Consider the following 288,358-nt stretch of genomic DNA (forward strand, 5'->3'; position numbering starts at 1 on the left):
GAGAGAGCACGCTACACCCGACAAAGCACCCATTTTTGCTCGGCGTGCGGCTGCGGCGCGGGGCTCATGGGATGCGCGAGGGTACCAACTGGAAACCGCGCACCGGCCGGACTGTGCGTTGTCCGCCGCTGCGCGCGCTTGCTGCCTTTGCAGGCTGCCCGAGCTTCGCATTGCGGCCAGAGTAGTCTCCGAGAGGAGCTTTGCTTTGTCGGGCTGGGCAGCTAGCGAGCGGAGGGCCCAGGAGGCGCGCGCCGGCTCCCTGGCCTCCCCCGACGGGCCCATTGTCTTAGCTCCACACTTGTTGAGTATTTTGGAAAAACTCAAGGAATATATTACCAGCTCGGTGCGCGGAACAAAGGGGAGAGTTTTCGCAGGTCACACTGAAGTGGCCCCAAAGCAGGCCACTAGAGCCCCGGCCCCTGAAAAACTGTTCTCCCGGGCCCGAGGCACTTCGCGGGGATTTTCCTTTTTAAGAGTAAGGGACGGTGACTCCGCTCGCCGGCCTCTGATCCTGGACACTCGGACTGCGCTCCAGCACTTGCTTGTTCGATCCCTTTAGGAATGAAATAATAACTATATTCGTGTTTCTGGTCGTGCGCGATCTTATATAAAAGAAGGAGAATCAAACTGCTACACGGAGCGCTGGTCTGTGCAAGCCAGTGAGAAAGGACCTTTACATAACAAGGGAAACCCAGAAGAAAAGCTAATTGGATTAAATTCTCTGGAAGGGAGGTGAGCTTGGAAGGGTCCTGGACCGGACCACGTCCAGCCGCACTGTGCTTATCCGTTTGCACGGCCCAGTGAAACGTCACCTGGTGCGTCTTGAATAATTTCTCAACGTTGTCATTTCTCCAAACTTTTGATTTTGAGTTCAGAAGAGTGACCTAGGGATATTTCATATGTATGAAAGGCGGGTGGGTGGGAAGAGGATTTGGGTTTCAAAATCTTTTGGGGTGTTTGCAACTTAAGGTGGAGGGATCCATCGGCCCCACGACCACCAGATACACCTAGGACATAAAACAGAACATATCCACAGACACACAGCCATCAGTAGAAAGCACCAAAGTGTTCCAGTCCTGTAGAGAGATCAGATAAAAACCCCAGCTGGGACACAGTAGGTTTGGGGTGTGAGGATACCCCAAGACCTTGCATGGGCCCCCTGCAAATATTTAGCCACAGATTTGCAGAAATGGTTTTAATTTGGTCAAATATTTTCTTTTAATGTTGGGGTGCTCTGGAGGGACAGTTTCCCAAGAACTTGAGATAAAAAATATGGAAGGGCTCTTTCCCTCTCTGAGTGCCAGCTTGGCAGCCTGTGGTCCCAATTGCCAAGCCTTGGTGGCAGATGACATGTCTTCTTGCCTTCATTTGTCATCCCATTTAGGACAGAGGACATGGGGTCCCAGCCTTTCCCCCACTCCCTGGTGGCTCACACCCAGCCAGGGCAGAGTAATCAGGGAGGGACTTGGGATCAGAGATAGATAACTAGCCTGGAAACTAAAAGATGCTCTCCCACTATTAGTGGATTTGGTGTCCCAAGCAACAGGGCCACCAGGGCCTGCAGCAAAGGCCAGGAGAGACCTGAAATCTTCCTGCAGGGACTGGGGAAAGACCATCTGTAGCCATAACCAGATGACCCCAGCCCCACCACACATCCTTTTCCAACCCGCCTAGGGTATAGGCAAGCAAAGATTCCATTTGATTGTTGATTTGCTCAAGGAAGGGACATGTGAGTTTGGGGACAGTTTAGGCCAGAGGGCACTTGTTGCTCGTAGTTGCAATGCCCAGTATTCTGTGTTCCCAGGCATCCTCCCAAGCTTCTAACCAAGTTGTTGCCTTCACTCAGGCTGCCCCTACTGCTCCAACTCCTTCACCCCAAGAAACCCCAAAGCTGCAGCCCAGCCAGCATAGGAGTGACCTGGTTGGAGACTGCCGCTGGGGAGGGGTGAACTTTAAGACACCTTCCACTTAGAAGGGAAGCAGGGAGAGTAAAACTCAGATCTAGAAGTTTGGCGGCTCCCCAAAGGTTCTAGGAGTCCAGGAATAGTCCACTGGAGAAGGAACCGAGATGTTGGGCATTTTCGTTGGAGGAGATTCCTGGTCTTCCTTCCTCTGTTATTAAGTGCACAGCGCCCCTAAAACGCGATGTCCACCAGCAGCAGCCCCCAAACTACAGAGCAATTTGCAGACCTCAACGCCAGGCCTCTCCTGTTGCTCTGCGCCCTGCTCTGCTTCCCGCGAGGTTACCGCCTCGGAGAGGAGTGGGTCGGTGGGTGCCCCTTCCCTGCTGGAAGACTGCACAGCTCGCCTGGGACAGCTGGACTCCCATCTCCCAATGCTTTGGTTTCCTCAGGACCACCGGGTTCGCGGCCGCCACTCCCTCCAGCTGCGCGTCTCCACCAGCCTCGGTCCCCACCTCCCAGGCACTGTGCGAGCCGTCACCCTCCCCCGCCTCTGGGGCGTTCCGCTCGGCTTCCCGGCCCTCGCCAAAGGAATCGGAGCGCTCCGCTATTCCGGGCCCCCAAACCCTGGGGAGGAACGGGGCCCAGGAGGGGACCATCGGCTCGCAAAGTTATAGCAAGTGGCATCTCGAGCTCCCAGCGAGTTAGCGCATCTTTACGTAACTTTGTGTCCGGGGCAAGCGAAAGCGCGCTCCTTTGAGCGCGCGCGCGCGCGCGCGCGCACACACACACACACGTTATACACACACACACACACACGCACACACACTTCCACATATCCACTTCCACATTTTTGCCAGATTCAAAAGTTCTGCACGCTCTTTGTATTTCCTGGGGTTCCACTGTCAAGATGACCCATCTGAACTTTTTGCAACTCTTTCTAAAGTTCCCCTTCTCCCTTCTCCTTCCCTCCCAATGTCTTCCCCCAACCCCCCACCAGAAGGACTAACCTGTGGAATCCATGTCGGGTTCCTCCAGTAACCCACAATGCATGCTCTTCCCATGGACAGCACAGGCGCCCCCCCAAAGTCCTGATGTTTGGGGATCCCCTGTGCTAGAGATGCCCAGGGAGTGAGGGAGGGGAGAAGGAGGAGGAGGCAGACGCAAAGAGTGCGAGGGCAAAAGGATAAAGGAGGAAGGAAAGAGAAAGAAGAGGAAAGAAAAGAGAGAGAGGTGGAAAAAAAACAGAAAGAGGAGAGCTAGGAGAAGGGGGAGAGAGAGAAAGAGCGAGCAAGCGAAGGGACACTCAGTAATCCAGCCGGGCAAAGCCAAACCCGTCAAAATGTTTGCGGATGTTTCATGGGAAAAAGCATCATTTTATAGGAGCCCCGATGGGAGCAATGTCATTGATAGGCCAGCCGGCCTGATGAATGGCCGCTCGTCAGATGGGGCCGTGGCGAGGCGCACTGTGAAGCCCATTGTGGGCCTGTTTTGAATAAGAAAAGCCGCCTCCGAAAAGGGGGGCTCAGAGCGACGCAATCCCAGCCCTCCGACTTCCCCCTTCTATTATAGCATTAGCAACGTTTTTCTTATTTAAAGTTCCAGAGGCCTTCTCCAGCCTTCGCTAGGCACTCATTATAGGCGAAATCAAAATTGGCTTAGATGTGGCCCCCTCCCCCTTCCGACCCCTCCCCCGATCAGGCCCCCGCAAGGTGGGGCGGGGGACTCTAAGGAGCCTGGGGAGACTCCTGCGCGGCCACGAGTGGGCCCCACTCCTTTCTCTGTCCTTTTGTGCCGCCTCCTCTTTTCTTCCTGGGTTGGATGGTGGGTAGGGACCCTGTGGGTGCAGAGGGGACCTATTTTTGACTCCTTTCCACGCAGTTCCGCGAACACGCGTGGAGGAGTAGAAGGCGCTGAGGGGAAAGGGTGGGTTGGGGGAGCAGTAGTAGCCTTAAGACCCTATCCCCAAACTGAGTGTGGAGAAGGACGCTTGGCAGGGAGGGGCTGGTTCTCCTTCAGAACTTTTTGTCTTTCTCTGGGTCTCCGTCCTTAACCCTGCCTCCCTCCTTTTCTTGTCTCTCTCCCTCTCTCTGGGGTCTCCGGTCTCTCCTCCTCTGTCTCCCTCTTTTTCTCCTTCTTGGGCTGCTCGTCTCTCTGTCCAGCCCCTGCCCCCCACGTCTCTTTGTCTCTCCCTGGGACGCTGCCTCTGTCTCTATCCCCTTGGTCTCTCTGACTCCCACCCCACCCCCGCGCCTCTTCCCGTAACTCTGTCTGTCAGTCTGTCCGCATCTCGGTCCTTCCCTCCTCTGCTCTCATCCCCCACCCCCGTTCTTCCCCCTCGCTACCCCCCTCATCCCCACAGCCAACCTCGAAGTTTGTGAGAAGCCCGGCGTCCAAGTGGGGACGCAGTTTTCCCAGGGACCCCCTCCTTGGCGGAGTGTAAAGTGCAGAAGGAGGGGGGCAAAGGGCTGGGGGGGCTGGAAGTGGAAGTGGGGGGGCAGACTGCATCTCCCGCGGGCCCCGATAAAGTGGCAGTTCGCGGGTCGGCCGCGCTGTGATTAGAATATGAATGGGGCTCGGCGGGCGGAAGAGAAAGGCGGATTACCCCGGGTGCTTTGACCATGGACAGAGGCAGCGCCGGCCAGGCCCGGAGGGGGCGGGGCCGGTGGGCCGGGTCCCTAACGCTAGGCTGCCGCGGGAGTCTAACTCTGGACCCCAAACTGGGCACCGCTTCCCGCGATCCTAAGGAGAGTCCCCGGCACCCCCTCCCCCACGACACAAGCAGGGCTAAGTGGAACAATGTGGAGAGGGGGGCGAGGGACCAGCACGTGCCGAGTTAAGGTCACGGTGCTGGAAGAAGGAGGCTGCACGAAATGCCGCCTGGGCAGAGTCGGGACGTGATCGCAGCGCGGGGTTCAAATCCCAGCTGTGTAAATTCCGTAATCTTCCTGGGCCTCAGCTTCCTCTTCTGTGGAATGGGGCAAAGATCCGCCCCCATCAAGGTTTGGACGCTGATTAAATGAGGTCATGGGTGTAAAAGGAGCTGAGCACTTGCTGTTCCCTCTTCTTGGAACTCTTTTCTATCTACCCCTCCCAACCTCCCTGCGTGGCCCGCTTCTTCCCATCACCCTGATCTCAACTAAGTGTCGCCTTCTCGGAGAGGCTCTGCCTGGCCACTCTGTGTGAGGGCTCCTTCTTGCTCTAACGGCTGCCAAGTTCATTAGCCCGTTTGTTTCTGCAGGAACTTTGCTCATGCCCAGTGCCCAGAACAGCCCCAGGCACATTCTTCCCGACTGCCACGGTGGGTGAAGAGAAAGGGTCAAGACTGAGGGTCATCGCATGCCCTTGAGGTGTGGCCAGGACTGCGGGATTTGAAAGTCAGAGACCTAAGAGGCTGGGGCCACCTCTGGCAGCCTCACCTTCTCTGTGGGTGAAGTGGCAGGGGGACTGGTAAAAGTCTCCTTTAGCAGGAGGGAGAGGAGGTTGGCCAGATGCGTGGCTGCAAGATGGAAAGCGGCCATCTCCCGGAGGGCTTCGGTCCTCGGGATAGCCCTTGACAGATGCCATTGGGCAGTGATGATCTCGGAGGGTGGAAAAGACTATTACTACAATATTGTTTTGTTATTTCAATTATTGAATGCAAAGTGGAGAGGGAGGGGTGGGAAGGACCCAGATTGCAGGGGAGAAGTGGGGGAAAAAGAAGTCTGAGGCCCAGAAGGTGCAGTTCGCGCTGCAGGGCAGGACCAAGTGCTAACCCTGCACTGCTCAGTCCCCCAGGTGCCGCTGGCCCTGCCCAGCGCTGCTCACCGGTATACTTAAGCTGGAAAGGCAGGAATTCTCCCACATGGCAGAGGGGCAGCACCTGGGGGTGGTGGTAAATAAATGAAAATGGGAATACTTCATTCGTTTTTTGAGCATACATTAGGGTGAGGGGAGACAGACATTACATGTGATATGATTAGATCATATAGAATGTCTGCGAAGTACTACAGTGATAGGGGCTGTGGGGAGGGCCTCTCTGAGGTGACAGTTGAGTTTAAGATTAATGCCATCTAGGGACTGGTCGTAAGGGTGTGTTCCTTTATGAAGATATGCGAAGTTGTGTTCTCTTATAGGCTTGTGTGTTTTTTTCTGAGTATACTTCATGCTTCAATAAAATCTTTAATACTAATGGTATTATAATAATAGCTATTTACTATTTATGTATTAACCAAACTAGTATTCTCACTGGGATAGGCAGGCACATCTTCCATGTGTTATTTCATTTAATCCTCACCACACAACTAATAGCAAAATATTATTATTGTTGTCCTCCTCACCTTCTGAGAGGGGGACAACTGGGTTCAGTGTGGCTCTTGTCTTGGACAGGCACTATGGACACACTAATGAACCACCCAGTTCTGGTCCTCTAGAAGTGTGCAATCTGAAGTGAATGTAGCACAGGGGGGACATTGGGAGAAGTGTGGGTACTGAGGGAACCATGGGGGGCATGTGACTGAACCTGGGAGGCTAGTATTCGCAGGCCTCCTTGGAGGAGCCGGATTAACCAGAAAGGGGGGCTGAAGGGGTGGTACAAAAAAACAGAGGCAAGAGCAAAGAGGAGAGCATTATAGTATATCTGGGGGCTGGAACCTGGCCTGGTTGCTCAGAGAAACTGAGGAAGGAGTGGCAGGTGATTCTATTCTATCTGTGAGCAAGATATGAACAGTCTTTGCTCAGAATTTATCTCACCTGAGTTTTGAGCATACAGGACTAAATTTGCATTTGGGGGAGATCACTGTGGCCATATTGTGATGGTAGGAGGTGGGTTGGCTGCTGGAAGGCGTAATCTTTGGGAGAGAGGAATCCTAATGGCTTGGAATAGGTACCCAGCTGTGAGAAAGGCTCAAGAGATACTGAGGAATTACTGAGATACTCAGTTCCCCAGCCTTGGTATTCACTGGCTGTGGCCAGTCAGTGGGCAGTGGGGGCAGGGATGTTTAGGTTTCTCACTTGAGCAATGAGTAGCTACTGATATCATCATGAAGCCAAGCCAATGTGGAGTGGTAGGAGAAGGAAAGATATGAAAGCAAGGCAGAAATGGCTCAATGTGGCCGTACAACTTCCCAGTAGTGATGACAGGCAGGCAGACCCACCACGACAGGAAGTTGGCACAACTTGTGGAGACCCGGGTGCCAGCTGTGGTCCCTGGAACGGATGAATGAGCAGCATAGAAGAGAAGGTGCAGGATGAATCCCTTTAGATCATCAGGAGTGGTCTGCCTCCATTGCATTAGTCTCCGGGGTCTCTGTACTTCCCAATCCTAACTCGTGGTTGCAATTATTTACTGGTATGAGCAATGGATTGTGTTAGTCAGCTTTTCTTTGCTGTAACCAAAATCCCTGACAAGAACAACTGGAGGAGGAAAAGTTTATGTTGGGCTCACAGTTTCAGAGGTTCAGTCCATGGTCGGCCAACTCCATAGCTCTGGGCCTGAGGTGAGGCAGAACATCCCATTGCAGAAGGTGTGGTGAGAGAGAGAGAGAGAGAGAGAGAGAGAGAGAGAGAGAGAGAGAGAGAGAGATATGGAGGAGGCCTCAGGGACAAAACATAAACCCCCAAGACGCACCCAGTGACCTACTTCCTCCAGCTGCACCTCACCTGCCTACAGTTACCGCCTAGTTAGTCCACTCAAATTATTAATCCATTGGGTGGGTTAATCTACTGATTAGGTTACAGTTCTCATAATCTAATCTTTTCACTTCTAAACATTCCTTCATTAATAGGAATTTTTTGGGGACACTTTGTATCCAAAACACAACATGAATGGTTCTGCTTATTCAGAATGCTCCCTTCCTCTTCCACACTGCTCTGCCTTCCCTTCCCACTGATTTGGGGTTTGGCCATTGGACTGTCTTGGCTGATGGAACGTGAATGGATGACATATGCCACATCCTCCCAGAATCCTTCATTGTGCTCAGGTGGCTTGGCCCGACTGTACTCTAGGACTCCTGACTTACCTAGAACAAGCCCCAAGTAGTCACTTGTCCCAGAATGATGCCTACTGGAGCCTCTTGGGTAGCCTGAGGAGCTCTCTACTTCCCCCAGAGAATTTGCAAGTCTGTGAGCAAGATATGAATGTTTGTTGCTATAAACTACTGAAAGTTATTAATGATAGTCTTAGCATCCTACAGGGGAAGAGAGGTGTATCAGTTGTGTTTTGATATGTTAATACTGTCTCCTCCTTTAAAGTAAGAATATTACTGATGTTTACTGAGCATTTACTATGAACCAGACACATTTCTAAGTGCTTAGGTGTATTATCACTTAGCCATCACAATAATTTTGTGAGACAGATACGATTATTATCCCCACTTTATACATAAGAAACAGAGAAGTGAAGTAACTTCCGGCTTATAGCATATAGTTGGGGGATGGCATCTCCACCTCCACATGTCACATTCACATTCCAGACAGGAAAGAGGAGGAGATAGGCAGGAAGGGGTGGCCCCTGATCAGCAGTCTCAGCTTATCATTCCAGAACTCTGTATTTCTTGGGAATCCTTATCTGTAAGATCATGTGAAGGAGGGGTGTTTTAGCTGGTCACATGGCCACTTCCAACAAAACTAGTGCAACATGAGATATGAGAGGGTAAAGGCTGTGCTTTTAAGGGGGCTGTGGAAGGGGTGACATCCTCAGGATACTGAGGTTTCAGTTGAGGAAGCTTCTCCTGCCCCATGGAAACTTTCCATGGAGAGTCTAACATTCCTAATTTAAAAAAATATTGTGCATGCTCTCATAACACTTTCTAGTTACAGCCCTGGTTTTCCATCAAAGAGACACTTCTGAAAAGGGTTGGTTATAGTCACAAAACCTACCAGCTCATACCCACTCTTTCTCCTACCACTTCCCTCAGCCTTCCATCTCCACTACCTCCAATGGTCAGGATCCCCAGTCCATGTTGCCAAACCAAATCATCATTTTTCTCTATTGTATTCAAGATCTTACTCAACCCAGTTTTCCATTCGCTCCTTCTCTTGGCTTCTGGGACATACCCTTTCCCAGTTTTCCTCCTTCATTACTAGTTTCTCAGTCTCCTTCCTGACTTCTGCTTTTCTGTCTGGTCTCAAGGCCTTTGGTGTGTCCTGGGTCATGGCCCTGGTCCTTCTTCTCCTCCTAGACTTCTTCCTCTCAGAAATCTCATTGTGTCCCAACAGTCAGTGTTCCTGGCCCCTGAGGCGTATTTTCCAGTAAACATCTACTCTTGATCCTCTTCTGACTGGAGCAGAGTACAACTCCTTGTTCACTGACTTGGATCTGGCTGTGTGAGTTGCTCTGACCATGCGAGAGGCTGTGATTTAGGATGTGTGTGTGCAGCCTGTCTCACTTGGACTCCTTCCATCACCATGGGAACAATGTATCTGGTTGGAGGAGATCGAAGAGATCTTTAAGGCAGAACTGAAAGTAGTGTAAATGAGCTACAGCTGCCTCAGTCACCACACACCTGTGACCCAGGGAAAGAAAAGCTTCTTATCCTCAGCCACTGTGTCTGGGGTGGTATTAGGCCAATTATTGCAGCAGTGATAGGATTTGAGTTAGGGTTAGGGGTGTGGGTGGGGGTAAGTGTTAGGATCCGGGAAAGCTGTAAAATGGTGGTGGCTTGGGGATGGAGAAGAAGGAAAAGAGTCAAGATGTGTGTTGAAAGGAAAGCAAACCGGACCTGCAGATGGATTGGAAGTAGGGAATGGAAGTCAGAAAAGAATGAAAAACCCCTTGGGTTCTTAGCTTCAGCAACGCGCTAAGTCATGACCCTATTTAATAAGATGGGGAAGTCTAGGAGTGAACAGATTTTGAGCTGAGCAGTACCTCTTCTTGGCCATGTGCAATTTGAGATGCCTATGGGCGTCTGTGCAGATGTCAAGTGGGCATTTTGAAAAACAGGTTTGGATGTAGAGGAAAGGCTGGAAGTAGAGTTGTAAATGGGAGGGGCTGATGGGCAGAGACCACTGTTTCTTAGACGTGGTGTGCTGTGGAGTCCGCTGGGGAACTTGTGGGCAAAACACATAAATGAGTCCTGAGCTCAGAGATTCTAATTCAGAAGGTCTGCAGCAGGCCCAGAAATATGTTCTCTAGAAAGTTTTATTATAAAATTATTTCAAGTAAATATAAAATAAAAGGGAATAGTGTATCGAATCCCTAGCGGAAACACAGGTAGTTATAACTTATATGTAGTCAATATTATTTCATCTATAAATCCATCTTTTTACCCTCCTCTCCCTCCTACTCTCAAACAGTTCATTTCAAAACAAATTCCAGACATCACATACTTTTATCCATAAATACTCTAAGTATGCATCTCAAAATAAAAGGATTTTTAGAAAACACAACCATGATTTCATTATCACACCTAAAATACTGACAATAAGTCCATAACCATCAAACATTGACTACCAAATTTGCCTAATTTTCTAATATTTTTAAGTCTCTTTGTTTGAATTAATATCTGAATAGATGCACACAAACCATTTGGTTGCTCTATGTCTTAAGTCTCTTTAAATCTGCAATATGTCAGCTGCTGTATCATCTAACATTCTTCTCTGTCCCTGAACTTTCTGTGAATTGGTAATTGGGTCTAGAGGCTTGGTCAGATTTAGGTTCAAGTTTTTGGAAAGAGTAGCACACAGGTGGTGGTATGTACTTTGTAGAATATTGGGTTGGGAGTCCCATGTCTCTGTGTGTTGTCAAGAGGATGAGTGGATTCAAGTTCACCAACCTGATCCGCCCTTATAAAGTTCCCCGTCTGCGGTTCACCTAGTGGTTTTAGCCATCGTGATCATTGCTTATACTCATTGTCTTTTCTTATGGGTTGCAAAAAAAAATGGTAACATTTAATTCTATCATTCCTTCTACATGTGTTAGCTGGAATTCTCCATTTTTAAAAAGATTTTTCCATCAACTATTTTGTAACTTTGAGATAGAATTCATTTGGAAAAGGAAGGATAAGTGTCTAACTTTCTTTCCCTCTTACCACTTTCCAAGACAATAATTTTTTCCCTAGATTCTCTCATTGAGTAGTTTATCGATTGTGGTATTATGACTTCATAGAATTTAATCAATCTGATGTACTTCAATCCACCAATTTAGTGGCTTTTGGCAAGACCCTCCTGGGTTTTGATGGCTTACCTGCTCTCTGCCATGACAAGACTATCCAAGTTCATCTTTTCCATTTCTTGCCTTACACATGGCTATTTCTATAAGGAGCTTGATTCCTTTTGGTGGGAAATAGTATATAGAGCAGTTGGTAAGCTTTTTTTTTTCTTTCTTTTTTTGGGTGGCAGGGGTTGAACCCAGGGGCACTCAACCACTGAACCACATCCCTAGCAATATTTTGTATTTGATTTAGAACAGGGCCTCACTGAATTGCTTAGTGACTCACTTTTGCTGAGGCTGGCTTTGAATTCACGATCCTCCTGTATCAGCCTCCCCAGGTGCTGGGATTACAGGCATGCACCACTGTGCCCAGCTAGTTGTTAAGCTTTTTAATAGTGGCCTCCCTCTCTTTAGAATCCTCCTCCATCCTCCACACCACTGTAGCACTCATGATCTTTGAAATTCTGATCATGTCCTTTATTTGATGTAAAGCATCCATAGTGTATCATCATCCACAGGTTCAAGTCTAAGCTCCTTAGGTTTCACTTTGTACAGGAAATTCATATACAGGTCAGTTGTTATTCTTCTGGGAAACTTTTCCCTCGCCTTATCATGAAAAGTTAAAGATGTCCTCCTTGTTCTTACTCCAGCATCTTGTTCATGTCCCTATTATCTTACTTATGCTGCCATAATTATCACCTTTCATGCCTGTCTCTTGAGCATAGCTGTGAGTACCTGATGGTAGGACATTGTTCTTTATAGTTGTGTATATGTGTGTAATAGTCTTAGAACGATACCAATGTTATTACTAACAATATGATTATTACAAAGAGTTTACAGGGTTTTGTTGTTGTTCCTTTTGTCAGTAGGGTTTATTTTGCTCAAATTGTACCATACAGTAATTATTTTAAAATCCCTTGGGGAAAAAACTGGGTAGACAGATGATAAACTTTAGTTATTGATTATGTCTTTCTGGAGGCTTGATCCTTTCCTTATTACATAGTGCCTTGTGTTATTCTTGATCATTTCCTTCATTCTGAAATCTGCTTTGTCTGAAGTCCATGTTATTTCAACTCCTTTTGATGAGCGTTGCACACCATCTCTCCCTCTCCTTTAGCCTATTAGAGCCTTCACATTTAAGGTAGATTTCTGGAGACAACATATATCAAGTTTAATTTTTAAAATATACTTGGACAACCTCAGACTTTTTAATTGGTATCTTTAGACATTCATATGGTGATTATTGATCAATTTGTGTAAATGTCAGTCGTGTTTGTAACTGTTTCCTGTCTGTTGTCAGAGCCCTCTTTTTCTGCCTTGTTTTGATTCTGCATTACTGGGGATTGAACCCAGCGCCTTGCACATGATAGGCGAGCACTCAGCCACTGAGCTATATCTCCAGTCCTACCTCATTATTATTTTTTTCTGGTGCTAGGGATCAAACCCAGGCCCCTGAACATGTAAGGCAAGCACCCTACTGCTGAGCCGCATCCCCTACTCCTCTATCTTATGTGGTATTAATTATGCATTTTATCTCCTCTCTTAGTGCATTATACATTTTTTTAATGTTAGCGGTTGCTCTAGAGTTTTCAACACATATTTCTAGCTAACCTAAATCTACCTTCAGACAATACTATTCCATTTCCCCTGCAGTGCAGGCTGAATAGTCCTGATTCCTCTATCTGTCCCTTGTGACATTGCTGTCATTCTTTCATTTAACATTATGTTGTTACTATTATTTCTTTAAATAATAATAACCTTTTAGATTAATGAAGAATGAGAGAAATATGTTTTTATTTTCCTTTACTTAATCCTTCTTCAATGCCCCTATTTTATTATAGAGATTTGAGTTTCTGATACTATTTTCCTTCTCTTTGAAGAACTTCTTGAACATTTATTGCAGGGAAAGTCTGATGACAATGGATTCCCTCAGATTTCATTTGTTAAAAATTGTTACATTTCTACTTCACCTTTGAGAGACAATAGTGCTGGATTGAGAGTTCTAGGTTGCTGTGGTTTTTTTCTTCCTAATAACACCCTAAATATATCATTCCCCTCTCTTTTATTTGCCTGCTTTATAAGTCCATTCTAATTTTTATCCTTGTTCCTCTCTAAGTGTTTTCTTTCCCTTTGTTTTTTTAATGATTTTCTCTTTTGTCTTCAATTTCTGCATTTTTAAATATTTGGTTTTAGTTGTAGATGGACACAATATCTTTATTTTTATTTGTTTATTTTATGTGGTGCTGGGGACCAAATCCAGGGCCTCATGCATGCAAGGCAAGTGCTCTACTGCTGAACTACAACCCCAGCCCCAATTTCTACATTTTTAATAAAACAAGACTAAGTGGGGATTTTATTTCATTTTGTTTCTGTATTTATTCTATTTCGTATTCTCTGAGCTTTCTAAATCTGTGGTTTGGTATCTATCATTAATTTTGGAAAGTCTTGGACATTATTACTGCAAATATTTCTTTTTCTTCTCTTTCCAATTATATGTTACATATTTTGAAACTGTCCTATAGTTCTTAAATATATAAATTATATATATATTTGTCTTTGTGTTTCTGGGATGTTTATGTTGGTTTGTCTTCCAGTTCAATGATTCTTTCCTCAGCAGTGTTGAGTCCATTAATGAGCTCACCAAAAATTTCTATTACAGTGTTTGTTATTTGTAGTATTTCCTTTTAAAGAAAAATTTCGTTGTAGATGAACACAATACCTTTATTTTATTTATTTATGGGGTGCTGAGGATCGAACCCAGTGCCCCATGCACATGAGGCAAGCGCTCTACCACTGAGCCACAACCCCCAGCCCTTTCGATCTTTCCTTAGAACTTACCCTCTCTGTTTAATTAACCATCTCTTCTTGGATGCCATTTACTTTTCCCACTACAGCCCTTAACACATTTATCATAATGATTTTAAATTCCCTGTCTGATCAACATCTGTGTCGTACCTGAGTTCATCTAGTTCTGATACTTGCCTTTTCTGCTCAGACTGTTTTCTTCTTGCCCTTTGGCAAGTCTTGGAATTTTTTGTCAACAGATGTGTGCTGCACTGGATAAATAGGAACTAAGCCTTTACTGTGTGGATCTATGTTAATTGAGATAGGAGTTAGACTTTGATTAATGTTTTCTGTAGCTGTAGGTCCCAGAGGCTTCAAATTCGTTTAGAGTCCTCATTTTTATCTTCCATCTTGAATTCAGGCTTCCCTAAAGTATCTCCCCTCTCATACAGTTTGTGTCTTATAGCTATTCTACTGTAATCCATTATTATTGTACTGGAACACTGTTGGTGTAGTGGGAAGGTGTTGGGAAAGGAGCCTTCTATATTATTACAATTAAGTCTTTTAGTGTGCCTGGATCTCTGGTCTCTAATTTTCACAAGTGTTTGTTTTTTACAGTTTCTTTTCTTGCCCCCTTTACCCCAATTTGGGCGAGATAAGGAAACTAGAGGGGGCTGGGATGACAGTAATGACCCCCACTATGTCCTAGGGCTCTGGGACAAGGCTCTGGTGAAATCTTTTCCCCTGGGGGTAGGCTTTTGTTATGGAAAAAGGTCTAAACATATTTCGTAATTATGAATCTTTTCCTTTCCCTGCTAGAACCACAAAAGGAACTTTCTCAGATCTTTACCTTGAGAACTTAACCTCACTGGGTTGGGAGAGATGAAAGCCACAAAAGCATGCCCCCCCTTAAAATTAGGGGCCCCGGGAGATCTTCACCCTTGTGTTAGCTCACTCAGCCTCCCACAATTCATGACAATGACCATTTAGGTGTTCTGATCAGCTCACAGATGCAGTGGCTCCTGCTCCAGGTAACCTGAGAGGTAAATCCAGGTAAGTCCAGAGATTTTACTCAGACTTCATCCTCTTAGATCTACATATTTTGGAATGATACTCTATCCTGTAACTTCAGTTCTCTAATGGGTCCAAAAGAGCCATTGCTGTTCAATTTGTACAGATTTGTTATAAGGATGAAAGTGACTACTCTGAGCTTCAGAGTGTGAAATTGGAAGTTGATCCATTTAGCCTTTTCATTTTGATTTAATATATATTTTTTAAAACCATGTAACCTATTTAGCATTTACATGTTTCCAAAGTTAAATCTGCAGACCAAATCTGTAAGACAGGGTATATTAAGAAAGATTTCACATTCTATCCCTGTTGCACCTACCCTGTATTCTCCTTCCCTATAGTAACTATTTATTTTTCTTCCTTCCTTCTGTGTGTGTGTGTGTGTGTGTGTGTGTGTGTGTGTGTGTTCCTGGGGACTGAACCCAGGGTCACTTTACCACTGAGCTACATCCCCAGATCTTTATTTTTATTTTGAGACAGGGTCTTGCTAAGTTGCCCATGCTGGCCAGGAACTTGTGATCCACCTGCCACAACCTGCCTCAGCCTCACAAATTGCTGGGATTACAGGTGTACCCAGCCATGCCTAGCCCATTTCTAAAAAACAAAACAAAACCTGCCGCCAACAAAAACAACCTATCCCCATCACCACCAATGAAAACCTGTCTTATTCGTTCTTTGTGGCTGAGGTCTTTAAATAAACGTTCTAAATGATTGTGAAGCTGAAGGTTTGGACCCACTTTGAGAGACCTAGGGATACATCTCACGAGGGAGTCTGTATATGTGCATTTGCAACAAGGAAAGAGAAAGAGAGACAAATGGATTCCCAGTTAAGAGAATCACTAGATAAGTCGCCGCCCCACCATTTCTACCCCACTCTAGAAACTTAAAACGCCTAAAAAATCTGGTCCTAGGGGGATTCCGGGTCTGGTAATTCAGAGGCTCAAAGATGACACTATGCTCCAGCTTCTTTCCACACTTGTCTGCTGCTTGCTCTATCCCCTGCTAATCGGGCCTCATGAGCACAAGCTGGCTGTAGACACGAAAGCATCATAGTCTCCCTCACAATTCCCAAAGACTAAAAGGGAAAAAACAACAACAACAACAACAAAACATGTCCCTTCCCTCTGGCCTTTCTTAAGAGTAGAAAAATGGGGAGGGGGAGCACAGTGGCACACGTCTGTTATCCTAGAAACTTGGGAGGCTGAGTCAGAAGCAAATTTGAGGTCAGCCTCAGCAACATAGCAAGGCCCTAAGCAACTTAGCAAGACCATGTCTTAAAATTAAAAAGGGGGCGCCCGCGGTGTCCATGGAGAGAGGTTGAGGTGGCCGAGCTCCGGCCCGAGGCACCCGGGCGCCGGGACGGCGAAGATGTCGGCCTCGTTAGTCCGGACCACTGTCCGGGCTGTGAGCAAGAGGAAGCTGCAGCCCACCCGAGCCGCCCTCACCCTGACACCTTCAGCAGTAAACAAGGTAAAACAGCTTCTTAAAGATAAGCCTGAGCACGTAGGTGTGAAAGTCGGTGTCCGAACTAGGGGTTGTAATGGCCTTTCTTACACTCTGGAATATACAAAGACAAAGGGAGATTCTGATGAAGAAGTTGTTCAAGATGGAGTCAGAGTGTTCATCGAAAAGAAAGCACAGCTGACACTTTTAGGAACAGAAATGGACTATGTTGAAGACAAATTATCCAATGAGTTTGTCTTCAATAACCCAAAACATCAAAGGAACTTGTGGCTGTGGAGAAAGCTTTAATATTTGAAACCTCAGGACTCCTCTGGCTGTAAACTCCAGGAGAGCTTGCTGAAGAAATCATGTCACTGTCACTTGCCTAAGGTTTATAATATGTGGCCACCTTGTGAGGAAAATAAAGTGATGCATTTTGAAAATGGAAGCCAGTATGTTAGATTCCAGAAGACATGATATTTGTATTCTCCATATGGGGCAGAAAATGAGAAGCCATTGCTCTTTTTGGATCATTGTTATGTAAAGAAAAAAATCCTACCCTACACTTAATTCTCATATTCCTTTCTGTTAGAACCAGTTTCAATAATACTGCCTCCCTGACAGTAATTCACAAAACAGGTTAATAGGTATGTGCTTGTTAAATTTGTATCAAATGGCTTAAATGTGCATCTCAGGGGCATTTTCCCAACCAGATTAGTGGTTCCCAAAACTCAGAGGTGAGAAGTCCTTGACTACTGATGGCAGTGCATTGTTTTTCTACCCAAATTGGCATGACCTCTTTTTTTACATTTTTATCAAAATTGTCAAATGCCTCATTTGTGTACCCTTCAACAGTACTAGGAAAAAGACTTCCTTAAAGTGTAGTGCAGAATAATTCCAAGTGATGAGAGAAAAAAGTGAGGAATATTTTATCCACCTGTTTTACGACTTTTTTTTTTCCATCCTAAGAGTCTGCTCAAAGCCTACTTAGATCCTTTTAGTTGGAAGGTCTCTTAAAAACCATCTAACCCATTCCCCTCAATTCTATATAGGAAGAAACAAACTCCAGGGAAGCTGAAGGCCATTTGTCCACATTGCTCTGCAACTAGGAGACAGCTTGGGCCCTACCCCATCACCTCATCCTCATAGGGAACACTTGTGCTCAGCTTTCCAAGGCAGTGAAGGGAAATGATAGTGTGGCTTAATCTGGTCAACATTTGTATAGAGTTTCCTTTATAAGTTGATGAGATCCTATTGCATTTTATTTTGAGAGAGGGGACAAATATTATTTTCAGTCTTTTTTATGTGAATCACCATCTTGTTTCTTTAAAACTTAGAAACAGTGGTCTACACTGGTAGAGAATATATTACAGCAGCCCAGCCCACTCCATTCTTTTAAGGTATAATAGTGATTATAAAGCAGAACATGGGGGTCTTTACTTAAAATTCTCATTATGTGTACACTTTCTGGTTCCTAGGTCCAATTGCTAAAATTTTTAAATAATATTACAACATTTTGATCACCAACTTTTCTTTTAAAGTAGCCCTTTTTTCACTTAGTCTACTGATTTCCCTGGGTTTGACATATTAAATATTCTCTAAGATGATATACTTTTTTTGAAAGCTGATTCTCATGAATTAAAGTAGCTGAGCTCCTTTGTGTTTGTCCCATTTACTAAAGTATCTGACACAAAATGCACCAAAACTTAGAGCAGCAGTTCCATGTATATGTTCATGAATTTGTATTGATAATATAATTGTTGATCTACTCATAATTTGTGCAATACTGTATGTAGAGATTGAGTTATCAATTTAAAAAAATGTGGCCTCTAAAAAAAAAAAAATTAAAAAGGGCTAGGGATGTAGCTCAGTGGTAAAGCACCTCCCAGGTTCAATTCCCAGCACCGGGGGAAAAAAAGAGTAAGGAAACTTTCTCACATTCTTCTTGGAAGATTCTCTCCTGTGCCATTCATTGAACACCTGATTTTTACCTGCCTGCTCCAGGAAAAGGGCAAATTAATATTATGATAGGCTAAGATGAACCAAAATGGGCTGGGGAGGGCTCTCTCTATCTTCCTTTGAAACACAGACACCAGGTACATTAACCAAATCTGTTTGGTTACCAAGGAAGAGGGGGAGGAATGGGTAGGCAGGCAGCAAGACAGCAGTGTGTGCCACACTATTTCAAAGAAGATCCGCCTTGCATAATATCATGCTGTGCAGTGGGAAAGGCCCTTCTGCTCAACTAACAAAACATACATCTTGTCCATGAATACCTTCACCCCAGGTCCTTGCCCCACCAGGGCACATGACCTCCAACTCTCTTGCATTTGATTCCCATCAACAGTTCACATGTGAGAAATAATATTCACTGCAGATGGCATGAATCTTTGTGCTCCAACTTTCTCAAGATGAGATCTTCAAATCAGGGTTTTATGATTTGGTTTGACAGGTGCAAATAAGATACATGTCTCCAGCTTTGCAAAGATATCTCTCTCTTCTTGTTCATGAGAATGGACTTACTAGGCCGAAAGGGTTTATTCCTAGTAGCAGGTGGTTCTGCGTCTAATAGACAGACCATACTCAGAGAGCATGCAGTGAATGAATAAATGAAAGTGTACTTTTTAAATGCAAAAATGACTGGGAGAAAATTTATGTATTAATGCTATTCTAAGAGAAATTTCAATGTGATTTTTAGGTCCTCTGGAAATGTATGTAAACTGATGGAACTAAGTCAAGAAATGTTCTATTTATCTTTTTAAAATTTTATTTTTTTCTTTGTTAAACAAAAAAGTGATAATGTTTGCTACAAAACTCAAAGTATATGAGATTATATTAAAATTAATAATCTCTCTTCCCCTCTATAAATCTATGGAGATAACACATATCTACACTTAATGTGTGACTCCAATCTCTCTCTGAGCTCAAACATTAATAAATTACCAACTGATAGGAACATTTCATAGTTTGTTTATGCCTTAAATTCTCTAATCTCTCCCTTACTCAAGGTCATTCAGGCTGTTTCCAGGTTTTTGTTTTTGTTTTGGCATCAGAGATAATGTTATAGTGACCGTCCTTGTCCATATGCCCTCAGGACTGGTGCTTTTATTTCTATGAAGTCAATTGCCATGAATGGGATTATTAAGCCATTAATTTGGGGGTGCAGTACCAGGGATTGAATTCAGGGGCACTAGACCACTGAGCCACATCCCCAGCCCTATTTTGTATTTTATTTAGAGACAGGGTCTCACTGAGTTGCTTAGTGCCTTGCCATTGCTGAGGCTGTTTTGAACTTGCAATCCTCCTACCTCAGCCTCCTGAGCCACTGGGATTATAGGTCTGCACCACCTCGCCCAGCCCCATTTAATACTTTATTGACCCTGGTGCATTGCTTTTCTCAAAAGTTTAGCAATTCATGCTTCCACCACCAATATGTGAAAGTGATAGTTTCTGTATGACCTTCCTTGTCCCATTATGACTTAAAAGATTTTTTTTTAACCTAATGGTGAGTAAAATGGATGAATAATTGTTTTAATTTGTATTTTCTTGAGGATTAGTGAGGTCCAGCATGTTTTCTTGTGCCCAACTTTTGCACTTTGTCCTTTAAAACCTGCCTGTGTTAGCAACCTTGAAATTGCTCGCAATGACACCTGCCCGTGGCATTCACACATTCATACACTTGGCTAACCCTGTCTCCTGGGTGTGGCTGGGCCAATTGCTCCTTCTAATGAACAGAATGTGGCAAAGGTGAGGGCGTGCCACTTCTGATTTTTTTTTTTCCTTTTCTATGGTTTATTCTTTGAGGGTTTTATTTAAGAAGTCTTCCTGTTTCCAATATTATAAATACTGTTCATGTTTCTCTTTCAATCATTTTTCTCATTCCATCCAAGCATTTAATCCACAGCTATAGTTCACTTTGGTGTTCAGATTTTCCCCCAATATAACTGACCACTTTTTCCCACCAAAACTATTGTCTTAGTCATTTTAGGTTGCCACCACCAGTCCTACCTGCCCTCTTCTTCCTCCTCCTCCTGATCCTCCTCCTGCTCCTTCCTCCTTGAATATTGATTTATGTTTGCATGTTTTTCAGGGGGGAATTGTTGGTTTCTGACATCATTAGTCACGATGAGAAGAAACCCAGTTCTGAAACAAGTTATAGCAGCCTTTTCTCTTGTGTTCTAGTCATCATACTTTGTTTCTTTAATTTAACCCGTTATAACTCAAAAGGGTAAAACTTAGCCCAGATTGTGTTATAGTAAGTTATAAGCACTTACTATCATAAAGAAGAATTAAAATTGAATATAGAATTTCAAGCAAAGCCATTTCAAACTCTGATTTTAGTTACTGTTTGTCCCATGTGTTTTGTCTGTTCCCTTTTTTGTATTGCTGAGTTTACCATGGTGAAATTTGCCAAGATATTTTTGTATCTTCCATTTCTGGTCACATCTCCCTGTTGTGTTTTGTTTTACTTTGTTTTTTTCTTCCCTCTTCTTGCTGGAGTCCTTCCTCTAAGAAGATTTTCAAAGCGAATCTTTGTACTACAAACATTAATTATTTTGTTATCACATTGAAATGATAGTTTAGCTGGGTTTGAAATTTTAGGTCCCTAGTTCTACTTCAGTACTGGAACTGTTTACTATGTGGTCTCCTGGTAGGTGTAGCTATTGAGAAATATGATTCCGATATTCATCTGATTCTTGTTCCTTTGTAAGCAATTTGCCTTTGGTCTAGAGGTATTTAGATTTTTCTTTTTGACTTTGATGCACTTAAATGACACCAAAAAATGTACCTAGTATGTTTTCCCCTTACCTCTCTTATTTAAGAGTATATTTATTTGTACTTTCAGATTTTAATATCTGGATCTGAGAAATTCTATTACTATTTTATTAAATATTCCACTCTTGACATTTTCCCTCTTTTTCTGGGACTTCTGTAAATTGAATGTTGATGCTTCTACTTCTCTTTTCCATATCTCTTAACTTTTATTTTTGATATTCCAACTATGTGACCCATCCGGTGCTTTCTGGAACGAATCTTCTACTATCTATTCTGCTATCCAACCTACTATTCAATAGTCAATCAAGTTTTTGTTTCAGTTTTTTTTTTTTATTTACAGAAATTCCTCTTGGGCTTCTTAATACTATTTGCTTTACTGTATCTCTTCATGTTTATTTAATATGATTACTTTTCTTTCTTGTTCTTTCAGCTAAATTTGCTTCACTTAGATCAGATTTTTCCTTTTAATGTTCTTTTCTTATACCAGTGGCCCCCCAAGAAGCCCAGTTTTTTTTTTTTTCTTAACAGTTCATATTCAGGGAAACCCCACTGTAATGCAGCCTGGTGCCTATTCTCCTAGGGGTTCTCAACCATGAATTTGCCCCAATAGGAGAGATGTTTGGTTGTGGCAACATGGAGTAGGGTGGCGGGGGGGGGTGGAATATTGCTATTGGCTTCTGTCATCTTGCAGCCAAGGATATGCCTGAAAATCCTATTTACAGGACATTCCCCCAAACCCCTGCCAACAAAAGCTTGCCTGGCCAACATTTCAGTAGTGCCAAGGTTGAGAAATCCTTGATACTAGGTGCCTCTGCCAGAGAGGAGGGTGCCAGCATATCCCTGGCCTCCGTCTTTCTTGATGAGTTTGGCTGTGGGGGGTACAGAGTGCCAGAGAGAGTGAGAGAGAGAGGACTCACCTCAGGATGGTGCAGTCTGGACTTGCATCTGGGACCTGTTCTTTCACAAGGGTTGGGGTGAAGGAGGAGTCACTGCAAAGCAGGTGGGGCGAGGAGGAAGTGCAAGGGACTGACCTGTCTGCTTGTTCCCATCCTTAACTGGTTCTTACTCACCCATTGGGGCCAGAGTGCCCACTTGGATGCCACAGGGACAGCCCAGGAAGTACAGGGCTGGCTGCTGATTCTTCTGCCTCCCTGTGGCACTGGGTGGGAAAAGGATCTAAAACCTCTTTGCCCCCTCATCTCTCGTCTCCATGCATGAGACTTGGCTCTGTCGGGCTCTGGGTTTTGATTCTCCCTCACATCCCAACCTCAGCACCTATGTGGCAGCAGAGGATTTCGTGTGTTTACCTTAGTTTCACACAATTTCTTTCTGGCATTTTTGTGGCATTTATGGGGTGGGATTTGGAGGAAGGAATTAATGAGATCAAGCTACTCTATCATCTTGTCAGTTACCAGAATTCCCAAATACTTTTTGAGTTTTGAAATTGTACATCTCTTTGATAAGACAAAAATTAATTTAAAACTAAAGGAATGTGCAAAAGTGTCCATTTGTGTGGTACCTGGGAGTGAGCCTCTTGGTTACCATGAGGTTCAGTGTAACGAAGAGACCCAAAATATCAGAGCCTTACTTAAGATAAAAGTGTCTTTCATGCAAATGTGTGGAATGGAGGTGCTTCAGGTCATTTTTTCTTGGATGCTAGACTAAGAGGTTATCTTAGCATGGTTATTTCCATTAACTTACTGATCATGACTCTGTGAGCGGCCTGCAGGTTCTGTTCACATGTTGCTGGCCAGCACACTGGGACAGTCCACAGGTCTAAGATGATCTCAAGCACATGGCTGGCAAGCTGGCAAGGGCTGAGCTAGGTTCTCAGTGAGGATCATGGCTGGGTCTTCAGTTTTCCTTCTTGAGCATCTTTCCTTATAGCTGCTGGAGCTTCCTCATAGGAGGTAAGTGTTCAAAATGGACTGTTCCAAGTATGGGAGTCCAAGAGAAAGGAAGGGGGAGTTTTCAGTCGTCTCACACCTGAGCTTGCCAGTACCCGAAAGTCCCTCCTATTGCATTTGATTGGTCGCAGGAGTCATAGGGTCAGCCCAAGGAAGGGGTGGACATGTTCCACCTCTTGGTGGGAGAGTGGCATGCATATGTAGGGTGAGGAGGAGTTGTTGGGGGACATCTTTGGAGGCTAGCAACCATAGAAGTGTCTGGAAGTTGTCATAGGACAGCTCTGCTTGCCTTCTGTCAGCCAGAACTAAGTCTTAGGACCATACTTAGCTGCAAGGGACAGTGGGACATACAGTTTTTAAACAGAACCTTCCTGTATCTACATAAAAACTAAGGGTTCAACCTTTATGGAAGAATGAGGAATCTTTAACACAGGGTTGAAATGAGTCATGAAAACACAAATGGCCTGATGTGGTTGTCAGGAACCAGGACACAAAACCAAGGGGTGGACTACCAAGAAGACCAGGAAAAACAACAGCCATGGAGCAGATGAAACATCTCACTGCAAGAATGTCATTTAGCACATCAGATGACAGAAGATGCTCTTAGAAATTATAATTCACTTGTCAGTGTACCAATGACTGTCCAGTACTCACTGATTTCCCACTACCCATAAGGCATGGTACAGGGAGCAGCAACGACAGGCAGCTTAGCTCCTCCAAGAACCTTCGTTCAGAAGAGGTAAATACTTTCATATTTGATAGTTTTCCAAATCCTCTTCTTAAACCCTACATTCCTAGTAGACATTTCTGGGTTTCCAAACCAGGTTAAACCCCCACTGTAGACATCTGTGAGTTTTGCCTGCTTTAGCATAGATCTGTTCACACATGTTCTATTAAAAATAGCTCTGGGGCTGGGGCTGTAGCTCAGTAGTAGAGCTTTTGCTGAGCACTTGCGAGGCCCTGGGTTCATGGCCCACTACTGCAAAAAGCAAACAACAACAAGAACTAAAAACAAAACAAAACAAAAAACCCTACGGCTCTGTTTTTTTATTTGATACCATCCATTTCAGTCTATGGGATTGACTTATGTGGAATTGACTCCATCCACATTTTCAGGAGATGGGGATGTGGCTCAAACCTAGCCTGGGATTTGGTAGAAGTCTTTCATAGGAGAACTGAAACTGGATGGGCGAAATGCTGCATCTACCAGAGGCCACCTAGGGGGAAAGCCTGTCTGAATCCTGCATAGATGAAAGCAGAGCTGAAAATGAGAGGAGAATCCCAATGACGCTCTGTAAGAGGCTGGATCTAACCATACTTGGATTTTAGCTCTGAGAATTTGCAGATATGTCCACCAATAAATACACTATTTTTTTTAACATAAGCACTCTTATTGATTTTCTGCCACTTGCAACCAAGACCCTAGTAAATAATTTCTTACAGTCTTTCAACATACCTTGTTCTCCTTTGAGACACTTGGTCAATATCTATTAATTACTGTTTCATTGTTGATCTCCCTTGGGGTCTCTCCTCCAACCAGGAGATCAGCAGGTGGAATGGTGACTAAGCCTGCTCACACCGTTTGCATGAAGTGTCCCTGGGTGCCTCTCTCTTCTGGAATGCAAGACTGAACCCCCCTTAAGCATGCATGTGTGTGGTTCCACGGCACTGTCCTTTGCTCTGGAAATGGCAGGTGACTGAGAACACTGCCTCTCCTGCATACCATCAGGACAAACCCATCTCAGCCATGCTGTCACTTAGGAAGATGCCTGGCCCATAATAAGTGTTCAATAAATATTAGCAATACTGATTGCAACAATTAAAATCAATAATATGAGCATTATTTAAATTATTTTTCATTTCCTTTCATCATCTTCACTTAACAATCCAGGCTGGAGCGCAAGACACATTTATATGGTGCTGCCTTGGTCTTTACCTTTTTAAAATATTTTTCTTCATATGTTTGTTCCTCATTTAATTAGTTCCATCTTTGTTGACTTTAGGTTGTGTCTAATCTTTCTCTTCAGTATAAACATTGCCCTTGTATAATCACTTTGTGTACACATGCAAGTATGTGTAGGATATATTGCTAGGATGGGCAAGGCCCTGGGTCCAATCCCCAGCACTGGGGACGGGGCATTGAAAAGAAAGTGCAAATAGCAGTTATAACCTTCTTGCTTTAATATTGCTATACCAACATTTTTTTTTAACTAGCATTTACTTGGTGTATATTTTTCCTTTCTTTTCTTTTCTTTTTTTTTTTTTTTTATGGGAGTGTTACTGGGGATTGAACTCAGGAGCACTTGGCCACTGAGCCACATCCCCATCCCCATTTTGTATTTTATTTGGAGACAGGGTCTCACTGAATTACTTAGTACCTCACTTTTGCTGAGGCTGGCTTTGAACTCATGATCTTCCTGACTCAGCCTCCTGAGCTGCTGGGATTACAGGCATGCACCACTGCACCCGGCTTGGTATATATTTTTCTTACCATTGATTTTTAATCTTTATGTGATTTACTTTGAGGTATGTCTTATGTGATTTACTTTTAAGTGTGTAACTGGATTAGCAGTCACTTCTTTATACTAGGCAAGTTAACCCATGTAGTGGTTTGAAAGGAGGTCCCTAATAAGATATGCCTACTTTCTAACACAACCTGTGAATGTGACCTTATCTGGACATACGTTAGATATAATCAAAAGACTCTTGAGATCATTTTGGCTATTCAGATGATCCCTAAATCCAATAACAAGTATCCCTATAAAAGACACAGAGGAGAGACATGGAGAGTCAAGGAGAAAGCTGTATGAAAGAGGCAGAGACTGGAGTTATGTAGTTACACGAAAAGGGATGCCTGAAACTGCCGGAAGCCAGAAGGAAGGAAGGACCTCCCCTTGAGCCTTCAAAGGGAGCACTGCCCTGTTGACACCTTGACTTTGGACTTCTGACCTCTAGAATATGACAGAATAAATTTCAGTTATTTAAGTTACTACATTTGTGGTAATTTGTTTCAGTAGTCCTAGGACACTAATACAACCTGTTTACATTTATTGTGATAAATAACACTCACACTCTTTTGTTTGTTTTGGTACTGGGGATTGAACTCAGGAGCACGTGATCACTGAGCTATAATAAAATCTTTTTATTTTGAGATTGGGTCTTGCTAAATTGCTGAGGTTAGCCTTTAACTTGTGATCCTCTTGTCTTAGCTTCCAGAGTGGATGATGGGATCATGGGTGTGCACTATCACACTGGGCTCATACTTATTTTTAACATTTATGTTTGTGTTTTTCTTTTATCACTGTTTTTGTTCACTATTTAATTTTTTAAAAATTTTGATTGGATTGATAGTTTTCCATACTGCTCCATTTCCTTCTTGCTGATTGTATTTCTAGTCTTCTCATGGTTACCCTTGAAAATTCTAGCTATATACATAATTAATCTTTTTATAAAAAAGGAATTAAGTCACAAATAAAACAAAAACCTTAATGTGTTTCAACTGCCAACTGAATACAATGCCCACTTGGTTTCTAGAATGTTTCACTTTTCTATATATAAAAAGTTAATGATTTTTATAGTGTATTATCGATTTATCTACACATTTATTAATGCCTGTCCGTGTTCAGCATTGTTTCTTGATTTCCATAACTTTCTTCTTTCTAAAGAATGCACTGATAGGTAATAAACTCTTTTAATCTCTGAATGTTGCTACATGTCTAAAATATGATGACTATTACTATTATATATAAGTTGGCATCACTCTAACATAAAATTTAGCTGGGTATAAAAGTAGATTGATTTTACATAGAATATTAAAGAATTCATCTCATTTTTTATGGCTGCAAATTGTTATTGATGAGTAGTCTGCTTTCAATCTAATTACTATGCCCTTATAGATAATGTTATTCTTTCTTTTTGATTATTTTTTACTTTGACCATCTAAAGGCTTTCTCTTCCTCTGTTATTCTACTGTTTTACTGTAGAGTGCATAGGCATAGATTCACTTGTATCTTTTCAGTACTTGAAGAGGACTGAGGATATCTGCCTTATATGTTTTTTCTGGTACATACTCAACCTTATATATTCAAAAAGTGCTTTCCCAAAATTCTGTTTCCTTCTTATGCCACTTTTAGATATGTGATGGAGGTTTTCAAATCTGTTCTTTGTATCTCTTAACAACTGTTCTGTATTTTTAAAACATCTTTCTGTGTTGCATTTTGGATCCATTCAGCACTATTTTCCAATGTACTGTTTCTTTCTTTTGCTAAGATCAGTCTGGAGTTTATCTCATCTATTGGATTTATTTCTGTGATTATTGGAATTTTACATATGCATATAAATGTTTAAATTTATTTTCTATTTCTATTATATGTTCTCTAGTTCTCTACAGATGTTATTTTTCATTTATTTATTTAAGGGTACATTTTGTTTTTAGGTTTTGTTTTACTTTCATTTAGAATGAATCCATGTTTCAATTTTAAAATCTTATTTGTTTTTCTTAACTGTATTTTTTTTTTTTTTTTTTTGCTGTGTTAGGGATCTTACCCAAGGCCTTACATTGCTAGGCACACCCTCTACCACTTGGCGTACCCCCAACCTAAATGTAAGACTTCTTAATGTGCCTTGAAATTTTGCCTTCAAGCTAGTTGTGAGAAGCACTGTCCTCTCTCTCTCTCACCTCCCTATCCCCCGCCCACCTTTTCTCTGTTCACTCTCCTCCCAGCCAGCACAGTGGTTCCATCCAGCACCCTTTGTCCTGATCCAGGTCTTCTTTGGCAATATAGGGTTTCTGCCCCATGGTGATATTGAAGAAATGGCAAATATGCTGCCAAGCTGTCAGTGGACAGTTTCATTTAGTTCCTGGTCATAAACTGTGCTGAGTTCTTTGCTCCCCCGACCACATCTTCATGCAAGTCTCAGTTCAGGCAGCAGCTGGCACTGATTTTTTTTTTTCCCCAGCCTCCTTTCACAGGTGGGGCAGCCCTGGGGCAGTCTCTGATTTCTGGCAACAACGTTGGCTGCAGAGAATCTTTCAGACCCAGTTACTGTGAAGAAGACATACTCCTGGCTGCCATGGCCAGTTCCAAGTTGCTTACTCCTGTAGCTGAGATTCTCACTTTGCGTTACAGTCCTGTTTTGCCAGTTAATGGAGATGTTTAATTTGTTTTTGAGCCTGGCTATTTTTGTTTAATTATATATATATATATATATATATATATATATATATATATATATATATATATATATAAAATGTTCATCGTTACTATATGTTTAGAAAAAAGGGTATCTCAATGCATGACCTACAAAGGTAAATTTTCTAATATTCTAGAAAAAATATTTTAGAATCTTTCTAAAAATTTGGTTCAATTCCAGCTGGAACATCATGTGAGAATTTTTGATGGAAGATACATGGATGAATCTTTAAATTTTTATTATTTTCTAAACAACTGGTTTGTTCTGATTTCTCTTTCTTTTCTGAGGTGAATATTAGACATTCATATTTTCCTGGAAAATCATATTATTCTATTTTAAAACTGAACAAATAAGATCCATATAATTGTTTTAGAGTATTTTCACTATTATTGTTTATTATTTTGTGTGTTTTCTCCCTTTTTTTCACTACATACATTCTTGCTTTAATTCTAAAAATCCCTTTGTTAGGTATTTCTGTATATCAATGACAAATCCTCTGAGAGAGAAATAAGGAAAACTGCCCCATTTACAGTAGTCTAAAAAAGAAATAAAATATTTGGGAATCAACGAAAGAGGTGAAAGATCTATGCAATAAAAACTACAGAACCCTAAAGAAAGAAATCAAAGAAGACCTTAGAAGATGGAAAGATCTACCTTGCTCTTGGATAGGAAGAATTATATTATCAAAATGACCATACTACCAAGAGCACTATACAGATTTAATTCAATTCCAATCAAAATCCCAAAGGCATTCCTCATAGAAATAGAAAAGCAGTCACGAAATTCATCTGGAAAAATAAGAGACCCAGAATAGCTAAAGCAATCCTTAGCAGGAAGAGTAAAGCAGGTGGCATCACTATTCCAGACTTTAAACTATACTACAGAGCAACAGTAACAAAAACAGCATGCTGTTGGCACCAAAACAGACTGGTAGACCAATGGTACAGAATAGAGGACACAGAGACTAACCTACAAAATTACAACTATCTTATATTAGACAAAGGCACCAAAAACATGCATTAGAGAAAAGATAGCATCTTCAACAAATGGTGCTAGGAAAACTGGAAATCTATATGCAGCAAAATGAAATTAAACCCCTATCTCTCACCATGCACAAAAATCAACTCAAAATGGATCAAGGACTTAGGAATATAACCAGAGACCCTGTGTCTAATAGTAGAAAAAGGAAGTTGGGATTAGGCCCTAACTTCCTTAATAAGATTCCTATAGCACAAGAATTAAAGCCAAGAATTAATAAATGGGATGGACTCAAACTAAAAATTTTTTTCTCAGCAAAAGAAACAATCTGTGAGGTGACTAGAGAGCCTACATCTTGGGAGCAAATTTTTACCCCTCACACATCAGATAGAGCATTAATCTCTAGGGTATATAAAGAACTCAAAAAGGCTAAACACACACATACACATACACACACACAAAAAAAATAACCAAATCAATAAATGGGCCAAGGACATGAACAGACACTTCTCAGAAGAAGATATACAATCAATCAACAATATTATATGAAAAAATGTTCAACATCTCTAGCAATAATAGAAATGCAAATCAAAACTATTCTAAGATACCATCTCACTCCAGTCAGAATGGCAGCTATTAAGAAGACATATAACAGTAAGTGTTGGCGAGGATGTGGGGGAAAAGGCACACTCATACATTGCTGGTGGGACTGCAAATTGATGCAGCCGATATGGAAAACTGGAGATTCCTTGGAAACTTGGAACGGAACCACCATTTGACCCAGCTATCCCTCTCCTCGGTCTATACCCAAAGGACTTAAAAACAGCATACTACAGGGACACAGCCATATCAATGTTTATAGCAGCACAATTTACAATAGCTAAACTGTGGAACCAACCTAAATGCCCTTAAGTAGATTTTAAAAAAAAAAATGTGGCATATATACACAATGGAATATTACTCAGCAATAAAAGAGAATAAAATCATGGCATTTGTAGTTAAATGGATGGCACTGGAGAAGATAATGCTAAGTGAAATTAGCCAATCCCAAAAGAACAAATGCCAAATGTTTTCTCTGATATAAGGTGACCGACTCATAGCTGGGTAGGGAGAGGGAGCATGGGAGGAATAGGTAAACTCTAGATAGGGCAGAGGGATGGGAGGGGAAGGGAGCGGGCAGGGGATTAGCAATGATGGTGGAATGTAATGGACATCATTATCCAAAGTACATGTATGAAGACATGAATTGGTTTAAACATACTTTATATGCAAACAGAGATATGAAAAAATTGTTCTATATGTGTAATATGAATTGTGATGCATTCCACTGTCATGTATTTAAAAAATAAAACCAATAAAAATAAAAAATAAAGTACCCAGAAATAACCACACACACACACAAAAAAATCCCTTTATTAGACCTCTTTAACTCTCTAATATATTAAATTGTTTTTAGTTTTTCCTTCTATTCTCAATGTTTATTCCGTTTTTTTCTAACTCCTTGAGTAAGATTAAGAATTATTTTGTTTTCATCCTATATTATTTCTAAAAACTAATAATGTCTCAGGCTATGTATAACTCAGTCATAGCTCATAAGTTTAAATATGAAATGGTTTCACTATTGTCACCTCCCAAATGTTCTGTAATTTTGATTTCCTCTTTGACTAAACAGCGGTGCTGATTTTTGTTTTCTCGGTTTTCTAGTTTCATCATTGATTTTCATTTCCTTGCACTGTGATTGGAGAAGGATATGTGATGTGTGTGTGTGTGTGTGTATGTGTATATATATATATATATATTCATGAGAATATAATAACTTTCACCTTGGTTGTGGGCAGCTCAATGCATTAAATTTTATTTAGGCCTTTTATCAGCTTCCTTATTTTGTAAATATTTATCTGTACGTATAGAGAGATGAATTCTCTTACATCTGTTTCTATCTCCCCTTTTTTTTGCTGGTTTTTGTTGTCTTTCCCCCGAGCCTGCTGTGGACTCTCTGCTCATTTAGTTGGAATTTCCCATGGTTTATTTAGGAAGAGCTTGTGGACACTGTATGTTCAGTATGTTCTTGTTTTTTGCTTTTCTATTTGAAAGAGAAAAGAAGGCTGGGTCTGAATCTTACATTTCTGAAGAATTCATGGTGTTGCTCAACTTTCTTCCTGTGTTGATGTTGCAGTGAAGTGTGGGTCAGTCTTCAGTTTATTCCATCATAGATGATTTAATTCTTTTTACACAGAAGCCACAAGTATTATTTATTTCTCTTTGATACCCAGTAAAGCTTTTACTTTCAGTGGTGGCTTTTTTGTACCAAATATTCAAGGATATGACGGACCCATCTAGCTGTGGTATAAAGTTTTATTTTTTCCAAAAAAGTATCCTTTTTGAAAAACTTTTTTTTTTTAGTTGTACATGGGCACAATATCTTTATTTTGTTTATTTATTTTCATTTGGTGCCGAAGATCAAACTCAGTGCCTCACATGTGCGAGGCAAGTGCTTTGCTGCTCAGCCACAACCCCCAAATAAAGTATTCTTTTTAAAAAATACCTTTTTAGATGCTGATAGACCTTGATTTATTTATATGTGGTGCTGAGAATCGAACCCAGTGATTCACATGTGCCAGGCAAGTGTGCTACCGCTGAGCCCCAGCCCCAGCCCAAAGTATTCTTTAATGTAGTTTTGACAATTTTTGGGGGGTCCAAATTGCTTGGCATTCTTCTTTAGGAATCTCAATTTTGTATGAGTTAAATCTCCTTTATCTTCCAATCTGTCATTTTCCCTCTCTAGTCCTCTTTAAAAATCCACTGTTATGGAAAAATTAGTACACAGAAAATTGTACACATTTTACATATATGGTTGGATGCTGGGAGCCATTAGCCAAGTAGGTATGACAATTTCCTTGCCAGCGTACCCCATGTTGCTGACATGTTGCAGCGACATTGAATGTAGGTGACCTTGCTCAAGGACCAAGGCAGATTAGGGTGTTCCCGGTTTAAGATAGTCGAGTTTAGGGCGTTCCCAGTTTAGGTTCCAGGTTTAAGGTTTAAGATTATTCCTGCTGGGAATAGGGCGTATCCTGCTGCCTGAGTTCCCCTTGAGTTCTCACGGGATTCAGACAGTATATTTTTTGGAGATAGAAGCCCAGTGGAGGTGGATTTGGGCAGAGATCGTGAATTTGGGCAGAGAACGTGGATTTGGGCAGAGAACGTGGACTTCCCCAGAACGTGATTGTAGACGGCTGGTGTGAGTTCGGGAATAAAGAGTTGCTGTTTGAATCTACAAGCTGTGTGGTGGCTCGTGATTGTGTGCCCAGCCAGACTGCGGCATTTGTGCCCAGCCAGACTGCGGCATTTGGTGGCCCCTACGGGGAACTTCTGAAGTTTAGAGGTAAGTGAAATTGCTCGCCCCTGAGGAAGAGCGAAAGAATGGGTGACCAATTCAAAAAACAATGTGTTATTGTTTTGATTTATCTTGTTTTTGTTTCAAGCTGCCTATCCCTAGAAATTTCTCAGGCAAACTGGAAAAAATGGTTGATTAAAGGTTTGAAGTTTGTCGGCCCTGAGGAAGAGAAAATTGATACAATGATTTTTTATTCCGTTTTTGTTTCATTCAGTTTCGGCTTTGTTTTGTGCTATCTTATTGGGTTGCGTTATCTTTATAGTAGATTAGAAATTAGTAAAAAACAAACCGAAAAGATGTTAAGTAAATTGTTAGAGGTTCAGACCATGGAGAAAGACATTTTAGATCAAGCAAAAGAGAAGGTCTCTCGAGCTAGTCAGACAGAGGAAGAAAATTTAAAGGAAAAGGGGTTGTTAGGAAAAAGGCCACAACAGGAAGCTGTTACTAACTCCGTTTTATCACAAGAGGGCGTAATTCAACCAACAGCCCCACCGATGGAGACAGCTGAGTGGCCCTCAAACCCCGTAGTTGATAAATGGGATCCTGAGACAGGACCTCAAAGATTAGCATGCCCTGTACTTGAACAGGCTGGAGGGCAGCGAATTCACCGTGCATTAGATTTTAAAACAGTGAAGCAGTTAAAGGAGGCTGTAACAACCTATGGTCCCCAAGCTCCCTTCACGGTAAGCATGGTCGAGTCCATTACTAACTTGGACATGACGCCAGCAGATTGGGCTAGCATGTGTAAATCTGTACTAAATGGAGGACAATATTTGTTATGGAAGGTTGCCAATGAGGAATTTTGCGCGGAGACAGCTAGGCGAAATGCAGCAGCCGGTTACCCTCAAAGAAATCTAGATATGTTGTTAGGAAAAGGACCTTATGAGGGTCAACGGCAACAAATTGAATATGATCCTGCTATATATGCACAAATTGCTGCAGACGCAGTTAGGGCATGGAAGACTTTACAAGGACATGGAGATTTACAAGGTCAGCTATCTAAGGTAATACAGAGAGCTAATGAACCTTACGCTGACTTTGTAGATAGGCTAATTCAAACGGCTGCCAAAATTTTTGGGGATACAGAACAAGCAATGCCATTAATAAAACAACTGGCTTATGACCAAGCAAATCGTTGCTGCAGAGAGGTTATTAGACCATGGAGACATGAAGATTTAAACACATATATTAAATTATGTAGAGATATTAATGAACAAGGGCAAGTCTTGGCAGCTGCAGTACAACAGGCTTTAGATGCCAGGCCAAAAACATGCTATGATTGTGAACAAACAGGACATTTTAAAAGGAATTGCCCCATAGGAGGAGGGTTTAACAAAAGTAGGTATCAAAGGAATAGAATACCGGGTATTTGCCCACGATGCCGTAGAGGGAGACATTGGGCTAATGAATGCCGTTCTCAAACCACCATAGAAGGTACTCCCTTATCAAAAAACGGACAAAGACCAGGTATTTATCCAAGATATCGTGGAGAAAGGCATCAGGCTCCATTGCCAAAAAACGGACAGGGGGGCCCAATGCTCCGGGGCCCACAACCACAAATATACGGGGCAGTGGAGGATCCCAGCAACACCATCAGGGTAGTGCCCAGGACACATTGTCCATTAAATCCCTCATCAGACAAACCCGAGGGAGCGCAGGGTTGGACATCTGTGCCTCTGCCAGAGCAGTATTAACTCCAGAGATGGGAGTTCAAATCATTCCCACAGGAGTAAAAGGACCTCTTCCCCAAGGAACAGTAGGCTTATTACTGGGACGTAGTTCATCTACATTAAAAGGACTTATGATAAGTCCTGGGGTAATTGATCCCGATTATGTAGGTGAAATAAAAATTATAGCTAGTTCTCCAAGAGGTATATCAGTAATTTCACCAGGAGATAGAATAGCACAGTTGTTAATAATACCCAGCCTACATAATAAATTTCCTAGTCATAGTGTAGAAAGAGGTTCCAGGGGATTAGGCTCCACAGGTGTAGATTGGGCTATGTTGTCTTTAAATTTAGATTCTCGCCCAATGCTAAAACTAAATATTCAAGGTCATGAGTTTAATGGGCTACTGGACACAGGAGCTGACCTTAGCATCATATCTAGTCAAGAATGGCCAAAACATTGGCCATTACAACAAGCCACTCAAACGCTTCGAGGCCTAGGAGTGGCGACTAATCCCCATAGAAGTTCTATGATATTAGATTGGAAGGATCCTGAAGGATGTGAAGGAACTATACAGCCATATGTATTGGATCATCTTCCTATAAATTTATGGGGACGAGATGTCCTAGATCAATTAGGTTTGACGTTAACAAATAACATCAATCCTAATGCGCCCACTACTAGGGCTAGACAAGGCTTTAGGAAAGAAAAAAGATTAGGAAAACAAGGGCAAGGTATAGCAGCACCAGTACAAATAGATCAAGGAACAGACAGACATGGGTTGGATTTTCAGAAAGGGCCACTGAGACAATCAAAATTACTTGGAAATCAGAAAGACCAGTGTGGGTTCCTCAGTGGCCCCTGACTAAAGAAAAGACACAAGTAGCCCATGATCTGGTCAAAAAACAATTAGCGGAAGGACATATACAACCTTCCATATCTCCCCATAATACTCCCATTTTTGTCATCAAAAAGAAATCTGGTAAATGGAGATTATTGCAAGATTTAAGAGCCATTAATAATGAGATGGTTATTATGGGACCTGCTCAATCAGGGATTCCTCAATTGTCTGCTTTGCCAAAAACCTGGCATGTTTTAGCTATAGATATTAAAGATTGTTTTTTTTCAATTCCAATTCATCCCGAGGATAGTCCACGTTTTGCATTTACTATCCCTGCATTAAATCATGAAGGTCCTGATCAGAGATATGAATGGAAAGTACTCCCTCAAGGGATGGCTAACAGTCCAACTATGTGCCAAATATATGTTAACAAAGCAATCCAGCCACTTAGAAATCAAAATCCTGAACTACAAATATTTCACTATATGGATGATGTATTATTGGCACATAAAGATAAAAACATATTGCTGGAATGTTATGCCACACTTACAAACTTATTAAAAAATTATAATCTAGAGATAGCAATAGATAAAGTACAATTAAATTTTCCAATTAATTATTTAGGAGTTCTATTATCCTCAACCATGGTCCGTCCACCAAAAATTCAAATACGAGTAGATCAACTCAAATCACTTAACGACTTTCAAAAGTTATTGGGAGACATAAATTGGATAAGGCCTTATCTAGGTATACCAACAGGAGAGTTGGGACCTTTATTTGATATTCTAAAAGGTCCATCAGATCCAAATTCACCCCGCATGTTAACTCCTAAAGCAAGAAAGGCATTAAAAATTATTGAAACATATATGGAAAATATGCATTTGGATAGAATTGATATAAGTTTGCCTTTATTATTTATTGTACTACCAACAAAAAATATCCCTACAGGAGTATTTTGGCAAGAAGGTCCATTATTATGGATACATTTATCTTATTCTCCTAACACTATTCTTACTAGGTATCCTGAGGCTGTAGGACAATTAATACTCAAAGGAATAAAAGCAGCGAAGGGAGTGTTTGGAATTTCTCCCAATAAAATTATTACTCCATATACTATGGATCAAATTGATGAGTTAGCTAATGAGTTAAATACTTGGGCAATAATCATGTGTAAATCTAATGTTTCATTTGATAATCATTTACCATCTAATCCTTTGTTGTCTTTTTGGTCTAAGCATCCTGTAGTTTTTCCTAAAATGACAAGAAAAACACCTATCATGAATGCTCCAAATATTTTCACTGATGGGTCAAATAATGGTACAGCAGCAGTAGTTACCCCTGATCAAACTTTTACATTTTTAGTACCCAAACAATCAGCTCAAAAGGTAGAGCTTAATGCAGTTTTACAAGCTTTTTTGATGTTTAAAGATTCTGTATTTAATTTATTTTCTGATAGTCAGTATGTAGTTAATGCTATAGTATCTCTTGAAGATGCTGGTAGGATTTCCCCTTCTTCTACTGTTTTCTCTTTGTTTTCCACTATACAAAGTCTAATCTGGGACAGAAAAGATCCATTCTTCATAGGACATATTAGGGCACATACAGGATTGCCTGGAGCCCTTAGTTTAGGCAATGATTTAGCAGATAAAACTACACATGACATACATATTTTCTCTACATTTGAAGAAGCTACAAATTTTCATAAAAGGTTTCATGTTAATGCTAATACTTTACAAAAGCGTTTTAAAATAACTAAGGAACAAGCCAGACATATAATAAAACAATGTCAAAATTGTGTGACATTTTTACCACAAGTTAATCTTGGAGTCAATCCTAGAGGACTGATACCTAACCATATTTGGCAGATGGACGTCACACACTTGCCAGAATTTGGAAAATTAAAATATTTACACGTTACAGTCGATACTTCTTCTGGATTTTTGATGGGCTCCCTTCATGCCGGAGAAAAAACTAAAGATGTTATAGCTCATTGCTTACAAAATTTTGCCACTGTGGGCGTTCCTAAACAGTTAAAAACCGATAATGGTCCTGGCTATACCTCTACCTCTTTTAAACAATTTTGCTCATCATTTGGTATTACTCATATAACAGGAATCCCATACAATCCACAGGGACAAGGCATAGTTGAAAGAGCTCATCAAACTATTAAAACATACTTATTAAAGCAAAAAGAGGGAATTGGAAAGGGGTATATATCCCCCAAAGATAAACTTAAAATAACGCTTTTTACTCTAAACTTTTTAAATTTGGATTCATCAGGACTTAGTGCTGCAGAAAGACATATGTATCCAAAAAATGTACATAAGCCTAAAGTACTTTGGAAAGATATTCTAACAGGACAATGGAAAGGTCCTGACCCAGTGATTGTCTGGAGTCGGGGGTCTGTTTGTGTTTTTCCACAGGGAGAACAGCAGCCCATTTGGATTCCAGAAAGATTAACTAAAACAGTCTCTACAGATTGAAAAGAAGATGATTTGACTCAAATCCATAACAGCTGATATCCAGAACTCCAGCTTGGCCATTCTTACATCTGCGACAGTGATTAACCAGGATGCTTTTTTCAATAGCTATTTTATTATTGCATTTTTCCACATCATAAGGTTCTATTTTTATTTTTTGAGCTCATACAAACCTAGGTTAATGTTTTTCTGATCAGTTTTATTTTTTGACTGTGGAGTTTTTAAACATTGCAATGGAGATTTCACCCAGGTAAAGCTACAAGGCCTTTACTATTTTCTTATGTGTTGTACGTTTGTGTACACTCTTGTGTTTTGTGTTGTATGTCTGTATGTGCGTATGTCCATATTTCTTATATGAGGAGCGCTCATGAAAAAATGGATCCGAATTATTATTATTTTTATTCACGTGATTTAAATGGTTTAATTTAAATTAGGTAAACAGCTGTTAAGGATTGTTTTTAAAGGTGGTTAACAGATCTGTTTGTTTACTAGTTTAAATTAGGTAAAAGGCTGTTAAGGATTGTTTTTAAAGTAGGTTAACAGATCTGTTTGTTTACTTTCACCTTTCCTTTTCATTATATTTAATAATTCTTTTCAGGATAATGTCTCTTTAGCATCATTGCCAGAATTCCTATCTCCATCCCAGTGCCGGTGAAGAACTCAACAAGTAATGCTCAATCAAAGAGTCAACTTACTTTGGGAGGAAACTTACTTTGGGAGGAAATGGACATATTGATAGATTCCTCCGCTTTGAACTGCTTGCAGAACTTGCCTGGACTATGTAACTATCGTTTGGTGCAGCGAATTGTGGTAATGCTGGCATATCTTTGCTGATGGTGTCACTAGTGATGCAATTTTTATTTCCTTGCCAGCGCACCCCATGTTAATTGTGGTAGTGCTGACATATCTTTGCTGATGGTGTCACCAGTGATGCAATTTTTTCCCAAGGAGCCGTCAATTGGCTTGGTGTCGTGGCATTTCTGTATCCTCCTCCCTTCTGCTAGTGATGGTCTAAAATTTGGGGGCCAATGGCTTATGCTGGACCGGTAGTCAGTGACGGGTATGATCCAATTGCAGTGGTATCAACCTAAGACAGGAGGCTGACGCCTAAAGGTCAGTTTTCCGATGACGGGTAAGAACCACATGTTGAATTGGACAACCTACCAGGCACGGTCCATAAGCCACATTAACCTCACTCCCCCACTGGCACCAAGGCCAAATTTGGGGGCCAACAGAGGTGAGGCAAAGAACCTCACCCCCCCACTGGTGCATAGACCTATCCACAAGTATGGCTGTATGCTGGACCGGTAGTCAGTGACGGGTATGATTCAATTGCAGTGGTATCAACCTAAGACAGGAGGCTGACGCCTAAAGGTCAGTTTTCCGATGACGGGTAAGAACCATATGTTGAATTGGACAACCTACCAGGCACGGTCCTTAAGCCACATTGCTTGTTGTTTAATTAATCAGAAGGGGGGAGATGCTGGGAGCCATTAGCCAAGTAGGTATGACAATTTCCTTGCCAGCGTACCCCATGTTGCTGACATGTTGCAGCGACATTGAATGTAGGTGACCTTGCTCAAGGACCAAGGCAGATTAGGGTGTTCCCGGTTTAAGATAGTCGAGTTTAGGGCGTTCCCAGTTTAGGTTCCAGGTTTAAGGTTTAAGATTATTCCTGCTGGGAATAGGGCGTATCCTGCTGCCTGAGTTCCCCTTGAGTTCTCACGGGATTCAGACAGTATATTTTTTGGAGATAGAAGCCCAGTGGAGGTGGATTTGGGCAGAGATCGTGAATTTGGGCAGAGAACATGGATTTGGGCAGAGAACGTGGACTTCCCCAGAACGTGATTGTAGACGGCTGGTGTGAGTTCGGGAATAAAGAGTTGCTGTTTGAATCTACAAGCTGTGTGGTGGCTCGTGATTGTGTGCCCACCCAGACTGCGGCATTTGTGCCCAGCCAGACTGCGGCAGTTGGATGGGTATTGACAGACATACACATCTGTATAACCACTGACACAATCAATATGTAATATTTTCATTATCCTAAAACATCTCCTTTTGCCCCTCAATTCCTATGCCACTCCTATCCCCACCCAGCCATTGATGTTCTTTCTATCACTATAGATTAAGACATCTTCCCCAGAGTTTCTCAAAGATGGAATCTTGTAGTATATACATCTCATGCCTGATTTCTTTCACTCAGTATTACGTCTTGGGCATTGACCCACTTTGTTCCATCCATCTGCAGACTTGTTCCTTTTAATTCAGAGGAGTATTACATTATGTAAATATGCCAGTTATCTAGCCATTCACCTATTTGGATGATTATTGCTTTGGGCTGTTATGTGTAAAATTGCTATGAACATTCATGTACAACTCTTTATCTGTAGCAGCTCGGTGGGTCCTTTAGCTCATGCAGGATAGAAGTTAAACAAGGCTGACAAAGAATGAGTTAATAAGAATTATTAATGCATTTTTCACATGGCTAGGTGGCTGCCCCATAGGCAAAGTAGCAGCAGAGGTGGCTACTCACAGGCAGGGTAGCAAGGAAATCAAGGAGTGAACAGCACATACATGTTTTGAGGCTATAAATTAACATATTCATAATCTATGTTGGGATCTAAAATGTGTCTAAAATTGTGTTTGGCCTCCCTCCTGAGCATATCTTTTTTAAAAATATTTTTTAGTTGTTGATGGACCTTTATTTTTTTTATTTATATGTGGTGCTGAGAATCAAACCCAGTGCCTCACACATGCTAGGCAAGCACTCTTCCACTGAGTTACAACTCCAGTCTCTGAGCATATCTTTTAGCATCTTGTTTACATGCATTTAAATGAGGGTCTTGGTTACTTTGGCCAAGAGGATGTGGTCATATCTGCTTGTGCCGGTTTTATGCTTTCTTGTTTGTCTTCAACAATGGATGTAGTTGGGAAGGTCCTTCTGCCATTTATCGCAGGCAGAGAGTATACAGTCATTTTTTCAATAGTCACCAACATAAACTTTATTCACATACTCCTGTGTCACATGTACAACTTTTATATTACCATCAGCAATGTATGAGAGTTTCAATGTGTCTACTTTATTTTCAATATCACTTGATATTGTCCAATTAAACAATGTTAGTCACCCCAATGAGTATACTGTGTATCTCACTGTAGTTTTTCTATAATTCTTTAAAAATTTAGCATTCAATATAGTTTCATTTGTTATTTTATTGCCATACATAATTAAATTTGAATTTAGATAATTTTAATAGCAGTTCTGAGAACTCTTTCTTTTCAGTACTGGGGATTGAGCTCAGGTGCCCTTTACAACTGAGCTTTACTCCAGTGCTTTTTATCTTTTTAATTTGAGACAGGGACTCACTAAATTGCTAAGAGTCTTACTGAGTTGCTAAGACTGGTCTTGAACTTGTGATCCTTCTGCATCAGCCTCCTGAGTCTCTGGGATTACAGGCATGTGCCACATACCCAGCAGGAACTCTTACTTTCTATAATTTTTAAAGATAAATTTTTAATTTAAGAACAGTTTAGCCAGGTGTGGTGGCACAAAGCTGTGATCCCAGCTACTCGGGAGGCTGAGGTAAGAGGATTCCAAGTTGGAGGTTAGTCTGGACAACTTAGAAAGATCCTGTAACAAAATAAAAATTTAAAAAAGTGTTGTGGATATAGCTCAGTGATAGAGCACTACCTAGCCCCCCCACAAACAAAACACCAGTTAAAATTTACAGAAAAACTGCAGAGATCAACTGCAAATTTCACTTACACCTCACTCTCAAGTTTCCCTTAACATCTAACAATATTAAGGCATACTTAATAATTAATGAACCAATACTGTTACATTATTATTGACTTAAACTCAGTATTTTATCTGGATTTCCATGGTATTGTCCTGATGACTTCTGTTCTGTTCTAGAATCCTATCCAAGAGATCACATTACATTTAGTTGTGGTGTCTCTTGTAAGGACCTCTGGGCTTTCTGTTGTCCTTCTCATTTCAACAGTGAGAACTTGGTTCCCACTATACATCATCATCTACTTAATTGTTCAATTCTATTACATGTGAATATTGATACAAGAATTATTAACTTCGAGGAACAACTTTATCAACTAGAGCACACTCTTGTATGCAATTTTTTGAGCCTATACAGATGCAATTTGTTTCCAAAGCAACTTAGGTCAACTGCTCTTCCTCCCACCTCTTTCAGTGTGGCTATTTCATAAATTTGTAATAAGTTAGATTGTCTACATTCCATTTTGGGATTCCCCAACTTCTTAAGTTTTTTTTTTAACTTTACATAAAGTTCACTCTTTGCACTATAAAGTTTTATGGGCTTTTGACAGAGTCATAATATCATATATTCACTCTTATAGTACCATATGGAATAATTTCTGCATCTTAAAAAATCTCCTATACTTCACCTATTCAACTTCCTTCATAACCCACAAACTCCTTGCAAATACTGCATCTCTGTTTTCACTATGTCTTTTTTTTTAACCAAAATAGTTTTTGCCTTTTCCAGATTCTTTCAAGTAGAAATACACAATCAAAATTTATCCATGTCTTTTAGTGGCTTGATAGCTCATTGCCTTTTATTGCTTTTAATACAATATAGTTTCACTATCCATGTATGTATTGAAAGACATTTTGGTTACTTCCAATTTTTTAACAATTATGAATAAAACTGCTGCAAACATTCTGATGCAGATTTTTGTGCTAATGTTTTCAAACAAGGTGGGCACATACATATCACCCTGATTTCTGGATTGTATGATAAAAGTATGTTTAGCTTGGTAAGAAAACATCTCACTGTCTTCTAAAGTGACTGTACACTTTGCATTCTACTAGCAATGAATGAGAGTTCCTATTGCTTTCTGCTGAGAGCCATTGCCAAGTAGGAATGACACATGGCAATTTCTTTGTTAGCCTACCCAATGTTGCTTAGAGGAAGGACTCTCCATATTGACCCAGGTCATTTGCAGTGACATTGCATGTAAGGTGACCTTGCTCAAGGACCAGGGTGGTTCCAGGTTTAAGGTGTACCCTGCTGGGAATAGGGTGTATCCTGCTGCCTCAGGCGTGCCCACTCCTTGAGTTCTTGCGGGATTCAGAGAGTATTTGGGATTTTGCCCAGAACGTGATTTTGGCCCAGAACGTGGATTTCCCCAGAACGTGTTTGTAGAGTGCCGGTGTGAGTTCGGAAATAAAGAATTGCTGTTTGAATCTACAAGGCTGTGAGTGGCTCGTGATTTTGTGCCCAGCCAGACTGCGGCAGCTTTCCACCCTCAGCAGCAATTTGTATTGCCAGATTTAATTTATCTTTTATTTAACCATTCATAGGTATATAGTAATATCTCATTGTTTCAATTTGAAAGTTCCTGATGACAAATGCTTTTAAGCATCTTTTTATATGCTTATTTGACATTTGTATACTCTTCTTTGCCGAGGTATGTGTTCAGATCTTTGGTACATTTTATGTTGGGTTGTTTTCTTATGATGGAACTTGTGAGTTCTTTGTACATTTTGAACATAAGTCCTTTACAGATATGTGTTTTCCTTATAGTCTGGCTTATCTTTCTCTGAGCAGAGTTTTTAATTTAAACAGTCTAACTTGTTAATTTTTCTTTTTTGGATCATGATTTCGGTGTTGTTTCTAAAAACTCATTTCCAAATTTAAGGTCACTAAGGTGTTCTGTTTTTCTTCTAAATACTTTTTAGTTTTGAACTTTATATTAGATCTATGATTCATTTTGAATTAATTTTTGTGAAAGGTATAAGGTCTATGTTTAGGTTCATTTTTTAAAAAATATGGATATCCAATTGTTTTAGTACCTTTTGAACAGAATATTATTTTCCCAGTGAAATGTCTTTTCTATCAAAGATAAATTGACATTTGTGTAAAGCTATTCTGATTTCTCTATTCTGTTTGTATTAGGGTTTTCTAGAGACACAGAATCAACAGGAAGTATAATTATAAAAGGGGGTACTAATTAGATTGGCTTATTATACCAGAAGCTGGATAGTCTACAATGGCTGTCTGCAGGCTGAAGAGCTGGAAGAACCAGTAGCTGCACAGTCCAAGAGGCTGAAGTCCCAGATCAAGACAGATCAACGGTACTACCCTAGTCCAAAACCAAAGGCTTCTGGAGAATCTGCTTTGGAAGAGTGAAGAAGTTAGAGTCTAATATCCTCAGACTATCCTTAGATTATCGCAGCATCCATCAAGGACCCATTCAAAATAGAATCTAGCTTGCATCTGCTGCTGCCTCTTTGTTCTTCCAACTTTTATTCCATCCAAGCCATCATCCTATTGGTCAGTGCTGCCAATGCTAGGGAGGGTCTCCATTTCCCCATGCTAATCATTCCTAGACACACCCTCATCAACACACCCATAATCCTCCTAATCCTCGGGATCTCTTAATTCAATGAAGTTGACAATTCAAATTAACCATTACATGTTCCATTAATCAATGTGTCAATTCTTGCCCATATTGTTTTCATGCTGTCTTCATTATTATAGCTTTATAGTAAGTCTTAGAATTGGATGCTGAGTCCTCCAACTTAGTTCTTTTTCAGAAAGAAAAAAAGTTTTAGTATAAACTTCAGAAACATTTTGGCAATATTCAGAAAACAACTTGCTGGGATTTTGATTTTGATTGTCTTGAAACTATATGTCAAGTTGGGAAACTTTATATCTTACCAATATTGAGTTTTTCAATTCATGGACATTGAATAGTGCTCCATTTATTTAGGTCTCTTATGATTTATTTTATCAGAGTATTGCAGTTTCCTCATATGTATCCTGTATTTTGTTAAGGTACTTTATACAGCTTAGAATGTGCCTATTGGAATGACTGTTCCACGTGAGCTTGAGAAGAATTGTCTCCTGCTGTTGTTGGATGGCATATTCTATAAATGTCAATTCGATGAAGATGGTTGAGAGAGCTGTTCAGTTCAACTATATCATTACTGACTTACTGTCTGCCAGATCAATAAGTTACAGAAATAGAGATGTCGAATTTTCTAGCTGAAACCCTAGATTTTCTATTTTTCTTTCATTTATATTAGTGTTTGGTACATGTATTCTCTTCTTAGGTACATACACATGAAGATATTTTGTATTTTTTTTCCCTTGTTCTGAAGAATTATCTGAAATTCATAGTTATTATAGCTTTCTTTTGGTTAGTGCTAGAATAGCATCTTTTTCTCTATCTCTTTACTATTTTTTTTCCTAGTAGCTCTACCTATAACAATAAGCAACCTCTTATCCTTGCTTCTGTCCTACTTTCACTGTTTTCCACAAAAATCAGAGGAAGGCTCCCTCAATATGCATTTGTTTCCTTTTTTTTGTTTGTTTGTTTTGTTTTTTTGTTCTGGGGACTGAACTCGGGGCACTTGACCTCTGAGCCACATCCCCAGTCCTTTTTTGTATTTTATTTAGAGACAGGGTCTCACTGAGTTGCTTAGTGCCTTGCTTTTTTGTTGAGGCTGGCTTTGAACTCATGATCCTCTTGCCTTAGCCTCCCAAGCTGCTGGGATTACAGGTGTGTGCCACCGTGCCCAGTGAATTTGTTCTTTTTGTTCTTATAGTATATTTGCACCTGTTATCTTGTCTGTGCTGACTGCAGTTTCCTGGATAGTACTAGTTTGGACTTGCTGAATTGCAGGGAATACTGGATGTATCTTAAGGGAGAAATACGAAGTTTATTTTAAGGATATCAGGGCAATCTAACAAATATAAGACCACAAAGCTAGACAATGACAGTTCCAAGACTAGATCCTTTACTTTTAACCTTTTTGGGTCTTTATATTAAACTAGGCTTCTTGTATCCAGCTGATATTGGGTCTTTTTTTTATTTTTTAAAAAAAATCCATTCTGACTCTCCCTGTCTTTTAATAGTTTATTTAAACATTTCACATTAAAAATGGTTATCAGTATTGCTGGATTAATATCTACCATGTTTATAACTTTGTTCTTTTCTTTGCACCTGTTATTAGTCTGTTCCCCTTATTTTTCTGTCTCCTATGCTGTTAATTGAGCATTTTATATTATTCTATTTAATTGCCTCTTAGATATCAACTATACTTCTTTAAAAGATTGTTTCACTAGTTGTTCTAGAGTTTCTGAAATACATTTTTAAACTAATCTAAGTTTACTTTCACTATAACTTAATGGGTAGTGGAGGCATCTTACAACAGCAGTCCCAATCTCTCTCTCATCACTTATGTCATTGCTGCCATTATTTCACTGTCCATATAATCACTTAACAAATTATTATTACTTTAACAAAATTTTAGATCAGTTAAGAAAAATAAAAGATTTTATTTTACCTTCCTTTTTTTTTTTCTCCTGATCTAATTCTCTTCCTTCCTTTATGTAGTGCAAGTTCCTGACCTGTGTCATTTCCTCCCTCCTGAAGGAGGTCCTTTAACCCTGCAGGTTGGCTGGCAATGAATTCCCTTAGATTTTGTTTGTCTGAGGAAGCCTTATTTTTTCTCCACTCCTGAAGAGCACTTTTGTTGGATACAGAAGTCGAGATTGGTAGCTTCTTTCTTTCAACACCTGAAATATCCCATTCCATTTTCTTCTTGTTGGCGTCATTTCTGAGAAGGGCTACTGTAAATTTTTTCTTTGTTTCCTTACGGATTCTCCTCCCCTTCTGGAGTCTTGCAAGATTCTTTCTCTGTCTTTGGTTTTCTGCAGTTTGAGTATTATAGGCCTGGGTACAGGTTTTGATATTTATACTTGATATTCTTCGAGCTTCCTGGGTCTGAGGTTTGGTGTCTGTATTCAGCTTTAAAAAGTTTTGGCTATTGTCACTTCAAATAATTGTTTTTCTCTGCTCTTTCTTCCTTTGATTTCCAATTATATTATATATTTTGAAAATGTGAAAATTGTTCCAGAATTCTTAGAAGTTCTCCCTTTCTTTTTCTTTCTTTTCTCTTCATTTCTGTTTGGGAAGTTTCTATTGATATAGATCAATAAGATGGCTTCAAGCTCACTGATTCTTTCCTCAGCTGTATTAATTTAACTATGAAACTGTGGAAGGCATTTTTCATTTATATTAATTTGTTTTTGATCTTAAGCATTTGATTATTTCTTAAGAAATTTCACCTCTATCCTCTTATGTTACTCATTTGTTCTCATGCTTTTGTCTACTTTTCCATTAGAATTTTTTAAAAAATATTTTATTAGTTGTTGATGGACCTTTATTTATTTATATGTGGGCTGAGAATTGAACCCAGTGCGTCATACATGCTAGGCAAGCGCTCTACCACTGAGCCCCAGCACCCACCATTAGAATTCTTAACATATTAATCATATTTATTTTGAATTTCCTGTCTGATACTCTGACGTCTGTGTCATACCTGAGTCTGATTCTGATGCTTGCTTTATCTTTTCAGACTGTGTTTTTTTCTTGTTCCTAAAGAATCTGGTAGTTGTTTTTTTTTTTTTTTGTTTATAGCTGGACATGTTGTACTGGGTAATAGGAAATGGATCTTTAGTGTGAGGATTTTATTAATCTGGTTAGGCCTTGGGCTGTGTCTAAGGAGGTGTCAGAGAAGTCAAATTCCTCCAGTGTTCTGTCTTTTCCTACTCTCTCGACTTTGGGCTTCCCTAGGTACCCCTTATCAGAGAGTGTGGCTTGCAGCTCTGTCAGCCACAATCCAGTTACCCTGGGCCCTGTGAGTGGTGATCTGGGTGGGGAAGGAAAGCATTCTACAACCTCATGGTTAAACCTCAGTGTACTAGTGGGCTGTGTCCCTAGCCTGTGGGACACAGCCCACTATCTGGCTTGTTCCTACTCTTTGGTTGTTCCTATGTTGGTATAGCAAATGAGAAACTATGTTGGTGTTGAGAACTGGGAACTAGGAGTTTTAATTCAGAGAATGGGGAAATTTTGATTGATTGCTTTCAAGATTGATGCTGTTAAGAAAACCTTTTGGCCTAAACTGGAGTGGAAAATATTGGTAGGAACTCATGATTTAGTCTTTCCATCTGTGGCTATCACCTATCTATAATCTACATATTATCTATCTATCTATCTATCTATCTATCTATCATCTATCTATCTATCTATCCACCCATCCATTCTAGTCTGTGCTGCTACAACAGAATACCTGAAACTGAGTTATTTATAAAGAACAGAAATTTATTTCTCAGTTTTGGAACTTGAAATGTCCAGGGTCCGGGCACTAGCATATTTGTCGTGTTGCACCCTCGCACAGCAAAAAGTAGAATGGCAAGCTCATGAAAAGCTCCGTTCATGAGGGAGCAGACCTCACAGCTTCTTTACCCCCTAAAGGACCCATCTCTTAATTATCACATTAGCAACATCCAAAATCTGGAGGGAACACATTCAAATCATAACTTGTTCTTTCTCTTTCTTTCATCCTACCTAGCTGCCTACCTATCTATATATCTATCCTCTACTATGTTTCTTAGCTTTAAGTATCAAAAAAGGGTTACAAGCAATCACCTATGCAGCAGTAATGAGCATCCCTAACATATGGATTTTGATCTTGAAATATCATTTCTCATAAAAAGGAAATTTGTTTGGCTTCTTGCTGAAATGGTTGTGTCAGAACTCTGACAAAAGGTAAGTAGAGGAAAAAAATCAAACATGCACCTGGCCTTTACTAGATGAAAGATATCTCTGCATAACCAAAAGTTGATGAAGGGAGGCTTCTTTAAACAAGTATATCCTGGATAACAAAAGAAATATAAGTGATAGAACCAGAATATCATCATTTTCCAGCCTCTACTAAATTGGGAGTACAGTGCATTGCACGTCAATGGTTGCTGACATCACAAAAAGAGAGACAAACCCCAAACCGTGGAACTGTTAGAAGACAACATAGAGGAAATGCTTCAGGACATTTGGTCTGTGTGAATACTCTTTTTGGTATGATCCCCAAAGCTCAGGCAACAAAAGAAAAAAATGGGATTACACCAAACTAAAAATCTTCTGCACAGCAAAGGAAACAATCAACAGGGTAAAGAGATAACCTACAAATGCAGGAAATATCTGCAAGCTATTTATTTGATGAAAGTCTAATTTCCAAAATTTATAAGGAACTCAACAGTGAAAGAACAATAATCCTATTGAAAAATGGGCTAATGGCCTGAACAGACATTTCTCGAAAGAGGATATTCAAATGGAAAATGAATACACGAAAATGCTCCACATCACTAATCATCAGGGAAAAGAAAATAAAAAATCACAATAAAATATCATTTTGTCCCAGTTAGAATTATTATTATGAAAAACACAAAAATAACAAAAGCTGGCATGGCTGTGGAGAAAGGGTAACTCTCATGCACTGTTGGTGGGGATGTAAAATAGTATAGCCATATCAAAAACAGTATGGAGGTTCTTCAAAAAACTAGAATAGTATTATTACTCAATTCAGCAATCCCACATTGGGCATGTATCCAAAGAAATTCAAATCAGTATGTTGGAGAGACATTTGCTCTTGAATGTTTTCTGAAGTGCTACTCAGAGTAGCCAAGAAATGGGATCAATGCAGGTACCTATGGATAAATGGATAAATAAATATAAATGTGGTATACATACACGATGGAATATTATTCAGTCATAAAAATGAATTTTTGTCATTAGCAGCAACATGGGTGGAATGGAGAATATTATGGTAAGTGAAATAAGTCAGGCATAGAAAGACAAGTACTGCCTGTTTTCACTTATGGGCGGAAGCTAAAAAGTTGGTATCATAAAAGTAGAGAGCAGAATAGTGGTTACCAGAGCCTGAAAAGGGTGAGGAGGAAGGAAGGATAGAGAGATGATAGTTAAAGGGTACAGGCAGGCAGCTGGAATAACTATAGCACCATAGGATAACCATGGTTGACAATGATTAATTCTATATTCAAAATAGCTATATAGAGAATTCTGAATTAGGAAGTATAGTGCATTGCACGTCAATGGCTGCTGACATCACAAAAAGAGAGACAAACCCCAAACCATGGAACTGTTAGAAGACAACATAGAGGAAATGCTTCAGGACACTGGTCTGTGAGAATACTCTTTAGATATGATTCCCAAAGCTCAGGCAACAAAAGAAAAAATTTAAAAATTTCCTTTCCTGCACAGCAAAGGAAATGATCTACATGCTATCAACACAAAAAAATGATGTCTAAGTTGACAGATGTGCCAATTACTCTAATCTGATGATTACACATTATATACATGTATTAAAATGTCACACTGCTCCACATAAAATGTACAATTACTGTGTCAATTAAAATAAAAATATATATTTAAAAGAGGACAAGATGTATGTGTCTCCTGATAGAATAGCACAACCATCTGTCTTACCCACAAAAGCAAACTTAAATCTAATTGAATCTTTAGATCTAACTACTGACTTACGGAAAATACAGAGCACAGAAAAGTGTGTCAGACCATATTAAAGAAATGCAATCAGCAGAGCATGGATTAAAGAGAACTGTATGACAAATGATCTAATTTCCTCAACAAATAAATTGCAAATAAAATAAGGAGCTGGGAACCCTGGAGATAAGAGAGACCAGGATGGATCACAGGATTTAAAAAAAACATCTTCACTGATGTGAATTATTTGGATTGCAGTGCAAACATCTGGAAAATATATTTATGAGACAACTGGAAAATCTGAACACATACTGGATCTTTGATGATAGTGAGAGACTTTGTTAATTGTTACAGTCTGAGCAGCCTTCAGTGAAGATCTGAAATCCAAATCTTTTTGAGTGCTGACATGACACTCAAAAAGGCTTGGGGTTTGTAACATTTCAGATTTCAGACTTTCAGATTAGGGATGTTCAACTAATAAAATCTATGTAAATATTCCAAAATATGAAAAACTCCAAAATCTGAAGTACTTTTAGTGTGAAGCATTTTGGATAAGGGAGACTCAACCTGCACTAAATGTGACAATGACTCTATGGTTTTTTTTAAAAGGGCCTTTTTTAGTGCTACATACTAAAATATTTATGGGTGAGCTGGGCATGGTGGCGCACACCTGCAATTCTAGTGGCTTGGGAGGCTGAGGCAGGAGAATCATGAGCTCAAAGCCAGCCTCAGCAATGGCGAGGCACTAAGCAACTCAGTGAGACCCTGTCTCTAAATAAAATACAAAATTGGGCTGGGATGTGGCTCAGAGGTTGAGCACCCCTGAGTTCAATCCCATAAAGATATATATATCTCTTTAAGGATGAAATGATATGTCTGTATCTAGGAATCAATTTCAAAATGATCTAGGAGGGGAAAGTGGGTGGTGTAAGAGGTACAAGTTTAGCAATGAGTTGATAATTGTTGAAACCAGGTGATGGGTGCATGGGTGTCCATTTTACTGCTCTCTAGTCTTGTAAATATTTTAAATTTTCCATAATCAAAGTTCAAAAAGAGATCACGTATGTGTGTGTGAGTATCAAAGACAGAGTACGCACACATTTGTATAACCATGTACAGAAAGAACTCTGGGACACCAATTTGTTTCATTTTTATATTTGTGAAATATTTTACATTATAAAGTTATGCATGCTCGATGGTAAAGATTATTGCAAAAGTAGATAAACGAAGTAAAGGAACATAAAGTGAACAAAAAAGAAATAAAGGAATGTTCTCTTCCTAAGTTCCTCCCTATTCTCCTTCCCTTATTCCATTCTTAACTGTTTCTCTCCATCCAGGGGCTTTTCTGTACCTGACTAAGTTCCTTCTCCCTCAAAGACATGAGTGTCCACTCCTTGGTGGACACTGATCCTCTGCCACACACACATCCCTGCAACCTCCTCCAGAAGATGGGAAACTCATCCCATTTCTGTTCCCACCATTCCTGGATACTCAGCCTATACTTTCTATTGATGTGTTCTTTAAAACCAAGGCACTGTTCACATATTTCCATTTAAAAACATAAAAACCAAACCTCCCTTGGCCCAGCAGCTCCTCCTGTGCTTTCTTCCCTTCAGCTACTCTAAGTCTATGCTGAGCTGCTGCTCCCCTCCCGCCCTCCTGCTGCAGCCCAGGGCTGCCAGATTCGGACTCAGCTGCCTGGGACCGGGCTGACAAAGGTGCCAACTCCAAGGCCTTCCCCTCAGACCCTCCACAGTATCAGCCCCGCTGACCACCTTCTTTGATGCCTCCTTCTCTGACCTCTTACCCTGTGACTGGTTGCTCTGCTTTCCTCTGCCCACCTTGCATGTGTGTGGGCATTTGTCAAAGTCCTACCCCTGGAGAGTCCTTCTTCCTTCTAGAGTAGGAAGGTGCGTGCAGGACCTCACACGCTTGCTGAGCTCCCCCACTCCACCTCACACTCCTACCCCCAATTCAAATGCAAGCTCCTCCAAGGACAGTGGCCCTATCTACCTACCTCAGTAATCATGGTGCCTGGCATAAAGACCCCCAATTAATACTGAATAAATGAACAAAGAGAGTGAACATTAGTGCTACCGTGAGCTACTGGGTATGGACCTGTCCCCTCCAACTCCTGATTGGACAGCAACTCCTTAAGAACTCAGAGGTCACTCAAATTCAGTACAGTTTTCTCTTAGGATCCATGGAGGATCCCTTCCAGGACCTCCCGGGGACACCATTACATACACGGCTCAAGGGCCTTATATATAATGGCATAATATTTTCATATAACCTTCATATATCTTTCTGTGTACTTTAAATCATCTCTAGATTACTAATACCCTATTATAATATAAATGCCATCTAAATAGTTGCTATACAATATTGTTTAGGAAAATAACAAAAAGTGTGTAAATGTTCAGTATGGATAAAATTATTTTTTTCAAATATTTTAGTCCTCGGTTACTTGTATCTGAATGTGGGACACAGAATACAGAGGATTGGCTGTATACGTGAATTTGTGTGTGTGTGTGTGTGTGTATATATATGACTATATATATGAATGTAAGTCTATTTTCCTTCCCATCTACCATCCAACCACTATTTTATTTTTTAATTGAGAAAGTAAGTTTTTCCTCCCTAAAAGTGCAACTTAGCTTTCAGTATTGTGAGGTAGGAATCCAACTGTCTTTCTTTAGAGTAAAGCTGTTAATGATTGGGATTTGTGGGTGCTGGGATTATGAATCATTGGAATTTCTTTATTTGTGCTTATGTGTAATCAGTCCACAGTGACACAAGCTTTGTGTAGAGTTCTCTAGTTAAAGGATCCCCTGCTGTGGGATAGCCCAATCTCACAAAGCTGAGAAGAGAGCCAGGCGTGGTGGCATACATCTGTAATGCCAGCCATTTGGAAGGCTGAGGCAGGAGGATGTCAAGTTGGAGGCCAGCCTCAGCAAGTTAGCAAGACCTGTTTGAAAATAAAAAATAAAAAAGGCTGGGGATGTATCTCAGGGGTTAAGTGCCCCTATAAGGTCCAACAGGTGTCTTACAGGCCTCCACAGCATCTGACTCAATCTCCCTTCTACTTTGAAACTCTTCTTCCTTTGCTGTTCCTGGATTCTGCTATTTTCTGCTTTCTTTTGCTGCTCCTTCTTGGACAGCTGGGCATTAGGGTTCAATCCCTAATACCAAAACTGAACAAATAAATAAACAAAAACAAAAACAAAAAAGCTGAGATGATTACACACACCTCTCAAGGTTGCAGTGTGAGTAAACAAGATGCCCATCCCAGGCCCTCCATAAGTCAAGCAAGGGATTCATAACTGTTATAAAACATTCCCTCATAGTGAACATATGAGAGGCTCTTAGCTCAAAGTTGATTTTACATTTCTTGAAAATATGGAGAAATTAAAAAATTAAGACCCTCTCCCTAGGCTAGGAGGGAGCAGAATGGGGTTGCATGCACCTCCCTAGAAGGGTCTGGTAGGGGCTGACTTATAAGGGACTAAGTGTCTCTAAGTAGCTGCTCAGTGGGCTGAAGTTTCCCCTCCAGCAGGGTTGGTCAACTTGGCCAAACACAAAGCTGAAAGTTGTGGAGAGGAATCATGTCCTCACACCCCTCCCCCAGGGTCTGCTTACCTTCCCTCTCTGCTGCCCTCACCCTTCCTGCCTGTTCTCAGGCACCTGAGACCACAGGCCAGGTAGTCTCTGTGTTGCTACTAATCAGGTGTTAAGTAATGTGTCCTCTTGGTCACTTGCCCTTGAGAGTCTAATGTGGGGTCTCAGGGAGGCTGATGGGGAGAGAATTCTGGGAAGGGAATTCTGCTAAAATTATCCCCCAGAAGGTCTCCAAGGGCCAGCTGTGTTTTGTAGGTGACTCATCCCGCTGTTAAGGCCACCGTGTAGGAGGGAGACTGGGAGCTCCCTTCTACTCACCCTGCAGCCCCTGAGGCCCCAGTCCCTTCCTGCTCTTGAATCTGCTCTTGCAGCCCTTGGGGCTCCACCAGGTGCCTTGCTTTTCCTGCACTCTGCTATTTTCTGCTTTCTTTCACTGCTCCTTCTTGGATGGCTTGGAAGGTTCTCTCCATGCACACCCCATATCTGGCCTTCTTCCCTCTGGTGTGTGTGTGTGTGTGTGTGTGGTTCCTATGTCCTCAATCACCAGTAACTTCCAAGTCTGCTTTGCAGCCCCTGCCTTTCCTCTCTGTTTGGGTTGCTGACGTGGGCACTGGCAGGCACCAGACCGCCCAGTGGCTCTGCCAGTGGCTCCTCATCTGAATGGTTCACCAGACGCTTGGCTGACCAAGTTGTAACTTCAGAGGTCCCCCTTGATCCCCCACATCTTCCTATCAAGTCTACTTCCCCACTGTCTCTATCCTTTCTTCTCCTCCCCTCCGTCCCCTCTGGGAAATGTGCCCTGACTGCTCAGGAACTCCCACTCTATGATGGCACCTGCTGCTGTCCCTCCTGTTGCAGGATCAAAGAATCTGGTCTCACTGTTAGTGTCTGTAGTCATCTCTGAAAACATTTAAAGTGAAAACCCACAAAGTCAAAACATCCTTGAAAACAACTTAAAACTGCGGCTCAGCATTGGAATAGCTGGCCATTTGGCTGAGCACCCAATGGGATAGTTCCTTAAATTCCAGGTCTCTAAGGTATAAATTAAAAAAAAAAAAAAAAACCAAAAAACTCACCTACAATTGCTTTAACTCTAGAGAATTATACCACAGCAGAGATGCTTGTGCGGCATGAGGCACAGGGAGCCCAGAGGGCAGACTTGACCGAGAGGGACAAAGTAAAAGTGGGTTGTTTCAACACTACCCTTTCTTTTCTTTTCTAATGCTGAGCATATGGTTGCATTTGCCAAAATTTTATAAGTGAATGGCTGTCTCCTTTCTCTTGTAGCTTGTTTCCTCTCCCAGTGCTGAGCATCCTGAGGGAGGGACATCATCTAACTTAGTATAGCAGACCTAGGACCTAGTAGAGCGCCCCCCTATCTGGAAGAAACAACATGGGCTGAGCTGATCAATGGTGTGGTTTCTCCTGGGCCTCTCCAGAGATGGAGAACTCCTTAGATAATGGAACAAGGCTCTCTACCAGCTGAACAAATGTACTAGAATCACTGGTTCCAGGTCTCTACTGGCTTAGCACAGTTCTAACTGGAATGAATCACATGAAGCCAGAATTTCCCAAAGAAGAGCAGGGCTGGAAGGCTGAGGGCTCAGATCAGCTGATCGGCAGATAATACTGTTTCTTTGAAGTCCCTTTTGTGGCTGAACCCACCTCATCCATGGGCTCTGGCTGGGTTCCAACTGCTGCTCTGGTTGCTCCTTTCCTTCCTAATCCAGGTTTAAAGAGATGAGCGCCATTAAGAGAGGCTGGGCAGTTATCCTTTAAGTGAGCAAAGTGACTCTTCACAGAAGGACTGATTTTAATAACCCAGTGCAAGACCCCCTTTAAGGTACAGAATGATCTGGCACATCAGTTAAGTGTTACACAAAACAGACGTGAGTATTCAAAAATCAAAGGCGTTTTTCATTCATGTGAAAAAAGGATCAGTAAGATGCATGAAAACTGGGGTGTGTAAAAGTCCCCGGGGCCTCTGTCCACAGCAGGAAAAGCTCAAAGCAGATTGGACACAGGGGGAGGCAAGCTCAGCCGCCATAACTCAGAGATAGAAGGCGGTGATCTTCCCGCGCCGCCTCTGTTTCATGTGCGGGTCTTGCCTCTGATCTCTCAGCAGTTGCCTAATTGCCAATGACCGTTTCTGTGGACACGAGGGTCTGCTAAATGTGTAAGGCCTGCGTTTTTCCAGGGGAGACTTTTTCCTTTGCACATAAGCCAGATTCCTCCATACACAAATTCTTTCTTACACAGGTCATCAGATTCTTGCGCAGGGAACACTGATGCTGAATTCAATGCATACATTACATAACATATGTGGACGACACATCTGAATATCTGGTAACATGCAGTGGTAGAGGGGATGCTGGGTGGGAAGACTGACAGGTCTTCTGAGGCCCATCTTGAATTTCTCTCCCACAGGAAGACTGCACTTCTAATCCAGCATTACAGTAATACTTCAAGCTGTTTGTCTCTGAGTGTGGAAAAGGCTTTCCTTTCATTCAGCCACACCCTTTGACCTGTGTCCACTGTAACCAAAGGCACACATTTGGGAGTTTTTGGGGGAAAAAAGTTAAACTGACCACTCCAAGGATAAAACCCAGCTGTATGATAGGTCACCCCATTTAGGTTTAAAAAAATAGAGCTGAATCAAAATTAAGAGAAGAAATGCAATTGCCAGCTGGAGGGCTGTCAAATGGGTTTCCTGAGGAAGCCACTTCCAATCCATCGTAGTGATATTTGGTATTTATTGAGCACTTATTATACAGCTCACACAATTAACTCAGCCCTATGAGTAAGTACTACTATTACTATTGTCTCAGTTTTACAAAGGTGGAAACTGAGGTAAAATAATTTGCACAAGACCATTTAAGCTAGGAGGGAGTGGAGCCAGGACAGGAAAACAGGCAGTCTGCTGGCTGAGTCCCTGCTCTTGACCACAGCATGCTCCTGCCTCCCATCTGATTGGGCTATGGCTGTCCTGGCCTGATGTTCAAGATCTGAGAGCAAACTCTGGCTTAGCATGGAGGACTGTGATGAAGGTTCAGGAGCCATCAAGGGGACTCAAGATAACGAATGGAAGACCATGTATGTGTATTCTCCCTCTGTGACTTTATTTTAAAAGAAAAGATCCTACTACATCTGTACTGTCAGAACTATGCCCATCTCATAATCTCTACAGTCACTCCTCAATGCGTGTAACATCTCAAAGTTGATTAAAATAACTTTCTCTGCTGGAAAAGCAGATAGTAAGTTGCTAACAGGTTCCTGTTTCATTTTCTGGACTGACATTGATGTTTTAGGTCTTGACAGACTGAAGACGACATGAGACATGCAAGACCCAGAGACATGAGGAGGGCACAGCTGCTGACACTGAGAATTCTGATCTGAGGACCCAGTCCTAGTCTATCGTCTTACAGTGCAAGCAGTAAGTCAGCAGCTTAGGAGAGGGCTCTCTCAGGATTAGGGCATCATTCACTCCCCCAAGGCCACTCCAGGGGGAGGCAGGGCTTTGGGTGTTGGGACAGACTGGCAGTTGAACAGTCCCTGTCATGTGGCAGGAAGGCAGAGGCAAAGCTGAGGGCTGATGTGGTGAATGATGAAAATTCCCCCTACATCTTTGATAAAAACAGAAGGTAGATGAGATCTAGAACAGAATCAGGTTGAGGAAAAATGTGCATAAAAATGGAGATAACTAATCTTACTTTTGTCTGCAAATTTCTCATCAAATATATAAAATTTCATTGTACCTAGGAATGAAAACATTATGACCAACAAGGATTGATCTGTTTTATCTGACATCATTACAACAGGTCCACCGAAGGACAAGCAAGGGCTCCGAGTTCCTGTGAACATTTGTCAGTATGGTTACTCCATTATCCAGAAGAGGATCAGCCATCAGTTTCTCATGGACAAATCTGCATAACACACTTTTGAAACTGTTTGCAACTGCTTTGTAAGATAAACCATGTTCATACACATCACCTTGTTCACTGGGAGTGGGGATTTTGTCCCCAAGGGAATATCTGGTAATGTCTGGACACGTTTTTGATTGTCAAAATGAAGGCAGGGCTACTGGCAGCTAGTGGGTTGAGACCAGTGGTGTTGCTAACATCCTTCGATGCACAGGACAGACAGCCCCACAGCAAAGAATCATCCAGTGCCAACTGCCAAACTCTGTTCTAGTTTGACATTTATACAGAGAGGTTAGCCAGTCTTCACCGTTTAACACAGGGCAGGGACTGTTCTGAATGTTGCATCTAAATTAACTCATTTACTGGTCTTAGCAAGCCTATGGGTAGGTACTAGTCTTACACCTCAACAGTTTCCTTAGTGCAGGACTCAACCTCTCTGTTCTTCCATTCACACAGAGCATAAGTTGGCCCTGTGGCCAGGCTCTCTCCTTGATGCTAATACCACTGCCATTCATTCTTGGGGCAGGGTTTAAGGTCAGCCATGCTGAGGCTCCCCTACCCTTGCAGTGTCAGCCACCTGGAAGGGTCTGAGAGGCCCCGGGGGAGTGCTTCCCATTAGGAGAAGTGGTGCTGTGGCAGCCTTTAGAGGATGTGGGCAGTGGACTGAAGGTATCAGGGAAAAGGGGACAGAAACTGGACTTCTGAGCATTCATTCAGAAAGGCCACCTTTGACGTGGGATGGCTTTGTGGGATGGTGAGCAGGTCTGGCAGGGAGTGGAAAGGAGGCTGCAGAAGAAGAAGGTGGAAACCTCGAGTCCGGAGAGTCAGAAACCAGACAGCACAAGGGAGGAGCCCACGCCGGGCTGCCGCAGAGGAATGAACCTATGTGGATCTGGCTCCATGCCAATGCCCTGCGCACAGGCCTCCACCAGCAGAGGAGGGACTGGGCAGACTGACAAAGGCCTTTTAGGCCCTTGCTCGAGGGTGAAATGAGGCATGCGAGGGTGGGAGAGTCCAATACAGCTTAAGGGGAAGTTGTGCCCAGCAAAAAAGGGAAAAAGAGCAGGGAGCCAGTTTCCAGGGGGTCACTTTGGTACCCTAAGGCCCCAAAGGCTGGCTGTGAGGGTGGGACTCAAAGCTCTTCTAGCTCATAACCCTGCATCTCAAAGTTTAGGCTGCACTGGAGTCCCCTGAAGGGCTTTTTAAAACAAGATTGCTGGGGTCCACCTGCAGTTTCTTGGTAAGTTTGGGGAGGAGACCCAAAACATTGCAGGTGATGCTGCTGCTTCTGGCCCAGGGACCACACTTTGAGAACCACTGGTCTACAAGCATCCCAGCTATCAGCCTGTCCCACCTTTCCAGAGATCTGTCACCATCACTTAACCATAAAGGTCATTTTTATCCCAGTCTCTTCAAACGAAGTGTTCACAGGAGTCACTATTTGAAGGATGGCAAATCCACCAACCTGCCACATAAGTTCCATTAAAAGTGTGAGTGCAAACTCCATCCCAACATCCAGTACAAAGGATTTGGGGCCCATCATCTGCTTTAATTTACTCACACCTTTCTGTGCTTCCATGAATGTGGACAGTTGGGAGTAAAGTAGACTTAAACTTTATTATGCATGGAACCACGGTTATTACCTGGACTGGAAAAATACTTTAACTTTCGACCTGGTGTGAGACGTGAGACTTGTGAAAGCAAATGTGATTTCCAGGTCATACTGAAATTTTCTGCCAAGATAGCCTGAACACAAATTTCATTTAATTACTTCTGGGGCCCATGTCTAAAATCAAACTGGTAGCTCCACTTAGGTAACAAACTTTTAGGAGCTCCCCCACCCCATTTGAAACCTCCTCAAAAGGTGACTTCAACATCCCACCAACCTTGGCACTGTGGGCTGGGGCAGTAAAAACTCAACTTTCAGTCAACAAATGAAATGCACTATTCCTACGACACATATGGAGTAAATATGGACAGTAAAGAGGTGCTACTTTTACAGTCACTTTTTTGACCATCCGTTTTACAAAGGAATTATTTACAGGTCTCTCAGAAACTGGCTTCTCTCTTACTCAGAGGGCGAGAATGGATGGGCCCAGCCACCAGCCCTGATGTGTTCCCTCTCATATGACTCATTACTGCAAATAAAGGTGTTACCCCAAACACTCTGAAGCAGCTGAAAACTATCCCATTATGTAGCACCCAATCAAGGACTTTGTATTTTAAAACCCTTTCCTCAACTCTCCCCACATGGAAGCGTTTTGAGAACTGATTCTGTGGGCCCACAGCAGGCCTCCTTTGATGTCAGTGGTAAATGGTTGTTCCAGGGAAGTGTGCTCTCTAATTCCACCACCCTCTTCCTCCCCGCACTGCTAAGCAGGGAGGTTTCCCCAGAGAGCATCTGCAAAGCCCTGTGGCTTCTGCCTCTGCTCCTAGTTTCCAAACTCCCTCCTCCAAAGGAACTTGGGTTTGCCTGCTGGAACTCTGGCCTGATGAAGAGGGCTCACGAGCAGTCCTGTTAGTAAGCCGTAGGAGATGATTACTGCTATCAACAAAAAACCACGGGCATCCTCTAATGCCCGCTGTGCTGGGCACTGAGCTGAGCCCTTGAACTTAAAAAGGCCTGAGGTATTGGTACTATTATCCTGCTATTCTGAAGATGGAAAACCAAGGGAACAATATCAGCATGTTATATTTGGGACAACACATTTGTGAAATGAAAAGACTAAAGCACAGGTTTAGAATGAGTATTCTTAACCATTTAGTTGCCTAAATTGAGAAAAGTGAAAAATCCTGAGTGTACTCAACTTAATGCATTTTCATAAGATGAGGAACACATGTGATCAATACTCTGATTAAAAAAACAAAACAAAAAGATATTATCAGTACTCTAGAAGTCCCTCTTGTATCCTCTCAGTCATCAGTCCATTCTGCACAGAAAGCTATTTATTCATGGCTTCTTATATGTTAATTTTGTCCATTTTTGAACTTAAAAGGAATCAATATAGTATGTATTCTCTTGACTTTTTTCTCAATACTATATTTGCTAGATTATCTACAATATTGTATGTAGCATAATTCATTTTCATCACAGTGTAATATTCCATTGTATTGATATACCACAATTTATTCTATTGTTAATGGAAAGGGGTTCTTTCCAAAAGCAGAGTAACACAAATAATGCTGCTAGAAACATTCTTTTGTGCACACTGACTGATGAAAACACATATTTCTGCTGGGCTCATACCTACAAATGGAACGATGAATATGTTCATCTTTAAAAGGTATTGTTCATTTGCAGAGGGGAGTGAAGGTGAGGTGGGGCTGAAGGATGGTACAATGAGACAGACAGATATATAACCATACATGTATATATCTACCCTATATACATGTATGGTTACCCTACTGGTGTGACTCTGAATCAGGTACAGCCAGAGAAATGAGAAGTTATGCTCCATGTGTGTACAATGTGACAAAATGCATTCTACTATCATGTAAAACTAATTAGAACAAATAAAACAAATTTTTAAAAAGGTCCTGTCAACAGTTTAGTCTGTGTTTTTATGAATTGGGAAATGTCTTGAGGGGTATAATGGATTCATCTATGTTTCCTCAAAATTCATATTGAAGCCCTAATCCCCAGTGACTGTACTTGGAGAAACAGGACCTTTAAGGAACTAATTAAGGATAAATGGAGTTAAAAGAGTGAGACCCTAAGTCAATAGGACCGGTAGGAGAATCCTCTGGGCACAGTGGCACACACCTGTAACTCAGTGACTCAGGAGCCTGAGGCAGGAGGATTACATGTTCTAGGTTAGCCTTGGCAATTTATCAAGACTCTGTCTCAAAATAAAAGATAATAAGGGCTGGGCATGTAGCTCTACCTCTCTACCAAGTGGCCTGGGTTCAATCCAGTACTGGGGTGGGTCGGGGCAGGGAGGGCCCTCCGCGTGCTTGAGTGTGCACCAGGAAAAGGCTCTGTGAAGATGCAGTGGAGAGGTGGCTGGCAGCGGCCAGGAAGAGCCTCACTAGACAGCCAGACTGCTGATGTCAGCATCTTGGTCTTTGAGCCTGAACAATAGTAAGCAGACACATTCTGTTGTTTAAGCTTCTCCATTTGTGATATTCTGGTATGACAGCCCATGCTGACAAACTAAGGGGAAAAATGGTGAAGCTGGGCTCCCCTCAGTGAGCTTTCTTTCTGTCTGGGATCCTGGCCTTGCAATCTTGCGTGTCCTGGCCACTTATAGCCCACAGTTTCGTCTTTCCAGTGCCATGATCCTGCCAAAGCTCATGTCAGGGTCACAGACTCTTGGTGATGGCAATATAACTGGTAGTATTGAAAACAAGGACCTTACAAAAACATTTAAAAAAAAAAAAACTGTAGTAGAATGAACTCACTGGTTTTGACTTCTTTTTCTCTTTACTAAAGTACTTCTTAGAGACAAATAGTTATTCAAATATAGTATCTGCTGGTTTTTGAAATATCAACCCGATAGTTTTTCTCCTAAGGATATCTCCATTTGGATCCCTTCCTCTCTTTAGGTCCTGGAAACTTAAGAGAACTTAGAATTTCCAAGGTTAGATAGATGATTCTCCCCCAAATTGTCAGAATGGCCTGAAATGATTTTCAAAAGAAATGTTCATCTGAAAGAAATATGACCACTTAGTAGTATTTGAATTAAAAACAAAGAGTCACCTTTGTTGACTCAAAAATACCTCCACAGACAAAACCAAAACAAAGCTCCCTAAGTGAGGAAGCCTGTGCCCCTCCTTCTTAGTGGTGAGGTGCTGGAGAGTGAGTTGGTAAGGTTTTTTTGTATAAAGGGGGTAATGACCCTTGTGAGGAGTTTCTACATCTCCTGGAGCACTGACCACAGGCAGTGGTGCGTTATGCTCTGTGACTGTCCGCTATGTCTTGACTTCCTGTGCGTGCTCCTTTAGGCAGAGGTCATGTCCTGCTCCAGTGCACATCACTGGATGATTAAATGACAGAAGTCTTTGTACCATATCCAGGACACTGCTCTTTCCAAATGACCCTCTAGTATTCATGGATCTTATGTGCCACACGTGGCAGGACCACTGCGTCTTCAGTGGAGTTGGGAAGTGCTGCTGCCTCGGTATAGGAGATGGTCAAGATCGACCCAGAAGACTCCTTAAATAGCCCACAGAGTACAGCATGACTGCACATACAATCAATTATTAGTCATTTTTTGCACCATCAATTTTGAGAACGATAAAGCCAATCTAAGAGAAGGAGCAGCCAGTGCAGTAAGGATGTGGGCTATGAACTCCTTCTCCTACCCAGTCCCTCAAGCCAAGGCTGAGGAAGGCCTGCTCACTCGCACGGCAGCCTCCATTTTGCTTGGGCTGTGGAGCCTTCCTGACTTCTACACTTTGATCACAAAGAAAACAAGATGAGGCTGAGTTCTCAAGATATCTTGGGGAATTTAACCCCAAACCTTCAGAAGGTCCCAATACTCATTAGCTTGAGATGGCTACAGGTTTTGAGAAGGTTTTGTGGTAGGTTTGACTTGGTTAAACATAGTTCTTCAACCTCATTTTGACACTGGAGCTTGATCCTTATTGGTATATAACACTTATTAACATTGTGTGGGCCATTTTCAATATGACACATTGGGAATGTCACCCCAGTCCATTTCTCAAAGCTTCTCAGACTCCTATTTTATAAATAATTCTTGGCATAAAAAATATTTATCCAGCTTCAGGGCAGAGCAGTTAAGAGCAAAACAGACCAGGGCGAGGAAGGCTAACTGCAGAAGAGATTGGACAACTAACATCCTGATGGGAAATAACAAGACATTCCTGGAGTTCTGTTCAGACATTTAATAAACATTATTTTATGGTATGACTGAGGTTCAAAATAGTACAACTGGGTCCATAAGAAAAGTGATATTCCTGCTTACAAGAATATATTTATTGTATTTCCCCAAGATTTTTTTGTAATTTTTTTTCACAAAGTTTGGGCATGTGATGGCAAGATTTAATTGCTGGGAAAATTTATCCCCTCACAGAAATCCAGCACTTTACGGATTCATCTCAGCTTCCCATAGCCCTGCTGTGTCCACACCCTGCTCACAATCACACACCTCAACTTGAGTCCAGGAATGAACTCAGGCGATTCTTCTCATCCTCAAAGGTTCCTGAGAACCTTAAGTTTTGTTAACCAGAAGATATCGTGGGGAATTTAAACCCAAACTTTCTTTTTAAGGAGTAAGGTCTTTTCTACTGAGTAGATTTCAAGCTACAGATCATAAATAAAAGCTTGTTTATCTTTTAGGTCATGTCCACTGTGGATCCAACGCACTGCAGTCCATGTCATCAGCATTTCTCCCGTGGCTCGGGGCTCACTGATGAAGGCTGTCTAGTCAGTCTTCTAGAACAACAAAGCTTCTCCATCAGTTCTGTTTGTTTTTGAGAGAAAATAATCCCAGAAGTCATTCTCAGAAGAAGAAACAGTTCTCAGTCCCTTCTGCTTTCCACAGCATCAAACTTACCAACCACTGCTTTCACTCACCCACCTTCTCCATCTCATTCATTGTACTTGGACAGTTTTAACCTGGGGATAATGTTCATAGACTGCAGCTCCTGGAAGAGCAACTTGCAGGCATACGGAATGCGGAGGGAAGACACATGGCACGATGACTTGCAGTAATGGCACCTGAAACCCAAGTCAGCATGTGTCAGAAGGACAACCACTCAGAAATAAAGGCCTGCACATGGGAAGTGAGAATACGCTCTACCAAATTCTACTGTTGTATTAGTCAATTTTCTGTTCCTCAGTGTTCAGTCACATCATCAAATGTGCACATATGTGCCCAGAAAATAAAAGGAAACATCCAAGGAAGCAAACTAAAAAATAAAATAAACACCACTCCTTCCAGTTTTAAAAGCATACAACTTGAATCAGTTATTACCACATTTCTGGATCTCTCTTTGAAATGTGAAATATCTGTCCACATACTGTTTTGAAAGCACCCCAGAAATGTAAACTACTTGAAATTCATTCAGAATTAGATTTTTTTTCATTGGTGAGTTTTTAACTGATCCATTCAACCATCATGAATGTGATAACAATCTACTTCTACACTAGTATGTTAGTCTAAGTAAGGTGCTCAATAAATAATTATAATTTGGTTCCTGTCATTGGAATACTCTAAGTCTGGTGGAAAGACCAGACTTTTGAAAAGACATCCAGTCAAATGCTAATTTTTCCAGTGACCTTCAGGTTTGGTCACTTCTATTAGTAATAGAAGCCACTGTATTATATAGTGTGCTGTCCCCTGTGCAAAGCTAAGAAGTGTGCATGTGCACACATGTGTGTATTCCACTCACTCCTACAACAGCCCATGTTGCTAACCAGAATGCTGGTCGGTTTTCCAAGTAGGATTTTCTTTTCTCTTCCTTTAGGAAGGAGTTAAATTTAGGTCTTAATGATACAACTAAAGAAGGCACCCTGGAGAGAAAGTGAACTATTCTTTCAGGTTTCAGACCAAACAGGACCTCACAAGAATGTTCATGACCACAGTATTTACAAAGCAGGACACTACACAAATGCCCACTAGCAATAGTTCTGTGATTATAGCATATTTATACAGAACACTGGGCAGCCATTAAATGTGCAGTGTAGACTCCTTAATTAAAGGGAAGCTGTCCAGGACACATTGTGGTGTGAAAAAAAGAAGTCTGCTAAATAGCACAGTCCCAAGCAGGGGCTCAGGTTGTTTCTGAGCCTCAAAAATCATATATAAAATTTTAAACCTTTTAAAAGGGGGTTTAAAATAGCATTTTCTGTTATTATTAGAATCCTGAAAGGGTTTATGATTTTAAAAAATTAAGTAAAAATTAAAGAACAAAAGGCAATCAGAGATGTTCCAAAGAATGGTCACTAAAATGTTAAGTAGTCATCTGTGAGTGGTGGGAATTAATGTGATTGGCATTTTTTGTAACATGAATATTTTACAATAAGCAAAGGTAAATTTTGTAAGCACCAAGATAAAATTTTTATTATTTTGGAGAAGAAAAACAAGTATTGAGGCTGAGAATTTGAACATGGTGGTGAGTAACTATGTACAGACAGAACTTGGAGACAATGGGAGAAGGATGAACCATCGTGGACACTGACATCAAGATGAGGGGACGGTTGAGTGCCTGCACACTGTGGTACCTGATCTACTGACAGTGATAATATTAACTTTTCTTAAAAGATCACCTAAGAAATTACGGTGGGGTGCGGAGGATTCAGTTGGCAGGCTAGAGGAAGACTGCATTCCTAGGTGCTATATGGCTGGGGATTAATGCAGCAGGGGTACTGCTTCTCTGTGAGGTGGGTGAAAGAGGAATTTCACTAAAACTTAATATTACTGGACAGAGTGTCCTAGAGACTCAGAAAATTGGATACATTAAACAAAGAAACAGACTACATTGAAGCCAAGTTGGTTGGGGCAGCAGCTGATTTAGCACAGAGAGTACAATGGACAGATTTAATATGGAAAAACCTGAGATCAGAAAAGCAGGCTGCCCTTAGCTGATCCAGAGGCTACACTGTGCACTGGTGCTTGAAAAGTACCCTTTGTTTTCCAACTGGACTCAGAGAGCTGAGGTGGGAGCCACCTTGAGGTGGTCTCGCTGCAGCTGTCATTATAGGAGTCAGAAGATCTGAGCTAACACAGCTATATTGCCCGGCCAGTGCCTTCTAGGGTATACCTAGCAGAATGAGAATTCAAGTCAGAAAAGCAAAAGGAAATCCAACTAGGAGTCTGGTGGCTCACACGACAAGCTGAAGTGGGCTGGAATCTGAACCATGCGGGTGCGAGTGTACTTGGACTAAGCCTGGGAAGCCTGGAAAGGCTGTATTCATGGACAGCCAATCCTTCAGTAGAATCCTCTGGAGGCTCCTGAGATCTAGACTCCCAACAGAGATTGGCAGCTGCCTGGCCAAGGGGTGTGTGGATTTAATCTCTCCAGAGCAGACGTGTGTCAGCAAAGCCCCTGAGGCCTGATTAGACCTAAGACCCAGGCACTGGAACTCCACTCATAAAATTCTGCAGTGGCCCCACCCTGGAAGTGCATCAGTCTGTGCAAACAAAACTCCAACTGACATTACTTCCTACCCCATCCTGCCTCATACTGGAAAGAAGAGAAACTGAGAACTGTTTGAACCAGATTCAGCCTTAGGCCACTACAACTGGCAGCTTGGAAAGCAACACAAAAAAGAAGAGGTAACAACCCCAGCCCTTGCTCTCACTCTTAGTACATAGCCCAAGAAGAAATGGAAAGACAGTTGGGCACAGATAATGTCCAACTATTTCCACTGACTATTCTGTCCATCTCAGCGGAGATGATTCCATAATTTTTCATTAAGGATCTTTTCGTTGTTGTTGTTTTGTTTTTGCTGTGCTGACTGGATCTTGGACATATATACATATACATGTGTCTCTTTTCCTCATTTTCAGCATTTTTAAGATGTAGTTATTTTTCTTTGCCTTGTCCTCCGAGGGTTAGGTTTTTAGATTGGTATTGTTTTTCACTGATTTGATCTGTTTTTCTCTTTTTTTTTTTTTCTGCTAATGGCTAAATTCTATTATTCTCTCACTCTACCTTTACTTTATTATTTCTATTTTCTCCTCCTTCCTTATAATAAATTATCTAATATAAATAATGTAACCATGTTACATCTCTTCTGCATCTATCTGATCATTTTCTGAAATTATGAACTCTTTTCTACTTTCCTATTATATCTTCCTTTCTCTTAATTAACTGCATTCTTACCATCTTGTAGCACTAATTGGTTTATTAACAGGAGTTATTCTGTCCCACCATTAATGCTGTTGCAATTATTACTGCTGTGGATATATAGTAGACACCTGCTGTTTGCTTTAAGACAGATAATAGTTCATGGTTACTTATTTTTGCTGTTGGCAATTGCTGATGCTACCCTTTCTGGTTTTGTGGCAATTAACATTACAGATGTCATAGCAGGAACCAAGTATCTGGTTTAATGCTGTATATTATTTTCATTGGTTGTTGCTATTGTTTGTTTCACCCTATGTGAGGTACTGGGAACCTATAGGGACACTACAAGATCACAGGGTAGAAACTCTGAATTAAACACAACCACAAGACAGTGTACCACGTTCCACACACAAATTAATGACACCCAATCTTCAACTATACTTTAATACAAAACACTGAAGACACAAAAACCCAAACTAACAATCAGGTCTCAAGTAGGGGTGGGCCCTCATGTCCCAGTTATGGACATCCACTGCTGTAGCACATACAGAGAGAAAGAACCCAAAGGCTGTGGACAACACACCTACAAGGTGGTCTCAATTCAGATCATTCTAGGACACTTTGGCAAGTGAAGACTATGCCCTAAAAAAATCCATACATAAGAGTGGAAGAGAAATCTCCCAACAGCTGCATAAAAATCCAACACAGGAATATAAGAAATATGAAAAGGCAAGCTGACATGACACCTCTTAAAGCAAATGACCCACAAAACACAGTAGTGGATGAAATTCCAATAAAGAATTCAAAAGAATCATTATAAATGATCAATGAATTCCAAGAGAACACAGAAAAACAACTGAGTGAATTAAGAAAATCAGTACAGAATATGGATGAGAAATTCAATAAGAAGATAGAAATACTGAAGAAGAACCAAACGGAAATCTTGGAAATGAAAGACAAAATAAATCAAAATGTTCAGCTGAAAATCTCTCTAATAGAGTAAACCACGCTGAAGGCAGAATCTCAGAGGTGGTAGACAAAGTGGCTCTCTTTGAACATTCAGACAGTATTAAAGAAATAAAATAAGTAACCATGATCAGAATATACAAGGACTCTGAGACAACATGAAGAGACCAAATTTAAGAATCACTTGAATTGAGGAGGGCTGTAGCTATGAAGTAATGGAATGGATAACCTCTTCAGGAAAATAATAACAGAACACTTTACAAACCTTCAGAATGAGATGGACACCCAGATAAAGGAGGCATTTAGAATCCCAAATAGACAAGATCAAAAAAGAACCTCTCCATGACACATTATAATTAAAATGCCTAAACATACAGAACAAGGATAGAATTTTAAAAGCTGCAAGAGAAAAACATCAAGTCACATTCAGAGGCAAGCCAATCAGAATCACTTCTGATTTCTTAGCACCGACTCTATAGGCCAGGATGGTTTGGAATGATGTGTTCCAAGTCCTGAGAGACCATAACTGTCATGATTATTAAACTGGCACTATAGAACTTACTTAAAGAAATATTGCACACAGAAGAAATTATAGAAACAAACCTCAGAGCTCACAGAAGAAGAAATCTCATTTGAAGGGTAACTAAGCAATTGAAAACAGGATCAAATTAAACACACAAAAAATCAAAATGGAAGGAATTAATCAACATCTCTATAATAACATTGAATGTAAATGGTCTCAACTTTCCAATTAAAAGAGAAAAGCTGGCAGAATGGATTAAAAACAAGACCTAAGTTGATTTGCAAGAGATGCACCATATAGGCAAAAAGCCACAGGCTGAAAGTGAAGGATGAAAACTGATATACCATGTGAATGGAGACTGAAAACAATCAGGCGTAGCTATGACACATCTGACAAAGCAAATTTCACACCAAAACTAATCAGAAGATAAAAAGAAGTACACTTCATATTGGTAAAGGGAACAAAATCCAACAAGAAGATAAAATAATAATAAATATTTATGCCCCAAATGTAGGTGCAACTAATTACATAAGAGACCCTACTCAAATTGAAGGACCAGACAGATCCCAGTAGAGTAATACTGGGTGATTTCAACACACTTCTCTCACTATTAGACAGGTCATCCAGAAATAAACTCAGTAAACATTCTTTGGACCTGAAAAGTATTATAAATCAAACAGACTTAACAGACATCTACAGAATATTTCATCCAACAACAGCTAAATACAGTTTTTCTTAGTGGCTCATGGAACCTTGTCCAAAATAGATCATATTTTAGGCCACAAAGCAATGCTTAGCAAATACAAAAAAACTGATATCATTCCTTGCATCTGATCAGAGCATAATGGAATGAAATTAAAAATCAACACAACCAAACCCTACAGAAATTATATAAATACACAGAGATTGAACAATACTCTTCTAAATGATGAATGAGTGATAAAAGAAATAGAAGGAGAAGTTAAAAAATTCTTAGACACAAGTGATTTAATATATCAGAATCTCTGGGACGCTATGAAGACAACTCTAGGAGGAAAGTTTATAGCTATGAGTACCAACATAAGAAAATCAGAAAGAACCCAATGATGCATCTCAAGGCCTATATAGAACAAAGCAATTTCAAAACTAACAGAAGGAAGAAATGTTGTAAGATGTAAGAAATATTGTAAGATGAGAGCCAAAATTAATGAACTTGAGAAAAAAAATACAAAAGATCAATGAAACAAAGAGTTTCTTCTTTGAAAAGACATACAAGATTGATAAGCCATTAACCAAACTAACCAAAAGGGAGAAAAAACAAATTAATAAAATTAGGGATGAAAAAGGAGAAATCACCACAGACACCTCAGAAATCTCATCAGGGACTATTTTGAAAACTTATACTCCAGTAAATTGGAAAATATAGAAGAAATGGATACATTTCTAGACAAGCACAATCTGCCAAAACTGAATCAAGAGGACAAAGAAAACCTAAATAGACCAATAATTTGTAATGAGATATAGCAGTAATACAAAGCCTTCCAACAAAGAAAAGCCCAGGACCAGATGGATTCTCAGCTGAATTCTACCTTTAAAGAACTAATGCCAATACTCCTTAAATTATTCCATGAAATAGAAAGGGATGAAATATGTCCAAATTCATTCTATGAAACCGTATCACACTCATACCAAAACCAGAAAAGGACACATCAAGGAAAGAAAACTACAGACCACATAAACTTAGATGCAAAATTATTTAATAAAATTATAGCAAATCATATTCAACAACTTATTAAGAAGATTATACACCACAATCAAGTTGTATTTATTCCAGAGATGCAAGGATGGTTTAATAGATGCAAAGCAATAAATGTAATTCATCACATTAACAGAAGTAAGAACAAAAATTTCAATAGATGCAGAGAAGGCCTTTGCCAAAATTCAACACATACTCATGATAAAAACATGGAAAAAACTAGGAACAGAAGGAACCTATCTCAACATCATAAAGGCTATCTATGAAAAACCTGAGGTCAACCTCAGGGTAAATGGGAAAAAACTGCAAGCATTTCCTTTAAAATCTGGAACAAGGATGTCCACTCTCACCACTCCTATTTAATATAGTACCAGAAACTCCAGCCTCTTTTGCAATGAGGCAAAAGAAGGAAATAAAAGGGATAAAAATAAGAAAGGAAGAAGTCAAATTATAACAATTTGCAGATAACATGATCCTGTATCTAGAAGATCCATAAAATTCCACTAAAGACTGCTAGAGCTAATAAACAAATTTGGCAAAGTGTACAAAATCAACATAAAAAGATCAATAGCTTTCCTATATACCAATAATGAATCTCCTGAGGAAGAAATCAGGAAAACAATTCCATTCACAATAGCCTAAAAAAACAAAATTAAACAAAACAAGATGTATACAATAAAAACTATAGAAAATTTAAGAAAGAAATTGAAGAAGACCTCAGAAGATGAAAAGACTTCCATGTTCATGGATAGGCAGAATTAATATTGTAAAAATAGCCATATTACCAAAAGCAATATACAGATTCAATGCAATACACTTCAAAACACCAGTGACATTATTCAAAGATCTAGGAAAAATAGTCCTATAATTCATTTGGAAGAATCAAAGACCCAGAATAGCCAAAGTAATTCTAAGTCAAAAAAGCAATGCTGGAGGCATCACAATATCTGACTTCAATACTACAGAGCTATAGTAACAAAAACTGCATGGTAAAAACAGACACAGTCCAATGGTACAGAATAGAAGACACAGGGACAAACCCACATATCTATAGTCAACTGATCCTTGACAAAGGTGACAAAAACATACACTGGAGAAAAGTCAGCTTTTTTAACAAATGGTGCTGGGAAAACTAGTCATCCATATGTAGATTCTGCACAAAAAGCAACTTGAAATGGATCAAAGATTTCAGAGTTAGGCCAGTAACTGTGCAATTCCTAAAAGAAAACATAGGGTCAACACTCCAGCTTTTAGGCAGAGGCAATGACTTTCTCAATAGGATCCCTAAAGCTCAGGAAATAATGCCAAGAGTTAATAAATGCAACAGTATCAAATTAAAAAGCTTCTGCATAACAAAGAAAACAATTAGGCATGGGAAAGAGAACCCACAGAATAGGAGAAAATCTTTGCTAGTTACTCTTCTGACAGAGGATTAATATCTAGAATATATAAAAGCTCAAAAAACTTTACACCAAAAAAATCAATAACTCAATTAATAAATGAGCAAGTGAATGAAACAGTCACTTCTCAAAAGTAGAAATACAAATGGCCAACAAATACATGAAAAAAATGTTCAAAATCATTAGCAATTAGGGAAATGCAAATCAAATTACAGTGAGATTATATCTCACACCAGTCAGAATGGAAGTCATCAAGAATACAAATAACAAATTCTGGAGAGAATATGAAGAAAAAGGAACACTTTTACACTGTTTCTGGGACTGCAAATTAGTACAATCACTTTGGAAATCAGTATAGAGGCTTCTCAAAAGACTAGGCATGGAACTACCATGTGACCCAGTTATACTACTTCTCAGTATTTACCCTGAAGAATTAAAGTCATCTTACTACAGTGGTACATGCATACTCAATTTCACAGCAGTACAATTCATAACAGCCAAACTATGGAACCAGCTTAGATGTCCATTAATGGATGAATGGATAAAGAAAATATGATACACACACACACACACTCACACAAAATGGAGTTCTATTCATCCATAAAGAAAATGAAATCATGGCATTTGCAGGAAAATGGATGGAACTAAAGACCACACCATCATGTTAAGCAAAATAAGTCAAACTCCGAAGATTAAGGGTCATAAGTTTCCTGTCATATGTGGAAGCTAGAGAGGAAAAAGGAAAACAAATGTGGGGGTGGGTCTCCAAAAATATCAAAGGGAGATCAGTAGGGGAGAGGGACTGGGTGAGAGGTGGGGAGGGAGTGCTGGGGAGGGATATCAAATTATACTGTAATACTGTATACTTGTATAGATATGCAACAATAAATCCCATCAAGATGTACAACTATAATGTACCAATAAAAAATGTGGGGAAAAAAATTACCTCTTTAATGCATCAGAATTTAGGAGCTCCAGTGGCGCAATCGGTTAGCGCGCAGTATTTATACAGAATTTAAGTATTATATCTTCAATGTGCCTGGGTGCATCTAATTTATTCAGGAATCATATTCATGATTTAATTTAACTGGGAAAGTGGATTGGACTGGGGTAACTGCTTGCTGATTTTCCTATCTGGTATATTACACTATAACCCCTATCTAAGTTTTTAAAAATAACTATATGTGCTGAATGTACACACAATAGCCCATTACTAGCCCATGTACTCTGGATAGCACATTACTCTTCTCTATCTTTAAAAATTTCTCCATCATTTCAAATGTCCCAATGCTGTGTGTATATACATATATGCATGTGTGTGTGTGTGTGTGTGTGTGTGTAATTGCCTTTCCCTGATGGTAGACTAGAACAACATTAAAATAAACTGATTTTTTTAGGACAAAGACAGCAAAAGAAGGTGGCTGTGGCTTCACTGAGAAATGACTGTCCAGTGAAATATCCTCTACGAGCTAATTATCTTAATAGGGACCCTCTTTTGTGACTTCTGCCCTTTGCATCTTCTGAGGACAACAGCCTTGCTGTAAACCTCCCCATAGCAATGCCTTACTAATGTGCAAATCATCCACAAAGGCCTGTCCTAAGGTTCTGAACTGCTCTAATTACCCAGACTCCATTGTGCTACTCATTAAAAGGGCGACTTTCTCCAACTAACGCTGCACTCCCTCCTACACAACTCGGCAAACGCGGTCAGGTAATGATGGGAAAAATGACAGCATCATTATGCTGCTCCGCCAGAAAGCAGCGCACAAGGAGGCAGCTAGACTACCAAATACATCAGGAGTCTTTCTGTGGCATCAAGGGCATAGGCTGCTCAAAATCAAACACATGGTACAGCAAGGTCTGCTTAATTGTAGCAAAGACCCTCGAACTGCATAACCTCATCTAGTCCTCTGTTAAAGACTTCACAGACATACACACTAACATACAAACTTCAAACTCAGGCACTGCCATGCCATGTGTGTGATCTATATGTGAAACAGATAGGAAAGAAAAGAATAGTGCAGAAACCACCGCTGAACACAGGTTTTCCCATTTGCTTTGGTTTAACTGAGTGCCCAGGGAGGAGAGGGGAAGCTTTCAAAGTATGTAAGTGAACCTGGTTTACTGCTTTTTCCCCATTCAGTGGAGATGGAGAATGCAAAAAAGAAAAGAAAATGAAACTATTCTTGAAGTTTCATGACTACTGTTTTTAATGGAATGACTCTTCTGCCCTTTCAAAGTAAATTACTTAAAAATCCTTGTGCCAAATTTGAACATAGTGGAACTCGGTTCCCGGCATCTTCCTATTATGCTATTTCTTTTCTTTCTTTTTTTTAGTTACACAGCCCAGACTATGAAAAGCAAGCTCAATATGCATTTCAAAAGACGAATAGACATCTCAGGACTGAAACAAACCCCCATCTCATTGATATAAGAAAGAGCCAGGCTTATTCTGGGAAGAATGTCGCCCCATCTCTGCAACCTTATGAAAAGAATGAACTGCAAGTGGCCACTTCTTCTTCTGTTAGTTCCTAAAATGCAATTTCTTCATGGACAGGACTCATAAACTCCTCTACACCTGTCATAAAATAATTTGCTAAAAGGTTTTACATTTAACTAGCAAGGTACACTCTGTGTCCTCAGAAGCCCCCTTGTTCTGATTCTTCATCAGCTTTATTCAATCAAGACATTGGCAGCTGAGGATGGTAAGAGGTTGGGAAGGAGGCTCTGGGAAGGACTCAGTGGGGGAAAAGATGGCCTGTGTACTCCTAAAGCCCGGCAATGAATGCTCACTGTTGTGGGGGTGGTCCCTTCCTAGGAAGAGCAGCTTTGGAGAGGGCAGCTGAGGGCTGCTGAGGGTGTGGTGGCTACCTCCCATCCCTGCCTGCACTCTGCTAGATCTTGTCTCAGCAGAAGAGGGAGGGGAGACTGGGCACCACAGGTTCCCTTGCCTATGGGGACGAGTGGGGTCATGAATAACCTTAAATAAAGCTTCATGTTCTTTGGTGGCAGAGCAGAACCACTTACCATAGAAAGGTGCTGCTATTGCACAAACAAACTGGGGAGTGTCATTCTCTAAGCTGGCCTTTGTGTACCAAAAATAATTTCTTTATAAACTGCATTACTCATTGGCAATCTGACAAATGCAGGGTTATCATTTATCAATTATTTTTTTATGAAGCACCCACCAAATCCCAGGCTGAAGAAGTGAAGATCAACAAGACCACATGATCAGAATGAATGGAAGATAAGCTCTTTTTAAGCAGCCCTCATCTACCTTGCTAACTCTGTACTGCTGGAGCCCAGAGCACTGTCTGTCAAATAGCAGATACTCCGCAAGTTTGCTGAATGACTGATTGAGACAGACATGCCTTCTGCCCTCATGAAGTGAACAGTTCAAATGTGAAGCAGCTTGCCATGCTGGAGTACACTACAGGTAAGGATCAGGCCACCAGGTCTTGGTCCTGGCTCTGTCACCATCTGCTCTAAGACCTGAGGCAACATATTTGGTTCACTGTGTCTGAAGATAAAAACAAGGACTTTTGACACAATTTTCCTACAAAATTTCTTAAACAGATTGTAAATTCTAACATCTAACAATGTATCTTCTTGGAGTTTTTCAGGAGAATAGGGCTGTAAAATATACTTGAGATAATATTAAAAAGAAGATGAAGTCTCTATTCCTTGGGAATGGTATAGAAAACAGATCATTATGCAGACAGATGACACACACAGAATGCCCAATCACAGGAAGGCAAGGATAGGGAGGACACCCTAGATTACAGGCCAAGACTGGAGAACATGTGGGTATGATCCAGGGACAATTCTTGAGCTATGATTTTAGAGAAAAGGGGTATGACATAAGAGACTATATCCACTTACCAGCCGGAATACCCCAGAAGTCCACACTGCCCACAGACATCAACCTCAAAGGCATCACTTGAAATCATTAGTCTCTCTAGCAGAAGCATACTGGCTCCATAGCCAATTAAACAGTCACGTTCCATTTCTCCAAGACGCAAGCCACCATCACGAGATCGCCCTTCAGTGGGCTGCCTTTGAAACAAGTTATTGGACAAATATATTATTACCATATTAAACAAACAAGGAGGCAGCACTCCATAGAGACTAAGAACATGATGCTTTGGAGCAGGGCTCACCTGGATCTGGTCATGTATTGTACAGGAAACTTGAGCATGCTGTTCAGCCTTACCTTTTTAAAAAAGCACTTAAGAGTAATGTTATGGCTTAGATCTGGACTGTGCCCTGAAAAACTCACATGATGATGCAGCAGTGTTTAAAGGTGAAAAGACTGGATTACTAGGGCTATAACCTCATCAGTGGGTTTACCATTTGACGGATTCATAATTGGAATGGACTACTGGATGGTAACTGTGGGCAGGTGGGGTGTGGCTGGAAGAAGTAGGTCACTGAGAGCATGTCCCTGGGGATCACATCTTGTTCCTGAGTCCTTGGGTATGTGCATCCTTTCTCTCTCTCTCCTTTCTGGCTGCCATTAGCTGAGCAGTTTTCCTCCGCCATGCCCTCTCTATGATGTTCTGTCTCACCTCAGGCCCAGAGCAATGGAGTTGGCTGCCCATGGAGTGAACCTCATAACCATAAGCCAAAATAAATCTTTCCTCCTCTAAGTTGTTCTTGTCAGGTATTTGGCCACCGTGACGAAAGCTGACTAACACAAATACCTAACCAAAGAGTCTCAAATAAGAAAAGAAGTAACTTGGTGGTTGTTATTAAATAAAAATAACATAATTATATATAATATTTATTATATGACACAATACTCCACTAATGTACAATCACATGAAACACCAGTCCTAGCATTACTACCACCATCATTATCATTGTTATTAGGACAGTGCAATGTTCAAATCAGGGAACAATGCCTTTGAGTGTTTTCCAGAGATATCTTGGTACTCTGTTATTTAAAATCAAGAAAAATTACGCAGAATAGACTCTGGAAGAAGAATGGTTTCCAATAGTTACTGCCATAGCTTGAGGGCTTGTTAGTCTCTTGAATGAACTGTGTGGTTTATATATATGCTGAGTTGAAGAATAAAAGGTTAAGAATCCAAGATCCAGAGATGTAGATAAAATTAGAGATTCTGAACAATTTAGGCAACTCTGCCTTGGAAATGATCACACAAATCACTTGGGGGAGGGTGGAGAAGTGAGCTCTGTGGCTAGCTTATTTTACGACACTTCTGAGGGGTGTTCTGTGAGGGAACCATGAACTCAGGGTCATGCCTGCTTTATTCCACAGCATTTTTTCTTCTTTGTTGTTGCCACAGGTCTCCTAAAGTATTATGAAGGTGAATACAGTACCTGCCAACACATGCTGAAATTTTAAAATTGTCTATGTTCTTATGGTTGAAAGTGACAATGGGAAATCTGGTATGTTGAAGATCATTTGCTGAAAAAAGTCTACACATGAAAATCTTACAAATAGGTCCAAATGAAAACAGTATGTTAACACTATGTCAGAACTGACATGCCTACACATTTTTATTTGCTAGGAGAACCACCCCTAGGAGGTGCTCCTTCTACTTGTAGTTTAACCTCTGAGATAACTGACCATAGACCCTGCCCTCTGGAGTCTTCATGTGTAATCCAAAGCAGTAACTTCTTTCATACAACAGAGCAAAACAGAGAAATAACTGCTTTAACAGTTATGTTACTTTGAAATAGTTTTTAGATGTAACTAATATGGAAGTCTACGAGGGATCAGAATTTAAGGGAGAAACACACTGACATCTACAGAGTCCCATCACCATGGCGATTACTACCTTGATAATGTCAACCTCTCTTCTATTTTCCGCAATTTTAAGCACATGTATGCCTATCATTTCAACAGACATGTGCATTTGTTCAGTTTGAAGCTCAAGGGATTAAATCACCTATGTTTCTTTCTTGGTTGGGAAAAAAACAAAACCAAAAACACTAATAGCACCATTTTTCCTCTTTCTACACATACCATCCAAATAATGCTCAATGCCAGTAGGAAGGGGACCAGGTTTTTACTGAGCATCTTCTACAGTTTGTGCTATATACTTGCTGTATATACCAGTACTCTGTGACATAGGTATAATCACCTCCACTTTGTATATGAGAAAAATAAAAGCTGAGACACTGTCCAAGCTGATGTGAAGATGAGACCACATCACATCTACCATCTGGTTCCTCCCACCCACACTACTAATATTCTGAGCTGGGAGCTCTTTGTTGTGGGGTGTCTCATGCACTGTAGGACATTTAATAGCATCCCTGGTCTCTACACACTAGATACCAGTACCTCCCTCCCTATTCCCAACTTGTGACAACCAAAAACATCTCTAGACATCATCAAATATTCCCAGGGGTTGGAGGTGGGGGGCAAAATAGCTCAGCTGAGAACCACTCTCTAGACAAAGTTTCTCCAGGTGGAAAAAATGGTCCTAAGAAGATGTGATACTTAGCTTACCAAAGTTATTCCTTGAATTTGCAGGGGACTGGTTCTAGGACCCCTGTGGATAACAAAATCCACAGACAGGCAAATCCTTTCTATAAAATGGCATGTCTGCATAATACCTATACACACCTTTCACATACAGTCATGCAAGGCTCAACAATGGGGTACAGGGTACAGGTCTGGGAAATGCAATGTCAGGGGATCCCATTGTTGTACGAACATCATAGAGTACACTTATCCAAACCTATGATACAGTCTACTTATTACACATCTAGGCTTATGGGGTGTGTATGCATGTGTATACATAGTATAGCTCCCTCCTCCTCCTCCTCCTCCTCAGGGAAGTGAAGAACAAACACAGGACTAAATATGGCACAAGAGAAATGATGCAGTCCACAGACCCAGTAAACACAAGAAGTCCACAGCTGCTGCTAGTGGCATACATGGCATACATATATACATGCTTTATGGTACATTTATTTTATGAGAAGAAGGAGTACACTCTAAAGTAATGGTAAAAAGCATAGAGCATATGTAAAGCAGTTACATAGTTGTCTCTTATCACTATCAGGAATTGTGCATTCTATGTAAGTGTTCAGTGCAATGCTTTTACAGGACCAGCAGCACAGGCTGGTTTACATCAGCATCACCACAAACATGTGAGTACGTGCTGAGCTACAATGTTACCATGGCTACAATGTCACTGGGCAATAGGAATTTTCCATGTCCATTATAATCTTAAGGGACCACCACTGTACACGTGGTCCATCATTGACCGAAATGTCGTCACGCAGCACATTTTACAGTCTCTGTATGTTACTTATAATACTAGTAGAATGCAAGATATGTAAACAGGTGCTATACTATATTGATTAGAGAATAAGGACAAGAAAAAGTCTGTTCATGTTCAGCACAGACACAATTTTTTCCCTCAAAAAATTTTTTTTCTTTTCTTTTTTTTGCAGTCCAGGGATTGAACCCAGGGCTTCACACATGCTAGATGTCATGGTCTAGATCTGGAGTATCCCCTGAAAATCATATTTTGAAAGCATGATCCCCAATGCAGCAAGATTCAGAGGTAGGGGTTTTAAGCAATAATGAGAGCTGGAACCTCATCAGTGGATTAATCCATTTGAAGATTAATAACCTGAATGGACTACTGGGTGGTAAGTATAAACAGATGGGGTGTAGCTGGAGGAAGCAGGTCACAGGGATATGACCTTAGGAACTATATTTTGTCCCTGGCTTATGCTGCAAGTCTCTATATCCCTGCTACCTGGCTGCCAAGAGTTGAGCAGCTTTTCTCTGACACACCCTCTGCCATGATGTTTTGCCTCATCGCAGGCCCAGAGCAAAGGAACTAGCTGACCATGAACTTGATTCTCTGCAACTATGCACCCAAAGTAAACTTTTCCTCCTCTGAGTAGTTCCTGTCAGGTATTTCTGGCTCAGTGATGAGAAGCTGCCTAACGCAGCACGCTAGGCAAGTAAGTGTTCTATCACAGAGCTACACCCCCCACCCCTTCCTCGAAATTTTTGATCTGTGGTTGGTTGAATCTGTGAATTTACACCTGTGGATACAGAAAGCCAACTGTGGTCACAATTCTCTTTCCCAATAAATTTACCCAATCACCCAAACACAGACATTTTGCTTGATACTGAGGGTGCCTTGGGGCAAGCATGGACCTCAAACTAATTCAAATAAGTATGCAAATATAAGTACTTAAGCTCTAACGACATAATTTTTTTTTTTTAAAAGTACGTTGTGATTTGGGCTACCAACTAATGTATGTATGTGTTTTCTGTGTTCATATGGGTGCACACAGGTATACTGATATGTGTGGGTATATATGTTCTTACCTTCTAATATATATAATTTCTGAAAAGGACCACATTTAAAGTGGTACACAGTAAATGGTTGTATTAGGAGACGGTGGCAAGACTTCAGTGGCTTTGCTCTTGAGCCTGTGAAATGTTTTTTGATCAGCTGCTTTTTCATGTTGGTAGTATGTATGATTTTTATTAAGCCCATACCCTACATTTTGACATTTCAAGAAAACAGAAATTTCCATGAGTCTACTTTTTGCCTTATCGAGAAAATGCAAGACTGTTTTGACTTGCATAATAAACTCTTTTTGTAAGTGCTTCTCTCTTACCTGGTAAGGACGGCTCGTGGTCCCCGGGCCCGGGCATGCATTTTATCCAGCACCATGTGTTTCAGTTTCTGATAGTACACAGGACCGAAATAGATGTAAGCTTCCAAAGGCTCTCTGAAAGAAAAGTCAGAGTTTGGGGTTAAGGAACTAGGTTTGGACTGGGCATGGTGGTGTGTACCTGTAATCCCTGCAGCCCAAGTGGCTAAGGTGGTTAAGGCAGAAGGATCACAAATTCAAAGACAGTACTTAGCAAGATCCTGTCTCAAAAAATAAAATATAAAAAGAGCTGGGGATGTGGCTCAGTGGTTAACTGCCCCTGGGTTCAATCCTTCATACCAAAAAGCAGCTAAAGAGGTTGTGAAGCTGTGTGCAGATTTTCTCCTCTCACTGCCCTTTCCTGCCTGGACTACCACAACCCATCTCATGATTCTCCCTATTTTCACTTTTATACCCTGACAATCTATTCTTCACATAATAAACAGGGGTGAGTCCCTCTAAAATGTAAATCACAAAAAGATATTTTGCTCTAAACTTCCCATATCATTTCTCATCACACTAAGAATCAATATTGCCAAGATTCTATATAATAGCCAGAAGAGCAAACATAATCCAGCACCTGCCTGCCTCAAATTCATTTTCTATTCTCTCATGGCTCATTCTCCAACAATGCTGACCTCTTTATTCCTCAAATGCAAAATGCTGTCCATGTCTCAGGGCCTTTGCATGTATTGTTTTCTTGGCCCGAAACATTCTCCCATCAGGTCGTTGACTCTGTCAACAGCACACCACCTCAGAGAGCCTTTCCCTGATCACCCTTCCCAAAGGAGAGTTTTACTTCCCCTGCAGCACTGCCACCCACCCAGCTGTCTCTACATGTAGTGCACTTTCACCTTTTGCTACTATAGTATTTTTAATAACTTCTTTGGTTATTGCCTGTCTTCCCTACAAGAAGTAAACTGCAAGGATGAGCTCTCTGTCTCCTTTGCCACTGTGGCTCCAGCACCTCTGATAGTCTAGTACAGGTGCTCAATAAATGTCATATAACTTATTTAATGAATCTTTAGAAAAACTGCAGTAAGAGTTGAAAAAAAAGAATGAACATACACATACTTTGACAAAAAAAAACAAAACAACTTTTGTTTTTAATCTAGAACAAGAAAAACTAAGGCATTGATGCCTTTGAAGCATTTGCGACATCCTTCCTCAAAGGAAAGAAAGCACCTATTACCTGCCACACAATCCACACAACTATCTAAGGAGTATTGTCACACCTATTCTGAAGATGAAGCAATAAAGCCAGGGTGCAGAGAATCTCCAGATGTCTGAGAGGAGGATCTGAGAGGAGAAGACGCAGCTAGTGAGTGGTGTAGTATGGATTCACATTCAGAGCTCGCCTGCCTCACCAGCCTACCTCGAAACACACACAAATACATTTTGAGCCACAGTGGGATCTTAACTGAGAAGAGCAAAGTAAGCCCCAGACTCAGCAGTGAGGCAACTTCACATACTCAGCGATGCCCAAGTGGAGTACTACCAATACCTTGGCGCCAATAGCAAAGGCTTGAGGAGCCATCAAGTCACTCTGCTGGCTTAAGCCCCACCAGACTCTGGGGGTCACACAATGCAGTGGAAGGTGCAATGGTGAGGGAATCCAGAGACCCTGTTCCTGTCCCAGGTCTGTTGCACAGAAACAGGAGGACTTCTCTGTTTTCTTGGTTATAAAACAAGGTCAGCCAAAGGTTACTTCTAGTTCTAATGACTGATTCTAATCCTCAGTAACGTGGCTGCTCAGCATAGAATTTATGGAGCTCCATGCAACTGCATTATCAACAGAATAAACAAATAATTTTTCCACCTCACTATGTTCAACAATAAACACAGGATATATATTTTGAACTAAAAGGCTAAACAGTACTTCTCAAACTTTGCTATGGAGGGCTGGGGTGCAGCTTAGTAGCAGAGTGCCTGTGTAACATGCACAAAGCATTGGATTCCATCCCCAGCACCACACAAGAAAAGCAAAAACAAACAAAAATACTCTGCCATGGAGATAAATAGCAAAGAAATGAAAACTCTGGCTGGGGGTGACTGGGAGGGAGTGTGGCTAGGGACATAGACTGAAGCTGCCCGAGCACACAGGATATGACCACCCAGATCTGTCAGTATAGTTACTGATATACAATCAAGAAGCTCCACCAAATTGGTCCTGCAGTTTTGTATACTTTCTGGTCAACACCTGCATTATTTCTGGGTGGAGCCTAAGATGACTGGTTTATCAAAGACAACTGTGTTTTGATAAGGACCTTTAGCTATTTTACTGAACCATTTTTGAAATGGACTATTGGTCTTTTCCTGAAATGTGATTTTCTCTAATGTTTGAGGAGGAGGCACCTAAAGAAATCCCTACTGTTACTGGACAGACCATTTTAAAAAGCACTCCATATTTTTAACAGCCAAGGATGTGGGCATGTTAATGATATCTGGAGAGTCTCTGCACCCTGCAATTAGGCTCTGTCCTCCTGTGCTTCCAGCCAAGCTACACCTGCCCCCAAGGAGCTCACAACCTTGGAACAACAGTATAAGCACTGTGTCCCTGGATTTGAGCTGGCACAAGATACCTAACTGTATCTTAATTTAAGCAACTGATTTGATCCTTTAAAACCCACTGTGAGTCAAAACAATTGTAAGGACCTGTTTCTCACCAGTTGACAGGGAGAGCCCTTGCTGGGTGAGCTGGCCTTTGCCCTCTCCAACCTACTTAGCCCCCTCACATGGAAGCTAGCTGCTCTCTTCCAGTTCTCAGAACTTACTAATTTCTTTCTCTGGAAAGATGCTGAACATATTTTTTCCTCTGTATCAAACTTTCCAAGTGGCCTATCCTCCTCATCTCAGCTTAAAATATCTGTCTTATCTCAAATATTCGCCTGCTCATAGGCATCTTCTAATCTCTCCTTTGTCTTCATTTTGGAGAGACCTATTTTTGGGTGGATCTACTTCTTTGCATTTCTTCATTTAACAAGCACCTCTAAGATAAATGGATAAAAAAAAATGTGGCATATATACACAATGGAATTTTACTCAGCAATAAAAGAGAATATACTCATGGCATTTGCAGGTAAATGAATGGCGTTGGAGAAGATAATGCTAAGTGAAGTTAGTCAATCCCCCAAAACCAAATGCCGAATGTTTTCTCTGATATAAGGAGGCTGATTCATAGTGGGGTAGGGAGGGGGAACATGGGAGGAATAGACGAACTCTAGATCGATCGGGTAGAGGGGTAGGAGGGAAACGGAGAGGGCAGGGGATTAGCAATGAGGGTGGAATGTGATGGACATCCTTATCCAAAGTACATGTATGAAGACATCAATTGGTGTCAACATACTTTATATACAACCAGAGATATGAAAAATTGTGCTCTATATGTGTAATAAGAATTGTACTGCATTCTGCTGTCATTTATTTTTTTAAAAATCAATTAAAAAACAAAACAAAAAGAAAAAAAAACAAGCACCTCTAGAGCACCTGCTGTGTGTCAGACCCTGTGCTAGCATGGGAACTAGAATACTAAAGAGACCAAGAGCCCAGTCTTGCTCTCAAGGTGGGTGCCTTTCAAATGGGGAGTCAGACAACAGCACCAAGGAGCATCATTACATGGTACACATCATAATGATGAGTGCTACAGAGGGCAATGAAGGACGATATGACAGCAAGGGGCGGCAGTCATATTTGGCCCTGCTGAGAAGTTGCCGTTTGTGTATTTTTAAATGTCTAATAACAAATTTAAATGGTCAGTTCTCAAGCAAAGGGACCATGTCTATTTTGTTTACTTTTATACATTTGATGCCAATGGATAAAGAAATGTGGCATATATACACAATGGAATTTTGTTTACTTTTATGCATTTGATGCCAAACGCATATTAAATGTTTAACACAACTTTAGACCTCAGGCCACATATCAAAGTACTAACTGTCTGATAGTTAAATAAATGTAGAGTAAGTCCAACAGTTAAGGGAAACCCTCTGTATTATATACGATTGAAGTGTTTCATGTTTTGTTAAATTAAATCTTTTCTACTTTTAAAATTATAACCATTCCAATAGCCCTCTTCAATTTATCAGTTTTCTAAATTTTCATTTTCTTTAAGCAGCAAAGAGGTGTTTATTGCGAGCTAGCTCAGTCCTCCTCCGCACGCACACAGCAACTGGTGACACTGAGAGGCCTAAATTTTCATTTTCTTATATCAGAGTTCTTGAAACAGTAAAGTTTTATTCTTTAAACCTTAAATCATACTTCTTTCTTTGAGATGGGGTCTTGCTCTGTTGCCTAGGTTGGACTCAAATTCTGCGGCTTCAGTGATCCTCCCATCCCAGTCTCCTGAGTAGGTGGGACTGTAGGCATGCACCATCATGCCCAGTTTCAAAGCACACTCTTTAAGGTATACTGACAGAATACACCTTAAGGGCCCTTAACCTTCTATTCTAATACAACCATTCCTTTTTTTTGAAAATGGCTCAACAGCATACTCACCCTGTGATGCCAGATGTGACATAGTCCTTCCCTAAGTAGTTATAACCATGGCGAACGAGGTCCTCACATACATCCTTCACTTTACTTCCTCCGAATGCAGTACCGTAGTGGAACCTGCCATCTAACACACCTGCCTTGCCGGCCAGCAGCTCAATTAACTTTCCCACCTGTGGGATGTGAACAAATTAAGTAAGTACCTCCCTGTGGTACAGGAATTCTCTTTGCTTATTTATCTCTGGCTTATTCTCCCAACAGGATATGGGACTACCACAATTAATAACAGTGATAAATTAACAGCAGCAGTATTCATTGATCTCTTGCTGTGTGACACATTCTACTGAAACAGCTTGACATGTATGGTGTAATTCTCTACATCTCAAACACCTTACAAGTTAGGTAACATTATCCCCTCAGTTTCCAGATGAGGAAACTGAAGTAAAGGAATAAAGTGACTTGTCCAATGCCATCGGCCAGTAAGAGGGGGAGCCAGGAGAACAGCCAAGTGGCCTTGAAAGGGAGACTCACATAGGTTTGGTGTAAGGGGCTCTCTGCAGAAGGCTAATAAGTACCTCACTCAGAAGACTCCAGTTGTGCAAGTGAGCTCCCTTTTCTCTGTAGAAGAGAGTGGCCCAGAACTGCCAGGGACTAGGAGCTTGTTTATCCAGCAGGGGGTCAAAGGAATCTTTTTAAAATTCAGTTTCAGGGTCTCATCACCTCCACTTACTACAACTAAACTAACTGCCTGCTTTCTTCCTTAAAAGCTGTGCCTCTCAAAAGCCTAAAGGTAACTGACCGTCATTCTCGATGGGAAGCCATGTGGGTTCATTATGATGTCCGGACAGATGCCAGAATCACAAAATGGCATATCCTCCTGGGGGACGATCAAACCACAAACACCTGGGGGAGAGAAGATTTCATGCAACATAAAGCAAACTGGCAGAAAGAAGAATACAGTACTTAATTGGGATCTTCCTGCTGCTATCTCTATTTCTACTGCTTTAAAATTTGCCCTATCGTCTCTATCAAGAATAACAAAAGCAATTTCCAACAATCCTGTTAGACAGTCAAAAATGACTCTCCTTGCAGAAAAGAACTACAGCCTGTGGACTGTCCTGCTAGTGTGATACACAATGATGCTGTCAGGCTGCTTGCCCACCCTCCTGTGCCACGAAGACCAAAGAGCAGCAATTCCCTGGGACCTGAGCCGAAGTCCCTGAAGCTTTAAGTCGGCAACAATCTTGCTCCTTGCCAGTTAGGCTGTGATCTGTGAGATTCTGCACCCAAATTACAGGAATCCAACACAGAACTGATTGAACAAGAGGGGCATGTAAAATACAGTTTTAAAAAACTGTGGCTGATATTCACAGAACTGGCTGGTTGGCTGATTCTTGCCAGGGCTTCCCTGGCTGAGCCTATATTGCCTGAAGGAATTTTAATTCCTATAGTTTACAGCATGTTAAAAAAGCAATCTTTGAACTTGTAAAGATAAACAAGAAAATTAAATGCCAAATCATTCTTGGAGAAAAATGTTAGAATCAGAAATGGAATTCTAAGAATGAAAACAGAACAAAACAAAAAAACCTAACAATTCTCTGCAAATGACTGATGTTATCTTAAATTAATTGTGATTTATTACTCCCTTATTATTGTTCTAAAGTTATAGGGGACTTTGTTGTTTTTAATTCTTGGAATTTCTTTTTCGTGAGAGGAGGAGAAAAAAATAGAATTTAGATTTTTACCCACAATCACATAATTTAGAATTGGAAAACTAGTCTACAATGGCACTGAATTAAGAAAAAAAAGTTCTCATAACAGGGGGAAAAAGAATTTTATCTTATATCAATATCAATAGGTGCAGAGTTGTCAACCATTTGCACCTATTGAAAAACTGTTCTTATTTTTTCATTCCTCACTTCAGCTTCTATATAACTATTCAAACTACTTTATTATTATTTTTGCAGTACTGGGGATCAAACCCAGGGTCTTGTGCAGGCATGCTGGGCAAGTACTGTACCACTGAGCCTTTCAAACTACTTTAAAATAAAATTTTTGTGATTTGTTATAGTTGTGAAGAGCTAAAGTCTACAGGAAAAAGATGGCCATTCATGCCATCTACTTATTTCATATTAGTTATTAATACTCCAATTTCTAGAGGCTGCCAACAAGATGTAATTAGGTCTGAGGAGCTTAATTCTAGAGCACAGAGTTATTTTAATTGGCATTTTGGTTGAAATGGTTTTGTTTATTATAAAGAACGTATGCTTTCCTACAAGAACAGAAGCAGTCATTCAGTTCACTTTATTTCAAATTCTACTACAATGTGTTAGAACTTAAATCAAGCAGAGTGTGTGACCCTCTTTTCTTTCCTCTAAAAATCCATCTTACCCACACTGAAATTATCTGACAAAACCCTAGGGCTACTGGGAAATTTGCTTTGAAAGAGATCAAATTGTAAATCTAGGTACACCGACAACAACATTGTATAGGAGTGAACAAAATGTTAAAAACGGCAATTCCTAAAGGGACTGATCCTGGGACGCCTGGCTAAGAATGACATTTTGGCTGGTGAGGGGATGGAGGGTTCAACTATATCCTTGAAAACAAAACTAAAGCAAAACAAGCCACCCTTGGCAGAGCTTCACAGGGGTGCAGGGTCTGCTCAGGATGTAGACCAGGCCTCTCACCCTCCCACAGGAGAAGGTGAGGAGTGAGGGATAGAAGTTACAAAAATGACCATGGAAGCATGACATACTCAGATGGCGGGGGGCGGGATAGAGAGATGACTTGCACTTTGTATTTTCAGTTTTAGTTGTCACATTTAACCAAGGAAATTTAACTTCCGTTATGTTACTAAAACAAAAATAATACTCACAATATTTAATAACTTTCCTTGAAACTTGATTAATATTTAGTACACAGTCTCCTTTTTGATAAGTTTTTTTCTTATCTGCCCTCTTCTGACATTTTGATAAAAACAAAACAAAACAAAAAACAACATAAGTAGCTTTCCGATTTTTCCATTCCCTTGTAGGAACTGCTTTGGCTGTATCTGAACCAAGGGCACCTGTAAGCCAAAAATTAAATCTTCGCTAACTTAAAATTACTTTAGGCTCTGAAAACCCTTTTATATGCCAAGATGGTTCCCATAGCAGACAGCCTGTGTTGTTTGTTTTGTGTGAAAGTGAATGATAAAAGATCCATGAAATCGACACAGAAAGCCCGAACAGCAGAAAGAACTGAGGGCTCTCCATCACTGCGGCTTCTACCCTCTGCTGACTTGGGGGACAATGGGAGCTACACATCCAACTGCAGATCTAACACAGCTGTGCATTTCATTAGATGAAGAGCATTAGTGACACAAGTAAATAATTAACTTATTCTGGTCCGCTGACTGTGCTTATGAGACCAGTCATAGCTGACAGATTTTAATACGAGTTAACACAAAGAGGCCATAATGAGCTTAGAAGTTAAAACAAAATATTTAGACAGAATTTGACAATCTCGAATCTCAAATTAGACAGATGATTTTTAAAAGTTTGCATTTTGCTGAATTCATTAGGGGCAAAAAGAGACTTCTCAACCTTAGAATCAGACTTTTTTTTTTTTAAGGATATTTCTCTGAGTCAGAAGTACTTGAGTCCTTAAAGTGGGGAAGTTTCTTACTTTCCAATGGAAAATTAAAATTCTGTTTTCTCCAGGGACACAGGCATAAAATCCATTCCAGTATTAAGAATGCTTAAAAGTTATGGTCACTTTCCTTCAGTACTGGCCTAAAAATGTAAATGATATGCGGTACGCTTCAGTGTGTTAACACTCCCCTGGATTCCTGAAAAGAGGATGGACTACAAATAAACCATATCTAATGGAAGCTGTTGTGAGACAATTACCAATTCATACTTTAAATGCTTACACAGCATTTCAGATTTTAAAATAAAATTTCATCCCCTGGTTCATGCTGTGTCTCAACCCCATTGTTTATAGCACAACCTCCTGGCAGTAAAAGGCAAATACACCAGTCAACATGCCGAGAACATTTAGTGCACTCACTGGGACCTACTGGAAATCAGACCACAGACAGATCTTCAAGATGTCTAACAAATGCAAAAACCAAATAAAAAAGAAAACCAAATCTCACAATGTTAGAGAAAAAGGGTACTACAGATACCCAGTCATCAGAACATTATTCCATCATCACTGACCTTAATTTCAAGTTGTTAAAAGGAAGAAAGTAGGAATTCTGAAGAGGCTATAAGTGGGTGTCAACCCAGTCAAGACCCAGAGTCACAGTACTGTGCCATGCCCCAGACACTGCAGGATCCTACACCAGTTTTCTATTTCCATCTCTGTGGCTTCACAGAGTGACACAGAAATTGACTTTAGTGGCCTTAAGAATAATTTGATTTTCTTAAAAAAGTATTTCCAATTATAAATAGTAACTAAATTATTCAAGTCATTTTTGGCTCTTCTAACATTAATTTTAGTTATTGAATCTGTGTAATGGACTACCTTAATTTGAATAGATGAGAACCTAAGAAGAAAAATGTTAGAAAAAATTAAAGCACTCCAGAACCTTATCAATAGAGGAAAGTGAACAACAAACAACTAGAGAAGACAATGGTAATGACATCCTTAATTTAAGAGCTGTTTCTGGGGCTGGGGTTGTAGCTCAGTGGTAGGGCACTTGCCTCACATACGTGAGGCCCTGGGTTCAATCCTCAGCACCATATAAAAATAAATAAATAAAAATAAAGATATTGTGTCCATCTACAACTAAAAAATAAAAATAAAAAAAGGAGCTGTCTCTGATGTGACTTCAATGTGTAACTGCTGATGGACAGGTTAGCCATTACTAAGCAGATGCAGTGCCACAAGTACTATGAGGAGGTGGGAACTGGAAGAGGTTTAGGACTTCAAAATCAGATAGGCAGAGGTAGCCTATGCTGACTATTCAAGTGGAATATTTCAAACTAGCACATTTATACAATTCTCCTTGCTGCATTCAAATGTGCTAAGTGATACAGAGCACATCTGGCAGAAAGGTCTACTGAAACCACCAAGAAACACCTAAATCACCTGCTTTTACTTCTGGTAGATAAACTTAACTGTCATATAAGTCCATGTACTCTGCACAGTTGAACATGCTCTGTGCTGAACAAAAGATGAAAAGATGCTCTGATTTTTCTGTAGAGTCACAGTGCAAGAAGAGAGCTAGTATTTGGTAAGGAGTGTATGCTCTTCTGCCTCCTAATAACCCAGTGTTGATGAAGTCTATAAATGTGGGGAAATGCCATCTGTGGAGATGATTACTCCTTGGCCCTCAGACCAAGGGAGAGTGGAATAGCAAGGAATCAAGTGACTTTAATCTGACTCTGCTGTTCAACAGATATTCTGAGTTGGGGACCTTAGGAGTTTGGTCTTTCTAATGGGAATAATTATCAACTACCTCTTAAGGCAATTGTGTTAGAAGCACAGATGAGCTAATGTCTGAGAGGTACTTTACTGGTCCTTTGAGAAAGGCTCCATTTAAATACAGGAATTATTATTATATAAGAAACGAAATTACTCTCAGCAGGAAGCATGCTAGCAAAGGCAAGGAAAACAACCTAATGAATAGATGGTGCAGGATCACTTGCACTAACTTTGGCTAAAGAAGCGAAAAGAAGCGCTAGTCTCCCCAAGTTCAGGCTCTTTATCTTTATTAGAACGTTGCTTCCTAATAACATCAGAGCTTCACAGGGGCTGGGGCTGGGGCTTTCTACTGGAAAATAGCTTACTACAATAAATACGGCCCTAAATAGGGCCAAAGAAGTGGACAGGCGGTTTTCAAGATTGTTCCTATTAAATAAGAAACGTTTTGCTTTGAATAAACTCATCTCTGTGGGCCTTAAAACATTCAGAAATGGAAATATCTAGATCAAAATGTGAAGGCTAACACAGGTGGTTACTCCTTTCTTCCCTTCCCTCTTTCTAGTTACTGCATTAACCTTCTATTTTTCACACGACCACCTTAAATAATCCCCAGGGAAAGGGGTAGACAAAAACTGTAGCTTGTTCTGCTGTTGAATCACTTCCAGATCTATCATATCACTTGCCATATCCCAGTTGACATAATTTTAATTCAGTTCTTCCTTACATGTTAACAGATAAATAATGCATAAGAAAACTTGATTAGCTTTCTTATTAAAACATCACTCTAAATGAGAGGAGGCGCTAGAAGACAATACAGTTTTTACATGGCTTTCCCATGAGCAGTTGAATGGTTTGATGTGATAAATTTGCATAGTCTGAGGCACACAAAAGGCTGATTAATTGAAACCCTTACAATGCTTCTGGATGCAGCTATTGTAAAACAATAGCCATAGGAACTTTACAAAATACACACGGCTGAATGTGTCAAGAGCTTAATAAAATGTGTTGAGACTACACTATTTGGAAACAGAATTGGAGATTTTTATTCTGGGCCATAAAACACTAAATACCCTAATTTCAAAGCTTTAGTTGGATATTTACTGAAAGGTCAGAGGGTTACAGGCTAGCTATCAAAGATCAAAATTTGTTCTTAAAAAGCAAATTAATAAAATCTTCTTACAATAAGGCATCTATGTGTGCAAAATAATTCCAACTTCCTAACACAAAAGTGAGAGCTCCTGGAATTTCTTTTTCAATTCAAACTCTGAAGGATCATTGGGCATCATGTACCTTATCTTGGGGCTCACACTGTTAGCCCTGTCGGGCCCGTCTCCCCTCCCACTTAGAAACTTCCATTCAAGCAGGATCAAGCGGAGGAGGGAGCCAAAGATATCCAGACTGTTTGAAGCCTCAGACTTGCAGAGAGGATTTTAGACAGTCTCAAGTACTACATGAGTACAAGGTGCTGTTATTATTACTACTTTAAATCAGGATCTTTTCACTCTCTCTGTTTTAAAAGCAAAATATAGAAAAAAATTTAAAAAAAAAAAAGCTCTGACAAAACTAATTTTTAACCAGACCTTGTTTAATAAATAAACTTTCTTCTTAGCTTTTCTGGCACACATGAATGTGCATTTTCTAACTTCCTGCAGCCTCTCTATAGCCAGTGTTTAAGGATTCTTTGATGTGTTGGAAAGAAGGTGGGTTTTCTTTTCTTCTAAGAAACATTCAATCAAAATCTTATAATAAATTAATTTGCAAGTTGCTGAATAACTTATTAATGCAAAATGGAGGCAAGTGACCTTTATAATGGGACTTCTTTTGAAAAAGAAAGGATCCAAGATAAATCTTTCAAATCATTTAATCCACATATGCGTCATCCTTAAAGATGGATGGACACACTGAACGATTAAGTGAAAAACTACCTTTCTAAGACTAGACTTCTGTTCCACACAAAGGCTGGCTTCAGTCCATTTAAACTAGCTGCCTGGTCCTCAGGGCCTGGAGGAGACACTGAGGAGTGTATGCCATTATCTCAGATGTGCAGTTATTAAGAAGCTTCTATTTGCCAGGACAAACACTCTTCCTCAAATACAGTGTTTCCTCTTTAGGAATGCTGCTTGGTGTTGCTGCCTGATTCTGTGAGCTACAGGACCTCTGCTGGAGGTGTTAATCCTTTCTCACATGAGAGACTGAGAAATGTTCTTTCAGGAAAGTGATATATTGCTTTTTTTCTCTCTCCCTCCACATCAAAGGAGTCTACTTTTTCCTTACTCATTGTGAATGGCAGCAGAAGAAAGAGGAAATCTGGGAATATAATAATTTGGCATGCCTGAACACTGAAATAAAACATAATGTGGGGACTCCTTAGGCTAGTGTAATTTTTGCTAAATGATTAAAAAACAAAAAGACCAAAACAAAACAAAACAAAACAAAAAAATGGAGCAAGAAATCTAACTAATGCACTAGCCATCAGAGAAAAGAATGCTCAAGACAAGACACTTACCTGGTAAGTTCCCTCCATGTAATTTATAACTACACTAAAGAGGTTAATAGAAGTTATTTTTATTTTAATAGAAAGTCTAGCTCCAAATATTCCAATCAGCATTCTATGTGAATGTCTCTTATCTATAAAGGTGATCACAAAAAAACACAAAGAGAAAACACAGAAGAACACACCACACCCATGTTCTGTCCTCTTCCTCTGTGGAGCACCATCATGCATCAGCCACACAAGTCATCACTGCAAGGACCTAGACTTCAAGAATGCTTGGAGAGGGGACCAGAACTTCAGGCTTCCATGCCTCTCCCTAGCTGGAACTAAACTATACTTCCCTTCCTTTATAAACAGCCACATAACACATTCACAATTGCGGTACATAGAAGGTTACTACTGAATAATTTGACCATGGCCTTATTTTGCATATCTGCTAAAGGATGAACTGCTCTAGAGATTCCTGATAGAGGACTTGGCTCTTTTTGGGGAGCCAACTCAATGCAGATTTACTGATGATGAGACCCATGACTGACTTTGTAATACCAAAAGGAGGGTTATACTTCGTCAAGATTCTTTGAATGTCTCATTAGAGGACTGTATTGGAATTCTCTCAACTGAAAAGTGCACAGCTGGGCTGGGGTTGTAGTTCCGTGGTAGAGCCCTTGCCTAGCACATGTGAGGCCCTGGATTCGATTCTCAGCACCACATATAAATAAATAAAATAAAGGTCTATTGACAACTAAAAGAAAAATTTTTAAAAAAAGTGCACAGCAGAGCAGATCTGGCCTACTTTTGGGCCCTAGTGTAGTCTTTACGTTGTTATGCCACCTTCCTTATAAACACATTCTCCTTCCTCAACCCTTGACTCTGCTTGATCCTCCTCTGTTTTTGAGGGTACAGAAGGTGATGCTGCTTATGGGGTCAGCACCCTCTGTAACAGCTACTAATAAATTACTTCCACTTCTGCAGTGGCCTTCTCTGACCAATTACATTAGTCTTGCTTATCTCATGCCACTGCTGTCGATATCCAACTACTCAGCGCTAATTCTTGTTCCAGTTTACCCACTCACTCTACCCTCTTCAATCTCCATGAGCTCTTTTGAAGCATATAGCATTTAACTACTTCAGGGTGGCTTCCTCTTCCCATTTGTTTCATTTAGGTGCTAATGATCAGGCTTGAGCAGGATAGAAGCTCAAGTCTGTGAAACTAAATTTTCAAGTCTCCTCTAATGTGGAAAGGATATTTTTGAGGCAGTAGATGCAGAAATATAATCTATACATTAAGCATGTACTAAAAGAATTTCTAACAACATTTTTGTCATATAAAACTTTTAAGAAAAAACTATCAGGCAATCTGCAGAGCCCTGTTACTTCCTGTTACCAGGAACAAGAAATTCAGTGCTCTACATGGAGGAGGAAAGTATATTCATAGACACATCAAATCAAAATAAACTTTACATATACTCATAAAGATGTGTGTCAACTTGCAGGTGATGCTACAAAATGGAAAAAACAAACAAACAGCATTTCCAAACAATTCTACATTTCAGTGGTGAAAACTAAGTTCACTAACCACTGATTTTAGTCAGGTATGTGTCTGGATGGAAAAAGAAGTTACAGTGTGACGTGTACACTTTGAAAGCTCACAACACTGAAATTTTATTAGCTCATTTCATGACAATTACAAACAGAAAAACTGGTGATATAAACTCATTCTGCACTTCATCCATGTTTTACTCGCCAACAGTCAGTCAACTCCTTTAGATCTCAGCCAGTTGCCCTGTGGGCCCCACACCAACGAATGGGTTATTGTGTGGCTCCTTACAGACACCTGCCAGCAGCGCTCACTGCACACAAGGATTCCATGTGAACCAACTATAATCGCTGTCTGAGACACCTCCTCCAAGTTCCTTGCCTCTTCTGGCTTTAATTATGACATCTGGCCAAAACAATCGGGAGAATGGGCAAAACCGAGGGTTTGAAAATTTACTACCTTTTATATCTGCTCAAATTCTTGATAGATTGTGAATTTTAACCACAGCTAAGCCTGACCATAGGACCAATTAAAGGGGCAGGGACAGTGTTTCATAATGAGTTGTTTAGAAGAAAAGGAATGTCCAAAAATATAGCTTTCAGGAGTATGTATTCCAGGCATCTCTGGAACAAGGTGTGTTGAGTATTATTTATTTTGATTTGGTGGTAGATACAAAGCTATTTATCCACAAAGAATGAGAATTTTGAAAAGATGCCCATCTCTAGGAGGAGACACAGAAAAGAGTATCAAGAAATGTCAGGATGGGGCTGGGGTTGTAGCTCAGCGGTAGAGCACTCACCTAGCATGTGCAAGGCCCTGGGTTCGATCCTCAGCACCAAAGATAAATAAATAAAATAAAGGTATTGTGTCCAACTACAACTAAAAGATATATATTAAAAAAAGAAAGAAAGAAAGAAATGTCAGGATGCTGTCTCAGAAGCAAGCTATGTTTCTTTTGAGGGAAAATTTCCAGGAACATGGCAACCCCAGAGGCCAAGTGGTAATGGGGTAACAAATAAGAAAAGAGCCAGCTTTATCCAGTTTTTTTTTTTTTTTTAATATTTATTTTTTTTAGGTGTAGATGGACACAACACAATGCCTTTATTTTTACGTGGTGCTAAGGATCGAACCCGGGTCCCGCCCATGTGAGGTGAGCGCTCTACCGCTGAGCCACAATCCCAGCCCCCTTTATCCAGTTTTAATGGAGTGGGAAATACACTCAATCAAAAGCCTGATTCAAATCCTGGCTCTGCTGGTGCTGGGTTGAATCCCGTAAGTGACACTCCTCTCCAGGCCTCCATTTCCTCCTTCTGTAACAGGAATCATGAGTCTAACTTGAACTTTATAGGTGAAAGAATGGAATTCAGATGGAAATGCCTATAAATTATCTGTATACTAAAAGTAAAATGTTATAAATCTGGGAATATACAACATGCAAATGATGCCCATATTTCTTTTCTAGCCCTAATTTCTCCCTGGAGTTTTGGACTCTATATCCAATTGCCTATTAGCACCTTCATTTGGAGTCTAACAGGTACCTCAAATCTTAGCCTTGGGTTCTCTGCCTCTACTCTTGCCTAATTGTGAAACACTCTTCCTTTTCTCAGTCTTCAGAACTAGGTGAGCAGCATTACTGGCTTCTTCAGCCCATAAGCCTAGTCCTCAATCCTGTCTTGACCTCTCCGGACACCCAAGCCATCAGCATGTCCTGTTGGCTCTATCTTGAGTATATCCACAACCAGTCACTTCTCTCTACTTCCCCACTACTGCTGGCCTAGTCCAAGGCCACCACAATGGTCTCCCTGCCTCCTTGCTTACTCCCGCCTCCAACCCACTCTCCAAATGAAACCCAGGCTGAGCTCTTCAAGTCTCAAGTTAGTTCTAGTCACTCCTTTGCTTACACTAACCATCCAACAGTTCTACTGGTCACCAGCATATTTAGAATAAAGCACAAACTCCTTTCTTTTGGTTCCGAGGCCCTGTGGGGTGTGCCTTATCCCATTTCTTCTACCATGTCTCATATGGTATTCTTCCTCAGGTCTATTTTTGTTCCTTTAACAAGCCAAACTCATTCCTGCCTCAGAGCCCTTCTCTTAAAAGTTCTCTCTCTCTCTAGAACTTAGTTCTCCCAGACTTTGCTTAGCTGACTCGTTTTTATTCTCCAGATCTCAACTCAAATATCATTTCCTTAAAGAGGTGGCTCCTGAGCATCAAACTGAAGTCCACACTCCATCGGCAAACCAGTCACTCTTATAGCACTTTCACATAAGCACTTACCACTATTTCAAATTATTGTTTATGGTTTAGTTTTGTTGGTACTGGGGGTTGAACTCAGAGACATCCAATCACTGAGCCACATCCCCAGCCCTTTTTTACATTTTATTTAGAGACAGGGTCTCACTGAATTGCTCAGGGCCTGGCTAAATTGCTGAGGCTGGCTTTGAACTTGAAATCCTCCTGCTTCAGCCTCCGAGCTGCTGGGATTACAGGCATGTGCCACGGCACCTGGCTGTGCTTATATTTTTGTTTACTTCTTTTCTGTCTGGTTCCTGTCCAAGAGATCATGAACTACATAGAACCAACAGTGTGTGCCAGTCTTGCTTACCCTTGTGTTTCCAGTAGCTGGGTCAGTGCTGGTATAGAGGAAAAGCACAATAAGGGTGAATTAATTAATAACGCTGTTAATCTCATCTCAAGTTCAATGAGACACAAGTTGCTTTGAAACTGGCTGTCATCTGCCAAATTTAAAACCAAAGCTCCTGAGGCCTCTTTTTCTTCTTGCTCTTTAGATACGAGTCAGCCAACAGGCCCCATTGATCTGGTTCTCTCTGTTGTCACCCACGTTTCTTTCCTATCTTTGCCAAATCCCTCCAAGTCCAAATCCCAACCAGTCAAGAGCAGCTTGCCTTTGTTATCTGATGCCTGCCCACCAGGCCCTATATTCACTGCATGCCATATACCATTATACCAACCAGCAACAACCTCTCAGCACAGTCTCCATTTCAAAGACAGGGAGACCAAGGCATAAGGGTCAACACAACTCACCTGGTTAGACTGCAAGAACTTGCTTCTCTTGCTACACTTTTTCTCAACCTGAAGTCTTTCTTTAAATGCAGAACAGAGGGTGACCACTGAAGAAAAGGGGAACACATTTCTTCAATGCAGCCCATAGGACAGGGCAAGGCTAACATGAGTAAATCACAGAAAGGTGATTTGAACTCAAGATAACCACTGGAACTCAAGATAACCACTGGAATTGCGTCACTGCACAACACGATGCCCTAAAAAGCAGCAAGGGCCTACCCTGGCAAGCCCTGTGAAAGCAGAAAACCATCTGCCAAGGATAAAAGAACTCTTACACTGGGGAGATGGATCTAGACTAGACTTCTAAAAGGTCTTTCCAACTCTCAGAAGCTATTCTCATCCACAATAAACTCTGAACTTCTCCATCATCAGTGGTTTTTACCATATCATTTAGTACTGAACTATGTAATCCTTCATATCTATCTTTGCTTCAGGTATAGTCAACTCCCTAGGGGCATTAGTGAAGGGTTGAATTTTCTTTATATCCCTTAAGAGAGCCCAGCACAGTTCTAAGCCCATGGTAGTGACTTACATATGAGTAAACAAATTTGCCTAGAGCTATGAAGGTAGACTCTCATGTGTGCTCAGTGTGGGCATATGCATTTTGCTATTTTGGTTGAAAAAGTTTTAGTCGACTTGTTTGATCAGTTAGGGTTAAAGAGTGCCACAGTTTGCATATGTTCCCCGGAGAAGCACATGCTAGAAACTTAATTCCCAATGCAACAGATTTGGGAGGTGGGACCTAACGGGAGGTGGTTAGGTCATGAATGGATTAACACTGATTATAAAAGCACTTGAGGCTGCAATTCAATCTCTTGGTCTCTTGCCAGCATATTCTCTTGCTCCTCCACCTTCTACCAGAGGATGATGTAATAATAAAGCCTTCACAAGGTGTGAGGCCCTCCATTTTGTACTTCCTAGCTTTCAGAACTTTAGGAAATAAATCTCTGTTCTTTATAAATCACCCAGCTAGATATTCTATTATAGCAGCACAAATTGGATGAAGACAAAAAGTTCTGAGTCTTAGGGGCTGAATTTCTGGTGCCAATTTGGAAAAGGTGAAAGGTCCCCCATTCCTGATATTTATTGGGAAGAGCAAGTATCACTGTCAGAGCAATGATTTTGGATGTCAACACAATTTCCAATAAGACCAATGAACATTTAAGGTATTTTACTTAACACATTATTCCAAAAATGTAGAGCAGATACCATACTATAGGTAAAATGTTGTGCTAGATGTTTTGGGAGTTAATAGAGAATATTTCTTATCTTTGATGAACCTAAAATATACTTCTATAAGTCAGCCAACAAAGTATTCTGAATATTTAATGATAACATATACAATTATTTTTAACAAACCCACTGATATTTTTGATGTTTATAAAGATTAAAAAAAAAACAAACAGACTTTTGCAACTGTCATGCCTCTAGTTTCAATGACCAAGGAAAGGATGAAAGTTTACAGATCTTAGCTACAACAACATTCCAGACAAAAGATACATTATTCTCAGAGAATTAAGAATTGACAAAAATGTGATCAATACCCTTGGGATGATTGTTAGCATTTATTTGGTAATTCTTAGGATGCGAGTTTTAGACATTTTAAAGTTAATTCTCAATCTTGGAAATGATTAAGAAGGCTGGAGGTGTCACTCAGTGAAAGAGTACTTGCAGAGCCAGGCAAGGGACCGTATTCATTCCCCAGCACGTCAATCAATCAATCAATCAAAGAGCCCAAACTGCAGAAAGCCAAAAGTTTGGCAGCTCTAAAAATCCTCCTTTTTCTTCAAATAATTTTAACATCATTTCTGTAAACTACAGAAAAAGAAAAATTGAGCACACTCAGCATTCTTGTGCTGAATATTCCCAAATAATAGAACACAAGTGTTTATCTCTCTAACCTCACTAACAGAGTTAGAATTAAGGTCTAAAATAACCTCTATGAGAAAGAATGGGCAAAGTGGTATCAGTGGACATGAGATAATCCTACAACTTTGAAAGTGGATGAATGAAGGGAAGAATTGTGGAGGAAACAGAAGGAGAAAACTAAACCCAAGTATCTGCAGAGGAGGTGTGAAGAAGAGTGTTGACTCAGCCCTCATCCCAACCCTTGGGAAGGCTCACAGACAAGCAAAGCACTGTGAGAACAAGGTGAGCTGTCAGGTAAAACAGGAGGTCTGACTCAAAGCCACCAATCCATCAGTAAGGTCAGGCTCTCCACTTTGAATGCCTGCATGCACCTGAGTTATAACAATAGCTTTATGACTGCTGTGCTGGCCCTCTACAATCTCTTGTCAATACAATAGCCAGAAGTCAGATCCCCTCTTTCATCTCCTCGAATTCTTCTAGAGGCTTCCCTCTCACTCAAGAGTAAAACCTAAAGTTCCCACAGTGACTTACAAGGCTTCATCTCCAACTCAGGACAGCTCACTTGCTCTGCTGTAGCCACGCTGGCCTCTCCGCTAGTCCTCTAACACTCAGGTGAACTCTAGAGTGGGGCCTTCCTTTGAGCTCGATCGCTCTTCAGCCAGGGAGGCTCTGCAACCTGACTCCTCTCAGTGCTTCACTCCAAGCCCATCTTTTCACAACAGGACTACTTCCCAGTCACTTTAGCTAAACTTTCAACCATTAACCACCATACGCTCTTCCTGCCACATGCTTCTGACCCCCTCCACTTATTTTTCATTTACTTTCATCTCAGGACCTATCATTATCTCAGTACTTTCCATGAAAAGTAGCAAACAAGCGCAGAGTGCTTATTGGATGGTTCTAGAGCATATAAGAGAAGAAGGCTGCTCCTGGCCCTGGTTACCCTAAGCTCTGCTCAGCAGTCCTGAGGACTCTAGGGTCCAACCTGCCAGCTCACCCTTGGCCAGTTCTTAACAAGGTGCCAGGAGCTCTGGCTCAGAGAACAACTCCCACAATTTGGAGCAGGAAGAAAGGAGGCTCCATATGGGTAATCTTTTGGGAGGGGGGAGTACACAAATCCTAACAGACTACTAACAATGTGGAAATCATATCAAAAGGCTGTTGACTGGGGCTGGGGTTGTGGCTCAGCAGTATAGTGCTCACCTCGCATGTGTGGGGACCTGGGCTCGATCCTCAGTACCACATAAAAATAAATAAATAAAATAAAGGAATTGTGTGCAACTACAACTAAAAAATAAATTTTTAAAAAAAGGCTGTTGATGGTCTAGAAAAATGGTAATGGGAATAAAGAAAATTAAGCAAATAAAAAAGCAGAAACTTATAAGCTTCAGAAAGAAATGCTATAAAGAAAATGCACTCAATCACTTAGTTTGAGAATGAACACTATTTATGTAGCCCATAATAATGCAATCTAAATAACTGTGATAAACCTATGCAGATAGTGAAAGCTGAGAGGGCAGATCACAAGTTAGAAACCTTCAAGTTTGAAAAAATATGCCACAGCACAAAGACTTTCTGACATTTTACCTAGAGGTCTGTGTTTACACTCATCTGGTAATTTTCATTTCATATCACTGCTCTATCTATGCACATACATGGGCACTCATCTATTATGCAGATAAAGGCCAAGGAAAATTAACAATCTGTTGCTCATCACCTCCCCTACCTTCAATTCACCCAGCAAAGTGCTGGGTCCTCCTAATCCGGCATGATAGAAATCGACAGGTTAACACCTAAAACAAATGAATGATATGTGTCTGTTTAATGTACGTCTTAAACATATCTGTGTGTTGAAGACATATTAGACACATATAGTAAGCAGATACATATTCATCCATTTGTTTAGAGATACGAAAGTAAATGAAAAGAAAATTGATTCTGAAAGACTGAATTAGAGGGAGAGGTTGGAACTGATTTGTTAGTACTTTGCAAAGAACCCCTTTTGGGGTACAATTTGAACTTTTAAAGTCATGTGCATTTATTATCTGATAAAATTATATTTAAAATAAATTTATTATATTCAGTTAAGAGTCCTATGTCAGGGCTGGGGTTGTAGCTCAGTGGTAGATCGCTTGCCTAGCATATGCGAGGTGCTGGGTTTGATCCTCAGAACCACATAAAAATAAACAAATAAAATATTGTGCCCAATTTATAACTAAAAAATATTTTTTTTTTAAAGAAAAAAAAGAGTCCTATGTCATTCCCTCCATTAACCTGTTAAAGCTTACACTACCTATTTTTCTGTTTGTTTTTTCCCCCAACCTTTCAATAACTCTGATGAAGCTGTAAGAGAGAGAACTATCAAGGGATTTGGGTTAATCAGGAGGTTTTTACCCTTGGATTAAAAGCCATCTGGAAATGGAAAAGTAACAAGACAAACACCTCACTACAAGTGAAAGGTCACCGCCCCTGGGGGGACTTCCCTTGGTTTCATACAGAGATGTGTAAGTCAGAGCCCCCCTAAGAGTGAACAAACCTCTCAAATCTGCTTTTAGATCACTACAAGTTAGAAACCTTCAAGTTTGAAAAAATGCCATAGCACAAAGACTTTCTGACATTTTACCTAGAGGTCTGTATTTACACTCATCTGGTAATTTTCATTTCATAGCACTGCTCTATCTATGCACATACATGGGCACTCACATATTATGTAGATAAAGGCCAAGGAAAATGAAAAATCTGTTGCTCATCACCTCCCCTATCTTCAATTCACTCATTTTATTCATATATTTAGTTATTATCAATTATCTATTAAGTGGCTGCTATGAGAAAGGCTCTATCAGAATTGGTCTTCCAAAAAAAAAAAAAAAAACAAAAAAAAACCACATAGAAGGACATTGTCTATGCCTTCAAGAAATTCAGTGGAATCAGGACTAGCAGATAATTACTGATGTGCCTGCCAGTCTTTAGTTTTTCACACAATACTCTAATGTAACAAAAACACTGAGAGTTTGGGGTACCTGAAGCTTGTAAACTGATTCAGAAGGAGGGTATTCTCTCATGGTATGCATTCTCCTAAAACTTCCGGTGTCAACATTTTGTAAGAAAAAATCAGACTTAACTCTTGCAGATAGTGGGTTTATAATCAAACTCTGGTTACCCCAGAATGGCTTAGGAGAACATTTCGGAAATTGTTAAGACCAAGAGAAAAGAGAAATAGTTATAGTATAGAGAATTCATTCTCATTGGCCAGTAGATGAAAATGCAAGAACCTCAAAATAATTGAAAAAAAAAAATACTCCAAGGGTGTTCAGAGTATCTCAGCAAATTATGTGAACTAGAGATGTCAAATTCATATTAACAGATGGAACAAATTCTTTCTTAAAAATATTGATAAGCTAAAATAATCTTATTTCTGTCAACTGAACTAAAATCATTTTGGATGAAAGAGTATCTTAGTCTGAAATAGTTTCACTGGCAGAATGACAACTAAGGCTGGATTTATTTAACCAAACTGGAATATTTGATATACTTGGTTGGCAAATAAAGTTAAAATCAGCAAGACCATAATGTGCAATTACTTTCAAACCGATCTATTAAAAACAGGAAGGTATTATACTAACTTATAAGCAACGATGAACCAAGATTTAGAAGTACAGGACATCACCTCAAGTAACAGTCAGTGTTCATCATGAGGCAGGCACAACACTGGCTGCTGAACACTCAGGGCAGACTGGTAGTTGGTTAAGAGGCTGGACTGTGGATCTAAGCAGCCTGGGTTCAAAATCAAAAATTCAAAATCTGCCACAAATTATATGACACCAGGCAACCTATTAATCTCTTTGGGTTTCTGTTTTTTGTTTGTTGTTAATCTGTAAAAAAAAAAGATGTTACCGAGTTTGTAGGACTGCGCAAGACTCAAATGAGTCAGTATTCACATAAAGGAGCACTGCCAGGCACGCAGTGTGTGGTACGAAAGTGTTAACTGTTGTTATTGTTCTTAAAGTTAAGTGTCAGGTACAGCTAAAACCCCAGGACCAACTTTCCACTCTTAAACTCTATGTATACTGACTAATTCTATCATACATTTTTAAATGCCATTAAAATCTGAGAAATAAAACAGCAATAATTATGTAATAATTTTTCAAAGTTTAAAAAATATTTCTAATACATGTGGATAATAAACTTTTCAATACATTCAGTTTTGTAACAAATTAAGAAATGACAAAATTCACCTTTTTGTCCATGACGACTGCTGAATTTGTCTCCGATCTCTGGTCGCCTTGTCTGTCTCAGTAACATTTTAATCAGAAAAGCGTCTTCAGCATTGGAAGATATCATCACCTTCTCAATGTATGAATCTGTTGCCCCTTTGTAACTAATGTTAAGAGAAAGGCATTCAAGCAATTTTTTCAAATTGCCCTTTGTAAATTTATCACCCGTATGACATATTTTATTTAATCCTACTACAAAATATTTGACATTCTCAGCGTGGGTTCTGAAAAGTGACTTTCAATTTTAACATTAAATTCAAATTTCACAACTTCCCTTTACAGTCCTATATGCTTATTATGAGGCAGGCACAGCGTAACTTATCCTCAACAGTGGCATACTGTTAATCCCTTATTACAGAAGGGGAAAACTGATGCTCAGGGAGGCTAAGTAACTTGTCCAAGGGCACACGTATCACAGAGTAGAACTGGGCCTGAGCTCGAGCTTGTCAGACCCAACTCCAAGTTCTTAACCATTTTTTTTTTTAACAGTTCTTTTATCTACTCAGCTTTTCCAACATTAATCCCCTCTACACACATATACTTGTTTCTTAAACAACAGATAATATCAAGAGTCTCTCAGTGTCAGACCCTTGCAAGTTCCAGACACAGATACTGAGTGAACCCAGTTCCTGCACAAAAGGAGCTCCCTGCCAATAAAGGAAGAAAAGACTGTGGCAGACACCAGGAGGGGCTGTTTGCTGAGCACTGCCACAGAAGAGGTGACCTGCAGGTGAGAACCACCAGGCAGAGGGAGCATCCTGAGCAAACATGGGAGGCCTGGAGAAGGATGGTTTGTATTAGACAGTAAGAGGTAAGTTCCTAGGAATGTGGGGCCTAGAATTCAGCATGAAGGCACACTGAGGGTGTGGAGGGTGCTGAAGACCATGGGCAATCATGGATGTCCTAAATTTTCCACAAGCAACAGCACCATTCAGAGCCATACTCTATTTACTCAAGATAGTAACACAGCTAGGCAAGTAATTTAGAAAATCACTCAGGCAGTTAATGCAGAGCCCAAGAGGGGTGGAGAGGTGCAAGCTGGGAAGCAGGTGAATAGTTAATGATAACCGACAGTTCAGGCAGGAGCAGAGGGCCAGAAATGGCAATAGCTGGGAGGAGGAGGAGTGTGACAGAACCTCCAAGCTCCTGATGTGCACATCTGACAGGTAGAGGAAGGAGTAAGGTTTGTGCTGTGGTGGCAGGTTAGGTGGTGGTGCCCATCACCACCGAGACAGGGACTCCAGGTGCAGCAGTCTGTCTGGGGTTGGGGTAAGGAAGGGGAAAAAGATGTTTTGGGTCCAGGCTTGGTGTCCCTGACATGTCTAAGCACTAGTATGGAGCCAACACTGGGCAGATTCCATCTGAGAGTTATCAGTAAAAGTGTGCATGGAGGGCTGAATTTCTGCAAGTAGGAAGCACATCTGGACAAGGCACAAGACGTACTGGGCAGAAAGAGGTCACCAACAAGGCAGGCAGGAAGGTCAGGTGAGGGTGGTATCACAAAATCAAGGGGAGAGGTGTGTCACTGATGTCCAAAGCTACAGAAAGGTCATATGCCATTCATGCATTCATTTGTTACTGTGCCACATACTGAGGGTCCCAGATAAACAAGAGAAAAAGCCTCAGACCACAAGACTGGACCAAGGAGTCCACAGAACCTGGTGAACTGAGGAGCTCTGGGCTTTGCTCACTTTTTTGCTATCTGTCATCTTTCCCAAGGTGTGAGATCTACAGGGGCAGGAACTGCTGTTGATTTTGCTCGCTGCACTATCCCATGCACCTAGAATACATTCTGGCATATTATCAGTGCTCACAATACTTCTGGAATAAACTGAGTGAAAAGGAGATCTCTGGTGACAGGATATCTTTGGTGACCCCTTCTGCAGCTGTTTCAGTGGGATGAAGAGGCAGCAGGCTGGTCCAGAGACAACGATGGAGATGACTTTTCAAAGAAGCTCAGTTGTGAGAGGAAAAAAACAACAGAATGGTAGCTAGAAAGGAACCCAAACTCAAGAAAAAGCTATTATTTTCCTGTAATGATAAGAAGTACTTGACCACACTTTCTAGCCTGTGAGGAGGGAATCAATAGAAAACAGGCTTAAAAAGTATTGGAGGAAAAAGCCAAAACAACAGAATAAGAGCTCTGAAAAGAGTAGAAGAAATTAAGGACCTGGGCGGAAGAGAGATGGGCTTTGAATAGAAAGAGATTCCTCCTTCAGGACAGAAGAGAGCCACTGAGCATAATCACCTGGGCAGCTTGAACAGCTTTTGCTTTGTGGGGCTGAGCTAGTTTTCTCACCCTGCCCCCGAGATGAACTGCCCATTCTGTCCCTTGTGTGGCCACCCCACAGACAAGTCCATAGCACCAGCCCCACTCTGCTACACTAAGCACAGTGTGCATAGGGGAGTCCGACAGTTTAAATCCTGCCTCTGCCACTTGCAGATGTGTGACGTTGGGAAGTCACCAAACTGTATCTCCTTGCCTCCATTTTCATATCTAATGAGCTCAAGGGGTGGTGGTAGGATTAACTGAACTAATACATGTAAAATGGCCAGAAAAGCTACTGGTACGGGAAATTCTCAAGGAAGTGACGAGGTTCACAGTAGTAACTACATTTCTTCTGTGTGGAGGTCTCTTCCACGACTCCCTATAGACAGGCAAGGCCGTGGCCTATGTCAGTCCTATATCCTCGGCACATGCGCATGGTCCCTAGCATACAGCAGGCCTTGGTACTTATGTGTAAAGTGGGTTTGGAAACCCACTATGCCCAGTTCAGGAACCCTGTTCTCCCATGTCACCTACTTCCCACCTGCTGAACGTGGCCTGGTCCACCTGGCCTGGGTGAGACTGCTCATCCTCTCTCCTAGCTTGGTTTCTCTATCAGTGTGATACCCCTCACTGGCTCTTCTCAGAAAGTTTCATATTTTCATATATTTTAGAGCTGAGAGGGAATCTAGAGATGAACAATTCTAGTTCTTTCACTATATAGATGAGAAAACTAAAGTTGATGGAGTTTTAACCCTTTATCAACACAACCAATCTTTGAACCAGACTATACTCAAGTACACTGGTGATGCCATGCTGTGGCCAGTATAGTCTATTTGTTTTTAAAACACAAAGTGGATGGTAACACCCTCTAAGAATGATTCCCAATTCTTCCACTTCCTGGAAGCAGCAAGCTGCTGATCCACCAAAACCTGGGTACTTTGACATATTGTGCCCTTTATCTTGCTGCTCCTTCCACAGGGAACCCTTGACTGTTTAGTTCAGAAACTCACACCAGGTAATAAGGCCTCTATGATTCCACAGCCCAATTTTATCTTCCATGCCCACCTGCTTTCAAGATAACCTACCAATACCTAGTTCATATTTCCCCATCCCTTCTCTTTTGCCAGCCTTTCTGTCTTACCAAGGCACAACCAATACCTACGTTATGGGCACGTCTTTGTACTGTGGTTGCTGTGGCACATTACTTCCTTCCAAAGGAATCTGAGTCACTGTGGGCATGGACTTGTTTACAAGCACTTGCTTGTTTTCTACTTTCTCACCTAAGAAAGGGAAAAGAATGTTAGACATATCATTATCATCTGTGTAGAATGCAAAGATTGCTAGAACATTATAAAATTATGTGGTTAGACTTGGCCCAAGAAACCCATATAAGGAAGCAAGAAATGGATCCACACAGTGGGAACTAGAATTCAAGAAGGTTCTTGTGTGACTTTGTAAGCCATTAAACACACACACACACACACACACACACACACACACACAGATTAAGATCATAGTGTGAGGGCTGGGGATGTGGCTCAAGCGGTAGGCCCGGGTTTGATCCTCAGCACCACATACAAACAAAAATGTTGTGTCCGCCGAAAACTAAAAAATAAGATCATAGTGTGAATAAAATTTAAAAATTAATTGATTTAAGGACTATACTAATAAGATAAACTGTCACCTCAGTCAAAAACAACTGTAGTATAAACAGGTACTTTTAAGAGATATATACAATTGTTTTTTCCATCAATAGCAAGTCACCAACTTGGGTAGGAAGGAAATCAAGTTTCTTTGGTTTTGCTACTATTCCCATTTCACTTTCTGCTTCTTCATGGTGAGTTCAAAGACCGTTTACAGTCCTGTCCTACCACTTACTTTCCAAGCCACAATGACCAGCATTAAGAGTGTGAGAAATTCTGCATGAATCAAAGGCAGAGAAAATGACAGGGAGCCATGCATTTGGCCTAATACAGCACTGACAACCCAGGGACCAAGCACGACAAGCTGTGCAGGTGGTTCCCTGTGTGCTGAGAGCGCTCAGTTGGTCTCTCCTCTACTCTGTGTCCTTCTCATCTTTTCTCCACACTGCAGTCAGAATGATCATTTCAGAACACCCAATCCTGCCATTGCTTTGGGGATCACAATGAAAGTAGCCACAAGGCTGCCAGGTTCATGTTGCCACACTGCCATGCACCCATGCACTCTTTTTCTCTTAGTCACACTGCTTTTCTTCCAGATTCCTCAGCTTCAAGCTCTAGGACATTTGCACAAGCTTTTCCTACTGCCTAGAGCCTTCTTCAGTAGTTAACTTTTATGCATCTTTCCAATTTCCGCTCACCTTCTTGTGGAAGGGATGCTGATCTTCCTAATTAAGTAAAATCCTCTTGCTATAAAATACCAGGTGATTCTTTAAGTTGGTTATAATTTGACATGTTTCTGTGTGATTCTTTACCTAGGATGGTCTCCCACAATAGCCTATAAGACCCACCAGAGGGAGGCACTGTATGTTGCATCAACAAATTGATCAGAAGCTTATAATTATAATGGAGTTATACTTTTAGGGAAAATAGATTCTAAAGTCAGTCTGTAGGAAAAGTGCCTAAGTAAAGAAATACCAGTGCAGGTGCAGGAACAAGACCCTTTCCTAAACATTTCTTAAAGTAGCTTTTCTATAATTCAAAATTAAAATAGAAAATTATAATTAGGATAGATTATTGCTATGTAAAAACATGATGCATAAAAAAATCAAATGGACAGAAATTCATCCAAAATGGCCATACTGGCTGAGTCTGGATAGTAGTAGTAATATAGGATATTATTTTTTTCTCTGCCCTGTTTATCAAATATTCAGAAATACTGTGAATAACTTGTAATTTTAAAAAGCATACATTAAAATTACGTTTTTAAAAGACTTTTACCTGGAGAACAGATACCATCTGCATCTAAAATCTCATGTCGCCAGATAGGTTTCCTTGTAGCAGCATCCAACATGGGCCCCATCACTTTATCAAAAGTTTGATTGGTATACCGTTTCAATGTACACTTGGCATTTTTATATACCAGGCACCGTCCAAAGCCTAAAATGAAACCAAAATGAATCAAAACCACCAGTAACACGAAACTATGAGAAAAATGGATTTGTGCCATTCACTGATCCACTCTGCCTTACCCTCCCCCAAAACCTAAAACTACTATACCAGTGGATAATTTGGGACTGGCACAAACCAAATAGCAATTGATAACCAGAAGAAATGTCTTGGGACTCTTCCTAGTCACTGTCACACAAACATGGAATCTACAACCACTTCCAGTGTGGAATCCACCTGGCCACACTGGAGGAAGGTAGAGAGATCTAATTGACACTGTGATTCTCGCCAAGCCTGGAGCCTCAGAATATTACAGCCGAAAAAGTTCTGAGAAACCACATGGTTTAATTCCTTTCTTTTACAGGCATTATGAGTGAGGTCTAGAGAAATTAAGGAGCCATAGTTACCCAGAAAATTGGTAGCAGAGCTGGGAATAGACCAAGTCCACTAACTTCTAAGCCAGGATTCTTAGTACCCATTCTTTTGGTGCATAATTTCTGTAAGTCCCTGGCAAGTTTTCCTTTTACTAACTTACAGATAGTCCCAAACAAGCAAACAAATAAACCAACAAACAAAATAATATTTTTTCTCCAGAGAAGAGAGAAAATAAAAAGATACAATCAACTAATTTTAATAGGATAGTTTATCTCTTCCATGAAAATCAATTTAATTGAATTACATTTTTAGATTTTATTTGTCTAGTAGATGAGGGAAAAGCCTTAAGACTAACATATAAAAAAATAAGCAAAACAGACAGAAGAAAACCATTTGGGGGTTAAAAAAAACCCACAATCACTGAGAGTCCCCCTGTACCCCCCAAAAAACTAGTTGCAGAGTTACCCCCCCAAAAGCTGTCATTCTTTCAACACTAAATATCATTTCCAAGATTCTGTGGCTGAGCTTCATTCTTTTTTCCCCTGTGGCCAACAAGTTATTTTAAACTGAATTCCCTCTCTAATCTCCTCAGGATACAATGAGCCATGTCAGGGTTCATTTGGATAGAAAAATGTCTCAGGATTAAATGGCAGCTATTACTAATGAAATAAATGCATGGTTGTGAAAGCCTTCACTTTTGATTCTCCACCAGAAGTGGAACTCTTTCAAGAAATCTGAGAATGTGAATTCAAAAAATCCATCAGGTAAAAGCAGATTTCTAAATAAAATGCTCTTATGTAATGTTAAAGATCTAAAGGTGCCATGGAATGAAATACATTTATACAACCAAAGAGGTAGACATCTGTATGTCTTTGAGCAAATTCTGGTCCTCATGGCTCCTAGTCAACTGTGACTGACATAAAAGCAGTGCAGAATCAACTGGCTTGCAAACATTGTGTTATCTTGAAATGTCATACAAGAGCCATTAGCTGCAACACACTGGACTGCAGTGTGAATCCAAGCTGCATGGAATCGAGAAACGTTTTCTTCTAAGTGTCAATAGACGTTTTATTTACAGGTGGTAGCTTTAAAAGCTAGGGGACAGTAAACTCAGATCATTAAATTGTGTTGTGGAGTTTTTGACAGACATCACAAAGTCTTCAGATTTCCACATAAACGTAACCAGTTAATCAGAAAGGAAAACATCTAGTTTTAAAGCATGGCTGTTGTCATTTGGAGGAAAAAAAGAGGCATAAATTAAGTGCAGCCAACATTAATGCCAATGACACATGTCTCGAAGTACTATTAGGGCTGCCTAGCAACTACAAAGAGGGAAGGGGAAGGCATAGTGGGTATGCCAGGGAGGAAAAAGAGAAACAGTTCATGAATAGAGAAGTCAGGCTGCAGATCAGGTGATGGCTAACACACCAGGAAGCAGTGACCTGCAAAAGTGAACTGTCAAAACAGAGAAAGAAGAGCGCCGAAACAACAAGCTAGGGCTTGTGTATGTGTATTTTAAACTGTTGTCATTTGGTTAAAAAAAAAAAAAAAAAAAAAGAGGTATAACAGAGGTATAAATAAAAAATAGCCTTTTTCATCTGAATACTGTTACTGCTTCTCAAACAGGTACCTTACTTCATATATTGTAATTCCTGCTGGGGAAAAAAAAATTCTTCTTCTTCTTTTTTTTTTCTCTTTAAGAAACTGTCTCAAGTCACCAAGAAAATAAAATAATAAACGAAAGATTCTGTAGCAATACATTCAACATATCATCTCAACATAACAATCATTAAAAACAATCAACCAAAAAGCCACTACTAGAATGCGAATACCTCTGTGTACATGCTGTCACTAGAAACCGACATTTGACACCAAGTGATTTTTGTATGAATCACCCCCTATATCTCACTCTGCAAAAAGTACTTTTGGTGTTAGAGCCTTGAAAATATGCTCACCTCGGTCCAAGGAGGCCTTGTTTAATACAAGAGCATCTTCGATATCGTAACCACTGTAACTCATCACAGCAACCGTTGCATTCTGTCCTGCAGGCAATTTCTCAAATTCTATCAGCTCAATGGTTTTTGTTTTAACCATGGGCTTTTGTGGATATGCTAGCAGATACATGAGAGTATCAATTCTATTTCTCTGGTTGTATCCAATGGTACCTGCATTGACCATGGAGAAAACAAAATGCAATATTCTATTATGTAACATGATTAGGTAGCAATGAATATAGATAAACACATTAACTTTGCTAATTAAAAAGAAGAAAATCTTCAGGTCAAATATTTTAAAAGCAATTTACTCACGGTAGCTAATCCCTCTTAAAAGCAGTCTTTCTCAATAATATTTAAAATCCCACAAAGAAGAAAAAATCATACTTGAGGTACACTAATTTAAACAACTTCAACATTTTAGATTTACATAATTGATCTTGTTTGAGGAATTTTAGACTTCACTGGCCAATTTCACGCTCTCGGCTCTTGTGGAAGGGTGATGGGAGAAGGACATCCTTTATTCACCAGGAGGAGCTTGCACAGGGCAACAAACAGATATAGTGCAGAAAAAGAAATCAACAACTACACAAGTCCTAAATGAAAAAGACCGCAGGAAAGGACGGAAGGAATGAATGAAGAAAGAGGAAATCAACTAAAGACAGGGAAGAGTGTATTTATTCATTTATGTAACTATTCACTTATTAAGCAGTTAATGCATATCTACTCTGTGCCAAGCACTGGAGATAAATGGGGAAAGGCAAGGTCTCTGATCTTGAGGGAACTGGGGTCTAGGATGGCTCTTTACTCTTAGCAATCAGACTTTCTACCTGATTGGTCCTGAAAAGGGTGTTGCTGGGTCACTGTTAACTGAAAATAAAATCAGAATGTTAGCCCTTTCTCTTTTTTCCCCGAGAAATACACCGGGATTCATGGTCTTCATGAAGAGAAGTCTTTCAGTGCCTTGGGCTTATGTTGACCCTACATAGAGACCTTAAAATTGGGGGCCAGGCCTGTCCCACTATTGAAGTTGTGTATGGGCTACTGAGCCTCTTTAATCTCTCTTTCATAGCTCTCTATTCCCCAATGAGTGGCTGAGAAGTTAAGAATAGATGCTAACATTAGGAGAAAAACAGCAGTTTTGTCTCTCTTGTACATGCCTCCAAAGTAACACCCCCTGCCCCATGCCCTGTGGTACCTATGTGCCATTTCATGAAGCTATGCTACTTAGGCAAGCAGATACAGAAGCTTAATATTTATTTCCTTTAACTTCTCCATATTCATGTCTTTAAATCAATGATCATCTCAATTCAGGGCTGCAAATAAACCATTCAAACAGCAAATATGATATATGGTACTCCTTGACAATCATTACTGAGAGAAATAAAATCTGTAGAGTGTATCAAAGAAATTCTCCTAGTACAGTGCCAAGCTCACTGAAGATGTTCAATAAATGTCAAGTGAATTAAGTAGAAGAATCATACTACATTTTTTATGACAGGATGTATCTGTGTTTAAATCTCTAGAAAATTTATCAAACTTCAGCTGAAAACAACAGTCCAACTGGACCTTGTGAACTTGCACTGCAAACTGCCAATTAATTTATGTTATTTTAGTGCCAACTAATAACCTGGGCAGGACACCTGGCAACAGATCATGTACTGTTCTAGAAATAAGAATGCCACCAGGATCATGGTAAAGTTCACTGACAATAAATGTGTCCTTTTCCATGAAATCATTTTAAAATTTATGTTGAGATTTCAGCTCCAATTGTGTACTTTACTCAGCTTGAGATGAGGGTTCAGGCAATGTCCCACCAGGCTGCCAAACTGTCTCCTGAAACCTGAGACAAGCATTATCATGCAGCAGGGAAGCTTTGCCTCTACACAATGGCGAAAGAGGCTGGATCCTGCTATAAATTATGCTATCAGGCCCAGAACATAATTTTCGGGCATTCCAGCTGATCATTGAATAGGGGAGTAGCAAAAATCATTAAGCACATATTCGGGGTTTATGATCTCATAAAAATCTTTCTTTGAAGACTTTTGAAAGAACTTGTGGGAGCATCCATGTACATACATTTTTAGTAACAGTATGGGCAAGTTAAAATGTAACTTATAAACTGTGATTTCTATATCATAAAACTTTAAAATGCCAACAGATCCCCATAATTTATATAAAAATTATGAATGGATGACTGTTTTGCTAATAAGCAAATTTTTTGAAAAATTTCCCTAAGAAATTAAATCATAAGGCCTGCCTGTCTGAAGTACCTGCACAAACTAGGACGCCCCTATTACTGTCTTCAGTTTCCTTAAAAACAGTATTGCAGGGACTTGGAAATGTGGCTATGTGGTAGAGCATTAGCCTGGCATGTACAAGGCCCTAGGTTTGATAACCAGTAGTGCAGAAAAATAAAGAGAATAAGAGTTAAAAAAAAAAAAAAAAAAGGCACATGAGAGGGCAGGTTATATACATATAACTAGCACAAGGAGAATATCTATAAGCTGCATTTTACTTATATTGCCCCATTTTGCTGGAACTACAGTCTCAAATAATTTCCTATTCTTCTCAAGACATACTGTTTCTTACAAAGCCTCATTTTCTTGATAATAACTTTCTTAAGTTACAAACTGGCATAGCAGGGTATATAAATGTATAGCTGGGCACAGTGGTGTGTGCCTGCAATCCCAACAACTTAGGAGGCTGAGGCAGAAGGATCACAAGTTCAAGGCCAGCCTCAACAACTTAATAAGGCTCCAAGCAACCCAGCAAGCCCCTGTCTCAAGTAAAAATAAAAAGGTCTGGAGATTAGCTTAGTAGTAGAGCATTCCTAGGTTTAATCCCCAGTATCTGTTCCCCACAAAAAGTAAGTTAAAATAGGGAAAAAGTACTTTTTTCCCCCTAAAGTGGGATGCAAAAGATTAGTAAGAATGTAAACAAATTAGAATACAAATATTGAAAAAAATGTCATTTTATGCATTTAACTATTTTGTTTTCCTCTGTCCAAAATCTTCATCATTATCAAATACAATACACTTTATCCATTTAGAGTATCAAAATGAATGAATTTTGACAGATATATACCCTTGTAAAACCACAAACACAACCAAGATCCATCCCTAGAGATGGATATATTTTATCATTAGAGATTAGTTTGCATTTTCTACGGTTTTATATAAATGGAATCATATATATGCTCTTATAACTGCTCGTTCCACTCGGCACAATTCTGATTCATGCATTTTTCATTCCTTTTGATTGATGAGCACTATTCTGCTGTATGAATAAATGCTACAAGACACATTCATGTACAAGATTGTGTATTATAATTTCTTTGGATAAATATCTAGGAGTGGTACTTTCTGGGTTGTTTGGTAACGGAATGATTAATTTTTAAGAAACTATCCAAGAATTTTCCAGATTTGTTACATTTCTTTCCATCCCACTAGCAGAGTATGAGCCCTCTGGCTTCTGTGCACCTTCACACCAGCACTTAGCATGATGGTCTTTTAACTTTGATAATTCTAACATTTGTACAGTAGTATCTCATAGTTTTTAATTTGTATTTACCTGACAACGAATAATGCTAAACATAGGCACACATGATTATAGGTGATTCCTATTGCTTTGAAAAGTGCCTGGTTGTGGTTTTGCTTTACCTATCTTTTTACTAAGTTGTCTTCTTACTGAAGAGTTTATATGTATTATATATGCATGCGAGATACAAATACGTTCTCCTAAACTGTGGCTTGCATATTTGTATTCCTGTCTTTCAGAGAGCAAAGGTTTAATTTTGAGAAGGTCCAAGTAATTAATTTTTCTTATGATTTGTATTTTTTTATGTCCTAAGAAAACTTTCTCAAGTCAAAACTTACTAAAGATTTTCAACTGTTTCAGTCTTTAATGTTTTATGGTTTTAACTCCTACATTTAAGGCTATGATTCATTTCGTGTTAATTTTTATATAGTATGAGATTGAAATTGACATTCATTCTTTTTCTCACATTGATAGTCAGAGATTTTATTTTGTTCAAAACATTTTTCTTTGATTAATGAAATACTTTGGAAATACATTTGTTGAACATCAATTGCCCTTAAAAGTGTGGATCTATTCTTGGACTCTAATATATAATTCTGTTCCATTCACCTATATGTCTGCCCGTCTGTCAATACCATAGTATCTTTATTATAATAGCTTTACAGTTAGTCAAAATCAGGTTGTTTAATTCTTCCAATGTGTTCTGTTTCAAATTATCTAGAAAATCTGTTGCTGGTTTCTTAACAATTTTTTATATGCTCCAAGAATTCACTGATTTTGGAACATTTATTCGGCTCTCACCATACCACCTACTAAGCTGGCATTATGCTAGGCGTAAGGATACAATAATAAACAAGGACCATTCCTGCCTTCAAGGAGGTTAAAATTTGCAGTCCAGCAGAAAGGCAGCCTAACTGTGACCCATGGAGGTTAGGAAGAAGTGAGGAAAAAAGTTAGTTTTAGCTGAGAAGAATTTCAGTAAGTTAATAGAAGACATAATATAACCTCTTATTAGTTGTTCAACCATACTGGGATTCGGCATCCTTCCCCCCCCAAAAAAAACATATATTATTTCTCACAGGATTATGTTTGTGTTTAAAAGAACAAATATATACAAGAATTTTGGAGGGCTGGGGTGTAGCTCTGTAGTGGAGCACATGCTTGGCATGGGCAAGGCCCTAAGTTCAGTCTCTAGCACCACCCAAATTGGGATAGTCAGTAAGTGGTAATATTCATTATGAACAATAACAATATTGGTAGTACAGTAATGATAAAAACATATAGTCCATCACCTTGCAATATCACCCTCTCTACCTCCAAATCTAACCTACATACTAAACTTTAATTTTACCTTCAAACATATTCATTGACAACATTTCTAGTCTTAGGAACACTACATAAGCTCGTATCGAAAACAGCTACAATAATTTTAAAAAATACTTTAACAGTAGAACTCTAAAAAAAAAGAACTGTCACGAATACTTTGGCCAAAAATATTTTTTTTTTTATTTTGTGCACCCCCCCAAAAATAAATATAGCTAAAAAAACAAAGAATACCCCAAGAGTAGGAAAAAGGTATAGAAGGAAAAAAAATTTGTGAGGATCTTTGTGTGTCATGTGTTTTGAATATTTCAAAAATTTCCAGCATCTTTCTATTACATCCCATTCCTACCCTTAAGTGAGGAACATAAGGGAAGAAACTATTTGCTTAGAAACAGAATCTATTGAAAACAAAGAGTCTGCATTAGTTCCTGAGTTTAAAAAAAAAAAACAAGTCCCAACAACTGGGAGTTGAAGCAGGAAGGGTTGGTGAGAAGCTGCGGAGGGGCTAGGGAGGGCGGTGATGCATATTCATTAACTAAGCTGATAGTGACTGAGTGATCCTTTTCAACAGGACAGTGTTCCACTAGAGGACTGCCAACTAATAAAATGGGCAGGATATGAAAGTGTGACTCATGTGAACTTAGCACTGAGTGCCACCAAGACTCTACATAATGCAGCACCAACACTGAGCTTTTGCTCCTAGAGCTGAGTGACCTGGAGACCTTGCCATTTGCAGATGTCTACCTGACTTCTTGCTCTGAGCCATGTCACAACACAGAGCCATATCCACGAACGAGGGGAGCTTCTCAGCAGCACAGACAGATGCTGCGTGAAAACTTGAACTTATTAATAACTTGAAGTACCAAAGACCTAAGAAACCCCCTCTACTGGTGTTTCATGTTGGAATAGATCTCTCCCATGTATGAGGTAAGGCTTTTAGTTTCTCCGTTTTGTGCTAGTGTTGGTCTCCTTTGCAGTGATGGAAAATGACTTCTTTCCTCACACTGTTGATGGGACGGGAAGGTTGGTATTAAAGGGATAGGCGTTGGTACACAGCAATTTTTCAGGTTGGCTAGAATATTTAGTGAATCAACTCTGGACTAGTCTTTCACTTTCCATATAGAGTAACAGATAAACAGCAACTAAAATATTACTTAAGAAAATTTACAAAGAATCTCTGTGAGATTTAAACAGTCTTCATTGATGGCTCCTATTTAAAATGGGAGAACATGATTTTTAGTTATCAGCTGCCAAGACTCCATGGAATTAAAATGATCCAGAAGTCCACTCAAAAGCGTAGGTCTGCTTTTTAAACCCGGAACTCGGCTGTGGATTTTCTCCCTCTACTGACCTTTTCCTTTTGTGATTTTTCATATAGACCTTGCTCAATACTTCTGCAGCTATTTCAGTGTCCAAAGAGATATGTGGCCATGTTATGTGCTAACTTTAAATGTACTTTTATCTCAATGCTTTTCTTTCCAGTCAGGTGTTTTGTAATAACAAATAGTAACAAAGGCTTTTTTTTTTTTTATTACTTAAGATATTCAGTGGCTTTTGTCTTCCTAGCGTCAGCAGTAACGTCAGAGGATTGTATCCAAGGAGCTAAATGTGCAGGACCCAGGGTCAGAGCAGCTGAATACACCAACCTCAGAAAACACAGACAATGAATTGCAAATGACACTCAAAACAAAACGAGGAAAAAAACCTTCACACAGAAAACTACAAAAGAACTCTACAGACACTGAATTGGCTTTCTGTACACACTGATCCTGCTTAACTGTGTGTGGTAACTAACCCAACGCTTCAGATACTCAGGGCCACAAAATAAAGGTTGTTTTTATGTTTTGTTTTATTTGTGGAGAGTGGTGTTATAAAAATAAAAATATTATTTCTTTCCTTTATGCCTATTCTTTATTTTTAAAAAAGCTTCACTAAGTGGAGATAGATGCAGCTCTTTGGTTTTAATCTTCAAACACATAAAGAGTGGCATTAGTGATGAAGTGATTAGTCTTCCCTTAATTCTACTGAAGGTTCTACACAAAAGGTATATTGTTTCAGCCGGGATTCACATCATGAAACAAAATGGTTTGGTAAACCCAATAGAAGTGATAGCCCTTTCATGACACACAGGGTTCAGCACTGTATATTTCAACTTGTTAGTGAGTCAGAGGCACAAGCAGGACCTCAGCCTCCACTGCCACTGAGGATGAATGGGAAGGCAAAACTGATGAGCTGCTGTTTAGATTTTCCCACTGGGAATTATTCCCAACTGTCCAAGCCTTATATCATTCAGGTAAATGGTAGCAGAGCAACATGCTTTTATTTCTTCCCAGCTAGACAAAGGGCAATATAAAAAACTGAAAAGTAATATGTCTACTCTCTATTCATAATAAAGAAATAGGATTCCTTAATCATCAAATTATGGTCAGCTCAGATGGTTGTCAGTTAGCAAGAAGCTGACTGCACTCTGACTGACCCCCAAAGGCAATGCAAAAACCTTCCCCTCTACACTTTCACAACTTCTTCTTGAAGTTCCTTACATCCCTTAAAATTAGAGAATGGCAAATCATATTTATGTCATAGGCATATATCTATAGAAAATTTACTATGTTTAAAATGATTTTAAAAAACCATTTCAAAAGTTTATAAGCAAAACTTGTTTTTTTTTTTTTTTGGTGTGGTGGGGCAGGCATTGGAATTCCCTCTGTATCATCTTCAAGACAAAACATAAACTCAATATACGGTACTTCTCAAACACACTTCTTCCATTCAATATCAGATAGCCACACTAAAGTACCAAGACTTCCCACTGAAATGCTTACATTTCCACCACCCTTGAAAAACACTCTTTCAAGGCCAAGCTCAGCTCTATCTTCCTCCTCTAATTTCTTTAGGCTCTGGCTGCTGATTTATTAAACATTCACTGAACTACACTGAATTACTGTTTTGTTGGTTTGGTCTCTCCTACTAGGCTGGGATCTCCTTAGGCACAGGACTCTGTCTCATCTGTTTTCAGGTTACACCCTTATATGGTATAGTCTTGCTCAACAAATGTGATGAATGGTTGGATGATGAATGGATGGACTGATAGATAAATTAGTAGATGGAGAGATGAAAAGAAAGGAAAATATAAAAGAAGGAAAATGAACTCAGGTGTAGTAGTTTTAGGAGATGCAGAGGCAACTACAAGGATATAATGAGTTTAATGATTATCACCCAGACAAATCCTAGTTACATTCTAGCACATAATGTGCATCTTTATTTTTTCTCTGCCTCCTCCCTTCACCTTGAGTTTTTTTTTGCTTTCTCCCATTTCTCTGAGTTAACAATTTACATTTTGTAGAACTTTGCTCTTCATATTTACTTGCTTTTAATTCTGTGATATTTATTATATGTCACTCTGTTAAGGGAACAAGTTCAGAGCGATTTTCTGAATTTCTGTTTTAAGTTTTAATCAGGACAGGGCTCCTGCAAGCACTGCAAGTTCCACAGGCAACTCTCAGGCATCACCAATGCCTGATAGAACCAAATACATGCTACTAGTGAAGAATAAAAATGTAAGTCTTTCCTGCAAGTATTTAAAATCAAGCTTGAGAAAGATATCTTACCCATGGCTTGTTTCCCCATGGCACACTGATAGGTGTTTCTTGGGGACTGGTTATGATGAGGATATGGGATCAGGCCAGCACAAACACCGAGAAGAGTGAAGGGTTCAATCTCCAAGTGGGTGGTATCTCTACCAATCAAGAATTAGACATCTGAGTCAAGCACTAAAATCAATGTCTCTTAAAGAGTATAAAAATATCTTTATCTAGTTCCCCCAGGAATTTATAAGATTATACATTTTGATGCTAGCAAAACTGAAAAATAAAAACATACTTAAATAAAATACAATAAAACTTAAGAACTTAAAAATTTCTATTATTATAAAAACTGAATTAGTGATAGACATACAAGAAAAGGGAGACAGCATAGAATTGCATACATAAAAATAAAGCACTATTATAACATACTATTAACATATAATATATAGAGAAATTAGTATGTTGAATACAGAAATACAGTATTAGTAATATGCATATGGATGGGTAGGCTGTCACGTTATCAACGAGAAGGCTGTCACGTTAGAGAGGAACATATCCCCTTTAAGGACACTGTATGAGGACTAAAAGCATAACCACTCACTAACTATGCCTACTTTTTTTGAGGGGGGGGACAGTTAATGGGGATTGAACTCAGGGGCACTTGATCACTGAGCCACATCCCCAGCACTATTTTGTATTTTACTTAGAGACAGGGTCTCACTGAGTTGCTCAGTACCTCACTTTTGCTGAGGCTGGCTTTGAAATCGTGATCCTTCTGCCTTACCCTCCCAAGCCTCTGGGATTACAGGTGTGTGCCACTGTGTCCAGCTAACTATGGCTACTTTGCACTTGAAATGTTAGGCCAGTGTGACTGAGGAAATAAATTTTTTATTTTACTTATTTAAAAATTTGAAACTCAAATATACATTTAAAAATTCAACTGATTATTTTTTAAGAAAATATTTATTTAGTTGTAGATAAACATACAGTATATTTATTTTTATGTGGTGCTAAGGATCGAACCCAGTGCCTCACACATTTGAGGCAAGCACTTTACCACTGAACTACAGCCCCAGCCCCTCAACTGATTATTTAAAACCTTCTAATTATGTTCAGAGTAGCTTACATTTATGAATCTACTTTTGCAACTAAAAATGTTATGAAATCAGATTAGATTGAGTATTTCTGATGAAATTTAACATCCAAGATGAGATATGCACACTATAAATGCACATCAGATTTTGAACACTTGTAGTAGAAAAAAGAAAGTAAAATATTTTAGGATTCTTACACTGATTACATGTTGATGTGATACTATTTTGAATATACGGAGTTAAGTTAAAATATTTATTATTAATTTCACCTGTTTCTTCTTACTTTTTAAATGTGGCTACTAGAAAATGTGAAGTTGTATCAGTGGCTTGCACTATATTTTTATTGGACAGTATTGCTAAAGGTTTTAAACAAAAGGGAAGAGTTCATCTCATAGGTGCCAGAATCTTAATTACTTTCATAACACATTTCTGCAGAAAACCCAGTTTTTGATTAAATGACAAAGCACCTCAGATATTTCAATAGGAAGGAGGAGCCAAATTATTCTTAGGCCTTTGCTGACAGTAACAGGTATCACACTCAGAATCCATGGTCTTCTAACCTCAAGTGATTGGAAGGTGGAACCCTAACATTTCGGTGGTTGACAGTCCCATGGAGAGAAGTGATTTCAAGAAACTAGGTCCTAATCTGTCATAGAAATTTAGTTGTGATGTATCTGGCCCAAGATTTTCTACTTATTCATTTATCCATCCATTTTTCTTTTAATACTCATGTATTGAAATATGTTCCTAGTGTAGTGAGAGTGGGTACTTTCTGAGTAGCTCTTGGTTGAAGAAACTGTTTTCCTTAGGACCTGGCAAAGCTCCATTCTGTCATTACCTTGGGCCTCCTGTCAGCAGGATAGGAAAGGGTTGTAGGTTTTGTTTTGTGTTTTCAAGAACATGGGCTTAAAGTTACATTTTATAGGACAGAATAAAAGAGTTTATTTTAAATATTTATTCCATTAATAGCCAGGCTGACATTCCCCATGGAAATAAAACTACTTTTCAGATATAAAGACTGAGTTGAGTTTAAAAGAGAAAACCAAAGGGAAACATCAAAGAATTTTTCTTTTATCAGGACAGCAACATATACAAGATCACGTAGTTTCTAATAATTTTATGTGGTGCTAAACACTCTGAGTTCTAATTTTACAAAAAAGGAAAATTATTTACTTTAAAATCATAACCACCATAAGTTTCTGTCCTGAACAGGAGTTAGGAGATTTCTCTTCCAATGTGCATAAAGCACTTAAATTCACTTTAAATTAAAAGTAAATAACTTATTGCTTATAATTGGGGAAAAATTAGAAAAAACCTAAATATTCTATTAATAGGGAACAAACTAAATAAACTACATATGTGAAGGAAGATACTTTACTAATAAACAGAAAAATAATAATTTATACATATATTCAAATACATGTACATGCATTAATATGGAAAATGTCCAAAAGACACTATTAAGTTTAAAAGTTAAGCCACTGAAAACATGTTACCAGTGTCTTGAATATATGCATTGTGGGGGATCAGCTTATGTATTTTTATACTCATTTAGAAAAATATCTAGAAAACAAAGATCAAACTATTAGCACTATCTACTTGAGCAGAGTGGAGTCTGTTGGAATAAGGAAGGAAGGGAATTTATTGTTTTTACTTTAAGCATTTCTATACTTCAAAAAACTTTATAAGTTAAATAATACAGCAATTTTTATATTTTTTAAATAAGATGAATTTTATGTGCGAAATGGTTCAATGATTGGGTAATCCTAATAGTCATAAGCATTTATAGCAATGAAAAAAAAGATTAAAAAAATTCAGCCTCAAAAAAAAAAAAGACAAAAATAAAACTCAGCTTCATGAAGCTTACAGTGGAGGGGAAAAGACCATATACATATAAACTAGCAAGACACAACTTTTGCTCTACAGTGGTAAGACTAGAAAATAAACAGTATAAAAATTAAGCAGGGAACAGGGTATTTAGAGATAGAGGAGTTTCAATTTTAAAACAAGTTAGAAGACTCACAAAAAGGTGACACCTGGGTGAACCTGGAGGTGAAACAGTGAATCCCTGTAGGTGTGTGGGGGGAGGGAAAGGGAGAGAAATTCTAGGCAGCAAAGGTGCTGAGGCACAGCATGCCAGGAGCACCTTCAGGAGAGGCCAGTGTGGGTGAAACTGAGTGAGGGGAGGAAGAGGAGGCTGCTGCAGGATGAAGACAGCGTGGGCAGATGTGCAAGAACCTAAGGCCCCTACGAGGACTTTCAGGGGATGTGAGAAGAGATGTGACATGAGCACACTATTCTATGAGGAACAGGCTGAATAGGGACACAGGGAACAATAGTCAGGAGACTTCTGCAAGAGTCCAGGCAAGCAATGACATGGACTAGGGTGGCAGACTGTGGTGGGAAGAGCCTGGATTGTGGGTGAATTTTGAAGGCTTACATTACAAGGCAAGGAAATGTTGTGGATATGGGCAGGGAGAGTAGCTGAATTGAAACCCACATTTTCAGCTTGAGTAACATGAAGGAGAAAACACTATGAGCATATTACCATCTCAAGTTCATCTCATGCTTAGAGATATCTTTATAGGGAATTCCTCCTCTGGCAGTAAGAATTCAGATGACCACTGATAAAACTTTTCTAGAAGAAAGAAATCCATTTTCATGTAGCCCAATTAATTACTTCAATTTTTACAGTAATTGAATGTTAAAATCAGAAAAATGATTTCTTTCAGAAAAACACACACTAAATGCCACACGGCCTGGAAAGATAAGTAAGTCTAAAGATGACTTGTTAGCAACTTCGTGGTACCTTCGATTGGGACAGTCACAGGTATGCTTCACGACACAACAGTGCACCTCTAACAGTTTTCTACTATAGGAGTACATGACAGAATGGGAGGACAATGGAAAGAAGGCAGTGTCTATGGTCAGAAAAGGTTTTAATTAAAGTTGCTACAGATTCTACTTACTTATTAATTGTATGTTCATAGAGTGCAATGTTACAATCATTTTCTTCATTCACATCTAAATATTCTACCAGACTCTCATGTAAGAAATCTTCAAAATTCCTAGGAAAATAATGATAAAAGGGACATTATAAAAGAGCATTTTATTGAAACATTTTATATAACAACAGAAGATACTGGCTTTCACATGGCCCAAGGCACCTTTCTCTCCCAGAATTAATATACTGAGACACTTGAAACAGGTTATCCTTGGATCACAGTGTGATCACAAATCACTGAGATAAAAACATTAAGTGTATCTGATTTTTTGCTAATATGGTTTTCACTTCTAAAATATTTGACTTCAGAAAACTCCACATAATGAAAGACCCACAGTATATACATCAATGTAAGTTCTTTTCTCACTAAAAACTATTAGTGTAGAAATTTACACCAAGACTTTCAATTTAACCTGGTAAGTATTTTACCATGTCCAAGCAACTTCATAAGGAGAAAAAAACATTTTTTTTTAAACAGACTGGTATATTTGATAGGGAGAAATTAAGAGATCAAAAATGAAAATGTACTTTTCTTAAAAGAACAACAAATCAAATAACATTATTTTTACTTCTGGCCATTTACCTGTACCCCTGAGCCAGCTCTTCCATATGCTTATTTGTGACTGCTGGCTTCTGTTTCTTAACAATTATGTAAGGTCTAGGAAGGAAAAAAATAACAACTTAATAGTAATTTCACAGAAGAGTTATACCAGCAAGTAATATCTGTTATAATGAAATAAGGGAATACGTAGAAATGATCAAAGTTATTCACAGATTGCTTGAGAACACTAATTTTGGCATATGTAACCATACAGGGGCCTCTACCTGCATGCACACAGGTGTTTTCTCAAACACAAATACACACCACACACATACACACACAGTTTTAAATGAAAAGGCAACACAAAAACGATACTCAACAAAGTCTAGAAAGGAAATGAAAACTTTGTCACAGGTCATATTTTTTAAAACTGTAAATGTATCAGAGGGTCTTGGAACATGCCACCCACAAGTAAGAGGAAACTGCTATAAACCCATAAAGCTAGCTGGCAACAACACTGTCACCAAGGGTAATGATGGCATTTGTTGTGAGGATGTGATGATGAATACCCAGATGTTCTGGAATGGTCTGATTTAGGTTAAGCACCACTGAGATAGACTAATAGGTTACTTTAACTATTCTTGACAAAAACAAATGGCTATACTTTTGCAAAGAATGAGGCTTCCTTACTCCATGATCTCCACTGGCATACTGGGTGGAAGGTAGAGAGAGCACTTGGGTAGATTAACCTGTAACTGTCAGTGGTGACTTGCCGATGAGGGCTTCGCCACTGCGAGGAAACACTGACACAAAGGATGGCATGCAGCATGGAAACGTCAAGGGCCGTTGCTATTTGGACAGCAGCTCTCACATAGAGAAGCAAGAAACCAGCCGACACTTGTGCACTGCACCCTGAAGCCCAAATAACTATGTGAGGACTAATGAGCACTTTAAACTGTTAAGAAGAGGATCTGCATAATCACAAAAGGGGAACATGAGCTGCTGAAAAGTGAACTGGGTGAGCTTTTCATGGAAATCAACAGTACCTTGAAATTCTGGCTTATTCACTGGAGGGAAGCAGAGTGACCTGATGTCACATGGGAGGGCTGCAGCATAGCTCAGGTTAAGACTCAGAAGTGAAAGCAGACACAGGAATTGAAGAGAGAGATCACTAACTCAATAAAACCCACTATTTTTCCTGCCATATCTATAGTCTGCCATTGTAAAATTACTGCTAAAAAAAAAAAAAAAGAAAAAAACTTGTTTTGTTTTAGAATATGCTTTATTATGCTGTATGTAATGAAAGAGAAAAATCATTTAAAAGCCAGCCTGGAACATGTCATTGTTTTTCCTGCCACTAATGAGGCCATTATATGTGATTAGCACCCTACAAGAACTTACCACACCTTGCCAGTTATTCTCAGGATAATTCTAGGAAGGCTTTACTATTTCCATTTTACAGCCAAGGAAACCAAGGCTCAGACTTGTATATTATACTCAGAGTCACACAAATCAATAACTGGCAAGATAAGACTGAACACATATCATTCTCCGGTATATTTAAGAGAAACTTATTCTTGCTAATTTAAGCAACATGGAATTTACTGGAAAAACTAAGAATTTACTGGACGGACAAGAATCAAAGAAAAAGGAGAAATGCTCAGGCATAGAAAGAACAGGAATCACAGCAACTACAAGGATCCAGAAACAAAGGAGTAATAGGCAGACTCTTGCATGGGTCACTGGCAGCATGTCAACTACTTGCCTCCCTTGATTTATTCTACTTGAATTCAACTGATGAATCTGATGAGGGAGTATGACTGGCCTCACTTGGATCTTATACCTGACCTTTTGCTAGGCAAGGAAAGCCTTCACACAGTATGCAGTAGGGAGGGGCAGTCCCCAAAGGAGAATATAGTATAACTAGAAGGAGGAAAGGATGAGGGACAGACAGACAATGGCAGTCCGCTCTTCCAGTTCTGCTTTCCAACTATTGCTAGCTCACTGCCTTATACCTAACATCATCAGGAGTTGAAAAATTACAACTAGAAAATAAGTGAAGGCTTCTGAAACACCATAATGACCTTAATTGATGCCCCTGCATGTCCCCCAAAGACCAGAGACTATATCATACTCATCACTGTACCTTCAGCTGCTGGACAGTACCTGTGCATAACAAATCCTTAATAAATATTTGCTGAATGAACAATATTAACCTACTTTCCATTAGTTCTAATGTAATTTTTTAAATTCTTGCTTTTCCTCAGCCCTTCTTTATTTCCCCTATACCCAAGTAACACAATCCTATTAATCTTTTAAAGCAGTTTGTAGCAGTGGAATACAGAGGATAAAATCATAACTGCTAGAGTCAAGGGACTTCTAAGGAATTCCCATTAAAAACTTGACTCCGGGGCTGGGATGTGGCTCAAGTGGTAGTGTGCTCGCCTGGCATGCGTGCGGCCCGGGTTCGATCCTCAGCACCACATACAAACAAAGATGTTGTGTCAGCCAATAACTAAAAAATAAAATATTAAAATTCTCTCTCTCTCTTTAAAAAAAAAAAAAAAAAACTTTACTCCACCATTCTCTAGCTCTGGGTAAGTTACTCAGGAATACTTCATGGAATACCCCAATTTCCTCATTTGCTAAATGAAAATAATAATTCAACCTCATAGGGTTGAATGTAGTTAGAGCCTTATATATAAGTATATCCATTAAAATAATAAGTAGTGACTAACATTTATTAATAGTACAGTTGATTATCATTAATAATAATTATTTCTCCTCTCCCAGGAGACTGAACTCTCTGAGGGCAACAATGGTCTCCCATTAATCTTTGAAATGTTTATTAACTGAATTAAATGTATCTTAACATTGAAGAAGGAAAAAGAAGCTTCAAAAATAAGTCAATTTGGGCTGGGAATGTGGCTCAAGCGGTAGCACACTCGCCTGGCATGCGTGCGGCCCGGGTTCGATCCTCAGCACCACATACAAACAAAGATGTTGTGTCCGCCGAAAACTAAAAAAATAAATAAAAATTCTCTCTCTAAAAAAAAAAAGTCAATTTATTTCAAAAGTTAATATAAAGAGACTCTTCTAGCAATATATACCTGCACAATCTTCCTCCATCAGAGGAAATATAAACACACCGATCTGTAAGATTTGTTGAGATGGAAACAAATTCATTGATATATCCTGCTCTTCGCATCAGTCGAAATGTATTCACTAGCTTTTTATGATCTCGAATGACACCCAGAATGTTACCTAAGAAAAAGAAGTACAAGAAGTAAGAAGAGGTAAGATAGGAACAAAATATAAACCTAATCTCATATAAAATATTTACCCAACACAGGAATACTGAATAGTCATTTGAAAATATTTATTAACATGTGGCCATCCATAGGCTGAGGGAAGCAGCACAGGGAATGGTCAAGGCCATCCTGGGGCCCTGGAATCCAGGGCCAGTCCTATCACACACTGGCTGAGGAGCAGTGCAAGTGAATTGCACTGTTCTCGTCTGCCAGCACAGTGCTGTGAGTGTACATGTGCATCCACACCACCAGCGTGTGCCCACTGGCTCTATCACTTCCACTGGGAGATTAAGAAGATGAATGAGTTGAAAGTGCTGAGGATTCTGCCCCACACCTAGTGACTGATCATCTGCTCAGCATCTATGAAACGAAGACACTGGGCTTTCCTCCCATTTTCCAAAAGGATTCAGAGGCACCAGGACAGAGTGCAGGCCAAGAGTTCATGCACTGTTAGCTTCTTGGATTCACTGGAGAAGGTAGATAGTTAACAGCCCTGTTGAGGTCCTGACTCTCCCTTGGCAGGCCCTACCTGCAAGGGTTAGTGGATCCCTAATTGGGGAGAAGAGAAAGACATGACCTAAGTGGTCAGGGGTGAGCACATCAGGCAGGCACACAAACCACCAAGTCAAAAGGAGAAAGGACGGGCGCACTACTGCCCAGCCTCTGGTGGGCTCTGAAGGAGGCAGGAAGAGGTAAGTGAAAGTGGGTCAGAAGAGAGGGAACTTCTTGCCACAGACTGCTAACATATCCAGGATCAAATGGCTGAATACATTCAACTCACTGTAAGGGCTGACCTGGTTATTTTACAGGGCAACTCAGATATTTAAGGTACCATGCTGAACCTTATTCCACTGTAAATATGTTAGCAGTTGCAAAATGGGGAAAGCAGTCAGTCTTTGCAGTGTTATCCTTCACTCACACAGCTGTGTCCTCTCAGAACTTTGGATAATGCAGCCAGTAGAATCACTGTCTTCCTTCCACCTTAAAATCAAGGTCCTTCTAGGCTCAGAGTTAGAATATGTTTGTGATTTAAATATAAGGATATTAACTGACTCCTTCCCTACTCCCAACAGGTTATTAAGGATGAACATGTCTCTATAATATACCCACCATTGAGAAAGACGAGAAACACATTTGGGTAAGAGAGCTCTTCTCCACATAATAAATTCACATCTTCTACTCCCAAGTTACTGGCTAATTTAACAATGGGTCCATCTTCCATATCAGTTGTGATGTGTGTCATAAGGGCCAAATTTTTAACCAAACCGCAGGCCTAAAACATAAGACAATCATTTCTAAGAATGAATATTAGTACAGTGTGTGTCTGAAAATAGCTCACTACTCTGCTGGTGGCAATATAAAGCAGTATAATCTCTTAATGGACATTTTGGTAATTTACAAAAAGAACTTAAAATGTACATGCCCTTTTGCCCAGAGAAATTTATACTCAGGTAACAAGAAAAGATGTAAAATAGATGTAGCCACATAAATGCTCAGCACAGTATATTTGCAATTACAGATAATAATATCATAAATGTACAAAAAAAGGAAAGAAACATTATAGAAACTATTTTTCCCAGAGAGTGGAATATCAAAGTCATTACAATGATATAATATAGGAAAAGAGTAAAGAAAAACAATAATAAATCTAGCTACACAAAAACAGAAAACTTCTGGCAGGAAAAGAGAGACTTTCTACAGAATAACTAGCCAGAACTCTATAAAGTTTTTTGGTCATGAGAGGCAAAGAAAGACTAAAGGACTGCTCCAGACTGAAAGGGACTCAGGAGGCATGGTGACTAAAGCAACACATGACCTGGATCAGAAACAGACATTGTTGGGACAACTGGGGGAAATCTGAACAAGGTCTACAGTCTATGGCATTGTCACTAATGTTGATTTCATGAGGTCAATAACTGTGATAAGATTACATAAAATGCTCACATTGGGGAATCTAGGTGTAAGATTATGGAAAGTCTTAGTTGCAATTTTTTGTATGTCAAATTATTTCATAATAAAAAAATAACAAGAACTTTTCGACTTTTATACAACCCCAAAAATCTACAACAAAAGTATCAATAAGAAAAAACATAGCAAAAGCAGAAAACACTCAGGACACGGGTGACACCTAAAGACTGTAACTTCAATTCTTGGAAACCATTTTCTATATGCACAAAGTAGCCACTTAGCCACTTAATAAAGTTAGCTGAAGGAATCTCTGAGAAACACAGTGCTCCAAAGCTCAAGATGTTTAACTCATGCAAATTTGAAAAATTGTACCAATTTATGTGAATTACCATACTGGGAGAAGAGTTTTTAAAAATCACAAGTGCATAGAATCCTATTTTCTACCCCTCTCAAATCATAACATTTGTTATATTTTGGAACTGACATTTTTTTACTGATCATAAATTAACTTATTTATTCATTCAATATGTATTTATTGGGCCTCCATTCTAAATGAGGCTCTATGTTAGGAGCCTGAGGTACAATGGTAAACCTTCCTTCTTTGGAGGTTTGATTTAAAAGAAATGGAAGCAAGAGAAACTAACAATGGTAATGCAAAGGAGAAAGGGGCCATGTCGCAGGGAGGAATGGGAGTAAGCCCCTTTGTTTGGCATTTAGGTAATGACACTAAGTGAGTCAGAATTATCAGGTTTTGGACTGCACACGCTTAGTTAGCTATACCTGAGTACACAATGTCCTCTAAGCACATCTAAAGGAAATAAAAAGCTACTCAAAAAAGGATCCATTTGAGCATCAAAAGTGATGGGTCTCTCAATTGTCCTTCACGTTCTAATCCCCTCTTCATATGACTGATTCTTGGGATAAACTATTATAGGCAAAATCAATGTGGACCATGAATTTCTTTATCAAATGCTTCTGCAGACACTGGTTTTGGAATTATATTGATATACTCTTAACAAATTACATCATTATTTCTTGCCAGATAAGTGGTTAATCTAAGAAAAAGACATGGGCTGGAAAATGAGAGCAGAAGCAGAATCCCCAGCCCCAGACTCCAACAAGTATGTCCTCTGACACTGTACACAGGTGCCTTACCTCTCCTTCAGGAGTGTCCGAAGGACAGAGCATTCCCCACTGAGATGGCTGGAGGGAGCGAGGACCACTCACTTTCCTGGTTTTTTCAAACTGGGAAGAGATTCTTGTCATCATGCCCAGTGCAGATATGTATGACAAGCGTGACAAGACTTGGGTCACACCTTGACGGTCCATTTTAAATCTCTTTAGAGACCAATTTCCCTGTAGAAAAATGACAGACATGAGACTACCAGTAACCCTTTCGTATGCTGCCTGAATCTGAGGAGTCACTCTGAGAAGTTCAGAATAGGAACTGCTTGCTCATGAAATTAAAGCCAGGATATTTATTTCTAAATCAAAATGTCACAATTAAAATTAAAACTTATGCAGCTACTTGCTGAGGTTTTCCAGGAATATGATGAACACAAACTATGTCTAGCAACCATCTCAGAATGCTTCATTCCTTCAACCCTATCATGTCAGTGTAGTCGTCATCTGAAAAACTCACACGTGGAACATGTCAGTTTAACCCAAGGGTCCACTGGAAGCAATAAGTCAGCTGATCAAAGGTAAAATGAGTTTGAAGCCCAAAGAGATAATTTCATGTTGGAATACACTATTATTTGGATGTCTTCCAAGTTAGTCTTAATTAGAGGAAAATACAGCAACAGAAAAATGACTCATAGCAGTTATTAGGAATAATGAATACACTATAGCTTTCTTCATCAGGTCTGAGGAGTCAAAAAATTATATATGTTCATATTTTTTTTTAGAGAGAGAGAAAGAGAGAGGAGAGAATTTTTTAATATTTATTTTTTAGTTTTCGGCGGACACAACATCTTTGTTTGTATGTGATGCTGGGGATCGAACCCAGGCCGCACACATGCCACATCCCCAGCCCAAAAAATTATATATGTTCATATTAAAAGCTGTATATTCTCTGTGGCTATCATGCCAATAGTGGAATAGATTCATATAAATGACTCCTGAAAATTAAATTTGCTTAAATCCTATGCAATAAATATGTCATAGTATATTAAATATATTATTTTATAGTTGGATTACAGCTGTACACATTAAATTATATCCCCCAAATATAATTCAATTAACAAAAAATAATATGCATCAAAAAAGCAAAGCAGAAAACAAAATATCCTTGGGCTGGGGATGTGGCTCAAGCGGTAGTGCGCTCGCCTGGCATGCGTGCAGCCTGAGTTCAATCCTCAGCACCACAAACAAAGATGTTGTGTCCGCCCAAAATTAAAAAATAAATATTAAAAAAAAATTCTCTCTCTCTCTCTCAAAAAAAAAAAAAAAAAACTTAATACTTTAGAAAACAAAATATCCAAGAAAATGGTTGGCTCAATTATCTTTCTGATTCCATAGAGAAAAACTATATCTGCAGTGATTCTTCTTTCTCCTTGAAAAACCTGATGACATGAAATTCATCTGGAAAACTAAAGAGGCCAAGAATAGACAAAGGAATCCTTAGTGAGAAAAGCGACGCAGGAGACATGGCAATACCAGACCTTAAATAATACTACGAACTACAGTAAGAAAAACAGCATGGTACTGGCACCCAAACAGGCCAGACAGAATAGAAGACACAGAGACAAAACCACAGAAATTACCCATATTAGACAAAAGTTACCCCATATTAGACAAAAGTACCAATAATATACACTGGAGGAAAGACAGCCTCTTCCACAAATGCTGCTGAGAAAACTGGAAATCCATATGTAATAGAATGAAAGTTAACCCCTACCTCCCACCCTGCACAAAATTCAGATCAAAGTGGACCTAGGTATTAGACCAGAAACCCTACACATATTAGAATAAAAGGTAGGCCCAATACTCCAACATAAAGGCATAGGAACTGACTTCTTTAATATACAGGCACAAGAACTGACTTCCTTAACAAGACCCCTAAAGTGCAAGAAGTAAAATCGATAATGGGATGGCATCACACTAAAAAGCTTTTTTCACAGCAAAGAAAATAATCAAAAGCCTAAAGAGAGCGCCTACAGAATGGGAGAAAATCTTGCTACCTGCCCCTCTAACAGATCACTAATTTCCAGGATATATAAAGAACTCAAATACCTTAATACCAAAATTAAACTAAATAACCCAATCTATAATGGGCAAAAGAACTAAACAGTCACTTCACAGAAAAAATATGAGTGATCAACAAATATATGAAAAAATGCTCCACATCTCTAGCAAATTAAAACTATACTGAGATTTCATTTCACTCCAGTCAGAATGGCAATTATGAAGAATACCATTAACAAGCTGAGCGCTGTAGTGCAAGCCTGAAATCCCAGTGGCTTGGGAGGCTGAGATAGTAGGATGGCAAGTTCAGAGACAGCCTTAGTAACAGCAAGGTGCTAAGCAACTCAGTGAGTCCCTGTCTCTAAATAAAATACAAAATAGGGCTGAAGATGTGGCTCAGTGGCCAAGTGCCCCTGAGTTCAATTCCTGGTGTGTGTGTGTGTGTGTGTGTGTGTGTGTGTGTATAAAGAATACTAGTAACAATAAATGTGGGTGAAGATGTGGGGAAATGGGTACAGTCATACATTGTTGGTGGGACTGTAAATTGGTGAGACCACTCTAGAAAATAGTATGGAGATTGCTCAGAAAACTTGGAATGGAGCCACCATTTGACTCAGCTATCCCACTCCTTGGTATATATCCAAGGAAGTTAAAATCAGCATACTATAGTGATACAGATGCATCTGTATAGCAGATATATAGCAGCACAATTCACAATAGCTAAACTATGGAGCCAACCTAGACGCCCTTCAACAGATGAATGGATAAAGAAAATGTGGCATATATACACATCAGTATTATAGCAAGTAAGAATGATTTTATGTCTATTATGCTAAGTAAAATAAATCAATCCCAAAAACCAAAGGCTGAATATTTTCACTGATATGTGGAAGCTGACTCACAATAAGGGAGGGAGGGAGGAAAGTTCTGTAGATTAGATAAAGGGGAATGAAGGGAAGGAAGTGGGGATAGGAAAAGAGTGGAGTAAACCTAACATAATTTTCCTATATTCATATATGAATATACCACAGTGAATCCCACCATCATGTACATCCACAAGAATGGGGTCCTAATTAGTTAAAGATACATTCCAGGCTTGTATAATTATATCAAAATGGATTCTACTGTCATGTATAACTAAAAAGAACCAATTTTTAAAAAAGAACCTAATGACAACTATAAATATTTTCTTGAGAAAAATGTACAAAATACTATGAACACAAAATCTGACACTCAAATTTCAGGACGCAGACTTCTGGATCCCAGCTTAGACACCTTCATAGTAGATAAATTGCATGGCTACAAAAAGATATTAAGTGATCTGTTCATATTGAAATATATGACTTCGCTGGAGCTCCTTCACAAATTGAAGTTTTCTCTTCATTACAACAAAGCTCCATCACTTCAAAACCTTGAGTTTTTGATAATGTGGAAAAGAATTAATTCTAAGAAGAAATTCTATTATAAAACAAGGAAACAGAGCAAATACACAAATTAACTTATTTATATTGCTCATTTAGGTAACTCCATTTATCCTTGAAATGAGAAAGAATCTAGTAAACTAACTTATGCCCAGACAGAATAAATAAGGTAAAAAATAAGAATAAATATAATATAAGAATAAATAAGGTAAAAAAATATTTGGTAGAAAGCTAAAAATAAGGCAGCAGCTGATAGCAATCAGGAAGTAGGTAGGGAGTGAAGCCAAGATGTTCAGCATGAGAATTTGTCCCAGTATTCTGCAGGTTTTTTACAAAAGGGAGAAATAGTCAAAGAGTCTAAAAATATTAAGAATTCTACTAAAGCAACACTACAGAACATTATAGGTTCATCTTTCCTGGTCGCCTTCGTATTGGGGTACACCTGCCACAAAGCCTACTACTAATTTTCTTAATAAGCAGCCCTGTCAGGGAGATAAAGCAAAGCCACTAAGCAAAAAAACTATTCCAAACAGCTGTTGTGACCTAAAAAAATGGGTCAGGAAGCAAGGAAAAGCAGTTCTCACAAAAGCATGCTTAAAGAGCCTAAATGGCACAGAGGCAGGGTGCACCTCCACTTTAGGTGCAGCTATCACTATAGGTGCTGCTCACACAGACCACTGGAAATTTCCAAAGTCAACTACTGAAGCAGGTCTGCACTCATTCTCTCATTGTTATGGGAATCATTGTGTTGGGCTACACTACCCTTTTGTTGGGACAAGATCCCATCCATAAAACTAATTGTATGTCTGGCATCAAAAATGTGAACCAGACTTCATCAGATAGACCTATAGTTGCTATGCTTCAAAAATGGGAGCTAAAACCTATCTGATAACCTTTGGTGAATAGCTGGAGACCCTGAATATACAGCAGCTGCTGAGGACTGAATTCATTGCTCAGGAAAGGAACAGCTGATAGGTCTCTGAAGAATATAAGCTAAATGAAACATTAGGTTAAATGTGAAATGAAACATTTTTGTATTGTTTTGGACAAAACTTGCCAAATAATAAACCTGCCTGAAATACGTCAATTTTATTATACAAAAAAGAAAGTTAAAAGAAAAGGTTATTAAAAGAAAGGTTATTAATAGTTTAAAGAGAAGAATTTTCCCCTCCATGTGTTATCTATTTTCTTTTTGTCTTATATAGAAGGAAGTATAATTTGGCAGGAAAGTTACCAGTAGTCATGATACATTCTAAGACCCTGGTAGATGTCTGAAACTGCAGAAAGCACAGAACCCTGTACATCCTATGTGTTTTCTATACATAAGTAACCTATGATGAAGTTTGTTTTGTAAGTTAGGCCAGTAAGAGGTAAACAATAATAACTAACAATAAAATTTGAAAATTAAAATATACGGTAATAAAAGTTATTTAAAACTTATACATTTAATATTTTCAGATATCAGTTGAAGATGAGTAAATGAAACAAAGCATGGAAAGCAAAACCCACAGCTGAGGGAGGTTACTACAGCATTAAACTTTCAGGTTACTACAGTATTAAACTATTAGACAATTTACACTTTAGACTATGTTTTCCAAAGCAGAAAATTTTTATTTGTACATTCCTTTAAATTCATACACAAACACACACACACAACCTGGATTCTTGAAGTCCTTTAAATCTCCATTTCACTGAATAAATTCACAAACTCCAAAATCCTAAAAGAAGACTTACAGTGGAAATAGCATTCACCATGCCATTGGTGATCTGGTCTTGGCGCATGTGTTTCACAACGTCAAACTGGGCTGCTCTTTGTTTAGGAATCACCTGGTCTGCAATCTTCTTCATTTCAGAATTAAATTTTTTGAACAAATCTTCAAAAAGAAGAGATAAAAGCTAAAAGAAAAAAGAAAAAGAAAGAAAAGTATATGATGATTTTTCATAAAGCAAAACAGTGTTGAAGACTGAACCCAGGACCGCCCACATGCCAGCCAGCACCTCTGCCACTGAGCTCTACACACCACCCTTTAGGGCTGTTTCAATAAACTCTGAGGCTTTGTTTTTAAAATAAAAAAGACGAAGAAACTCTTAAAAATATGTATTTTAAAATTCAGTTTGACAGATACATACATGATTTTCTATATGCCTGACACTACAGTAGAGAGCAAAGATGGTAAGATCATCTTGCACTCAGAGACACCTTTAAACTAGTCACTTCCAGTTGTTTAGACTTCACTGACTAGAGACCTAATTTTTAATTTTATAAATAAAAACATTCAAACCAAAAAAAAGAGTATGTGTGTGTGTGTGTGGGGGGGGGTTACCAATAAAAAGTTAATGAAACCAAAGATGTAGAGCCACTTGAACTTTCCTGTAACACTGGTAAAAATGCAAATCAGTTAGAAAACAACCTGCCATTATTTACCCATCATTTATACCCAGTAGCTTCTCTCCTAGGTGTAGCCCCTACAGCAGTAGTTCTCAAACTTTAGAAGGGTCAGTAACCATGCCAAGGTTACATGCCGAGGACTGTTAAAACACAAAGTGCTAGCCCCACCCTTACAGTTTGTGACTCAGTAAGTCTAGGGTAGACAGTAATAATCTGCATTTCTAACAAGTACCCAGGAGAAGTCAGAGCAGCTGGAAGGAAGGGGCACTTTAAGAATCAGTATTCTTAGTGACAAACCTACATAAATAAGGTGCCAGAAACATACACTGGAGAAAAGATAGCATCTTCAACAAATGCTGCTCGGAAAATTGGAAATCCATATGTTGCAGAATGAAATGAAAACCCTATCTCTCACCCAACACAAAACTCAACTGAACATGGATCAAGGACCTAGGCATCAGACCAGAGACCCTGCACCTACTATAAGAAAAAGTAGGCCCAACACTCGAACATGTTAGCTTAGGACCTAATTACTCAACAAGACTCCTAAAGCACACGAGCTAAAATCAGTAATCAATAGATGGGATGGTATCAAACTAAAAAGCTTCTTCACTGCAAAGGAAACAATCAAGAATGTGAACAGAGAGGCTGGGGCTCAGTGGCAGAGTACTTGCCTAGCATGTGTGAGGCACTGGTTCGATCCTTAGCACCACATTAAAAAATAAACCAATAAAATAAAGGCATGCTGTCCATCTACAATTACAGAAAAAAAATGTGAAAAGAGAGCCTACTGAATGGGAGAAAATCTTTGCCACCTGCAAAGATAGAGCATGTATCTTCAGGATATATAAAGAACTCAAAAAACTTAACACCAAAAAAACAAATAATAAATGGGCTAAGGAACTGAACAGACACTTTACAGAAGAAGAAATATAATCAATCAACAAACATATGAAAAAATGTTCATCATCTCTAGCAATTAGAGAAATGCAAATCAAAACTACTCAGTCAGAATGGCAATTATCAAGAATATAAGCAATAATAAGTGTTGGCAAGGATGGGGGGGGAAGGTACATTCATACATTGCTGGTAGGACTGAAAATTGGTGCAAGCACTATGGAAAGAAGTATGGAAATACCTCAAAAAACTTGGAATGAATCCATCATTTCACCCAGCTATCCCACTCCTTGGTTTATACCCAAAGGACTTAAAATCAGCATACTGTGGTGACATAGCCACATCAATGTTCATAGCAGCTCAATACACAATAGCTAAACTATGGAAACAACTTAGATGCCCTTCTACAGATGAGTGGATAAAGAAAATGTGGTACATATTCTTTATATAATAATGTACATAATGATGGAATATTACTTAGCATTAAAGAAAAATGAAAATTATGGCATTTGCAGTTAAATAGATGGAACTAGAGAATATCACACTAAGTGAAATAAGTCAATTCCAAAAAAACAAAAGCTGAATGTTTTATCTGATAAGCAGATGCTGATTCATAGTGGGGTGGGGGAATAGGGAAGAATGAAGGAACTCTGGGTTTGTATAGAGGGGAGTTAGGGGAGGGGTGGGGTTGTGGAGATGGGAAGGATGGTAGAAAGAGACACACATTATTACCCTATATACATATATGATTACACTACTGGAGTGACTCTGAACCATATACAGCCAGAGGAATGAGAAGTTGTGCTCTACTTGTGTACTATATATCAAAATGCATTCTACTGTAAAATTAACTAATTAAAAAAAAAGAATACAAGTAACAATAAATGTTGGTGAGTATGGGGAAAAGGGTACCCTCATACACTGATGGTGGGACTGTGTATCAGTGTAATTACTCTGGAAAACAGTATGGAGATCCCATAGAAAACCTGGAATGGAACCACCACTTGACCCAGTTATTCCACTCCTTGGTATATATCCAAGGGAGTTAAAATGAGCATTCTACAGTGACAGACACATCAATGTTTATAGCAGCTCAATTCACAATAGATAAACTATGAAGTCAAACTATGTGCCCTTCAACAGATGAATGTATAAAGAAAATGTGGTATATATACACAATTGAGTATTTACTCAGCCAGAAAGAAGAATGAAATTATGGCATTTTAATTTATCCATATTAAACAGATAGAACTAGAGACCATCATACTAAGTGAAACAAGCCAGTCCCAAAAAAGGCCAAATGTTCTCTCTGATATGCAATGCTCACCCCCGAAGAATAGAAGTTCACTGGATTAGTCAAAGTGGAGGGAAGGACAGGGAGGGGGATGGGAATAGGAAAGACAGTAGAATGGATATAACTTTCTCACATTCATATATAAATACATGACCAGTGAAACTCCATATCATGTACAATTACAAGAATGGAATCCTAATAAATTATACTCCTTGTCAAATATACCCAAAGAACTTAAAATCAGCACATTATGTCAGAATACACTCCAATGTCATATATATCTATCTAAAAAGAACAAATTTTAAAAAACTCACAAATACCTTCCACAGGTTAAAAATAATAAATAAATAAATATCGGTGTTCTACAGAAATTTGTGTCTAATTGCATCAGGACATATACAATTTATTTGTAGCTGCACTATTTGTAACTGCTAAGAACTGGAAACCATAAAAATAATACTCAGACAAATTCTGTGGCAAGTTCACATATTGGAACATTAATAAGCGATGAAAATGAACAAAAAATAACTAACCATGAAATTATGGCTGGATCTTAAAAACATGACACTGAGTGAAAGAAATCAGATATAAAAAGAATGTATATGGTATGATTTCTTCTGTATAACATTAAAAAAACAGCACAACTAAACTATACTGGGAAAGGGTAAGGAAACCTTTCAGCCTTGCAAAGTCTTGGAAGGCAAGGGGAACCTGCACTCAGAATAAGGCAGAGGCAAGAGCTATCTATCTGACCTTGGGGGTGGAAGAGGAAACCTCCCTTGTTCTCTCCAGGTTTTGCACCTAGTAATAAAAGTCTACCATAGAGCAGGTCAGCACAACCTTCTGGCACCAATTCCAGAAGAGGTACTATACGAGAGGGAAGCAGTGGAGAGCAAAATACCATCTTTCACTGGGTTAAGGGATCCTGCACTGATACATAGCAGGGGCTGGGTCCCACTGGGAAGGGGCAGGAAATGGAAAGCTGTCCATTACAAAATTGGGAGACAGGAGAGAGTACCCATTCTCACCACTCCTGTTCAACACTGCAACAGGGCAAGAAAAGAAGTACCAATATAAATATTGGGGAAAAAAAGCAACAAAACTGTCTCTACTTCAGATAACACGAAAATCACTGGAAACAATGTTTATCAAACCTGCAAGCTAAGCTATAAGGCCAATAAATGAAAAGCAACTAGGTTTAAAACATTACTGAGAGAAATTAGAGAAAATCTCAGCAGGAGATACATAGCACATTCATGGATTAGGAGGCTAATATAATTTGGATGTCAGTTCTCTCTAAATTTATATACAGATTCAAATACAATATTAATCAAAAGCTTGCAGGTATTTTTTTTAAGTACTTGTAAAAATGGATAAGCTAATTTTTAAATTTAAGAAACAGGTTAAAATTTCTAACTTTATAATGATACTCAGAAAAAGAAGGGAAAAAATCCTTGACTACTTATCTCTGGAGGAAATTGGAGACATAAACCATTATTCTGCAAACTGTTTTTTAAAAAACACTGTCCTTCCCACATAGATTATGTGCCAGGGTAACCAAAGATGTGATAATAAAACTATTCCTTATTTTAAAATTCCAGTTAATAAATGCATTAAAATGAAAATATTAGAATATCCCCATTTTGTATGACCTAATGAAATAATAAATCGAGGAAATGATCACCATAAAATAAAACCATCAGGAAAAAAGTTAATGGGAAACATTACAATGGAAGAATCGGGACCCAAAACCTAAACCCAAAGATCAATTCCAATGGCACAAAACAAATACATACAACCATACAACCACATAATACTACCATCCATAAAGTGTTTGGAGAAGGGGTGCCAAACCACAGTAGCATTTAATCTCTAGATTTAATTGCTGGTTAATAAGAAATTCAGGAAAGAGAGGAGAAAAAACAATATGTATATATGTTAAAAGACATCACGAGATTTATGCTGTGTCCAGGTGTTAAGAGTAATTTTTATTTTTATCTTATCATTGATTTTTAATTTCGTTCCATTATGATCTGATATAACGCAGGATATTATCTCTATTCTTTTGTATTTGCTAAGAATTATTTTGTGTCCTAAAATATGACCTATTTTTGAAAAATGTTCCATGTGCAACTGAGAAAAAAGTATATTCAGACACTGATGGATGAAATATTCTATTTTTGTGTTAAATCTAAATTATTAATTGTATTTTTTAGTTCTACAGCTTCTTTATTCAGTTTTTGTTTGGAAGATCTATCCAGTGATGAGAAGAAAGGAACCCTTCCAAACTTATTCTATGAAGCCAATATCACCCTCATACAAAACCAGACAAAGATACATCAAGGAAAGAAGACTTCAGACCAATATCCTTGATGAATACAGATGCAAAAATTCTCAATAAAATACCAGCAAATTGCTTACAAACACACTTTAAAAAGATAGTGCACCATGACCAAGTGGGGTTCATCGCTGGGATGCAAGTTTGGTTCAAAAACAAGGGAATCAACAAATATAATTCACCATACCAATAGACTTAAAAGCAAGAATCACATGATTATCTCAACAGATACAGAAAAACTATTTAACAAAATACAGCATCCATTCATGTTTAAAACACCAGAAAAAAATAGGCATAAAATGATCAACATTTTAAAAGCTATATATGACAAACCCAAAGCCAACATCATTCTAAATGGAAAAAGACTGAAAGCATTCCCTCTAAAAATATGAATAAGACAGGGATACCACTCATGAAATTCTTCTGGAAACACAAGAGGCCAACCACTTCTATTTAACATAGTTCTCAAATCTCTAGCCAGAGCAATTAAGGTACACAAATGGGGGGGGGGGGGGTGCTAAAACTAGCTGTTTGCTGATAACATGATCCTGTATTTAGAAGACCCAAAGAACTCCACCAGAAAACTTCTATAACTCACAAATGAATTCAGCAAAGTAGCAGGATATAAAATTAACACTTATAAATCAATTGCATTCCTATACACCAATGACCAACTAGCTGAAAGAGAAATTAGGAAGACCATATCATTCACAATAGCCTAAAAAAAAAAAAAAACCACCCCTGGGAATCAATCTAACAAAAGTAGTGGAAGACCTCTACAATGTAAATTACAGAAAGAAGCTGAAGAAGACTTTAGACGATAGAAAGACCTCCCATGTTCATGGATAGCTAGAATTAACATTGTCAAAATGGCCATACTAACAAATCCAATACAGATTCAATGCAATTCCCATCAAAATTTTAATGACATTTTTCATGGAAATTGAAAAAGCACTCATGAAATTCTTCTGGAAAAACAAAAAGCCAAGAATAACCAAAGCAATCCTTAATGAGAAAAGCAAAGCAGGAGACATCACAATATCAGATCTTAAATGATACTAAAAAGCTATAGTAATAAAAACTGCATGATATTGATACTAAAACAGGCAAAACCACCAATGGAACAGAAGACAGAGAGACAAATCCATAAAAATACAGTTAACACATACAACACAAGGTGCCAATAACATACAGTGGAGTAATGATGGCCTCTTCAACAAATGCTGCTGGGAAAACTGGAAGTCCATATATAGTAGAATGAAATTTAATTTCTACCTCCCACCCTGCACAAAACTCATATCAAAGTGAATCAAGGACCTAGGTATTAGACCAGAAACCCTACACATACTAGACGAAAAGGTAAGCCCAACACTCCAACATACAGGCACAGGAACTGACTTCTTTAATAAGACTCCTAAAGTGCAAGAAGTAAAATCAATAATCAATAAATGGGATGGCATCAAACTAAAGTTTCTTCACAGCAAAGAAATCAATCAAGAACATGAAAAGAGAGCCTACAGAATGGGAGAGAATCTTTGCTACCTGCCCCTCAAACAGCATTAATTTCCAGGATATATAAAGAACTCAAAAAACTTAACAACAAAATAAAACTAAATAACCCAATTAATAAATGGGCAAAGGAACTCAACAGGCACTTCACAAAAGAAGAAATATGAATGGTCAACAAATATATGAAAAAATGTTCAACATTTCTAGCAATTAGAGGAATAAAAATTAAAACTACACTGAAATTTCATCTCACTCCCATCAGAATGGCAATTATTAAGAATACAAGTAACAATAAATGTTGGTGAAGATGTGGGGAAGGGTACACTCATATATTATTGGTGGAATGTAAATTGGTATAACCACTCTGGAAAGCAGTATGGAGACTGCTCAGAAAACTTGGAATGGAGCCACTATTTGACCCAGCTATCCCACACCTTGGTATATATCCAAGGGAGTTAAAATCAGCATACTACAGGGACACAGCCACATCAATATTTATAGCAGCCCAATTCACAATAGCTAAACTATGGAGCCAACCTAGGTGCCCTTCAACAGATGAATGGATAAAGAAAATGTTGCATATATACACAGTTGAGTACTACTCAGCCACTAATAAGAATGACTATATGACATTTGCCTGCAATGGATGGATCTGCTAAGTGAAGTAAGCCAGTCCCAAAAAATCAAAGGTTGAATGTTTTCTCTGATAAGTGGAAGCTAACTCACAATGAGGATGTGGTGAGTGAGGGGGAGAATAGAAGTACAGTAGTTTAGACAATGGAGAATGGAGGGAAGTAGGGGGGATAAGCAAAGGAAAGACAGTGGAATGAATCTGACAAAGTTTTCCAATATAACTATATGAAAATGACACAGTGAATCCCACCAGCATGTACATCCATAAGAGTGGGATTCTAACTAGAATAAGATATATTCCATGCTTTTATAATTATATCAATATGAATTCTGCTGTCATATAACTAAAAAGGACCAATTAAAAAAAAAAAAAAAGACACCATAGAGAATGATGGTTCATGATGGTTAATTTTAGGACTTAACCTGACTGCATTATGGGATTCCCACACATCTGATAAAGCAACTTCTAAGTATGTCTATGACAGTGTTTCTGGAAGACCAGCATCTGAATCAGAGAACTGAGTAAGGAGACCTGCCATCCCTCAGTGTGGGTATGCACTATCCAATCTGTTGAGGATCTGGGTAGAAGAAGATATTTCCCTCACTCTTTCTGGAGCAGCCCCCCATCTACTCCTGCCCTTGGTTATCAGAGCTCCACATTCTTCTATCTTTCAACTCCATAACTTGCACCAGTGGATCCCCAGGTTCTCAGGTCTTTAGCCTCAGACTGAAGCTACAACACCAGCTCCCTTACTGGCTTCTGTGGATCTCTGACAGCACATTATGAGACTTCCCTGCTTTCATAATCAAGTGAGTCATTTTCATAATAAATTTTTCTCTCTCTTTCTCTCTCTCCCTCCCTTCCTCCCTCCCTCCCTCCCTTCCTCCCTCCCTCCTGTTTCTGTTTCTCTGATGAACCCTAATACAAGGATGTTATCATCAAAACCCAGAAAGTAGACAATTCTTAGTACAAAGGATCTACTTTCTTCATATACACAGATACACTTTCTAGATTTTAAAAAAACAAAACAAAATAAAAAACCCTTAAGAGACATATCAACAAATTCTATAGAAACAACATTTATGGGGAAATCTAAATACACCACGAATCTTTGATGATAGGAGGTAACTATTCTTTAAAAATTTTAGGTGTGAATGGGGCATGATGGTGCATGACAGTAAGTTCAGCTACTCTGGAGGCTGAGGCAGTAGGATTGCCAAGTTTGAGGCTAGCCTGGGCATCTTAGCAAGATGCTATCTCAAAATAAAATAAAAAGGACTGTGGATGTAGCTCAATGGTATAGTGCTAGCCTGTATACGACCCTCAGTTCAAACGCTACTGCCACCAAAAGAAAAAAAAAATTAAGTATGAAAACAGTGTTATGGCTTTTTTTTTTTTAATTATCTTTTAGAGATACATTTCAAAGTCTTCTTAGAATGTGATTTGATATCTGAAATAATCATGTGATCTGGGAAATGGAGGCAGCATAAGAGGGAACTGAGGAGAATACAGATAAAACAAGTTTTGGGATGGATGTATGGGAGCTAATTTTACTATTCTATTTATGTACATGTTTAATTTTTTAATATTTTTAGTGAAAAAAACCTATCAAAAACTCCCAAAAGGATTTAGAAATAAATCTAACAAAAGAGGTACAAGGCCTTCATGAAGAAAATTAGAAATCTTTCTTGAAAGACATCAAAGAAAACCTAAATAAATGAAAAGAGCAAAATATTTATTATATGATTAATATTTTAAGATTACAAATTTTCTCCAAATTTGATCTGCATAATTCCAATTTTAATGAAAAAATAACAGACTAATTCTAAACTTTATATGGAAAAGCTAACACACACATAGCCAACATACTCATCTTTGAAAATCAAATGAAAACAGATTCCTTATTCAATTTCAGAAGAAATGAAGAACAAATACCAAAGGCCTTTTTAAAATATAAAGAACACAAACTATTGAAAGAGCTAATAAAGCTGACCACAAACTTGTAGATACTGAAGTATCAGAGTTAAAAAAAAAAAAAAAAAAACCTTAACCTGGGATAGGACATCCACAACACATACAAATGATTAAAAATTAGAATTCAAAATATACAAAAAAAATATCCTTGAAACCAATAAGGAAAATGCAAATAACCTAAAAGGCATTTCAAGGAAAAGAACAACAGGACTGGTTAATACCAAATGGAAAAGGCTCCACCTTATCAGTGATATGAGGTAGGAAATATACAGTAAGACCAAAAGGAGATCATTTTACATCCACTCTACAGACAAAAAATTTAACATCTGATACCAAGTCTTGGATGGAGATCATCAGGAACTGATATACAAATAGTCGGAAGCTAGTTTGACATTTTCCAGTTAGACTGAAGGTTTAACTCAGCTCCATGAACAGGCAATCCTCTTTGTAGAAACTGAAATATATGGAAGCCAGGCCAATATTAATTATTTTTAATATTTTCTTAAAATATATTTTTTTAGTTATGTATGGACTCAATGACTTTATTTGTTTTCATGTGGTGCTAGGATCTAATCCAGTGCCTCACACTTGTGAGGCCAGTGCTCTACCATTGAGCCACAACTCCAGCCCAAATAATGTTAATATTTTCAAAAAAGGGAAATGATGAAGTTCTTGGTCAATAGAATGGATAAAGTGATATTTACCTTATTCTATCTGCATACAATGGAATATAATACAAAAATGAAAATGAATGGTGAATCTTTAAAATAATGCTGAATGAAAAAAATGTTGCAAGAAAGTTATATGGTATGAATCCATTTTTATAAAGCTCAAAAGTAAGCAAAACTTATAATAAGATTTTAAAACTTTAAAATAAAAAATGTAAATGATGTAATAAATCAAGAAAATAATAAACAAGTATTTTGAATGGTGGGAAGAAGAGAAAAAGACTAGAGTAACAAGTAAATAGAATGGTATTGATGATCTGTATAATTCTTAAGTTGGGCTGGGTAGTGACTTTGAGAGTGTTCATTTTATTTGTACCCTTCATAACTTACATATGTAATATATTTTAATGTTAAAAAAATCACACAATAAAAATTAAATGCTATTAAACAACAGTGACATATTTTAAATAGTATGGTCATGAAAGCCAAATCAATGAGATGAAACAGGAATTTACAAAAACAGTGTAAGATGGTCTGTTTCCAGAATTGTGTAATAGTTTCTAATAGATGGATTCCTCTACAGATAATAAAGTCTGGACAAAACATTTAAAACTCCTTGAAGGCACTAGAAGGCAAAAATTAGAGCGTGAGTATCACTGAATGATACTGAACGAAGAACCAGAGTTAGTGGATTTGAGTAGCTGGAAAGTAAAGGGAAATCTCAGAAATGAGAGAACCACACAAAGAAACCCCTGAATTCTGTATATAAACTTTACCCAAATCTAGCTGACTCCTAAACTCCATACACATTGAAAGATGTGCCTCATGTACTCCAAAGATCCAAATACACGGTGGGGGGAGTTGTGACTACTTTGATCCACAGGATAAGATGAGTGGTGGTGTGTAACTTTGAGGACTAGGCACTAAGGTCATGCAGTTTCTGTCTTGCTCACTCTCAGGAGTACTGAGCCACCCTGATACAACACTGGAAAGGCCAGGTCCTCACTGAACCTCACCTTCAGCTCTCCCTGGAATCCCATAGCAGAATACTACCCGTGACCTCCGAAACAGAAGTATCAAATAGCCAAGTCCTGCCTGAGCACTTGACCTGAAAAATCGTGGAGTCCAAAAAAACTGGTTGTTTTAAGCCACTGTTTTGGGATAGCCTGTGACACAGCAACAGATAACCAGAACAACAGCTACATTAAATTCACAAAGAGGAAAAACTAAGAAGGTGGCTTACCAGAAATAAAAAATGGGCACACTTGTTTAATATTAAACATAATAGATATTACAAATACTAAATCCCCCTGAAAATTAACTGTACTAGCTAGCTCCTATTCTTTCCTTTGTAAGTATTATTTTTTTTCTTTACAGAGCAAGAAAAAAAGCTCAATATATTTGTGATCTGATCTAAATTAACTAATAAAACATGATAGTACTATGGGGATATTACATTTATACTAATTATTAACATAAAGAATTCTGATATTGAGTGAAGTTTAAACTAAAGATTTGCCAAATTCCATACTGACTACATTTGTGAACGTTTACAATGAACAAGATAATTTTTTTGATTCTCAATGAAGAATATATTCAAAGTAAATGAGTCTTCCCCTCTAGTTAGTACTGAAAAAGAATTTCCTAAATGGGATTAAATTTTATGCTTTTCCTCCTTAAACTAGACATATCTTTCCATTTTTCTATTAAAACCAACTTTGCAGATAGGGCAGCTAGGATCTGGGACTTGAATTTACTGTTGGAGTGTTCTAAAAAGAAAACTTCCTCCTCTGAGAGCTTAATCCTCTCTTACAGTCAGACCCAGCAGTTTCACTCATGGAAAGAAAGAATATAGGAATGGAAGCAGGTGCAGAGGGGTGAGAGGGGATGAAGAAGCCCATTCCAGCCACTTCCTGTGGAAACTGGCAAAAAGAACTTGAATAAGCATCCTGAACAGAATCAAATGCCCTTAACCTACACCACAAAAGCTCAGTTCTCTTTTAATTAGTTCCTACACTTAGACACTTTTGTCTCAAATTATGACAAAGTTTTTTTTTTGGATCCCAGCTGAATTTGTTGCAGCCACCTAATTCAAAGGCAAGGAAATGTACCAAACAAGTGAAAACTAAGAGCACAGTCAACAGAAAAACTGCCTCATTAATAAATTTCTCCACTCTTACATTTTCAACTTAGGAGAAATAATGTTGTCCAGTTACCAGAGCAGTGAGAAATTACAAGGCCAAGACACACCAAAAAATCACATTATTTAGGTCAAGAAGAAAATGATTAAAAGGGATGGAATGCTGGTGATAATATTGAATACCTTTCATTGCTAGTTTGAGGCCTTTCTGTCTGCTTAAGACAGGAGCACTATTGAGCAAATCAAATTTAAGGAAAATATGCTGACAGCTCATCAATTGATTTTCAATGAAAATGCTAAAAAAATTAATAAAGAAGTTAAGCTGCTGAAATACAGTTTCACCAATTAGCTTAATGTCAGAGAATTCTAATTAGGCGTCTTGAGATTGCTATTTAGTGTTTAAGCCTTCAGAGTGCCAAATTCTCCTTTTCACACAAACTGGTTGCAAAATTAAAGACATTAGGCAGCCTTAATTACATTATCAGAACAGCTGGGATTAGGCAATCTCTGAAGTCAAGACGGCATTCTTTTGTCACAGGGTGGAAATCCCTGGCTTTCCAGGGTGCCGGATTTTGGTGCCATTCCATATCTCACCCATACAAAGCAAGCTGCATTAGAAACAAAAAAATTTGCAGACAAAGAATAGAGTAATGTGCAGCAAATAATGAACACATTACCGAAAAAGAAAAGGTAGGTGAAAAGATTAAGCCTGAAATCGGTAGGTTTTGCTAACACCTCTACTGGCGGCTGGCCTGCCAACCCTCTGGTGGCAATAAGACTGAGGAAAAGCTCTGTGAACCGGCTGGGCCAGTGGAGACAACTCTGTTATCTAAAGCTGAAGCACATTTATACTCCCTCATCCCATGGGGTGTGAAATTAGCAGCTCTTGTTTTTACACATTTTTGCCAACACAATGCCTTTTATGTCTTTACATTGTTTATAAAGCTATGTTTTCTTGCACAAGGGAACCCTCTTCTTAATTCTAATTTCTTAAGCAACAGGATAGTCTCCTTTCCCCCTCACCCTACTCCATTCCTTATTCCTCTAGACAATCAACTTCTTTTTCATAGACTCAACAGCATGACTTTTTTTTCCAATTAAAAAAGTTAAAAATTGGCATTGGTAGTAGGATACCACCACCATAAACCCCAGCACTATGGTTAATAAGAATGTGATCAAAAGCAGACCTGTCAATCATCTGCTCTTACCAAACAGTTTCCCTAGAGTCCAGTAGACACTAATTCGTCCCCAAACCAAAACTTGCTATAACTTCTTTTTGAGGGATTGAAACCACAGGCACTTTACCACTGAGCTACATTACTCCAGACTTCTTTATTTTTCATTTTGGGACAGGACCTTGCTAAACTGCTGAAGCTGGCCTTAGCTAGGATGACAGGTATGTGCCACTACACCCGGCTACAAAACTTGCTATAACTTCTGAATTCTAATTCTTAATTTTAATTGTGGTAGTGTCCACTGTTACCCCAGCTGCCACCACCTCTCATCTGGAATACTGCCACCACCTTCTAGCGTATCCACTCTTGTCTTGTTTGTCTCTAAATCAGATCTTTTAAGCTAAAATTCAATCATATCAGTCCCCTGATTAAACCCCACGGCCTGCCATTTTCTACTCCAAGTAAAACTAAATCCACATCCCCTTCCATGGCCTACAGGGCTCTAGATAATCCAGTCTCTGTCTATGTCTCCAATATTATCTCACACCTCACCTCACTCTCCCCAACCACGCTGACCCTTTTCAGTTTCTTTGGTCCCTAAACTCATTTCTGCCTTGGGAGATGTGCACCTGCTTGTGTCTCTTGATGGAATTTAATTCCCCAGGTTGCATGAGGTTGGGTTTTCATCATTCAAGTTTCTGCTTGAACATTTGAAGGCTTGCTAAAAATATATCATTTTTTCCAGAGGACCTTCCCTGATTATACTGACAAAAGCAATGCTTTTCCTCACCATCAACACTCAAACACTTTATCAAGATACGATCCAAAATAACAAACATAACAAGAAATAGAAAAACATGATCCATACTCAAGAGGAAAGCAAATCAAAAGACTGACATCAAAATGATAGAATTAGCAGACTAGGATTTTAAAGCAGACATTAAAAAATTCAAGGATATAAATAAAGGTATGGTTGTCATGTATGAAAAAAGAAGACATTTCACTAGAGAAACAAGCTTTGAAAAATATATTCAAATGAAATTTCTAGAATTGAAAAATAGACCAAAAAATTAGCTGGATATATATAACAATATATGACATAAAAGAAAGCAAGTAAACTTGACAATAGATCAAGAGAAATCACCCAATTTGAACAGAAAAAAATTAATTAATAGAACATCTACATCAAAAGTTCTAATAATTAGAGCCAGGAGGAAAGGAAAACAGAACAAAACCAAAAAAAAGATATTTGAATAAAGCCCACAAATTTGATTAAAAAAATATTTACTACACAAGATAACAACAGAGGCAGTCATACCAAGGTACTTTAAAAAACCAAGGAAAAAGAAAACATGTCCATAACAGGTGGGTCTCTATTCTACATCTTTAATTTAATGGTAATTTGTGATTCAAATGCTGAGATATAAAGTTTCAAAGATTATCAGATACTTGCTACCCAGTAAAAGGGATATACACTCGCAAAATGAGATGGCATTTATGAGTTAGGGCTTAAAATGCGATTACAGACATTCTCACTAACCTACTTTCCTATCATGTTTCCAAAAAGAGATAAAGGGGGGTTCACTTGTTTATTCTGTGTCCCACTAAAATATAAGGACTAAGAGTAAAGGGATCTTTTTCTGTCTTACTCTTATAACCAGTACATAGGAGTATGCCTAGATCATAATAGTTGTTTAATACATATTTGTTAATTGAATACATGATATTGAAGTCATATTTCACTTCAAACATTACAGGGAATCAACATATTTAAAGAATTAACGTTGATTTTTCATAAGGAAATTCTTAAGCTGAAAATAAAGCAATCCTGTATGAAAAGTTTATATTTCAAACATGTGCAACCTATATTCCATTCAAATGTCTGTTTCTCCTACTTAAAATGAATACCAAACTAATTAAAAAAAATTATATGTATATATTTTTAGTTGTAGTTAGACACAACACCTTTATTTTTTTATTTTTATGTGGTGCCAAGGATCAAACTCAGAGCTTTGCATGTATTAGGCGAGCGCTCTACCACTGAGCCACAAGCCCACCGCCCCCCGCAAACTAATTTTTATTAAAGGAAATAAGATTTCTGAGATAAAATAATTAATTCACCTGTCCTGCCAATTCCAACCGCTTATTACCATAATAGTCTCTGTCGTCAACTTTGTTATCTCCTTGGGCCAGAATAACTCTTCGTACCATCACTGCAGTATAGATGCATTTGGCTCGAAAATTGAATTCCTTAACCTGTAATTCAGAAATTATAGAAAAATTTAGAGACAATGTAAGCTAAAGCTAAAATTTAAGATGCCTAAAGAATCATTATACCATTCAAATACGAAAGCACTGAGTTGTTATGATTCTCTTGATTCAAAGAAATTCCACTAATCTAGAAAGTTCGCAAGAGGTAGATGGTAACTTTTTTTCTTTGTACTTAGTACCTGGACAACATTTCTTCAAAGATGGCCACTATCAACTCTTTCCCTTCTTGCCTATCTCATGCCACTCCTTCATTTGAGGTGGAGCTTATCATCCCCTTTGGATTGGCAGTGATTAGTCTGATGAACAAAATATAGCAGAAATTATGCCAAGTCAGTTTTGGCCCCAGCTCTTAAATAAAGTTGCAATCTTCACCTCCTTTCCTTTTTCATAGAGTCCTGAGATATCACAAAAGACGTCCAAACAGTATGGTGGGAGGAAAGGCCACATGTAAGTGCCTGAGGAGCTCTGATGAAAATGAGGGGGCCATCTTGGATGTCCAGTGGAGCCTCTGGCTCACTCCAGTCTTAACTGCTATCTATCTGCAACCTCATAGGAGGCCTAAAATGAGAACTCCCTCTCCAATTTTAGGTGAAGCCCTGTAAACCACAGGAACCATTTCTCTAGGACTCTTCCAAGGCACATAGTGAGTGGGAACACTCATCTATCTAGTGGCTGTCATCACTTTTTGGTAGAATACCAATAATTGTGGGATGTTAATATATGGATTATCTCCAGTGCTATAAAAACTTTATAAACCCCCGGAGCCTGAGCAGTGTGAAGAAGAAGAGGCGAGAACGAACCCCAGACCGAGCAAAGCTGCGTGCCGCTGCATCCCCGCGTCCAGCACCACTGTCGCCCAAGAGAAAGGCTGAAGGGGATGCTAAAGGAGATAAAGCCAAGGTGAAAGATGAACCACAGAGAAGATCTGCAAGGTTGTCTGCCAAACTTGCTCCTCCAAAGCTAGAGCCCAAGCCTAAAAAGGCCCCTGCAAAGAAAGGAGAGAAGGTACCCAAAGGGAAAAAAGGAAAAGCTGATGCTGGCAAGGATGGGAATAACCCTGCAAAAAATGGAGATGCCAAAACAGACCAGGCACAGAAAGCTGAAGATGCTGAAGATGCCAAGTGAAGTGTGCGTTTTTGGTAACTGTGTATTTCTGGTGACTGTACAGTTTGAAATACTATTTTTTATCAAGTTTTATAAAAATGCAGAATTTTGTTTTACTTTTTTTTTTTTTTTAAGCTATGTTGTTAGCACACAGAGCACTTCATTGTTGTTTTGGGGGGGAAGGAGCATATGTCACTAGTAGAATGTCTCCAAAGCTGGACTGCTGTGGGGGAAAAGACCTTTCCCTTCTAGTTTTGAGAGACTTCCTCTTTGTTCCCAAGAGGAAAGGATTCCCTGATGTTGGCACACACAGCCACCTTGGCACAAATGCCTTGTGGTACGGAAAAACTCAAACTCATCTATATGTCCTCCTGTCCCTCTCTGCCATCGGCATAGCCTTAACTCCCCTAAACTCAGACCTGTTGGGACCTGATTCCCAACGATTGGTTTTACTAGTGTGTGGGGCAATCTGGACTTTCCAGTGACATCATTGAGAATAGTGTCCCTCAGAAGAGCAGCAGTTCCTTTTCTAGATTGTGGATCTTCAGATTAATAATTTTTGCCATTTTCCTTTCATTTCCTGAAAGTCAGGGTCAGCTTGTGAAAACTTATTAAACAACATGCTAAATGTGAAATGTCAACCCTCACTCTAAACTTTCCCTATTCAGAGCATCAAATGAAGACTTCATTGGGTTTTATAGTGGCTTTCTGATTTTGGTAGTCCATCCAAGAAGGGAGTTTGAAAGTTGTTGTATACTGTTAATGATTGTCTGCCCATATCTTGCCTGAAATAACATGATTGTTTATGAAAAGTATCTTTAATAAAGCTGGATACAGTTTGAAAAAAATATATATGGATTATCCAAAAGTGGGAGAGAAAGAACTAACAAAAAACTTGAAACGCTAAAACAGAATTACTGTCAACAGAACTCTTGGAGTTCTAAAACTACCCTTGAAGGAAAGAGGAGTTTTGGAGCCAAACTATCCTATACATAAGAATCACCTGGCAGGGTTGTTGCGGGACATGTTAAAATACACAAACTCCTACCCTGGAGTTTCTGATTCAGTTCAGTAAGTACTGGATAGAGTTACAGTACTTCTAGCAAGTTCCCAGATAATGGTGATGCTACTGGCAAAGGGAATGCTCTTTGAGAAGCTCAACCCTCAAAGAATTTAGAGATCAGGGTATCGAGATGATGTTCCTCTGTAGGCTACCCTCAAGAACATGGGCCAGAACTGCTGGATGTCCTTCCCATCGTTCTCACTCTTAGTGGATACATCTAAACCAGTGCTTTTCCATAATTTAATTGTTCAGGTTCCAGCATTGAGAGTATTGCTTTATCTCTGTAAGAATTATTTACTTAATATTTTTAATCATCTTTAAACAACTCATTTCAAAGTAAGCTTCATTCTTTGTAATAACATATAAAGTAAAAAACCACAAAAAAAGAGATCTGCTCTTTTTTCTTGGCACCAGGAATTGAACTCATGGGCACTTAACCACTGAGCCACATTCCCAGCCCTTTTTGTATTTTATTTAGACAGAGGGTCTCACTGAGTTGCTTATAGCCTTGCTGGGTTGCTGAGGCTGGCCTTGAACTCATGATCCTCCTGCCTCAGCCTCCTGAGCTGCTGGGATTACAGGTGTGAACCACTGTGCCCAAGGGGATGTGCTAATTGCATTCAAATATATACATAATTAAATCAAAATGTCCTGTATCACATAAAATCATCTTTTATATCTCACTTAAGTAAATACTATCCTAAACCATCCTGGAAAATGAAGGTCATTTTCCTGGTTCATCTAAAGTGACTATTCTTCAACACATTATGTATAAATAAACTTTCAAAATGGCAATTCAGTTTCAAACCATCTTTCCAATCATCCCAAAGAGCTTAAAATTCAGTTCAGACCCAGCTTTAACATTAAGAATTTTCTAATTCTTTGGATTAGATCAAGGACACTCTGCATCAAAGGGCTGAATCAGGGACCTGTGTTGTATGCTAACAAGGTGTTTTGTGAATGTGCTCCCGTGGCTACTCTCCACTTTCACAGATCTCTTGATCTTCCAGCATTAAAATCAGGCTCTAAAGATAGTCTGCAACCCCTGAATGAGATCATTCATGAAGGTACATATAGTAACTGATTTATAAAAGGCAGCACATGTATTAAATGGGGGAGAGAGTGATTCTTGTCAAAAGGCCACATGTCAATATGGCTAATCTGTTTAATAAGTTAATTAAAAAAATAACTACTATGCACTAGTTCAAGGATCAGAGGTATCTTCCAGTCCTCTGACCACTAATATGTGGGATGATAAGGCAAATCATCCAGCTTAATCGGCCAGGAGTCGTCTCTTGTCCAAGCAGATACCCTGGTCTCTTGCTTTGGCTGTGAGTGAAGAAGGTTGGACAACATAAATTTTAATATTCAAGGTTTAGGAGATTTATTTGTCAAAAAAGCATTTAAAAACTATCTATTTGGGGGCTGGGGTTGTGGCTCAGTGGTGGACTATTTGCCTGGTACATGCGAGGCACTGGGTTCAATTCCCAGCACCATATATAAATAAGCAAATAAAATAAAGGTCCATCAACAACTAAAAACAAACAAACAAAAACTATCTATTTATCCCACTCCTTAGAATATACCCAATCATCTATTATAGTGATGATCGTACAATTGTGTGAATATATTTCACAGTTAAAACAGTAAACTTCTGTATATTTTGTAATCTTAAATAAAAAATACGTGGGAAAGAACTATAAGCTTGCCTTCCTTTAAAAACAGGTAGGTCAGCAGAGCTGTCCTTTGAAGCCATAAAGAAAATCACTATGATCATATGAATATAAAGTAACAGTAAGACTGAAAGAAGAACAACCAGATGACACACATCATGATGGCAACTGTGTACCTGACATTCTGAACACAACTTCTGGTAATGGGTGGGGTAGGACAGTCCTCTTTAGAGTCGTTCTTCAGAACAGACTTTTAAATAGCAACAACTCCTAGTTACAATTCTTTAGCAGAAATTCACAGATTCCATAATTATCATTATTCACTGCAAAAGTGTTACTCACTGGAACATGGGTCAGGATGGTAGAAGCCAGGAGCTCTCTTGCTTCTTCTATTTTGGTTTTCTTTGGTCCACCTCCCCACATCCTTTGCCTTCTTACTTTATTCCCTATGTATTTTAGGGCCTATAAAAAAACAGATTATAGTGTTTGAATGACATCACTAGAGATCATTTATTAAGCACCTATACACAAATACATTATAAGCAAAAAAATAAGTACCCTAGTTGTAGAGAAAGCTGCAATAGTAACCCAAAATCAACATTTATCATGAATTGTAACTAAACAGCTCAAAACACAATTTACATCAGTTTCCTTTTTATTTTTTACATTGTTTTCTTCTATAAAACATACACATGGGGCTGGGGTTGTGGCTCAGTGGTAGAGTGCTGCCTCACATGCATGAGGCACTGGGTTCAATCCTCAGCACCTCATAAAAATAAATACATAAAATAAACATGTTTTAAAAAACAATCAAACACATGATCATTGCAGGAAATTCAGAAAACACCCAAGAGGAAAAAGAAGTGTGTGTGCGCATGCATGCACACATAAAGCAGTCATGAATTCTCTATTCAAAGAGAAGCACAAGTAACATTGTTGGATGGTACTTTTTTCCCCTCCAAAAAAATTAAAATCATACCACAAAAGATCCTCTATGCTCAAAGTTTAAGAAAACATTGCTCAGAGATAACAAAACCTAAATAACTTGAGGGTTAAGACATTTTCATGGACTGGATAATTCAGTGGTGATAAAATGGTTTACTGTTAAAATCCTTCCAAAGTAACCAATAAATTCATAATTTCTAAATACTCCTGAGAGGGTTTTAGAAAAGCAAAAATAGGTTGACTCTGCAGTTTTAGATTCTATATACATGGAAATGCAAAGAGCCTGGAGTAGTTAAAATAGTACTGGAATAATAAGTTGGAGTATTTCTATTACCTGATTTTAACTATAAGTAATCAGAACAGTGTGATGCTGGCAAAAGGAAGAGAATAAGAAGTCCAGAAATAATCCATGATATAAGCACAACTGATTTTGACAAAAGTGCCAAAGCAATTCAATAAGGAAGGAAAAGTGTTTCCAACAAATGGTGGCGAAATCATGAACTACCCATAAGGTTAAAAAATGAACCCTGATCTTCACCCTAAATGGAAAAATTAGTTTAAAACAGATTTTAACTTCACATAAAAACTAAATCTATAAGCCCTCTAAAAGAAAACAGAATATATTCCTGATCTTGTGAAAGGCAAATAATTTTTTAAACATAGTACAGAAGAAGTAACTATAAATGACAACTAAAAACCTTCCTGATAATTTGACATTTTTCAAAATTAAATAACACAGTGAGAAAAATGAAAAATTGCAATACCTAAATCTGGTAAGGGATTTATATCCAGATTTTTTTTTAAAATACTCTAAAATTCATGAACAAAAAGACAAATAGATAAGGAAAATGAACAAATGGTTTGAACACTTCACAAAGAAGAAACACCAGTGATCAATACACAAAAAAGTGTTCATCATCAGTCCTCATCAGGGAGATGAAAATTAAAACCACAATGAACCTGGCATAGAAACACAAACTTGCAATCCCTACTCCCTGGGAGGCTGAGGCAGGAGGATGGCAAGTTTGAGGTCAACCTCAGCAAATTAGGGAGACCATGTCTCAAAATAAAAAATAAAAAGGGCTGAGGATGTAGCTCAGTGGTAAAACACCCCTGGGTTCAATATCTAGCATGGGGGTGGGGGGGTGAGTCACACAATGAGATACCCCAACACATCACTAAGATGGCTAAAATCAACAACTGACAACACCAAATACTGGCAAGAAGCAGCAACTGAAACTCTCCTACATGCTGGTGGGAACGCAAAGTGGCAGAATCATTCTGGAAGGTTTGGCAGTTCCAGCTTAATGAAAGTTATATATACATCTGCCCTGTGCTCCAGGAATTCCACCCCTAAGTATTTATCCCAAAGAAATGAAAATATGTCCACATAGGATTTGTTCACAGCAACCTTATTCATAATAGCCTAAGATGGAAAACAAACAAATGAACATCAGTACAAGAAATACGATAAACCATGGTACAGTCACACAGTGAGATGCCACTCAGCAATAGGAAGGACAAACTACGTGGATAAATGACATAAAAAGGAATAAAAAAGAACTTGGATGAATATCAGACAATATGCTCAGCAAAAGAAGCTAGACACAATAGAAAATATGTTGCTTAATTTCATATGTAAAGTTCTAGAAAAGGCAAAACTAATTTATGGTGAAAATATCAGAATAGTGGAAAACAAATCAGAGGGTAAAGGTGAAACTGATCAGGAAAAGCATTTAAGATTTGTAAATCTCAGTGTCTACAAACTACTTTAAAAGAATAAATAACTACAATAAATCAAGTCAGGGAGAGCACCGTGGAACATGAATGTCAAATGCTGACAGTGGGTGACAGACACATGAGGGCTCTTAACCTTCCTCTACATACTTCACATATGTTACAGTTTTTCCATAATAAAAAGTGTTTAAAGAAGAGGATCATGTGGTTCTTTTGTTTTGTAACAACAATGTACTTTTTAAAAACCTGGCTTTCAGTTCCTCAGAAGAAAGGTTTAACATCCTGGTTCTTCATCCTGGAATCCTGCCCCATTACTGCTGAAAATTCCCTCTTCATCTGTCAAAGTCTAGCTGAAATATCACTTCCTTTCTGAAACCTTTGGAATCCCATTCCTGTTTCTCTGCTCTTTTAATTCCTTGTACATAAAAAAAACAGAATACTTTCATTCATGTTCACATCACACTATATTTTAATTATCTATTTACATGTGTGCTTCTAGACTCTGAGGATGGAACTTTGACATTTTTCTCTTTGACTCTCAATGTCTAGTACAGCGCCTGAAACTGAATGGGGCTCCCTCCCCTAATACAACATTGGGACATCAAATCTACAATCTTCACTATTAAAAGGACATTAGAGCATAAGACAAACTAAGACCCTGAAAACACTTGCTGCAACGACCTCCCAGTAAGTAGTAACTAAGTAACTGAATAAAGCAAGTCAGCAGTTGGTGGGAATCACGAGTATATAGGCAGTTTGTTTTTTCTCTAATCTTCATTAAATTTTTGCTTTCTAATTCCTTTGGGAAAAAGACTAATAATTCTTCTCTTATTGATGAAGAAACAAAAGAACACAGAGGAACAGGGTATCCTTCTGATAGAGCAGAAAGTCACCTTTTCCCTGCAATACTTAGTAATGCTGGAGGGTTTCATGTGAGGGCTACAGTAAGAGCCCTACCTTTTCACAAATAGGCCAAAATGACATTCCCCTGCAAAAAGGCAAAATTAATTTCTTATCTTTATGCCAGAGCCCTTGGCAATGATGATGTAAAACATGTATAACCAATGTAGAGTGGCAGCTTCACAAACAAAAGAAATGGTGGGAAGACTTAAAAGGGAGGCATAAAAAACAAACAAACAAAAAAAAAGAAAACTTGCAGGTTTCAAACAATCCATTAAAGTGCCAAGTCCTCAAAAGTTCAACTACATAAAAAAAATGCACTTGCTACCTCTTCATTTAGAACAGCACAAAACATCCATGTCTCTATAACTGGCAATGTATGTTCAATGATCAACCATCTCAGATAACCTGTGCCTCTCTACCTTTTTATTAGCTGCAAATAATAAATCTATGCCACAATCCAGCATGCAAAGTATAAACACTTTCAAAGTTATACCTTCTGTTTAGGAAAACAGAACATTTGCCTTTCTCATTTTAACTAATTATGTAGTCCCTCCTTTTCACGGACTTGATCTAATTCAGTTAGTTGAAATTTTCTGTCAGTATCTACTTAACAAAAATAAATGTATGTGTTTCCAATCCACTATTTAGCCACTGCTCAAACAGCCTTACAATGCTTAGGGCTATTTGACAAACATGACGATGTTTGCAATAAAATGCATAATAGATCTCATTAAAGTCACTGGGGTACCATTAAGGTAAATCACTTTCAGGGCACTAAAAAAAAAAAAAAAAAAGTACATTTTATAAAGACATGAATTGGCGTAAACATACTTTATATACAAAGATATGAAAAATTGTGCTCTATATGTGTAATAAGAATTATAATGGATTCTGCTGTAGTGTATTTAAAAAAATAAAATCAATTAAATAAAAAAAACTTAAAAAAAAAAGAACAGTGAATCTCATAAAACTGAACCAATTATTACCATCCACAGGATAAATTTTGTATTTTCAACTTCTTGGATATTTCTTAATAGTTTTCCTTCATGTTCTTAGAACACTTAGACAATATTCTTTCAGTTTGTAACAAAGATCCATATCTACAAATACTTCACCTTCCAACACAAGCTAAATATAGACTCCCCTAATCCAAACAGCTTTTCCTGATGCTATTTGCCCAATTATTTGAGTCAATTATTAATTAAATCCAGAAAAAGAGGAAGGCAGGGATGACACAATCCCTGCTGATTTATGCTCTGGAATGATATACAATGACATATGATAATTAACATTCCTAAATGTTTAGCTTAGTTTATAAAAATATCAAGACCGATTTGATTTCAGAACACATATCAATAGATACAAGTGAGAATGCTGTGACTATAGGCATCCTGGGTGACAAGAAAAAAGCAGTGCAGAACTTAGGTCTTATTTTAAGTAACCCACAGAATAGGCAACATATGTATGGACAAATAAGAACTGTGTACTATGGTCCTATAATAGGGAACTCTTACCTCCCAAGGATGGCTATGAAGAATTTTACCAATGATTTACACTCAGCAAAGCACTTTACCAAAGTGGGACTACGAATCCTAAATATGGCAGTTACAGCTCTCCCACATGGAAAGGAGGTACAATTATTTTTATTCTGTTTAGCATACATAAAGTTCCCTATCTTCAAGTCTTATCCTAAGATTCCCTTGACCAGGAAAGTCTAAGCAGGTCACTGAAGATCTAAGTAGTGAAAGGTACTATTTCTGGTCATTTCTTTCTATCGAAAGTAGTATGAAATTGAGGAGATGGGATAAGGACCACATACAACTAGATGCCTAAAGCAACTGGAAGTAGAGAATGAAAGAGATATTAAGGGCAGAGGATATAGCTTAATGGTAGAGCAACCCCTTAGCCTATGTGAGGTCCTGGGTTACCACCCCAGAAATACACACACACACACACACACACACACACACACACAGAGAATGTATTAAAAAATCCACTATACTAGAATTGCTATAGTTTTTTTTTTAAATTATCACTCAAGTAAATAAGGGAAAAAATAATATGGGCCATTTTATCAGAACAAAAGTCTCTTGGGGATATATCTCCCTTCTGAATTAGATACCACAGGCTGACAATCTGTCTAGACAGAATGAAGAAGTCTTCCTTCAATCTCTAAAAAAAATGCGTCAAAGAAACTTCTCTACCACTCCTCCCATCTCCCCAACACCCTTCCCAAATCTATCATCAGGCCATTGCATCTGATGCCTTATCGATGAACCACATTAAAGTTCTAGTTACAATTTGCAGCAAAGGACATCATGAAAGGACACACCTGCATCTGTGTGAAAATCTGAGCTTTCTGGCACTCCTCCAAACTGGGCCCAAATGCAGCCATCACGTGCTCCTCTGTTCCAATCATCTGCACAATTTCCTGGTCACTTTCAACACCCATGGCCTAGGAAAGAAAGAAAAGATGGAAAGAGTGTTGGCTTTGTGTTAACTCACTGACATTTGCTTATGCTAATTTGGCATTGTTTGTGGGTATTACTTCTAAGCAAAAGCTAGCTCTTCTCTCAGAAACAGTGCCATCTGGCATTGGCAGCCATTGCCCAAGCTGCAAGAAGAACCTGAAACAGAAATTTTGATTAGGAAGGGAAAACAAACATTCTCAAGCATCTTTTGCATGTGTACCACCTTCTAAAATTTTCAAATATATTGAGTTTCTTAATGAGAAAAGGAGGGCAAGAGGTATAGTGGAGAGGACTGGTCACAATTACAAAGGCAAACTAAAAAGAAAAATAGCCATAGGATAGCGAACCTCAAAATGTTCACCGCTGAAAATATGCAGAACCACAATTAGTTTTGTCACAAAATGAATTTTTCTGAGACTCATCAAATCACTCTTATCAGGCAAAAATAATTTTCCTAACAAATGCACATGTTTTACCTCAGAATTCTAAAGATATCAAACCACAGTTCATACAGGTCTTAAAAGAGATGTTTAAAAACTAAGAACACCCTTAACAGGTCGAAGAAATCCACTAAAGCGTTTCAAGGTGGCACAGCTATACACGTTTCTGTAGATCCCACATGGTCCTAGAGCCTACTTCTTCACACAGTCACCTGGAACTCTGCCATAGTGAGAAACAGCATAATCCACAAAACCTCTCTTGGCAGAGTAATAATCTGCCTCTTAGAAGTTAGGGGAAAAGTTATATTTCCATTATAATTCTTCCTTTAGCTTTGCAGACAAGACAGAACCAAAAAAGACAGAACTGAAGATAATTGTTCAGTCAAGCTTTGACCATCTAATTCTCAGTTCTCCTCCACACAAAGGAGAGAAAGGAAAACCGAATCCCAAGTCCCAATGCAGAACAGCAAGGGCACTACCCTCAGTACAAATGAAAGAGCACCCATCCAACATCTCCAAGGTCAGAAGTGACCGTCCTGACAGAACACCAGCTGCAGAAAGACACCCCAACTACCCACAGTCACACACCTTCTCCCACCATAGAGTTTTCATTTTATCTTCAGAAGTAAAGTTCCTGAAAATTCTGAAGATCTGGGGGAATGCTAAATTGATATGAGGAACCAGCATATACAACTTTAGAGGTTTGGGGTATAAACGGCAGGTCACTTCCTCCTTGCTCTAGCTGCCACATCAAGAAGACAATAGAGCAGTCTGTGGGAAGAGTTAGTAGGGAGGGACCACAACTTCCGACTGACAGACAGTAAGACTGAGGCTTTCTCCCAACTGGCCTATTGATGAGCCCCAAAGGAAGCAGCCCAGCTCAGCTGTGGCTGGGAGGACCAGAACTACTCAGTCAAGCAATCCTCAAATACCGACAGAAGCTATAATAATTACAAAAGCACAGACAACTAATACAACAACTTTTGGAATTAAAATGCTATTTGAATTCTTAAAAATTTTTAAATTTTTAATTTAATTTGTTAAATTTTGTTTGTTTTATAAACAAAGAAATTTTCAGGACACAAATAGCTTTGCTGTGCTTTTTAATTTTGTGTGTGCATTTTAACCTGTGATTTGATATGAAGTATTTATTCAAAATAAAACTAGAGATAAACCTCACTATTTGAAAATAACACAAATTTATTAAAATAATAGTCTTTCTTTTTAAAGGAAAGCAATTCTAAAAAAAAGATCAATTCTATTTTTTTAAACAAACAAAAACTAGGTTATTTTTAGCTCAAGCACAATGAGTCGAATCTACTTTGATGGTAACAGAATCATCTATACTTTGTCCTCAATCTGCAAGTAGCCAGTCACAAGTATTAGGAAAGAATTTTTCTCTATGAAAAGCTGCATAGAGTGTAGGTTAATTTTTACTTGTCTCTCAAAATAATGTTTTAAGGGTTTCAATGAAATTCAAATATAAGAAAAACAATGCTAAGGTAACTATCTGTGGTGGAATCCATTCATGTTTCTCTAAAATCTTTGCTGTAAAACTTAACCAGTGCACTTCACTTTTGAGAGGAAAGCCCCAAAATGAATAGATACCTATATAGGATAGATACTAAACAGAACATGCAAAATCACACAGCAAGAAAAGGTCTGAGGCAGAAATAGAATCTTGAATTGAAATAGAAAGACCTTTCTAGATTACCCCCACTTTCTTTAGGTTTATTAACATTTAAATCATGTGAACTAAAAGCCACCTACATTATTTATTTATCTATTCATTCATTCTAATTAGGTATATATGACAGCAGAATGCATTTTGATTCATTGTACACAAATGCAGCATAACTTTTCATTTCTCTGGTTGTACATGATTGGCATCATACCATCATTTACATTATTTTAGCATTTTTTATTTCAGTAATATCCAAGTTTAAAAAGTATAAGTTTGGGGGCTGGGGATGTGGCTCAAGCGGTAGCGCACTTGCCTGGCATGCACGGGGCACTAGGTTCGATCCTCAGCACCACATAAAAATAAAATAAGTATGTTGTGTTCACTGAAAACTAAAAAATAAATATTAAAAAATTCTCTCTCTCTTTAAAAAAAAAGTATAAATTGGATTGTCTATTTTGGTGTTCAATAATAATGGGGAAAGAAAAAAAAAAACCTTCTTCATTTGATAGTTGGATTGCCACTTCAAATTGTCCTGATGTTAAATCTAAGTAACTGCACAAAATTCTCAAGTGGTATAACATGGACTTCTGAGGCCTTCCAAATATGTCTAAGCCATGAAACAAAGGTATACAGTACTCATGTAAGTGACAGCATATGTGTGGAAAGCGTGATTACTGCCAAAGCTTTCCCACAAAGTACGAAAGTCTTCCTGTATCAACCCACTGAAATTCAGGTGCAATAACCATTTAAGTTATCATCAAAAGTGCTCCAGTGGGGCTGGAGTTGTGGCTCAGTGGTAAAACGCTCACTTAGCACATTCGAGGCCCTGGGTTCAATCCTCAGCACCACATAATAATAAATAAATAAAATAATGGTATTATGTCCAAATACAATTGAAAAATAAACATTTAAAAAAATTTTTAAAAGCGCCTCAGCTCCAAAGATAGAACTGACCTTATGACTATTTAGCCTTCAGTAGTTAGCTACAAATAAATGATACATTGCTATGGAAACGAACAAAATGCCCAACAATTTTGCCTTACAGACGTAATTTAAACATCTGAAAACTACCTTTATTTGGAACTCTTTGTACTCCAGATAACCTGAAATCATTTCTACTAAACTAATAAGTCAAAAATAAATGTTACGAAATACTTTATGAAAAATTAGCAGAGAGAATACATTTCATCAGACGGCCATGCAGTCTAGCAACCAGCAATGATGCTAAACAAAATCAGGGGGGATTTTAAAAATGGCATGAAGTCCTCTCCTTGGATATCCACAGATACACAAAATCAAGAAGAAAAAGAAAACTAATGAGCAGAAGAGAATGACATGTGCACCAATTATTATTTGAAAACAGGAAAGGAGAGAATGTTAAAATAATATTCAGAAATCTCAGATTTTTCTTTAAAGTAACTAAAGTCCACCAATTATTACTCAGAGTAGTCCTAGCAGATAATAAATCTGTGATGGCCCTCTTTCATTATATAACTGTTTCTCTTCAAAGATAAAATATTTCCATGCAAGTTGGTTTCCAAGAAACAATGCTCAGCATCTCTGAAATTGGATCCTCTTCTCCAGAAAAACTTTCCTACAGATGCCCCCATAGTCAACTACCCAATGCTTGGGAATACAAAATAGAAAGCAGGGAAGATTCATGGGCAGGAAAACCTTTGCAGTAATTTAAGTCCATAAATAAGACTGATCTAGGTCTTAAAAGCTTTATCCGTCATATTCAGACTCAGCATGATATCTGGAAACCCTGCTGTTTCTGTCACTTTTAGCCAATTGTTGGTTACAAACAACAACCATCAAGTCCTAATGACTGTCAAGGTCTGTGTTACAGCCACACAACACAAAAAGAGAAATGATGTCCCTTTTCTGGCATCCCAGTTTTTTTTCTTCAGCTTCTGACAGTAAGTGGGTAGGAAGAAGCAAGGAAAGGGAAAGCGTATCCTCTTTCCAGGCACTGTGTTTTCAAAAAATACATGATCTCATCCGTGCTTCACAACCACCCCAGAGGTGAAGTCTCCAGGACTCAAAGAGACTGGGAAATCTGCCCAAGGTCACATAGCTAGAAACTGGAGAAGCTGTCTAATACTCTATGCTGCTTCCCAGCTGGAAAAGTCTAAACAGTGGTTATCAACAAATTCCCATCCATTTATTGAAACATCCCTAGAGTGAAAAAGACCAAAAAAGTGACTACTTATGACCAAATTTAGTTCATTTATATGAACTAACATTTTAAAAATTTTAAGATTTATGTACTACTTAGATGGTTAACAGATGATTCTCTAGGAAAAAAATTAGCAATGTGTACTAAGCATTAAAAAAAAATACACTTCCATTTCCAGAACTAAAGTCTCACAAAATATCAGCAATGTGCATAAACAGGTATAATCTTGAGAGTCATCCCAGGGTGAAAACACTTGAGGAAAAAAAATGATACCTAAATGTCCCACAATAGGAAATTGGTAAAATAAATTATACCATATTTGCTACTTATACACACATATATTAAAAATGATAGCACATATTCATATTTATAGACATGGGAAACTATTCACAACTCATTTATTTAAAAACACTGTGTGTATATTACAAAAATCACAGGGGGAAAGTCTGGAAAAATTTTTAAAATGTAGCCATACTTTTCAGTGGCTGTCTAAATCTTTACAATAAAAGAAATGTTTTGCAATCAGAAAGGGAAAAAGTAGGAATCTCAACTACTACTTACATAATTATGCTAACTCAATAGCCCCATTCTAAAAAGGACTTAAGTCAGCTATAAACATTTACAATATTTATATGTATTACATTTATATGTATTTACAATAAAATATTATATTTAACAGAAGAAAATGACTTATTAAACTTTTGTCACAGAGCCAAAAAAAATACTTAATATTTTTTTTTTCTGATTTCTACACATACATGCTGCTCCTTACACACTTTATATATCAGTAATATAAGATTAAATGCATTTTTTTTAATTTAAAATTTCTGGTATAAGAAAACAGTCCTACCAAAAAAATAAAAAATAAAACTTTCAAAAATGCCCTCAGGATGTGTGGGACCATACTGCCCTCTGCTGGAGATGTGATTCCACACTGTTAGATAAAATTTTTTTATTCATCACTATGTACTTTAAGACACTGTGTCTGGAACTATGGGATCCCTACAAGGAAAACGAAAATGCCTTCTGTGCTTAAAAATTAAAACTTCAAAGAGAGAAAATAAGAAAAAAAATATAAATTTTTTTTTAAGAATTCTCTCTGGACCCTACTACAACTGTCCTGTTATTATGATTATTATCATCATTATCCTGAACAGAAAATAAATGGTTCCACCTCATTTATAGAACTCAAAAGCACATTAAACTGTATTAAATATAGAGAAAATTTCCTAGAACTTCCTTCACATAATTGAATGTATTTGTGTGTGTGTGTGTGTGTGTGTGTGTGTGTGTGTGTGCGCTAGGAATTAAACCAGTGGTGCTTTACCACTGAGCTATATCCCCAGCTCTTTAAATTTTTTATTTTGAGACAGGGTCTTACTAAGTTGTTAGAGCCTTGCTAAGTTGCTGAGACTGGCCTTGAGCTTGTGATCCTCCTGTCTCAGCCTCCTGGGTCTCTAAGATTACAGGCATGTGCCACCATGCCCACCACATAATTGCATTGACATGTTTCCTGAGTTAAAGAACCCAACTTGTCAATATCCCTTCAATACTATGAACCACCAGGGGGCACACTCTCTAGCCCCCAATCACCAACCTGACCTGAAGAAGTCTGACTTTCTCCCGGACTCTATGCTCTGTCACCCAATGGCACCTTTGACAGTAAAGACTCAATCCCTTCTTTCTTACTCCTCTGGAGATTATACCTATTGATTTTCCTTTCCAATTTAGATAGTTCCAATCTCAGAGGATCTCTTCCTGTTGCTTCTCAATGTGACCCAAAATACATTTCCACTATCATAACTGCTAAACAGAAGTAATAATTCTAAAGTAAAACTGAATGATGACAAACGAATATTATCAATCTCTAAATTTATATGAAGTATCCAGTATCTTCTAAAATAATCTAAGCTATTTCAATTCAGCCAGCCATCAAGGTTTCATTTTATACCCAGATAGCCGTCCACTATCTTTCTCCATGGATGTTCTATTGATAAAGTTGCTGAATTACACTTAATTAGCATATTGGACTGTTACTCCTGGAGAAAATACAGGGTTAGGTTCCTAGAAGACTGCAGGAACAACATGTTTCTTAACTGATCAATACAGAATGTCAACTGATATATACTTTTGTTTAAAAACACCTTACTTAATGCACTGTTGACACATTAACAATGAACTCAGCTAAAAGTACCATATCTCATGCCTGATTATGGTTAACATACATATTTTCTCCATTAGTGTTTAGGAACATTAGCAATGCCTTCAGCATTATATTTGGGAGTCATCTTATATAGCAAAACCACAAGCAAAAATACAAAAACATGGCATTAAGTGTACTGGAAAAGAAGCTGAAACAAGAAAGCGAAGTGTTTCCTTCTTTACCTCAACAGGAACATGTGCACTGGGTGACTCAAATAGCTTGCTATTCTGTATATGTACACATCCATGAATAACCAAAGAAGCACCACCAGTACTGATTGTGAGGCTATAAATTTTAGAAAATATGTGAATTCACAAACATGGAACTCATGAAAACTATATCACTGTCCTTTTGTTTTTCTTAATGATTAATACTACAATTTAGCTGTTCATAGAACATGTATAGTTTTGATATCTCTGGACCATTATGCAAATATCTGAGAAAATTATTCCATTATTTCTACAGTAAGTATCTTTTGGGTTCTAAGCCAAAAATTTACAACTAAGCTAGGAAAAAATTAGTTGTTGATTAAAGAATTGTTTATACAAAAATTTACAAGAATCTAGAAGTCTCAAGGGCAGGGGGGGGGGGGGCAGAAAAAAGAAAAGAAACTTGGCCCATAGTTGTTTGTTTTTTTTGGAAATAGGGTCTTCTTATGTTGCCCAGGCTGGCCTTGAGCTTGTGATCCTTCTGCCTCAGGTGCCCAAGCAGCCAGGACTACTATAAATGGATGAATCATATGACTGTCAATTTATCTATGCCACCAACCCCTCTACTCCTAGAATTCCTTACTTGGTATGTACTACTGTGTTCAATTTTATACTCAATTTTTATCATTCAATTTAAGATGAATCAAATGACTGTCAATTTATCTATGCCACCAACCCCTCTACTCCTAGAATTCCTTACTTGGTATGTGCCACTGTGTCCAGTTTTATACTCTTTGACCTAGAAAATTCCATTGCTGGAATTTAGATATCCGCGCTCATGCATGACATGATATTATAGCAGCTGTGTAATAACAAGAGATGTATATGTCCACTGAATGAGGATTGGTCAAATAAATTATGTTACCCATATAAATGGAGCAGTTTATCAAAAATAACAGTAGGTCCACATGGACAAAATGTAAGACTATCTCCAAGATGTAAGTCAGAAAGAAAGAAAAAGAGCTAATTGTAAAATACTGTATGTAAGTTTCAAACAAAATTATCTCTTAAAGATACACACAAGAATTAGAAACTGTGGGGACTCTGGGTAGCAGGACTGTGTGGCTAAGTACAGGGTGGGTAGAGGCTTTTACTCATTACTACATAACCCTTCTATACTTTGGATATATTTTTTAAATGTGTGATTTTTAAAAAAGATTTATACACCCTTAAAAGGTGTTTAAACATGCTAAAACATTTCAAATAAAATATTTAAATAATTTAAAAATAATTTTTAAAAATATATATGAACCTCAGTTTTATTAACTTTCAGTTTAAGATGAATCATATGACTGTCAATTTATCTATGCCACCAACCCCTCTACTCCTAGAATTCCTTACTTTCCAAACTTCTAATTAGCTATGAAAATAGAGAAAAAATTCTTTCTAGTGTCAAAAAAGAGCAGCAATCTTACCTTAAATATGATGACAATGGGTATATCTTCAGACAAGGTGTTATGCCTCAGGTAAAACCGCCCCTGCTTCACAGCCATGTTCGTTCTACTTTTCTTCTCATGGGTGGAGCTATGCATAAATACAAGTTTGTTAAGCTGCATCCTCACTCAGTAACATTCAACTTCAGTAATAATGAGCATCCATCAACCAGGTTTAATTTGAAAACACTAAAATTCTTTTTTTTTTCTTTCTTTTTTTCAGTACGGGGGATTTGGGGAAAAAACAACCTATTTTTCTTTAGCTTTGAGATTATGGTAGAAGCTTTGTGGATAAATGAGTGATAGTCACCTCCTGACCTACTTCACTTTAACTTCACCTGAATTACTATATCCAGTGAAGGGCATACATTCATGACTACTTTCATGTATTGAAAAGAAAAAAAATAAATAAAAAGAAAGAAATAACTAAAAATGGGCCCAAAGCCACATTGAAAAAAAGTAGAAATAAGAGGAAATAAATGGACGTTAAATTAATACTCCAATAAGATTCACCTTCAGTCTTGGTATACACTGAAGCCACAAAAACACTAAGTAATCTCCTTCTAGTACTACCTCTGTTAGTTTTAAAATTCTTAATGAATTTAAAAGCATTTGAAAGCTCTATTCAACCACAATAGTAACACATACTCATTACCTACAACATACTATGCACCACGACTCACTAATCTTTTACATAATAACTTATTTAGAAGTGCTGTCCTAGAAAACGAATCTAAGTAACTGCCCTCTTCAGTATCAGTCAGAAATGCACTTGTGGGATTCAAATCCAGACTGGCTCCAAAACTGTGTATAGTGGAAAGATGCAGGTTGTAGAATTATTATATCTGGGTTCAAATGCTGGCTACTTCTTACAACCAAAGTGAGCTCAGGGCTTATTACTCATCTATAAAATGGAGGTGGTACCATTTAATCGTGAAGAGTTGCAGTGACAAATAAAATTAAAGTACTTAAGATACTGCCTAGCTGCTAGTAAGTGCTCGATAAACTATCATTACTGTTAGCTGCCTTTCTATCAGAGAGAAAAGTGAAGACATGAATAAAACACAGAAAAGAGGTTACATAAATGATATAAGGGATGCTTTTGTACAAAACAAATACATTGTGAATGAGGCTAGTCTAGAAAATTAAGTTTACGATGTAATTCATTAGATAATGAATATAAAATGGCCTCTGCCTATAAGAATGTAGGAATATACATGTAAATGGTCAGAATGAAAATAAGCATGAAAAACTGGAGTACTTTTGTAATGTTTTATTTTATACAAGTTCATTTTATGCTATAGATTAATAGAAAATCCAATTAAATAGTCACCTTTCAAATGCTGTCTCACATACTCATCATTGAAATTTTAAAATCAATATCCTACCTGGGTGTGGTGACACACACCTGAAATCCCAGTGACTGAGAAGGCTGAGGCAGCAGGATGACAATTTCAAGACCAGCCTCAGCATCTTAGCAAGGCATTAAGTAACTTAGAAAGACCCTGTCTCAAAAAGTAAGTAAATAAAATTAAAAGTGCTCTGGATGTGGCTCAGTGGTTGAGTGCACCTGGGTTCAATTCCCAGTATCCAAAACAATCAATCAATACCCTATAATTATAGACTTACACAGTAAATTGAATGCAGATAATTTCAAAATCACAATATCTGCTATTGAGAGAAACACTGACAGTCTCCATAGAGGACAACAGCCACCTGGTATTTAGGAATATCAACATACCTGAACAGCACTATCTCTGCTTCCCATACCTGGTAACAGAAGCTCCCACAGCTCCTTTCCTATCTGCCTCCACGATGATTCTGTTCTTAGACAGCTGTTCTTGGATAAGAATGACTTTTTCAACTCCTTTAACAATGAAGTAGCCACCTGTCCAGAGGAAACAAGGAAAGTTTTACCATCTTTTCTTCAGCTAGTGTGACTGAACAGTGTAGGATCTCCTGACTAGAGATCACATCTCCAATGCTCTGTGGCACTGGTGATCACTTAACCTGAAGGTGCTGCCGATATTGTTTTATGTTGGATGAATGACAGTGTCAGCACATGATTTCATACAAATGAGTCGCAAGATAATACCCTTCTTAAGGACATAGGCTATATCCTACTGGTGTCCATATTACCATCCCCTGACACATAGAGCATGTAAATGAAAAAAGAAAGACACTAAATTAAACTTCAGATTCCTTAAGCACAAAAGTAACAAACAGTCTTCAACATAGACTGAAATTTATTCCAAGTTTTCTAACAAGTCAGTGACTATAGTAGACTAAGATTAGGTTTCCTAGATAACCTATTTAGAAAAACTCATAACATTACACTTTATTTTTTTGCACACAATTCAGAGTAGATCGAAACTTCATTTCTCCTGCAGAATATAAGTAAAACAAGGCAGCACATTTGACTTATGAAACATTTTGTTACAGTCTAGTAAAATCTAGTTTTCTTCCAAAAACTTCTAGGATTCCACATCAATGCAACTATATAGGAATTAAAGTGACTATAAATTAAAATAAGTCAGTGTGAAATGTGAGCTAAGGTATTAAGACGATTTTCTGTTATGTTACATTTGAAACTTCACCAAAGAAGCTGCGTAAAAATAAGTACATATATAATTTTTAAAATTTAAACGACAACTAAAAAGACTTCCAATTTTTCCCTCCTTTGCTGTACTTAAAACAGCCTAAAGTGAGCCACTTTAAACCAGGCTAGACAAGTAACTTGAGTCAATTACTCTTGAATTTTAAGCATCCCCAAAGAAAACATTGAGCATGCATAAAAAGCAAAGACTAATGAACCATGGCAGTAAGTCAGAACTTGGGGTGTTAAAATTTCAAATCTAACACAAAACAGGAAACAGTATATTTTTAGAAATACAGACTAAGAGAATAAAGCTGGAGCCAAATTTTCAGATGTTTTGTGAACACAGTTTTATACAATATTGTTCATTATAAGGCAGAAAGGCTGATATTGTTTTAAGGAAAATGTTAAACAACAGCTACATCAGAACAAAGAAAAAAAAAATGAAAGGGGGTAAATCCAAGCTATTGCACATACCTGGGTCTAAAGGACATTCATTTAGTTTGGCAAATTCTGCTGGTGTTTTCCCTGTAAGAACACAATTTGAACTTCGCAACATTATGGGCATCCTGTTCAAAATTAAAAAAAAAAAAGAAAATAACATGTTCAAACAGTCACTGGCAAAAGTTGCAAAGAAGACAATACGTGCGGTGCACACATCACTAAGGGTTCTGCATGTCGCGGTGCACACCTCACTAAGGGTTCTGCATATCTGTGCACTCTGTTAGAAAGGCAAAGGAACAATATTATATGAAAGAGACACAGGAAACAAAGAATTTTCTCAGGGCACTACTTTTCTAAAATAGAAAATAAAATCTCAAACATTTAGCTTAAATTGTGCATACTGATTTTAGTGAAAGTCAGAAATGACAGCAACTCCTCACTCATGATAAATGTATCATGAATGCAGTTACTCGGAATAACACAGAGAAACCAAGTGTAAGGACATGAGACGATCAAAACTAATCAGGAAATTAAAAAAAAAAACCATCTTGGCACTATTAAGTTTTGTCATTCACCTAAAACTCTAAGAACAAGATGACTAATAATAGATTTGACAAAGAGAAATACAAAATTACAGAACTAGAAAGAGAAATTATTAAGAATGTATTTCAAAATGATTAAAAGATGGAAGATAGGAAGGAGAGTTTACAGTCATGGGAGAACAAAGAAGGTCTAATGTGCATCTTTAGACTTCTAGATGGAGAGAGAATGATTCAAGAGAAAATACAGAAGTCATAAATCCTCAGAAAAACATCTACACAAAATAAATAAAAAGAAAGTCACACCTAAACATATCATAGTCAAGTTAGAAAATACCAGATAAATGGGAAAAAAATGTTTACAGATGTAAATGAATATTAACATTGTAAGAATAATAATTTCTAATTTATGGGTTAGAAAAACAAAACCAGATAGAAATAAAGGTTGGTATAACAAAAGCATATAAAGTCAAGACTGATTTGATCCAAGTAAAAACTTTCTAAGGTTTTTGTTCTTTCCAGGAAAATAGAAGCACTGCTTATTTTCAAACTTTACTAAGTACACATTTCAAAATTTCTAAGGCAAACATAAACAACAATACTGTACATCAGGGGGCTGGGATGTGGCTCAAGTGGTAGCGCGCTCGCCTGGCATGCGTGTGGCCCGGGTTCAATCCTCAGCACCACATACAAACAAAGATGTTGTGTCCGCCGAAAACTAAAAAAATAAATATTAAAATTCTCTCTCTCTCTCTCTCTCTCTCTAAAAAAAAAAAAAATACTGTACATCAATTTCCAGTTAGTTGGGGGAAAGTAAGAAAAAAATCTTTTATTAGCCCAAACGAAAAAAGGGAAAAAAAAATAGAAACATAATGAGATGCTGAACAGATTTAAAGTACAGAATGAGCTGATATAAATATATGCAAATATATATGAATCTATATGCATGTGTGTGTGTATATATGTAAATAAAATAAATGGAAACTCTTAAGACAAATTGTTTTAAAAAAACCTAGACATATGCATTTTACTTCAAACAAACCAAAAAAATCTTAGAACATATAAAAGATTAAAATTAAATTTTTAGAAAATGATTTGACGGAAAATAATTTTAAAAAACAGATATGGCTTTAGTAAGAGTAGATAAAATTAAAGGCAAAAATATTGTAAGACATACATAAGATAAATGCATGCTATAAGATTTCATTCCTCAGAATATCTATCGATTCTAAAATTCTATGTGCCTATTATAGCTTCAAAAGCAAAATTAAACAAAAACATAGGGAGAAATAGAGACATTTCTCTGTTTCTGATGGGAAATTTTAACATAATTATCCTAGTAATGATAAAACAAACAAAAATAATAAAAATACATAGCATCTAAACAACACAATTAAAAAGCCTGATCTTAGGCTGGGGATGTGGCTCAAGCGGTAGCGCACTCACCTGGCATGCGTGCGGCCCGGGTTCGATCCCTCAGCACTACATACAAACAAAGATGTTGTGTCTGCCGAAAACTAAAAAATAAATACTAAAAAAAAAACTCTCTCTCTCTTTAAAAAAAAAAAAAAAAAGCCTGATCTAAAGGAAAACTACAGACAATAGCACAAAACAACTAGAGAACAACCCTGTTTCCAAACACACAACACATTTGTAGAAAAAGGCTTTCAAAAAGTTCCAAAAATTTGACATAAAGCACCAATTTGGAAATTTAAACATCTTCTAAATAACTCATTGGTTAAAAAAAAAAAAAATCATTAATGGGGGCTGGCTGTAGCTCAGTTGCAGAGCACTTGCTTAGTATGTGTGAGGCACTGAGTTCAATCCTAAGCACTGAATAAAAAAATAAACAAATAAATAAAGGCATGCTGTCCATCTACAACTACAATAAAAATTTTAACAACAACAAAAAAGAAATCATAATAGTAAGGAAAGGAAAATAATATTCTCATTTTACATTTTTACACCTGAGAACCCTGCACCGATTAAAGTTACAGAACATGAAATAAAGATTTAAGAATATTAAAGTTACCACAGTAACCAAAAGAAGAATTAAAAGAAAGAAGCAAAGTATGGAGGAGGAAGGGAGAAACATGGTGACAAAGTAAGCTCAGCCACATCTTCCATATTAGGAGTCAATAAATATTATCTCAAGTTGATGTAGAAAATAAAGGGGAAAGCTCCGCATTTAGAAGTGGTTGTAGCAACCACCAGAAGAAATAACTGCAAAAGCTACAAGTTAGGAGTGGGACTAGGGTGAGGAATAAGAAGGAGGGAGGCTACCACTTTGTATCTAATGTTCTTATGTACTGTTTGATCTGTTACCAAGTAGGAATAGCATCCAAATTAAATCTTTTTAGCTCAAAAAATAATTTAAAAAGAGACCAGGTAAGTAAGGTAGTACCTGCTACATATAAGCACTCTACTTAACAGAGGTCAGTTTTCTAAATGCAGGGTTACTAATAAAATCACCTATTATAGAACCTGGCATATATAGTATTCAATAAATACTAGTTACATAACCCCTCCTCAACGCAGGATCTAAACTTTCAATCTTACAATTTCTGTTTTGCTCCAGTCTCTCGTCCCTTTCCTTCACAGTATTCAATCAGGTTCATAATAAGTAAAGAGTAAAGTATGGTATATAAGAGAAATGCTATCATCTTCCCACTGATCGACAGTCTTGCTAAAACACAAATTAACATTTTAATATCCACACTTATTTTCCTAACTGAAGAATGAAGACAGAAATAATATAGACATATTGCACTGATTTTGGCAACAGACCCAACAGTACATAAGAATATCTGATGCAATACATTCCCCTTGGAGGGAAGCATGAGGGCAGTTTGTTAAGGACTTGCCTATCCCAGGACTCGCCTGTGCTGCTATGATTACTGATGCCTGCCTTCCCTGAAAGCTATGAGTGAATGTATGTAGACAACAGGGGCTGATATTTTGTGCGTTCTATTCACCTGAGAACCCAGCATGACAAATGGCACTTCGGGGGGGGGGGGGGGGGGACATGACACTCAAATAGAAATTATGTACACTAATTTTAAAGTCTAATATCATTATTAAACTCACAACACTGTGGATTTTGTTCATTTCTACAAGAGACTCAATATAGTTTCCTAATTAGAAAAAGTAGATTTCCAAAATGTTAGCTGATGCTCTCTCTTGTTATTATTCCCAAACTTGTTCTGGCAAATAAGTGACTTCTCCTTTAAATACTTCCACGTGGTAGAAAGTTAAATTTCCAAAAAACTCATACTTAAAATATACATAGGATCCACCAAGATGATCAGCCCAGGAAGGGTTCAGTGAAATGCTATCTTAGCTAATGTTCCCTGACAGTTGGGGTCAAAGGAGGAAAGGGAAGCATTTTCCCCAACTTTACAGAAAAAGTTTCACGATTAATAACAACCACAATTCTAAGCTAGGCATTTCTGTACATGCCTTACAAGTGTTGGCTCATCGAATCCAAAAAACAACCCCATGAAATAAGTATCATTTCCTACATATTTCAGACGAGGAAATGAAGGAAAAGAAACAAACAAAATAAATAAATAAACAAAAACTTTAGAATTTATTCAAGGTCACATCATAAGTCTGGAATTGAGGCAGTGTGGCTGCAGGATGGGCTTCATTTCTTACCTGCCAATGGGTAAGGCATTGCGGATGATCCTCTGGCTGCCTCGGGTGTATTCAATATCCACTGTAATGGGGGCAGAATATGTCATGTCCCTCAAGCGGCACTGAAAAATAGAATCAGAGAATTATTACTCCTCCTTTCTGGAAAAGAACAGATTCTGACCTCTTCAGAATTCAAAATCTAGTGGCAGTGTGCCCCACACTGAAATTTGATCTTCCTTCCACTGAGCTGTTCAGTGTGCTGCCTTAGGGAATTGAGAGTTCTCAACATGCCTTCCCTACGAGGTAGATGAAATCATGTATGTTTTTCTGTTTTGTTTTGTGGTGCTAGAGATTAAACCCAAGTTCTCACATATGCCACACAAGAGCTGTTGCTCTAAGCCATAGTCCCTGTCCTGACATCACGCGTTGATACAGACATTGCAACAGTATCCCTGGTTCTGCCAGCTCAGAGATGAAACAATAAATCTGATGTTGATTTTCTTCTCACTCATCTGGAGCCATCACCAGTCTCCCCCTGTATCTTTAAAACAATGATGTTCCTTACAAAGTAAATCCATGGAAAGTAATCAATGTGCCTGGGTGTACTGTTCAAGACAGTTTACAACCAACATAACAGTGCCTATAGTATGTAAACACACAAACACAAATTAAAACCATATTTAAATATTCTCCAAATACACTAAACTCCTTACCAAGTGATATGTTATGCACAAATCACTCACTGAATCATTCTAACAATTCTGGAACCATCTGTGGGATTTTAGATACTGCTGCCCTATGCAGTTTGACATGGCAGTGACAAGTTAAATGATGCCTTGCCTGAGCCATTATCAGACATAAGGAAACCACATGCAAATTTTCTGATGACTTTTCTATTAGGTTGATGGTTGTAGTTTCAAAAAAGAGAATTTTTCTGAATATCAACCATATAACTCATGGTGCTAAATCCTCTCTCTGGCTTCTATTGAACAAAAAATAGTTATATTTAAACATCTAGTCTTTAGAACAGTGTCATTTTGAAATATTAAAATTATTTATATACTTATATTAACTAGGTCAAGCCTCCTATTTCAGGACAGACTAATGGCAGTATGGCATGGTGCCAAGAGTGTGGGCTCTACTGCCTAGTTTCAAATCCTGGCTCCACCACTTCTGTTTCTACATCTCAGTCTCCTCAAATAAAAAACGGGGATGAGAATGATCATTTTAATTTCCTGAGTGTAAAAAAAAAATTTTTAGCATGATGCCTTGTATATATAAATATTATTTTTATTAATAAAATTAATGTAATGTACATAATAGGCAAGCATTTAATGAGTTTTAACAGATCCACCCCTTCAACAGAAATGAAATTCCACAGATATGATTAAAAAAAAAAAAAAAACTAACTAGGTCCCCGCTCCACGGGCCCTGAGGTCTGCATCCCCTTGTCTGCTCTGACCACAGGAGTGGAGCTATTCTGATGGAGCCTGCATAGGCCCCCAACCTGCTCACACTGTCCCCAGCTCTGCAAGAGCTAAAATCCATCCAAGAAATCTTTGCCTTTCATCTCTAATTACAATAATATCTATATATTTTCTTCCACACCAGAAAAACCAATTATAGTAACAAATGAAGCCTTAGCCTTCTTAAACTTCAAATTGTCTTCTCCCTTCTCTGAACTCAGTAACAGAGTTTGGAAAATAATTTTTTTAGATTGCCAATTGGCTGCCTTATTCTTTAAAAACTGGAAAGATCTAGCAAAGGGGAAATGGGAGGAGGGAGAAGTCAAACTGGGACACATACTCTCCTTACCCTACAGTCCTGGCCACACCCCTTTTTCACCTCACCACAAATCAAGTGAAATCTACCTTACCTCACAGACCTGGCCCTTCCAAGCATTCAAATTGCAACCCTGGTATCTGCTTCATGTGTTTCATTATTTTAATCTCTCCACAGAGTATGTATCTCACTTCTTTTTTCAATATTTAGACACAGAAGAAATGTTCAACAAATACTTGGTGTATAAATAAGAACAAAATTCACCAATACAGAATGTCTGGTTACTTGATCATACTACCTAGACAATAACCATCATACTGAACACCTTATTTGTTCTTCAATAAAGATCCCTATACTATATTTCCTGATTGCTATTTTAGTTTTCACTTGACTACAACATGAACCTACAAAATTCATATTCTTTCCTAAATCATTTCCTAATTATAGACCCTAAATGGAGGAATCTGAAATCAAGAAAATATTAAAAACCAATAAAAGGGCCTGCCTTTCTATAAGCATTTGTCTATAGCCCTATTAAAGCCACTATATTTCAGCTTTCTTCTCATCCATCTCTCCTATGAGACTACAAGCTCCTAGTTCTTAGTCTATTCACAATGCCTGGCTGACCCTCAAAGGTGTGTCAGGTGAGAGACCCCTGCAATGAAGAGCATAGTACGTGAGGTACAGTGGCTGAGCAATGGTATGAAGATTACCAAAAAGCTCTGAAACTGGATACAAATACGGCAGTTATACAACAGTGCATGCTAATCAGGACAGAATGACAAAATAAATAGTACAGAATTATTTCCTAACACAGTATAGTACAGGCTGAATGTCACTTATCCAAAATTACATGGGATCCAAAAAATTAGAAATTTCAGATTTTTTTCATATTCTGAAATATCTGCATAAACTTTATCAGGTGAGCACTGGAATGCTCAGTTTTGAATTCTGGGTTTCCAGATTAGGAACTTTCAACCTGTACACAAGTGTTTATTTAATTTGGTTATCTCTGTCTCAGAAGTGTTGGTTTTTGATCTTTGGGTTTTTTTTAAGCATGTTTTAAAGTAAGCTTTTAAGACAGCAGATTCTTTGAGTCAAAGCAAACAAGTCCAATTAAAATAATGTTTATAATTACCTCATGGGGAGACACTGGTCTAGTTACATTGAAGCTTTCTTCAACATCAGGAAGCCCAACATAGATATTAAGATATCTGAAAAGCAGATTATTCCATTATATATTTTATTTCTTCAAAAAACACATTTTTTTAAAAAAAGAAGCTATTTTTCTCCCAAATATAAGAATTCTGCTTTGACAAATCATTACTTTGCAAAGGGTAACAAATTAAAAATTATAATTGAACATTTTTTTGAAGTGATAGTACATGTAGTTTTACAAATGAAAGAAAATACTATCAAAGTATCTTTTAAAAAACTGTAAATCTCTTTATACAAATACTGAAAATATAGCTCCATAAGAATGATACACAATGAAAAAAGCAAAAGTACAAAAAGGGTATCTATGATATGGTATCATTCAAATAAGGAGGACATAAGAGGGGAAAATATATGCTCATTGATGCAAAAAAGAAACATGGGAAGGATAAAGCAAGGAGACCTACAGGGAGTGTCTGGGAAATGGAAGGGAAGCACCAATTTTTTGAAGACACATTTTGTAGAGGCTAACTCATCATCATAACAATGGCTCATTCACACAACTTCCCCCCAAAAAGCATAAGTAAAATCAACCTGGATGTAGGGGAACCCAAAATAGAATACAAATCTAATTGTATCATCAAAGAGCATAACTATACTGAAAGGTGGGAAAGAAAAGAATCTAAAGAACAGCATTCTGACTGGCCACTTTAAACCTCAAGACAAAAAAGACAACCTGCAAAATGGAGCCTATCTCACAGAGGTATGAGTTAATAATTGTAAGTTACTTTATGTATAGTCTATGATTTTAAAAAAATCAAAAAATTGTACATAATGAGATATTTCTTACTGAGACAGAGTTACAAATAAGGAAAGAGAGAAAGTTAGTCTGTAGTGTTGGATTGGTATCAGAGACAACGGGGCAAGAAGTCACCTTGAAGGATGTGCTATGGCCAAAGCTGAGTCAGAGTGAGCAATAGCATGAGAGTACTGGATTAGACCAAGGGAATAAAACAAATATCCATGAGTCCAAATTTATAACAGTTACTACACAGGAAGATAAATGAGGAAAGGGAAAACAGATGGAATGATGGAAACAGAGATTCACATTCACCATTACACTACAATAATAACTGTTATGGTTAGTCTTACAAACCATCAATATATACTAAAATTAGTGAAAGTCTGATGAGAAATAAGATATCTGCATTGTTTCAAAGGATCTTCCCATAAGATACTTATTACAAAAAGAAAAGCAGTAACTTTATAGTAGACAAACTGGGAAGATACCACTTAACCAAGTGAACAAAGTTAAAATCAGTAATAAAATATATTGACATCTGTATCCAGATATGAATTGGTGAAAATGGTACAAACATTGCTTCTGTGACATTGCAAAAAAAAATATATATATATATGCATAACTGATCTAATCACGAGCAAGTATCAAACAAAATCAAGTTAAAGGACTTTCTGCAAACACTGACCAGACTGTTCAAAAGCGTCAAGGTCAAAACACACCAAGACTATTGCAGACTGAAGAGACAAGACAACTAAGTGTAACAAGGGGCTCCAGATTGATTCCTGCCTGGAAATAGGACATTGGTGAGAAAAAAATCAAATAAGGCACACAGACTATTTGGTAGCACTGAATGTATGCTAACTTTCTGGTTTTAATAACTGCACCATGGGGGCTGGGTCTGTAGCTCAATGGTAGAGCACCTGCCTAGCACGTGTTAGGCACTGGGTTCGATCTTACCACCCCATAAAAATAAATAAAATAAAGGCATTCTGTCCATCTACAACTACCAAAAAAAATTTTTTTTTAATTAATTGCACTATGGTTATGTAAGATGTATTAATGGAAGCCGGGTAAAGAATACATGGGAACTCCATACTATTTTTGCAAGTTTTCTATTATAACGTTATTAAAAATTTATTTAAAACTTATTTTAAATTATTAAAAATTCATTATAAATTATTAAAATTTATTTAAAATTATTATTTATCATTATAAAATTATTACTAAAATAAAAGTTTGTATAAAATAGTTAAAATGTAAACAGTTTTAGTAACTTCTCAATCATAACTCTACTTGTTTAATTAGTTTGCCAACTAAAAATTAAACTTCAGGGGCTGGGGTTGTGGCTCAGCGGTATAGTGCTTGTCTCGCACATGTGAGGTACTGGGTGGATCCTTGGCACCACATAAAAATAAACAAATAAAGGTATTAAAAAAGAGAGCTAATACATTAAACAAAATTAAACTTGAGCAGTTTATAATTACCTTATTAAAGGGACTGAAAAATAATTTTATGGGGCTGGGGTTGTGGCTCAGGGCTAGAGTGCTAGCCTACCATGTGTGAAGCCCCAGGGTTCGATCCTCAGCGTCACATAAAAATAAATAAATAAAACAAAGGTTTTGTGTCCAACTAAAACTAAAAGAATAAATATTTTTTAAAAATAATAATTTTATAAAAGTTTTGACAACATGGGCTGGGGATATAGCTCAGTTGGTAAAGTGCTTGCCTCGCATGCACAAGACCCTGGGTTCAATCCCCAGCACCACACACACACACAAAAAAAGTTTTGACAGCAACTACATTCACTTTAAAAAATGTTCAACAAATCAAAATAGCACACTCATAGTTGGTTCCTTACTTTAAGTACCACATGGGGTCAGCATCGCTCGTAACTTTTTCATTAGCTTTCATTATCTTCTTTATCTGCAGTGGAAAGCGCAACATTAGGAACTGGGCTCTGGCTTCCAACTAAATTTTAGCTGATGTCTGTGTCTAAGATCTGATGCTTACCTCTACATTAATGAAATAGTTAAATGAGTCTATGTGCTGTTTCACAAGGCCTTTCACCTAAACAGACAGAAAATACAAAGTAGGTCATTAACAAAATAACAGATTATATAATTCACTCTAACCAAACACGATGATCAAATTTTTCTCAAAACCAAAGCAAAGAAAATATCCATGAATTTGATGAAGCAAAACTTTTCATTAATGTGTCATTACTTTTCTCTACCATCTTAGTACACTCTCAAATTTTCCTCCTTAAGAAGCAATCTGAGGGCTGGGGTTATAGCTCAGTGGTAGAGTTCTCCAAGCATGTATGAGGCACTGGGTTCGATCCTCAAAACCACATCAAAATAAAATATTGTGTCCTGCTAAAACTAAAAATAAATATTAAAAAAAGAAGCAAACTGACTTTTGGAATTCAAGATATGAGTATTTAAATACACCCACTGACTTCCCTAAAGCTAATAAATCCAAGGAGGGGCAGAGAACATAGCAATTGAGCATCATTTCTTCAAGCCTCAACATCTATTTTCTTTGTTGTACTAGCCTCCTGTATTAGGTCCCAGTAGACCAGATCAAACCAAAATGGAGTCACTCGTGCTAAGGGCCATGTAATCAAACTAACATTGAAAGGGGCCAGTTTCCCCCAAATAGGCGATTGACAGCAATTAGTCACAAGGAGATTAGTTTAACTGAACCAGAATGACAGGGAAATCCCCTCTGTTTTAATTCTACAAGGAAGTAACTTTGAAAAGGCCAATCCAATTTTTGCTACCTCTTTCTGCCTTCTCCAGACCTTTTCTGCCTATAAAGCCCACCTCCTCTTCTCAGCTCAGCTGGAATATGTGGATTTTATAGCATGGGGTACTGTCCCATTCTAACATTCCAACTTAAAGTCCATTAGATCTTTTAATTTGTTGTAATTCTGACTTTTGATCAGGGATCATGAAAAATAGATCCCATTTTCATAAATCCCTAATCATTCATACCATCTTACAGAAGAATAAGGGAGGATCACAATATTAAGAAAGATGAAAATAATTGCATTTAAAATCAAAAGGGGGGGTGAAACCTAGGGAACCGAAGATCAGACACAAGTCAGCAGTCCATTTTGTCTCAGAAGTCAGTCAGCATCAACTGTATAATGACAGCTTATGTACTGCTGTGGACAAGACAAAATAAACACATAAGACTCTAAAATCTCAGCGTTTAAAAGGGCTACGCATATTCATTTTTTACATTAATCTTCAAACATATCATTCAACAATTCTAGAATATTCTTAATAGACACAACTAGAGAACCTGTTTTAATTGTAATTCCTTTATTAGGGTGCTCATTAGTTAACAAAGCAACCATTCCATTTTGAAATAGTCCTGATTTCAGAGAAAAAAACCCTCAACTTTATAATGATATGAGGTCTTTCTTCCTTATTTCTACCCCTTGGACTTAACTGTCTCTTAAAGAGATGATCATGCCCCTCAATTTCCATGTCCTCTCTAGAAAGGATCGTCTGTTCGTTCCTCACCTCTCTCTCAGGGTCTCACCTCTAAGTAGACCAGGCCCTTCAACTACCTCTCACATGCATGCCTTTCAGAATCTCCAGCTGCAGTGGCCTGTTCTGCCCATACTCCAGATTGCCAACACTCCTCCTAGCATGGGCACCTGAATGCTGCTCCCTGGCAGCATGCTCAACAATCTGACTGGTTTACTCTCTCATGCTGAATATTACAGTTCTGTTATGGAAACCAGCTCACATTTCTGGCTCATGGTGAGCTGAAAGTCAACCAAAACCCAAAAGGTGATTGGTATCCTCACCAAAAAGAAAAATGATCTCAAGTCAAGCACACTCCATTTGGTACTTGTGCGAAACATATAAGTACAGGTATTTACACCTGCCCCTCTTTATCACTGTCACTCTAGGCAAACAAGACTTCTGAGTGCTGATGCTATCAGCCAAAAACAGCACCGTCTGGAAAACTTACAAGTTTTGTATTCTTTGTATTAATATTTAGTTACATATTAAAATCTTTAAATTTCTGTTTATGAACAAATACATTCCAAGGTGGTCTGAGTAGAGAAACCTAGCTTTACTTTTTCTGTTTTCTAATTTTTTTCTTTTTAATTAACACAATTCTACATGCTTACAGGTTACAGTGTGATATCTCAACATGTGCACACAATGTATACAACATGTGCACACAAGGTAATGATAAGGAGAGGGAAAGCTAGTCCTTATCATTACCTTGTGTGCGAGGCCTTGGGCCTTCCTCTAGTTCTTAAAATACAGCAGACTTGTTTTACAGTCATTCAACTACACTGGGGAACACCAGAACTCATTTCTCCTCTCTGTGTTTTGGTACCCATTATCCAACCTCCATCTCCATTGCCCACCACTCTTCTAGCCTCTAGGAATTACTATTCTACTCTTTTCTACCTTGAAATAACTCTTTAGTTTATAAGAAAGAACATATGGTATTTGAGAGAGAACATATGGCATTTGTTCTTCTTTGTATGGCTTATTTAACTTAAAATAATGTCCTTGAGTTCCAAGCTTTTTGCCATAAACAATAGAATTTCATTCTTTTTGCAGCTGAATAATGTTGCACTGTGTACATATACCACATTTTCCTAATCCATTCATCCAGTGATAGACACCTAGGTTGATCCACATCTTGGCTACTGTAAATAGTGCTGCAACAAACACAGGCATGCAGGTATCTCTTTGATATGCTAATTTCATTTCCTTTGGATAGACACTCACAATGGGAAAATTGATCACATGGTAGGTCTATTTTTATTTTTATGAGGCACCTCCTTACTGGAGAACCCCAACTTAAATGAAGAAATACAATAACCACAATCTTACATCTCTAGTGAGTTCTCCACCTTTTCTTGGACTATATGCCATCAGTTCTTTTCCTCTTTTGAATCATAAATACCACTCCTCTTCTTTGCTTATATACGTTCCTTAAAAACAAACTAAAACAAAAAACAACCTTCCCTTGACTCATTACCATTTTATTTCATGCCTGGTCACTCCTCTATTAAAAACTCTTCATTAGCTTCTTATGACTTTTAAAAGCCAAATTCTTACCATGGCTTTTAAGTTTGATCAGATTTCAGGCCCTGACAACTTCTCCAGCCTCTCCCTTCGGCCTGTGATACTGACTTAACTGAACAAAACTGCTTATTTTTAAGTCTCCACTCTTTCACTTAGAATAATGCTTCCAAGATTCCTTCAGGATGTAGTATGTATCAGTACTTGATCTTTCTTAATTGCCATGTAATACCCCATTGAATGACTACAGCACATTTAAGAAATCTTATCATTGGTTGATGTTCCTTTGTAGTTTTTCTCCTTTTTGGCTCTTATAAATAATGCTGGCATTTATGTAAAAGTTTTTGGGTGGACTTTTGTTTGCATTTTTCTTGGCTAGATACCCAGGAGCAGAATTCTAGATTATAAGGTAAATTGGTTTAACCATTCAAGAAACTGCTGGGCTGTTTATCAAAAATGCTGCAGCTGCAACATCGTGCATTCTCCCTATAGCACATAAAGATTCTAATTTCCCCATATTGTCTTGACTTTTGACTATAGCCACCCTCGTGGGTAACAAGTGGTCTCTCACTAAGATACCTACTACTAAACATAAGCCCTCTCAAACTGAAGCCCTACACCATATTATATTAAACTCAACAGCTCTTCTGACTATCTACCCATTCATTCCAGCCAAACAGACTAGTCTCTGTTTCTCACAGATGCTGTGGAGGCTCCTCTTAAGCACTGTGAGTAAGCCATACTTTCTGCATCGTTTTCAGCTTAGTTCAACTCTTTATGCTTAAAATCCAGTTTATATCTGGGTGGCCATCTCTGACCACCTGTGACATCCCTCTTACCAACAGTATTTTATTTCTAATTATGCATGTGCCATGCTTCTAAATATACTGTTTCTTCTCTGTAAAATTAGATTACCACCCCTCAAACCCACACTCACCCCAGCCCAACCAGCACCATAAGGGGAGTGATTTTATCTTAAAATTCCTCCTATTAGCCAGATGGGTGGAGTAGCACATGCCTATAATCCCAGAGACTTGGGAGAGGCAAGAGTACCGCAAGTTTGAGTCCAGCCTGGAAAATGTAGCAAGACCTTGTCTCTAAAAACAAAAAGGATTAGCTCAGGGGTAAAGCACCCCTGGGTTCAACTCCCAGGACTACCACTAAAAAAAAAAAAAAAAGTTATAATTCCCTCTATTGGCAAAATCTAGCAAAGCACACAATTATACAAAGTAAAAACATGATAGTTGGCAATAAAAATTCAATTTTAAAAAAGGTGCTTTTTAACTTTTATCATGTGAAATATAACCAATTATTAAATGTTAAACAATTACCTTTAAAAATGCTGGAAGCAGCCTCCATTTTTCCTGTGAACCAAACAAAAAGAATATCAGATCTCTATGCCAGCACCATAATACTTTCATATGAAATTATAAAAACTTTATCACAGTGAGCAAAACAAAGATTTTAAAATTATAACCCCTTTTATGGAAATAGTGTGTGTGTATACACATACATGCATTCAAATGTATGTATATACACATAAATATATATCATAGATGTCCTAAACATACTACCATTTAATCTCTTCCTGATGACTCAAGATTCCAAGTATTTTTCACACTTTATTCTCATGATACTTCCTTAGTAAATGAGGTTGGCTCGTTTGAGAAAGGAATAGTAAGTTTTAGAATCTGGTGGGGGAGTGGGTCTCAGGCCTCAAAGGGAGTCTTCCTTTCTTCCTCCCATTCTCTCTGCACTGGTGCCAGGTTAGAGCACACCTCAGGGATGCGGAAGGGTGGCACACATGGCATTTGCTTCTCTAGTAAATGATTCTAACCGCCACGCTTCTTGAGTTTTGGGGCACTGGACTATTGCTTACCATGATAGTCTCTTTTCACATATGGCTTCTTATTTGTTAATGGAAATGCCGACATATGGTTACAGTTGAGTCTAAGGTCACACTACACAATTCCTGAGAAAGGATCATATAGAACCTCAGAGCAAAACCTGGCTTTCACTCTGGTGACCTGAGACGCACTGGAAGGCTCTGAGCAGAAGAGTGATGATCTGGCTCACCTTAACTGATCACTCCTGCTACCAGTTTAAGAATAAGCAAGATTAAAAGCAAGAAGATCACTTGGTGTCTGATTGCCACAATCCAACCTGGTAACAACAGGTAGTGAGTAATAATTGTTAGTTTGGAGACAAACTTTCAGTTACAGCCAACAGGACTGGATAAAATGGAGTCAAAATCAATACCTCGTTTTCTGGCCTGAGCAGATGGAGGGACAGGGCCACCAGACTAGAGCTACTGATGGAGACAAGGATACAGGGAACCTTGCAAGAGCAGCAGGCTTAGTTGTGGAGAGGCAATGGGAGTTTGGTTGGGGGAAAATTTGGTTTGAGAAATGCATCACACATTCCAGTGAAACATGGAGTAGGCAACACAAGGTCTGAATTTGGGAGCAGAGTAGTCTGTAAGTTAAGGATAGATTAGCAAACAGGTGGTAATTAAAACCGTAAGAGTGGAAATGAAGAGGAGCTCCACAAAGTGAGAACAAGAACACTCCAACATCTACAGATGAGAAGAGTAAGTGGACCCAACCACAGAGACTGAGGAGTGGCCAGCAGGGGACGCAGACAAACTGAAGACGGTAGAAACATTTTTAAGAAAGGAGTCAGCCAGGCCGAGCGTATTGTTACACGTCTGTAATCATTCTGAGGACCACAAGTTCAAAGTCAGCCCCTGCAACTTAGTGAAGCCCTACACAACCTGGCAAGACTGTATTTCAAAATAAAAAATAAAAAGGTTTGGGGATGTGGTTCAGTGGTTAAATGCCCCTGGGTTCAATTTCTGGTACCAAAGAAAAGAAGAAAAAAAGGAGTCAGCCAAACCAATCTATAATGAAAGAACTCAAAAGTTGATGGGGTGGGGGGAAGAATAGAAAAGGATCATAGGTTAATGGAACTGTTCTATAGCATGTATTGGACAATAGTTATTTGAGTAATTATCAAAACTAATGTAATTGAAGACTTAATTTATAATAAATTATATGTGAATATTAAAAAGAACAAGGAGGAGACTCACAACTAACAAAAGATGAATCGTGTCCTCCCAAAATCCTTATGTTGAATTCTAACCCCCAGTACCTCAGAATGTGAGTTTTATTTAGAAATTCGGTTGTTTTAGTTCAGATGAGGTCATTAGGGTGAGACCTAATTCAACTTGGCTGATCTCCACAAAGGAGACATGCCTAAGGACAGTATCATGTGAAGATGAAGGCAGAGATCAGGACAAAGCTTCTATAAGCCAGGGATCCAAAGATTGCCAGCAAACTACCGGAGGCTAGATGAGAGGCATGGAACAGATTCTCCACCCAGACTACAAAAGGAATCAACTCTGCTATGACTTCAGGTCTCCAGAACTGTGAGAAATTAAATTTCAGTTGCTCAAGCTATGCTTTTGTGGGACTCTGTTATAGCAATCCTACAAATTAATCCAGTCCCTCATGTTCCTATTCCCACATCTCAAATTCCTCCCCCACCCCACCCCCCACCCAATCTCATACCTACTTCCTCACATCCCAAAGCCAAATCATTGGTCAGAGGCTGATGATCTGCCACAACTATAGTCTTCCAATCTCCTCCAGAAGATAGGAAACCTCATCCCATTTCTGTTCCTCCCACTCCTGGATACTCAGCCTATATTTTTTATTGATGTGTTCTTTAAAACCATGGCACTATTACATATTTCCATTTAAAAACAAAACCTCCCTTGGCCCAGCAGCCTCTCCCTTACTTTCTTCCCTTCAGCTACCGCTTCCTGAACAGTCTATGCCAAGCTACTCTCCCTCTCTTCCCACTCCTATATCCCAGGGCTGCCAGATTATGACTCAGCTGCCTGCAAAGAGGCTGACAGAGATACCAACTCCAAGGGCACTCACTCCCTTCAGACCCTCCACAGCCATACTGACCACAGCCATACTGACCACAGCCTTCTGCGACACCTCCTTCTCTGACCTCTTTCCTCCCTACTGGGACTCTTCCTATGCTTTCCTCTGCCTACCCTGCACGTGTGGTGTTTGTCAAGGTGTTTGGTCAGAGTCTGACCCCTGGAGAATCCTTCCTCCTTCTCAAGTAGGGCTGGGCATGCAAGATCTCACACGTTGGCTGAGCTTCCCCACCCCACCTTACACTCCTTCCCCCAGCTCCAAATGTAAATTCTTCCAAGGGCAGTGGCCTTATCTACCTACCTTGTTAAGCATTGTGCCTGGCATGGAAAAGACCCTCAATAAATACTGAATTAATAAATGAACAATATGAGTGAATATCAGTGCTTTGGTGATAGGTATTGACCTGTGCGCTCTACTGACTGGACACAGACATCTTACGGATTCAGAGGCCACTGAAACTCAGTATGCCCCAAATTAAATTAAATGCAAAGATAATATTCAGCAGTATAAAATCAATGAAGTGGAGCTGGGGCTGTAGCTCAGTGGCAGAGTGCTTGCTTAGCACACATGAGGCACTGGGTTCAATCCTTAGCACCACATAAAATAAACAAACAAAATAAAGCATGTTGTCCATCTGCAACTAAAAATAAATAAATAAAAATATTTTTTTTAAAAAATCAGTAAAGTGTCACTTAAAAATGCCATTCTAGCCAAATACTTCTAATTAGTCAAAGGCAATAAAAAGTTATTCATATATTCATTCACTCAATAAGAACATTAAGAACTGAGGGCACAGCAGAGACTAAGATAAGGAAAAGTCTGATAGGAAGAAAAACAAGAAACCACTAGTGTTAAGAAACAATAGGAGGTTCTTCTCCTGAGAGGACCCATTCTCTCCCTCAAGAGTGTCCCCTTTCCCCTTCTTATCCCATCAATAAACTGTTTTTTTCTGTTACTCTGAAAAAAAGAAAGGAAGGAACGAAGGATGGATGGATGGGATACCCATGGCAGCAGACAGCAAGGAAATCTAATGTCTTCTGGGACAGTCACAGGAATGAGATTTCTGATTTGTATATATTTAGAAAACAGAACTCTTAAGATGTAATATGGATTGGATGCAGGAAACAGAGTTATTATTCCTAAATCAGAAAACTGGAATTGTGGTACTGGTAGTTTGCAAGTTCAGTCAAGAAATACAAATTTACCAGGCTTCTTTCTTCAGTCTAGTTAGCAGTGAACTATGAAGACTCTGGAGTCAGGCTGACCAAGACCAAATTCTACATCAGCCAGTTACCAGCCTTTTAACACTGGACTATTTATCTAACTACTGTAGAACACTAGTAAAACAAGTAAAAACAGCACTTAAAAGGATTAAATAATATAATACATATTATGGCTAAACAGAGACTGACACATTGTAGGGGATCAGTAATTGCTAGCTCTTGATATTAAACCTTCAAAGTTAAAATCCAGTATCGCCTAATGACAGATAACAGTGTGCTGCAGGCACTCAGATTCAATCTGATGTAATGATCATTAATCAACTTTATTAAGCTTCAAATAATTATAAAGAGGTTCTTAGAATTCAGTGCTTGCTGAGCTCCCACCCCACCTCACACTCATACCCCCAGCTCCAAATGCAACAGAATCACTGATCATGTTGCTTTCCTGTTTAAACCCTTTAAATGCTCTATAGCTCCCAGGGAGAGAGTCCAAGTTCCTTCAGATGTCTAACAATATATTTCATAATTAGAACCCTTACATATCCTTCATTTCTTATTCCCCTCTTTTTATTCACTCAAGAACCACCAGATTTATTTCAGTTCCTCAGAAATATCTGATGGTCTTGCTGTGGGGTTTCAAGCACCCTGTTCCCCCTACCTGGAATCTCTTCCTGGACTATCTACTTTCCCATTCCAAGCCAATGAAGATTTTGAAGGTCAAAAAGGCTATGATAATGTTGCTGAAAGCTCCATCCTTGTCCCTGATGCCAACCCAATAACAAGGACGCAGCTTTGTGAAAAAGGAAAAAGGTTTATTGTTTTGCTAGCAAAGGAAAAACACAGAGGACTCCGGTCCCAAAGGCTGTGATTCTGTCCATCTGCAAGAATATGGAACTTTTATAGAAGTGATTCAGAGAAAATGAGATCAGGGAGGAGAGATCAGGAAGAAGTAGTTTAGGAAAAAGAAAACCAGGGAGAAGTTTAGGGAAAAGAAGATTGGGAAAAAGAAAAGAAACCACGGAATTTTCAAAGCCACAAGGAATATAGTCAAAACATCAAGGTGAACCCGTTACAATAAGAGCCATTACAGAAAATGGAATGGAATAAAAATGGCAACAGGTGCACCTCATTGGGCAGCTCGCTGTATGAAAGTTATCCTTAACTCTGAAATTCTGATTAAGTTATAGGGCTTTTCCCTCAGAAAACAAGAAACATTTGGGGTAAATATTCAGGGCGTTTGCAAAGTGCCTTGCAGCCCAAACTTTAACTCTAGGTTAAAAGGAATGATGACTACCCTGGGATTGACACGACTTGGTTTTACCACTACAGCAGCTGAGGGGCTTCATGAAAATGGCCTAAACGCCCCTGGACCTCAGTGCACTTCTCTGTAAACCCGTGAAGATGTAACTGGTCCCCCAGGGTGAGTGCGAGGGCCAATCCTTTCCGATGCACACATATACTGTAAGAGCTCCATCCAGAGGACCAAACGCGCTGCTTCTCAGGCCCGGATGCTGCAAACAGCTCCCGATTCAGTCCCTTCACCCGCACGCGGACGCCGGATCGGGAAAAAGGCTCGCACGCGCGGACCTCTGAACATGCGCAGAACCTCTGAGCATGCGCAGAAGCCGCTATTCCGTCCGAAACCACGGCTCTCCGGGAAACGCCTCCTCAGATGTCTCCCGGCCCCTTCCGCTCGCCACACTCCGTCACTTACCTCTACAGTCGGGATCGGCGCTGCCAGCTGCTCCGGGGTCAGGTTTCCAAATTCCTCCGCTAGCACGTCCATGTCGGTCACGACAAAGGAAGAAACAGACAAAACCTTCACGCACGCCTGCACCGCCCCAAACTGCAGCACGCCTTAACAGCGGTACTCGGTGGCCTAAACTGTCCCCACCGCGTATGTTCAACCGAGGCACGTCAGAAAGGTTCCGCCTATTCTCGACTGAACTTGGGGAGGAAACCGGATGTGACCGAGGCCGAGCCTGGAACCTGCGCCCTCTGGTGTAGGTCGGAAGTTTTACCTTAATAATCCTCAACCCGGGCTTAATGGAGACCAACAAAAATGTGAACTGGTAATTTGCGCAACCTGAATCACTGAAGCAGAGAATTTACTTCACTAAGCCCAAAACTGCATTATGGAAGGATGAGAAACTTCCCAAAGGCTAGTAATAGAGTCGGTTAAATTAGTAATGATGCCTTTGGGCGTTAAGGTATAACAGGACAGTAGTAAGTTCCCAAGGTACTAGACCTATGATCTGGGAGTAAATTACTAGCACATGGAGGGAGTAGTATAAAAAGATGACATTTAAATCAGTAGCGGGAATCCACGAAATGACATTGGAACAGCAGAGCCATTTGGGAGAAAAATACTTCTGAGTGTACTTTTAATATGTCCTATATGAATTAAATATCTCAGTGTTAAAAAAAAAACAGGTCTAGAAGAAACTAAGCTTATGTATTCCTAACGTTGAGTTGGCAAAGAACTTCAAGGATGGCAACAAATCATACGGGATTTGATGAAAAGGATCCTTTAAATATGATTTTATGATTCCATGAAAACTTAAAAATTTTCCAAAATATTGTATAAAAAAATCACCACAAATAGAGTATTTTAAAAAAGTTTGTCTCCCCTAAAATAAACTAATATAAATCAATAGGAAAAATTCCCATTAGAAAAAAACAAAAGATACCAATAATTGCTTAATGGATAGTTGCAATCTGGGAAGGGGTAAAAGTTCTAGATGGTGTTGATGTTGCTCAACAATGTGAATGTGCTTAATCTGCTGAACTATACACCATTTTTAATGGTGAAAATAGGAAGTTTCATGAATGTCTGACCACGATGTTATAAAAATTTGTGAATATATAAGCCTTGCACTAAGTTAGTCTTATTTCTGAATTAGCTACTTAAATTTCAATGCTTGTGAAAGTACTGTGTTGATGGACATCTGAAAATAAGTGAAGAAAAATAAATGAAGAGTCAGTCTTGCCCTCAAAGTTCTTCAATTTTCTTAGAGACAAGATACATTTGTATATGATTCTTGTGAATTACCAGAAAGCACCCCATTTAGAGTCTAGCAGGGAAGGGACTATGAATATGATTTATATAAGATAGTATCTCAAGGGTGGCTCAGTTGCATTGGCTCCCTGCTCCAAAGTCCTTTTTGCTTTCCACCATCAGAGTGGGTCTCCAACTTCTACAATATCAGAATTGCCTGGAGAGCTTGTTAAGACAAGTTCAGCTTTATAATTTGTAGCTTGCCGCTGTTATCACTCAATACCACAATCCTCTGTTTATGTGTCTGGTTCTCCAGAGAGCTTCACCAGGAACCTTCTTGTCTCTGATTTCCTGGGTTCTACCCAATTGTTTGTTCCTGAATAAATTTGTATTGAATAAATTATTTGAAAGCAAAAATTCAATGGGTGATAACAAATTTGATATTCATTTTTTTTTGTCCTGATTTTTAAAGTTTTCTCTTGAAAAGTAGGAGATTGGTAGTAGTCCTAAAGTCCTCCTTGGTGACAGTTGGCTGACAGTGACTGGAGTGTTGGCCATTACACCATAGCTACCATAATCACTTGCAATCCATCCTGCATTACACCTGCACCCCAGGTCAAATTCATGCCTTCTCTCTGATTCCCTAAGAGGCTGGGTTTTTAAAACAAAAAACTAAGAATCTTATGATTTGTTTTCTGCTGTCACTGATGTTTTGAATAGAGGACCAAGAGATCCTAGAGGGAAAAAATGGTTAACATCTTGGCACACGATGCCATCACTTACATATAAAATGTTGTGGTAGCCATATGAGAAGTAAACCAATGCATGGGACAGAGGTAGGAGAATGGGGGGAGGCACTGGTGATGGAAGAACAAGGAAAAGGAGAAGGCAGAAGTGTCCCAGCTGGCTCTGGAATATAAGGGAAAGCTTCCACTTACCAAGTGTTACTCCTTGCCAGGCATTGGAATCTACCCTTTGTAAACATGTTCTCTAGTCAAATGGTCAATCCCTGGGACGTAAATATGGTTATCCCCACTTGACAAGTGAAAGACTAAGATTCATAGTGGTTAAGCAATATTTGCCCAAGTACATTTGGGATTTAAGTCCATAATTATCTGACTACTGTATTTAATACTACAATGAAAGCATGGGGAGACGGATCAATGGCATTTCAACAGTCAGCAACAGCATGAGGGCTTTAAAGTACATTCTACCACATCCAGGCAACTGAGAATGGTTCTCATGTAGGGCATGTCAAGGGACATGTCTGTAGATGCTGCTAGAAAGATCCAGGAGAGCCAGGCTGTGATTGGCTTTAATCCATGTTAAAGAAATTGGACCTTGTTCTGAGAAGCCTCAACATGAAGATAATAGAGAAAAAATATATACCTTCTCTTCTTAAAACCTTGGTTCAGACTAGATTGTGTTCAGTCTTGATTTCTACACCTGGATAAATTTAAATATATAGAACTGGAGAAGACCAGAAGCAGCAGCAGAGAAAGGATTCAACACTGAAAAGGCAAGGATAGAAAGGGTCCCTGCATTCTGTCATTTCACAAACAGCAAGGTAAGAGAGAATGTGGACCAAAGTTTCTAAGTACTGTAAGCAGAGAATATTTTGCATTTTGAGCAAGACTTGTATTTCAAAAATCTTCAGCTGCCTGCCAGGCCCACAGTCCTCTGAAAAGTTTTGCTTTACATGATGTGCCCTTATCATCCTGTGAAAACCAGTAGGGCCATGTATCCCCCCCAAACAGCCCCATAGGCTAGATCTGAGAGGGCCAAGGACATTTATCATGAGAACCTTACCCAACGCAGGGACATGTTCATAGTAACTAGTGGCAAACAAACTCAATCATATTCTCTGTTGGGACATTTTCAATTAAGATACACAGAAAGGAAGGACAGAAACAGAAGTTGAGAAGTAAATGCCAAGTCAGCATTTGGTAGCATCTTAACACTGAGAAATGCTTCTTGTTGGATGCTCGGAGGAGCCAATATAACAGGTAGATAAGAGCACTCATTCAAGAGTTAGAGTCCTTCCTTAGGTTCACTTAGCAGATCTGTGACCTTGGGCAAGTTCCTTAGCCTCTGAGTCTCATTTTGCATATATGAAAATGTCAGTCTGCCTGAAAGCAAGTTGGTAGTTATATAATTTATATAAAGTACTTAGGAAGTCCGTGACATATGGTAAGTGCTCAGTGGCTATTATTATTACATTCTAAAAGATATATTATATTCAGCTTTTCCAGCACACCTGAAAGTGCAACTGCTGAGACAGGATTACTGGTTTCTTTTATTCTTCATAAAGCCTTATAAAAACTGTTTCTTTCCCTTGAAATCTGAAAGAGATGAACGTAGTAAGCTTAGAATTTACAAGAAAAAATCATTCCAAAAATAGTGAATGAGAGGAAACAAGCTGTAATACAAAGAAATTTTTGAAATTTTAGATGGAATCATGAAGGATAAAGTCATAATTGGTTACTAGTGAATTTAAAACACATTGTGTTTTGTCACTGTCCTTTGAAGTTGGCATCAAGGACAACAACCACGGCCCTCCACCTACCCTTGAGTTTCTCTGCCAATGACAATATTGAGCTTAATGAACCGTGGCTCTGATGAGATATGATAATTTTTGTTCTTATGTAGCTAAGTACTTAATCATTGCATCTCAAAGTACTAAAACCCTTTGAAGCTTGAAAGAGATTTAGGACTCATAAATTATAGTTACTATAATGTATTCTGAATACATTATACTTTAGAGTTTGCAGACAATTTCAAATACATCTCATTTGATCCTCACAATACTTCTGTGAGGTAAACAGGTTGTCTGGTAGACAGGTAGGATAGAAAACTCAGATTCAGGTTAAAAGATTAAAAGATTCAGATTCAGATTAAAAGGCTGATTTGGGTTCTCATACCTATTAAGTTGTAGGAGTAACTCAAACTCAGATCTCGTGACCCTCAGTCCCATGCTACGTTTTTACTGAGCAATGAGTGGACAACTTTGGAACTTAACACCCGTAGAAGGCTGAACTTTGATTTTGAGAAAGATACAAGTGAGAAGTTTAAAAAAAAAAAAAAAAGCTTGCACAAAAGGTGTCCCTCCACATGCCCATAGCATCCTTGGCTAATCAACCATAGAACCCCATTAATTATCCTGAACCTGGCCTCAAAGTCCCCTCCACAAAGTGTTCTAGGGAGTTACCACCAAAGGTCAGAGCAGGCACCAGTTTTTAACTTATTTCCCTAAAAAGAAAGTTCACTGGGGCTCATTCAAGGAAGCTGGAAAGAACTGAGGCAGAGACTAACTAATGCTTACCAATATGCAAGCCAATATCTTTCTCCTGGGCACATGTGCAACCTCCCTTGCAGTCAAATAAGGCCACATGATTGAATACTGCCAGTGGGACATGAGTGGAAATGGAAAATCCTTTTCTTTCTCCATCTATTCAGTGAATGGAGAGAATTCTGAAGATCTGAAGACAGTAGAGTCTCAAAATAGATGAAAGTTGGGTCTCTGGATGGCTGAATGGAGTAGGTGTACCTCCATTTCACCCTCCGTTTTTTTTTTTTTTCCCTCATTTATTTTATTGGATTGTATGGAGATATTTTGAAAGAGGAGAGTTGGTTGGGGGGGCGGGGGGAGGATTCTGGGACAGGGGCCATTTTCACTACTTGCAGAAGGCTGTCACTGATTCCAGAAGACTCAAGGAGACACCAGAACTCCCTCACTGAGTGGAAAGGTTTTCATTTATTTATTTCAGAGAATATCTGGGTCCATACTTTATAGCACGCTGAGGGCTTTTCTCGTTCCTTTGAACTATGATTGCTTATTTGGAGGCCACAGAGACTTTAGAGCAGTTCATCCACACATTCTAATAAAGGTTCACTTCTACATCCTTCCTTAGGAATTATTCCTTTTTTTTTTTAAATCACTTTCAGAAATACTGCGATTTTGTGTGGTCTGCTCATACATTTCTTAAGAACTTCATGAATGGTGGTTTTGGTGGGTTTCTTTTTCTGCTCCTCAGCAGGAAAATCCCAAATAGGTTGACTTTAGTGGGATCCCAGGAGTATAAGAGTGAACTATCTATTAGAGCCTGGGTGCTTGATCTAGACTCACTCAAATAAATGTCATCATCTGGAACTTTAAGTTTTATGTAAATGAGGCAAAGCAGCAAGCACATTTCAGAAATCAATCTCAGAAGCCACAGCAGAAACCAGCCTAGCTAGATTCCTGCAATTAGGATTACTTTGGTTCCTACCCATTTCCTAGCCTAATTCCTCTGATTAAATAGATTCTATGAGGTATTCCACACACCCCAAAAAACTCCTCCACTGCTTCAGTTACCCAGAGTCTATTTCTATTGTTCACATAATGAGTTCCTGTATGAGTGCATATGTGCATGACACAACTTATGCTAGTCCCTGGGCTCCCCATTTCTCCAAATGCTGCACCCACTGTGCACTTGGTCTGTTGTGCTTTTTCCTTTCTTGACTTCTTGGCAAATTTCTATGTAGCCTTCATGTTTTAGCACAAGAATTATCTTCTCCACAAAACATAGTTTGATGATCATTAGCACTAATAATGTTTATTCTATAAATGTTATTGTATTTTTACTAGATTATAAACTTCTTCAGGACAGCATTTGTCTATGCATCTCTGTATGAAAGCTGGGATACTTCTTGGCACATAGCAGAGGCTCAATAGGAATCTGTTAGCCGAATGGCTGGCTGGCTGACTGAATGAGTGAACATGACTTGATATTTGCAAGGCTCTGGCAGTGAGCATGAGAATCTCGATAGAACAACTATAATTAATATCCCACCCCTAGGCTACACAAAAGTAGTTAGAAAAGAGAGACACTGGCTATTTTGAAATAATTTTTAATATTTTCAAATTTAGTGAGTACACACAGTATACGTTTTAGCAAGAATGAAAATGTGCGTATTGGTGTTTAATAAAATTTACACTACAAAATAAGATGATGTCAGAAAAATCTCAAAAGTAGAAGTAAACATTTAAGTAAAACTAAGTAAACAATATGCTAAGGGATATGATTTTAAAATAAAGGTAGTTGCCTAAATCCAGACTCGAGATACTGAGATTTACTTTGCCATGTTAAAAAAAAAAAAAGAAAAAAAATCAGAATGCCCTTCATTTTATATACATTTTTAAAAATGTTTGCACATTGTTTTCCTGCAGACAACTGCAGTATAATCAAGTATATAAATGAATTATCAGCTGTATTCCAATCTGACAATAAAAATATACACCACTGTTAAGCATACAGTTCACCTCAGAAAGCGACAACAACAAAACATCACACTATGTATGCATTACATTTCTACTGGTAGACCCACCCAGCCACCCATGCCCCAAAATAAGCCTAGTTGAAAACTACTTCAGCTTCAGAGAAAATGAAAACTGAAGTCTCCAGCACCTTATGGTTTCTAAGCACAGGGAAACATGGTAGAGGGGAGTGAGGGAGAATAAAATGGGCAAGTCCATGATGTGCTCTTCAGTAAAGTCCACTTGTGCACAGCTGCTTTAACACACAGAATGTCTGACTTGTGTATGGGGCATTGTGGGGAAAAAAATGATATTCAGAATTTCATAAAATTTTGGCAGATTCTTCAAAATTCAAAGATTGGAGATAATTTATTCACACAATCATTTCCTAGAACTTCATAAAATAATGAAAATAACACCATAATGGTGGAGAATGTGGCAAGTAAAAGGAGGCTGGGAGAGAGGAATATTCATTTTACTTCCTCTTCTCACCAAATTACTAATTTTACGGGTCCCTGGAAAACAAACAAAAAATCCAAAATGTATTTTAGCAATTAAAGCACTTTATAGACTGAGTACTTACTTCAACACACTAAAGGGAGTATGTAATTCCAGCATAAGCCAACTTTTCTAAAATCCCAGCGACAACCAGAGTCCATCTGTATAAGTTCTGATTAGTGCTCCAAAATGGCAAATAATAATGCTACTTAAAAGAGCACCATGGTTATAAGAAGGTAAGGATTTATTCAGCACAAAAGGCATTTGCCAGTTAAGTTATAATGGTGAAGAAATTCAAAGTTCACCTGTTTCTTTTTCAGAACTTCATGGAGAATGGGATCTCATTTTATTATTATTAATTTTCCTTCTTCTTATAAGGAAACCAATTCAAATCATCCCTGATTTACATAAAAATATTAAAATCTTATATAAACCTGTCTATGGCCTGAGAAATTTAAGGAAATTCACTAAGAGATTTGTGCTAAAACTGTTTCTCTCAGAGAGAAGGTTAATTTTTAAGAAGACATCAACCTCTAAAATAAAATTTTTTAAGGAAAGGATTTGTTTCTATTTTCACTAAATAAGAATGATTTTTATCTAAAAGTTTATACATAGCATTAAAATGCATTTAATAAATTTAACTTCTAAATAAATACTGACAATTGGTATCACAAAATATGGTTTGGTACATTTGGTGAATGTGAGGACTTACTATTAAGTTTCTATTATACATTTTAATAAAAATGAAATTATACACTTCATATACAATTATGCGTTACTTCACTTCATTTATTCAGAACATCAGTTGCCATGAATACTCTCACAACTTTCAAACCCTTTAAAAAGTTGTACCAAAATTAAAAATCATTAGATTTGATAGTGACAAATGAGAAAAACAACTCCTATCAGCTGAATGAATAAGTCATATTAAAATGCTTAGGAAAACAAGTATTATATAGGTAATATAATTAATTACAAATTGCTTTTTGTTCATTACAAATGTCTGTTTTAAACTTGAAGGTGATGCAAAGGTAAGGTTTATGTGATATGTGTGTCTTCGTAACGATGACATTACCAGATTACATATGCTTGGTAACACTGCACCACAGACAGTACTAAGAATGTGCCATATCTATAATGCCACTGATGGTTATGGACTGGGTACCAAAGTGCTGGATTTCCCATCTCGTCTCCATTGTCAGATGTCTTCAGTTGGTTGGAGATGAAGCATTTACCTTCCCCACAGCTTCCTCAATAAAGAGCAGCTTCCGAAGTATATTTGCATAAAATGGTCCATACACTTGTTTGTTGAGATTCACGATGTTTGCATATTGACAGCCTAATGCTTCTAGCTCCTGCTGAATGATAGTAAGGCCTCCTGGCACAGGAGGCATGCATTTTTGAGAGCTTGGAAGACAAAGTAGGCTTTTCATGTATAGTTGGATTCGTTTATCTGAAGGGAAAAAAAAAAGATATCTTCATCTGTCCCATTATTTAAGAACATAATTTGGGGGGAAGGGGAATGGAGGACTGAACCCATGGCCTGGAAAATGCTAGGCAAGTACTCTATTACTAAACTACATACCCAGCCCTTTATTTATTTTGAGACAGCATATCATTAAGTTGCCCAGGCAGGCCTCCAACTTGAGATCCTCCAGCCTCAGCCTCCCAAATAGCTGGGATAACAGGCATGTGCTAAATACATAATTTTAAAAACAAGTAACTGTAGTAAGTTGATTGCAATAATGCTCCCAATTCTTTACCCATCTTTGCAGCCAGATGGTATTAAAGTTCCTCCCATCAAGGGATAGAATATGTTTCCCCATCCCTCGAACCTAAACTGGCCTATGACTTGCTTTGCCTAGGCCTCAAGAGGGACGATTTATGCCCATTCTCTCCACCTATCATTGCCATGTGACAAGGCTGAGCTTGCAGAGGATGAGATCAAGTAGAGAGAACACTAGTTGTTCCATCTGAGACTATCCTAGATCAGCCTGGAGCCATCAACTCCCGAACACCTGAGAGAGTCCAGCAATGACCAGCAGGACTACCAACCTGAGACACAGCTGACCACAGATGCATGAATGCTCCAACAAGACCAGAAGAACTACCCAACTGCCCCCACAGACTTCTGGATAGTAATAATGCTTTTATTTTATTTTTTAAGCTATGGAGTTTGGGGATAACTTGTTATTCAGCAATAGTTGACTAAATTAAAAAAACAAAACAAAACATTGAGCACTTGTGGGGAATCTTTTACAAAAAAACAATCCTTAATGGCCACAATTGCAGTTACATAAACTGAAGCTTAGCTTGTTAATCGGTTCTGCCAGCATGGCCCTCTCTATGGTTTTTGGTTTTGTTCTTAGTTTGTTTGGTTTAGTTTATTTTTAAAAAATAGAAGTAACTTAAAAACAGGGAGTTTCACAATGATATCCAAATTTTTGTTTCTTCATGAAAAATACAGAGCTCTATCATTTTAAGGGTCCAATTTACCACATGGCAAGGGTGACCGCACACCTAGGTTTTCCCAGGACAGTCCAAGTTTACACCTGTTGTTGCAGTATAATTAAAAATAGCACTCTCAAAAGTTGTCCTTGTTTGGACAATAAATCATACAGTCATCTTGCACAAGGTGACTGAAGCACTGAAGAAGAGCCACCCCAATGAGCAGTGCAGTTTGCCACCTTCCGACTGATGTAATGCTCCAGTTATTTCCAGTCTGACAAATGCATGAAAGCATGCAAATGCATACATTCATCAGGCTGCAGCCATACAGGACAACTAGTACAAAGTAAACTAGACCTGCTACAGCTCATGTGACTGCAAGGACTCTCTCTGTTTACTAAAAATACACTGCATCGAATATGGACAACTGTGACATTAATGAAGCTCTTTATCTTCAATACTTCTCCCCTAAATCACATGTTCCAGTCAGATCCAACCTACACCTCAAACTTTCCAACATCCAAGTATTAGAATTGTTCTCTTAACAAAATGCCTGTCACTCATTTTATCTCATCTCATCTCCACTCAGAGTCAGAACATCCCTCCATGTTGGGCCAAAGTTACCTCCTTGCGGTGGCTTTCCCTAGTGTTTACTATCACTATCATGCCATAACACTGCCAGGTAAGCATGTTTCTCTCTCCTGCCTTAGACCCAGCACCCCTGAGGGTGAGGGCTATGTCTCTTTATCTTTATATTCCTGGTCTGGCATGTAGCAGATACATCAAAAATGCTCAATGAACTTCAGTGGGAATGGAATGAAAAAGGTTGATGAAGATAAATACCAAACTGAAAACAACAGAGCCAGGGATGAATGGGACTGGCAAAGGCAGGCGCAAATAACTTAAGTCTTATCTGTTACGTTTCAAGAAAAATAGATTATTCATGTATCACTTGGACAATTGAAAATTACTTTTTAAAAAGTGCAAAAGGCTACAGGCACGCAAATAATCTACACAGCAGGTAATCCATAAATAATTTTATAATCCATAAATAATTTTACCTGGCTTTTATTCACATTTGAAAATAAATTGGTCTGAAAGAAAATTCCCTTTCTAATGATTATTTCAAAAGGTTAAGAACACAGTGGGAAGTACAATCCCTTTGGAAAATGAATAGCACATCAACTAAGCACACAGGAGAGATAGACTATGGGCACTCTGAACAGGGAGGAAACCCGTGGCTAATGAAGTTGAACCTTCCTTACATGACAAGGATCTCTTTAAGTGCTTAATTTACTCTAGCCCAAATGCATTCAGGAAACCCAAAATTAACTGTGTACTAAGTTTCCCTTTAGACTGGTTGCTTGACTCTCACAGGTTTCATCACAGATAATGTCTAAACATTTTCTTGCATGAAGGTTTAAAAAATGAAGTCCTTTCAAAATTGCTATTACACCAAAAGTGATTCTGTTTCCTCGGTTTTAAGGAGAAGACTAAAGTGACAGGAGCATTTGTCCAGTTAGGAGCAGTCAGAGTCCCTGCCAAAGGCGTGTCCTTGGCTTCCGAGCCAAAGGAAAGATACTCCAGTGAGTCACTCAAGTTGCTAGGCCAACAATATTCTGAGTGAGGTTAAAAAATGCTTTCAATTTGCAAAAGGAAAGGAAAGTTGACTGGGGAGAGCTCAGTAGACCAAAGTTGCTTTCCTGGATTTTAAAAGGCATCTCATGCCACCTTTCCCTCTCCCTTCTGACACTGCCAGGACTTTTCTCATCAATGCAAAAACACAGGGCCCATAGTGACACTCTAGCCACTCGGCCAACTGCAGCAGGGCTCTATCTCTGACTGAGGTGCCAGTCAGAGCAGTTAGGAATATGAGCTCTGGAGTCAGACAGGCGAAGTTAGAATCACAACTCTGCCCTAGCTAACTATGTGACCCTTAGAGAGTTACTTAACCTCTCTAGGTCTCCCAAACGTTCACCCATTCTACAAGTACTTAATCAAATGTCATCTACGGACTCAGCATTGTACAGGGATACAGCCAGGAAGAAATATCTACTCTGTCCTCATTTGCTGCTAGTGGGGATCTAGCAGTATGTGACAGAGACTAGACAGTGTTTAAGTCCCCATTCTACTCCTCTCCTCCTAGGAACACAATCTCCAGGATTTACACTATTCAGCTGGAGACTACATACTGTGAGGACAGATGCAAATCAGCAGAGGCAGGTACACATTTGAGAACTGTCACAGGTGTCTGTGTCACTATTATAAACTGTCCCCTCAGCAGCAGCTTCTCCTGACACCCCAAATGTTGTAGTGCTGCTCTTTCCTGGGAGCAGGGTTGAATAAAGTCTTGGGCCACCCAAGTAGTTTTGTACAGACTGATCCCCAGCATTCCATGTCCCCAGAGTGAGGATGAGAAAAACCACTTGAGAACCTCAAAAATAAAATATGTCTGTCTTCGTAGGGTACTCAGTGTTGTTGTAACTAGAAAACTTGCAGGTTAATACTAGAATGTCAGTATATTTTAATTCTACACTCTTCCTCCTCCTAGTGTTTCTTCTTCAACTTCTGCAGCAGGCACCTGCTTTTTACCTCACACCAGCCTCTTTCCCTTCTCAAGGTCATAGTGCCCTGATTTTATTTAGGAAACTATTTCTTCCCTTTTCTCATCAGATATTACAGGTAAAGCAGACTGTTCCTAGATTCAGAAACTGAGCACATGACTCAAGCTTAAATTTCTCCCCCACAACCTAGAGTTAGGCCAACTGGAGTCAACAAAATTCAATGCTGGGGTCATTGTTTGAGCTAACAGAGAAGCAGACTCCTTGTTTTTGCTTGACTTAACCATGGACAGAGTAGGCTGAAGAGGAAGCCATCTTGCTGTCATGAGAGGAGCTATAGGTAGAAGGCGGCAGAGTGGAGAGGTGAAGCTGGGAAACAAGTGAACTCTGATTAAACTGAACTGCTGGTCTTTTCAGTTATGTGAGAAAACAAATGTTCTCTTTGCTTCAAGTAGTTTCGAAGTTTAGATTCTTTGTCACAGGTAGCAGAAAAAGGCCTAACAATCTGCACTTCTTCAACTCACCAACATGGCTTGACACTAAGACATTGTCCTGGCCAACAAGTACAAAAAGAGGTCACCTGACACACTTCCCAGATTCCCAGTCTTTTTGCATTTGGTCCCTCCTGACCAAGAAGGATGCCTCAGTTCCCTTAGGGTGGCTCACAGCAGAATCAACATCTACTTTCTATGAACATATTGCCATCTGGTTTGAATTGTGTATTGGTATATTATTTTAATGTTATATTGTGTCACTTTCTTCATAACATCTATGGCTGGATAAAGACAGTAGGCCCTCAAACACCCCCACTCACCCCACTATACAAGATGCAGTGAATCCCGATCTTTGAAAATATTAATATTTATTTATATTTTTAAAATTTATCCTCCAAAGCCAATATAAATTGAATATTCTTTATCTAAAATATTTGGAGTCAGCTGTGTTTCAGATATTACATTTGTTTTTTTGGATTTGGGAATATTTGTATGGATTTTACTGGTTGAACATTCTTGATTTGAAAATACAAAATCTGAAATGCTCCAGAACTGAAACTTTTGTTAATGTGCTTAAGACTAAAATATGACTGACCTTTAAAATTAGTCAAAAACAGCAAGTTAAAGCAAATTGGAACAGAAGCAGAAACCAATTTTTTAAAAAATGAGCAACTCACCAATCAAGGACCAGATAGAATTGTCCTCCTCTTGAATGCTTGAAAATTGACCTATGAGATTAGCTTGAACCTCAGCGTTTAAAGTGGGTAAACCTCTCTCTGTCAGGGTCTTGTTAACCTCAACACAAGTCTGAACACCGATGGAATTCAGGGCTTCCTTCAAGTTAAATGTCCTACAAAAATAAAATGATACCCCTTTAGGGAAAGTTTTTGTTCTTCAGGTTTTTTTTTTTTTTTTAATATACCAACTTATTTCAGATGTCTACCAATTTCTTCTTATACCAACAATAATTACTTCTAGAATAAACTTAGAAAGTAGTAACTCCTTCCAACCACTAACTCTCCCAATATACCAGAATTTAAAATGCATAAAACCACTCAGTTGTGTACAGTGTCTTAATAGTATGGACCAAAATATGTAGTCCCTGAAATAAGTCTGCAACTCTATTTACATATAGGTTATCAGAAAGGGACAGAAAATACAAATTTACTTCTTGAAATAAACATGTTGTTCTAAGTGGATCCATTCATACATTTCTTTTAAATGTGCTTGGAAAATGAGGCAGAATCAATTCATTTTTCTATGCCTGAGCAGAAAATCTATAACACCAATCAAAAACAATGAAGATATTCACAGGTAAATTACCTAAAACTCTTGACTGATCAAGACCAAAGAAAATAAACTTCTCCCCATTATTACTTTCAAATAATTTATAAGTAATTTCAAGTATACAGAGGGCCCTGAAAATTGTAAAAAGCAATTAAGAAGTAGGTTATTTCATAGGTAAAGAGAAAAGATAGTAAGGGCAGGCATGTATTAGATTCATACTCTTAAGGAATGTTAATTGCAAATTATACTTCACCATACAAAAATGATCTTTAAGACGACTATGTGAAAAATGGGAATTAAAGGATAAGACAAAGGGGCTGGCGTTGTGGCTCAGTGGTAGAGCGCTCGCCTAGCATGGGCCAGGCACTGGGTTCGATCCTCAGCACCGCATAAAAATAAATAAATAAAATAAAGGTATTGTGTCCAACTATAACTAAAAAAATTTTTTTTTAAAAAAAGGATAAGACAAAGACCAATGATAGGAAGCAGCACAATGGAGTGAATTAAAACATTAGTCATGGTGTCATGCAGACCTTGGTACAAATCCTGGTTCTACCAGTGAACTTGCTATATGCCTATATTAGCTTTTTGCAGATTGCTTAGCAAGTGCTCAATGAGAAGAAGAGAAAAAATGATATCATTATTGGCATGATTAACAGCAATAAAAAATAAGTCCTTTATGTTCTGCCTTGACTTGAATCTGTTATATTTCCACATTGGACTTGCCTTTGAGGTTCTTACAACCCTCGGGCAGACTGTGGCAAAAATTTTACTCCTGACTTTTTATCTACTACAAAGTACTGCACTAGCTTTCAATCAGTGAATTCTCATTCTAAATGAAAAATTAAATTGTAGCATAATCCAAGTCTTCCTATTCACAATGAAGGAAAAACTCCTGCTCGATTTTGAGATGCATCATCAAACCAAATATAAATGACATATGATACAACACCAGGATATACCTAGACATAATCAAAAAAGCATGGACCTCAACCCACTGTGATTCAGTCTTCAGCACTTCCCATCTCCCCCATTCCCACCCCCTCCCTCCAGTCTGCCAATCCCTCTTCAATCCATTTACAGCTTATTTATTATTTTTTAAAATTAGTGTCCTGTGGATACACCAGATGCCAGGACCTACGTGCCACAACCATGCACAGACATACAAAAGTTGGGTCAGGGGCTGGGGTTGGGTTCAGTGGTGGAGCCCTTGCCTCACACTGGGTTTGATCCTTAGCACCACATAAAAAAAAAGTTTGGTCAGATTCATTCCACTGCTCTTCCCTTTTCTGGACCCTTCTTCTTCCTCCTCAAACCCCTTAATCTACTCTATTGATCTTCTATTTTGATCAAATTCCCTCTCCCTTTTTTTCCTTCGTCCTTTTTTTTTTTAATCTTCCCCCTCCCCTTATTTCAGATTAGCTTCCACATATCAGAGAAAACAATGAATCACCTTAAGTTCTCACAATTCCAAGGTAGGTACAATTATTGTTCTCCTTTTACATAGAAAGAAAGGCTCAGAGTGGATTCAGGAATTTATTCAAGCATACTGAACAGGACCCTAACAGAGATGGGATTTAAACACTGGTCTGCCTGACCTGAAAGCCTGTCCTCCTGGTAACCAGGTTCTATATTCTCCACTTTAATAAGCAAGTAGAACTGGATGTTCAGTAAACTTAAAAAATAAAAATTTCTGAAAAGCAATGGGTTACTCAGAGTGAGAAAATGTTAACAGAAGATGTGTTTTTCTCTTCTTTTTCCTTTTCCAATTATAGAGCCTGGTTCCTGGAATATGAAATAAATGAACACGGCAGGTTCATGCCAGAATCAGCAGAAAGGACAGAGCTTTGAGACAATCAGACCAGGGCTCAGGCCTTGGATTTCCCTTTTCTATTTGTGTAGCACAAGGCAAATTCTATTCTTTCTCTAATTTTCAGCTCAAAATGGGAAGTTTGGATCCTATAACCATTCAGGTTCCTATTGTAGAATTTTATCAAGTAATTTATGTGTTCTTTGAGTATCGAGTGGAAGGCTGGTACATAAAGAGGACATGTCCCTGAAAACACCTGGAAGGCAAACCAGCAGGAGGAGCTGACCCACATAAGACCCACAAAAACATCTGGTCATTGATGAAAGTAGGAATTTTCTGATTTGAATAGGATTTCAATGCAATGACCTACATGCAAAATCTAAATGGGATTCTTTCATTCAATGGAAGTATCCTACTGGAAATAAATTTACCAAAAACAAAACATTCTCTAGACTTCAGTCACATCTTTGAAGGACAGAATTGTTCCCACTTCTAAAGACTTCATAGCAGGTTGGATTGGTGAACTCAGTAAAAATTTCACTGCAGAAAAACAATGGAATAAGAACAATTGAACCTGCTGAGACCTCTTTGATAGGACTCTTCTGAACACGGGGCTCAGAGGATTTCTGTTTTTTGTTTTTGCCACAGTACTCTCAAAATACTACCATGTTAAGTAGCAGCACTACACTCATCCTGGAAAACACCTCTCCTGACTATGAAAGGACATTTAAAACTTAAGAGATATTAAAAGGAATTGTAGAAAGAGAAGGTATAAGATAAGCTTCTCTAAAGCACAGTCCTGAATATCACATCCAGATGTCCAGGGTTATTCTTGGTTCTCCGAAACACATGCACAAAGCCTTAATATAAGAGCAAACAGATACAAACACTTGGAACTTACTGTTTGTTCATGCCTTCAAGTAGAACAGCTGAAATCCTTTTTAACCTGTTTGTAAGCTCAGGGAAGCCTTCTGTAACAGCCCCCACCATATTCTTGGTAATTAGGGACAGGCAGGCAATAATTTTCAATTGATTCAGCTTTTCTGTCAGTTCCTGAAGTCGTGCTCCATCTGTCACAAGTGTCTGTATATTTATTTGAAATGTAAAAATGAAAAGGCAACACAATACCATTAAAACATAAACTAAGCAATGTCATATCCAAACTCCCATTTTTATCTGATTTCAGTAAAGTCATTAAACCACATATAACAAAGACCAGTCAATTCAAAGTTAGAACTTAAGAATTAAAATACTGGAAAACTTTAGGGAAGAAAAACATTTACTTACCTCTGGTAAGTCTTTTTTCTGATAATCCCACTTTAACAGTTTCAAGTAACTATTATTTAGCACCACTGTAGGACTCAAGCTTGGTTTGGAGCTATTTTCAGCCCCAGGAGTTAAAGCAGACTCAGAAAGAGAAAGTAATTCTTCATTTACAGATTCTTTTATCCATTCTGTAGTTTGATCAAGAGCACCTAAGAATAAAAAGGCCAGAATTTGTCCCATAGCTGACTGTCCCTTCATTGGTATATTCCACATGACAGATGCCATGTTAGGTAATAAGCATGAATAGAAAGACACAATCACCTCCCTAGTCCAGATGGGGAGACAGTCCTGTAAGCTAACAATTAATTATAACAGGATGTGACAAATGTTAGAGGCACAGAAGGAGAGGAAGAAGCAGAGATTGTCCAGGAGAAGGTCTAAGGAGGAGTTCCATAAGTGACACACGAAGATAAAAAAAGGAGGAGGAAAGGGCTGGCATTCTAGGCAAGAATACTCACACAAAGAGCTGGAAAAGACAGCAGGTGGCACATTCTGCATGCTACCAGCAAATCTGTATTTCTGGTCCATAATGAACTAAAAGAAAGAGTGGCAGCAGATGGCACTGGATGGATAGTCAGAAATGAGCTCACAAATGACCTTGAGTTTTATGCTGATAAGGTATTTAAACTAATAGCATTAATTATGAAATATTTTGGGGTCCTGGCGGTATCTCTGAGTGTTTGATAAGAGCTATATTTTTCTTTAAAATGATATTGAGAAATGACTACATTAATTTCTTAATAAAGGAAAATATTAAATGAAACAGCCAGATTCAATAAATTGATACATGAGAAACACTTAGAACCATTTTGGTATACAGGAAATGTATAGTAAGTTTTAGCAATTATTATATTAGCTCACTTAACTCTCCATACATCTTTAGAGAGGGGATTGCCATCTCCACTTGAATTGGTTTTGATGTCTGAAGCTCAGGAGGGCCTAGCCAGGTTCCTTCCCTGTCATATAACAGCCACCTCACTACTGAAATTACCTGAGACGGAAGTGATCCCCAGGGCAAAAAAAGAATGGGTAGGCTGATCAGTGAATTTTTCAAGACAGGTTTTTTTGGGGAACCTGACTTTATTATTATTTTAAGGACCAGTTAGTGCAGCTAGATTGAGGGAAGGGAATCTCAGCAGATACTCTAAAGAAAAGCTAATGCTTTTTAAGAGAAGAGGCTATCAAGAAAACACACAGAAACTAAAAATCTAGTTCACTCAGGATAATCCTTAGAATTTAGCAAGGGCTATTATAGAAGGGAAGGTGAGAGAAGAAGTGGTAAGAAGAGATCAATGACCTTGAGTCTCATGATTAATGTACTAATGTGACTTGAAAGAATGTGTACCAATGTCTGAATAGGTTGCCCTTTCACTTTAAACAAATTTATTTACCAAGTTCAATTCCTGTGTATTAAAAATATGTATCACTGGAGATGAGATTTTGAATTCATTTAATTTTAAGCATATGCCACTTAAATATTACTATAGTATAGATTATCATCAGATGCTTAAGAGTTATCATTTTCTAAATATTAGTAGTTTCTGTTGACAAATAACTACACCCCACACAACTTGCTCCAAAAGGTGCCTCTGCAAGTGCTTGCTTCTGTAGGTGAAGACAGCCCCCTTCAGAGAATGGAAAGAAAGCAAGAAAAGGAAGGCACCTACCATCCACCTTGACTTACTGAAGTACACCACTTCCAAATACAAAACAACCCTCTGGGGCTCAATTGCCAGCAGACTTCCTTATTTACTGAAGCCCCTGGCTCATGAAGATATTTCTTTGATCCATACATTCCAACTCTTCACCTACAACAGGGTGCTTCAATCTTGGAACTACCGACATTTTGGGCTGGATAATTCTTTGCTGTGGAGCACTGTCCATTCCTAGCCCCTACCTACTAGATGCCAGTAGTACTCCATGCCCCCCCACCCCCCTCACCTCCTGATCCCTGGCTAGGTTGGAACAACCAAAAGTATTTCTAGACATGGTTCCATGTCCTATGGGGATGGAGCAAGGAGGGGCTAAATCACTCTATTTGAAAACCACTGACTTAAGATGACAAGTTGATATTTATTTGTTTTTGTTTATAAGTACATCTTCCAAACAAACCAAACAAAATAAACTAAATAAAATCATACTGAAGGCTATTCCAGATGGCTTAAAGTTTGGAAGCAATATTTCTCTACTGGGCTGTCTGCTTTAGGGAAAAATCCACTTTATTTTATTTTAGATCCAGTTCTAAGGTTCCCCACTAAAAACAAATTGCTTTTTATACCCCAGTTCTTATAAAAATTATACATTTAGTAGAATTTATAAGGTGGTAACTGCTAAGAAGTGCTGACTGAACACAGGTGCAGATTCGGGGCGGGGGGGGGGGGGGAATAGATTGAAATTCTTTCACAGACCCAGCAATTGAACCAGGATAATTTACGAGTAGCTGCTTGCAGCACTGAAGCCAAACCACCCCCAGAATTTCACAATTCTGTTCTCCACTGGCAAATGTTGTTCTTGGTTTGCTAGTTCTGTTTATAAAGACATAAAAGACTTGTAGTCTTTTATTTAAAAGGCATCCAGCAGAGAAAGCAAAAGTGGAAATCATAGTGGATATAATTATAATGTGGCAGTAATAAGCATTTAGGCTGCAAGTTTAATCATTTATAGTTGACACATTTAAAAGCCCATTTAGTTATCTTGAACAAAAGCAACAGTGTGGCTTAGTGGTTCTCAATTTTGGCTGACTTTGGAATCACCCTGGGAGCTTTAAAAAGAAAAATAATGATCCCGGGCATAGCTCCTGGAGATTCTGATTTAATCAGTTTGAGGTGGGGCTCTGGCATCTGCATTTTAATACACCAGGTGATTCTAATAGAAGTCAGACTTGCATAGGATTGGTAAAGCAGAAAGAGCATATGTTTACAGTAGAGTATCAGCTTTTCTCCCTGGAATCTGCTGAGATTTCATGCCCACAAGCTAGTACACTGACTGATCCATGTGGCTCCAAAAGCAAAGTCAACCCTCAAGGCATTTATAACCTTTTTTAAGGGGACAGGAGTAAGAGCTTTACCATTCATTCACTCAACTATTCAATGATAACTACTGAGCATCTACTATGTGCTGGGTATTGTACCAAGTATTGGGGATTGATAGATTAATAAACATAGCCCCTGTACTCAAGAATTTTCTGGTGGAATAGAAATGACTCTATGGCATCTGCTCTTTTTTGTCTAGTGACATCTCACCTTCATTCTTTTGGTACTGATTTTCTTTGAGAAGCCATTTTCCCTCATTCCATGTTTTCCTTTGTGAATATTGATTAAGAGGCCTTGCCAGGATTGGCCTATCTTAGTCATAAAGTCATAAGTCCATCAAACTCTTCCAGGATTCTGAATGTGACTACAGTGTCAGGGATGGCCTATGTTTGAAATACATGTTAACATTCTGACAATGAAGTCTCACTTTCCTTTGACTTTACTAGTCTATATTCCTGATGTTCTTTTTGGTTTCTGGCATTTTAATTTCTCCTTTGATTCCGTGAACTCCCTTCATTTTTCCATTCATTTCCTTCTTGCTATGTCACCCAGTAAATACAATACAAAACAAAAAATCCCAATAAAGTAGCAGAAGTAACAGCTTGGTTTAATTTGGACTTAAGAGACCTGGCTTCCAGTTCTAGCTCCAATACTTTCTAGGGGTATGACGATTTTAAGCATCAGTGTGCTCTTCTTTAAAATGTTCCTAAGTGACTTATGTGTCAGGCAAAGACAATCATAATGGATTTTGATATATTTCTGGAAAAGATATTGTGTGTGTGTGTGTGTGTGTGTGTACACGAGCACGTGTGCGTGCTGGGGATCAAAGCCAGGGCTACACTCACTAGGCAAATACTCTACTAATAAGCTATAGCTCATGAAATAAAATTTATGAAAACATCTTATCAAATATGCTCTCTTTCCTAGGGCAAAAAAAAAAATATTTTCCTGGAGTCTGTTCAGAAATCCAGTGTACTTATCAGTATTAATTTTCCAATAAATTTATAAACATATTAGAATAATGTATGCACAAACATACAACATTACTTCTGTCCTACATGAATCTGTGAGGCTCTTATTTTGATATTAGGGCATGGGGCTGGCTTTTGGCAGAGTGACTTGGGGATATAATTTACAGCTGATAGATACTTTGCTTCCTGCACTCTTGAATTCTCCAGCTGGACAAAAATGATACATATGCATAGATGGATTTACTCTATTTGTAAATCTGTGGAAATAGCCAAGTCTATGTGAAAGGTGCAAATGAATTATGGGTCACTAACCCAAGGTTTTAAGGAGAGTTGTAATTAATTTGAGATAAACAAAATGATAATTCAACCCCATATTAAGAAATCTGCCCAGGATTCCAAGCTATTTTGATTCAAAACATAGACAAATTTGCACACATGTGTACATACACAGACATAAAAATGAAGCTCATCACTAAATCTCAGGAAATTACTGCTAAGAAGATAGAGTTTAGGTTTCAGATTCAGGTTTTATGTGGGGTTCTATTTCTCCTAATACTTTTCCCATAGGAGCTAAAATAACACAGTTCTTGAAGTCACATAATTTTTGTTATAAAATGATATTTAGAATCTAGTCCCATCTGCCAGCTAAAACCAGAGATTCCTCCGTAATAATCCCACAGACAGTATCTTGTTTGAATAGAGGCAGGATCCCAGAGAGTCGACATGCACATGCTTTGAGGAAGGAACATGTCTGGATTATCCAGGCTTTATCACCTACTAGCAATCACCTGGTACAAGTATCTTAACCTCAATTTCCTCATTTGTAAATGAGGGTGATGATAGTACCAACACTTCATAGGACGGTTGTGCAGCTTGAATGAGCTGATGAAGTGTTTAGCACATGTAAGGACTTGGCATGCCCAAAGAGCTCAACAAGGTGTTAATTAGTACTGACTATTACTAGCAATAGCAGGGGCCCATTTTAAAGTTAAAACAGCTCCAACTCTCAGGAAGGTCAAAAACAGCTGTCTGCTGCTGTCATTATACCTAATTAAAATACATTAATTAATTTAAAAAATACAGCAATCTGCTTATGTGCCTTCTATAGATCCTAGTCTGCTCCACAGGGCTTAAACAAAGTCTCTGATGGCATCCAAGGGGAGGATGGTATCATGGTCCACTGGGTCAAGCAGAACATGCCTAACTTTGCCACTGTTCCCAACATGGCCCTCCATATGTGCACTTCCCTGGGTGCATCTCTTCTGCTTTATTTCCATACAATTCTTTGTTGACCATTGAGTCAGAAAAGCTTACCCCCATGAGGATATGGGGTGGGGAAGGACAGATCACTTTATTCAGCCTTCGACTGGTACACACTAAATACCAGAGGCCAGAGACAAAGGTTTGTCAATGAGCAGTTAATCAACATCTTGGCAGATGTGCAAAACATCTGGCACCTCAACTTTCTCACCAGGGGATAACAGTACCTACCTTACAAGGTAAATGGTAATGGTGAGAATCTAATGAGACCATACTTTCTCTACTTCCATTTTTCCCTGGCCCCTCTTTTTAATTCTCATTTTAATGTCCATGAATCCTCTGAAACTGCTCCCATCAAGGTTATCAACAATTTTCTTCAATATTTAGTCATACCCAATGGCCAAACCTTAGCCTGCCTCATCTGGACTACTTAGCAACACCTGTCACATCCAATCATTCTGAACTATTTAGCAGCCCCCTGCCCCATCCCACTTCTCCAAACACCACTTTGTTCACTTGTCTTATAGGATATGTCACCTCCTCCTGACTTGCATACTACCTCTGTGGCTATTCCTTCATAGTCTCCTCATCTCACCCTCTGGATGCTAGAGTGCCAGGTCAGTCCCCTCCATGACCACACACCCTCCACAGTCTCACCCCATATAATAATAGTGGTAAGTGCATAGAATGTGGAGCCAGATATCTGGAGGATTCCAGTTCCATACCTTACAAGCAATTTTAATCTTTTCATGTCTCAATTTCACATCCACAAAACAGTGGATAACTTTGTATGCTGTTATAAAATTTAAATTCGTTAATACAGGCAAAGTGCTTAGAATATGACAAGCACTTACGTTGACTACTGTTCATTTCCAAACCTTTATACATCATAAGTATACTGATTACTACCAAATGAATATCCATGATTCCCAGCACCTTCCTGAACTCTATTCTCTTACATCTAAATGCCTACCTGATAGCTCCACACTAATGTCAAATAAGATTTCAAAGTTCATATATAAAAAAAGTGAACTCTTGATTCCACATGATATCCCAACTTTCTCTCATCCAATATCCCCCACCTCACTAAAACGCATCACTATTTACCCAGCAGCTCAGGCCAATGAGTCATCCTCTATTCCTCTATCTTCCCTCGTTCAACCTTCAGCAAATATTACTACTTCTGCCTTCAAATATACCTGGAATCTGACCCCTTCACACTACTTCCACCACTACAACCTGGAATAAGATACCATCGTTTCTGTCAAATACTTGAATTGGTATCTTTGTTCTTATACAATTTATTCCCTACCCAGGAACCAGAGTATTCTTCAAAAACAAAAATCAGATGTTGGTCCCCTGCTCAAAAACTTCTCACTGAACTTGGAATAAAATCTAAATTTCTCTCATTACTAACATGGCTCTCTGTTGCCTGCATCTCCCACAACACTCCCCTTACCTACTCCAGCCACAATATCTGCTTTGGCATCATTTTATTTACAGTTCTCTATGGCTAGAATGTTTTTCCCCCAGGTCTTCACACATTGTTTCCTCATCTCTTTGTGAACTCTTCTCAAATGTTATTTTCTAAAAAGGCAAAACTTCTCCATTCCATCAAAAAACACCACCCACCCTCATTCCTGCCCTGTTACTATCTGTCTCCTAATAACACATCTGAAAATATATGTTTACTTGTCGTGCCTATTAGCATGAAAGCTCCTTGGGGACTGTGACTGTTTTGTTCACTGTGGTAATCCCATGGCAGGTGTTCAGTAAACACTTCTTGAATTAATGAAAAAATAAACAGTGCTTAGCATAGTTTCTAGGACAGAGCGAACAACTGTAAGTTTGTGATGTCAATTTCAGAAGGTATCAAAATGACTGAAAGCAAGGCCAAAATAGTGACATTATGCAAAGTGTCAAAAATTAAAGTATCTCTGGGTTCGACCCCCAGTTCCAAAAAAGACAAAACCAAACAAACAAAAAAGAATCCCACCAAAAAAAAAATAAGATTAAAAAAATTTAAAGTATCTTATTTTCACCCAAATTTAATATAAATACATGTTTTATCATACTTACTTGGAGTTTCTTCTAAAATTTCTTGAAACTTGGTTCTTTCGTATTCTACCAACTGGCGTTGAAGGTGTGGTCTGATACTTTTAATTGTAAAATTGACCATGTCTATTTTCATGAGGTCCAGGACATGGAATATTTGTCTAAAAATATTAAATTAAAACAGTTAAAGAGGTGAATAAGAAGTTAAACTGAAATTTATCAGTTATTATCTATGTGTTATAGTCTGCAAAAGATATGGTTCTGAAGTTCCAATCACTGTTTGTCAAGGTCACTTTTCATAGAATTCATATATGTATATTCCAAATGCTTCTTCCACAGGTCTCAAGAGTATTTACTATAGCAGATATAATACCTCCAGCTGATCCATTAAAGCCAGTCATAAACAGAGAGAAAGACAATAAGAAGCATCAACAATTAGCCTTAACAATAATATAAAAAAATTCAAGAAGGAATTTTCATTTGAAAGTCCTTGAAATTTTAAGGAGCCTAAACATAGTGTGCATGGTTTATATTTCTAAGGAAATAAGAAAAAATAAATCAATCAATAAAGTAAAAAAGGGACAGGGCAGTGAGGCACCATGGGAAATTATTTCTTAAAAATGTTAGGCAGCCCTGTGCTGAAATCCACCCTTGCAACTGAGCAGATTTATGGCCATGAAAAAGTCACTCAATGTCACTTGGTCCAAGTTTCCTTAAGGCTGAAAGAGGAGGACATCAACCTTGGAGGGGTGTTATTAACAGTCAATGAGATAATGAGGGTAAAGTGCAGGGGGCAGTGGCACATAGTAGGTGCTCAATAAATGACCAAGATGAACACCATATATTTGGCATTTAATACACAGTAAGATATCTGGAAGCAAGGATCCCACAATCTGCCAGAAAGGAACATAACTAAGAATAAAATATATAAAACCTAATTTATAGATAAGAAAAGTGTTGCTTTGAGAGACTATCAACTTGACCAAAGTCACAAAGTAAGTTACCTGCCACATACAAACCTATTTCCTTTTCCTACCTTTCTAAAACAATTACATAAAACTCAATTCCCAATGTGGGAACATAATAAATACATACATTTTAAAAAGGAAGAAAAGTTCCCATTAGTGGGAAAAAGTATTAGACTCTTCTTTTCTCTTGAATCAAGTTATTGTCTACACAGCTAGCTGAAATTCTAGCAATTTAATGTGCACCTCACTTCCTCAGGAAAACTACAGCAAAGATGGCTAGCTGACCACTAAGGGTCCATGTTATCTCTCTACAGAGAGGTACCTCTTTTTCTGGCTGCAAAAAGTGTTTCCAAAGAGCAGTTGCCTTTCCCAGGTCCCTTTCAATCTAGGTGGGACCATACGACTAGCCATAGCCAAAGAATGTGTCACTTCAGGGCTAAGATGTTTTTACACTGGGTCTGCTTTCCCCATGGTCTCTTTCTATTCCCCAGGTGAATTGAGAGGATGCTGAAAACCTTGGTGGAAAAAGGAAAGAAGGAGCCTGGGTCCCCAAATGGCATGTGGAAGGATGCCCAACCAAGAGCTCCTGAATTGACTGTGACATGAGTGAGAACAAACTTTTATTGGCTAAATCACTGAGAATTCAGGGTTTAGGTGTTATAGCAGCTAGTGACCCTTAGGAATAAAGATGACTTCCTAGATCCTTTATTAGATCAAGTCCCTCTGCAGGAGGCTCCATAAGACCCTCTATTTCTCTTCCATACCACTTACCACAACTGTAATTCACTGTTCAAGCCCTGTCTCCCTTTTAAACCATAAACTCCCTGGTATCAGGAATCATATCTATCTTTTTATCACAGCATCCCCAAGGCCCACTATATGCCAACCAATAACCCTGTCAGATCATTCTGTCTGAAAACTACACACACAGTAAACAACTGGCCTACTCCCTGTTAATGTGGTTTTCTTATAGGGTCAAGAATTCCTTTGGGAGATTGGGATGTAGTTCAGTGATAGTGTGCTTACCTATTACGTGTGAGAGCCTAGGTTTGATTCCCAGCACTGACAAAAAAAAGAATTCCTTAGGAAGACCAGTTATTATTCTGTGTCCCCCAATACCCACATTCCCTTCTGAAGAAACTCAAAGATACTATAAGAAAATTCAAGTGCTAACCTCAGCATCTCCACAATGTTACCAGTGGCCTTTAACTCTCTGATATCATCATCTCGCACGGGAGCACACAGCTTTCCCATTGTACTGATGACATAGTTGGCCAGGCCTGGGATGTCAACAGCACTGTGCTCAGCCTGTTGTCTAATGAGGTCTGTATCCAAAACTTCACAGATTTGGTTGCGAAGCCGGTTCCCACCAGGAGTAAGAAAAGAGAGAAGAATCTACACAGGGAAAGCAAGAAAAATTAATAGGGTCATTACATGAATAAAGGTTGTCACTCTTCACTTTGTGTCTAGATGGCCAAGCTCCTTGTCCTTATTATAATGTCCCTGATGCCATAGATAGTGCCTTTGCCTGGGAAACATACTAGCATCTCAACTCTAAGAAGAAATCTCTACCTTCTGAATCAAAGGCCCTCACTGTAGGAAATGACTGATTCTATCAGAATGAAAACAACTGGCAAAGACGCTGTATTGCTAAGAGCCCTTCAAAAAAGACTATGGAAGGGCTGGGGTTGTGGCTCAGTGGTACAGTGTTTGCTAGCATGTGCAAGGCCCAGGGTTTGATTCTCAACACCACATAAAAATAAAGAAATAAAATAGAGGTATTATGTCCAACTACAATTAAAAAATAAATATTTTTTTTAAAAAGACTACAGAAAAGAAGCGCAAATAAGTTGTAGATTATGGCTCCAGAAGAACCCTTGAGAAAGAGTAGATGAAAACACCTATGTGGCCCATTAAGTATCTTTTTCATATAAAATATTATCTGTTAGAAAAACAAACTGTTTACTGAGTCTCCACTACACAGTGGACACTGTGCTTACATACACAGCACATGTCGGGAGCACAGGCTCTAAGCCACAGTGCCCAATTCAATCCCTCTGATCCCTCAAAGCTTTGGGACCCTGGGTGAATTACAAAACTTGGTTTCTTTACATAAAATTATAGGAGTAACTACCTCAAAGAGTTACAGTAAAAATAAATGAAAAATTTAGTGCATGATATGAAGCAAGGGCCTTATAAAAGTTAGCTCATTTATTCTTATAACTACCCTGTTAGCACTCAGGAAGCTGAGACTTAGAGCCCATACTAAATTAACCTACCTAACTCCAGAGGCTGTTCTCTAGCCAACACTCTGTGCTCTGCAATGCCCTGGTATCTCTACTGCCCTGTTTTCCCAGCCTCCATCCCACTTCAGAAAGTGCAGGGGAAAACTCTTACTAGTGATGGAGCTCAGTTTTTCAAAAAGTGTGGCCAATACCAAAGGATATGAAATGGTCTTTGCAGGGGGATGGGGTGGGTAATTGCTATAAACAAAATGTGTGTGTCCTTCTCCCCCCAAATTAACATGTTGAAATTCCCAATGAATGATATTAGAGTGAAGCTGTGGGAGATGATAAGGACATAAGGATGAAGTCATCACGAATGCAAAGACCCTATAGAGCTCCTTTCCTTTCTACCATGTGAGGACACAGCAAGAATGTATCCTCTATGAAACAGAAAGCAGGCCCTCACAAGACACCAAATCTGCTGGGGACTAATCATAAGTTTTCTCAGCCTGCAAAACTGTAATAAGTTTCTATTGATTAACAGCCAATTTCTCTATAATATACTATTACAGAAGCCCAAATAGACCAAGATACTAATTCACACAAGCATCAACTTGCCTCTCGGATTTCTTCAAACAGTTTGATAGCATGTTCATATTCAGGAGGGTCAGCATTTAGTTCTGATTCCAAGACATCCCAGAAGGCCTGGTGAACAATATGCTTCACTTGACCAGCCAAGCTATAGCAAAATAAGAATTATTTTATCTAATTTAAAATAAGAATTATTTTCTCTAATCTTAAAGACTCACTGTAGCAATTTTTAAAAATGCATAAAAAAACAGAGAACAAAATAACCCATAATCCCATTATTAATCTATTGACTTATTTCCCCTGTTCAATACATTGTTTTAGTAGTTAAGAATACCAAGTATGCACAATATTAAATTTTTTTTCATTTAGTATTCTGTCCTGTTTCTGCTAGATTTTAAAAATCTTCATTACCATGGCTTATAATAACTTCATAAAATTCTGTCTTAAGGACATAAGATGATTTAGCTAATTACTCTTCTACATAGATCTTTAGATGTGTTCTAAATTTTAGCAATGAGATGACAAAGTTGTTCTTTCCTCAACAGCTGAAGTTTCATGGCAAGTAACAGAATAGGTTGACCCAAGGGGCATTTTAATGCCTGCCAACTTCTGATTCAATATCCCAGAACAAAACACTGAAAAAGGAAAAGCTTACAATAGAACAGGTGGCCACCTTGCTTTACCCCTATATCAATGTCCTAATAGGTGCACATTAAAATACACATTCCTACACCATTTTGCAACAGCTTTTAGAAAACCACATATTTTCCTGCACTATAATTACTGAATGTGTCTTTTGCCACAGAGCAACATATTTCTCCCAAGTAGAGGACACACTACTTCATCTAGGTACTGCCATTGTACCTAAATGCCTGGCATTTATGGAGCATTCAAGGAATGCATGGTGGATAAATTAATAATTTGACAGTTAAGCATATCTCCTAATTTTCCTTCTTTCATCTTTTTTTTATCCTCAGTGGTTCTGGGTTGAACCCAAGGCCTTGTGTATGTTAGACAAGTGCTTTACCACTGAGTTAGATCCCCAGCCCATTTAGAACATTTTAAAATTTTGAGAACAATTTCACTAAGTTTCCCAGGCTGAACTTGAACTTGCAATTCTCTTGCCTTAGCACCCCAAGTAGCTGGGATTACAGGCATATACCAATGTACCTGGCAAAATCTGCCTTCTTAAAATACAAATAGCTAAGTATATAAAAGGTTATGAGAAATGGAAATCAGCCAAGGAGCATGAATTAAAATTGTTTACATAACTGCTAATGTTATAGTCTACTTAGCAACTTTAAATATTAAAACTTATTCTAGTTGTCCGAGTAAGTTTATTCAATAAAAATGCCACTGCCATTATCTGAGACTCTGCTGTGCAACTACAGAACAATGAAAAAGGCAAACATTGCTGTACAGACTTTTGCTCTTGACTTTACAAGCCACACACACACACACACACACACACACACACACACACACACACATATATAGCGTGAAGGAACAACAAGCAATGAGCTAAAACAATTTTATGGTTCTGTAGGGACATCAGAGTTTAAACTGAAGTTTTCCTATATGCTTCAAGACACTTTTTAGCTCTTTAATTTTCAAGAGATTTGGGGGAATGGCAAGAAGGGATATGATCAATCCAAGCATTCCTACTGGGTATTGGAAACCTGACTAATTTTAGCTCAGTTCCCCCCCCCCCCAAAGAACTAAATGATAAAATGAGAGAGAGCCATATGTTAAAAAGGAAAAAAAATGGCCACTGTGAGGATCATCTGAAAATCAACAAATAATTTGCTACTTCATTATTAAACTAAATAATGCATCCTAACTCTATACTTTGTTTTCCATGCTCACTTTTCCTAGCCATGGCAGAAAATGAAGGGAAGAGAGGTTAATATTTTCCACAGTATCAAAGTACTTAAGTACAAGGCACTTTTATGCCAATGATCACACATTTAAAGTGAGTAGCATAATCCTCATCTTATCTTTGGGGAGAGGCTCAGATATAGTCTCAGCAGAGCCAGGATTCAAACCCAGGATCTGCCTGATATCCTAAAGCACCTTCACACTGGCCTTTACTTGTAACTTTTTGTGGGGGGCACTGGGGATTGAACTCAGGGTCACTCAACCCCACTAAGCCACATCCCCAACCCTACTTTGTATTATTTTATTTAGAGACAGGGTCTCACTGAGTTGCTCAATACCTTGCTTTTGCTGAGGGTGGCTTTGAACTTGCGATCCTCCTGTCTCAGCCTCCCAAGCCGCTGGGATTACAGGTGTGCGCCACTGTGCCTGGCTTTACTTGCCACTTTTGAATTTAAAGTACAGATAATCCCAAACTGTCTTTAGTGATACTTCATAAAAATGATTAACTTTAAATTTTTATTTTTATTAGTCAATAATTGTGCACTGAACATCTAATATGTGCTTGGTCCTGTTTTAGGCACTTGAGACACCACAGTAGAAAGAAAGTCTATGCCTCAAAAGGCTTATGCTAGCAGAAATAGACAAAAACACATTAAAATGAGTGGTAGAGCACAAACTTAGAACATGCAAGTCCTGGGTTCAATGCCTAGGTCACACACAGACACATGCGTGCACACACACACACACATACATACACACACACTCTCTCTCTCTCTCTCTCACACACACACACACACACACACACACACACACACGAAGACTAAGATAATTTCAGAGACATGAGCAGAACACAGTGAGTCAATGTGCGGGACAGTGACAGGGTACTTATTTCACTGAGTAGGTAAAAAAAAATCTTCTAAGGTCACAATGATCTTTGATTTCAGTCTTCAACAGGGAGAAAAAGAAGCTGTATGAAGATCGAGGGCAAAAATACAAAGGAAAAGGGACAAAGTCCTTGAGATAGGATCAAGCTTAGTGTGCACCCACATCAGGAAGGAAGCAGGAAGGAACATATTACTAGATAAGGTCTGGGAAGTAGGGCTTTCCAAGCCATCATAGTTTAGATTTTTATTCTTCATGTAATACAAAACCATTGAAAGGCTTTAAGCTAAGAAATGACTTGATCTGATTTATCCTTCAGAAGGATCATAATAGCTACTTTGTGAATATGGAGGAGGACTGGGGCAAGCTAAAAATGAGATGAGGCAAACAGCTGGGACTTAGAGAGTCAGGTCAGAGGGGGCCTAGCTTAGGGAAGAGAGCTGGTATATCATGCAATTACCAAAGAAAACCAAACAGATACACTTTAGCCAGTAATCTTTAAAAATATTAATTTTTAATAACAACATCTCTAGGAGAACTATGAGCAATATATACTCCAAAGAAGAAAAATTATTATACTTACTGGTTTTCCTGCTTTAAAATGAACAAAAAGTTATAAATGGAATCAAATACTATCTATAAGTTATCTTAATTAGAAGAGAGAGAATGCCTCAGGATTAATAATTGCCCCTGTGAGGTTGAAAAACAAACAATGCCACTATCCATGTGTTAACTTTACCTTAAAAATAAATGATCTGTAGTAAAGGGCTCAAGCCTTTTTTTCCCTCTTTGTCCCAGAGGAACTGGAGCCACTGATGCCAGAGGCTAGGTAAGATATAAGAGTGCAGCTCTAACTAAAGGTCCCTGGAAATGGGATTAACCAAGAAATACCCGCTGGTGGCTGTAATTCCTACCTACAAGTGCGCTGGGTTGCCTATCCTTAAACTCTGGCAGTTCAGTTGCATTTATTTATTCTTTACAACTTGGGTATCAGTTTTTAAATTTTTTTTTATTTGTTCTTTTTAGTTATACATGACAGAAGAATGTATTTTGACAAATTATACATATATGAAGTATAATTTCCTATTCTTGTGGCTGTACATGATGTGGAGTTACATGGTCGTGGTGTATTCACATAAGAACATAGTAAAGTTAGGTTCAATTCATTCTACTGTCTTTCCCATTCCCATACCCCTTCCCTTCCCTTCATTCTGAATATCAGGGTTTTTAAAAAATTTTTTTTAGTTGTAGATGGACACAATATCTTTATTTTTATTTATTTTATGTGATGCTGAGGATTGAACTCAGGGCCTCACACGTGGGAGGCAAGTGCTCTACCACTCAGCTACAACCCCAGCCCAGTTTTTAATAAACAAAACAGCCAATATTTCTTGAGTGTGTACTATAGGTCACACAGTATCTGAGGCAATCCAGATAAAGCAACAAACAATACAGGCATAGTTCTGCAATTGATGGTGCTTTCAATCAAGTGGGGAAGATGAACACTGAACATAAAATTTATAAGGTTTTTGTTTTTGTTTTTGCAGTGCTGGGGACCAGGGCCTTATGCATTCTAGGAATGTGCTCTACCTCTAAACTGCATCCCCAGACCAAAATTATAAGATTTCTTCACAAAGGGGAAGTGGTGGAGGCTATAGCAAGAGAATTAACTGTAGTTTAGGGGGTTCAGGAAAATAAGAAAAGCTTTCCTCAGGAAGTGACATATAACTGAGAAATTATACAATCCTACAGAAATTTTTTAAAAATATAAGACCTTGTTAGGGAACTAAACAAGTTTATCTCCTGTGGATATTACACAAGAACTTCCAGGAATCAGTATGAAATACACACACACACACACACACACACACAATTTCAGCATTGTTTATGCACAACAAAGGTCTATGGGTCACCTGTTCTCAGGGACAGCATCTTGTTTCAATTCAAAGTTCTCGTTTACAGCAATCTCATGAGCAAGAGTCATGTTGGATAAGTTCCTTGCTGCAGTCATCACTTCATCAAATGTCACAACTCTGGGAGGGCTTGTTGCTGAAAGAAAAACAAAAGTCAGTCAATGCTATAGAAGAGAAATTGTCACCCAATAAAGCCATCTGATGTAGACAAGGTTTAATTTATTCCTACGTATACTTCATGGTTTTATAAGCAGAAAGAATATAAACAAAATAGGTGGATTCACTCACTTTAATAAAGACTTGAAAAATAGTTTCAGGTGCTATATTTAATAATAAATTTTTATTTGATAATAAATTTTCAAATGTTTGTAAGACAAGCTTATTAAAATATGCCTATTATAACTTATTTTTAAAAATTAAATCATCTTATTTTTGGTATTTGCCTTTATTTACATATATTATACAGAGACTGATGATTTTTTAATTTGGTAATTAAGAATTCTCATTTATTTAAGTAAACTCAATATGAAATACTTGTTTATAAAAATATAATTTCTAAATGTATAGACAGTATAACATAAGGTTTAAATTCAATCCTAAGATTTTCCTGCTTGTAGTTATCCTTTGACTTCACTGAGATATAGGTAACCTCCTATGAAGGCTGGCCTAGGATTAAACAATATAAGTGAAGAAGAATATAGTAAGAGCTCAATAAATCATTAAAGAAAATAAAGTATATCAGAGAAGGTGGATAATTTTCCTCTCAGTAGGAAAGTTATAATAATCTGAGTTATTTCTAGTGATTTTACTATGAAAGTATTATAATAAATCATGTTTATAAAATTAGTTGGAAATCTTAGCTTCTGTTAAAAATCATGATCTTGAACAATAGGAATGATGTAATATTTTGTTACTTAATTTTTAACAAAGGTGGGGAGAGGAGAAGAGAGGAAGAGGATGGGAAAGGAGGAGGACAAAGAAAGGTGAAACAGAATAACATCAAAATTCTTCTTCAGGACTATCTGTGTACCCTGTTATCGGATGCATGAACCTTATATATAAAACGTCAAGAATAAGAAAAAACAGAGTGCTGGGTTGTGGCTTAATGGTAGAGCACTTGCCTAGCATGTGTGAGGCACTGGGTTTGATTCTTAGCACCACATATAAATAAGTGAACAAAACAAAGGTCTATCAACAACTAAAAAAAATTAATTAAAAAGAAAAAGAAAAACACAGAAACTTGAGGTGGCTGCTGTTAATTCTTTTGTCAACTCTACCACAAGATTCTCCTTAAAAATGGCTGTATCCTTTGGCCCAGTAATCCAATGATATCCAAAGTAATTTCCAGAAAGGCTTCATGAACCAAATAAAACACTTTTTATAACAGCAAAAACCAAATGGAAGGGGCTGGGGATGTGGCTCAAGTGGTAGCGCGCTTGCCTGGCATGCATGCGGCCCGGGTTCGATCCTCAGCACCACATACAAACAAAGATGTTGTGTCCGCAAAGATGTTGTGATAACTGAAAAATAAATATTAAAAAAAAATGGAAACTAACCCTTTCTTGTGGGTAGTGCTAGGGATCAAACCCAAGCCTTTATGCATGCAAGGCAAACACTCTACCACTGAGCCACATCCCCAGTCCACAAAATGGAACTAAATGTTCAATAATAATGGGTAAGTAAATTTATGGTCTATTCTCTTGAAGTAAGCAATCATAAAGAAAGTTTAGAAAATATATTATCACAAGTAAATGTTTTAGTTATACAACTAAGTAACAAGATTCCATATATGTATATACATCTGTGTAAAGGATAAAGATGGCAAAGTGCTGCCAGCTATAGTCTTTGGATGATACTGTAGGCAACAGTTTCTTTTTTCTATACTAACGTATTTTCCAAGTTTTTAAAATAAAAAACATAAAAATTTTAAATACAAATGAACAAGTATTTTTAATCTATTAAACATCAGTTGCCTTTTTTCTATATTTACCTTGTCTGTTTAAGCTGTTGTACTTCCTAGACAAAGAGGCTAATGAAAAATCTTAAAAAAAAAAAAAAGCAAACACACCTGCTTAACACATCTCCAGTGTCCACATACAAAAAAGGAAAAAGCTGTCTTCCTTTGCTACTCTTTCAATTCTTTCACATAACCCTGGTGTAGTAATTCTCCTTAAGGGCCCCTTTCTGAGTGACTTGCACAACAGGGTTTGCAATTAGCAGGAAATCTCTTAGAATATCTCACTTCCTGCCTGATGCTTCCATAAGGGCATGTTTCCTTAAATGTGAATCAGAAAACAATCTGGTTTGTTTGTTTGTTTTAATTTGTCCAAGAAGTAATCACAAGAAGGAGTAGCTTTCTATCGTTTGGGAGAAAAGAGTGGGGTGAGGAGCCTGATTTATATCAAACCAAAGCAGACTAGAGACACTGATCAAAATAAAAATCAGCAGGTTGTGAGCTTTCGTGGCCATTTCTGAGAACATACACAAAATAGCTGCAGTCCCCCTGCAGTGCTATGCTGGTACACCAAGAAATGAGGGTTAAGTCTGGGCTTTGCCCTCCACCATTGTTGAGTTTTCAAATCCAACATACTCTACAAACACCCCACCACCCTCAGTCCCGCTCCCCTGTGGGCTCACAAACAGGAGAGCTGGATTTGCTGGAGGAATCACTTGTGAAGCTCTGTCTGGAGCACTCATAGTCACTGAGTGAAGCCATGCTCTCGGAAAACCGTGAAGAATCTGAATCACTTGGATGGTCCTCGCCCACACATTGCTTCTCATCATTGAATGGCATTTTGTGTTACTTGAGTATGGATAAAGAGAGAACACCTGTACAGACAAACAGACCCTGCATCAACATTCTGGGGGCACTTCCGTTGGTACCAGTATGGACAACTATACCCACAAGTTTAACAGTGTTGAAAAGCTTCCAGAATATTACCGTGTCCCTCCCCTAACACCCCAGCCAGGCAGTCACAAGGCTATCAAGAATGCCTTCCAGAAAAGGGATTCCACACTCATCAATGTGAGCTGACTCAGGACATAACCAGTATGATTGCGGAGCAGCTCTAAGCAATGACATATTCTTTAAAACAATATGCTAAAGCCGGGAGCAGTGGCGCATGCCTGTAATCCCACTGGCTCAGGAGGCTGAGACAGAAGGATCAGGAGTTTAAAGCCAGCCTCAGCAAAAGCAAGGTGCTAAGCAACTCAGTGAGACCCTATCTCTAAATAAAACACAAATTAGGGCTAGGGATGTGGCTCAGTGGTTGAGTGCCCCTGAGTTCAATTCTCGGTATTGCCCCCCCCCACCACCAAATAAATAAAAATATATATGCTAAGACATGGGAAGGTAAGAGAAAGCAGGGCTCTGGGAGGGGTCATATTGCTCTTTCTGCCTTGGGGAGGTCACTTTACCCCCACCTCATCAGTGAAACTGGACTGGAAGACTGACCTCATAGTGTACTTGAGGACTGAATAGGACAAATCTCATTACAGTGCCTGGCACAGCAATCAAATGTTACTTATTATTGCTTTAAATAAAATAGTTTTGAAAGTAGACTCTTCGTGCTCTCTATGAGCTTCTTGGGAGAAGGAAAGACTAATCTCTGGCTGGTCTTTAGCCTTTCCTCTTCCACTTTCACATGAATTGCCACAACACGAAGAATAAGACCTACCATTTGGTTTGTACGAAGTAGCTATCACCACTCAATGAGTGAGCAGGCACATAGGATGGTGATTCACAGAACAGGGGCACAGACTTGAGAGACAAGGGGACTTACTGTACCACAGAACCAATCCCTTGAATCTAAACTGAGTGCTGTTTCTGGGATATCAGACTGCCTACCAGGGAAGGGAGTCAGGCCTGGGCACAACCCAGAAAGATCATGGGCACAAAGAATGACCAGGAGCAAGGCCTGTGAGGAAGCTGGCCTTGATATGTGTGGTGTCAGCTGACACAAAAAGAAAATTTGGGCCCAAGGAGAAAGGCACCTCAAATCCTGAATGGGCAATGATAGGAAGAATTCACTGCATCCCTTTAAATCTGAACCATCCCATGCAACAGAGGATACAGAACTTTTAAAACTGCCAGAATGTGAAGCCTAACTATGCAGAATAAAATCAGTGGAAATGCCTGCAGGTTCTGCGATGATTCCAGTTACTGAGTGCTTACAGTGCACCCAGCAGCAGACACCAGGAAGAGTTAACAGTAAACAAAATAGATAGGGCCCTACTCTCATGGTTCTCAAGTCCAGTTACGCAAAACTGTGCATGTCAAATGCTAGAGGAGAAAAGGAAAATAAGGCATTGTTGAGAAAACATGAGAAAGAAAAGGGAGGACTGGAACTCGGGAGGGGGAAGGCGCTAGACTTTGTTGAGAGAAACAGCCAATTTTTATTCCTTGGGTGGTGACAGAAACAAGAAAGAGTCTGAGAGGATACACCAGGTGTGAAAAGCCCAAGGGCATCTGCATACTGCCTCACCTAACAACTTTCAGTCCTAACACAGAAATGCATCCTTGCCCAGGCCACCACTTTTCTTTTGGTGGGGGGGGGGGGGCGGGGGGAGGACATTGGGAATTGAACCCAGGGATGCTTTGCCACTGAGCTATATCTCCCCAACCCCCTTTTAAAATATTTTTTATTTCAAGACAGGGTCTTGTTAATTTGCTGAGGCTAGCCTCAAACTCGTGATCCTCCTGCCTCAGGCTTCTGAGTCTGATTATAGGCATGCATGTTCAGCTCCAGGCCACCAATTTTGCAAGGAGAAAACCCCTACCTGCCTCTGCAGACTAAAGGAAATGGTGTGGACTGCAGCTGCCAGGAAGCACTCTACCCTATCTTAGAATCCTAAGCTAATCACCAAGAACACAGGATATAAAATAGCCCTGGACCCTTACACCTTTAGTGGTGAAATAACCTACTCTACCCTGGGACAACCAGCCTCTACCTGAGTTTTAACTCCAACCTGCTGATGGAAGGGGAGAGGAGACAGAAGAAAAAGGGTTGCTATAACCCTTTTACTGCCACCAAACCCTAAATCCTAAATGGAAACCCCTCTAATTTGCTACATCCCTCGTTGCCAACATTTTACTTCCCATTGACGGTAATCTTGAAAATATACCTTCTTGGGGAAGCCTCCCTCCACCCTCCCACCAGAGCTCTTGGTACTCCCTTGAGTACATGTGCAGCACATATCCACAAAAGCACTTGTATGGTTATTTTCTTCCCATGGCTACTTCCGAATCTGCTTAATAAGGCAGACACTGAGTCTTGTTCACCACCAGTGCCAAGTATATGACAAGTATTCATTCAGTGTCAACTGAATCACAATCATTGAATTCCATTTGGTACAGCTTCAACTAGAACATTTGCAAGCTGATACCACTACATATTTACATGCCTGGTACTGCCAAAGTCCAAGCCCCAGTGCAGGGAATGTACTACTTAAGCCTAGTTTATTAGATTTAAAACTCAAATTCCCAGGTCTCTGTCACACTCTCATTTAAATATTTTAAAGTTTGTTTCTACCTTTTATTTTTTCCTTCAGTCATCTCCCCGCAATGTAACAACTTGGCTCTGCTCTTGATTTTCACCACTACAGCTGCCTCAAATGAGTATCTCTGGCTGTTTTTCCAAGTACAAGTGAATAAAAGCTTTCATCCATGGGAATGTATGAACTAGGTTAACAGTTATTACTGTCCATTATATTCTACCACAGCTGGACAGAACATTTGGTAGGTTTCTTAATTGTATTTAACAAGGCAACCAATTGCAAAGATTTAAAAAATAAAAAAGCTCTAGGTTAGGAATTAGAAATCCAGGGTTTGGGGCATATGTCGGTCATTAATTTGCTACGTGACTTCACTCATACCACATCTTCTCTCCTCACTTCATTTTTCTAAGAGGATTGGGTCAGTTATAGAGTTTCTTTCAGCTCGAAATTGTTAAAATGCTCCAAACCACAGTTCTATGAGGCATCACTAGAAGCTCTAATAAATTAAATATGCTCAGAGCAGGCATGTTTAATTGCTTGCCACTGCATGCCACTACACTTTCTGCCAGCAAGTTACTAGAGGTAAAATTCCTAGCACAGGGGATGCAACAGAAAAGTTTAAAGCTTTGCAATGTTTAGAAATACTTGGTAGAAGCCTTCCCATTATAACTGGGACTTAGTGTATCTAAGCCAAAAAGCCTGTCTTTGAAGATGCTTATTATTACTCTACTAGAAAATTATCCATTTCCTCTTATGGGAATATTGATAATGCCTGATTCTTAGGGCTGGGGTGAGAATCCACAGTAAATCTAGAGAGAGTACTCAGCACAGTGTCTGACACAGAATAAACAGGATACAGAGGTTTGCTTATGATTACATGCTTGTTTGTTAATATTATCACCTCAGGCGTTAAAAACTGAAGGGGAAAACAGTTTTACTCCAGGACAACAAAAGCATGTTCCCTTACAGATACACAAGGCTGGTAGTCACCCTAGGAGAGAACTCTTACATGTGTCTGAAATACAAAACACAAAAGCAAATGGCCCATCACAGTGTGCATGGTCCTCTGCTAGTCCTTCTCACCTACTCTTACCCTTCTTGGTCTTGAGTTTCCATTTAAGTCATCTAGGGACAAAGCTACTTGACTCAAAAGCCACTGAGGGTAATTAGATTGCTTTTTAAAGTATTTTGGGTCCCCTCTTAGGCTGGTAATGATAAAACTAGGCTTTTTTAAAAAGAAACATAATAGTTCTCATACTCACAAACTTAGATCTACCTAACTTTCACCAATGCAATTTACAGGTAAATCAAACAACTTTTCAGGAATACCACATCTCATCCTACCTGGAGGCTCACTCACTGGTCAAAGGTAAAGACAAAAGGTTGCTCCAAGCAAAGCCTCCAACACTACAGTGGATCACTAGTCAAAGCAAATGAAGTACCACATTTCATATCTGTATTGTACTACTCTGTTCTTTAATAATAATAAATACAGTCTTTTGACATTTTGAGGCCAATGACTCAAAGGCAGTCAGGCACTGAAATATTGCATAATAAATGAACAGATGAATGAATGGCAGTGTAACTACTGACATCTTAGAGAAGAGGGACCTTAAGGGTCAAGTCATGCTTCCTCCCACAGACTCCGATTCCTCAGCCTATGTCCTACTTTACTTTTTCATTTCCTCTCTGCAGCAAACTATAAGTGGTCCTGTACTGGTGTGAGATTGTAAAGATATGCCAGTGATAATATGCATTTCACTGACATAGGAAGAACAGTAGCTAACCCACTGAACTGGGTTTTTAATCCCAGCTCTTGATATTTACTAACTAGAGAGAGGGAACTTACCATTTGTGTAATAATAATAGTAATAATAATAATAATAATAATAATAATAATAATAGTATCTACCCTGTAGAATTGTTGTAAATATTAACTGAAATAATCTATGTCAAATACTTAAGTTCCTAGTAAGGGCCTAAAGATGTCAACTATTATTTTAGTCTTATTAAAATAAGTTAAAGGTCAATGTCATAAAAAACAAAAGCTGAGGATATGTTCCAGATGAAGATACTTGATAACTGCTGTGATTTGAGGATGACTCCAAAAAAGCATATTTTGGAAACTTAATCCCAATGCAATACTGTTAGGAGGTGGGACCCACCACAGGTGCTTAGGTCATGAGGGGTCCATGCTCATGAATGGATTAAAGCCAATTACAGAGAGCATGAGGCCATGAGTTCAATCTCCGTGCTTTCTCTTGCCCATGTGATGCCTTCGGTTATGTTATGATTCAGCAAGAAGGCCCTCATCAGATGCTGGCCCCCTAATCTTGGGATTCTGAGCCTCAAGACTATGGGCTAAATAAATTTCTGTTTGTCATAAATTACCTAGTCTATGGTATTCTGTTATAGCAGCACAAAATGAACTAAGGTATAGATTCTGCACTGGACAAAATAAATGTGATCAAGAACATAGTTAGAATACTTGAATCTGTTATTTGTATTCTACCATTAAATATATTAAAGTGATAAATGGACTATGGTTGTTTTAAAAAGGACCTTGATGTATGCAATTTTCTCTCAAATGATACAAAAGAGAAAAAAACAACAAAACATATGGAGAAAAATGTATTAGGTGAATCTGACTTGCAGTGGACAACAAGATGTTTGAACTATTTTTGGAATTTTTTTCTGTAAGTCTGATAGTATTTCTAGACAGCCAAACTTGTCCTAAAGCCCATCTTCAACAGTGCTTGGAAAATAAAACAATAAATAAGCCAGAGTCCTTCAGAAGGGGCAAATAAATTCACTCCCAGGTGATTTCCCTTTACTTACAAGATTATCTTGGCTGTGGTTTACAATTTCTTTGTGATCTGGCCTCTGCCTACTTCATCCTGCTCCACTCCCCCCTAACTTAGACACAGTGACCTTCATTGGGTCCTGCAGACATGTACAGCTTCCTACTTTGGAGCCCTTGCACCTTTTATTTTCTCCCCCTGGGATGTTACTCTTCCTGATCTCCACATGGTTGGCTCCTTGTTGTCCTTCATATTAGAAATTTATTATCACAATTTCAAGGTGAACTTCCCTGGAGACCCTACCACTTACCTCATCTACATTAGCCTTCTAGAGTAGAGCTTGGCACACCACTTGGGATATAGTCTGGGCTCAACAAATGTTGTTGTATGAACAAAGTAAGCCACAGTCCTATTCATAAGACAACTTGGATTTTCGTTCTCTTCTACCCCAATCACATTACACATATTTATTATGTAGTCACTTAAACTATTATAGTTATCTGCATATCTTTCTCCCTGCTAAATTTTAAGCTGCTTGTGGTAAGAAGCTATGCCTCCCTTCTCCAATTCCCAGTGCCTTCTTCAACACATTTACAAGGCATCAATAATTCAAGCTAGCAAAGACTTAGTTTCAGGAGTTTAAAGAAAATTTTTACATGGTGTCTTTCTACTCTCCTAAAAGCACTGAAACCAAATAATAACAATTAGGGCTAACAGTCATGGAGTGCTTATTATAATCTCAATATATGCACTCAGTATTTTATAAGTGTTTTAAATATTTTACCTCCTTGGGTCCTCATTATAGCCTTATAAGCTAAGATACTATTCACATTTTATAATAAGAACCTGAGGCTCAGAGAGATTGCATTACTTCCCCAAGGGTGCACAGCAATGCAGAGGCACAAGTTAAATCTAGACATTGAAACCCTAAAGCCCATGCACTCTATTACTCCAGGATGGCTGGAGAAAATTCAGTGTGCTGCTCATTCTTTCCATTCCCACTCTGCCAAATTGATCTATCTACTACCACGTGGACACTTGCACATGTGATAGGAAGCTGACCTTACTCTGGGATGGCTGCTCAAGTACTATACAGTGAAGGGCATTACTGAGAGAGTTCACTGTCCAAAATAACTCTCAACCACCCCACTAGAGTGACTCAAAATCCTGTATCAGGGAACCAATCCTTATGTACAGCAAAATCCCTAGAGCCTAAATATGATCCGAAAGGTTAACTGCTTACAGCTAGCATGAGTCATAAACATTTTGCAGTGAATTATTCAGATTACCCAGCAGAGTTCTGAGGAATGGAACCCATCCAGTTAAGGTTAGGTTATGGAACAGAGAAATTTCAAGGAACATCTAAGGGGTATACTCCTTCAAGACCAGATCAAGGTCAGATGGAAGGTACACACGTTCACGTATATGTAGTAAAGGGCAGGAGGGGGTCAGAAGAGTAAGACTAGGCTCTTATAACAAAATTGGAGATGCTGGAAAATGACCATCTTCTGCAAAATGCTGCTTTAGAACCAGTCCCAAATAGCAGCATTAAAGTTATTCACGCATAGCAAAGCAAAACCACAGAGCACAGAGATAGGTGCCTGCACTATTCAACTAGACAATACTGGTCTTCATCAAATTAGAACCAACAAAGAGCTAGATAAAAACCAACAAGCCAGTCACTGTCTAAAAAGCAGATGTTCATGCTACACATGGCATTACAGCATCAGGGAGAAGGATTTCTAGGCACTTTTCATAATTGAAAGCACTCTCCCCACACCCCTGATGGCCCGTTTTAATACCTGTACTCCCCCCTAAAGGGTCCTCAACCCTCACAAAATGGCATTGATGCTGCTTCTACACATGACTGGGTATCTTCAGCCCTGGGCCATTTTAAGCCAGACAACCTCCACTAGCTGAGAGGCTGATTATGAAATCTCTTCTAGGGTCAAGAGGAAAGGGCTGACAGGCAGCCAGGCAGGCAGGCAGGCGGGGGGCAGGGAGCCTCCTAAAGTGGGAACCACTGAGATAACCTCATTATCTGTTGGCAGGTAGGAAGGGCAAGATCTCTGGACTGGAGACCAGAGGGGTTGGGGGCTCACTAGGGCCAAGGACACTTTGTCTTGTTTCTTCCTGGTCAAGGTAGGACAGTCATCTAGGAGAAAATTCCCCAAACTTGAGTCCTTTGACCAGGCATCGCAACTGTACCCCCTGTCTCCATCTTCTACTTCCAATAATTTGGCAAACGATTATCTTGATTAGATATTTGCACTTAAATACGTTTATTTTAAAAGGAAAACTTTGTACCATCAAGAAATCGCTTCGTTTAATGGAGCAGTTTTCCATCTTACTAACAAAAACACGTAACTATGTTTATCCACGTGCCACCAAATCATCTCTGCTACTCTCCGCGGTGCCAGCTCAAGGAGCAGCTTTGGGAAGCACAAAGCTATCCCTGCGAGGTCCAGGGTTGGAGCCCAAGCCGGCCAGTGTTTCCACGCCTCCTCCCGGCGAGGGGCAAGTCCAGAGGACTCACCCGGAGGCCACCCCTCCCTCCAGGAGTACCACGTTTCCTGTCAAAACAAACCCGAGGAGGAGGGGACGGCGGAGGCAGAGCCGAGTGCCCGGGAAACCCCGGCAACAAACCCCAAACACTCGCCGCGGGCCCCGCCCGGCCGGGGAAGGGGCCTCCGCAGCCCCGGTGGAAAGCCGCCCGTGGAGCAGGCGCTGGCCCCGGCCCGGCGGGCTGTGAGCGGCGCCGAAATGCCCGGACCCCGCCGCCTCAGGGTCCGGCAGCCCGCGGCCACTCGCGTGCGCGTCCCGCTCCCACGCGGGACGGCAGTTCTAGGTCAAACGGGGACAGGGACGGGGTCGGGGTGAGGGGTCAAGCTTGTTGGTTCCTGGGCCCCGCGGTCTCAGGACGGCGTTCCGAGGTGGAGCGGGGAGGCCTGGGCTGCCCTGGGTTGAGCTGTCCCCTCTCGGGCCCTAGCTCATTACTTCACAGACCGAGACCCCTCCCCGGGGAAGGATACGCACCGAGTCCGGCGCGGAGACAGGAGGAAGGAGACGAAGTGACCCGGAACCAGGGGTCTCAGGGAGTCCCCCAACCAAGCGCCGCACTACCTCGGAACTCCTCACCTCAACAACTCCAGCCCCTCGGCACCGTCCCCCCCGCCCCTACACGCGGTATTTAAAGGGCCCTGAGAGACTCCAGAGAAGAGGCCACCACAAAACCCGCAAGAGGGGGGATGACGGAGCGGCGGAGCCGGGAAAGGCAAGTCATTTCAGGCTCTTAAAGCCGAATTCGCACATAATTAACCTAAGATCCAAAGAATATGCCCGATGTTCGTATGGGAAAGGGTGAAGACAGCTCGGGATGGAGGCCGTTTCGTATGCGAGAAGGATGCTCCCCCGCGCAACGAGTGGTACGGTCCGAACTGCGCGGGGCGGGGAGAGGAGTGTTTACGGAACTGGGGCAGCCTTACGGTGGGAAGGGCCGGACGTTGGGGCGGGGCCTAGCGGGGGCGGGGCCAGGGAAGTGCTCGAGTCCTCTGTCCAAGGCTGGATGCTTCGCAGGCTCAGTGAACCGTGCTGTCAGATCCTTGCCCCTCCTGAAACTTTCAGAACCGTCACACCTCTTATCTAGACCTGGCACACTCAGCTAGGTGCCCATCACCGCACTGCATACACACACAAACACACACAGAGACCAGCAAACCGAAAACGTCACAAGTGGACTTTCCCAAGCACTTCAGAGACTCACCAAGTCATCCACATTTGTGTCTGCATCTCCATTTAAAAACACGCTTTCAGATTTGCACCTGGATGCTACGATTAGCCCCTGGGAACCACACCTACCCAGGATCTCGGAAGACTTCGTGTGCGTGCAAAAGATAAAGCTTCATACTTCCTCTAGGGTTCTTTGGCAGCGCCTATCTCTGGGGAGAAGTTTCAACTTGGGTTAATGTAAATAACCAGCTATAGGAGAGGTTCTGTGCGGTCAGGCTGCAGTTCATCTCTTGTGAGCTCGCTTCAGGGCATACAAGAAACATTCTCCCCACCATACACATGAAAACCACTATGTCTACTGCCAGAGGTAAATGACTATTACTTGGGAGGCAGTTTCACGCAGGAATGTTAGTAGATTGTGTAAAGGCCTAGGTGTTTCTGCTTAGTGCTGAAATCATATCTGGATTGTGAAGGCAAATTGGCCAGCACTGTTGTAGAAAGAAAGAAAAAGAAAATCAAAAGCAGACTGGCAACATTTTAAAGCAGGATAGAAATCCTGGTTTTTCAGTGGTTATGACATGGATTCTTCTTAGGTTCAAACCCTGCCTCTGATATTTACTACCCATGTGATCTTGGTCATTGAGAGTAACAATAACTGTTCCATTGGGTTATTATGAGGGTTATTATGAGGAGGAATTGAGATGAAGTATGTAACATGCTTAGTGGTGTACACAGTAAGCACTCAATCAGTGTTAGTTTTTGAAACTATTTGGCAAACCACTCTGAACAAACTTAGCTGCTAATCTGTAGAGATTTATATGTGTTTTCTTTTGTCACTCCTTCTAAAATATACAACCATCTGATACAGATCAAGAGATTAAAAAGAAAATGTCGTTACCACCCAGGTTTTTCCTACAAACACACCCTTATTTATATCATTTGTTGGAATGCGCAGATGACAGAAGTCTCCAATTTAAATTCTTGCCAAATAACAACCACCACACAACTGCCATCACCACCATAAAAGCTCCACAATAGAAAGATTAGCCAAAAATATCCCCAAACTGCTGGTAACTCTGTGACAATGACACATTGCAGCATTGCTTCCTTTGTAGCTTTGTAGGAATGTGTAATGTATTATTTTGTGCTGTGACATAACCTGGGACAGGTGGACATGAGTCAAGGTAGTTGTCCAGTCTACCTAGGTGACCATCTGCCTGACCCTAGCTATGACACTTATTTTAAAGCTCAAATATGTAACTCTCAAAGCCACAAGGAAGCAATTTTTGTCAAAGCAGATGAGTCACATTTCAGCTTGTGTAAGAATCTTAAGTTGGAAGAGGTGGTATAACATCACAGACCCAAGTTGGGACACAGAGAGATCCTGGAAACACAATCTTCTGTCGCTTTAATGTTAAATAACTTGCTATCTTAAAATCCTTTGGTGAATTACCTGACCAACTGCTTTCAGCTAGGCTTGTTTGTAAAAGCACTTTGAAATAATATAGCCCTATAAAATATAAGGCAGTTCCCTTTAAAAATGAGCCTTATATCAATCACATCCTTGCTCACAGAACTCAGAGAGTTGTAAAATAATATCCTCCCTGCTCAGGTGATGTTCCTGATCTTCTGGGGGGAAAATATTCTGAAAAGTTGGCCTCTTTATTAAGCAAAATAATTAGTATTTTATTTAAAGAAGACATATTATTGCACCTAATTTTCATAACTTACCTTTTTGAATTATTTAGAAAACTCATGGTAATATAAATTCCACAAGAGATCAAATTTGGTCTAAGAGCAAAAGACTAAGGGCAGATTAATATTTTTTTGTTTGATAAAGACATGAATAATCATTTTCTTTTTACATATCTGAAGTGTGAGTTTTAAATTACAAGGAATTCTTTAACAAATCAGAAAATGCAAAAATGTATATTGTCATATGAATTTGCAACTTCTCAAACATTTGGCTTTTCTGATGGAGTTACATCATGTGCAGATTTAATATCATGCATACAAACTCAGTTATACATACTCAATTAGCATGGGGACTGGGAAGCACAAGATTTAAACATTTAAAGATTTAGTGGTCTTACCTACTATTTCCTCCTATGGAAATCCTGAGGCCTCTCATTGTGTTCCCAGGCTGTTATTTGGGGCTGGCTTCTTGGTCTACAACCTGTGCATTTGTCCAATACCTTACTCTTCAAAGAACACTGTGCTTGGTTTCATGCTCCACTACTGTTATTTTAAATTCTTAATCCTTTTTAAACAAGGGGCCCCTGCATTCTCATTTTGCCTTGGACCCCAACAAATGATGTAACTAACTGGTCCTAACCTCACCATACAGAATATGAACCCAGTGTTTTTTTTTTTTTTTAATATTTATTTTTTAATTCTCGGCGGACTCATGTTTGTTTGTATGTGGTGCTGAGGCTCGAACCCGGGCCCCATGCATGCCAGGCGAGCGCGCTACCGCTTGAGCCACATCCCCAGCCCCGAACCCAGTGTTTTTAAAGTCACTTTGTCCCACTAAGCTGCCCCCAAATGTAAATCTACTATTTCATCTAGTATTCAGTTGGAGAAACATATCTGTGTCGATGCCGAAGGAAAACAAACAAACAAAAACATGTTGTATGGCTCATTAAAGCAGTTTTAAAGAGTAGTTTTGACTGTACATGATTTTGACCTTATGTTCTCCCCTTATAGCCTAACAGCTCACGTAAGATGTGACTCCACTGTAAAAACGAAAGATTAAATGGAATCTCATCTCTTTCTCTCTCCTCAGTCATCTTAAGGTGCTAGGAAAGGGTTAAAAAAATCACTAAGGGGAAGAGAGATGCAATTGAAAGCAGAAAGAAGAAAAAGAATGCAGCTTATACACATATCATATAGGTCACTGCATGTTTAAAGATCAGCTGCATACCTTCTGCTCAAATTTGCTGTGAAAGAAAAACTGCTCTAAAAAAAAAAGAGGCTATTAAAAATAAATAACCACATCTTCTTGGCAAATCCCATTGTTCTCTTTCTTTTGGTCTTGAAGATAAGGCAGATTTAAGTCATTGGTCAGTTTGACTATTACTTGACATTTGATCAATTTCCCAAAGCACCACAACCAGTTTTTCCCATGATTCCACTAAACTGAATTAGTATAAGATTGGAAGTTTACTTCTCATTCCAGTTGCTTGTACCCTCAACATTTAGACACTGCCCAGACCCTGATCCTGTCAGATGCGAAAAAAGACAAGTGCCTTCCCCATCCCTCGAGGCTCCTTCCACTTACCTGGCCACCACTGTTCTCCTCTGGAAAGTAAAAACAAGAATGACAACCAGCAGCAAGGACAGCTCAGTAGGAAGCCGGGTAGGAAGTGGGAGGAGCCCAGAGCACTTGAGGGAGGTCAGAGAGGTGATGGTGAGGGACAAATCCCTCTCATGAGTCCACCTCTTGGCCAGCAGGTAAACTTTTTCTAAGCAACGTTTGTGGGTGACCATTTTAGGCTCTCACTTTTAAAATCAAGTGGAATGCCCAATGGAATGGAAAACAGCTTCTAAAATAAGGTGCAAAACGCAGAAGACATAAAGGCAAGATTAGTAAATATGACTCTTCAGATACAGAATGCAACATAAAAACATGAATTACAGAACAATGATTACAGGGTAAGGCTATGTATGCTGGAAAGAGCCCACAGTAGAGACAGCATGCGTGCATCCCATATGAAATGTGTAAAAAGGGACAAAAGACCCTCCAAACTGATTAGGAGGCAAGATGGAAATGTTCCCAATTCATTCTCTATACCTTCAAATAGTTCTTTTACAATGAGAATATACTCATTCATTGTAGCATAATTTCACACAGCCATACCATGATGCCACTCTTATCATTGTGTGTTCTCCTAAGTATACCTCGGTGGAGATAAGCTATCAACACTTCACGATATTTTCCTATTTCCTTTGTATACATACTTAAGACAGTCATGATAACCAATGGAGCTTTTCACATAAAGTATATAAAGGAATCTGTTTGAAAAAGGTCCCTCTCTATGGTATGTCAAAATTATTTATGCCGGTTGGGGGAATATTGATTCTTAATTTTTAGGTTATTCTCTTTAAGCCCTATTCCTAGATAGCCAAAGTACACGGACTTTACTTTCATTTTAAACATGTTTATGTCCCAACTTCTGACCTCCAAGGCCTTCCTTTCTTTCATGACTAGATAAGCATCCTTTCCCAAAGTGGTATGGACTTGGATTATTATATTACTTTTTTTTTTTTTTTTTGCACTGGAGAATAAACCCAGGGTGCTTAACCACTGAGCAACATCTCCAGTCCTTTTAAAAAATATTTTGTTTAGGGCTGGCTGGGGTTGTGGCCCAATGGTAGAGCACTCCTCTAGCACATGTGAGACCCTGGGTTCGATCCTCAGCACCACATAAAAATAAATAAATAAAATAAAGATATTGTGCCCAACTACAGCTAAAAAATACATATTTAAAAAAATATTTTGTTTGGACACAGGGTCTCACTCAGTTTCTTAAGATCTTGCTAAGTTGTTGAGACTGGCCTTGAACTCACAATCTTCCTGCCTCAGCCTCCTGAGCCACTGGGATTACAGGCATGCACCACCATGTCTGGCTTATTTTACTTTTTGAAGATGAAAAATTGAGAACCCTGGGCATTCCAATGCCTGCACAGTGCTTGTACCTGAGTTCCTGAACATTCTAGTGGAAGATGCTATACTAGGATACTGAGGGCTTATGACTGAACAAAGAGAAACTCAGTGGTGACTCATTGAGCTGGCAGGTCAAGAACAGAAACCAGAAGAACTCATCACATGGCTTCTGTCCACAAATACACATGCATGCACGCACGCATACAAACACAGACACGCGCAGGCAGTGTCATATGCAAAGTATTACCTATTGTTATAATTATCTAATTTCCATAACAACATGACAACAAGCATACCAGCACTGTACCAACTAAGTGCCCAAAGTATTTATAAACACATTCCATTACTCTAGCAGGATGGCTGGACCAGGTGCTGGGATGGCAGTGCCTTCCAGAAAGCAAGGCTGCCAACTCTCCTAAAATATGAGGCTGTTTAATATATATATATATATATACACACACACACACACACACACACACACACACATGCAGAAAGAAAAAAAAAGAAGTAAATTCTGCTTCGAGAAAATCCATAGTAAAAGGCCCAATTAGGTATTTCTGTTCAATTCCCGAAGACAGATTCCAGGCCATGACATTGCATATATTTCTGGTAAATCTACAGGTACCTAATTAGCAAACTCCTGAATTGAGGTTTTAAAATTTGCAAATGCAGGTTCATCAAATTTTTAAAGAACAAATCAACTAGAAGAAAGTACAGTTGTGGAAAAAGGGTGGACTTTGGATTCAAACAGACCAGAGAGTTCATAGCCAAGTTCTACACTCGTCTTGCATATGTATATGCCCTAATCTTCAAGGTGGAAAATGGACATAATGATGGTGTGAGGGTCATTTGTCATTTTGGTCATTGCATTAGTCTGTTTTCTGTTGCCAGTAGCATAATACCCAGACTGGATGAGTTATGAAGGAAGTTTATTTTGGCTCATGGTTCTGCAGGTGCAAGGTCAAGCGGCTGCATCTGGTAATAGCTGCCTTGCGGGTTGATTACCAAGTCGGTGAAGGACATCCCATGTCAAGAAACAGGAAGTGCATGGTCTCCCTCTTCTTATAAAGCCACCAGGAGTCACTCATAGGGCTCCACCCTAAGGACTTATCCCTGCCACCTTCCAAGGGCCCCACCTCTAAACACCATAGTCTGATTACGTTTCTACCCTCTTGATACCTCACAATGGGGTTAAATTTCCATACAAAAAAACCTTAGAGGATACACTTAAACTATACCCAAACCATAGCCGTGGTCTAGCTTCCTGAATGGTTATCCCATTATTACGCAGAAACCAAAGTGGGAATAATTCGGTGATCCCCATAATACTTTACTACTAAAGACGGAAAGATTCTTTCTTCCCAGAACTTAATGGCTACAGCATGGGCAAAAGACCTAAGCACATTCTGTTGGTTGCTGGCCACCACAAGAAGGTAATCTTGATTCACAGAGCCTGCAATGGTGTCCAAAACTGATGGCACCACCATAGCAACTCATCCCTGTGACATGGTTTTAGCTGTGCCTAGCTTCCTCTATTTCTTTTCCAAGCCTGGTTTTCAGCCTAAAATAGGTTAGGCTCATTCATTAGCTAACTCTACAAGCTACCGAGACTCTCTGGTTTCAATTCCAAGAGCTACCAAGATCCTTCCGGTTTTTTCAGAGTAGGTCACTACTATTTGCCACTGAGAGTCTTGATTAGAACAAATATCCCATGGTTTGTCAGAGAATTAATGAAGATAATTTATATGAGGAGTTGAGCAGAGAGCCACTTACCTTATATGGATCAATGAATTATAGCTACTATTATTAAACTCTTGTTATTTTATGGATTTCCTATTTAAAGGGGCAACAGGTCCTGAGAAACTCAGAGGTTCATGACACGTGTTCATCAAAAATTTTTCAAGGAACAAATTCACATCCAACAAATTTGTTGTACAGGAGCCATTTACTTAGCTAATAAGTGAGCCTAAGACAACCCCTAGTATTTTAAGACCCATGTGAATATTGCTACCCTCTGTTGGTAAGTCAGGATCCATTCAGGAAAACAAGAGTCCATTCCAGATGGTTTAAGAGAATGAATTTCAGGCTGGGGCTGTGGCTCAGTGGTAGAGTGCTCACCTCTCACGTGTAAGACCTTGGGTTCGATCCTCAGCACCACATAAAAATAAATAAGTGAAATAAAGGTATTAAAAATATTTAGGTTCGGTGCGGACCTAGTACCTCTTTTGTGAAGCGGCAGCTGAGGAGACGCCGGCGCTCGCCATGACCGACGAAAAGCCCAAGGAAGGAGTCAAGACTGAGAACAAGGATCATATTAACTTGAAGGTGGCGGGGCAGGATGGTTCTGTGGTTCAGTTTAAGATTAAGAGGCACCACTTAGTAAACTAATGAAAGCACATTGTGAACGACAGGGTTTGTCGATGAGGCAGATCAGATTCCGATTTGACGGGCAGCCAATTGATGAAACAGACACACCTGCACAGTTGGAAATGGAGGATGAAGATACAATTGATGTGTTCCAGCAGCAGACAGGAGGTGTCTACTAAAAAGGGAACCTGCTATTTTACTCCAGGACTCTGTTCGTACAGACCAAGAATACATTCTCAATTAGAAAACTGCAATTTGGTTCCACCACATCCTGACTACTACAGTATAGTTGTCTTTATTCTTTCATTTTCCCCTTCCCCATTCCTTTATTGTACATAAAGTAACTGGTGTATGTGCACAAGCATATTGCATTTTTTTAAACTAAATGGCCAATGATATGTTTTGATGGACATCAAATGGAGATGGGATGGGTAAAAATACTGGTTCTGTGAAAATATCCCCTTTCTCCATTAGTGGCATGCTCATTCAGCTCTTATCTTTATATTCCAGTAAGTTATTTTGCTCTCACTGTTTTAACAAAAAACAAAAAAACAACAACAACAACAAAAAAAAAACCTGAACAACATAAAAATCCTTGCATACCTTGTTCGATTGGAGAATTTTAATGTTTTTCATTTATCATTGTAAAACCAAGGACAATTTTATAACTTTTTTGTACGTAGCTGTTACATGTAGGGCAATCTGTCTTTAAGTAGGGGTAAATTACTCTTAAAAAAGATTCCTAGATAGTTTTCCCTTCAAGTCAAGCGTCTTGTTGTTTAAATAAACTTCTTGTTTAAAAAAATATTTAAAAAATAAAGATAGGAGATCAAATTAAAAAAAAAAAAAAAGAGTGAATTTCATAGGGAGAACAAATGACAGAGAACAAATGACATACAGGTTAGAAGAGCTTAAAGTCCTACCATGGGATGGTGAAACAATCCAGATAATAGAATCATTGGCAAGGTGCTGCCATCCCTAGAGCTAAAATATAGACAAAAACAGAGGCCACAGAAAAAGGGACTGAGTTATGAGCAGGAGGTAGAACATAGAGACCAGCTGCCATTAGAGTTGTTTTCCCAAAGTATGTTAAGGGGGATAGATGGGAATGAGGGCTTCCTCCTTCTTCCCACCTTACTCCCTCCCTCCAGGGCTACCCATTAGCTAAACTAGCTTGAAGCCAGTTGCAAGGGAGCCTGGGAGATGTAGCATTCAGGGAAGGGAAGAGAAAGGATCTTCTAGCAAGCTGGACATAATTAGCACAATTAATTTTATTAAGGACAAGTATCTTAGACTGTGCAGGCTTCTATAACAAAATACCAAAAGACTGGGCTGCTTATTTTATTTCCCACAATTCTGGTGGCTGAGAAGTCCAAGGTCAAGGCACCAATAAGATTCAGTGTCTTGTGAAGGGCCTCTTCCTGGTTCATAGATGGCACCTTTATGCTGTATCTTTGCATGGTGTAAGGGGCAATGGAGCTCCTTTGGACCTCTTTTGTAAAGGTACCAATCCCATTCATGAGAATTCTATGCTCATAATCTAATCACTGCTAGTCCCATCTCAGTGGGGATTAGGTTTCAGCATGTAAATTTGGGAGGCACATAAACATCCAGACAACAGTAATAAGAAAGAGTCATTTGCATTTTTAAAAGTTATATTTGATGCCATTTTATCAGAGAACTACACTGATAGTTGCTAATTGGGGTATTCAAGAAATATTCCAAGAAAATGTCATGGGTTTGCAATAATTCCTCATTCAACAATTATTCATTCAATTAACAACTACTGATTAAGTAACTAGTATGTTCTAAGTTCTTTGCCAGGTGCTGGGGACAAAATAAGTTGACTGAGACAGACACAATTCCTTTTCATAAAACTACAACTTAGCAGAGGAACTGTTCTTACAATGCCTAGCTCAATGCTTGGCACTTATGAAGCACTCAGCAAATGCTTGCTGTATAAATAACTCTAAGAGAGCCAGGCGCAGTGGCTCAAACCTGTAATCCCAGCAGCTCAGGAGGCTGAGGCAGGAAGATCATGAGTTCAAAGCCAGCCTCAGCAAAAGTGAGACGCTAAGCAACTCAGTGAGACCTTGTCTCTAAATAAAATACAAAATAGTGCTGGGGATGTGGCTCAGTGGCCGAGTTCTCCTCAGTTCAATTCCTAGTGCCAAAAACAAAACAAAAACAAACTCTAAGTGAATAAAGAAGGTGTTGTTTATCACTCCACCCATCCGCACCATTATTACTGAGTGAAAGAAAAGGTGAAAATAAGAACTATAAATGACATTTTAATTACCAAATAGGAATGAAAAAAGTCTTAAGAAAAAAGATTGGCTGGGGGTGTAACTCAATCTTAGAACATGTACTTAGTATGCACAGGTCCTAGGTTCAATCTTCAGTCCAAAGAGGGGAAAAAAAAAGTATTAGAATTGGAATGTGGCTCTTTGCTTTTACATAATCAATTTAAAGGCATTCTTATTATTTATTATGTGCTGGATATCAGGAGGTACAGGGAAAATAACAAATGAAAAGAAAAGCATGATAATTGCTCTCATGAAACTCCCAGTCCAGTGAGAAGACAGGTAAAATAAATGGGCTATTTAACTATCAGTAACAAATGCTCTTCATGGCTAAGAGCATGGATATGAAGTCAGGCATGGTCCTAGCGCCAACTCTGTCACTTATAAACCATATGACATTGGGAAGGATATTTCAGCTCAGCTTCAGTTTCATCCATAAAATAGGCTAATACTAATAATAACTGTTTTAGTATTAAGATGATACATGTGGGATGGAGTTGTGGCTCAGTAGTAGAGTGTTCACCTAGCATGTGTGAGGCACTGGGTCTGATCCTCAGCAACACATAAAAATAAAATAAAGGTTATTGTGTCCACCCACAACTAAAAAATAAATATTTTTTTAAAAATGATGATGCGGGGCTGGGGATGTGGCTCAAGTGGTAGCGCGCTTGCCTGGCATGCATGCGGCCCAGGTTCGATCCTCAGCACCGCATACAAACAAAGATGTTGTGTCCGCCGAAAACTAAAAAATAAATTAAAAAATTCATTCTCTCTCTCTCTCTCTCTCTCTCTTTAAAAAAAAGATGATGCATGTGCTTAGTCATGTTAGTGCTCAATAAATGTTATTATTATTAACAAATAATAAATTATGTTAAGAACAATTGTTGAAAAACTCACATAATTATCCAAAAACTTGGAAATAGGTAAAAGGATTTCTGGATGCCCTTTTGCTATAGAGCTTTCTAGAGCAATGTAGTGGCAGGTCTGAACAAGAACTAACGTATCCTCTAGGACTGTGAATGTTTGTGGGACTCAACATTTACTATTTATTTGTTCAGATATTTTACAACTTTGATTTCCTGACAAGTGATATTGATGCAAATAATTCTTGTCTGTTGCCAGTACAAGTTATTTATGTTTTGCAGAAAAGGTAATCCCAAATGTTACTGTTTTTTTTTTTTTTTAACTCTGTGTGACATTAGCCAACTTTGTATCTCACACAGTAATCTTATTCTAAGATTTTAAAAAATTCATTCTTGATGAGATATATAAACCCCCTACTTCTCAGCATTGCTTAAACTGGTTTGACCACTTTATGGTTATCTCTTTCATTGTGTGCAAAAACAGTTTTTCTTACCCGTGGTTGTTCTGTTTTATATCATTTATGTTTTGAATTTTTTTGAAAATTATACCTTGATAGATAGAAGTCAATTCTAGGCACCATGTAGGAGGAGCAGGTGATGCAGACCTGAGGACCAGGCAGGATTTCCCAGAGAGAGTAGCATCGGAGCAGAGATATGCATAAGATGTTCTCGGATGACCTCAATAGATTTAAACTCAGGCTCATAGATGTAGAATTTGGGTCAAATTCATCTCTGGAAAACAAAGCTGATGTTAGCAACTGACTTGGAAGAAATTCAGCCCTTCTTAGCCAAAAAAATCTGGATTGCTTTAAACTACCTCACTGATGGTTTTACAGTTTTTTAAAATGGCAGTAAATGGCTTACTTCAGTACCACAGGAACATGCAAACTGCGACATTCATCATTTCTAGCAAAGGAGGCAAGAAGCTCACTTCAGAGTCTAGATTTAGATAGTTCAGGGAAATTTCCTCAGAGACCGTTGTCAGAAAATAACCCTTTTTGCCTACCTTTAAGTCAATCTGTGTTCTTTTATAGATTATCTGTATCATAGTAGGTTCTCAGTGCTGTATACGGTTGGCCCTCCAAATCCACAAGTTTTGCACCAAAAATATTCAAAAGAAAAAAATGTGTGCTGAATATATACAGATTTTTTTTCTTGTCATTATTCTCTAAAATAGTACTATCCGTAGTTACATAGCATTTATAATGTATTAGGTATCACAAGCAACCTAGAGATGATTTAGAGTACAGATGAGAAATATGTAAATCATATGCAAATTATATGCATATTGATTGATAAGAAGATGTTTTAGGCAGACTTTCAAATATTGCTTGACATGCAGAAATCACTAATCACCTGGCAGGGAAATCATTAATAGGAGGAAACTTAACTCTGAACAACTTGCATGACAACTTCCTTTTTCATTTACCAGGAAATACACAAAGAAGTCAGAGAGCTAATGGTGAAAATTAAAAATGAAATGTATTCCTTTATCTCTGTTTAAATTGCAGAGAGATCACTCTATCCTTTAAAGAAGACCAAAAGCTATATGGGAGCTGACCACAGAGTGCCCAGGCAAGCTAAGATAGATTAAGGATCCGTTAGGATTGCCCAGAACCTTGCAAAAAGACTGATTGAGAGTTTCAAATGATTCTAATTATTTACAAAGACACAAAGCAATCTAAGCATTTCCTTTAGGGAATAGGAGCAGGGGTTAAGAGAAATTAGCATTAATTTAATGAAAATAGGGAAGAGGGAAGATTTAGTCAAATAAGCCTAGATTTGCTTTGCATCTCTACCACCTAATAGCTGTGTCAGTTTTGGATAACCTTGCAAAGTCTGAGTTAACGCTCTCTACAAGATGGGAGTAATAATGCCTAAGTAATTGGAAATTCTGTGAAAATAACATGAAATGTATGTACATATGAATACGAGCCAGAGATTGACTGGCCACTCATCATGCCTATTTCCCTTTCCTCTTTGGCACACAGCTTTCTTGATGGTGAGATTTTGATGTGCTACTGGGTTCTGGACAAGGGAATGGCAAGGAAGTGACAGGTGCCTCTTTCTATCTGGGTCCTTAGACACCACTTATCCCAGTCATGGATTGAGTGCAAAGAACACAGGGGCCCTAGAAGAGAGAAGTAATAAATGGAGGGAAACTGTGTTTTTGGATGCTTTTTGGTCAGTAATACCCATTTGGTCTTTATGAGAGTAAGAATTAAACTGTGACTTAAATTTGGGGCAGTTGCTTGTATCATTGTCAAATATATATATATATATATATATATATATATATATATATATATATATATATATACATACACACACACACACACACACACATACACATACATACATGGGTATATAGTTGCATATATACATACTTATCATGTATAGTATATAGCTTATATAAAATAAATAAAACATATTAAAACAAAACTAGTTTTTTTTAAGCAATTACTATGCACCAGGCACTGTTCTAGGCACTAGGGATATAATAGTCAAGGACTTTGGCCCCAGGGAATTTACACTTTTGGTAGGAAGACAGATCATTCACAAATAAACATATATCCTTATTTTTTTAAAAAAAAATATTTTAAAGATGTTGATGGATCTTGATTTTATTTATTTGTATGTGGTGCTGAGAATCGAACCCAGTGCCTCACGCATGCCAGGCAAGCATACTGCCACTGAGCCACAACCCCAGCCCCAAATATATCCTTAATTTTAAGTAGCAATTAAGTGTTGTGGGAAGAAATAATGCCAAACAGAGGGCCTGATGTGACGTGATGAGGGGAGGTGTGTGAGAAGGCGGTCAGGGAAGGATCTTCTGCTGTGCTTTGTAAAGCTGAGGCCGAGACTCTGCAAGCTGCATTTCCCCCGTGCTGGGGACTCCCTGTTTGGGCTCTGCTAAGTGAAGGGGAGGTGGGAGTGTGCTAGGGGAAGGCTCGGAGGCTGCAGAGGAAGGGACCTCTTCCTTTCCTTTGCCATTCCCACATCCAGCCTCCTGGGGACAGTGAAGAAGAGGAGCAATGGGAAGTGGCAATCTGAGAATGGGCTGCTTGATTTGTATGCTTCCCAAAGGGTCCAGTTACTGTCCATGACACAGACATGAGCAGAGCTATCTGAGAAGACTTTCTGGTCCACCATCTGAGCTTCCAACAGGCTCAGGCCACATGTGGCCATTGAGAGCCTGAGATGTGGCTATGGCAGCACCCACACCCAACATCCAGTTTTATTTCACTTTAGTTCCAATTTAAATGACCATAGTGTGATCAGAGACACTGACACATAAACAGATGATTTCAGTAAAGTATAATCTGAAATTCCCTGGTGGCGGGGTGGGCAGCGGCTATAGCTTAGTGGTAGAGCGCTTGCCTAGCATGTGTTCGATGCTCAGCACCATGTAAAAATAAATAACAGTATTGTGTCCATTGACAACTAAAATAAATAAATAAACAAATGAACCCAGGATGCCAAGAGAACTTACAAGAGCTACAGTTAGGCTAATTGAAGAAATATATGGAGATTTCCTGGAAGACCTCCAGGAAGTTGCCAAATCCAGAGATGAATTCTCAGTTGGTGATTCACATGATCCCTGTACTGTTCGAACACCGTCTTCGTGGTCCAGCATGCCCATCGCCTTTTGCGTGTTTCCGTACACCACAGTCTGTTGGTTCATTCCCTACTTCTCAGTCCTTTCTCTCAACCATCCCCTGATCATCCCTTTGGATGATAATCAGCCCTTCAGTGTTTCCGAAAAGTAAGATTCGTCCCTCTTTGTTCTTGTTCTGCCAACATCTTCTCCCCACATACTCCACCCCGCCCCCCCATGACTGCCACGTCTGTTCACGGGCTGGACCTCTCCAAATCTAATCCTTTCTCCCTTTGCATGGTGAGGAATCCACGAGTCACAAAACTTACTTTTGATCACCTCTTGTGCAAGTCTATCTCCATAGTCTGACTTCTCTCTTCCGATCTCCTTCGTGGTTGTCACCTATTTTCTTGGGGCTGCAGGTGACTGATACCACTGCTCCCTTTACACATCCTGTTACGTCACCTGCAGAACCTGGGTGCTGTGGACTGCATCACTCTTCTTTATGGTTGGCATCGGGTGCAATGTTTGGTTCTTCATAAATATTTTGTAAATAAATGAATGAAGGAGCTGGCCCAAAGCTGAGCCTTGGAGAATGAGTTAGCTAGGGGGGGGGGGAAAAGAGTCAGAATGTTCTAGATAAAGGTAAAGCAAAGGCATAGAGGTAAGAAATAGCTTATGTACCTGGGGGGGGAAGCCAGACTTAAAGAGAAACATCAATGGCTCCATTTCACATTATTCAGTTCATTTCTCTTTGAGTAAGACTTGCCAATCCACCACCACCACCACCACCACCACCATCATCATCATTTGGCCATCCTATGGTAAATGAGAGAAAAAAAGAGGAGACTAGTCTGATATTCAGTCCTTAAGCAATGGTTTTGTGCATAGTGGCAGATCTCCACTATTTCCACCTACCACGTTACTGTTCCCGTGTTTTCTAGGGTTTCCCAAGGACAGGAGAGAGATTCACAGAGATCAGTGGCCCTGCTTCCATACCACTTCCCTGGATCATGGACCTCACATGTTGCTCTCTTCCTCCTCCATTGTCCAGTGCCAACAAGACTTCAAGAAATACTAAGTTGGGGCTGGGGATATAGCTCAGTTGGTAGAGTGCTTGCTTGCTTGCACAAGGCCCTGGGTTCAATCCCCAGCACCACAAAAACAAAACTAAACAAAAAAATGAAGTCATCCTCCCCAAAATAGGGCACAGCAATGTTAGAAAATATCATCTTGTTATGGCCCTATTTAACAACTATCAGCGGCTCCCCATTACCCACTAATAAAACCCCGGCTTCTAACACGGATTCCAAAGCCTTTTACTGATTGGAAAGTAACCAACTCTTTTTGCCTTATCACTCCAAAAACTTTCTCTAGTTACTATGATTATGTAACAAACTATCTTCAAAACTTTGTGGCATGAAACATTTCATTATGTTCAGAGATTGTCATGTGCCAGGAATTTGAACAGGACGCAGCAGGGAAGACCTACCTCTGTCCCACAATGTCTGGGACCTCAGCTAGAGGACTTCGAGGCAGAGGGTAAGAACTGATGAAAAGTGCCTGCACTCTTGGGTCTGCTTTTTGATGCTGGGGGAACTCTAACAGCTAGGGCTCCTGTAGCATCTCTCTATGTGGCTTCTCTGTGTGGTCTTTCCTACCTGAGGGCTTCAGGATAACTGAAATCATCATGTGTGGGTCCTCAAGGCACACGTCCTGAGAAGGAAAGCCGGGTGGAAATGGCATCACCTTTTCTCATCCGGTGGAGTCATTTCTACCATGTTCTATCAGTTAGAAGCCTGTCTTTAGCACCAGCCCATATAAAGGAGGAGTGTCAAAACTACTGCAAAATCCCACCATATCTGTTACTGTACTTTAGGGATGCAAAACCTCTCTTTGATCTCTAAATCTGTGGCCCTGCTTTGACTTAATCTCTGCCCTTTTCTTGCTGTGTCTTTTGCCCCCTACACGTTTGCCTTCCAAATTTCTACCCATCATTTAAGATTCAGCTCAGACACCACCTGCATCATGACCTTCCACAAGCTCCACATTTGGTAGTAATTACGCCCTTCTCGGTGCTTTCCATGGACCTTGGTTTCAGTTTTCCTTAGGTGACCTGAATACATATTGGCTGGGTGGATAAACAGAACAATAAAATCTCAGGTGTGAAAGTGACCGTAGGTGTTGCTTAGGACATCCTTTGTGAGGGATCTGTTTGTGTCTGCTCCTCCTCGAAAGGTCTAGGGTCTGAAAGGTGGGGCCAAGTCTGATCTGCCTTTGTCACCATCCCCCCCACCACCGCCTGCACCACCTTCCATCTTTAATTCTTCTGGGAGTGGTTTGGCCACAGAAGACTTTCAAAGAATGTCAGTTAAAGGAACAAGCCTGTGTCCCCCAACACACACACACACACACACACACACACACACACACACACATATCTATGCACCTTCTGCTACTTTTGCCTCTATTTACCAGGTAATCTTTGGTTTGAGGTAGGTTAAAATAGTTGGAAGAGATAAACTCCAAATGCTAAATGATCATGAAATGTTCTTAAAACACCAGATGCCATTGGGTCAAATTAATGGCCTTGATCATGGTAACCTTCTGCTATTGTTTGAATGTTGAAAGCCCCCCAAATGTCCTTGTGTTCAAGGTTTGTTCCCCAGGATGGTGCTATTGGGAGGTGGTAGAACCCTTAGGAAGTAGGGCCTAGAGGGAAGACCTTAGTCACTGCGGGTGTGCCTCTCTCTTTCTTGCTTCTTGACTCATTATGCAAGCAGTTTGCTTTCATTGCTTTGTCAGAAGCCCAACAAGTAGCTAAGATAAACCTTTTCTCTTTATCAGTGATTGCCTCAGGTATTTCATTATAATAGCAGGAAGGTGACCAATACCTTCTAATCAACAACCACTTTTCTGGAGAAGATTAATGTGATAGACCTGTGAAGGGTCACAGGGTGCCTTACCCTTCATCTATCCTTTATTGCTCCTCTACTCACTGATTGTCTCTTCCAAAAAAAGCAGAAATTTCTAGGTCACAGCAAATGGATTAACCGTAAACAGGATCACTCTGTTTACAGTCAATATCAGCACTAAACAAAGCAACTTACTGTTGATCAATTTCTGATTTACACAAAAAGCGATTTCCAATAATTTTCAGGGATTCTTTGCAAGAATACCTGGTTGCACTAGGGAATTCATAACCCTTTAGGTGTCTTATAAACTGCTGCTTAGGAGCTAGGCATGTGTGCATGTATGAATATATAACAACAAATTCCATCGATGTGTAAACTATAATGCGCCAACAACAAAAAAAAATGTGGAATAAAACAAGAATTCTTAAAAAAAAATAGAGCTGGGCATGATGGTGCCTGCCTGCCTGTAATTACAGCTACTCAGGAAGCTGAGGCAGGAGGATCACAAGTTCGAGGCTAGCCTCAGCAACTTAGTGAGACTCTGTCTCAAAATAAAAAATTAAAAGGATAGGATAGGGGATGTAGCTCAGTGATAAAGTTCCTCCGGCCAAAGTACCCCCGCTCCCCGAAAAAGACAAAAACCAAAGACAATTGACAAAAAAAAAATCTATTGAAGCAACAATATCTTTTGGAACCCCAAACAGTCACAATGGAAAAAAAATAAATAAAAAACCACCATAGAATGCTAGTAATAAAAACAAAACAAAAAATAAATAGAAGTTTTTGAAAGAACTTATTTATCATGCTGATGTTGGAGGGGAAAGCTAATTTAAGGGAAGGAAAATGAGAAAGAATTTGGGGGATTTGGAGGTGTTTTACTGAAGACTCACTCCTTGACTCTAGTCACGACTTTGAAGGTTGACTTAACATGGCTCATTCCTGTATCTGACTCTTATCTGTATCTGACCCGGCTTTCTTTCTCAAATATCTAAAAGTTGGATGCTACAAGTCCCACTTTGCAAGAGTGTAAAAATAAAAGTGAGGTCACATTTCCTTTTTGTACTCAAATTATGATGTCATGGGTGCCTACTGCATGTGGTGCTGGGAACGAGTGTTCTCCAGAGCTGGCCTGTCCCCTGTCATGGCTAAGCGCTCGCACGTGCCCCAGAGCTTACAAACACAGCCTGGCACCGTCTCTGCCTGTCCTCTTCTGCTCAGATGCCCACATGTGCAGGTCCGTTGCTCACAGATGCTTGGATACCTCTGCCACTCTGAGCCACAGGACAGTCAAGCCCCATGCCAGGCAATCTCTAGATGCTTCTAAACAATGCACTGGGCTTCTAAACAGTGCAGGTGGAAGCCGGGTATACTGGGCACACTCTCATCTTTTTAAATTTATTTATTTTATTTGTTCATTTTAGTTATACATGACTGTAGACTGTATTTTGACATATCATACAAAAATGGAGTAAACTTCCCATTCTTGTGGTTGTACGTGATGTGGAGTCACACTGGTCGTGTGTTCATATATGAACATAGGAAAGTTATGTCCAGTTCATTCTACTTTCCCATTCCCATCCCCCCTTCCTTCTCCTCATTCTCCTCTGTGTCCAATCACATGAGCCTCCACTCTCTGCCCACCCCCAACCACCCACCTATTGTGAGTCAGCAGCATACCAGAGAGAACATTTGGCCTTTGTTTTGGGGACTGGCTTTTTCACTTAGCATGATAGTTTCCAAATCCATCTATTTACTGGCAAATGCCATAATTTCATTCTTCTTTATGGCTGAGTAATACTCCATTGTGTATCTATACCACATTTTCTTTATCCACTCATCTGTTGAAGGGTACCTAGGCTGGTTCCGTGGCTTAGCTATTGTGAGTTGAGCTGCTATGAACATTGATGTGACCGTGCCTGGAGCCTCATGAGGTTTTCCTCTTTCACTTCCAATGTGGCTTGGTCCTCCTAGAGACAGCTCTGTCAACTTCTGGTCCAAGGACTTTGGCATTCATCAGATTACTAATCATATATGACTTTAAAAATATATTTTGGGAGGCTGAGGATATAACTCAGTGCTTGTATAACACAAATGCCAGCCCTAGGTTAGATCTCCTGGTCTGCAAAATCCATCGATAAAATTAAAAATTTTATTTTAAAAAAGACTCTTTTTTAGTTCAAGGAACTGAAGAGAGAAGATGGAAGCAAGTCTTTCCTGACAACATGATGAGAAACCGAGAAGGAGAGGAGGGAGAGGTTGACCAGGAGTGGTGTCCATGGGCCTGTCTTCTCCTGGTCAAGGAGCCAGGCAGAGTCAAGCTGTCATTAATTCATTCAGAAAAGATTTTCTGAGCGCCTCCTAGGTGCCAGGCACTGTTTGTATCCAGAGAATCCTGCGGTGAGCAAAATGAGCCAGGTCCATTTCCGCAAGGAGCTGACATTTTGGTAAGGAGAGGCAGGCGGCGTAGAAGACAGATCCACAGGATAATCTCACCTGTGACAAGTGCTGTGACGGAAATCAAAGCAGGGCAAGGAGCAGCCCGCAAGACCTCGGCCGGGCAAGACCTTGCTAATAAACTTTCGTGGGAACAGAAATCGAAACAAAGTGAGGGCGTGGGCCAGGAGATGTCTGGGAAAAGAACGTTCTAGATGGCAGGAATAGCGAGTGCCTGAGTGTTCGCACAGGGACTGCAGGCAGTGTGGCGGGAGCCGAGGAAGGGGGAGCTGCTGGGAGAGAGGCTGGTGTGAACCGGGGGCCAGGTCCCATGCTGTACTGACCCCGCAACTGGAGGCAAGTGACAGTGTGTGACAGCTGTCTCAAAGGACTCACCCTGGCTGTCGTGAGGATGGGAGCATAGTGGGGCATGAAGGAGGCAGGGAGGCCAGTGGGGAGGCCATGACAGTGCAGGCTGGAGGGACAGGGTTGTGCTGGCAGCCTGTCCCTGGGGACAGAGCGTGCTTAGGAGCATCAGCCGTGTGTTGCTCCCTGGTCCTGTCCTGGAGGGTACTTTGAGGGCAGCTTTCCTTTCTGCCTCCCGTTGGATGGTGTGACGGAGATGAGTAGGATGGACAGAACTAAATGGCACATAAGGACATGGTGACATCATCAAAGGCCCCCAGGAGAACCTCTGAATGGAACCTGACACTCAGCATCTCCTTGTCACTCTTCTTCTTTGCAGAGGGAACAGATGGGCAGGGGGAAACCAGCCCAGTCAAGGAAGGTCCACCGCGGTGGCTGCTTGAGTCAGTCTGGGTGCTTGGGCTTCAAGGAACAGGCACCCAGTCTCAAGGGCTTACCCGCTTGCAAACCTCCTCGGCAGCGGCGAGTCCTGCAGGATTCAACCTGCCCCCACACTTTGCGATGCATACCTTTATAGATGGCGCCCTCTGACCTGCTCAACTTTCTCTTTCTTTCCCTAATATTTATCTTCCCGTGAACCGTGCAATGTACTTGCTTGCCCTGTTTTCCTGTGGCCACCACAGGGTCCAGTCTGAAACTGCAACCTTGACCCATGGTACATTTCCCTCCCAGTCATTGAATGAACAAGATCAAGTTCACCATGATTCAGAGACCATTCAGGCTTGACAAGGGACGCGGTTGATGAAGGTGAGAGTGTGGGGTCCTCTCACTGGTCTCGGCCCCTGGACTTTGTGTCTTGACCAACATCATTTCTAACTTTGGCTGGTCCTACACATGTGGGGAGGAGGGAGGCCACGGGGTACTATTCCCTGGAGGCTATGCGGTTAGTTCATCTTGTTCCAGTGTCTGCTTACTAAGCCTCACTTTCCTGTGTTCTGGGCACTGTGGAAGAAGCTGGAGAGAAAACGATGGCCAAGAGACAGTGCTTGCCCTTAAGTTTAGAGGGGAGGTTCAGTGAAGGAGCCAGTTTAGTATGAAAGATAAATGTATAAGCAGATCATTGTACCAAATGTCATCTGTGCAGTATTTGATGTATGTGCCAGGAATGTAGAAGTGATCAACTCTAGGTAAGGAAAAAAATAAGACTATAGAGAGGAGGGGACCTGGAGTAGGGTTTTGAAGACTGAACAGGAGTTCATTATGTAAACATGGAGTGGATGGAGTGGCATTCCAGGGAGATTAAATAGCAGATATAAAGATATGGATGTATGAGGCAACACTGGGTGTTTAGAGAACTCAGTATGTATCACTGGAGTACAAAGTGCTGGGAAGAGAGTTACCAAAACAGGCTGGGGAGGTAGGCCAAGATAGGAAGGAGGATCACCAATTTGTCTGCTCTGGTAAGGGCTCATGTTTACTTGGTGAAAAGTTCTTATGAACTTATGAGCAAAAGGATCAGATCGGTGTAATTGTTCTCCTCAAGAAAAAATGGCAGGGAAGCCTCCCATTTGCTGGTCAGATCACTCTGACGGCGGGGGGCATGGTCAACTTCAGAAGGACCATTACAGAGAAAAGTGACCCAGGCCTTGGATAGAAAAATACTAAGTCTGGGTAGTGTCTTACAATTGCCACCAGGGGGAGCAAGTAGGCCAGGACAGCTTGGTTGCTGGCTGTGAAGGTGGGGAGGGAGGGGCAGGAGAAAGCCCCAAAGCCGGAGGATTTCCTGAGCACTATGCTTCTTAGGTGCTCAAAACTGCAAGGAACTCTAGTGGTTAAAAAAAAAAAAATTCTCTAGTACAAGCTGGAAGTCCCTCCTCCTCCAAAGCCACAAATAGAGGACTAATTAAATATCACAAGGATTTACATACTGGGTTACTAGGCAGCCAGTGAATTAGTTCTATATGCTTACACAAGAAAAAAACATCCAAGTTAAAAAAGCAAGTTGTAGAATCATGTGTGTATTATATAATTCCTGCTGTGAAAATGACTAGAAAGATGATCATGACACTGAAATTGGTGGTAACTTCTGGAAAGGACTTGGGTGGTTACTGACTATACCAGAACCTGGGTAGACAATAACCAACAGAAATTTATTTCTCACAGTTCTGCAGGCTGGGAAGTCTAAGATCAAGGTGCTGGCAGATCTGGTGTCCAGTGAGGGCTGCTTCTGTTTTAAACAGGGTGCCTTTTTGCTGTGACTTTACATAGCAAAAGGGGAAGGGGTTTCTCTGGGGTCTCTTTTATTCCGATACTGTGTCAGTCATCTTTCCGTCACTATAACAAACACCTGAGGTCTTTCTCTTATAAAGACAAAAGGTTTATTTTGGCTCAGGTTTTTGGATATTTCAGTCCCTTATCAGTTGGTCTCATTGCTTCGGACCTGTAGCAGCACGGTACATCATGGTGGGAGCAGGTGGCAGAGAAAAATTATTTGCCTCCTGGCAGGGAAGAAAAAGAGAAAGAAGAGACAGAGCTCCCACAATGCCCTTCAAGAGCAGGCCCCCAGGGACCTACTACTGCCACCTTCCAGTAGTGCTAAACTGGGGACCAAGTCTTGAACACATGAGCCTTTGGGGGATAATCCAGATCCAACCCCTAGCAGGAGGGCTTCTCCTGCATGACCTAATCAGCTTCCAAAGGCGCCCCACCTCCTGATGCCATCGCCTTGGGGTCAGGATTGCCATGTGTGAATTTTAGGGGAGACTTAAGTACTCAGTCCACTGCAGCAGTATGTGTGTGTGTGTGTGTGTGTGTGTGTGTGTGTGTGTGTCTGTGTGTAACTGTTTTACTGAGGTATAACTGACATACAACAACCTGGACATATTTAAGGTGTACGATTGAATAACTTTTTGACATATTTACATGTCTGGGAGGCCATCAAGACAATCACAAAAAAGTGAACATATCCTTCACCCCCCAAAAGTGACCACACACACTGTTTGTAATCCCTCCCCACCATCCTTCCCTGTCCCCCATTCCCAGGTAACTACTGGTCTGCTTTCAGTCACCAAAAGATTACACTTTCTAGAATTTTATATAAATGGAGTCAAACAATATATGCATTATTTTTGGCCTTGCTTCTTTACTTCAGCAAAATTCATTTGAGATTCTCCCATTCTGTGTAGATATCTAGATTAATTCTTCTTAACTGCCGAAGAGCACTGCGTTGTCCTGCTGTATCATGATTTGCTTTTCCATTCATCTGCAGATGGATATTGGGTTGTTAGTAGTTTGGGGCTATTACAAAGACAGCTGCTATGAACAGCTGAAGCTCAGAAAAACGTAAGGCAGCAGCGCTGTGGCCTGCCGCAAGGCCTAGCGCCCACCTCAGAGTAAGCTCCCTCTGCCCTTCCCTTGTGGGTCCTCCTCCAAACTCCAGGAGAAGCTTTCTGGAAAGCTTCCTTAGTTGCCTAAAGTGGACCCCCAAGGAAGAAAACAACCACCTCTGTTTCCTTCTCTCTTCCCCCACCAAGGTAGTTTATCAGACTTCAATGTCTCCTTTTTAATATCAAAGAGAATCATTAACTAATGATTGTCTGTTCTGGGGACCAAAGAGAATTTGTCCCAGCCCACCCTATATTCTCCAAGCCTGTTGAGTTCCCCTAAAAATCATCTTTCTGATTCTCCTCACAACTGTTGACATCCCCCTTCTTTCTCCCTATAGAAGTGAGACGAGTAACAGTCGGAATAATTTGAGGTTAGTGGGCAATTGCATACCTGTGATTTTCCCACCCCTTTGTAAATAATTTTTCTTTTAGTACCAGGGACTGGATCCAAGGCTGCTCTACCACTGAGCCACATCCCCAGTCCTTTATTTATTTTTGTTTTGAGACAGGGTCTTGCTAAATAGCTCAGGCAAAATCCTCAAAGTTGCAATCCTCCTGCCTCAGCCTCCTGAGTCACAGGGCTCACTACAGACGTGCCCCACTGCACCCAGCTTGCATATTAATAAATTTATGTCTTTTCTTATATTTAATCTTTGTCAGTTTATTCCAGGGGACCATCAGAAGGTGGAGGGAAAATTTCCCTTCACCCCTACAAAGCTGTGTGTCCAGTTTTGCGTTTGACGTTTTTATATCTTTTGTGTGAATACTTAGGAGAGAGATGACTTACATTTTAAAGAAACTGCCAAACTGTTTTCCCAAGCAGTTGGACCATATTATATCCCAGCAGCAACGTATGAACCTTACAATTTCTTTATATCCTTGCGAATATTTGGTGTGGTCAGACTTTTACATTTTAACTCCTCTAATGGAAAATTTTCATTCTTTTAATGACTAATTTATAGGGGGTTGGTGATATAGCTCAGTTGGTAGAATGCTTGCCTCACATGCACAAGGCCCTGGGTTCAATCCTTAGCACCACACACGCACACACACAAAAAGTCGCATCAATGACTAATTTGTACATTTTTCATATTTATTTGCCATCTGTAGATCTTCTTTAGTAAAGTGTCTATTCAAATTTTTGTGAGTTAGTGACATTTATATTTCACTTTATACTTCCACAAAAAATTTTAACATTTACAATGAGAATCTCTCTTACAATAAAAAAAAAACTAACTTAAAATACCTAGAGTTCAACAATAGCTACAATTTGAACTTTAAACTTAATAAAAGTATATTATACTAAAGTGAAGGCAGATCCCAATAATATCCTTAGAAGATAAAACATTTGATTTTAATATTTGGTCTCAAATGACTGGGAATAACTTCAAAACCAATACCATTTTTATTTCTATAAATTATTGCATTTGAAAGAGATCATGAGTTTAGATTCAGGGAATCTGGCTTCAAACTTATCAACCCTGTGATCTTAGCAAATTCTTAGAGGCTCAGTTTTCCTTCCTTCCTTCCTTCCTTCCTTCCAGAAATCTGACCTATCTATCATTCACCTTATTGGTTTATTTTGAGGATTATATTCTGTGTATGGAACTAGCAGGCAGCCCGTGCTCCACAGTATTAGAATGTCTATGATGAAGCAGTTTGATTGTCTTATGAAAAGTCCCATGCCCCAAATTCAACCTAAAGCTAAATAAAGCAGTCACAGTATTTTGTAAAGGAACTGTTGAAACCAGTGTCAAGGCAGCAACATCCTTTTTGATAACCAGATCACCACTTCTCCCCTGCCTCCATTTATTTATTTTTTTAACTAATCTGAAGACGAGCTCTGGTTTGCGTTTGGTTTTGAAAGGTGGGGCGGGGAGACAGGAACAGGAAACTTAGGTTGAATAAACCCTCTGTATGGTATCCTCTGTTGGGCAACCCACTGACTGATCTTACAGGTGCTCTCGGTGCCCTAGAGGGTGGTGCAGAGTTAGTGCAGAGTTCATGTTTCAGGTGTTGCACACTGGATGGGTCACTGTCAAGTTAGGGTTATTGCAGTCAGTGTCGTCATAATTGCTATATATTGTGTATTGCAATGGAAAGAAACTGAGCTGCTACACCCAAAGAGAAGCTTTTGGAAGGAGATGTGAGGAACACCAGGCACACACATGGCTGGGAAAGGAATGCAAGACTCCTGATGCCAGGCCCTTGAACTTCTAAGGAGCCCATACCAGCAGGCTGCTCCACCTGCTTGAGACCCAGGGTCCTTTGTCCCTACCTCTGTTATAGTACCAATGACCTAGCAGAAGGGTAATTTAAGGATTAAGTTCTTAAAGACTGTTGTGTGTTTTTTCTGTTCTGAATCTCCAGCATCAGGCACAAGACAGGGACTCAATTAAATGTATGTATTTAAGTATAGCAGAGTAGTGCTATAGATTTACATGTTGAATGATCCCCAAAGGTCCATATATAAAGGTTTGGTCCCCAGGGTGACACTACTGGGAGGCGGTAGAAACATTAGGTAAAGCCTAGTGGGAAGTCCTTAGCTCACAGGGGACAGCGGACACTCATTCACCTCCACTGGGTTGAAATGCGATCACTTGCTCTTAAAGGCCCTCCCACCACTGCCACATGGGGTCTTCAACTGGAGGCCCAAATCCATGGGGCGACCTGATCTTGGACTTGAATTTTTAAAACTGTGAGCTAAATAAACCATTTTTTCGGGGCTGGGGTTATGGCTCAGCAGTAGAGCACTTGCCTTGCACGTGTGAGGCACTGGGTTCAGTCTTCAGCACCACATTAAAAAAATAAATAAATAAACAAAACTAAAGGTATTGTATCCATCTACAAATATATGTGTGTGTACACACACACACACACACACACACACACACACCATTTTTCTTTACTAAGTTAGATACTGCATGTATTTCATTAGAGTAAAACAAAGCTAATACAAAATGGTAGAAATATCCTGCCAGCCACAAACACAACGACTTGTAAGAGAAATGGGTTCTGCTACAATGAAAGGTCCTTTTGCTCCAGCAGGGCACCTGGAAGGATCGGGGCTGAGGTTGGAGGTGAGGGCTTGAGTGGCCTAAATGGCTGTGCAGAGTAGAGAGAACATGGAATTCAGGTGTAAGGGGCAGGAGGTGTAGGAAAGGAACAGGAAGAGGGAGAGGGAGACCCACTGAGATGCTAGGAGAGTAAGCAGCCACCCTAGAACACACTTCCAGAGCTCGTGGCAAGGGGTTGTGTTTGGTCTTCCTTGGGATGTCTAAGTTCACCCTGAAGTTGTTTGGATTTCAGCTGCAGGAACCGTCTGCAGCCCTCTGGCATCTCTGATAAAGGCCACACATTCAAACTACCTTCTAAATGTGGGTTTCCCACAGCAACTAGGAAGGGACTGAGCTTCTGTCTGGGTCAGAAACAGAAACACAGGACCATGGCTTGAATGGGCTAGTTTGTGGGGGTGAGCAGTTGGGGGCAGCAGCAGTGAGAAGATAAACTTAAAAAAAAATAGTTGCCAAGGAACTTGTGGAAATCCTGGGTAAGCCTTTTAGAAGGTGAAATTTGGAAATTTTCAGTTCTTTTTATCTTATGGTGTTGAGATATTGTAGCTGATAGCTAGGGTTCAACAGGAAGGAAAAGCCAAAAAAAAAAAAAAAAAAAGAAAAAGAAAAAGAAAGAAAGAAAGGAAAGAGGAGGAAAGAGGAGGAAAGGAGGAAGGAGGAGAGGTGCCTCTCCCACCCTGAGCCCCTCTCCCACCCTGAGCCTCTCTGGTGAGAGGCATACTTTGCCCTACTGTGCTCCACAGGTCATTGTGTTTTTAAAATAATTATTTCATTTTATTTTTGATTAGCATGTATTAATTGTACGTATCAGTGGGGTTTGGTGTGCTATTTCCACACATGCCTACAGCATGCACAGATCAAATCCAACTTCCCTTTATTCATCCCCTCAACATCCACCTCACCCTTTCCAACCGCTATGAATCACTGCTCTATATTCAGGTTGACTTTATTTTTAGCTTTCGTATAGGAGAGAGACAATGTGGTACTTGTTCTGTTTCTGGCTTATTTCACTTAACATCGTGCCCTCCAATTCCATCCATTTTGTTGAAAATGACAGGATTGCATTCTTGGTGTCTGAATAACACTCCATTGTGTGCACAGTTTCTTCATCTATCCATCTCCTGATGGACTGGTGGGCTGATTCTGTATCTTAGCCATTGTGAATCGTGCTGCAATAAATGTGGGCGTGCAGTTATCTCTTTGGTAGACCAATGTCATTTCCTTTGGATATATACCCAGAAGTGCAATAGGTGGATCATATGCTAGATCTATTTTTAGTTTTTATGTAGAACCTCAACACTGTTCTCCATGATGGCTATACTAATGTACACTCCCACCAACAGTGTCTGAGAGTTTGTTTTTTTCCACATACTTGCCAGCATTAAAAAAAAAATTATTAGCATTCTAGCTGGGTTGAGAGTCTCATGTTAGTTTTGATTTTCATTCCCTGATGGCATTTTTTCCATACATTTGTTGCCCATTCATATTTCTTCTTCTGAGAAAAGTCTATTCAGATCATTTGCCCATTTTAAAACCAGATTTCCTGTTCTTTGTTGTTGTTACTAATTGCATGGTAAATTTGTTGCAATCCATACAACAAATTTCACGGTCATCAATTGAAGGTTTGTGGAAACTCTGCATCCAGCTAGTCTGTCGGTGCCATTTTCTCAAAAGCATTGCTCTCACTTCATGCCTTTGCATCACATTTTGGTAATTCTTGCAACCTGTCAAACTTTTTCATTATTATTATATGTGTTATGGTGATCTGTGGTCTTTGATATTACTGCTGTCATTATCAAAATAATAACATCATCAGCTTGGGCAAAGCTGATTCCAATCCTTGTGGTTGATTTTGAGGGATTCAAGAACTCAATGGAGGAAGTAACTTCAGAGGTGGTAGAAATTGCAAGGGAACTAGAATGAAGAGTGGAACCTGACAGAGTGACTGAATTGGTCAATCTCATGACAAAAATATAACGAATGAGGAGTTGCTTCTGTGGATGAACCAAGAAAATGGTTTCCTGGGATAGCATCTACTCCTGGTGAAGACCACGTGAACATTGTGGAAATGACCAGAAAGGATTTAGAAAACTACACAAGCTTCCATAATAAAGCATGGTCAGGATTTGAAAGGATGCCTCCAGTTTTAAAAGAAGTTCTACTGCAGGCAAAATACTATCAAATGGCATCACATGCTACAGAGAACTATTTCATGAAAGGAGGAATCAATCCATACAACAAATTTCACAGTTGTCTTATTTTAAAACATTGCCAGAGTCATCTCAACCTTCAGCAACCACCATCTTGACCAGTCTGCAGCTCAGCATTGAGGTGAGATTCTCCATCAGCAAACAGATCATTACGACTTGCTGAAAGCTCAGATGATTGTTAGCATTTTTTTTAATCAATAAAGTATATTTTTTCCTGTTACTGTCTTTATCTTTTTTCCACATTCTTATCAGTGCCTTATAGATGGAAAATGTTTAAATTAAGTACGCCTAATGGACATTTTTAAAACATAATGCTATTATTGCACACTTAATAAAGTATATGTAACTTTTATGCATACCGGGAAGTTGAAAATCTAGCTCAACCAATTGTATTGCAATTTGTTCACTTTACTGTGGTAGTTTGGAACTGAACCTGCATCGCCGCCACGGTGTGCCTGTACAAACCCTGCAGAGAGTCAATAGTGGAGGGAAACAGAGTGAGCAGGTATCAGTGTAGAGTTTAGGGAGAGAGGCAGAAGTTCCCATGAAAGAGCTCGGTCTCGGACTGTGCTTGAAGGATGGATCTACTACTTCAAAGAAGTTTTTCTTCAATATGTAATTCTATGTATGTACAGTTACTTGCAAATTACTTTTCTAATTTATTCACTTATTGGGATGGGTTATTCTCTTCTTGGGGATTGAGAGTGGGCTTTGGCTCTAAAATGAAACAGAGCAGACTGAATCCTGGCTCTTGGACTTATCAGCTGTGTGGCTTTAGGCAAGTTACTCAAGGTCTCTGAGACTCAATGTCTTCATTAATAAACTGGAGATAATAAAAAATAACCATCTTATAGAATTGCTGAAGATGTAAATAAAATAATCAAAGAAAGGGGCTTTGCATAGGCCTGGCATAAGAGAAATACTTAATAATAATCCGTGGTGTCCACTTTTTTATGTCAATTTATTGACTGTGACTTGGAAAATAGGTTTTCCTCTATCAGTGATTTTACACATGAAGAAGAAAACCACAGTTAACATGTTGGAGTCTATCTTCCCAGTTTTCAGTCAATGCATAATTTAGGTGGCTTCCCCACCCCCTTTTGTATTGCCAGTCATTTTGAATATAAAATTTAAATCTTAATTTTCATTTAGTTAGTGTAAGAATTCTTTCCATCTTATTGTGATTTCTTCAGAAAAATTTTAATGACGTCAATGCATTAAATCGAGTTGGTGTATTACAATTTACTTAATCATTCTCCTATTGTTAGACATTTATATGGATTCCAATTTTATTCCTCTATTCTAAATAGCTTAGTAATAAACAAATCTGTAGATAAACTTTTCCTTTCTTATGTATTATTTCTTGAGAACTGATTCCCAGACATTAAATCACTGATGCAGAAGGTAGGAACAGTTTGTGATCCTACTTGTTGCCAAAATAATTCTGAGGCCTGTGAAGGAGGGGATTCCACCTCCAGACCCCTCCCTCACGCCTTTCATCTTCCCAAGATGAGGAGGAGGAAGAAGCAGAGTATGATTAACCAGAGGGGCAGGCACTCACTGGGTCGCCTCTGCCAGTGGGTAGGTCACTGGGCAGAAAGAAATCCAGAGAAGGGCATCTGCGTCTTGTTTCTGCTAACTTGTTGAATGCGGTCTGAGGGGAAAGCTGGCCCAGAGCATGAACTGCCGGAGGAAGCCTGGACACTCCTTGTGCTCCTTCTCCTCCCACGGGCAGGCAGGCCTGGGACCCTCACTGGCCTGGGCTGCCTGAGGTCTAAGAGCCAGAGGTGCTTTCTGTCCAGGTCTCTTCCTCTGAGGCTGCAGGTGAATGCGCATGGTGCCGTCTTTCCCTGCAAGAGGGTCTCCCCAAGGCTCCGGTGTAGGGAGAGGGCTGCTCCAGGGGCTCAGGGGCAACTGTGCAGAACATTTTCATGTACAGAATTTTGCTTTGAGGGAGGGGCCAGCTAATAATGTTCCCCTTGGATTTTGCCTCCCTTCGGCACTGCCTGGGGAGGTTTCTTCTTTTGTAAATTAGAGATTAATGATAAAAAGTCTCATGTGGGATTAAGGGACTCCCACCCTCTCTGGCTCCCTTGTCCTAAATTCTCTGAATTGTTAGTGAAAGAAGAGTTGGTAAATATTTGACAACTGGCTTAGTTAACAACTGGCTCTCCAGGAAAGAAAGAAAGAAGGAAAGGAAGAAAGGAAACAAGAAAAAAAGGCCCTGAGTTGTAGTGTTGGGAAATTTCCGGGCACTACTGATTCCCACCATGGTTTTAGAGCAAATGCTTCTACCAGGACAGATTTCAAGGTCCAGCCACTTAATAACCAGTTTACAAAATTCCTGACATTTAGCAATAGTCTCTTGCAAGCAAGAGGAAGCCCTCTCTCGCACACTAAGGGTGAAAAACCGCGGGATGGGATGATTCACTCATTTCATCAACATGGGGTAAGAGCAGGGGCACAGACAATGACCTCCGCAAGGTGGGGAACCAGAGAAACTAAAGCCCGCAGGGTTCTCTCTGGAGACCAATCCCATGCTTTTTCCTGCTACAGATCCGCTCTCTCCATGTTTCAAGAGACGTGGCTGCAGGAAGCTTCCAGAGCTACCTCCTCACTGATTCACAGCCAGAGAAAAAGGAAGCCTTCAGAGCAGGAGAGAAATCCCCAGCGCAGCCCGGTCAGTCGTTAATCATGCATCACTTTCCCCTTGGAGCAGAAGGTGGGTGCACTGCCTGAGGATGGCGGGGTCTGTCGGATGGGGGCCGGAAGAACTGTGGCCAGACCAAACCAGTACTTCCCCTTACGCTGCTGACCATCTGGGTGCCACAAGGACACTCCTCCCATTTCTACTAGTCTTCAAAGTGGCTTAATCAATGACAGAACAGAGGAGCTACTTCACATTACATATTTTGGCATTATATTTTATAGCTTAAGAAAACTCAGCTAACTTTATAGGTAAAAAAGTAACCCATTGATATTTTAAGTGCTTCTATTTTTTTTATGCGGCAAGTGGGTTAGCAATATGCTATGTGTTAAATAATCATTATTTTGTCTTCTGTGAATTATGTTCTTGTCTTTTGCTCACTTATCTTCTGGAGTTGGAAGTTAGTTTTTAATTTCTTCACTCAGCAAATATTTACTTGTCTGCTGTACTAGGCCAAGCCTCTGTAGACACAAGAAATAAATAAGATAGAGAGCGTTCCCATCTTCAGAGTACTTACCCTCTATTTGTATGGCCTTTTAAAATAATAATATATGATCTTTTTTGTCATATGTACAACAAATAATTTTCCTGTGTGCTTTCTGTCATCTTCAATATAGCAGTTTACATGAATGTAGAAGTGCTTTACCACTGAGCTACATTCCTCGGCCCTTTTTATTTTTTGAGACAGGTTCTCACTAAGTTGCTTAGGGCCTTACTAAGTTGCTGAGGCTGGCCTCGAACTTGTGATCCTCCTGCCTCAGACTCCTAAGCTACTGGTATTTCCTTTCCCCTTTTAACAACCTTTTTCCTTATGCTTAGAGATTCCATTTCCCATCAACAATTTAAGAAATTATTTATTTATTTCTGGCTTTCCCTGGCATGATACTTTTACATTCAATTATTTTATAAATTTGTAATTTAGCACAGTGTTTAGCATGAGCAGAGTATTTACACTGGTTATTTCTCCAAATGTTTAACACTTCCTGCAGCCTTCCCTTCTCCTTGGATCTGTGTAGATGACAACAAAAAGAACTGTGATCAATGGGGACATGAGAAGAGGTATGTCAGGGTTTGGCAAAGGGCAGCTGTTATAGCTCTGCTTAGGGAATTTGGTATGGGAAATGGTGTGGATTGGGTTTGTCTGGAATATGGGGTCCCTATAGTGTAGTGACTCTTAACCAAGGTTGGGGAAACCTGTCAAACGGGGAGCTTTAAGAGATCCTCTCGCCTGGGCCCTACCATTAGTAGGTCTCCTATTAAGACAGAGGTCTGTCTGTTTTTAAAGCTCCTGTTATTGGGGCTGGGGATGTGGCTCAAGCGGTAGCGCGCTCGCCTGGCATGCGTGCGGCCCGGGTTCGCTCCTCAGCACCACATACAAACAAAGATGTGTCTGCCGAAAGCTAAAAAATAAGTATTAAAAAAAAATAAAGCTCCTGTTATCCCAGTGACTCATGAGGCTGAGGCAGAAGAATCATAGTTTTGAGAACAGTCTCAGCAATTTAGCAAGACCCTGTCTCAAAATAAAAATAAAATGGGATAGGAATATAGCTCGGTGGTAAAGTGCCCCTGGGTTCAATCTCCACTACACACACACACACACACACACACACACACAGGCACCTGATACAGGAAATTATGGGAGATAAATTGTGTTAGACAAGGTGGGAAGCAGAAAGAGAGAGGCATCAAGGCCAAGGTGAACTTAGCTACAGGTTCAGGAGGCCTCTGGAGGACCTCAAGAGTGTGGATGTGGACCCAGGCAGGTAGGCTTCAATCTCATTTTTACCCCTTGCAAACTGTATTCTGGGCAGATTGCTGGTTCTCTTCCATTTCCTCTTTTAAAAATTTTTTCCTCTTTTTTTTTTTTTTTTGGTTTTAAACAAACTTATAATATTTACCTAACAGGTTTGTGATGAGTCAATGGGAAACCAGCACCTGTCATCTGCGTGAATTCTCCCCTCTTCTTCTCCAGTGAGCCTTTGGCCCACGCCAGCCCTGCCTCCTCGCTGCCTTCATGATGAACGCACACAAGATATTTTCAAAGAAAACATGCCAATACAGGCCCAGATGAGAAACAGAGAGAGAATCGAGTTGTCCTTGAGTCCCAGAGAGCTTCAAAGGGGCTGCACCTTTTCAAAGAGGGACGTTTCTGCCTTAGAGAAATGGTGAGGAGCTCGACATTCACACAGGCCTTCCTTCAGAGCCTGGTTGCTCGGCAAAGGCAAAGTCCGGCTCCACCCTGGTGCACCTCAGCTGGGCCACAAACATAATCCCAGCCCCCGGGCTGCTTAACCCGAGAACCAAGGCAGCAGTTGTGAATAGGACGCAGCCACAGCTCTTTTCATAAAAGAGAATTCCTCCAGCAAGTTTGTTTACAGAGCAAAGATTCTCCCTCCTGGAGGGTGGGAAACAGCATTCCTTTTTGGAGGATCCAACTGCTTTACCTTCATGTCACTGATATTCATTCTGGGATTTGACAAATATTTATTGATATCTCCTCTGTTTGACAAGTCCTTTGGAACTGGCCTCTACAGGGTAATCATTTAAAATTGATTTTCATGCTGCCTTATATTATAAATTGATGGCAAATATTTATTTTGTGATTAGGTGCTCATCAGTATTCCTTGGAGGCCACCCACCCAGGAGGCAGTGTGGCTTGGCGAAGGGAGAGGGGACATAGAATCAGACACATGTGGTCTGACTCTTGATGGGTCTAGATGTGTGACGTTGGATGGACAGCTCAGACACTCTGGGCCTCAGTCTTACTTTTCTCTGAGAACATCTTTCTAACTCGAAAGCCAGTGCTCTCTTCCTCAAAGAGCCCCTTTCGGTTGGGTGGAGAGGAGGCAAGAGTTCATTGATCCTGGCAGACAGGAGTTGGCACAGTTTCAGAGGAACAGAGAGGAAGACTCCAGCAGGCCCAACCCGAGAGGGTGTGTTTGGGAATGAGAGTTAACACTGGGTTGGTGAAAGAAAAGTGTTTCTGTGTGGCACATGGATCACACCCCAAAAGCCCAGGTTGTAGGATAGGGGTTTTGGAAGCCCCTGGATGATGGTGGGGCTTGAATAAAAGCCTCCTATCAATAGAGTGCTCGCCTGCTTGTCCTTCACTGGACAAGCAGGCGAGCACTCTATTGATAGGATAATAATAATAATAATAATAATAATAATAATATTGATATTATTAGAGAAAATAACCAATAGAAAGATGGTGTTTTTCTTGCTTGAAGAAAGAACAAGGGGACCTGGGCTTATTCAAACAAGAAGAGCTTAAGTTAAAAGGTAATATTGGCTTCTTCGCTTGAGAAAGCCACAGAATTATCCTGTGTCGCCAAAGAGTCCCCTTTCTAGGAGACCTGAAGTCTCCTGGCTGGCAGAGGCTCAGAGGGGGTTCATTAGTGGCTCTCATTGTCTCCTACATACTGGATGAGTCTCCTGAACTCCCCAGACATGCTTGCTGGGTTGGAAGCTTCCTGGAGAGCTTTAGCTCATTTGTCCCCTGTCCCCGCTCCTACGCAGACACCTTTCAGAGGCTCATCTCAGATATCTGAGTTTCAAACAGCAGGCGCCTAATCCTGGTCACCATGTCCTAGGTGATATTCCAAAGCTGATGAGCATCCTGGGCCCAAAACCCAGGCACTTTCCCTGCCCCTGCTAGACATGGCCAGTAAATGAAGGGGCCCCAGGAACAGATCAGAAGTTACAGTCCAAACTCCTGGACTCCCTATCTTTTTGAAGATTGAGGAATCCAATCAAAGGGATATAATGGTGCATCTACGTACAATAGTGGTGTCACTTTAAGACCTACGGATTTCCAGAGCAAAGGCCAACCTAAGGAAACAAGTCTCTGATGCAGGTGAACTTCAAGGACAACCAGGTATTAATGGTTAGGGACAATGACCTGTGCAGGACAGCAAGCCCCAGTTCTTCTAGTAGTTACTAGTTACTGGCTCTTACTAGGTTCCAGGTCTTGTGCTGAGTATTGGCCTGGTGCTATGAGAGACACAGTGAGGATAATTGACAATCACAATAGTAACAGCCACATGTGCTGAGAGCTAGGCGCTGGGCATTGGGCTCATTTAATCTTTTATTCAATAAATAGAAGGGGCTCCACAGAGTACTTGCTAGATGAATTGCTCACTGACATCCACTGCGCACCTCCTTTCCCTTCTCGGGAAGGGACTTTGCTTTTGCTCTTTTCTCTGCCAAGAGGCTCTTCTGCTCCCTCCCTTCTTTCAGGTCTTTTACTCATGTGTCACCTCAGTGAGGTGTCCTTGACCTGCATCTCAACCCCATACCCTTCAGATCCTCCCCCCCATGTCCCCTCCCCCACCCAGCCCCTGATACTACTTAGCATACTGCTTTTGACTAATGGCTATTGTCTGGGCTCTGCTAATCTCAGAGCTCAATGAGGACAGGACTTTGGACCACTTTGTTCACTCCTGAGATCCCTTGTGTAGGTCACATGCTTGAATTTGTTCAGTGTTTGAATTGAATGAAAGAAATATTTTCCTAGTGTCAATGATATACCCCAGATAACAATGTGCAGCAAGGTAGCACAGTGGATAAGCAGACAAGGTGTTGCCAACTGAAGGCCCGAGGCCTGGGAGAGATACGATATTAAGCTAATTATGCAATAATCTCCATTCTCCTGAAACAGAACACTCTGGGTGCTTGACTTTATCTTTCACTGAAGCCTCACTAGAACCCCAGGTCGTGGGTACCATAATTCCCAAATTATAGAGCCTATCTTTGCTTTTTCTATGGCTACAAATACCCACATAGGTTCTAAATTACAAAAGGACTGGACTGACTTAGTTGGCACACAGTAAAGATAACTGTGCAACTTATAGCTCTGATGGCCTTTGGATGTTTATTATTTCCCATGAATCCTGTGAAGTGTTCATGCTACTTCTACAGGGGTTAGATAACTTAACCAGAGCCACATACATAGTAAGTCTTCTAGATAGGATCAAACCCAGTCTGTATGCTTACCACTCTTCCTCATTCTAAAGAACTTTGAGGTGGAGGGACTAAGTGGGGGATGGAGAGGTCATCCAGGACTAGACTTTATTATAATAGGAGGCAGTTGGGACTTTGATGTTGGAGGCTGGGAAGAAGACCTGGAACAAAGAACAAAGGCTTGCAGGTAGCCGTGGGGCAGGGAGCAGGGAGCGGTAGGCCTAAGGGAGGCCTGCTCCTCCAACCCCACCCTACTCCTGGTATTGTGGTTTGATTCTAATGAGGAGATAGAGCAGATAACCAGCAAGGCAGGGCCAGGATGAAAATCTTTTCTGGGAAGTATAGCCCTCCAGTTACCTCTCCATCTCATTAACTTAGGATTGGATCATCTCCATACACCCCTTCTGATTTTTTTTGTTACATTAGCAAAATGTATTTATACTGTTATCTGAGCCTCTCATAAAATGTTGCATTTTTCACCAGATACCTCTAGTACTAAACTCTCAAATCTTTGAGCCTTTCTCAACATCCTCTTAGGTACCCTGACAGAGTGGTGCAGAGAATTGGCATAGCATTCTAAGTCATGTACTGTCATATCCATTCTTTCCCCACCCCCAAATTCACATCGAAGTCCTCTAGTACCTCATAATGTGACTGCATTTGGAAACAGTCTTTAAAGAGGTGATTAAGTTTAAAGGAGGCTGTAGGGTGAGTCCCGATGCAACCTGACTGGTGTCCTTTTAGGAAGAGGAAATTTGGACACCTAGGGAGATGTGAGATCACGTGAAGGCACAGAAAGGTGACTATTCATTTACAAGCCAGAGAAAGAGGCCTCGAAAGAAATTAAACCTGCTGACCCCTTGATTTTGGACTTTTGGCCTCCAGAAATGTGAGAAAATAAATATCCATTGTTCCAGCTCAGTGCTCATTTGGTGGTATTTTGTTATAGAAGCTTGAGAAAATGAATACACCATCCATCTATTTGTCCTTCTGCCCATCTGTTCGTCCGTCCATCCATCCATCCATCCATCCATCCATCCATCCATCCATCATATGCTGAGTGCCTCCTACTGTCCAGGCAAACTACCTTGCACTGGAGATAAAAAGGGAACAGATCAGTCTTCTGCCCTGAAACTTCTATTGTGGAGAACAGTAAACAACTAGTCTATTAGAATGGTGAGTTCTACAGCCTAGGAGCTGGAGGTGTAGCAGGGATGGGTACCTTATCCAGGTTGGGAGGAAAGGCAGGAAAAAGATCAAGGAAGCTGAGTTCCTCATGGGAGGGTAAATTAGGGCAACTGCAGGGAAGCTGGGTCTGGCTAAACACAGAGGAGGAAGGGATTAGAGAGAGCAACCAGGCTAGAGAGAGGAAAGAGAAGGAGCCAGATTTGGAGGGATTTTAAAAAAATGTTTCGCTAGGGCAGAGGCTCTTATAATTTCTTTTCCTGCCTACAGCACCCCTAAGGAGTGAAATACTTCCACCCAGAGCACGATAAGAGGAGCCCTTGCAAAGGTGAATTGATTGAGGAAGGCTGGGATGTGGCTCCTCCCCTCCCTTCCCAACTAGACATTCCCACTGCTTCTGAAGTACCTGGGGTTTACCTGGGGTTTACTTACCCTTCAGGCCCTCTGTCCTCCTCTGTCTGTACATTTGTATGCCAGCTCAGAGAGTGAGTTTTAGGCTCAATTGCCTAGATTCTAGCCTGTTCTGCAATTCTTAAGTAGCGTCCCCTTGGGCAAGTGGTCCAGTGTCATGGGCACTGGATATGTGCTGCTGTGGTGCCTACACCAGAGACTCACTGAAATGAAAGGAGGTAATGAAGGTAAAACTCCTGGCACGGTGCCTGGCATTCAGCAAGCGATCAGTAAATACCAAAGACCACAGGGCGTGTGTCACTGAAGCTCTCTTGCAGCCCAGCAGTGGCAGCAATCATCCTGCTCATTGTCATAGATGTCATCACTGCCACCACTGTCACCATCCCATCACCACCATCTTACCATCGAATCACCCCCACCATTGCCACCATCATCACTGCCATTGTCATCGTTCCCAAGATCATAGTGCTGGAGCTCTTGGAGGCCATACTCATTGAGTTCCTTCCTTCCACTGTTCTCCCTCTTGGATGTCTTATGAAAGGGAAGGCCCTATGTAGACAAGTTTTAATAATGTGATATTTGTAACATTTTTTGAGCACTAGGCATCATTCTAGGCACTGGGGATAGAAGATAGAACTAAATAAAGTTCCTTTACATAGGGTGGTCAATGTGGCATTTAATTTGAAGAAGTAAAGAACCTTGTAGATACCTGGGGTAAAGTTGCCAGGCCCAGGGAACAAAATTCCAAAGCTCTGAGGTAGGAACATACTGGCATACTGAGGAGCAACAAGGAGGCCCATGTGGCCAGAAGGCAGTCAGCAAGGGGTGTAACAGGATGAGATAAGAGGTGGCAGGGAGCAGAACATGGGAACAGAGAGGTCACTGTAAAAACTCTGGCTTTTGTCCTGTCTTGAAAAGTCATCAGAGGGTTTTGGATAGAGGTGTGACATGAATTGACTTATATTTAAGTGAAGATGTTCTCGACTTTGTGCTGAAAACAGACAACAGGGCAGCAGGTTCTTGGTCTGGGAGGCCAGGTGGGAGGTTGTTTCAATAACCCGCATGTGAGCTGCCAGTGGCTCCATCAGCAGGTAACTCACCGTGGAGTTTACTGGAAGTGGGAGATGCCGAAAGCAATTAGGACGAAAAGCCAACTGTGAAGGAGAACTCCCCCCACCTCCATCCACCCTCAGTTTGGAGAGCATTTCAGGGCTCATGTTGGCCTCTGTGGGCCTTGTCAACCTGGAACAGGAGAAGAGGCAACCAGCCCTCACGGGAGAGCTCCATGCATTCTAACTGAAATGAGGGAAACCGAGAGGGCTGTGGGCTTACAAATCTTCACCCTATAGTCTAAGGTCCGCACTGTCCGCAGATTTTATGAGGCAAGTTGGGTTGGTCGGAGGAGATGTCTCTGGTTCCAGCTGCATTCCTGACCATCCAGTATACTCTGGGGAGAAGGGATGGAGGAGTCAGGAGGAAAAGGGAAGGAGAAACTCCCCTAAATGTGTCCTGTGCTGGCTCAGAAAAGGGGACAGCAGAATGGAAATCTCCAAAAGCCACTGGACCTTGCTGCCCTAGACATTCCCATGACCACTGGCCAGCCTCCTCCTCTGGGTGTATCCAAACACCACAGTGGAGCCCTACTTAAAGGAAAACACTGCTGCCTTTTTTAGTTCAACACATCATAGCGTGTGGTTTGTAAGCCACATATGGTGCTGGAGATCCAAGAAATAAGGATGAAAGAAAATCCTTGAAGTCTAGACACAGAAACTCTGTGAAGTTATACTTGCCCCTGGTGACTCTGCAAATTGTTAGCTACCTTTTTCTCATGGAGCCTTCCTCTATGTGTCTAGAGTCATATGGTGTCTCTCATTTAATCCTTACAACAACCTGGGAAAGTAGCTCTTGTGACTGTCATCTTAAAGACGAAGACACTGAGGTTCAGAGAGGTCACACTCTGTAGTCCATTGAGTCTGAACCCAAGTTGGTTTGTTCCAGAGCCGTCTTAACCATCATACTCACTGCGCCCAGAGGAAAAAACGGTGAGAGGGAAACACTGAAAGCTACAGTCCCCTCGCCCCACCCTCTGTTCTTCCAGGTAGAAGCACAAGCTGAGAATCCTTCCATTCTATCTCTGGCCTGCAGTCTGCCAGCTGAAAAAAAAAGCGTAGGTATCACTGAACTGTTCTCGATATCAGATGACTATTCTCTCTAAGAAAGAGGTTTATATAAATAATACGATCTTTAGAGATGCACTTTACAGAAGGGGTGACCCTGAAACTCCAAGAGGAGGTTAAGTACACTTCCCAAGGTCACACTGGTGGCAGAGCCAAGGCTCAAAAAGCAGGTCTCCCGCCTCCGGGGCCAGCATTTGGCTGGGCCCCAGCAAGCTGTTCTGCATTATCACTGTCTCTGCCCCCGACATGGATGACTGCCTGAAGGAGGATGATCTCTTTTGTGCACTAGAAATTCCAAGCACAATTTGAACACAGCTGGACCGTTTTTAAAGCAGGTTCTTCTGAGAACCTTCTAATCTGCTGGGTTGTCCGTTTTCCTCTGCCATCTCTGTGCCACCCAGGTAGCGTCCTGTGCCCTGTGGAACCAAGTATTTTACTATCGTTCCTGGTAGCCACCAAGTGTGAGGATGGTCCTCTGTCTGGGGCAGATGATTATGTTATAGCAGGTTCCGCTGCAGGACCTGCTATAATTTACTCTGGCCTCCCTCACTAATAGTGACTATTGTAGCCCTCTGGCATCTGGACCCACTCCACTGGCTCATCTTATATGCAGCACACACCCTTCATGCAGAGGCAGGTGTCCTGAACTCACCCCACTTCTGCCACAGAAATATCCTCCCTGCTCTCCTATGCAAATCCATTCTTTGAGGTATTTCAGCCCCAGAAGGACTTCCTGCATACAGCCCAATAGTTTGCTGTCCAAGTTCTCTTTACATTTCTATTCTCAACCTTGGGTGTTAGTCCTTAGCATGTTTCTGCGTATTTCTTCAAATCCAATGCAGCTTGTTGAGGGTAGAAACATAACTGTTCACTCCTTCCCTAGAGAATTTTAAAAGCATCTTATGTGAGATAAAAGAGAAACCTAAACAATGTGCTTCCTGCCTGCAAGGAGGGGAGTTTACAGACATAGTAGGCCTTCAGTCCGGCACATCGTGGGCCCTCAAGTTAGGTTTAACTAACACACAGTATGCCTTGTTGCAATTATTTGCTAAGTCCCATGAGAGGTATCAAGTGGTGTCACAGGGAAAGCATCAGGAAAGCAGTGGCATTTGAACTTGGCTTTAAGAACAGGAAATGTCTTTTCTTTTAAAATAGATCCGGAGGAGGATAGGGAAGAAATGCATTCCTCTGCACAAAGCCAGGCACACACCAGAGACCAGATACAGGAGGAACTGGGAGGGAGGTTCTGTCCTGTCCTAGCACCAATTAGCTGGATGTAACTTCCCTGGGCCTCAGTTTCCTTCACATTTGGAGGAGATTAAACCACAGTTTTGGGAAGAAGCAGATCTGTGTATAACCTTGAGCCAATCAGTTGGGGGGAGGGGGCCTGTCTCAGTTTCCTTCCTATAAAATGGGTAAAGTAATTGCTACCTGCCAGGGCTTTTGTGAGGAACGCATGTAAGTTGCTAAGCACGGAGCCTGGAATTATTTTGTTTTCTTCTGCAAAACTAGGGGTGACAACCCTGATCCGTGTTCCTGTCGGTGCGGCTGCTGCTGGCTTCCAGGCACCAACCCTAAGTCTGTCCAAAGTAGGGGCTATGGAAGATCTTGTGACCCTCAAGACAACAGAGTCCAGAGAGCTTGGGCAAAGTGCTGTCCAGGGGCCAGGGGCCGGCGGGCTGGGCTACCAGGGGCGCTCCATCAACGCGTCCCTTGAACAGCCTCCCCTCAGCCCAAGAATCTTTGCCAAACTCTTACCAAACACGCCTCCGAGGCCGGCTGGTTTGGAGACAGCCTCTGCCTTCCAAGACCCAACCCCGCGGAGGGCTGGGTCCACGGCTCCCAGAACGGAGCGGGGGTCCGCCGCGGGCCTCGCTCCCACCCCCGGGCACCACTTCCTCCCTCCGCCCTCTCTGGAGGGGACGGGAGCGGGCTCGCGCCCGGCCCACTGCGCAGGGTCCTCGCGGCTCGCCGGCGCCGCCCGGCCTCCCCGCCCCGGCCGCCCCAGCGCCGCCGCCAGCCCGAGCCGGGGGCGACCCGCCCTCCTCCCCGCGCCCGCCGCCCCCGCCCTCCGCGGCCGCCTTAGCGCCGCCCCGCGGGGCCTCCGCCCGCCGGCCCACGCCCCCGGCCCGCAGGCCCGCTCGGCCGCCCGCCCGGCCCGCCCCCGCTGGGGTCGTGGCGGCGGGAGGAGGGGCCGCGGCGGCCCGGCGTGCGTGGCAGGCTCTCCCGGCTCGGCTCGCGCGGCCTCCCTTCCCGGGAGGCGGGGTCGGCGCCGCGGCGGCGGAGGCAGGCCCCCTCCTCCTTCCTCCTCGGCCGGCCTCCTTTCTCGCGCCCGCTCTCTCGGCCGCTCCGACGCCAGCAGCGCCCGCGTGCCGCCCGCCCGGCCCCGGGGGAGCCCGAGCAAGTTTCCGGGCCGCTCGCCCCTCGCCCGCCTCGCCGCCCGCGGCCCCCGCCGCCGCCGCGCCGCCATGCCCTCGGCCAAACAAAGGGGCTCCAAGGGCGGCCACGGCGCCGCGAGCCCCTCGGAGAAGGGCGCCCACCCGTCGGGCGGCGCGGATGACGTGGCGAAGAAGCCGCCGCCGGCGCCGCAGCAGCAGCCGCCGCCGCCCGCGCCGCACCCGCAGCAGCACCCGCCGCAGCACCCGCAGAACCAGGCGCACGGCAAGGGCGGCCACCGCGGCGGCGGCAAGTCCTCGGCCGCCGCTGCCGCCGCTGCCTCGTCCTCGGCGACCTGCTCGCGCAGGCTCGGCCGGGCGCTCAACTTTCTCTTCTACCTCGCCCTGGTGGCGGCGGCCGCCTTCTCGGGCTGGTGTGTCCACCACGTCCTGGAGGAGGTCCAGCAGGTCCGGCGCAGCCACCAGGACTTCTCCCAGCAGCGGGAGGAGCTGGGCCAGAGCTTGCAGAACGTCGAGCAGAAGGTGGGTGCCCCGGCCCCAGTCGTCCCCGGTGCCCGCCCGGCCCCACCTGCCCCTGCCCCTGTCCCTGTCCCTGCCTCTGCCCGGCGGTCCCCGGCCGGACACCCTGATCCGACACCCTGATCCGGGCCCCGGCTCCCAGGCGGTCCCAGACCCTCTTTGTTAATGGCCGCAGAGGAATGGGCCCGAGGGATGGACCGCCGCGAGGATGGCCCCGCCAGCGGGGAGGGTGGGCCAAGGGCCTGTCACAGGACATTAGCGGTGACCTGTAAGGAAGCCTGCAGGCTTTGGGGAGCCCATTCTTTTTGGATTAGGAACCGCTGAATGGGCAGAGTTGTCTGAAAAGGAGGTTGGAAAGGAAGCCAGTGCATCCCGGCATCCCGATGAAGCCTCCGGCCGCACCTCTGCTCTGCCGTGGGAGACATCTGAGCCGGTTTTTAATAGACCCAGAGCTTGGGGAAGGAAAAACTAGTAATTTCTAGTAATTTGCGAAGTTCCACTGAAATATTATCTATCTTTAGGCCCCTTGTTCTTTATTGGGCCAGAGTGCCCTTGTGGGCCTTTGAAATAGCCTACTTCAGCTTTAGAGGAATGAAAGGCCAAAAATATTAGGTCATAACCGAGAAAAGGACTTCTATCTATGTGGGGTTGAGAGGGCTTACTTACCTACCTACTGTCTAATTCTTAGAGCAACCTCGGGAGGGAGGGCTGCTGGTTGTGACTCCATTTTCCAGTCCAGAAAATTGAGACTTAGAGAGAGACAGTGAGTTAACAAACACCCCAGCTGGTGAGCTGCAGATTGCATGAGAAAGTCTGGGCCACTGTCCAGTTAAGGGTTCCCAAGCGCCTATTTCAGGTATGAATGGACCCAGCTCCCAAGGCAAAGTTGCTCAGCTTCCATCCTTCTGTGGCTTTTCCAGACCAAGTGCAACCCCTTCCGTTGAATTTCCCCTCCTCCATATTCCTTCCGTGTCATGCTGAATGGAAAATTGGTTGCAGGACCGAAACAAAAAATCCCGCCACTTGTGAGCCCGGAACCACTGCCTCCTTTTCCCAGCATGCTGCCGGTCCTGCCAAGTCTCTCCACTTTTGTTGAGTGTGCAGGACTAGGAATTTCCTCTTAAGACCGGCAGAGCAACTGGGATGAGTCAGCCTGCTAAATGCTGCAGGCTAAGGGAGGTGACTTTTATAAGGGAATTAAGTAGGCAGTGCTGCTTTGCCTATCCTGAGTGTCACATCATCTTTACAAAATAGACATCCTGCTGGAGTCTAATCACTAGCCCGTTTCTTACTTTCTGCCACCCACTTGCTAATCAATCATAATATTTATTGAAGTCTGATAGTCATATAGCTCTGTGTAGGCCCGGTGGAAGAGCGAAAGACAAATCATATTTGTGAAGCAGCACATAGGTAGGTGGCAGTTAGGGTCGCCTCTGTGCAGATTGGGAAGAGGGAGGTGTGGAATTTCCCTGGGCCCGTGTCTGGGGTAGAGCCAATCATCTAGTTGGTGATGGCTGAATGTTCAGAGAAGGAATGTGAAGAACTCGCAGGCAAGGAACATTCTTGAACACGTTTAAGGGACAGGAGGTGGCTCCCCTGCCTATAGCAGAGTAGCATTTTAGGAAAAATTAGGGGATGTTGGAAGTTGAGGCCTAAATGGGGACATCTTGAGTCCAGATTGAAAAAATAGGGCTTTGTTTCTTAGGTTACTTCCTAGTCTCTCCCTTAGTCCCTTCTTTCTGATTCTCACCCCTTCTCTGTCCCAGGTATGTGTAGAACACTTTGCTTTTTGGACCTCAGTTTCATTCTCACAATGAGAGATTTTTAAGAATCCTCTTGGCTCTGAAGCTGAGGACACAGTGACCACTTTTTTTTTAAATTTAGTAGTATAATTAAGCCATTGTTCAGTGCCTTACATTTATTGTGCGCTTATGTGTCAGACACTGTCCTAAACATCGGAAAATATTTCATCTCTTTTGACCTCACAGCAACTCCAAGAGGTGAGTGCTATTACCTGTCCCGTTTCCCAGATGAGGAAAGTGTGGATCTACATAACTACATAGTCACACAGCTAGCAAGCAGCCAGGCTGGATTCACACTGTAGTCTAACTCCTGGGGCACCCAACCACTCAGCTGTTTATTTCATTATATTTCTCTTGCCTTACCTGGTATGGAACGGTGCTCAATATGTCCAGTCTTATCAGCATTTCCCAAAGTGTGTGGCCACTTCTTCCTGCATCTTTTATGAGGCCAGTAAGGAAGTTATTTTGTACTGAGGAGCCAGTACTGCCTGTTCTCTGACAACCTAAGTTTGAACCTCTGTATGATTCTTAAGTCTCTGTCGGGGTTGAGTTTTGGTTCTTGGCAGAAAAATGCACTTAGAGTAGTATTATTCATAATTAGTAGTCTCTGTGGGCCAGATATTCCATTAAGTGCTTTTTGGCCACAATTTCATTTCTCCTAGCTGTCTGAGGTAGATGGCACTTAGCACCATTTCACAGATGGGGCCATTGAGCCAAGACTGGTTGTATAACTTATTCCAGGTCATACATGGACTGGTTGTATGACATATTTCAGGTCACACTATAAGTGGGGGATCTTAGACTGGAATAGGATTTGGTTCCCCACCTGGTATCTCTTTGTTTTCCAAAAGTTCATCAGTATGGAAAACTGTCCCAGATCACCTGAATGGACATAGCACAGGAAAAGAGGTTGGCCTGTCCTTACCCAGAAAATTTAGGCACAGTTGGGTCCAGGGCTTTAGAAAAGGTTGGCAGTTGAATTCTGGACCCTCAGAAGAGCTCGTGTTGCCCTCTCACACCCAGGGTGGCAAAAAGTGATCTTAGAAGTAGCTTAGCTTAGGTGGCAAAAAGTGATCTTAGAAGTAGTTTATGAAAGGAGAAGCTGTTTGTGAGAGAGTCAGTTTTCCGGCCCTATTTCTTGGTTTTCTCATTTTGATTCTGAACCAGTAGTTGGGGCTCTGGGCGTTGGCAGCCTCTTCTCCAGGCCCTCAGTGTGCTTTGAACGTATCTCTGCCTGAGCATGTCACAGTGATTAAGAGCTCTGGTTCTGAAATCGGACATTCTGGGACTTAGATGATGCTCGACCTACCATTCACACTTTGATAGTTACTATACACAGAAATGCCCCGCTGATGTCAGCCATTACTAAGGACAGTTCCTAAACCCCTACTCCTGGCCCAGCTAGGCTCCTGAGGGCAGGGATCCTGGCCTAGCTTTTATTTTATCTCTTGGCTTCTTCCCCAGTGCTCACCACTTAGTGGGCATCCCACATACGTAGGGAGAACAGGTACATTCAATACCTGTTGATTAATATGTACATAAAGGTGAACACAGTACCCTCAGTGTGGGGACATTGTTTTTTTTTAGTTATAGGGGGTTGACTGGCTTGGTTTTATCCATAATTTCTAATCTAATTCCCTTTCTAACCATGTGTCGAGCCAGCCCAGGTTGGGGGTGACATTCAGGAATAGGGAGCAGATCAGCTCTTCATTAGCCTTTGCTCTGAATTCATGCTTTGGATCATTCAGAAAGCACCGGGTCTTGCCTGCCATGTGGCAAGTGCTGGGCTCGGCCGCTCACACCTCTAATTTGAGTGCTATGCTTAGAACAGGCAGGTACTGTGATTTAATAACCTAGTTTCAGAGTCTAGTTCTCTCTAGTACCTTCTCAAAGTGTCCTTTATGACTCAGGTTGCATTTGGTTGGGCAGAGAAATTGGCTAATATTCTGGAGGCCCTGGAGAACCTTATTCTACTGTCTGAAAATCACAGACTGAATTTAGAAGGGATGTGAGGGACCTATTGTCTAAAAGATGAGGAACCTGGGACTTGGAAAGCTAGTGTAACTGCTCAGAGTGGTTATTGGTGTGACTGGAGCTAGAACCCAGGTGTCCCATTGTGTTTTCAACTATTCTTCCTTTTGACATCAGGCTGCAGCTAGTGCTGTGAATCTTCAGGACTTCTGAATAGAGATGCAACAGGAATAGAGACAGACCTTCACTGTGTTTTAGGCATGGCTGAGCACTTTACTTATATGAACTCATTTAACCCTTACTATGACGATCCTGTGAGTTGGGTATTGTTTTTGTTCCCCTCATGCAGCTGAGGAAACCAAGGCACAGATAGATTATGTACCATACCCAGGATCACATAGCAGGGAAGTGTCAAACGCAGGATTTGAGCCAAGGCAATCTGGCTACAGAGTCCATATTACTTTATTTTCTAACTTCTCATCATGGTAATGTTCAAGCATAAACAAAAGAGGAGGACAATATAATGAATCCCAGTTTCAATAATTATCAGTATTTTACCATTCTTGTTTCATTTCACCACCTCCTTTCCCCTCCCTCATCTTTTGGTTGGAGTTAGAGCAGCCTGACCCTGAACCCCTCTGTGACCCTGTCGGGGGCACACCTGGCCCCTCTCCTCCATTTGTACTTGGTATTGGAAAATGGCCATAGTACAGGCAGAGGCTAGCCTGTCCTTATTCAGAAGATTGATCTGGAACAGGTGGGTCCAGGGCTTCAGAACATGTTGGTGGTTAAGCTCTAATCCCTCAGAAGAGCCCATGTCACCCTGCAGACCTAGGGGAGAGGGCACCAGGAACTAATTTTAAAATGAGAGACATTAGTTCACCCAAGGTATTTTAGGATTTATTTCTAACCAGTAAGAGTTCCTTTCCTTTTATTTCTTTTCTTCCTTATTTGTTTTAAACAAAACACAGGATATGGCACCATACTGGGGATAGAGCCCAGAGCCTTGAATATGCTAGGCAAGACTACCACTGAGCTACACCCCAGGTGCAGAGATTCTGGAATGTCATACCAGACAATAGTATTGATTCTCCCCGAGACTGTCTTTCTATTGTTGGTTTGAGTCAGGATCCATATGAAATGCACATTTTTGATTGAAAATTTCTTAAACTTTTTAAATGGATGATAAAATGCCATTCATTTGTTCAGTATTGACCAGGGTCATTTATCCTGCACAATTTTCCACATGTGGGTTTGGCTGGTCACATCATGCCATGTCCCTTTCTTGCAGGTCCTGAGAATTGGCTGTTAGAGGTAGGGAATTGATAGATCTTTCTTTCCCTTTTTTCTTTTTCTTCCTTTTTTTTTTTTCCAAACTAAACATTATAGATGGCACCAAATGCTGTGTCAGGATAATGCCTCCTAGGTTCTTAATCATCCTACAGCCTCATTATATATTAAACCAGTTCCCCTGGGTAGTTCTCAGGTCAGGCCTCATTCAGGGTAGAATTTTTTAAGAAGGAATATGTAGAAGCAAAAAAATCCCAGTGTGTTCACCAAACCAGAGCCTGCTGCGGGATCAGTTTATTCCTTTGGCAATGGTCTGCAGATGGTGCTAGGGATCTTTGGGCTTCTGAGGTACTTCAGAATAAAGATTAAATGAGGGCCATGGAGGACAATGACTAGTTTAGGGCCACATAGCCGGAAGTGATGAGTTAAGGCCTGGATCCTTGTCTTGATTTCCAGCACAGAGTATCTGTTTCTTTCCTACAAAAACTTGAAGACTCTTGCAGTTGAAGGAGGTAGAAATTTTCCCCTAAGTGGCTTAGAGAGAGAATTGACTGGCTTAAACTGCAAAGTTCAAGAGTAGATTCCTTAAGCTATAGCTGTATCCAGGGATTCAAATGATGTCTGCAAACCTTGGCCATTTCTCAGCTGTGCTGGCTTGATTCCTAGATAGGCATTCCATGTGTTGGTCTACGCAGCTCCAGGCCTACCTGATCCCGTAGCTAACAGTCCCCTTGGAGAAAGTTTTCTTCCCCTGTAGTTTTAACAGAAGTCCTAGATCTGCCTCCTTGGTCTGCCTTAGCACATGTGCCCATGCTTGGCTAGTCAGTGTGACTCAGGGTGGGTGGAAAGTGCCCATTGTTCAGGCCAGGGTTATAAGCCATCCCTGGGGCTCTTGGAGGAAGTTTGTTCCTAAGTTCCTAAGTTTGTTCCCCACAACTATGACATGGGCTACATGTGAAAGGAGAGTTCTTCAGAGGAGTAGTGTAGTGCCATTCTGGAAGAGTTAAGGGACCTGGAGGCTGGGCAGACTGAAAACAAAGTAGCTGTACCTGTAAAACTCATGACTCTTCTACAGCTAATGTCTGGATTTTGGCTACAGGTACAGTCTCTGCAAACCACATTTGGGGCTTTCGAGTCTATCCTGAGAAGCTCCCAACATAAGCAAGACCTCACAGAGAAAGCAGTGAAACAGGGGGAGAGTGAGATCAGCAGGATCGGTGAAGTTCTGCAAAAACTCCAGAACGAGATCCTCAAAGACCTCTCTGACGGCATTCACGTGGTGAAGGATGCGCGCGAGCGGGACTTCACGTCCCTGGAGAACACAGTGGAGGAAAGGCTGACGGAGCTCACCAAGTCCATCAATGACAACATCGCCATCTTCACTGAGGTCCAGAAGAGGAGCCAGAAGGAAATAAATGACGTGAAGGCGAAGGTCGCCTCTCTGGAAGAATCCGAGGGGTACAAGCAGGACCTGGGAGCCCTGAAGGATGCGGTGAAAGAGATACAGACCTCTGCGGAGTCCAGGGAGAGGGACATAGAGGCCCTGAGAAGCTCCCTGCAGACCATGGAGTCTGATGTCTACACCGAGGTCCGGGAGCTGGTGAGCCTCAAGCAGGAGCAGCAGGCGTTCAAGGAGGCCGCGGACTCGGAGCGCCTGGCCCTGCAGGCCCTCACCAAGAAGCTCCTGCAGTCCGAGGAGTCGACCTCCCGCCTCCCGGAGGAGATCCGGAGGCTGGAGGAGGAGCTCCGCCAGCTGAAGGCCGAGTCCCACAGGCCGGAGGAAGACGGGTCCTCCAGAACCCCCGACGCCTTAGATGCACTCCAGAAAGAGAGTCAGGGTCTGGACTCCAGGCTCCAGAACTTAGAGGATGAAGTCCAATCCGTGCAAGTGGCTTCTGCACGCCAGACCGATAGCCTGGAGTCGCTCCTGACCAAGAGCCAGGAGTACGAGCAGCGCCTGGCTGCGCTGCAGGAGCACCTGAAAGACCTGGGGTCCTCGTCCGAGGCAGACAAGGACAGCCTGGCTGGCACCGTGAGGAGCCTGGGGGAGGCCCAGCTGGCGCTCTACGGCGACGTGGAGGAGCTGAAGAGAAGCGTGGGCGAGCTCCCCAGCACCGTGGAATCGCTGCAGAAGGTGCAAGAGCAGGTGCACGCGCTGCTCAGTCAGGACCGAGCCCAGGCCGCGCGTCTGCCCCCTCAGGACTTCCTGGACAGACTCTCTTCTCTAGACAACCTGAAATCCTCAGTGAGCCAGGTGGAGTCGGACTTGAAAATGCTCAGGACTGCTGTGGACAGTTTGGTAGCCTACTCGGTCAAAATCGAAACCAACGAGAACAACTTGGAATCAGCCAAGGGTCTACTAGATGACCTGAGAAATGATCTGGATAGGTTGTTTGTGAAAGTTGAAAAGATTCACGAAAAAATCTAAGTGAATTGTGTGTCCAGGGCGCGGATTTATAGTCCATTTTCTCATGACCAAAAAAATGTGTTGTTTCCTCCCATGTGCCCTCCCCGCAAGTTTTGTCCCCCCCCCCCCCCCCCCCCCCAGAGCAGTGGACACCACCTGAACACCAAGGCATTGCATTCTGTGCCCAGGTAATTTATTTGCAATTCTTACCACACACCATTGGTTTCTTAAGTTCTCTGCTTCTGCTTTTGGTTGTTTCCTGAAGGCCCAGCCCCGGTGCACAAGAGGTGGCTTTTAAAAGGGATGTGTCTAGTGTCAGAAAAATGACAGTGGCTTCAATTGAGGATTAACAGGAGCAGATTAACCTTCAAATACCCTGTCTGGCTGGCAGATTTCAAGTTACCAAAAAAAAAAAAGGGTGGGGGTGGGGCACGTTTCTTTCTAATTGTCTTTAAGAAAAATTACTTTTTTTATACTTCTGGCTGAAGTTTTCATGAGATATCTCTTACTTGTCTTCCACCTAAAACTGGTTAGGACTCATAGATGTAATCTCTGAGTCAGGAGAGGGCAATGCCTTGTCTTCATTTTAAAAGAATCAGTTACTTGCGGGTTGCTTTTGTAGTGTGGGTGTCTTTTCCATTCCTGAACCATCTAATGATATCAAAGGTAACTATGCAAAGAATCAGATGGTTCTGAATGCTCAAGCACACCACCCAGAGTCCTGGTGCCTGTCTGTCTCTGGTGGCCCACCTGTATCCACACTTGGGCAGGTTACCGAATAATGCATAGGTTCAGAGTTCCAGAAAAGTGTCTTTGGGGTCTTTCAGGAAATGTGTTGAGAGCAGTCCACACAGCGGTGGGGTGTCTCCCTGGGGGACGTAGGCCAGGTTTTTTTGTTTTAACAGGATGTCCTTGAGGAGGTCTGCTGTGGGAGCAGACCCCATCTGTCAGTGGGGAGCGTGTGCACTGCATTTCTGTAATTGTTTGCTGTACCCCTTCCCCTTTG

At 39.9% G+C, this 288,358-nt stretch overlaps 3 protein-coding genes, 3 long non-coding RNA genes and 3 pseudogenes across 15 annotated transcripts in view; 6 read left to right on the top strand and 3 right to left on the bottom strand.

Moving 5' to 3' along the window:
• The first annotated feature begins 16,239 nt into the window (after positions 1-16,239).
• Positions 16,240-16,777, top strand: LOC114086813 (iron-sulfur cluster assembly 1 homolog, mitochondrial pseudogene; annotated as a pseudogene).
• Positions 16,778-63,290: 46,513 nt separating this feature from the next.
• On the bottom strand, positions 63,291-192,772 carry Polr3b (RNA polymerase III subunit B). Of its 6 annotated transcripts, none has more exons than XM_027942168.3 (28): positions 192,540-192,772; positions 186,981-187,013; positions 182,594-182,650; positions 182,442-182,506; positions 179,765-179,840; positions 176,866-176,966; positions 172,703-172,794; positions 171,400-171,517; positions 169,612-169,720; positions 161,343-161,465; positions 155,768-155,887; positions 151,436-151,570; positions 136,031-136,192; positions 130,845-131,045; positions 128,892-129,054; positions 127,581-127,734; positions 124,513-124,587; positions 123,895-123,993; positions 119,856-119,983; positions 111,346-111,555; positions 108,848-109,006; positions 107,089-107,206; positions 103,619-103,761; positions 85,784-85,887; positions 84,991-85,157; positions 80,461-80,574; positions 75,721-75,894; positions 63,291-64,140 (listed from the first exon to the last, which is right to left on the bottom strand). In XM_027942168.3, exons 1-28 carry the CDS (start codon positions 192,609-192,611, stop codon positions 64,011-64,013), a joined length of 3,402 nt encoding a protein of 1,133 aa, XP_027797969.1. In that variant the 5' UTR covers positions 192,612-192,772; the 3' UTR covers positions 63,291-64,010. The 6 variants fall into 6 exon arrangements, with proteins under 6 accessions (XP_027797969.1, XP_071465674.1, XP_071465672.1 ...); XM_071609573.1 differs by lacking the exon at positions 192,540-192,772 and adding an exon at positions 192,280-192,298; XM_071609571.1 differs by lacking the exon at positions 192,540-192,772 and adding an exon at positions 187,909-188,236.
• LOC114098181 (uncharacterized) lies at positions 66,576-77,231 on the top strand. 2 transcript variants are annotated; one of them, XR_003583703.2, is made up of 4 exons: positions 66,576-66,700; positions 74,176-74,543; positions 75,020-75,274; positions 77,148-77,231. It is a non-coding gene; the product is annotated as an uncharacterized lncRNA (long non-coding RNA). The 2 variants fall into 2 exon arrangements; XR_003583700.2 differs by lacking the exon at positions 77,148-77,231 and having other exon boundaries at positions 75,020-75,518.
• Positions 152,306-152,710, top strand: LOC114088213 (non-histone chromosomal protein HMG-17 pseudogene; annotated as a pseudogene).
• A 5,925-nt stretch (positions 192,773-198,697) lies between the features above and the next one.
• On the bottom strand, positions 198,698-236,778 carry Tcp11l2 (t-complex 11 like 2). 3 transcript variants are annotated; one of them, XM_027942444.2, is made up of 10 exons: positions 236,652-236,778; positions 227,956-228,147; positions 225,319-225,454; positions 220,673-220,793; positions 219,004-219,224; positions 216,886-217,022; positions 209,505-209,692; positions 209,119-209,300; positions 205,798-205,970; positions 198,698-201,070 (listed from the first exon to the last, which is right to left on the bottom strand). In XM_027942444.2, exons 2-10 carry the CDS (start codon positions 228,110-228,112, stop codon positions 200,826-200,828), a joined length of 1,560 nt encoding a protein of 519 aa, XP_027798245.1. In that variant the 5' UTR covers positions 228,113-228,147; positions 236,652-236,778; the 3' UTR covers positions 198,698-200,825. The 3 variants fall into 3 exon arrangements, with proteins under 3 accessions (XP_027798245.1, XP_027798321.1, XP_027798400.1); XM_027942520.2 differs by having other exon boundaries at positions 236,754-236,772; XM_027942599.2 differs by lacking the exon at positions 227,956-228,147.
• A 7,438-nt stretch (positions 236,779-244,216) lies between these two features.
• LOC114087807 (small ubiquitin-related modifier 2 pseudogene) lies at positions 244,217-244,600 on the top strand (annotated as a pseudogene).
• A 23,489-nt stretch (positions 244,601-268,089) lies between these two features.
• On the top strand, positions 268,090-270,875 carry LOC139704981 (uncharacterized). Its single transcript, XR_011706907.1, has 3 exons — positions 268,090-268,247; positions 269,222-269,291; positions 270,138-270,875. It is a non-coding gene; the product is annotated as an uncharacterized lncRNA (long non-coding RNA).
• A 4,582-nt stretch (positions 270,876-275,457) lies between these two features.
• LOC139704982 (uncharacterized) lies at positions 275,458-278,914 on the bottom strand. 2 transcript variants are annotated; one of them, XR_011706909.1, is made up of 4 exons: positions 278,726-278,914; positions 276,813-276,943; positions 276,133-276,237; positions 275,458-275,901 (listed from the first exon to the last, which is right to left on the bottom strand). It is a non-coding gene; the product is annotated as an uncharacterized lncRNA (long non-coding RNA). The 2 variants fall into 2 exon arrangements; XR_011706908.1 differs by having other exon boundaries at positions 275,458-276,237.
• A 280-nt stretch (positions 278,915-279,194) lies between these two features.
• Positions 279,195-288,358, top strand: part of Ckap4 (cytoskeleton associated protein 4) — a 9,348-nt gene continuing 184 nt past the window's right edge. The window contains exons 1-2 of the mRNA XM_027942886.3: positions 279,195-279,885; positions 286,045-288,358. The exon at positions 286,045-288,358 is cut by the window's right edge and continues 184 nt beyond it. Coding sequence (XP_027798687.2) covers positions 279,436-279,885; positions 286,045-287,373 — 1,779 coding nt within the window. The 5' untranslated portion in view covers positions 279,195-279,435 and the 3' untranslated portion in view covers positions 287,374-288,358. The remainder of the gene's footprint in view (positions 279,886-286,044) is intronic.

The sequence above is a fragment of the Marmota flaviventris genome, chromosome 3 (genome assembly GCF_047511675.1).
Source record: "Marmota flaviventris isolate mMarFla1 chromosome 3, mMarFla1.hap1, whole genome shotgun sequence".
Taxonomy (NCBI): Eukaryota; Metazoa; Chordata; class Mammalia; order Rodentia; family Sciuridae; genus Marmota; species Marmota flaviventris.

What these genes read in the sequence shown, in the direction of transcription:
- Polr3b (XM_027942168.3), bottom strand. Translation starts at nt 192,611, where the DNA reads ATGGACGTGCTAGCGGAGGAATTTGGAAACCTGACCCCGGAGCAGCTG. An exon ending in TGCTTCCAGCATTTTTAAAG is followed by an intron (nt 182,651 to 186,980) that starts GTAATTGTTTAA and finishes CTGTCTGTTTAG; the next exon opens with GTGAAAGGCCTTGTGAAACA. An exon ending in CGGACACTCCTGAAGGAGAG is followed by an intron (nt 129,055 to 130,844) that starts GTAAGGCACCTG and finishes CTTATGTTTTAG; the next exon opens with GCCTGCGGTTTGGTTAAAAA.
- Tcp11l2 (XM_027942444.2), bottom strand. Translation starts at nt 228,112, where the DNA reads ATGCCATTCAATGATGAGAAGCAATGTGTGGGCGAGGACCATCCAAGT. An exon ending in AACATTGTGGAGATGCTGAG is followed by an intron (nt 217,023 to 219,003) that starts GTTAGCACTTGA and finishes TAATATTTTTAG; the next exon opens with ACAAATATTCCATGTCCTGG. An exon ending in CTTGAAGGCATGAACAAACA is followed by an intron (nt 205,971 to 209,118) that starts GTAAGTTCCAAG and finishes TTATTTTTGTAG; the next exon opens with GACATTTAACTTGAAGGAAG.